Source organism: Procambarus clarkii, chromosome 58 (assembly GCF_040958095.1).
Source record: "Procambarus clarkii isolate CNS0578487 chromosome 58, FALCON_Pclarkii_2.0, whole genome shotgun sequence".
NCBI classification, from domain to species: domain Eukaryota; kingdom Metazoa; phylum Arthropoda; class Malacostraca; order Decapoda; family Cambaridae; genus Procambarus; species Procambarus clarkii.
This window is the reverse complement of record NC_091207.1, coordinates 19,899,821-20,107,320: the sequence shown is the minus strand read 5'-3', so window position 1 is coordinate 20,107,320 and position 207,500 is coordinate 19,899,821. Positions and strand designations below refer to the sequence as shown.

General features: G+C 40.1%; 8 protein-coding genes and 4 long non-coding RNA genes across 24 annotated transcripts in view; 6 read left to right on the top strand and 6 right to left on the bottom strand.

Annotated features, from left to right (window-relative positions):
- Nucleotides 1-5,170, top strand: part of LOC123767955 (brain tumor protein) — a 109,356-nt gene extending 104,186 nt beyond the window's left edge. For both annotated transcript variants that reach the window (XM_045758161.2, XM_045758162.2), the window contains exon 4: nt 1-5,170. This exon is cut by the window's left edge and continues 1,335 nt beyond it. The gene's annotated coding sequence lies outside the window, so the exon portion shown is untranslated.
- Nucleotides 5,171-15,486: 10,316 nt separating this feature from the next.
- LOC123768042 (uncharacterized) lies at nt 15,487-18,919 on the top strand. Its single transcript, XR_006774030.2, has 4 exons — nt 15,487-15,982; nt 17,056-17,276; nt 18,174-18,238; nt 18,776-18,919. It is a non-coding gene; the product is annotated as an uncharacterized lncRNA (long non-coding RNA).
- On the top strand, nt 17,283-17,594 carry LOC138353531 (uncharacterized). Its single transcript, XR_011223196.1, has 2 exons — nt 17,283-17,436; nt 17,472-17,594. It is a non-coding gene; the product is annotated as an uncharacterized lncRNA (long non-coding RNA).
- On the bottom strand, nt 18,745-32,931 carry LOC138353530 (uncharacterized). Of its 3 annotated transcripts, XR_011223194.1 has the most exons (6): nt 32,917-32,931; nt 32,536-32,724; nt 29,446-29,608; nt 27,789-27,951; nt 26,443-26,541; nt 18,745-18,843 (listed from the first exon to the last, which is right to left on the bottom strand). It is a non-coding gene; the product is annotated as an uncharacterized lncRNA (long non-coding RNA). The 3 variants fall into 3 exon arrangements; XR_011223193.1 differs by lacking the exon at nt 32,917-32,931 and having other exon boundaries at nt 32,536-32,820; XR_011223195.1 differs by lacking the exons at nt 27,789-27,951; nt 32,917-32,931 and having other exon boundaries at nt 32,536-32,778.
- A 3,556-nt stretch (nt 32,932-36,487) lies between these two features.
- Yod1 (Yod1 deubiquitinase) lies at nt 36,488-52,908 on the bottom strand. 5 transcript variants are annotated; one of them, XM_045758160.2, is made up of 7 exons: nt 52,802-52,908; nt 51,450-51,606; nt 48,868-48,977; nt 44,437-44,614; nt 41,087-41,321; nt 40,520-40,607; nt 36,488-39,635 (listed from the first exon to the last, which is right to left on the bottom strand). In XM_045758160.2, exons 2-7 carry the CDS (start codon nt 51,592-51,594, stop codon nt 39,417-39,419), a joined length of 975 nt encoding a protein of 324 aa, XP_045614116.1. In that variant the 5' UTR covers nt 51,595-51,606; nt 52,802-52,908; the 3' UTR covers nt 36,488-39,416. The 5 variants fall into 5 exon arrangements, with proteins under 5 accessions (XP_045614116.1, XP_045614114.1, XP_045614111.1 ...); XM_045758158.2 differs by lacking the exon at nt 52,802-52,908 and adding an exon at nt 52,089-52,720; XM_045758155.2 differs by lacking the exon at nt 52,802-52,908 and adding an exon at nt 52,155-52,719.
- A 1,609-nt stretch (nt 52,909-54,517) lies between these two features.
- On the top strand, nt 54,518-62,481 carry LOC123767953 (armadillo repeat-containing protein 7). 6 transcript variants are annotated; one of them, XM_069306649.1, is made up of 5 exons: nt 54,518-54,665; nt 56,968-57,090; nt 57,733-57,801; nt 61,068-61,205; nt 62,188-62,481. In XM_069306649.1, the coding sequence occupies exons 2-5, from the start codon at nt 56,985-56,987 to the stop codon at nt 62,325-62,327; spliced, it is 453 nt and encodes a 150-aa protein (XP_069162750.1). In that variant the 5' UTR covers nt 54,518-54,665; nt 56,968-56,984; the 3' UTR covers nt 62,328-62,481. The 6 variants fall into 6 exon arrangements, with proteins under 6 accessions (XP_069162750.1, XP_069162749.1, XP_045614107.1 ...); XM_069306648.1 differs by having other exon boundaries at nt 56,968-57,093; XM_045758151.2 differs by having other exon boundaries at nt 56,968-57,093; nt 57,634-57,801.
- Nucleotides 62,482-62,695: 214 nt separating this feature from the next.
- On the top strand, nt 62,696-76,316 carry Impbeta11 (importin beta11). Its single transcript, XM_045758149.2, has 9 exons — nt 62,696-63,252; nt 64,181-64,300; nt 64,806-65,057; nt 67,505-68,731; nt 69,347-69,514; nt 71,569-71,834; nt 73,322-73,586; nt 73,836-74,072; nt 74,976-76,316. The coding sequence occupies exons 1-9, from the start codon at nt 63,118-63,120 to the stop codon at nt 75,210-75,212; spliced, it is 2,907 nt and encodes a 968-aa protein (XP_045614105.1). The 5' UTR covers nt 62,696-63,117; the 3' UTR covers nt 75,213-76,316.
- An 8,606-nt stretch (nt 76,317-84,922) lies between these two features.
- LOC123767949 (acidic mammalian chitinase) lies at nt 84,923-97,275 on the bottom strand. Its single transcript, XM_045758145.2, has 8 exons — nt 97,143-97,275; nt 94,623-94,765; nt 94,325-94,468; nt 92,953-93,084; nt 91,479-91,730; nt 89,779-89,964; nt 89,269-89,397; nt 84,923-85,158 (listed from the first exon to the last, which is right to left on the bottom strand). The coding sequence occupies exons 1-8, from the start codon at nt 97,192-97,194 to the stop codon at nt 85,024-85,026; spliced, it is 1,173 nt and encodes a 390-aa protein (XP_045614101.2). The 5' UTR covers nt 97,195-97,275; the 3' UTR covers nt 84,923-85,023.
- On the top strand, nt 89,062-119,019 carry LOC123767950 (chitinase-3-like protein 1). Its single transcript, XM_045758146.2, has 9 exons — nt 89,062-89,181; nt 107,085-107,196; nt 108,027-108,169; nt 108,332-108,475; nt 110,218-110,349; nt 113,101-113,346; nt 115,866-116,051; nt 116,283-116,411; nt 118,723-119,019. The coding sequence occupies exons 2-9, from the start codon at nt 107,145-107,147 to the stop codon at nt 118,852-118,854; spliced, it is 1,164 nt and encodes a 387-aa protein (XP_045614102.1). The 5' UTR covers nt 89,062-89,181; nt 107,085-107,144; the 3' UTR covers nt 118,855-119,019.
- Nucleotides 119,020-119,802: 783 nt separating this feature from the next.
- Nucleotides 119,803-132,149, bottom strand: LOC123767951 (zinc finger RNA-binding protein). Its single transcript, XM_045758147.2, has 7 exons — nt 131,896-132,149; nt 129,655-129,750; nt 124,123-124,399; nt 123,177-123,330; nt 122,382-122,500; nt 121,842-121,992; nt 119,803-120,616 (listed from the first exon to the last, which is right to left on the bottom strand). Exons 1-7 carry the CDS (start codon nt 131,908-131,910, stop codon nt 120,598-120,600), a joined length of 831 nt encoding a protein of 276 aa, XP_045614103.1. The 5' UTR covers nt 131,911-132,149; the 3' UTR covers nt 119,803-120,597.
- A 13,345-nt stretch (nt 132,150-145,494) lies between these two features.
- Nucleotides 145,495-147,384, bottom strand: LOC138353476 (uncharacterized). Its single transcript, XR_011223170.1, has 2 exons — nt 147,340-147,384; nt 145,495-146,573 (listed from the first exon to the last, which is right to left on the bottom strand). It is a non-coding gene; the product is annotated as an uncharacterized lncRNA (long non-coding RNA).
- A 30,006-nt stretch (nt 147,385-177,390) lies between these two features.
- On the bottom strand, nt 177,391-205,309 carry LOC138353579 (uncharacterized). The gene is made up of 3 exons (XM_069306768.1): nt 205,037-205,309; nt 204,752-204,854; nt 177,391-178,415 (listed from the first exon to the last, which is right to left on the bottom strand). Exons 1-3 carry the CDS (start codon nt 205,307-205,309, stop codon nt 177,391-177,393), a joined length of 1,401 nt encoding a protein of 466 aa, XP_069162869.1.
- Between the last annotated feature and the right edge of the window lie 2,191 nt (nt 205,310-207,500).

Sequence of the window (207,500 nt, the reverse complement as noted above, 5' to 3'; positions counted from 1 at the left end):
AACAAACAGTGTGGCCAGGAAACAGTCGTACAGATGTCGGCCTTTTGGCCAATTCCATGGTTCAGTGGGAGCCAACAATTTTATTTGTCAGAAGAGTCTGGTATTCTTTTTTTTTTATGTATATGAGAAAGTTTTTAGTTTAATTTTATTGAAGGCTGGAAAATTTGTTCCTTTTTACAGGTATTCCATTAGTCAGAATGGAAACATTCATTGTTTTAAAAACAGTCAATGCTATTGACAAGTTACATGTTAAGCCATCCAAAAGTTTGCTATTCACTTGTTATACCCTTTTCACACTGTTTGCTTAGGAATATATATCAAAATTAGTTACTGGTGTTTCTAGAGATGTTTAACCTGACCAGATTTGCTTTTATAAATTTTTCCCAAGTGTGACAATCAAAGTCAGAGGAAACTAATGCCTGATATGTTTATCTTTGTAGTTGCAAGGGAAGATGACTTTTGTGAAACAACAAACACATAAGAAAAAACTGGGGGCCAAATTTCATTACAGGTGATACTATAACTTTGGTGATGTTTTCTACAGTTGACAAGTTAGAATATGAATTAACAACTGTGTGAACTCTTGAAACACATTTGTAGAACAGAAATCAAATTCTGTCCTTGTAGTAACGAAGCACTACAGCCACAACAGGTACCTGCCAGCCACATCCTAAGAGTCTGGCTTCATTGGCCGGCACTCGTAGGTCCTGTCATTGTGGTGTAAACCGGATTAATATGCCCTTATTGCCCTTACCTGTTGATATTTATCTAGACTAGTTCACTATGTTAGGTAGAAGTTGAGTACCATTGTTGTAATCTCTATTTCCTCTCTTGCCTTTTTTGTATCTGCTTTCAAGTAGTGTAATACAAAGCTCAACCTGTTGTAACCCTATCTAGGATGGCTGATAATAACTACACCAACTTGTGACCTTTCCCCCCAAGATCATGCCTTACCAGTGTTGTGCGGTGTTGTAGTTCTTAAGGTCGTGATTGTGTTGTGACGGTGCCACACACACCTCTGCTTCAGGCAGGTATGGAGCTTCTATACTGACCATGGGTTGCAGGTTCCTGGCACAAAGTCTGTAATTGTTTAATGTTACTCTGGTAACACATAAAGGGCACAAGTGTAATTTAGAAATGGTGGAATTCTGCAACCGACGGTAGGTCTGATGTGTAGACTGAACGTAACCGCAGAATCACATTTTGTTATATCAATACGGTTGTTCATTTTCAGTGTTCAGTAATTGGCCATAAGGAGTGGTAGCACCATGCTGGATAAACTAAGCTTGTTTACTGTTAAAACTTTATTCATTCACTGGCGTTATAATTTTTTGTAATGTACTAGCCATTTACTCAAATAAGATTAAAAAGTTAAGGCTTCCTGTGTAGTATAGTGGAAATAATTTGTTGTCTTGTTTTTGTCACAAACAGGAAGCAGTTTGCTTTGTACCTGGTTGTTATCCTCCACCTGGCATATTAGACGTGGGCTGTTAGTGAAATGTCGGCTTGTACTTAATTGTTTATCATCACTCTGTATGGCATAATAGAGGTGTTGACAGCACATACACGGCCTTTGTGGTAATGCTTGCTTTTCCAATACAGTGAATGATGGATCAACATCGGTGTTCAGTGCAGCACCTAAGAGTTAGCTGCCAATTAGTTGACTGTATAGGTAGCACAAGAGCATTAAATGTTACCTTTCAAATTCTTGTAGCCAATCACTGTGTTGCAAGGGAGCACTGAATGGCTTGGACAATACATATCTCTTGTTGATACTACTGTGTAGACACTAGTGAAGCTGTCAGGTCCCTCCAGCTACCTGGGTCCCTCAGTAGACTAGTCAGGGCTCAGCTAGCCAAACAGTCTGTGGTCTTGCTGGGCCTGTCCTGGTGGCATAAGGCATCAATGGTGCGGGGCTGGTAGTTGTCCTCCACACACCCCTGTCCTGGTGGCCAAGCTGGTACCCTCTCTGGGTGTTTAGGTAGCTAATGTAGTGATTGTTGTGCAAAGACCACCAGGATGTGTGAATGTGTGGTTGGGCAGTTGCTTGCCACTTCTAGTTAGTGCTCGCTGTGCTGTGTAGATCAACAACCCATAGGTTAAGGCGGACTTAGTGTAGTACTGAGGGGGGCTTCCCCTTCGTCTTTCACTCTCGGACTGTCCCTGTCGGTCCAGATGAAATGCCACAGTCCTTCTGGCAGATGCACAAAAGTTACCTGGCAAATTACCTGAAAAGGTATTTGTTGATTTTTGCAGCCAACATTCCAGTTGTTGACTCTTGAAATGTTTATCCTTCCTTAGTGCCACAGCCCATGCCTGGAGCCACATTTCATCTGTGACCTCTTAGTCACAATACATCGGTGATAAATTGGGACCCTATAACAAAGTTTTATAATTTCTTCACTTGCATTGGCCTTTCTGAAGCATGACTTCGTTCGTATCTACTTAAAAAACAAAGTTCCAAAGTCTATTTTTTCACCTTTCTACAGTCCAAAAGAATATGTAGTGTGTGGGCGGGCGGTGGGTTGGTGAGCCCGCGGGCCCAGACGGAGGGGGTAGGGCGGCCACCAGTATTATGCCTTGCACCGTCTTGACCCGCCCTGCGCCCCTCTGCTTTTCTACTAACGTTAAGAGTATCATAACCCAGTTCTCTGCTGTTGACACGTTGACTACTTACCAAGAGATGAAACATTCCACTATTTTTGCTGTTTTTTCTATCTGTTTGTATCATGTTACTTTTGTAGTAGCGCTGCTTGTAGATTGGGCCTTGGGCTGGGCGTGGGTGTGAGCTTTTGTCTGTAGCTTTGCTCACTGCCCAGTCTCTTGCATGCCCACCAGATGTGTGTTGCTATTTTTGCTATATGAACCTCTTCTGTTCACAAAGCAGTAGTTGATCATTATTGTGCCTAGTCCAATGCATCAGGAAAAAGTGTCATGACCAGAACCCAGAGACAGGACGAGCAAGTCCCCCTCTTCCAAGTGTTACATTAATCAAAATGTGTACTTAAAAGTGGGTCACTTTAGCCAGGGAGGCTTTAGTCAAGAGCTGATGATATCCCGGAAGTTTGGTGTGCTCGTCCTGACTTTGCCGCCCCCTGAACCAGGCCAGGGCGGTGCCAGTAACAACTGTGTACAGTGTTTACGGCAGCTTTGTAGAGATCTGTGTTTGTAACCATGTTGATATTGTTTAAGGTCCAAGTGTGTCAATTACAGTCATACATAACTCATGTTACCCACTTAATGGTCCCGTAGTATGCAAATGCATTATATATTCATATAACCATGTCTAACACAAGAAAAAAATATGCCATGTCTGTCAGTTGTTCAAAAAAGTTTTCCTTTTATTTTGGTATATGAGAGCTGTTACAGAATCAATACTGGACTTGTTTTAACCTCTTGTTAACCTAATATTGTAGTAAGGTGGGCCACGGGGAGTGTTGATTTACCTATAGTAAAAGCACAGTAGGGTCAATTGCTCTGAATTCTAGATTGTTTTGGCACAGTTACTTACTATTAATTGTTTATTTTTGTTTTTGTTAATATTTATCAATGCCATATGGTATAAACTGTCCTCCCCACAATGCACCCTAAAGTGCTCTGAGACCAAGCAGTATTTGCTTGGATTTGTTGGTCTTCCAAGATGTTGGCTGGGGAACAGTGAAGCACCAGCTCCAGATCAGTTCGGACATTGCGTCCCCCCTGGCCCACCTTCATTGTTGATGTGTTAAGACGCACCTTTGCTGCAGGACTATTTAGTGATGCGTTGAGGCACTCGGTCCTCCTGGCACCGTCAGAAACACTTACGTTATGCTCCCATCACTTTTAATCTCATGTCTTAGGATGTTGTTGCTGCTCTTGAGCAACAAGGAACTATCCAATGCCTTTCCTTGACCCCTCCTTTCATTTAGCAAATATATACCCTGAAATATATCTGTCCAAATGTTACCAGATTGAATCTCCTTTCAGTAAATTGATTTTTGAAGATAACCCAAAATCTTGTAATATATATATATATTTTTTTTTTTTTAACCTGGAGAACTTCCTTAGGGCTTAGGTCTTTAGATATTTATTCAACCTTTATTCCTTACCCCAGATTATTGGTGCCCCCATGTAATTTTTTTTTCTGTTATTAAACCTGCTGGCCCTTTGTTGATTATATATTAATTGTACTTGCCAACAAAGCAGGCTGGTAAAGGGACCATTCCAAGCTAATTGATAGTGGTGTCTCTTATATCCATACCAAGAGTTGCTGGTTAGTTAGGCCAGTGCTATGGAATTAATCCTAGAATCTCTGTGGTCAACAAACATGGCATACACAAAGTAGGGAGTGTACAAATTTTAAGTGTTTATTTTTCTAAATTTCTTAAGTCTCCAATAGGATATATTTACATTACCCTGTTTCTATTGCTCCTAGTTCTTATGGGTATGTACATACACTGTGGTCACCTTCACTATGTTTAGTTTATTACCAAAGATGATTAAACGAAACGTCTCAATTGATCTGAATATGTAATAATTTATACAAATGGAAGCTGATGTAGTTCGCCGAGTCCTTATATATAGTAGAGCGACACGTGGAGGAGAGTAAAGTCTTGACTTAGTTCCTTGCATGGTTATCTTCATGGCTTTGAAATGTACTTAAGAAACATTCAGCTTATGGCATTTAGTGAATGATAAACTTTTATTGCATTTTCTTCCAGTGAATTTAATAACAGTATACTTGCATAAAAGAATTATTTTGCATGCTAGGTAAAAAAAATATATATATATATTTTTTTTTTTTGTTAAAGTTTGTGCTAATTTCTTGCATGTAAATTATTTTTTAATTTTTTTTCATAATGATCTCACTTGTAAAGTTGTGGTAGTGAATTTGAGGCAAAAGGAACTAAATCAGCTTCACTTTGTGACTCACCAGGTTTAGTATTTGCATTTTTTGTTGTCTTTTTATAAACTGGAATGGCCCCATGATTTTTATGTTGTCAATGATCATATTCTGCTATCCAAATCATACTCTTAAGGATATGTTTTATTTAGTTTTTTATTTTTATTCTCAATATTCCTTCACAAAGAAATATTTAGAAAGATTTTATCGTCTTTCATGGCGCAAGTTTTGTTGAATGCTGTAATGGCTAACCTAGAGAATTTCAATAAAGTATTTTGTTTGACTGTAGTTATTTGTTTTTCTTGTCCCCTTATATTAACTCTTCACAAAATGAGCAGAAGACAAGTCTTTCTTTTCAGGATGCAAGTTGTCAGTACAGCAGTACAGTACTATATAGGCAGCTTACTGGCTTAGTACACTCATGATTACACACACATTTAGTGGTTACCTTTTGACAATGTGTTGTACTGGCATATATTTGTTTCCAGGACGAACTTAAGCTCACGACTCCAGCAGCAGTTGCCTATTGCAATGGCTCTTGAACTTCTTGCCTATCATGCTTGTTCTTGAAACTATATATGGCATCAGCTTCAACTACTAACCCTTTCATCTTATTTCACTGCCTTCTTTACTCTAAAGTCTTCTCTAAAATACTTATGGCTTATCCAAGATCCTACCTTCCACCTGCATCCTTGTTCTTGCTCAATTTATGGTGTGTTCATGTTGCCAATGCCTCAAAGATTCTTGTGTAGTTATTTTGTTCTATTCTTTTTTTTGTTCCAAGATGGAAAAGTTTAGTTCTCGGCCTTTCCTTGTTCAGGGACCAGTCTTGTAGCAAATCTATTTTCTTCAATTTTCATTTGTTTCCGGTGGGGATTCCACACTGGGACTACATATTCTAATATGGGTCTAACCTAGGCAGTGTGTAATATCCTGACATCTTCCTTGTCTGTGTGCCTGAAAGCTACCCAAATGTAGATGCTACCCAAATATCTACACTTATGTGCTTCCTTTTAGATAGGTGTTCTCTTCCCCACTTCGGTATGCTACCAGGTATTCTAGCATCGTGGGTAGAGTAGTATTGAAGGCTTTACAGTTATTTCAGCCTTCTCTTCTGTTTAACCATTGACATCTTGACATGAAGTTCTAGAAGCTTATCAGACACCATTTTCCTTCAAGGAATCTTGTTGAAGATTTGTCATGCAGTTTGTCCATTTTAAGTGTTCCACTACCTGGTTGATGGGGTTCTGGGAGTTGTTCTACTCTCCAAGCCCGGCCTGAGGCCAGGCTTGACTTGTGGTTTGATTACACACTATATCACTAGCCTCCTGATTAATTCATACAAGGCTTTACGTAGTACACTCCCTGACAAATTGTCTGTAAACGTTTGAAACGGCATCGGTGCCTCGTTCCCTCTCACTTTTGCTATTGCAAGTGTCGCAACATACGGCACGCATAGACGCAATAAAGCACCTAAATTATTGGGATCGTCTCAAAGCCCTCCAAATGTACTCACTAGAAAGAAGACGAGAGAGATATCAAATAATATACACCTGGAAGATACTGGAGGGCCAAGTACCAAATCTACACAGTAAAATAACAACGTACTGGAGTGAACGACATGGAAGAAAATGTAGAATAGAACCAATGAAGAGCAGAGGTGCCATAGGCACAATCAGAGAACACTGTATAAACATCAGAGGTCCGCGGTTGTTCAACGTCCTCCCAGCAAGCATAAGAAATATTGCCGGAACAACCGTGGACATTTTCAAGAGGAAACTAGATTTATTCCTCCAAGGAGTGCCGGACCAACCGGGCTGTGGTGGGTATGTGGGCCTGCGGGCCGCTCCAAGCAACAGCCTGGTGGACCAAACTCTCACAAGTCGAGCCTGGCCTCGGGCCGGGCTTGGGGAGTAGAAGAACTCCCAGAACCCCATCAACCAGGTATCAACCAGGTAACATGACTGACATCCTGTTAGACTTGGAGGGTCACACTTGCATGTACTGACTTTGGTTACAACAAAGGCTTTGTAGCATTCTTTTTTTGACCTGAAAAAAGGCTTATGAAACCACATGGATATGCAATATTTTAAGCCAAATTGCATCCTTTTAGCTTTCATGGCATTGTCTTCCTTCAGGGCTTCCTCTCTTCCTACATTAACGTGCTCCCTGGTACTTCTTTTTGACACTTAAATAATTTGAGTAATTACCTAGGTGTAGTTACAGGATGAGAGCTACGCTAGTGGTGTCCCGTCTCCCCAGCACTGTCATATAACGCTTTGAAATTACTGACGGTTTTGGCCTCCACCACCACCTCACCTAACTTGTCCAACCACCTACCACTCTGTTTATAAAAGTGAATTTTCTTATATATTTTCTAATATATATATCCGGCAGTTTTGTTTCGTTAGTTTAAATCTATGATTTCTGGTTCTTGAAATTTTGGGTGTCAGGAATTCTTCCCTATAAATTTTATTGATATGACGTAGTGATCATATTGCCTCTTTTTCTTCTATCTTCTAGTTTTTGCATATTTAATGCTTCTAACCTCTCCTCGTAGCTTTTGTCCTTCAGTTCTGGGAGCCACTTAGTGGCATGTCTTTGCACCTTTTCAAGTTTGCTGATGTGCTTCTTAAGATATGGGCACCATACAACCACTGCATATTCCAGCTTTGGTCTAACAAAAGTCGTGAACAATTTCTTTGGTATTTCTCCATCCATGTGTTTAAAAGCAATTCTATGAAGTTAGAAAGTGTGGCATAGGCTCCTTGCACAATATTCTTAATGTGGTCCTCAGGTGACAGTTTTCTATCTAGAACCACCCCTAGATCTTTCTTTGTCAGAATTCTTTAAAGATGTCTTTAAAGATTTTGCAGTCTCCGTGGTGTAGTGGTAAGACACTCGCCTGGTGTTCCGCGAGCGCTATGTCATGGGCTCGTATCCTGGCCGGGGAGGATTTACTGGGCGCAATTCCTTAACTGTAGCCACTGTTTAACGCAACAGTAAAATGTGTACTTGGATGAAAAAACGATTCTTCGCGGCAGGGGATCGTATTCCAAGGACCTGCCCGAAACGCTACGCGTACTAGTGGCTGTACAAGAATGTGACAACTCTTGTATATATCTCAAAAAAAAAAAAAAAAAAAAAGACAATTTATAGGTTGTGTGGGGTCAATGTTCTCCTGTTCCACACTTCATATCCAATTCTACATCCAATTCCAGTGTTCCACTGGATAGGGATTTAAGCACTACTGTTTATCCTGGTGGTACTTACTGATCTTATTTCCTTAATCTGGAGTACTCTTTGCCCCTTTATGTAGATCTCCCCCTTTCTGTTGTCAAAGCGATGATTTCTTCATTCAACGCCGATTCCAACTTGATTGTTGGAATCAATCAAGCTGGTTCAAAACACCAATAAGGAATCGTTGTGCTGGGCTGCCATTCATGGGTTTAACTTCTCTCCAACCAAGACTTATGCTATGACTTTGAAGCTTGTCGCTCCTCATCCCTCTTCGTTGCACTATGAGGACCTGTACAAGTATAATGCTAAAATGTTAAACTAACATTTACATTAACTTTTGGTTAATCTTTGACATCTGCTTGTTTTGGGTGCCCCGTGTCTCACACTTCTGAACTGAATGCTCTCTACAGCCTTTACCTTACTTCCCGCACTTCTTGGTAGCTGATACACACAAACCTCTATTTGTTCTCTCTTGTGTTGTCTGAACTAGACTATGGCTGCCCTACCTATTCCTCCGCTTCTCCCTCGATCCTTCATCACCATAGTGCTTTGCATCATACCTAGTTATGCCTCTGCTCTGGTGCCTTTCTTTCATCCCCTATCTAGAGCTTATATATTGAAAAGGTCTTTACAGGATTGTTGCAACTATTACTTCCTTCAGTAGTTCATGCAACTCTTAAAACACCCACTGTTTCCACATGTGCAGTTCTTTGATTACTGCACCTTTAGTGGGCCCATTTCCTGTGTCTTCCTTTTACTACTAGAATATCTTCTTTGCAACACTCCTGGTACATGTCTGTGATATCTCCCCTCACATTGTTTCTACCGTGTCCCCTTGGAGGGCCCCACTTTTGAAATTTTGCAAGGCCCTGACCTGCAGGGTGAAGACTTGTACTTCTACTGTTAGATGTGCCTTATCTTTAAAAACAATTCCTAGTATTCATGCACTATTGCTGTGTTTACAGATGGGTTAGAATTTGCCAGTGGAATTTGCTACTCCATTGTTTTCCTTTACCAAACCTGTGTGCGCCACCTTCCCTTGGAGGCTAACATCTTTGAAACAGCTTCATGCAATTTTATATGTTCTTTGTTGGTTACTTTTTATGAGTCTACTTTCCTTTACAATTATGGTCGATTTCCTCGTGGATCTGGCTTTTAACCCTTAGCATCCTGTGATGATTGATATCCAATACCTGTCCATTTCTTATCTGTAGGAGATTTGACAGTAGAATTCCGCTGGGTGCTTGGCCATGTTGGTGTTACCTCAAATGAACTTGCGGATGCCGCAACTAAGGAAGCTATTCATGCCTGTTATTTCCTACAAAGAGATTTAGATTTGTCATTTATTTCGCTATCCACGACTGCTGGTAAGGTTGATGGTCTAGCGTTATGAGTGACAGTGGTCTTCCTCTTACTACTGTAATGGCAGCGGGAATAGTGCTCGACTAGGCTGCATATTGGATACACACTTCCCTCACGGGCATTTAATGGAATGACACCCCTGCTCTTTATTGTTCAAATTGCATTATCCCCTTAGTCTTGCATCTCTTTGTGGAATGTTTTGATCAGGATCCTAAGCCTTTTTTTTTCTAATATCCCTGTGGGTCACTCATTCCTTGATGAATGCCTTGTTGAATCAAATGAATACCCGTTATCACTTGTCTTATAAACTTTTGTTCTCGTATTAGCATCTTGTAGGATCTTTAGTGTCTTATAAATATCCATGACTCCGATGGATATTTATGGTGCTACAAAGTGCTACCAAAGTCTTCTCGGCTTAGTTTCTTCTGAAAATTGCTTAAGACATACAAAATGATACAGGTCTGTAGTATAGTTCTTTCTGTATTTATCCTTGCATCTAGTTATGCTATTAAATATCTACCAGCTGTCAGGTAGTTCTCTCTCCTTCAATAAAGCATTGTAGGTTGCTGGAAGTTTTGATTAGAGCTGCAGATAAATTTATTAGCAACCATGTATGTATAAATATGGGATATTGGGAAGAACAAATGGAGCATGCAAATACAATTGCCCTAGAAAGGATTAGGAATATTCTTACGTCACTTAGAAGTTAAGAAACCTGTCCCTGCAGACAGGTTTTTCCCGGCCCAAAAGGAGAAAAATGAAGAGCAATGGAAGACTCCTTGGTTCAATCAGGCATGTAAGGAAGCAGAGCAATTAAGAACAAGAACATAAACTACAGAAATAACAGAACACCACAGAGAGTATGAAAATGACATTGCAAGTAAAACCAAGACCCAACCAAAACTGCTCCACAGCAGTGATAAAACTAAGAAAAGTAGAGAATAGAATACACAGAATGACGAGGAAGTGTGTGTGAGGAACTAGAGATTCCAGGTCTTTACAATAGAGCAAGAAGTCCCTGTATTAAGAAAGGAGGCAGTAAACCAAGGAACCTTGGATGAATTTGAACTTACCAGTGATCAGGTCAAAAGGAATCTGTTGGTGCTGAATGTGATTAAGGCTGTTGAGTCTGACAGAATCTCACCGTGGTTACTAATAGAGGGTGCAGAAGCATTAAGTGTACCCACTCCATTAGTGTATAACATACACTATCCTGTTAGTGTATAACAGGAAACAGGAGACCTACAGGAAAACTGGAAGACAGCTAATGTAGTCCCAATATGCAAAAAGGGTGGCAGGCAAGAGGCACTGAATTACAGGCCAGTTTCCCTAACTTGAATACCATGCAAGGCGATGGAGAAGATCGTGAGGAAAAAGCTTGTTGAACATCTGGAGAGGAGGAGCTTTGTAACACATCACCAGCATGATTTCTGGGATGGTAAATAGTGCCTCACAGGTTTAAAAGAATTCTATAACAGGTGACAAAAATTAGGTGAGAAAGAGAAGGGTGGGCAAACTATCTTTGTCTTTGATACAGTACCCCATAAGAGGCTGTTACAAAAGTTAGGGTAACGGGCAGGAATAAAAAGTAAGGTGCTCCAGTGGATAAGGGAGTAAGCAACAGGAAAAAACAAATAACTGTGAGAGGGTGATGGGAGGGAGACATCAGAGTGGCGAGATGTAACCAGTCCTACAGGGCTCTGTACTTGAACACATCCTGTTTCTGATATATGTAAATGATCTTTGAGAGGGTATAGTCTTATTCCTCTCAATGTCTGATGATGCAAAAATTATAAGAATCAATACAGATTCGAGCCTGGACCCAGGTTGGGCTTGGGGAGTAGAAAACCTTCCAAAAGCCTCTCCGGGTTTGCTCCAGATAAAGATAAACAAACTACAGGCCGACCTGGACAAACTGGTGGAACGGTCTAGAAAATGGCTACTTAAGTTTAACTAAGGAAAGTGTAAAGTAATGAAATTATGTGAAAGGAGTAGGAGGCCAAACACAAAGTACCCTTTGGAAGGTGAAATTCTGCAAGAGGAAAATCTGGGGGTTAATATGACACAAAACCTATCCCCAGAAGCCCACATAAAGAGGATATCATCAGCGGCATATGCTAGATTGGCAAACATAAGAACTCCCTTTAGAAACTTGGGTAAGGAATCATTCAGAAACTTGGGCAAGGAATCATTCAGAACCTTGCATACCACCTATGTCAGACCACTCCTGGAGAATGCAGCTCCAGCCTGGAGTTCATACCTAGTTAAACACAAGACAAAATTAGAAAAGATTCAAAGGTATGCCACCAGACTAGTCCCAGAGCTGAGAGGTATGAGTTACAAGGAAAGGTCACGGAAATTAAACCTCACCTCCCTGGAAGACAGCGGATTTAGGGAGAAACATGATCACCACCTATAAAATTCTCAGAGGAATTGACAGGTGGAGCAAGACAAGCTATTTAGCATGGGTGAAACACGAACAAGGGGACACAGGTGGAAACTGAGTACCCAAAATGAGCCAAAGAAACCATAGAAAGAATCTATTTATTAATTTCTATAGAAGAAGATACATTAGGTTTGTGAGAGTACATAACATTGGTGTTCTTTCATTTTACATCAGTTCTGTACAGTATATATCAGTGCTCACACTAGAAAGGTTAAATAACATCCAATCACCAACACAAGTGTTTGAAGGTGAAGAGAATGAATTTAGGAATATACCCATAACATGCAACATAATCAGGAAGTGCATTGACAAACTAAAAAAATATCTAAAGCCCCAGGTGTGGATGGAATCCAATCCAAAGTCATAAATTGTATTGAAATTGAAATCAGTTTATTGAGGTAAAATAAACACAAAGGAATGAGGTAGCTCAAGCTATTCTCACCCCATTCAGTACGTGTTCATACATAAATAATATATAGATACATCACAAACAATAAACATATTACCGAACATTCTGAGTGATAAACATATACATTTCTTTCTTTACACATCTAGTATGTGTTTTTTTAATTATTTTCTACCACAGACGTGGCCACACATTTATAATGCTAACCAGCATATATACATTTTCTTCTGTCCTCCATGAACAGGGTTAGAGATGTGTTAAACACATAGTTTAGGGGTTTATTGAACAATCAACCACAGAAGGTGATTCGGTGCTTTTAAAATGCTAAGCTAACCTACATACATAAATACATACCTGGTTGATGGGGTTCTGGGAGTTCTTCTACTCCCCAAGCCCGGCCCGAGGCCAGACTTGACTTGTGAGAGTTTGGTCCACCAGGCTGTTGCTTGGAGCGGCCCGCAGGCCCACATACCCACCACAGCCCGGTTGGTCCGGCACTCCTTGAAGGAAACAATCTAGTTTCCTCTTGAAGATGTCCACGGTTGTTCCTGTAATATTTCTGATGCTCGCTGGTAGGACGTTGAACAACCGTGGACCTCTGATGTTCATACAGTGTTCTCTGATTGTGCCCATGGCACCTCTGCTCTTCACTGGTTCTATTCTGCATTTTCTTCCATGTCGTTCACTCCAGTACGTTGTTATTTTACTGTGCAGATTTGGGACCTGTCCCTCCAGTATTTTCCATGTGTATATTATTTGGTATCTCTCTCGTCTACTTTCTAGAGAGTACATTTGGAGAGCTTTGAGACGATCCCAATAATTTAAGTGCTTTATCTCGTCTATGCCAGCCGTATATGTTCTCTGTATTCCCTCAATTTCAGCAATCTCTCCTGCTCTGAATGAGGAAGTGAGTACTGAGCAGTACATAGATACACAGATTTACGTATGCCCTACATAAAGTGTTCGATGTGTCTTTTACATAGTGTCATTAATGTACATTTACAAAGGTGAAATGTAATTCTGATCTGCTTCCATATATACTTTATACACATACATATACATATATATATACACACACATGCATTCACATACATTTGTCTCATTTACTCTGACAGGGTGAGATAGCTGATAAAGAAGCTAGTGTGCAATTAAGCACTTACTCACTGAAGGTGATGAAGGTGCTTTTACAAGCTCAGGTTATATAGTTACATACAAGAGTTGTTACATTCTTGTACAGCCACTAGTACGCGTAGCGTTTCGGGCAAGTCCTTAATCCTATGGTCCCTGGAATACGATCCCCGCCGCGAAGAATCGTTTTTTCATCCAAGTACACATTTTACTGTTGCGTTAAACAGAGGCTACAGTTAAGGAATTGCGCCCAGTAAATCCTCCCCGGCCAGGATACGAACCCATGACATAGCGCTCGCGGAACGCCAGGCGAGTGTCTTACCACTACACCACGGAGACTGTTCTATTAGTCCCATATGTGAATGTCTCCTCACGATATCTATCATAATATTTAATGCTACAACTTTCAGGTCTTTGTGAATTTGTTAGGTCGGTGAGATCTTCATTTGATATTTGTTTAAGTATTCTCTTTGTCATTGCTAATGAAACACCCATATCAATTTCTACCACTGGTTTTCTACAGGCTGTCTTTGCAAGCATATCAACAGTGTTATGCCTTGAGATGCCAACATGTGATGGTATCCATTGGAATTTAATTTCAAATCTGTTTTCTTTAGCAGCTAAAACATTCATTCGAATATCACTGACTATTTTCTGGGTGTCACTACTATGTGCGTTCAATGCCAGGATTGCACTCTGCGAGTCACAGTATATAAGTCCACTGCCTTTGTCTTTTAAAAATTCAGAATAAAAATTCATATATATATATATATATCTATCTATATATATATATATATATATATATATATATATATATATATATATATATATATATATATATATATATATATATATATATATATATATATATATATGTGTGTGTGTGTGTGTGTGTACATGTATGTATGAGTGTGTGTACATGTGTATACAACATTAATAATTTTGTAACTAGCGTCAAACACTGTTACTTGCTTAGCTAACCAAACTAGAGGGTTCAGTTCCTGAACCGATTATGTGCCTCTGTAATCCTTTACACCACCGCCCACGGGATGGGTATGGGGTGCATAATAAAGAAAGAAATAGAAGAAATTGAAATTGCATAATACGGTTATTGACATTCAATAATAGTAAGATAAGTGTTGATATTAAGTTTTTAAGTAAGATAAGTTAAGATAAGTTTTAAGTAAGACAGTTTTGATATTCCTAGAGTACGACATAATCAAACTAGAAATGCTCTACAAATCAAGGGGCCCAGAATGTGGAATGACCTTCCCAACCATGTTAAAGACTGTACCTCTCTCAACCAGTTTAAGTTAAAAACGAAGCTATACCTAATAAATTCCCTGTAACCTACCTTACCCTTCTATTGTTAACCAATGTCTGTTTTTTTTTTTTTTTTTTAAGAGCGCTGTTTGTCGACATAACTGTATTTGTGCTGCTTTTTCATCTATGTTTTCATTTCTTGTTTTCATTCTACTCATTATCCTCAATTAGTATTAAGCTTGTCATTTAAGTTTATCATGCCCGAAACGCTTTGCGTAATAGTGGCTTTAGGCATTGTATGTACTAGCTCTACCTATAAGTCAACCAATCTTTGTAAAAATTTATTGTATGTATGTACCTTACCTAAATAAACATTTTATTTATTTATTTTTTATTTTATAAATCAATGAGGACCAAATGGGAGACCAGTGATCAGATGAATACTACAGACTCAAGAGTAGCCTTCTCTTCTTGTATATAAATGAAAAAATAAATTCGTTTGTTTAATTCTAATGCTTGTAGGCGAGAACAGTTGTGAACGCCAGCTAGCGCACAAGTACATGAGCGCCCAAAATACTTTTACACAAAAGACATGTACTGACAGGCGTGTGGCTTCTGACTTCTTTTTTATTGATTAATATTAAATATTAGGCGCTTACCTATTATAGTTATCATTTTATGCAAGTATAACTATCACATAATAAATATAAAAGGAGTTTATCAAAAAACTGACAGAAGTGTTGTGTTTTGTGCGTTGTATCGTGTTTGTGGGCATTCGGGTGTGTTGTGTTTACGCTGGCGGGCGGCGTCCTTACCAACTCCGGATTATGTCTATTACATCACTAAACTTCATTTAATAACTATATGCCTGTTAAATAGAAGATTTTAATTGTTAATAGCATTATATTGTCGTTTTAATATGGAACACGTACACATATGCGAAACGTCTAAAGCTGGTGTCCGAAGTGGTAAAAATATTAGTGTGCGATGTTGTCAATGTACGGAGTGTCTTGTATCCGAGTCCATAGGAATTACCGTTTGTCCTGGCGCCATCTATGTTTTGACAGCAGTACTACTAATGTTCCCACGTTATGTGATGATCGCTATACGGGTATTACGGTCAGTTGCTCTTCTATATATGTTTATGGACAACGTAGGTGATTTGAGGCAATTTGCGGCCAGAGTGAAATAGTATCCACGCGGTGAGTGATGGAGGAGGATATATACTGCTGTGTACTCGACTAGCGGGTGAGAGGTAAGTTATATCGAACAATTATGGGGAATAGATGGGTTATTTTAAGCGTAGAATGTCAGGTAACCGGTAACTACACAGATGGGGTAGTGTTTTTTTAAGTTTTTATTTACTAAAGTGGAACATAACATTATGCCTTTAGCTGAACAAGTCTACTGGTGGGGGAAGTAGACGGGTTTTATGAAAGTATTTTACCTAAATATTTGTATTTGGTTAACTAGTTCAGCCGTTACCAGGGAGGGTGTTCCTTTAATCTAATCTAAAAATTCTAGCCGGACAAAGTGATTAAATAAAGAAATTGAATAGAACGAAGTGGTTTGCCAGGGTGCTTAACATTTAGTTTAGTTCACTTACTATGCAGCCCATGCTTAAAGAATGCAAGTTTATCATATTGAATTTACCGTAGTTTTACTGCATTTAATATACCGTTTTTACCCTATTTAATTATGTCGGGTAAAGGCCGGTCGTGGAAAGTTCCTAATATAGCAAGTTTTAAAGGAAAAGTTTGAGTTAACTTTAACGCTTAAGTTAGTGACCAATTAGCTTAGTCTATTGTGAGGAAAGTTACTAGAATCTAACATTGCAAGTGCCATTTCTCTACTCTTTTTGAGAAACATGACTAGATACATGAATCGCATAGTTTTATTACTAAATGTTCATGGACTAGGTTGCATAGTTGGGGAAATAGTGATAAGGTTTGTGATTTTGTGTACCTTGACTTCAGCAGAGATTTTGATAGTGGCGCAAAATTGATAGGGGCTCGGATCATTGGGAATGCTGACTGAAGTTGATTAGGTCATGGCTATACCAAAGGAAATTAGTATAAATGGTGTTAAGTTGGGAGAAGTGTTGTAAGTAGTGCCTAAAAGCTCTCCTTGGACCTCGGTTATTAGCAAGATTATGGTTTAGACTGCAATAGTTGCAGAATTGGCAAATAAAAAATACCGATGCCCTATATAGTTTTGAAATGGTTAAGACTACCAGATGCAGTTTAATGCTGACAAATGTAAGGTATGGGGGCTAGGTAAAGATGAGATAGATGGTGTAGATTATTAAGAGTATTAAATTTTTTGCAGGTGGTAAATTCTCCCAGAGCTGGCACTGCTCTCCAGCCTGGGATGTTGATTGGTTAGTCTTCAACTGCCTCCCAACATGGTAGTGAGGTCCTGAGCTGACACGCAGTGAGGAACGTGGAAAGCTTCCTGAATTGGCACATGGTATGCCTTCCTTTCAAACCAGCAGCTGGCACAAATGTTCCAGCTAACATCAGAATAGTAGATGAAGCCCACACTAAAATGTAAGTGGTACAGTAAATGGACACCCCCCTTCCCTTTTGACACTGAACAGTTGGGAGGAAGGGGGGGAGAAAGTGTGGCTTATAGTTCTATTGCTACAGAATCTTTTGCCATAAGCCAGTGGCAGTGCCTATTGGCACTTGCTAGGGTATGGAAGTCTAGGCTTAGGCTAGTGGGTACCATATCTGCAAGGTTAGTCCTTTCAGGAATGTATTGAATAGAATGGTATGTTGAAATTGTGAAAATTGTAATGTGGGGCATTAGATCTTAAACAGCATAGTTGAGGGTGTTTTATTAATAAAATTTTAATGAAATATAAATCTTGTTTAGTTAACATTAAATGTTTGTTAAATAAGCTTTAATCTATAAATGTATAACTGTTAAGGGTAATCAAGAGTCAAATAAAGTTAATGGCAGGAAAAGTTTTGTTCTAAGTGATGGTATTTTTTCCCTTGACAGTAAAAAAAAATATTCAATGTTTACTTTAGCTTGGTTTTAATTTTATATAGTTTTCCAGAATGTGGTTTGGAAAGTCCAGAAGTTCCTCTGTCAGTTGGAAGAGTTAATTGCAGTAAAGGTTAATCTGAATAGCTTTGCATAAAAGTAAAAAAATAGTAATAACTTAAACAATATAGCATTGGCTAAAGATAAATGTAAATTGCCATTGAAGTGCAGTTGTGGATAGTTTCTCAAATGACATTTACTGAAACTTGGCAAATTGATGCCATATATTTATATTGCTAAATTAGATCTTTACTACTGCTACTAGAATATGTAGGAAAGGTAAATTCCTTAAAGAATTTTTTTACATCTGAATTTGTAAACTACTGAATGCTAATTTGAAAAGTAAAGCAAGATTGGCTTTAAATCTGAAATTAATTTGTTGAAATATTTTTCAGGTGAAAGTGATTGATGCATGGACTGGCTTGGAGTGAGTCTCCTTTACTCTACTCTACAAAAGTGGGTAAGTTTGAATTTGATGTTTTAGCTATATCAATGACCTAATCTTAATTCTCTTATCTAGTCCATTTATAGGTGTGTAATCATGTCCTACTGTTACAACCCACAGGGGATGATGCAGTTTGTACTGATCCTACCCCATTTCATAAAAGGGGACCAGGCAGTCCTGCAGATTTCCCTGGCTTGGCTTTTTCAGAGCTTTGCTCTACTACCCATCTAATAGATGGACTAGATTTGCATAGGTTTAGGGACCCTTAACAATGGTTACATTGTTAATTCTCACAGGGCTTGTTTGCATCTAAAACTTTAGTGCCTGGCATGCATTGTACAGTGATTTCAGTAAAGCATATGTACAATGTGTTGATGGCACTAAAGTGGTGGATGTAATGCACCCATTCAGGGAACAAGGTCTGCACTAACTTCAGAGGAAGGGATAGAGCCTATCTTAAAAGATAGGCTGTTAGGATTTTTTGGGCTTATTATTAGGCATTGGTGATAATAAAAGTAGTGTCCCTGTTTAATGTTTATTTTTCTTTTACAGGTGATTGTCTCTGGAGTTGTCTTGGCCTTTTGGATCTTCTGTTCATCTAAGAGCATCTGTCCCACAACCTGAAACAGTAATAAATATTAGATGTATTATAAATACTATATGTAAAACTTATTAAATAAAACAATTTTAATGAAACTACTTTATATACCTTATCCTGAAATTATGCTTGAAATTGTTTACTACTATTGATGCAATGTTTAAACATCTGAAATTTGTTTACTTTGAAAATAAATACTTGGTAAAATTTACACCTTGTTACATAGGTAGTCCACTTTAACATCTTTTCAACGCATTTTGCATGCACCTATTCAATTTACATAAACTAACAAATATTGCAAATTAGTCTGACATATTAAAGTGGAAGAAACTTTAGTCAATATTTTAGTTTCCATATTTGAAAGTAAATTTAAAGCTATGCAACACCTAAGCTTTGTACAAATTATGATTAAATTAACTAAAGATCATTTAAATTTACAAAACATTAGAAAAGTGACACTGAAGCATCTATACATCATGGTTTTCACAAAGTCTTTGGTAAAATATTTAATCAAAGATCTTAAATGATTTGTCTGCCAAACTTCAGATATTCTGAAATATTTTACCTAGATTAAAACCATCATTGTTTGAAAGGGCAAAACAGATTACTGTCAATTAGTTTGACCTAACATCTGCAAGGTCCTGAAGGAATGGAATTTTTTTGTAAAACTTTGTTTGCTAAAAACAAACCCTGCCTAATGAACCTCCTCATTTTTTTTAGAAATGGTAATTGCAACATTACCAAAGGCCATTGTTTTAATAGCCAAAGTACCAAATGAAAGACCAAGAAGCAACAAACAGGTAGAAAGGACAAAAGAATGGTTATGAGGACCCTTTCATTTGTTAAAGAAATGACTGGAAAAAATGCTGTCACACCACAAGGGGTCTTAACCCTTGTCATATACATCACTGACATTAATCTAAATATTACCAACCACAAAAATTGCTGATAACATGTTATAAAAACAATAATAATATTGAGGCCTTAATGCAGATCTCTAACTCTACAAATAGTAACAAGACTGGCAATTTCTTAATATAAAACAGAAAAAAATCCAAGACCTTGCACGTGAGCCAGAACAATCCATACCACATTAAAATGAAACAACAATGAAGGTAAGGTAATTACCAAAAGAAGGCACCAAACCGGGAAGGCCATGTAGCACCATCAAAGTGCGAAATAATCAGAGGGCGCTAAATATCACCAAGAATGCCAATACGAGAACAAAAACGCATAAGGCGAACGATATCAAGAGTATCCGATTCACCTAGAATTCTATCGAGGGACGGTCGGAAAGCAAGACACACGCTCGTCCTGGAAGTCAGGACATTCAACAAGGATATGCACAACTGTAAGAGGGACAACGCAATTCGGACAATAAGGAGCAGGGCGGCGCTCCATTAAGTGACCGTGGGTTAAGCGGGTATGACCAACCCACAGCCGTGCCAAAGCAGTGTCCCACCGCCGGTTACGGTGGTAGGAGGAAGGCCACTGGGACACACTAAGTTTGAGAGTACGCAGCTTGTTACCAACCACAGAGGACCAACAACCCTGCCAACGGGGAAGAATGAATAACAGGATAAAAGTCGGAATAAGGAATACCTTTACGGGAGATGGGACAAGAACGGATAGCTTCCTTAGCGGCAGCATCCGCACGCTCATTGAAACACCAATATGGCTGGGAACCCAGCAAAACTCTACTGATTTAAATTTACTAGAAATAAGAAACAGCCAATGTTGAATCTCAATGACCACCGGATGGACAGGATTAAAGGACCCTAGAGCCATGAGGGCACTACGAGAATCAACTACAACCACAAAGGAGGAATGAGAATGAGAAAGCAAGAGACAAAGAGCATAGAGAATAGCATAAAGTTGTGCCGTAAAGACGCTAGCCTCCGAAGGGAGGCGACACATGTAAGTACGGTCAGGAAAAACAACAGAGTAGCCCACACCATCCGCAGACTTAGACCCATCAGGGAAGATGGAAATAGAGTGGGAATGCGAAGAAAAGTGCTCAAGGAAGAGGCTTTTCAGAATTGTAGGAGGGGTAAAGGCTTTAGTAATACAAGTCAAGGACGTACAAAACTTGGGAAGGGGGACTCTCCACGGAGGTAATGAAGGAACAATACGAGGAGAAACATTAGAAATATGAACAGAAAGAGAATCCTGTAAGCGAGATAACTGGACAGAAAGTGGGAGACAATGAAGAGGAACAGGAACCACAGGAGGAGGAAAAGTCAATGCACGACAGAGGAGAGAGGAAGGATGTTGGAAGGACCGCGCAAGATAGCGAAGACAGTAGCGATCACGGCAGTCCTGAAGAGAGAGAAAGCCAGTGTCAACATACAAACTAAGGGCGGGAGTCGAACGAAAGGCACCAGAGCCGAGATGCAACCCAGTATGGTGCAAAGCATCAAGACGGTGAAGAGTAGAAGGAGAAGCAGAAGAGTATGCAGGGCAACCATAATCGAGTTTAGACAGGACGAGAGAGGAGTGCAAATAGAGGAGCGTGCGCCTATCCGCTCCCCAAGAAGTATGGGACAAAACCTTAAGGAGGTTAAGGGCCTTAGAGCATTCAACTCGGAGGCAAGAAATATGGGCTGACCAAGACAAACGAGTGTCAAAGACTAACCCCAGAAGCTTCGCGGAATCCCTGTACACAATGAGATGACCATAAAGCAACAACAATGAAGTAAAGGTCCTTTCAGTAAGAATCTATCATTCACTGAAAGTTGCTGCAGTTAAAAATAAAAGAAAATACAGGTCCCTAGAAATAAACAAGCAACCTTTTTGACTAAGGAAAAGAAGGTAGTTATTCTACTGTATAAGTCTAAGTATTCACTTAGATAACTGTATCCAAGCATAGAGGTTCCCCCCCCCCCTTCCCTTTCAGAAAAACATCTACTTTCGAAAAAGTTTAACATTGGCCAACAAAAATGATTCCAGAACTAAATTGCCTAATACCAGGAACAACTGAGAGCTATGACAAACACTGCAACCCTCTCCTACCCCCAAGTCTTATGCTATTTATGATCCAAGGTAATTTGAGATACTATACTCTACTTCCTACAGACGAGTCTAGCAAGAGGGTGATCTCCTGGCGATTAAATTGAAGCACGATACAGGTGTCAACGAACATCAGTCAGCCCACTTGTCAGCACAGTGGATAACTAATGACATCATAATCTGCAGTGTTGTATGCCTCCCTGTGGCCATTTAAATCAATAAAACACAGGGTTGTGGCAATGTTTACAGCATAAGGCAAGGTATAGAGGAATCCTGGAATGCCATGTAATGTGTAGTCCTTGAATGTGCTTTAGGCAACCAAATTGAATAACAACATTTCTGGTGTTCGGCTATATAATCCGAGTTTCTCATTCGGTATAATGTTTTAAACCTAAATAGGAATTCACTTTAAAGGTCAATTTATTTGGAAAGTACTAACCAGATTCCAAATTACTGAGCTCTGAAAGTACTACAAGGCAAGTTTAACTGAACGAGTGTTTGCCTATCCATACCCCCATGAGGTATGTGACAACACTGAATAAAGAAAGGGTCTTTGAGCATTCACCGTGCAGGTATTTGACATGACCAATATAGCCAAGTGTTAAAGATCATTCTAAGCAGTTCTGCACAATCCATATACTATCAATTAATATAATTGTACAATGGTGCTTGGTGGATGATATTTCCTATTAAAACTCATTGGACAACTGTTTGTATTAGACATTTTAAACCTACAAATGGTAGCCCTAGATATCGCACTACAGTATTAATTACAAGATGAACAATGTAAAATCAATACCACAACAGCAAAGGATGACGGCTTTTCAACAACCGACAAACACACAGGTCTAACACCAGCCATCCCGAGAGAGGACGTCCCAAGCATGTACACCCCACAACTTTACATCACCTTTGCTACCTCACGCGAGCACGCAACAGCATGAGGATGCCATACTTCCAAACCAACTCCATGCACTTTGAGGCTTTAACAACTCAACATTTAAAAAGTTGATTTAAAAAATCAAACACCTGAATTTTTCCCTAATTAAATTTACTAGGGAAATGCACACCAAGCCATGAAACTTACAATGAAGATGAACAAACTACACACAACTGTCACCAAACTTCCACATACCACCCCCTTCTCACTCCTGCCCTCCCTCCTTAGGTGCTCTGATTGGCCGAGCACCTGAGCCACCACCACTCACCTCTTGTTGTGAGAGCCTAAAGCATGTTTGGTTGCACTTTAAAAGTTCCCGAGTGTACTCGCCTAATTGTGAGTACCGCCTGCCCGGTTCACCATTTTGTTTTTCAATCTACCTCAATTTACCCCTTTACAATCAAATATTATGCAAAATTCTGTTTAAGACTTGTCCCTTCTTAACTTAAATAACTGCTTTGGCCATCTGCAATCTTTCTAGGTGGGTAACAATGACTCTTGAGGCCAGAAAGGACTTATCAAACGGCGATCATAACAATACGGTACACACACAAAATCACAACCTGATATACACCAAGCAGAAAATCCACTGGAGATGTGAGGCGACGTAAACCCTTGCCCAAGGCACTGGCAGCTGCATACTCTACCACAGTATATTACTGACTTTGTAAAAGTCTTACAACCGGATTTCCCCATAAATCACAGCAAGTTTTGAGGCCACTCCTTGAGTCAACGTCTTACGTAAGCCCTACAAGCACTCAGGTGAAGGCTGAAGCAGTTCAACACCATACGCCCCAACTTCAAATACACAGTTGAGAGGCGGGACCAAAACGTGATTTTCTGTGTGTGCCTGAAGTTGGGGCATACGGTCTTGCTTCACCCTTCACTTTACCCTTCACCGGCGTACTTCAGGGGTTTTATTTAATACTTGGACTGGCTTCAGTAGGGCCTCCAGACTTTCTGTGGCTTCACAAGTGTCACGTGAATCCCCTGCATAGCAGTGGAACTGCCTTTTCCCTTCACCTTCAATGCCTCTGCACTGGAAGTATACATCTACACCAGCCCAGAAGAGTCATCAGTCCTGCCACCTCTCCATACCCCCCAGGGCCTGGCACGGCCTGGTACGACTCAGAGGCAAGCCGGGCGCCACTGTTAACTGGCAGTTTGTCCCCACAAACAAGCAGTTAGCCGCCTTTAACTGACAGTGGTACAGCTCAATACAAAGGCACCGCCAGCCACAACGAGCAGTTTGCTAGTTGACCAGATGTCCACCTCGTGTTGACACTGGATGAGTCATCACCGCCGGACTATATAAAGAGCGCTGCCTCCCTGGAGAGGCAATCTCTCCCTTAGTGCTCTAGGATCACCTTCGTGTCTCTAACCCGTCGTCCGCTTCCAGCCAACGTCGTGTGACTGATGCCATGGTGGTATGGTAGCTGTCTTCAGAACACCAGTATATCTTCATACTTTTATTCATTGCTTATAGTTTATTTTTTGCATTTAAGGTCATACTAACTTGTTCACCTTTGCATTACATGATAGTCAAGTATTGTCATGTGTTATTTGTGTTCATTACTATTTCAGTAAATTGTTTAATTATTTATTTGATAATTTTCATTTGTTTCCACCTGCAACTTACACACTGCAAGGCCAATAGCAGCATTTCTTTCATTTATGTGAGGGAGAGCCATACCATTTTGGTTCAGTATAGCTGTGATACCATAACCCGTCACACAAGATATCCAATTGTAAGACTTTTACCATCAGTGGTGGTAGAGTATGCAACTGGCAATGCCTTTGTTACAGGTTCGCTTCATCTCACAGCCCCAGTGGATTTTCTCACACATTTGAATACATGAAACAATTTTATTTGATACATTCCAAACCAAAGTACTGTACAGTACAGTAATTATCAAACCATCAAATGTGTGGGATAATCATAGTGCGCTAAATATCACTAACGTCGCCAATACAAGAACAAAAACGCATACGGCGAACAATATCAAAGGTATTGAATTTACCAAGAATTTTATCGAGGGACAATTGACAGTAAGGGATGGTCGGGAAGCAAGACACGTAAGTCCTGGAAGTCAGGACATGTAGAGACAACGGTTTGGACAATAAGAAGCAGGGCAGCACTCCATTAAGTGCCCGTGAGTTAAACGTGTATGACCAATATACAACCTCGCCAGAGCCGTTTCCCACCACCGGTTACGGTGGTAGGAGGAAGGCCACGGGGACACACTACTCTTAAGAGCACGCAGTTTGTTACCAGTAACAGAAGACCAACAACCCTGACAACGGGCAAGAATGGGGAAATGAATAACTGGGTAAAAGTCATAATAAGGAATACCTTTACGGGAGATGGGACAGGTACAGGATGGGACAGCTTCCTTAGCGGCAGTGTCCGCACGCTCATTTAAGAACACACCAATATGGGTGGGAATCCAGCGAAATTCCACTGTCTTAAATCTACTGGAGATAAGAAACAGCCAATGTTGAATTTCAACTACCAAAGGATGGACTGGATTAAAGGATTCTAGAGCCATGAGGGCACTGCAAGTGTCAACTACAAACACAGAGGAGGATTGACAGCGAGAAAAGAGTTGATGAAGAGCATAGAGAATAGCATAAAGTTCTGCCATGAAGATGCTAGTCTCCGGAGGCAGGAGACAGAAAGGTGCAGTCAGGAAAAACAACAGAGTAGCCTACACCGTCTGCAGACTTAAGACCCATTGGTGAAGACGGAAATAGAGTGGAAGTGTGAAGAAAAGTGTTCAAGGAAAAGGTGATTTAGAACTGTAGGAGGGGTAAAAGTTTTAGTCATGTGGGTCAAGGCTTACAGAATTTAGGAACGGGGATCCCTCCATAGGGGCAAAGACGGAATGACACGAGGGGAAATATTGGTAACACAAACTGAAAGAGCATTTTGTAAGAGAGACAACCGTACAGAAAGAGATAGGTGGTGAAGGGGAACAGGAATCACAGGATGGGTAAAGGTCAAGGCATGACATAAGCAAGAGTGAGGGTGCTGTAAGGACCGTGCAAGGTGGAGAAGACAGTAGCGATCATGGCGATCCTGTAGAAACAGGACGCCAGTTTCAACATACAGGCTTAGGGTAGGTGTCGAAGGAAAGGTACCAGAGCTGAGCCGTAACCCAGTATGATGCAGTGTGTCCAGATGGTGAAGGGTAGAAGGAGAAGCAGACGAGTAAACAGGGCCATAATCGAGTTTAGACAGAACGAGAGAGGAATGTAAAGAGAGGAGCAGTGTCGATTAGCTCCCCAAGAAGTATGGGACATGACCTAAAGTTAGTTAAGGGCCTTAGAGCATTCAACTCGGACGTAAAAAATATGGGGCGACAAAGACAAACGAGTGTCAAAGATTAGCCCTAAAAGCTTTAGCAGATTCTTTGTACAAAAGGGGATGACCCCTGTTACCTAACAGTAAATAGGTATCTGGAAGTTAGCTGTTACAGGCTGCTTCCTAGGTGGTGCGTGTGTGGGAGAAAAAAAAATTTAGTAGTTAACCACTGAACTGCTCTGTCTTCAAATAACACCATGGTGCACAAGAAATAAATTCTTTCCAAAAATTTTTTTCTCTTCTTATATTGTTAAAATGCAGAGTCTGATCACGGGGAAACTAAACAAAAAATATTGTATGTGACTTACTTTAGCTGCGATGGAGCTGGGAAGTTGAGCAAATTATGGGCGCTGAGCGTTGGAGCGATGGGGGTCTGTCGGCCCCGCCACCCCGTGCGACGGCAGTTGCTGCGAATAAAATGTTGCGCAATTATTTTGAAGTTTCTCATTCATTTCTTCCTTTTTTTTGCTGTAATATTATTTAAAAGTGTGTAATTTGTGGAATTTATATAATTCAAAGTATAGAACATCGCTATGCTCAAAATTATGGGCCTCATATATGCGACATATTCTACAATCAAACAGTGCTTTTGCTGTTATTACACTATATACACACATTGTATATACCCATCTACGTATGTATTCACCATAACGATCCACTATGTTGGTATGGTGAGCCCAAAAAACATGAGTGAGCTGCCACACCCTGCCAGTCCTCCCTCCCTCCTCCAACACATTACTCGCCAACATTCCTCCTCCCAAAATACTGTTATTGTGTTTATTACACTATTTACACACGTTATGTATAAGTATGTACATGTTTTATTCATGTACATACGTACATACTTGCCATCTCCTCACCTCTCTCTCTTGCCTACGTAATGCTCTTGCTTCCCTCATCTCATCACAATCGACTTTATAATGGTCCAGGACGGATCGAAATGTCGTCGTCTATTCAATTTCCAGTGTGTGGTTTGGTCAACAATGAAATCTTCATGCAAGATCTTATAAAGAAAACCCCTAGATCGAGTTTTGCAGATACGAAAGAGTTCAAGGTGAGTAGGGGATGGTTTGAGAAATTTTGAAAAAAGACGTGGTATTCATAGTGTTGTGAGGCATGGTGAGGGTGCCAGCTCAGACAAAGTAGGGGCTGAAAGATTTGTTCATGATTTTAAAGATTTTGTAGATACTGTATTGATGGATATATTCCACAACAAGTGTTTAATTGTGAGGAGACATGGCTATTCTGGAAAAAATTGCCGAAGAGGACATACATTACCCAAGAGGAGACGTCACTGCCCGGACACAAGCTAACTTGGGCTAACTTGTGTCAGGATAGGCTAACTCTTGTGCTGTGTGGCGATTTGAAAATTAAACCCTTGCTCGTGTATCATTCCGAAAATCCAAGAGTTTTAAAAAATATATAACGTGCAGAAAAACTGTGATGTAGAGTGGTTTGCCCTGCCATCAAAAAATATCTGCAAGAGAAAAGTTTGACACTAAAGGGCCTGCTTCTCGACAATGCTCCTGCTCATCCTCCAGACTTGAAAGGGTGCATTGTTGGGGCCACTTTTTTTTTTTTAGGGATATTCCTGCATGGGCCCTAAGTTTCTGGCTAATGAACCAATGACATGAAGGAGGAGTTTTCAACCTACCTTGTTACGTGTGCAGGGGTCAATAGGCTGAACATAATGTCAGGAGCAAATGGGGGGCGTTTGCCTCTTCAAACACAATTGTGACCATCTTCATCTCTTCGAACTATCCTAAATGCTCTCTTCACCTGTCTGACCAAATTGGGTGTCCAGACCACCTTTGAATCTGAAATTGTAAAATTAATAGTGATTTCAGAATATTCAGTCCATTTATACTAACAAAATTATATACAGTATACTGTAATTGAAATTTTACAGAATGATAAAGGCAATTTAGTAACTTTGCTAAAATGCACATGGGGGAAATACATGAAAATAGGTTAATATTGTTTGTAAGGTTGATGGGAAATGCTTATTACTTTTATGATTTAAAAGATGTATAGCCCTGATACTCCATCCTGGGTGCATTCCACCAGGTAATGACCACAGCAAAAGTTTTCTACGAGGCTCTATTGTCACACAAACTTTTCACATTTTCAAACTTGATTCATCTTTTTCCCCCTCGTTCCAGGGGTTTTCTTTAAAAGGTCTTCATGCAAATGCCTTGGTTTCTCACAAATGATGGCCTCTGAAATGCTATCACCTGCTAACTCTTTGTTGTGTATCCAAATATATAAAAACTTTTCAACATCCTCAAGTGTTTGTGTTCTCTGTTTCGGGATTGTTGATATGCCTTTTGCCACTTTAACGCTCATAATGTCCTTTTTCTTAGCAAGTATAGTGCATATTGTTGACACAGATTTGTTGTACTGCCTAGCTAGTTCAACAACCTGTGCACCGTTTTGACGTTTATGAATGCTCTCTTGTTTTTCCTCTATGGTCATTCTCACATGTGTTTTCTTGGCTTGAACCTTACCACTGGCTTTCTTGGGACTCATGGCAAGATATATAATAACAAATTTTATGTTCAAATAGCCAAAAATCCCAAAACAAATGTAATGCTTTATAAAGAATTCAGGCGCGATAGTTACTAGGCAGGAGACACTGGTAAACTGAGGTGCGATCACCATACCACCACGCGCTAGGTCAGCCCATACGCATATCAACAAACTCATTTTCCGAGGCAAAGTTTGTAACCCGATTCAAATTTTTCGAAGAAATTAGGCTCGTAACCCGAAAAGTTTATAAATATTCATTCGTAAGCCGAGGTGACACTATATATAAGTAAAAAATTAAAATTTTGTAGATACACTGTGCTGTATTGATGGATACATTCCACAACAAGTGTTTAATTGTGAGGAGACATAGCTATTCTGGAAAAAATTGCCGAAGAGGACATACATTACCCAAGAGGAGACGTCACTGCCCGGACACAAGCTAACTTGGGCTAACTTGTGTCAGAATAGGCTAACTCTTGTGCTGTGTGGCGATTTGAAAATTAAACCCTTGCTCGTGTATCATTCCGAAAATCCAAGAGTTTTAAAAAATATATAACGTGCAGAAAAACTGTGATGTGGAGTGGTTTGCCCTGCCATCAAAAAATATCTGCAAGAGAAAAGTTTGACACTCAAGGTCCTGCTTCTCGACAATGCTCCTGCTCATCCTCCAGACTTGGAGGATGCATTGTTGGGGCCACTTTTTTTTTTTTAGGGATATTCCTACATGAGCCCTGAGTTTCTGGCTAATGTACCAATGACATAAAGAGGAGTTTTCAACCTACCTTGTGTTAGGTGTGCAGAGGTCAATGGTTGAACATAATGTCAGGAGCAAAGGGGGGCGTTTGCCTCTTCGAACACAATTGCGACCATCTTCATCTCTTCGAACTATCCTAAATGCTCTCTTCACCTGTCTGACCAAATTGGGTGTCCAGACCACCTTTGAATCTGAAATTGTAAAATTAATAGCAATTTCAGAATATTCAGTCCATTTATACTAACAAAATTATACATACAGTACTGTAATTGAAATTTTACAGAATGATAAAGGCAATTTAGCAACTTTGTTAAAATGCACATGGGGGAAATACATGAAAATAGGTTAATATTGTTTGTAAGGTTGATGGGAAATGTTTATTACTTTTATGATTTAAAAGATGTATAGCCCTAATACTCCATCCTGGGTGCATTCCACCAGGTAATGACCACAGCAAAAGTTTTCCACGAGGCTCTATTGTCACACAAACTTTTCACATTTTCAAACTTGATTCATCTTTCCCCCCCCCCTCGTTCCAGGGGTTTTCTTTAAAAGGTCTTCATGCAAATGCCTTGGTTTCTCACAAATGATGGCCTCTGAAATGCTATCACCTGCTAACTCCTTGTTGTGTATCCAAATTAATAAAAACTTTTTAACATCCTCAAGTGTTTGTGTTCTTTGTTTCGGGATTGTTGATATGCCTTTTGCCACTTTAACGCTCATAATGTCCTTTTTCTTAGCAAGTATAGTGCATATTGTTGACACAGATTTGTTGTACTGCCTAGCTAGTTCAACAACCTGTGCACCGTTTTGATGTTTATGAATGCTCTCTTGTTTTTCCTCTATGGTCATTCTCACATGGGTTTTCTTGGCTTGAACCTTACCACTGGCTTTCTTGGGACTCATGGCAAGATATATCATAACAAATTTTATGTTCAAATAGCCAAAAATCCCAAAACAAATGTAATGCTTTACAAAGAATTCAGGCGCGATACTTACTAGGCAGGAGACACTGGTAAACTGAGGCGCGATCACCATGCCACCACGCGCTAGGTCAGCCCATATGTATATCAACAAACTCCTTTCCCGAGGCAAAGTTTGTAACCCGATTCAAATTTTTCGAAGAAATTAGGCTCGTAACCCGAAAAGTTCATAAATATTCATTCGTAAGCCGAGGTGTCACTATATATAACTAAAAAATTAAACTCAGGATTACTTTCAACCCCCACCCCTTTTGCTCTACTCCATTGCCACCTACCTTCACCCCCCTCTATGATGTACTCTTCCATAGACACCTACCTTTGCCCCCCTCCTCCCCTCTACTTCTCCATCACCACCTACCTTCACACCCCCTCCCTTCTCCTCCTCCATCGTCACCTTCCTTTCACCCTCCTCTATGATGTACTCTTCCATAGACACCTACGTTCACTGCATATAATGCTCCCCTCTACTCCTCCATCGTCACCTACTTTCGCCCCCCCTCTGCTCTACTCCTCCAGGGTCGCAGACAATTTCACGAGCGTGAGAACTACGAGTTCTCTAACCACTCTCACACTCCTACTCTCTCACCAGTGAGGGGGAGGGAAGGAGGGAGGAAATGAAGGAAGAAAGGTGGGGGAGAGAGAATAGGCAGGGGGGAGGAGGGCCTAGATACATTTCTTCCATATAGATAGGTAGACTGAGGGAGAGCTGCTTGCCAAGAGCCCTATCAGACAGGCTTCCTATTCCTCAACCCTCCCTAATATGCCACATCCTGGTCAGGACAACTTGCTCGATTGTTATTCTTGGTGTGACTCGAGAACTGACCTCGAGGCGGGGCATGGGCATGGATTATCTCCCGGGGCACGCACCTCCCTGCCCCAGCTCTCTCTCTCTCTCACATAATCTATCAAGGGTCTAACATGAGGTCATTGTGCCTACCAGAAGTGTATATGTCCAAGGCTGGCCACCTGTCTGGACCATTCAAATGTATAAACACGTAATTAGTCTATTAAAATTATATATAGTGCTACAATTATAAATTAATTTGTTCATGGTCATTCGTTTATCAGTATTTTAATATGAGGTATATATACGCATGTATGTATACGTTGACGTACACATATATGATTATGTGTATGGAATGATTATGATTATGTGTAATCATATATGATTATATCTAATGAAATGCATTAGTAAGTGATGTGGTGGAGGCTGACTCCATACACAGACTCAAGTGTAGATATGATAGAGCCCAATAGGCTCAGAAACCTGTACACCTGTTGATTGACGGTTGAGAGGTGGAACTAAAGAGCCAGAGCTCAACCCCAGCAAGCACAATTAGGCGAGTATATGAACGAATGCACATGTACACTTTCAAATGAATTAAGATACCTTGAGATACACAATGACTTAGTTTAAATAGTTTAAACACATTATGGTACTCATTTTGACATGCTGATGTCTGGAGGGGAGAGGGGGTGTGGGGGGTTATTGTCTGAGGTGGAGGACCAGAGGAGGGGGTCAGTGGAAGGATGGTGGCTGGAGGGATGCCATTGTTCTAATGGTTATGAAAACAATTATTGATGGCAGGAATTCAGTGGGTGTGTACTTCACCCGCACCATCACCATACTGTGCCCTGCTACAACCCCCCCCCCCCCCCCTCCACCCATGCTGTGCGGGGCGTATTACACATTATGGGATAACCGACTGTCTGTCTATTCCTGTCTGCTCGTTATGCTGCCCTTCCTTTTGAAAATTGTCTGCTTTATCGACTTCCTTCAAGACCACACGTTAGCCTCTTATCACGCCCTCTTACCACTCTCAGGGAGCCGGCTCTTCTATACAATAGTTACCACTCAGTCCCCAAGGTGAAAGAGTGTCCGGGCATATGACTTGTTACGTGTACTTATTTGCGATTCGTTTGGGCTGTCACGTGTGGTGATTAGTGTTGGGTAAGGCTAGGCCAGGTCAGGTCAGACTAGGCCAGGTCAGACTAGGCTAGGTCAGACTAGGCCAGGTCAGACTAGGCTAGGTCAGACTAGGCTAGGTAAGGCTAGGCCAGATCAGGTCTGGCTAGGCCAGGTCTGGCCAGGCCAGGCTAGGCAGGGTGAGAGAAGTAAAGCGGCAGGTACTTACGTTTCCGAGAAAGTAGCGGCGGTAGTATATTGTTGATTTAGATTCGACGACATCCTGAAGCTAGTAGGTGGCGGCCTCATCGCTCTCGAACTTCTTGTTGTTGTAGGGGATACGAGGCACACCCAATATCCCCCTTACATTGATCACATCGCACACTAATATTTTTACTATTTCGGACACCAGATTTATCTGTTTCGTATATGTATAATTGTTCAATATTAAAACCACAATAGAATGCTCTTAACAGTTACAATTTTCAACTTAACAGCCATATATTTGCCCGAAACGCATTGCGTAATAGTGGCTTTAGGCATTGTATGTACTAGCTCTATCTATATATCAATCCATTAATGTAACATCACTTGTATGTATGTACCTTACCTGAATAAACATTATTTATTTATTTATAGTTGGCAAGAACGCCGCCCGCCAGTGCAAATGTCTCAGACCCTGTTGGAATATAACCAGTCTGTCAATCGGGTCAACCCAAGTGTTGCGTTTCCATGCGTTTCCAAAAGGGTCGCCCATGTTGGAATCGGTGAACGCCCTAGTAATATTGTTGAAAACATCTTAATAACTTATTAAACCAAAGGTCTTTTTATGTCAGAAGAACGGCAGAAACTAGATCTATATATGAAAACTCTTTCAGGACAAAATTTAAAGTAAAACTAAAGATATTTGTAGTTGTATAAAAGTTGCATTTTTCATCGGTCGTAGAGCCGGAAATCCGCAATATTCATCTCAGAACAATGTTTATTTCACGCAGAATCGTTAATAAACGTAAGATTTTTATACGTCTCAAGAAAGATAGAAACATAAATTTACTTTAATCTAGTTTTACATAATCTAGTTTTACTTTAAATTTTGTCCTGAAATTATTATTAATTATTATGTTATTAAGTCATTGTAGCCAAGTTATACATGTATTTATGCTGTTGTAAAATTATACAAGTTACCTGTTCATTAACATGGTCTGAAAAATTTAATTATTGGTTACTACTAAAAAATTAAATAAATAGGTCCCAATGCTGTCGGTGTCTTATTCCTCCGTTATCAGAAAACAAAGATTCACACGATGAGAAAGGGTTGCGCAATGTCCTATGACTCACAGGATGAGTATTAGCTGCACAATAAACTACAGGTCACAGGATAAGTATGGGTTGCACAATAAATTACAGGTCACAGGATGGGTATGGGCTGCACAAACTACCGGTAACAGGATGAGTATGGGATGCACAATAAATTACGGGTCACAGGATGAGTATGGGTTGCACAAACTACTGGTAACAAGATGAGTATGGGGTGCACAATAAATTACCGCACAGAGGATGAGTATAGGGTGCACAAACTGGTTGGGTAAATGGAAATGGTTGGGTACATTTCCTTTCACCTAATGCGACTATTCATGTGTCCGGACACCGGCGATTGTGTGGTATTGGCTATTTATTTAACCATAACTTTGCATTCATTTAATAATTATATTAAGATATGTTTTCCTTGAAATGTAGTTACATTATCGTCTACATGTCTTTATTCTGACATAAAGATCTATGACGTTACTTTGCATATATGCAAAGTAATTATAAAATTGATTGGCTTGTGTGGAGGCCTTCACACTCCCTGAGCGAGCCATCAAGTAACTATAAAAAGGCATATATCTTCACTTTCACTTCAGTTATATTTATGCCAAAGTATTAACATGCAGCTTATATTTATGTCTTTATGATGACATAGAAAACTTCGTTTATTACAATATCTAGATTAAATTAACATTGATCTTCGGAAGGTCATAGTTCCTATATCGGTAAGGAGAGCGTCGGCCATGAAGCCTTGTTTAAAGTATGAATATTTTTCCTCTCTAATAAGGTATAATCTCTGTGATGGATTCACAAAAATTATTTTATATCTGCCTTTCTGATAACATATACAAATATAATCTTTATTTGTGAATATTTGTTAATTAAGCAATATATCAGAGGGCGTGTAGGGTTCGGTGTTCAATGAACGAAAAGGACTGGATCACTGTGTACAGGAGGCTGATATGGCAGCAAACACTCTCCAGGCGACCATATATCTTGGATAAGTCGCTCCACACAATTGTCGCTTGGACCGTCGACTTCCTATGGCGTCACCTCTCACATATTTACGTCTCATTTCGTTATGAAATTAGATTATTTCAGAGTAAAAATAGGTTTGATCATGTTCTACGTGTAGCACCAACATTATAGTAAGTAAATATACCATATTTCTTCATTACTTACGTAATGCTAGGACGATTTGTGTAGTTTTGGGCCGATTTGGGCTGATTTGGGTAATTCTATGGACCGGCTTGGAAAAGGGACAGACGCTGGTAAACACTTTAATTTTTTATATTTCGGAAGGAGAGAGCAGTGCCCGTAGTGCCTTCCTTACAACTAAACATGAGTGTTGAAAATCCTACGTCTCCGCCATGTGGGAAATTTTTACCCACTATATCTATATTATCATCTAAGAAAAGTATCATATCTATATCATATCTAAATCGTATCAAAATCGTATCTAAATCATATCAAAATCATTATAGAATTATTATACATCTTGATCCTAGATGAAAAACTTTTAGAACATGATTCGATTTCCGGTAGGGATTATAAATCGAATCCATAAAATGAATAAAATTTGACTTATAATTTTAAATTATTTTGAAATTATATTTGTTAATGTACTAATGTAATTATTCTTCACCCCCCCTCCCCTACATATTTATCTTGCTCTATCTTACAATATTGCTTATAGTATAACAATAGCAAGTATCACTTGAATATTAATGAATTAGTCATTTCATTAGAATAATAAATGACATTCACACAGAATATAATAGTTTACCCTTTCGAATGAACTTTTTGTGATATATTGGACTATGTGTATAAAGTATATGTGGAAGGGAGCCGGTCAGCCGAGCGGACAGCACACTGGACTTGTGATCCTGTGGTCCTGGGTTCGATCCCAGGTGCCGGCGAGAAACAATGGGCAGTTTCTTTCACCCTATGCCCCTGTTACCTAGCAGTAAAATAGGTACCTGGGTGTTAGTCAGCTGTCATGGGCTGCTTCCTGGAGGTGGAGGCCTGGTCGAGGACCGGGCCGCGGGGACACTAAAAAAAAGCCCAGAAATCATCTCAAGATAACCTCAAGCTGATCAGAATTACATGTCACCTTTGCAAATGCACATTAATGACACTATGTAAAAGACACATCGAACACTATGTAGGGCATACGTAAATCTGTGTATCTATGTATTTACATATGTAGATTAGCTTAGCATTTTAAAAGCACTACAATCACCTTTTGTAGTTGATTGTTCAATAAATCCCTGAACTATATGTTTAACAGACCTCTAACCCTGTCCATGGAGGACAGAAGAAAATGTATATATGCTGGTTAGCATTGTAAATGTGTGGCCACATCTGTGGTAGAATATTATTACAACAAAAAAACTTTCAAATTTGATCTTCTAATGAAGCCCAATTTCTACGCTAGCTTTAACTCAAATTAAAAAAAAATCAAATCATATATAATGTAATGAGAGCTATAGAATTCCATAAAAAAAATTATAAAATCATGATTGAAACCCCAAAATTTTAAATTATCCAAAAATTTCTCAGCAAACTGTGGTAAGGGAAGAGGGGATGGAAGGATGGATTCCCTCTCCTTCCTGCCCCTTTGCCCAGCAGTCAGCTGATGACACCTTGTTTGCCACGTCAGCAGCTTGGCCAAACAGACCTCACATAAACATTTGTATGCTCCAATGAACAATTTGCACTAAAACCCCACATTATCTGGACCCTCCAAGAATACATTAGAGCGCTGTTCGTTAGAGCAAGAACCCACTTTACATTACAAATGGAAAATCAGAATTCACAGAGCTCACTTGGTTAATAATGACAAATATGCCAGTGTTTCAGTAATAGACAAATGACAAATATTTTATTTTAATAAAAACTTACATTTATTGTATTCTTTATAAGAATACTTAATGAACAAATATAAAAAAATATAAAGCATCTTGTCAAAGAATCAAATTCTACATTATGCACTAGATAGATGAATACACTGTAAACCTGCATAGCATCTGTTAGATAAATTCTCTAAGTCTTGATTGTCCGATGATTTAATCACCAATTACTTACTGTAGATGGTTTTAAAACCCAGATTAGTCATCCTTCATTGTATAGCAACTCAACATACAGAATTCTGCTATCACATAATAAGAAATTCAAAATACAGCAGAACCATCATTTTCCAAGTTCACATTTTATGTGTATGTCCACTCCAATTAACCGTAAAGTCTTGGCCATGGCAGTAGTTCTCTTGAAAAATATATATTAAAATACCCTTGCCTAAGCCTATAAAAACTGTCACCATAAATAATAAATAATTTTTTCATTGTCAGGGACAGTAAGCATGTCAAAGTCCTCCTAGATCAAATACTGACCTTCTCCAGAGTCTAACCCATAACGGCTACCAAACTTCCAGGTACTTTAGCTATTTACTGCTAGGTGAACAGATGCATTAAGTGCAAGAAAAATATGCCCAATCGCTTGTCCTGCATGGGAATCAAACTTTAGTCTTTTGAGTTGTTAATCAACAGCATTTACCACTGCACTACACTACCCATACGAACAAATCCACATGAGCTGTGATGAGGGTTCGAACCTATGCGCTGGATGTTCCAAGGCATGCTCCAGTCGACTGCGCCACAACATGGTAAAAGAATTGCAACCTTGGGTACTAATGCACCCACAAGGATCCCGAGGCTTCTACTGAAGCCGAACTGGGGTTTCACACAATTTCCCCATGCTCTCATGGTGCATGGGGGATAAATCACGTTAATGGGGAATACTCGGTACATAATATTTAATTCACATGAATATAATTTTATTACACACCATGCCTTACTACATTAGTACCCATAAATTTTAACTTTACACAGGCATTACAACATGCCAGTCTCCAAATTATTAATAATTATATGATATGTAAACTGGCAACAGATATGCACTGGCCCAAAAAGTAGGCATTACAGGCATGGAGATCCACACTGCCTCGCAGAATTCAGGACTGGTTAAAACTAACCCACTTGCTTTGCAAGCAGAAAGTGGGTTGGGTTATAAATTTTCAGTCACATTATTGTGACTTACTTCTCAAAGTCCTTGGTTGAACCCTTGATAGAGCAGGCTATTTGGGTACTTTTCCTTCACTCTTCACCCCCTATGCATCTAGCAATAATTGAGGACTAGAATGTAAAGCAACTTGGCAATTATGGTCTAAGAAAAATAGCACACCACTCGGTGGTAACCACCTCATACCCAGTGGGCACAATATCCAAGCACAACACTAAATCAACATCATTAACATTAATTCAGTGTTGAACCAACACCACTCTTGGATGTTATGCCTGCTGGGTAGTGTAGGGGCAGCTACAGCCTAAAAGCCAAGAGTTACAACAGTGTATGGGGCATCCTGCTTTGTGCACTGCCAAATAATTTATTTCCTGCTTTTCTGAAGATAATTATTTACATCAATACAAATTATCATTACATAACAAGCAAATATGTATCAATGATTCTAAAGCAAATTCACCGGGTAAAATGAAAATTCCCTGATATTAAGAAATTCTGATGCTGGAAATGATAAACTGTCACCTTTCCCACACAATAACTCCATTATTTATCAACTTCCTTCAAAAATTTTTAAGTATACCATAACACAAAGGAAAGAAAACATTTTCTTTCCATTTTCAATAATGCATCTCCAATTATAAAACGAGTAATTATTATATGAACGTGTCAAGCCGGGAAGACTATGTACCACTGTCTGTCGTGGAAAACTCGATAGATGCTAAAAATATCACTCGGGATGCCAATATAAGAACAAAAGGGAAAAAAAGGGGCAAGGAACATCAAAAGATATCAGATTCACCGAGGATTCTTACGAGGGACAACGACCTGGAGGGACATCATACAAGCAAGACATGCACCATGCTAAAAATTGGGACATTCTACAAAGAGGTGCACAGCTAGTAGGACAATGCAGTTGGGACAATAGGGAGCAGGGCAATGTTCCATTAAGTGTTCACAAGTCAAGCTCCAATTATAAAATGAAAGTCGGTGGGAAAACTTGAGTTGAATATACAAAACGTTGTATTGTATGTTACTTTTCATGAAAATATACCTGTTCATACATCAAGAAATGCCTGCATAATTTTACAAATCCAATAAGTATTCCTCTTTAAAATGCAAGTTTGAGTAACTCTCCATTTCTACCACTAGTTCGCGTGTTTGCATTAATATGCACAAACGTATATCGTAAGTAACAAAAACACAAAATATCTAATCACGAATACACTTGGGAGGATGAAAGCTAAAAAAATTACATATTTACAACTATGTAAGTACATACAATGAAAATGGTTTTCACCATGTCTGAACAATGCACTTTTTAAAAGTTTACATTCCAGGCACTAGACAAGCATTGTGCACCATGCTATCCTAATTGGTATCTCATACCATCCACCTTAAATACATTTTGTTCAATATTTTCAATCCATGAAGTTCTCTTAATATCTGTTTGTACAATATGACGGCTTATAAAACTAATTAGGCATTATTCAGGTTCATCAATCAAATTTAAAATTGCTAACCTGTCATATCAGATTTGTTATAGACAAGTGGTAAAATTCTACATTATTACTTTCAATATTATATGTATATAAACAAAAGCTTTTAAGAGATTATTAATACTTATCAACTAACTTATATAAAGCCTACATCTGAGATCCATAAGTTAAAAAAAAAAAAAAGTACAAATTACAAATAAAAAAAAGAGCTATGGATATCATGACATCAATTACGATGAACTTCTTCAAACTTGCTGTGACCAGTCTTCTTTGCGTGAGCAAGTGCTTGGTCTTCCCCAGCAATAATAGTCCCACATTGTTTACATTCAAGTTGAAATGCATTTGTATCAGTATACTGTCCACTCTGCTTCGCTTCAATTGCCATTTCCTTTGCCTGATCCAATATAGAATCATCACTGCTTGGAAATATAAATGCACTGTCTCCCTGAAATGTAACATGTAAATGTAGAAATACAGTAACAAAATGTGAGGACAATGAGTAACAATAACATGGCTGAAGATACGATGACCAAACCACACACACCAGAAGTTGAGAAGACGACTACGTTTTGGTCTGTCCTGGACCATCAAGTAGATTGCGATGGGAGTGAGGGAGGCACGGGCATAAGTAAGGCACGAGTGAGGTGAGGAGCAGGTATGAGGAGGACATGAACCTTACTCCTAGCTTTGTTCCTGTTGCCTCTTCCTTTTCACAGTACTTAATCAAATGCTCTAACCTATCTAAATTACCACCTTTTACCTGCTCTTCACCTTTCTCTTGCCTTACTTAATGCCCATGCCTCCCTCGCTCCCATCACCATCGACTTGATAATGGTCCAGGACGGACCGAAATGTCATCGTCCCCTCATCTTTTGATGTGTGGTTTGGTCATCAACAAAAGGTGAGTTTTAACTGCATACAGAATTCTAAAGTGCATTATGCTAAAAGTTAATAAATTCTTACACAATAGAATAATTATTGATTGAGGTTGTTAAAACAACAGTTAATAATTCAATAATAATTTCTGTTGTCGGGGACAGAACGTCTGTACTAAGCTTATATTTAGGTCCCCTTTAGGTCAAATTAGTGACTTTTCCCAAGATGCATCCCTCAATATTTGCCAAAGTCCTGGCCAACTATTTATTGCTAGATTGAGGCATCAAGTGAAAGGAAATGTATCCAACTATTTCTGTCCTGATGAGGACTGCACCCAAGATCAATATTCTACCTTTTAGGTATAGATGTCAAACCAAAATTTAAAGTACAGTACTACATTGCACATCTAAAAATTATTTATCATTTAGTTTTTTTATACAATGAAAGTCTCACCTCAAATGTTTCCATATAGATTGGATCATAATGTATACCATCATACATGACAATCATTCTGTAGTCATACCGCTTATCTTCGCCAAACCTGCAAATGCAAACATAATACACAGTTACAGTATCTGTAATATACTTTGAGTCAGTCAAATCTTGGTAATGAAACAGCTCTCAACCCTTGGCCTTGACAGATACTGTGTGTGTGTGTGTGTGTGTGTGTGTGTGTGTGGATTTTACCCATAGCAAGCAAATTTTTCCTTTGCGTCAAATGACCTGATTTTTTTTTAGGGGGGGGGGGGGGAGGGGGGTCCACTTGTAGCCTAGGACATATGTTACAAAATCATTGAAAATTTTCAGACATGAATTTTTTTTCCATGTGACTCCCCAAAGCCAAATATACACATGCTACCCTTACTCTCTCCTATTGCATATACATTGCTTCATTTTTTGTGTGTAAATAAAAAATTCTGTCAAGAAATGCATCCCAATATTCCCATAAAATCATTAACAATAATGTACAATTTATATTTCTGTAAGGCATAAAACAAAGATATAACTATATACACTTACCTATTTAAATTGCCAGTCTTAGCATTTAAAGCAACAATTTCAATTTCATAATACTGGCTAAGGATGGATAACTCAATGGCTCCTCCCCACGATGTATCCTTCAGAATCCACTCACAATATTTACTATTGGAGCGTTCTAGTACAGCCTCATCATAAGCCTCTGGCTGACTTTTAACCAAAGTTGCCACAAGCTGACGCATTTCCTGGATCTGTTTAGTACCTATTATTTCACCGCCTGAAAACAAAAAAAAAGAAATCAGAATGTATAATTTCTAATTAGATACAGCATTAATAAATTAATTTGCATCCTTTATTTATACTAAAAATTAATGCAAAATGCTTCTCTAAACTATATATATTTTCCCCTTTGTCCACAATAGTTGTCAAACTACTTTAAGGTACTACAAAGCTCCTTATGGGCTCACTATAGCCCATGCTACGTGGACATTTCGTTATGAGTAGCTAAATCTAAAACAACAATCAACAAATACAAAGCTCCAACAGCAGATTGCACGGGCCAAGGGCATATGAGTGCAGAACATGAAACTATTAGGTTCAGGCATTTCTCAGTTTTGCGAACTCCACAAGAGAATGGTTGAGGACGGATCGAAACGTCATCGGTTCTTCATTTTCAGATTTAAGGGTTAGGTGTCAACTCTTTAGCCATGTTATTGAGGCTCGTCGTCTCCATAAAATAATTTCACAAAGGCACTACATGTCCAATTACAAGTAATGGAACAAAAGAACATCAGCAGTTTCCTCAGCAGCATTTATGTCTTTGATCATCAATTCATGTCTTTGATCATCAAGCAGATCACAACATATTCAATACTATTTGTACTAATCAAAAGTTAGAATAGTTATGCACATGACTACATCAAATGTTTGGCATTTTTAGAGCTGGTGTTTACAAAGCTAATATCATATCAAAAAGACATAGGAGGTTCAAGTGATCGATTATGCTTCCACTACGGAACAAAACCTAATTTAAAACTTCACTTGATAGACAACTGTAAACTTGGCTCCTGTCACTGCCAGTGGCAAGGGATTACACAGAAGCTTCAAACAGGATGCTCAGGCAAAACACAATGGCATGCACAATGAAATCAATAAAAAAATCATGGACTGAATCAACACTCAAATGACTCGTCAATGAAATAGTTATAAAAACATGTAATGTAACTTAATGTGTAGTGTATGACAATCACTCTCACAGATGACAGGTGTAACTGCATGGTACTACACAGGCAATTAATGGTACACTTTCTAGTCTAACACCTAATGCAGGTGTTAAGAAGGTAGGAATGTCTTGCCAACCACAAAGACCAATGTGCAGAAAGACACACAGCAATAAATGTAGAGATTACATTTGCAGTATGGCCAGCCTCAACACACACATACCAATTGCTCAGACAGACAGCTACAACGATGACCTGTATAACTAGACACACAAATATTTGACAATAGCGTGGCTTGGACATGGACACAGTAAATAACCAGACCTCTCGCTTTTTCTTACGTATGCAAGAATATCTTGTGTAAGAATGCCACATGGCAGGTAGCAGGTGACAAACACAATGTAATGTGTGAATAATGCACAAGATGCATGTGGATAAGTGGAGTTCGAACCCTCATCACGGCCCTTGTGGATTTATTCCGGGGAAAGAATGTCTTGGCAGGCTTCTACAGAACCTCACAAGCATCCTTGGGGAACCAATGGTGAGGTCTATTAATGGACCAATGGGAAAAAGGCACTAGCGCCTCCCCCAATCATATACGCTTACACTTGATGGATAGAGACACGACGTCAGGTGGTTTACAACCACGGCCAATGGGAAATTCAAAACGGTTGTTCCCTTATCTGCCCTCTCGCTGACCATAGGGTGAAAAGCTCCACCCTCGGCATATAAAATGAACGACTTCTTGACTCTTACTTCCAAGACAAAAAAAAAAAGTTCAACTTGATTAATCAAGGACTGGACACACCTTCATTACAGCAACGACCTGCTGGCAACATGGGTTTCATAGAGGGATCCAACATGACAGACCTAAGAACATAATTAAAGAGTTTAGAACCATGCACTCTGATGGTATGCAATATTGCATTCACAAGCTGATTTCCATACTGTAGTGCATGACAATGTACACCACCAAGTCAGCTGTGGAAATCATTGTCACTCCTTAGGGAGCAGTCTGATGATTCTGGTCAGACAAGTGCTCTTAATATTTGTTCAAAACCTTATGTTTGAGTATCGGAGTACAAATAGGAAGACGAGAGTTGAGGAGGAATGCAGACATAAAATTACAGTAACAAGATTAGAATAGGTCTCCCTCCCTCCAAATGGTTTTTGCAGTGGTATATGGAAAAGGTCTTGACTGAGCTGGGATATGGTCAAATTGTATACGAGACAGTTCAACAAAATTTATTTTTCCAATTGTCAAAATCATGTACAGTATATTGTTAGATTAAGATGTATTGGCCTAAATTAAGCTGTGTTAGGCACAGTTGGGTTTGGTTGGGTTGCATAGGTTTTCACATTCACTGGTGAATCATCCTGTATACAATATGACTTATCGGAACCAAGAGTTGAGAGGTCACATGACCTAGGCTAGTTTTTGCAATGTTCCTGGAGGAATAGTCGATTGTCTCAGGGAATGACAACGTAGCCTATGCTCAGAAATTACATGCTGCAATGATGGTTCTACCAGTTGGTGGATATGACTGAAGTGTAATCCCAAGTGAGGGGTTTGAGGCAAAATATAAATGTACTTGATTTGAAAAAAAACCTATCAACCCATTCACGTTTATATGGAAACAATTTAACATGGTCTACTGGTGGCACCATTCACAAGTTGATGCGACAAGGTAATTCAAAACACATCCTTGCGATACCATAACAATATTAGCAAATTAAAAACAAAAAGGCATAAGGCATAGTGCCATTCATAGTTTATTGTTCAAAAACAAAATATTATAACCATGAGTAATGCTATGTTCCACCTCCACCACCATATTAAGGAGAATGGAAGAAAAATAACTCAAATCAAAAAGCATCTCCTAGTAAGTTTATATAATTCCAGCCCAATGCACAAATATTACAGCATAATATGCTATGGTTAGCACCTCTTTTGCAATTGTAAACACAGCCTTGGATATGAGAATAAAAGGTATTTAGAGAAGATCCTGCAGATTCTCCTTAAAAACTTAAGTATAGTAAACTATGTTATAGTAACCATCTCCATTTCTCTATTTTTTAGTTTTTTTTGTCTATGCATGCATGAGGATTTTTGTATATTTATAAGAGTTGATGCATTGAGAAAACTTTCATCACAAAATAAACTTGTCTTACCATTTATAAGATAATAGACACTTGCAAAGAGGCACGAATTATCAGAGGGAACAACCTTCTTTAGAAGGATGCCCTTCTGTCTTGTTACGAAAGGTATTTTGGCATTATTGACAGTGGTTGCTGAAATACTTTGACCACTGCTAGGTACAGTTTGTTGTACTTCTTGCGGTATACAAGTCTGAAATAAAGATTTACATTATTCATTTTTAAGACCAGTGTTTCAAAGGAATAGTCATCATTAAGCATATTCTGTTTGGTTATACATTACATTTTCTGCATAATTTGGTACATTTGGTATATTTCTGAATAATTTAGTATATTTCTGTATAATTTAGTAAAAGTAATTTGCACTCGATACCAAAAACTATCAAGCCTACATGTACAGAGAGCTCCCAAGAGGACATTTCTATGATGCTTTGATAGACTAACTCTAGATAGACCCTGAATATCATGATGGCTATCGTTATGGCTGCTGAGATCATAATAATCAACAATCTAAATTTTTCTGATACCGTTTGAAAACCAGAGAGAAAGAAGTGTCAAACAGTAACAAGGCGTTCTTACATTGCGGGACTCAGGGTCGTAGGTGTCATTGACCCAATAGGCAGCATGAAGGAGGCAGAGAGAATAGTCATCAGCCAGTAGCAGGACCGACAAGCACTCCTCAAACTCGCAAATGCAGGTTCAATTGGTCAATCCATAACAGACCACAGTATAGACCGATGGGGGAATTACCAGGGGACTGAAGATGATGACTAGCAGGGGTCAGGGGCCCTAGCCAGTCAAGCAGAACACCCAGGGACTAGGGAAGCTCTCCAAAAAGAACAGTACCAAACGCAGCCTATAAACAATGCAGCAATGACGAGTGTCTACAGCATGCTTTATAGACAAGCGTGCGTGTATCCTAACACACTCCACTCACAACCAAGTAGGGAACCCCCAACCCAGGTCCTAAACAGAGGAGTCAATGACCCATGAACTGCCCAGGGCAGTTCTACTCGAATAGCTTGCGGAGTCATTTGACCATTTTGATGCTTCGTTTTCTATGAACCTTGCAGTTGTCTGTAAGGCTTTGCTGACTCTCTCGATACTTTCCCAGCGAGGCTGACAATAGTATGTCCCCCTGTTCTCTGTACCTCTGAGTAATGCCAGGTTCTGGCTCTGGTTTCTGATAGACCTAACAGGACTCCTGCAACTGATGTGACCTAGTAGTGGGGAACCATCACAGTGAGACAGCTTCAGGGAGCCACCAAAGGACTCCTTGTAACATATTGGAAAATGATAAAAGACAAAAAGAAAAAAACTCATAGGGTGAGGGTGGTAGAGAGATGGAAGGGAGGGGTGAAGAAGAGTAGTAAGGAGAAAGGGAAAGTTTTTGAATAAAAGAACATGGGAGGAGAAGGAAAGAGGTAGAAAGGAGGAAAGTGTTCGAAGTAAAATAGAAGAGTAGAAAGTAACAAGGAAGTGCTGCCACCATACATTCAAGTTTTAATTAAAAGACAAGGAATTGAACTCGTCTGCGCAGCAATATTATCTTGTGTTATCACGTGTCATCTGTAAGCATGTAATCATATAGACCAGAATCTTTAAGACATAAAACTTCAGAATGCTCTCCACTCTTGCATTCCCTCCCTATAATAGATCTAGGGATCACAATTAAAGACAACTTAAAAAGTAAGTTAATCATTTATATATTTACTATTATGGGTATCATAATTCAACCATTTTGCATGATGTTCAAATATCAACATTAATTCAGAGTTAGACACCACACAAGAGATTGAGACCACCAATGGCTGACTACCCCTGAAAATCACATAACACATAAGTTGAAAACACAATATAGTTATCCCTTACAATTCACTCACCAAAATTTCTGAGACTTAAGTTTGTAGAGAGGATGGGGGTGGTATGGCTGACGGAGTCCACACCCAGCCTGAGAAGGCCAGTCTGGGCTGCTGGAACCTCTCTCGACAAGCGATCTATCTATTGCTGTCCTGCTCAATGTCTCAAATGTACAGTTCCACTGGTATTTAAGGGGGTACCGATAGCTAAACTCTACCTACCAGGAGATAGCCTCTGACTATCTTGCCAACACCAGTGCAAAGTCCTTTTTCTCCCTCTCACCCCAGTCCAGACACCCAAACATATCTCCATAAATGGCCCCCTCATAGGCAACTTTTCCAACAGGCAGTCTGATGACCTAAACAGGTACCATACATAGTTTCTTCACATGTACAACATCCGGAGAGAGGCAGCAGATGAGGCCAAATCATCCCTAGTGGTCCCCGGGCATTGCACACAAGCCCCCACACCACAAACATTTTTTTTATGTATGGTTCATTAGCTAAAACATTTACCATTGATGTTTTAATACAGCAACTTCAAATTCCAAGATTTAACTCTCGAGTAGAAAAAATACCAAATGTAAAGCAAGAAGCTCAATTTATATGACATTTTACCATTGCATCTTCTTCAGGAATAACAGGGAATTAATACACAGTGAACTTCTTATGAAGACTTCTCTATGATGGAATCCTTTAAAATTTAAGTCCCAGATCTGCATTTGGTGTTTTCTACAATTAACTTGTTCGTAGTCTACTCTGTACCATGCAACTTGCAATTCTTTGCACGAGTTCATCATCAGAGTAGCTAACTTACCAGGAAAGGCTGACCGACCTGAACATGATTTACTGTACCTAACTAAACATGTACACAGTTACCTTCGGGTTACTTTTGCTGTAACACCCCCCAAAAGTGATCATCAATCAGGTTGAATTTGTTGTTATCTATCTGTTGTAATTTGCAACACACAAGTCTATATAGAGACCAAGTGACATCACGCTTTCTTGATATTGCCATACTGTCAGTCAGCTCATAACTTATAGATGATCCTGCTCTTCAAAGCGCAGCCTAAAAAAAAATAATGCCTGGTACTTCTTGTGCCATGCAAAGTTACAATATACATAGACGAGTCATATGGATAAAAATATCAATGACAGCCAAGCAAATAACAGTCGAGCAAAGCGTAGCTAGTTGTCAGCTTAACTGACAGATTATGTAAATACAGTTGCCAATACAGTACATCAAAATACTACCCAGTTATCATCCTAGACTATAATACTACCCAGTTATCAGTACATCCTAGACTATAATACTACCCAGTTATCAGTACATACTAGACTATAATACTGCCAAGTTATAGTCTAGGACTATAACTTGGACTATATAGTACATCCTAGACTAACCGAGCAAATATCGCTCAATATTTGAGCAAACAATATCACAACAAATGTGTTACATCACCTGGTTTATCAATTTACAGGTGTAGAGTAGACTCCCGCATAGTTACTTACCTATCAGTGACTATGCGGGAGCGAGATCTAGCTCTTCATGCCCCGCTCCTAGCCTTTTTATACCTGGTATATCAAATTCCCTCTCTCAACACTAATGATTATAATTTTTTGTCTTAAAAGTTGTGGATGGAATTAGCTTCAACAACTTCTTTCACTGTCCCACAGAGTCGTAAAGACGAAAGGAAGTGCTCATTCAATGTACGAATGGTCAGCAAGTGAAATGCACTGAAGGAAGAGGTTGTTGAAACCAATTCCCTCCACAACTTTAAGAAAAGATATGATGACATTTCTATTGAGAGAGGCACGTTATTCAAAATATTCATGCTGCAGCCTTTACAACACACCAGCCAAAATACAGTAGAGAAGGTGATGAATTGCAGCTGTTTGAACACATGTACTAGAATGTGTAGCAAATGTTTGTTTACATTATTAAAGTGATTTTTATATGATAAAGGTATGAAATATGCCATGTTGTAAGATTTTTGTAGTTGTGATTTGTGATATACTACAAGTATACATGCAATTGACAATAGAATATTAGTACATAAACCAAACATATTGCAATAATATATTACTGTATTATTATACCTGTATAGCAATGTTTTCCATTTAAGATCTATATTTCTGCAAGACATATTTTTTCTTTATCTGAAAGTAACTTCAGCCAGGAATACTATCCCATAAATTCATTAGTCATAGTACAGTTTTTCCATTAACAAATACAGAACAGCCTAGTATGTTTAATACCTTACTTAATAGTTCTAGTTTGACTAAACATGAGGGAGAGAGGATGGGAGAGACAGAGAAAGAGATAGTAAGTAGAGGGGGAAAGAGAAGTAGAGGGAGTATAGGAAGAAGGTGAAGGTGAACGAGAAAAGCTAGGCAGAAAGTGGGTGAATTATGTGAACGAATAAGCAAGGATAAACCTAAAGTTCTTTAAGATGCCAAGCTTCCTCCTAAAGTTTTCCACACAAAAATTAGAATTTATACTTAATAATTTTCTTGGACAGCGTGCAAAGCAAAAACCCTTTCTTAGGTTACACCTTGAAGTTAAAACATATTCTTCCCACCTTACCATTCCTTTTGATGGATCAACATCTTCAACTATTAGCATCTCTCCATTCCGGATTCCAATGCTGTTCAAAGTGACATCAGGATTCCCTGTGATTGGTTTGGGTGGAAATCCTGTAACAAATCATAAATATTTGAGAGCATTTTTTTTTTTTCAAAGCACACATACAACACTATAAAATTATGTAAAAACTATACACTGTATAATTTATTAAGATGCAGAAGAATCCAAAAGAAAAACTTACAATCACTTTGTTAATAACAAGCTTAACAGGATTGATCAATATGTCACTTTAAGTTGCAATGTTCTCTGGAAACGTTAAATGTTACACTAGAGATGTTAGGGCATCAATATTTAAAACCATTTTTAGAGCATAAAATTTCTGAGCTGGGTCTCCTTAGTTGTTGCTCGTGCCAGGGCATGGGGGCCATCCAGGGCATTGTCCACACACCAGGCTCTAGTTAACTTCTTGCCCCACTTTGACATGCAACTTAACAGATGGTCTTGCCACATACATGGGGGTGGATGGATAGTAGAGAGTATTTCAACTCGCCACCAACCAACAGCTCATTATAGAACAAAAAGAACAGAAATAAACCTTCAACATCCCCTACAAGTGATCACTTGGATAACCAAAGCAGCAAATTATATCTTTGCTAACTATCATTTATCAACAACCTTACCAGTTAAATCCCTACCACCAGGTGGTAAGTTATCTTGAGGCTATCTTGAGATGGTTTTGGGGCTTAGCGTCCCTGTGGCCCAGTCCTCGACCAGGCCTCCTCTTTGTTACACCCCCCCCCCCCAGGAAGCAGCCCCTAGCAGCTGTCTAACTCCCAGGTACCTATTTACTGCTAGGTGAACAGGAACATCAGGGTGAAAGAAACTCTGCCTATTTGTTTCCACCTCCATCGGGGATCGAACCCGGAAGCTCAGGACTGCGAATCCCGAGCACTGTCCACTCAGCTGTCAGGCTTCCCTTTAGCTATTCTACTTCCCTAGTAGAATTAACCACCACCACAAAATCAGAAGAGCTGAGAACATTAAATTTATGCCTGGTATTACACTGCTTCATACCCATCTCTGCAAAGGTTAAGACAGATACACATGTCCCAGGCGTTTTGTTTACACGAGAATGTAATACGATACTGCTGCTGCTGCTCCCATATAGCATTGCCCTCCACCTCCCCTCTCCTTAGAGTACCTAGACACCAAAGAGTGAGGGTGTGCTCCTCCTGGTGGCAAAGGCAGATTATCTATATTGCCATAAATCATAAGTGATAATTGATTCATACTTCTTATCCGCTACAAAATAAATGAAATTGCTGAATTAAAATTTGTTCAAATTATACCAATGATTAATTAAAAATACATTTTCTTCTTTTGTATAATAATTTTTTTATACTGTAATTGACCCATTTCATTGTACATTGGATTTTTCTTATTTGCCCTTCAATTATATTGTGTATCATTCCTTCAATTTTCTCCCTGTAATTGTAACATTCATTAATTCCCTCTTCTTCCCATTGTATTTAGAAAAAATTTGCCCCCTTACTTTACCTTCCATTAAATACCTACCCCCCCCCCCCAACACCTCCCCTAATATATTGCAGATACAATTAGAACAATAACAAACTTCAATCCCAGACAGCACGCACAATCCTTACTGAATTCTTTGAGTATGTTAAATACCAAGTCATTGTACACATTCTCAAGTGTACTCTGTATCTATAAAACTTTTGAACTGCAATACTTATCCTCACCTTAAATGTGTCCTAGAGGGCTGGAACAGAATCTATGGTCACCACACAAGAAATAAACACCTATCTGATATTCCAAGAATGCGTCGTAAGGAGAGCAGAAATGATTGCAAATTAAGGGTCCTAATCTGTGGAATGACCTCAAAAATAGGATTAAAAACTGTACTTCTCTCAATCAGTTTAAGAGAGAAACTATGAAATACCTACTTAACATTATGTAACCAATTTTACATTTCCTCAGCCTACAAATCAATCTGTATTTGCTGTTCTTATGAACATTATTATATTTGTACTGTTGTCAAACCCTGCAGTTTCTGAATATTATTTACAAATTGTAAATCCTTTGCTAAATCTCTTTAACAATTCAAAATGTTAACTAATCTGATCAAAATTGAATTCATACTGAAGCAAGAAACGGCCAAGATGTACAGTACTAGTATGTTGCATCCTGGAGAAAGCCTGTTGTTCAACTATGGAAACTTCACTGAATCTATCTGGCTTCCTGTCCCTGATATTGGGAAATCATGTTACCATCTATGGATTTATGTACTGTATTCATACAGTATTTTAAAATGGTTAAGAGCAATTCTGGCTAAAAACGAAAAGAAAAAAACAGAGTTTTGAGAAAAAGATTCCTTAGCTATATATAACTTGGTCAAGATGTTTGTATGCTAAAGAATATTACTTATCATACATACAGATTCATTATTTGAAACAAAATGCTCAACTTAAACAAAACTAATTTGTTTTGGTGGTCTCTGAAACATAGTTAAAAGTAACTGGGAGAATGGATTCCTTAATTTAAGGCCAGACAGCCTTCCTCACCTGCTAAAATTTTTTGTCTCTGTGGAAGAATGGCCGTTACATCTTGAATGGCCGAGAGAAGATCATGAAGGGTACTCTCCCCACTAACACGCTCTGTTATGGGATACTGCTCACCACAACTGGTTTTCACACGTAAACGAAGCATTGCCCCCAGCTCCTGAAAGAATAAGCAATGTTAGACAGTTTATTATAATACACCCAAAATTCACCTATACTGTTACCAGCAAATATAATTCAGTTGACCCCTCATACAATGCAATTTATATAGTGGGTTTTTGACATGTCTGGTGTTACACAGTAAAGTGACCAGATTCTCATCACAGTGGTGTCCTTTAAAACTTCCTCTCATGACTCAGCAGAAGAAAGATTACTGACTGAAACTGAAATAAAATAAAATATTGTGTGCATTAGCGTGACTTCATCACCCTCAAAAAAAAAATGCAATTGCTGTGTTGTATCTGATTATCAAATAATTTATTACATTACAAACTTTCACAACACTTTCTTTTTACAATATAACAAATATTAAAAGTTTTATATTTGCAAAATCTTTACTCATCTTTTTCTTTTTAATATAAGTAACAAGAGAGTCGTTTAAAATGTATACTGCTGCAGTCTTTTTTTATTTATAATACCCACAGTCTACATCAAGATTTTGTTCCCTTGCTCGAGTAGTAGTACAGCAAAGAAATGAGTTGTGGTGACCTGATGTAGTGGATGGAGACTTTGGGTGACCTGGTGTAGTGATGGAGACTTTGGGGTGACCTGATGTAGTGAGAGAAGACCTGTAATGACCTGGTTTGATAGGGCAGTCTTGGGGGGAAGGAGGATCAGGAAGTCTCACTTCGGTGACCTGGTTGGACGAGTGAGATTTGCTAGAGGTGTCCCTCCGTTCTCATAAACTGCTGCCTGGTGGCCTAGTCTTCTTTACACCAGGTGCAGTTTACATGAAAGTTCTCTCTCTTTCTCACTTTCTCTCACTCTCTCTTATCCGCACGACCTGGTATTAATCAGCTGACCTGGATGCTTAGCTTTCAGCGTCAGGTGTTGTTGTGAAGAGAGGCCTGGCTGGGCGGTTGGACAATGGCGTTGTCTTCACGTTCTCTTTCTTTGCAATTCAGCAGTTTTTAGTTCATTAAGATTAATAATTAGGGTGTTGTAGATTGAATTGTTGCTGTCAGAGGTTGCTAGTTGACTGTGCAACCCCCCCCAAGAGAGCGGCAGCGTAAATCAGTTACAAAGGGCATAACCAGTCTTAATCACAGTATATAGATTATTGTTACTAATAACAGCGTTTAATCTTCATTAAGCACAATTAAGTGAGTACACAGGGATATACAGTATATAATTACCGATCGGGGGTGTATATCGATCGATCTTGCTTCAAGGCACACATATATGTTTCTATGCACATGCAATTGCTCACGCTCTATATATGCTCACGCAATTGCTTACGCAATATGCTTCTATACACATATGTTTACGCAAAGCGTTCTGTCCGAAACGCTTTGCGTAATAGTGGCTTTCGGCATTGTATGTACTAGCTCTATCTATAAAGCCATCAGTGTTTTGTATCTCACCTTGTATGTATGTACTTTACCCGAATAAACATTTGATTTGATGTGATATATAATAATAAAGTGATCAAAGATGGTATCAATTAGCCAAAGTATGCATCACTTAAAGAAGTTGATAGTCTTTCTTTCTTTCTCGGTATATATTGTCATGTCATATGACATATATACATCATATACTTTTTTGTCATGTACATCAGTGACGTAGAAGAGAATATTACAAACCACATCATCAAATTTGCAGTTGACACAAAGATGTCTGGTAAAGTGGGAAATTAAAATGATATTGAAGCTTTATAAAAAGAGATCTACATGAACTACTCCACAAATGGTCAGAATAAGACTGGCCAATGCTTTTTATATCGGCAAAAGCCAGACCTTAATTGCATGTGTGGGACATAACCTGCTCGAAATGCTGCGCGTGCTAGTGGCTTTACAAGACTGTAATTACCATATTTGTATCCTCACATTCCTTATGTACATTCTTGTATATGCATAAATAAATAAATAAATAAATAAATAAATAACAACCCACGCCACAACTACTAAATCAACATTATTATTACCTTGCAGCAGATTGACGAAGAAAAGGATCTTGGAGTCAAAATCCACCACTCACTGAAAGTTATACAACAGGTAAGAGCAGCAGTCAAAATAAAAAAAAACGCCAACCAAACTCTACGAGTAATCAAGGGGGTTACATTTGACGTTAAGGAAAAGAAGGTAGTGATTCAACTGTATAAATCTCTGGTGTTTACTTGGGTTTAAAATTACTTGGCTCTCTCTCTCACTTGCTTACTTGAAGTCACTTCGATAACTGTAAAATAAACATATTATGTAATTACTGTATCCAAGCACGAAGACCTCCTCTTCAGGAGGACATATATAGCTGTTTTGGAGAAAGTTCAACACCAGGGCAACAAAAATCATTCCAGAACTAAGCTGACTCTCATACCAGGAATGGTTGAGGGCCACAGGGCTAACAACACTGCAGACCAGGCATAACAGGGGCGAATCTCATCCAATCTCCTGTTTCTGTCCTACATTGTGGCTTTTTGAGCTTGAATCTATTACACCTGGGTGAATAAAGGCATCAGGTGAAAGGAAATTTGCCCAACCGTTTATATCCTGTCCGGGGATTAAACCATGGTCAGTTGATTGTGAGTCGAGGACGTCGACTACTGCTCTACAGTACAAAAATATTTCAAATATCGCGCCATTAATGGAGAAGATTATTTTCATCATAAATTTTGTTTATGATACATTATTTATTGTTTTTTTCTAATGTTATATGTGTAACTTGAGATAAATATTTAAATTTCAATGGTCATAAAAAAAATTAAAGAAGTCGGTGGAAGATTTTTCAATTTAGACATTTATCATATACACTTGTCCAGAATGGCAAATAACATCAAATTACATATAAAAATAGTGTTGATAATTTTATTTTTTGATGCAAAATGAACAAAGGAAGTATAATTTAACAAGCGTAGTGCCAAAGGAGTTTGATGTGGACATAACCCATGTCATGGAGTCTGGTGGAGACGGACGGTATCAACACCCAGGCTTGTCCCCGTCTCTCTCTCTCTGTCTCTCCCTCCTCTCCTCTCGCCCCCACGACCGTGCCAGTCACGGTATTACTGTGAGTTGATGCTCAGGGTGAGTTACGGTGACACTGGTGGGCTGGGAACGGTTAGTAAAGGGACGGAAGAGGGGGATTTTAGATTTGCGTGTGTGGGCGCTGATGATGCTGTTGCTTCCGTCTCAACTTCCGTCTCGTCCCCGTCTTGTTTTGGCTGCACCTACCTACCTGTTCCTCGTCAGTTTCCTTCCTCCTGTCTGTTCTGTTTGCGGCTGTACTCGCGAGCTTCCTCCTCTCACCTGTCTGTTCTGGTCTGTTCTTCCTGTTGCAACCGCCAGCATCCTGTCTGTTCTGTTAGTTTTTCCTGTTATATCCTGCGAGCTTCCTCCTGTTTGTTCTTGTGGTGAGTACAAGCTTTCTCCTGTCTGTTCTGTTTGTTCTTGTGGATGTACCTGCGAGCTTCCCCCTGTCTGTTCTGTTAGTTTTTCCTGTTGTACCCGCGATCTTCCCCCTGTCTGTTCTGTTTGTTCTTGTGGCTCTACCTGCGAGCTTCCTCCTGTCTATTCTGTTTGTTCTTGCAGCTGTACACGCAAGCTTCCTCCTGTCTGTTCTTCCTGTTGTACCCGCAAGCTTCCTCCTGTCTGTTCTGTTTGTTCTTGTGGCTGTACCCGCGATCTTCCTCCTGTCTTTTCTGTTTATTCTTCCTCTTGCTCCCATTAACTTCCTGTCGGCTCCAGAAGCATAAAAAATACCCTAGAACAAATTCTATATCACACCACACAGTTTATATGAAAAAAAAATTGTCTATAAGATTAGGCATTTGTTAAGCTGGGCATTTGTTAGGCTGGGCATTCTTTAGGTTGGGCTTTTGTTAGGCTGGGCATTCTTTAGGTTGGGCTCTTGTTAGGCTGGGCATTCTTTAGGTTGGGCTTTTGTTAGGCTGGGCATTCTTTAGGTTGGGCTCTTGTTAGGCTGGGCATTCTTTAGGTTGGGCTTTTGTTAGGCTGGGCATTCTTTAGGTTGGGCTCTTGTTAGGCTGGGCATTCTTTAGGTTGGGCTCTTGTTAGGCTGGGCATTCTTTAGGTTGGGCTCTTGTTAGGCTGGGCATTCGTTAAGCTGGGCATTGTTAGGTTGGGCAATTGGGAATTCCAGGTTTTTAGTCCCAGGAGTGACAGAAATAGGCAGATTTCCTATGCCCTTGTGCACTAATAGACACTCAGGAGTTTATTGTGGGGTTGTATCCTGGGGAGGGTCAGTAGTTCGACCTGGGAGGTGGACCTCGATATAAGTCCTAACACGTATATATACATTGTCTGCCTGCCCCTCACCCCCTATCCCCCCATCACATTGAATTATTGCTTAGCATTACAAACAGGGTTGGCATGTCCTGCCGTGTGCACCCAATGGCATTGGAACAGCTTAACCTAAGGGTTAAAAAATGGTAGGCCATCCAAAAAATTTGGGTTGATGCTGTCACAGAATGTATTGAATGTTAATACTGGCCCCCATGAACAAATGGATAGCATTCGAATAGGCTCGAGGTATATTCTTGCACCATAGCCATTGATATTCACGTGGTGTAGTTAACACATGTTCTCAGATCACACAGTTTTGTAGCCGTATCCAATAATACATGTTCTCAGATCACACAGTTTTGGAGCCGTATCCAATAATACATGTTCTCAGATCACAAAGTTTTGGAGCCGTATCCAATAATACATGTTCTCAGATCACAAAGTTTTGGAGCCGTATCCAATAATACATGTTCTCAGATCACAAAGTTTTGTAGCCGTATCCAATAATACATGTTCTCAGATCACAAAGTTTTGGAGCCGTATCCAATAATACATGTTCTCAGATCACACAGTTTTGGAGCCGTATCCAATTGCATTTATTTGGGTTTCGTGCTGCATATATTGGTTATATTATAACATTAGGTTAACCTGTGTTCAATTACTATGGCATTCTATAGGCCTGTGTCATATGCACTTGATAATAAAATAGCACATTGTAGCTCTAAGGCATTCGTTAGGTAAACTTGCATGGGTTTATCTCGTCATGAAGTTAGAGATAGGATGGGAGGCAGACCAGCTGTTTGGGGTGAATACTCGTGGTGTGGCTAAATGTTTGCAACATTTGCTCAATTTAGCGGATATTGCTGTTAAGTGTGATAGGCCTGTGTGCCTTAATTTAGTTAGTCCTTGTGGTTGAACTTTGTCAAGGAATAATGGATAACTAGGCTATATGTACGGGTACTGTATTTATAATATAGTAACTACAGAAATCATTCTGGGAAATTTATGCTGTATTTAAAAAAAAGTGTTATAGTTTAATATATTTACTTTATTTAATTTATTTTTAGGAACCATGTGATGCAACATGTTCAGCAGTTATGAACGACTTGAAAAACGTTCCGGCAAGAAGGGAGTAGATCGGCCCCAATATTTGAAGGAGCTTGTTGACGAATTTCTCACTTCACAAAACTGTGGTATTATCATGAAAGCTATCACTTGTGTCTAAATAGATTAGCTCAGTCGGGGGGGGGGGGGGTTGCTTATCAGTTTGATAGCTGGTACAGTATCATATAGTAACATACTTGTATGTAGTGTACATATAGGTGGAATTACATACCTCTGTATATTGCTTCTCAAATTATATATTGAATTGAACTTGTAAACAGTACTCTTCTTGATGTAGTACCACAGCAGTGTTCTTCTAGATGTAGCTGATGAGTGCAGACAAACGGGAAAGAAAACAAAACAAAAGAGTACACATTTCTCATTCCAAGTTCAACTACATACCTTTCTGTTTTTCATAAATTTCTTTATCTGTACTCTATAAGGGAATATATGTTGTATAAGAGAATGTAATATCACATTGGTTATTGTATTACTGTACTGTACTGTCGTGGATGTCGTTATTCAGTGCAGGCTAGTGGCTTGGGGAAAACAGGATAAGGTTAGGAGAGGCAGGATGGTATTTGATCTGTTTTATGTGGATGACAATTAAAGTTGATTCCTCATTACAGAGGCCAAGGAACAGGTTCTAGCCAACTTAGCGAACTTTGCATATGATCCGATCAACTATCCATGGTTTCGTAAACTGAAAATCATTGACATCTTTCTAGACCAGGTTACTGAAGGCACACCAACATTACGCAGCTTTGCAGTATCTGGAATCTGTAACTTAGCTCTTGGTGAGTACAGCAAAATATACCTATCATAATTTGTTATATAGAAAGGTAATTCAATATTTGGTTGAATAGCTCAGAAAATGCTGACTTGTATAAATATAATTGAATGTAAACTTGCTTGCCGGCTGTATAAATGTGACTCCCGGGACTAGGAGGACATTAGAGGGTAAAAGTGGGAGGGATAAGATGAAGGTACTTTGATATCAGGAATGCTAGAAATTTAGTATGCTGCAATTGCAGACAGTAAGTCGCAATAAAGTGGCTGAAAATTAGATACCTGACCCACAAATCTGTAAATCAAAGAATTTAACATTTCACTCCCTCTTGCACCATTATCAAGTTGTGAAAAATAAATACTAGATTATCAAGTATTACAAGGACTTCACAGGGGGTCCAGGACAGACTGAAACATTGTTAATTCTTTTATTCTTATGTGGATTGGTTGTCTATGCTACAATTTATATTTTGAAGCAGTGCTTAAATTTTATTACATTACATGTAATTGGTGGTGATAGTGTCTGTGGGTTCTATACACAGTCTTCTTATGTTGTTAAAGATTCGCTACTTGGAACAAGCAGTGCCAAGTAGCACAGGCTATGGTGAGCCCGTATCTTCTTATAGTTTATTTCTTCAATTAATCATCATGATTGTCAGTGAGACGTTGCCCCTGGCTGCTGTGTGATGCAAGTATTTTTAGGGTTATCCACGCAATATGCAGTTCATTCGATGATTACTTACTAAAAATCGTTTAATCGTCTTACTATCATTTACTTAAAATCGTCTTACTATCGTTTAATATTTTCACATCCAATTTCCTGGGTACAGTATTTCACCTCGTATGTCATTTCTGAAGATTTTGAAGGTGAAAGATTCTCCAGATTAAGTCAACTATGTTGTGGTGTTGCTCTGAATTAAATATTTGTTTCATAAATGTTTATTTTACCCTTTATTGTTTTATTCAACTTAAAGCTTTTAAACACAGACATACTGTATTTGGAATAAAGAAATGCAATTTATACTATATATGTTGAGGAAAATTATGCTTGTTAGGCAACTTGGCCTATTAGTTACAATATGTATGTGTGTAAGAGTTGCCTTACCACAGCCAGTTATTCAGCATTGGTATATTGAAAGCACTAGGAAGTAATGTAGTGGAGGCAGACTCCATACACAGTTTCAAATTTAGATATGATAGAGCTCGAGAAGCTCAGGAATCTGCACACCAATAGATTTATGGTTGAGAGGCGGGACCAAAGAGCCAAGACTCAACCCCCGCAAGCACGACTAGTTGAGTACAAAGATAATCCCGTTACCTAATGCCTCGCAACTCTGACAAGTCTGTAGGTCGCCCAGACGGGATCACAGTGAATCCCTGGAAGAATGGTAGACATTTGGTGTGGGACTATACAGTACGTGCATTTCAACTTCAGCCAACACCTATGTTGACTTCAGTGTTGCACATCTGGGTGGTGCTACCACTCACTGGGAAGCAGCCAGTTCTCATAAATACAGAGATCTTGATAACAACTACAATATTGTCCCCATTGCCAAACACTTGGTGCCTGGGGTAAAAGTGCTGTTAGTTTTTTGAATGAGCTTGGTTCTAAGTTAATTGAAACAAGATACCCTAGAGCTGCCAGTTTCCTCTTTCAGTGCCTTAGTGTGGCGATACCAACTGCTGTTACCTAGCAGTAAATGGGTAACTGGGAGTTAGACATCTGCTACGGGCTGCTTCCTGGGGGTGTGTAACAAAAAGGAGGCCTGGTCGAGGACCGGGCCGTAGGGGTCGCTAAGCCCTGAAATCATCTCGAGATAACTCAAGATAACTTCAAGACACGGAGGAAATGCGCAGTGCATCCATGGTTCCTGCCCGCCATCTGAGGAGCTGGAAGATCTCGACAACCTGTGACAATTAGCTGTGTACCTTCCATGTAATCACTGTTATAACCCATTTTGTGAAATACAGTTTTAAACAAAATAAAATTACAAAATATATATATACATTATATATATGTATGTGTGTGTAATTACCTAAATGTAGTTACAGGATGAAAGCTACGCTCGTGGTGTCCCGTCTTCCCAGTACTCTTTGTCGTATAACACTTTGAAACTACTGTACTGACAGTTTTGGCCTCGACCACTTTCTCACTTCGTTTGTTCTAACAGTCTACCACTCTTTGTTTGCCAAAGTAAATTTTCTAACATTTTTTTGGCACCTCTGTTTTCTTAGCTTGAATCTGTGTCCTCTTGTTTGTGAAGTTGCTGGTTTCAGGATTCCTGTTTGTCAATTTGGTCTAATCCTGTTAGTATTTTGTAAGTGGTGATAATATCAACTCTAGTTCTTCTGTCTTCTAGTTTTATCACGTTTAATGCCTTTAGTCTCTCCTCGTAACTCTTGTTTTTCCAGATCTGGAAGCCATTTTGTAGCATGCAGTTGCACCTTTTCCATTTTTGTGTTAATTGAGATTTAGGCACTATACAACTGATGCATATTCTAATTTTGGTCTCTCAAAAGTCATGAACAGTTTTAGTATTTCACCATTCATAAAATTATAAGCAAGTCTGAAGTTGGAAAGTGACGCATACGCTCCTCTCACAATGTTCTTTGTGTGTTCCTCTGGTGACAGCTTACTACCCAAAACCACCCCCAGGTCTCGTTCTTTATTGGCGTTCTGAAACTCCTTTCCACGTAATTTGTAAGTTGTGTAGCCTATTTTCTCAGATTCCACATTCCATAACATGGCATTAATTCACAGTGAATTCCATTTGCCACTTGACACTCCAAACCCTTATTTCATCTAGATCAATTTGAAGGGCATTACAATTGTCTGCGACTCCTATCTTCCCCAGTATCTTAGCATCATCCGCAAACATGTTCACATAATTCTGTATTCTTTCTGGTAGATCGTTTATGTAGACAATGAACATTACTGGTGCAAGAACTGAACCCTGTGGTACTCCAATATGGTACATGCATACATGTATGTATGATATATACTTACATGTATTGTATGTATGATTCATACATGAATGTATGTATTTTATATATTTTATTTAATCACAAAAATCAACCATATATGTAAACACACAAATGTTAATGACCTCGCAGAACCCTGGCTGAGAAACGCTGCTATAATGGAAGGAAGGAGTACGTACAGGTGTTTGGTTGAGCGGGCGAGCAAAAATACTTTACACAGCACTGTACAGTGTATCTTTATTTTATAGATTTAAACAAAAATTTTATTGACGATTCAATGACCTTGTTTCAGATCAATCCAATAAATCCTATATAATTGAACATGGTGGTGTGGCACTGATGTGCAGATGCCTGTCGGCCCAAGAGGAGTCCACAGTCATTTCTGCAATCACATCTCTCATGTTTCTCATTACACCTCACTCTAAGGCAGGTTAGTTTCTATCTGAATTTATGGGACACATTTTAATTTTGCATGTAGTGAGGTATCTTTTGATCCTTGTCTTGCATGTTTGTTTTTTTTGTGTATGGTTCTATAGAGCAAACGGGTACTGTAAGTTAAATTTGTAATTGTACAGTACTTCATGCCATCCCTGTTATATGTGACAAGGAGGATATTAATAAGGTATTAAAGTCAACACAAAATAGAACACGAAATGATGCATATGAATTGGATAAGTTTAGAATTAGGAAAGTTCTTTGTAATTACTGGTTTGGAAAGAGGGTTGTTGACTTATGCACAGATTACCAGGTAGAAGAGATGAATAGGCACAATAATGTGGCTGAAAAATTTTGACCAAACCACACACAAGAAATTGAAGAGATGACGACATTTCGGTTCATACTGGACCATTATCAAGTCGATTGTCCTCCAAGATGTAGTCCTGGACATGTCCTGAACCACAATCGACTTGATAATGGTCCAGGATAGAGCGAAACGTTGTCGTCTCTCTAATTTTTAGTGTGTGGTTTGGTCAACATTGTTAGACATATATATATGTAAATGCGTTTGGGAGGATATAAATAGGATCTGCCTCGTATGGGCCAGTGAACCTTCTGCAGTTTCCTTAATTCTTCTGTGTAGTTTGATGCAAGACATTAGTCTCTTTAATTGTTGATGTTTTTGTGCTCTTTGTTCATTGTGATCAATTATAAAAGATTGGTAGGCTCAGGTCACCCTGTGATATGTAAGGCCTAGGTTCAAATCAAAACAGGGTGCATGATCGTTTTTTTCATTTGCCTGTGTGCGTGCATCCAGCCCCGGCAAGAACCCTCGCTCTCAAAAATGCATCATAAACAAGCCCATACCCTATAACCCTATTAAAAAGAGTCATACAAACAAAATAAAATAAAAAATGGCAGAGATGTATTTCCAGTATTGTTATCTTATTTTAATGCAAAACATTGCTTTTCAGATATCACCAGTACAGAAGTCGTGCAGCAAATGCTGATCAGATCAAATAGTGAAAATCCACGCATTCGTAACTTGGCTAAAATCTTCTTGGAGGATTACTGCACATCTGATCAAATCAAGAGAGTGCAGACAATATCATAGACGTGCCATGTTTGAATAAAATGTTGTATTTTTGTATTATGATAACAGAAATCTTCCGAAATAAAGCTGTTCACTAATACAATGTGAAAGAGTTAGGACCGTTTAATATTTGATTGTTAAATATGATAGACTGTTGATTAAATGGTAAACAGAATTTAGTTTTCAATGTGAAGGATTGGTGCTAATACCATTAAGGCAGCAATTATTTTCATGTCACTGCTGATTCATCCCCTACTTACAGTTAGATGCTTTCTACCTAGAATCCTTTTGCCCTTGAGCGCACGATGTTTATCGTTAAAAGTAGGTGACACTGTAACTTTAAGGAAGAAAATTACCTCTGCAGACATTGACAAATTTGCTAAACTCTCAGGTGATACAAATCCTCTTCACGTTGACCAAAGTTATATTAAAAGTGAAACCAGTTTCAAAGGGTGTCTTGTTCATGGTGCCTATTTAAACAGTCTCGTATCGGGTGTCATTGGCACAAAGCTTCCTGGCCCTGGAACACTCGTAGTGAAGGAGGAGCTTAATTTCCCAAACCCATGTTACGCTGAACAGGAGGTTCAAGTAACTGTCAGGCTGACAGGGATAAGAAAAATTATTACAGTTGACTTTGTGTGTGAAACAGATAATGGGCAAGTTGTTCTCTCTGGAAAAGCCAAACTTGTGCTTCTTCCAACAGTAAATAAGGGCTGTTAATTTTAAATAAGGCATTTGTTTCAAAATGGTATAGTCATTCGGTCAAGAATTAAAATACAGTATATAGCCAAGTTTCAAATCTCTGATCATAATGAGTGGTGGAAAAGAATTGGTGCTGAACACCTTACGAAGGGCTACTAGCCAAGAAACAAACATCTTGAAACCTGCAGAGCTCCAACTTCAGGAATGGGAAACGGAGCGAGGATTTTATTCTACTCTAGTTGAGGTAAGAGTATGCACCTAGACGTTGTGTACATGTCTGCTGGCCTAAATATATAACTATTTCTTAATCTTTGTGATTAAGAAGCCATGTCATTCAGAAGCATCTGAAAGTTTCGTTTTCTGTGTTGTGATCTATAATATGGATTGGCTATGACTGCAACAATTTTCATATACCTGTACTGTACATGAAACCATTCTTAGGTAGACTTGAGGAAGTTCATGCATGTTACTACGTATATTCTTTTACAGTCCCATCTTTGTCTGGCAGGCCTTTAAAAGTCATCGTATGCGTGATTGTTGACAGTGTCTGTTCTCTACAAGAAGCACATTACTGTACCATGGTACAGTGTGTGTTGTGTATAAGGATGTTAATTTTAAATCTACTGATTCTTCTTCTTTTCGTAGTTTTGTGAAGACACGTGTATTAAGACTTTAAAATGTATTAGTACTGTATTGCTTTGAACCTGATCATTTTCGCGATGGTGTATTTGACGTTAAATTGACAAATTAAAATTGACAAGTTAAATTGACGTTAAATTGACAAGTTAAGTATGTGATGCAGGCGATGAGTCACAATAACGTGGCTAAAGTAAGTTCTTTAGCCACATATCCTATATTTTTTATATATGTGATGTCCTTAAAATAGTGTTGCTTTGGGGACATTTTTGAGAGTGTTAGGTCATAATTATACCCTTATGTATTTGGTTTTTATGACAAATTCAGTTTAGCGATGTAATTGTGATTATAACTTTTTGTTGTTCTAAATATTGTTTTAAATACTTGTAAAAAAGAGCTGTAAGGAATTCATTAGTATGATTTGAAGAATTAATTTATTTCTTTTTAATGTGCCATCCATTTTTTAATGTAATTGATTTTTTTATTTATTGGATTAATAAAATGTTTTATTTGCTAAAAATCTGCTATGATTCCAGATATTCTCCGAGCATGCCTTGGAGGTAAATGTTCGATGGTTGGCTGTTTTATATTTCAAGAACGGCGTTGACCGCTATTGGAGGAAAACTGCACCCAAGGCAATTAATGAAGTAGAAAAGGTATAGTTTATAGTCAATTGATGTGATAACTGAATGTTTTGAATGTGTGCTTTCAAATTTATGAACTATTTATCAAAAAGAATACAATTTTTATTGTAAAGTTGCCAGTCCTGTGATGCATGCAGTCCTTTTGATTGGGGCGGGATGGTTGATCACTATTGCTGGATAGTCTTTTGATCCTGAGGTAATTGAACAGCAGAATGGTGTCTGAACTACAGTACACATATACTGTATTATTGTATTGTGCAATATTCATACTATTTTCTTCTAACTCCATTCGTATGCAAATTGTATACCCACAAATACACTTGACAACTCTTGACACACTATCACATTTATATCAGACCAGTTTTATGTGTTCTGCATTGCAAGAAAAGATTGTTTCCCTCTCCAAATATGTTCAGGATCTTCAGTAGCATCAAATGATTTTCAAAAATTGTTGTGATTGACAAGCATAAAAGTGTAGTTCAATATTGAGAAGAATTCTTGAATTAATTTCTTGCAGGCACAGATTAGATGCGGTCTTCTGCATAATTTGCGAGAACCTGTCCCACAAGTGGCCACACAGCTCGCTGTTCTTATAGCCAAGATTGCCCGTGTGGATTGTCCACGAGAATGGCCAGATCTTCTTCCTGCTCTCTTTGAGGCTGTTAAGAGCAACGATCAACTTGTGCAACATCGGACCCTTCTTACTCTGCATCATGTTATCAAGCAGCTGGCTTCTAAAAGACTTGCAGCTGACCGGCGCACCTTTCAGGTATAAAATGTGTACTTTCTTAATAACTGTGTGTCATTTTGGAATGCTTAATAATATTAGTGCAGTTTTTATTTACATTGCTTGTCCTGACACTTTGTAGGGATTTTGGAGCAAGACACTTAGCAGACAACTCTCGGTGATAATTGTGCGTGTGTGTATATACAAGGAATGTTTGGCTAAGAATGATTAGCATGTGTGTGGGGTTACATTAACTGGTGGGGGAGAGGGAGAGAAGTTGTGTGGTGGGATAAGAAAGTGGTAAGAGCAGTTGGTGGCAAGAATAAAAGGTGGATTATGTGGATGCCAAGCAAAGGAAAGAGGTCAAAATAAGAAAGGATAATAAAAGATAAATGATTACTAGTTTAGTAGAAAGTAGTGTTTAAGTAGACTCAAAATATCAGAAAAATAGAAAGCTCTTTTTAGAAAAGTAAAGAAGTGTAGCAAGGAGACTTTCAGTAACTTAGGCAATGAGTGCATGCGATCAACTGCTTCCCAAGCAAGAGACTGTTGCTTTCTTGGGCAAGATCCAGTTATTCCTATAGATAGGAATTTTACCCACACAGGACAAGTTGACATTTCATGCAATTGTAACATTAAAATGTTCTGCTCAGGTCATACTGATACAAGGAAGACACTGGAGAATACTCTACTCTTCCAAGGGTTACTTGACCCCCAAAAGGACTGCTAAGGGTTGCTTGCCAATCGCTAGTTGGTCCACTCGATTGCTACCTCCAACCACCACAAGATGACAACACTTGCACATCAACAGAGTACTTTCTAAATATTCTGCCCACCTCTCAATCTACACAACAAGAAGCTTTCATAAAGCATATGAGAAACATTGGCAAAAAAGATCATACAATTGTCTCATTCTGAAAGGAGCGTACAATTGTCTCATTCTGAAAGGAGCGTACAATTGTCTCATTCTGAAAGGAGCATACAATTGTCTCATTCTGAAAGGAGCATATAATTGTCTCATTCTGAAAGGAGCATACAATTGTCTCATTCTGAAAGTAGTTCTTCATCTACACTTGGGCCGATTTCCCACCTGTATCCCTTGAAGGATTTATTAAACAAAGTACCCTGAGGTGTATATGGCCACTATAGATTTAAAGGAAACATATGACAACTTTTGGGAATTTGAGAGGGATCTTTGGAGAATAAGTGGCACGTGTACGGATGAAATGTTATTAAGTGTTTTTTCTAGTTGGAGCCTCTACGGCTCCCCAGAGCTATCCAGGCTGATATGGATATCCCTAACTTTGGCATCAGTCGATGTGGGTGGAGTTCTAGGCCTACCGGGGATCACGAGCAAGAACCTGGCCCCCCTCAGAGAGGCAAGAGGAGCAAAGGCCTATAAATTATAAATTAAATTAATGATGTAATGAAGAGCTGGTTTAGTATTAATGTAGGAGTATACCATGGCTATTAAATGTATTGAATGTGTGGATAAGATCAACAGTTAAGTCAAAGTAAAAGGATTAGAGAAGTGTGTAGACAGTGTGAATGGTTGGAATAAATAATGCATCAAATTTGAAGCATGCTTTTGATGTGGTTTTTCTAGTAAAGTAATTGAAAGGGTTGCTAATGCTATTGGTAAAAGACGTAAAAGTGAGAGGACAGAAATATTGGTGGTAGTAAGAGAGAGAGAGAGAGAAGGAATGTGTAAACAAGTAATTAAATTTAAAATTGCTAGAGGATGGTGATCAGTTTAAATGACAAAAGGTTAAAGTCTCCTAAAGTGATTTAAGCAAATTCCCATAGGAATACCTGTTCAGAAGAGTTGTGTGATGACTGTGACCTAGAGTAGCCATATTGATGAGGCTTTTCCCAGGGAGGGTTGGCTTCAGGGCTAGTCTGTGAGGGTAGAAAAGCTAGAAACCGGCCTCAGGCAGGACTCATGCACGCGACCGATACAAATAATTTGTACAAGTATAGTTGAGAGTAGCTAGTCAGGGAGAAAAAGAAAAAGAGGCTTGTTCATAGCCCTTGTTAAGCCGAACAAGACTGAAAAGATTACTGTCATTACCGATTTCCTACTTTCATGCATGGTGTAGAGATGCTTTGGCTTTAGAGAAGATATGGCAGAAGTGTGAGATGTGAATGATAAATATATTAAAAAGTGACACCTGTTCATTCATTGTAGCTTAAGCACTACTGAGCATCAGAGAATCGGTATCACAATTTAAGTAAATCACCCAGAGCAGCTCCTCTTTGGTTCATGGCAAATGACTTCCAATTTCAGTGCTAGGATTCAAGACAAAATAATTCTTATCTATTTTTGTTTTCCCCTCCTTCCTTACTGCTTCATAAGACTTCTTGTAAGCTTTATAGTCTTGTTAGTGAGAGGTTATATGCAAATAGGTTAAAGATTTGCTCATTTTTCTCAGTGATGTTAACATCTTAGATTTGTTGTTACAGTAATTAATGATTACCCATCTTTTCAGGAGTTAACAAATCAGATGTTCACATTCCTTCTGAAACTATGGCAGTCTGAAACAGAAGCTTTCCTTGCAGCTGGGGAGCAGAATCTTGAGATTGTAATATCGTGTTTGGAGCGTTCACACCTTGCACTCAAAATCCTGCGTAAGCTCATAATACATGGGTTTAAGAAGCCTGAAGAAAGTGAAGATGCTGTATTGTTTATGACGAGCATATTTGATCGTATCAAAGTTATGTTGACTTTCAGGAAACAGTTTGAAAATCATGAGCATATTAAAACAATTTCTGGGAAGTATACAGTGCTTTTGACGAAAGTGTTGCGTGATGTGCTAGAAAACTTTCCATTCTCCTATTTACAGTTTATAAAGCCCAGCTTGGATCTGACAGCTTATTTTGTGTTTACACCTGCAGGCGATGGATTAATATTTGAAAGATTTACTGTACAGTGTCTCAACCTAATTAAAGCTATTCTTCTGTGTCCGGAGTATAAGCCATGCAAAGTTGTAGAGGATACCAAGGATCCCCAGACTCTTGAAGCCTTTAGGGTCAAGTCCGAGTTCTTCACGAATTCGGTTTTAGCAGGAATGTGCCACAAACTTATATCTCACTACTTTTTACTTAATCAAGATGATCTTGAGGTGTGGGATTCTGATCCTGAAGGATTTTGTATGGAAGTCGAGGGAGGTGAATCATGGAAATACAGTCTCAGACCATGTACGGAAACCTTGTTTGTGTCCTTATTTCACGAGTATAGAAGTGCTCTTATACCAGTATTGATGGAAATGGTGCGATCATCGCATAACCCTGTTGATCCAAGTGACTACCATGGTATTCTTCAGAAGGATGCTGTATACAATGCTGTTGGCCTGGCTGCCTTTGAGCTATTTGATGACATTGACTTTGATCAGTGGTTTACTACTTCTTTAATTAATGAATTAAATGTTAAGAACTCAAACTATCGCATAATTAGACGCCGTGTGATTTGGCTTATCGGACAGTGGACGAGTGTGAAGTTTTCACCGGAACATCGGCCTACACTGTATGAAGCTTGCATTCGTCTTTTGGCTGCTGATGAGGATTTCGTCGTTCGTCTGAGTGCTGCCATGACGCTCAAACATTCTGTGGATGACTTTGAATTTGATCCAGAGCAGTTTATGCCATATCTCCCAACTATCTTTGGACTTTTATTCAGCCTTCTAAAGGAGGCCCATGAATGTGATACAAAAATGCAGGTAAGAATGTGCAAATATTATTTTAAAGGAAATGTCATAGAATGTATATAAGTATAGTTGAACCTCATTTAACATTGCCTCGGTTAACATCATTTCTTTTTCTAATACTTAAAACAAAAATAAATTTAAATTCTTCTGTGGTATCCTGAAAGGCAAACACTCCTAAAGACAACTGTGTAGAAACCTATGGTATTTATAGAAAAAATGAAGTGCTGTATATAAGGACTAACTTAAATATTGTCAATGAACACTACTGAAACAAAACTTTTTTTGTGTACTGAAAAAATAATTAATGTTAGAAACTTAGCTAGAAGTTTTGGTTTCACTTAACATCATTTCATGTAATGTTGCAGTTTTCAGGAACCCTAACCCTGATGTTAAACGAGGTTCACCTGTACTGTTATTGCACCTGTCTTGTATTGTCTTAACTAAATTTGCTAGCTGTCCTCAACCTTACTTGATAAGACTGCCTTAAAGAGGCCATATCCAGCAGTAGATTGATATGACTGGAAAATCTTTTTTTGTGGCATTGTTACTTTGTCTTGAATGTGTGCATGCTGGTACAAGTCATTCTAGGAAGAAATAAAACAAGTACATAAATACAAACATTTTCAGGTTTTGCATGTGATGTCCTTCATGATTGAAGTGGTGGGAGTGGGTATCCAGCCACATGCTGCTCCTTTGACCCAGTATTTACCCAGCTTGTGGGAGGAGTCTGCTGATCACAATATGTTGCGTTGTGCTATATTGACTACACTTGTTCATATGGTAACTGGGCTTATGGTAGGTTCTATACATAATCTGTTAAAATCATGAATTTATTTATCCATTAATGCTTTTTTTAAGAATAATTTATTTTGTTCTGTTATATTTCATATAATGACACAATTAAGCATTTATCTATTTATTCAGTACACTATTTGTCTTTGAATATGTGTGGTGATGAGTGAAGTCTCGACCAATTCTCTCCTTTTCTGGGCTGCTCCTCGGTAGTTTCCCGATGTATTGGCTCTTGCTCTCCAAAGAGAGACAAATATTAAGGCCTCTGGATTTGTGCAGGCCTACCAAATGCGAGGCCAGAATCTGGTGTGAGGGAAGAATGGGAATTGAGACGGGTCTAAAAACAAGGCAAAAAACTGAACGGAAGGTACAGGCAAAGCAAAACAAACAGCTTATCCTGATTAAAGAAGAGAAGATGGGAATGAGGGAAGTGGTAGTTTACCCGTTGTCAACAATTTGGAGGTCATCGTTTTGAATGGGTCGAGTCCCTCAGGGGCGGCGTTTTAACCCCCCCCCCCCCATCCCTTCCCCTTCTTGTTCTGGAGAATCCTTGGACTCCATCCCTAGCTCGTCTCTTGGGCCAGGGGATGTTGTAGGTGTTCGAGGTAGCCAAGGACTGGGTAATAGGTGTCTTTAACCCAGATTGGGCATTGGTACCAAAACCTGAGGAGCTGTTCTTTGAGGTTGGTACCCTCTGTTGTCCTCTGTCCTCGTTTGAGCTGGATGATACCTCTGCATCCCCTTTGGTATATTTCTGGGTCATTGTTAGGAGTGGACCCACCTACACTCTGCAAATTTCAGCAGGCCCGACTGTTTTCAGTTTTAAAAGGACTCTCCGTATCCTTGGTCTTATCTCACTCAGGTGCTCCTTGAAGTAAATTGATGGCTGAGAATTTCATTCCTCCTCTTAACATGTTTGAGAGGTTTGTGTATCATCTGGGGCTTTCTCGTCATTTCTGTGGGTAGGAGTTTTCTTTCCTGAGTGGAGCAAGGGACTTCCTCTCTGCAGCAACAGTTTCCAGGTACTGTACTGTACTCTACTGGCCAGGTGTTTGAATCCTGCTCCTTTGCCTGGCTCAGAAGCTTGCCTGTCTTCTGCCCTGGTTTCTATCCAGTTCCTCTTCTGACCTTTCTGACCTGGGTTCTCTTGCCATCTTCACATGAAGTTGCCAGGGAGTAAATGCTCATTCAGCACATTTTGGCTTTTACGCTACACTAGTGCAAGTCGGCTAGATGGGGTCTCCATGGTTATGTTGCATTTAGGAAGGGCCCTTTTATAATTTGATCTTGGATGTCATTCCTACTATGCACTTTTTCTTCTTCCCAGAAGCATTCTTTGCACTTATTTATTTGTCTCTTGGCTCTTCCCATTGGACTCTATCCTCATACTGTACCACAGTAACATAAAACAAGGTCATTATTTTCTGGTGGCACTGTAGAGTGATCGAGCCACATCAGCCATGGGCCTAAACTGGGGGGCACAATTTTTGCCAGTGTATCACTGTGGGCAGGCTTTCATCTCGTGACAATTTTGTTCAGAATTATGAAACAATGTGAAAAGTGGTCTATGCAAGTTATATAAAAAAGTGTAAAACATCCTATTAATGTGCTTAGATCTGGATAGGGTTCTGGTAGTTCTTTTACTCCCTAAGCCCTGCCTGGGCCTGGTTTAACTTGTGAGGACTTGCTCCAACAGGCTGTTGCTTGGAGCAGTCCACAGAACCACATATCCACTACAGTCCAGTTGGTCTAGCACTTCGTTCAGAAAATTTTCCGAATTTTTCTTGACGGCTTTCTTTTGTTCTGGCAATATTTCTTATACCTGCTTGGAGGATATTGAACAGTCATGGGCCTTTGACACTCGTGCAGTGTTCTCTGATTGTGCCTATGGCAGCTAGTCTTGTTCATTGCCAATTTCTGTGCCCTGTTCACACTTAACCCCCTGCTTCCTATATGCTACCAATACAAACTCTTGCCTATGCCTGCCTTGTATTTAAAATAGAAACAAATCTCGAGTACAATAATGGCAAAATGAGAATTCACTTTTTCATTCACAGCGAGAAAGTGAGAGCTTGCACGAGTTCCTCATCAACATTGTGCGCATATCAACAGACGTCAATGAAGACTGTCATGTGTATCTCCTGGAAGATGGCCTGCTGTTGTGGCTGACCACACTGGAAAATACAGCAAATCCACATGACGCTCTCCTACAGGTTTTCGATAACATGCTTCCCTTGCTGGAATTGTCATCTGAAAATCTAAGACTTTGCCTGCAGATCACAACTGCTTACACACTGCTCTGCCCACAACAGTTTCTTTTAAAGTAAGCTTTACTTTCAAGCTGTCTTGTTTGTCTTTAATGTATTATCATTAATAAGTTATGATTAGTATATTTTTGTCCCCAGTTATGTGTAGAGACTCTTCACCCCAAGATAAATTGGGCATTTGGTAAAATTATTTAATTTTGTTCTAGTCAAAGTGGCAGTATTAGCAGTGCTCAGAATAATATAAACAAGGATATAGCACACACTCAGTTTTTTGTGGGGAGGTTAGAGGCTATATGATTATGGTTATCCTGCCCCCAACTTTGCAGGATGAATGGTCTTGGGTATGAGACAAAGGCTGATTGGGGTAGGGGAGCCGGTCGACCGAGCGGACAGCACGCTGGACTTGTGATCCTGTGGTCCTGGGTTCGATCCCAGGCACTGGCGAGAAACAATGGACAGAGTTTCTTTCACCCTATGCCCCTGTTACCTAGCAGTAAAATAGGTACCTGGGTGTTAGTCAGCTGTCACGGGCTGTTTCCTGGGGGTGGAGGCCTGGTCGAGGACCGGGCCGCAGGGACACTAAAAAGCCCCGAAATCATCTCAAGATAACTCAAGATAGGTCCTATTGGCCCTGTTAATTAAGAGGGGGGTGGGGTCAGGCCTAATAGTGACCTGCTTCACCACTACCACCTAATCAATGAAATGGGCTAGCAAAGTCCTTAGATTTCTTCACTGGAAATCTACAAACCCTTTTCTGAGACAAAGGAGAGAAAGAAAGAGGGGGATGTTTGAAGAGAGGGAAGAAAAAGGGGAATAAGGTGGGAAGAGGGTGAGAGATGATCTTGGGGAGAAAGTTGGAGACAGAGCAATTTAATCTAGGTTCATATCCTGGCTAGGGAAGATCGATTAGTTGCCAATCTTTAACAGTATGCCTCCATTCACCCAGCAGTGATTGCATACCTGGTTGTTAAACGATTGACAGGTTGTATTCCAATGGACACTACTGGGTAAGGCTTAACATGAGTTAAGGGAAAAGGGAGAAAGCTTTCAGCCTGCTAACAGGAGTCAGACATTGTCTGTTCCTTTACCCACCTGTGTGGAAAAAAATGGGAAGAGATGGGGATAGGGAAAGAAAAAAAGAGATGAGAGGAGGGGAAGAAGAGACCTGGGTGCTGCTGGGTACTCCCCTTCCCATTCTTAGTAAGCAATAAAGTAGTCTGGTTTAAAAATCAGTGTCTTTGGGATAACCACTGGAGCAGCATGCTTAATATGCATTCAGCTGAGGAATAACCAGCAGGTCATGGTAGCTGGCTAAGGGGTGGGGGAAGAAGCCATTCTCTATAACTAGATTCATGCTTGCTATGCTGAATGATGATAATATTAATTCCTATTATGCCTCCTGGTTAATATGTTGACATTGAAATGTATAACTTATGTTCGTAAAATAATTTATCTTCATATAAGTAGATAAAACAAAAATTGTTTTAACAAATATAAGTATACAGTAGCTTTCTGTTAAGGAATCTCGTTTATTTTCTATCAGATACGGCAGTCGTTTGGTTGGAACCTTTAACTCAATGTTAACGGATATTAAGAGTGAAGGTATGGTGTTGGTGCTTCGGGCAGTGGAGATGATACTCCGTGTACGCCCTGCTGAGGGTGCGTCTCTGATACAACCCCTGCTGCCTGGCGTCATTAAGGCAGTTGCTGAAGGAGACCAGTACCCGATGATAATGTCAATGTATCTCTCTCTGGTGGCTAGATTAGTCCTCTATGCTGAACCTATATTTATGTGGGCTGTTAACGAGGTGAGTTTTATCACGTTCACCAGAATTGTATCGCAGCTTTGTTTATTTGACTAGCAGATTGAATCTTTCTTATTCATGAGAGAACTGAAAACCATCATTTCTTGGGTATAAATGTAATAGGTAGAATTCTGCAAGTGCATTAGAGCATTCAATGTGCTTAACAAGATTATGATAATTTGTATGTATTACATTATGCAAGTGATAACTATTGTTTTAAATCGAATAGTAACCGTTATTTTCTACAATTAGACTGCCAGCGGTGAAGCCAAGAGACCAGAAGAGGTGTTGGAGCGCATTGTCAGTGTCTGGGCTAATAAACTAGCCTTAGTATCTCCCGAAGAGCGACGCAAGCTGTGTGGCCTCGGTCTGGCTCACCTGTGTGGTTCGGGTTGGCCTCCAGTTCTCAAAGTGTGGCCACCTGCTATTACCGCTGTTGTTGAAGTGGTGTTTGATGTGACTATGGAAGATTCAATACAAGATAAGCTGGTGAGGCAGTACTTGAGTTTATTTTTAAATGCTGTGAAAGTACCACATGAGAAAAACACACACATGAATGTACATATGCCCACACCTTTTCCTACATACACAAACCCAATGCACATGCTTGTACACAAATACATTACTGTATATACATATTGACTCATTTTGTGTGTGTGTTTACTATTTGTGTGCGCAGAATTGAGCTATTAGCTTTTGGACCCCTCCTTTCTAACCTGTATTTTTCCTCTATTATATCTTCTACATAAATTTCTAACACACACACACATCCCCAGGAAGCAGCTTGTAGTAGCTTCTAGCTCCCAGGTACCTATTTACTGCTAGGTGAACAGGGGTATCAGGATGAAAGAAATTCTGCCCATTTGTTTCTGCTTCAGCCAGGAATTGAACTCGAATCTTTAGGACTATGACCCCCTGAGCGCTGTCCACTCAGCCTTGAGGGCCCCTAGGCTGAGGTGTGTGTGTATTCGCCTATTTGTGCCTGCAGGATCTAGCGTTAGCTCTTGGATCCCGCCTTTCTAGCCTTCAGATGTTCAAAGCAATGACTCCTGACTTACTCTATCAAACCTAGTTTTAAAGGTATGAATAGTGTTTGCTTCCACAATGTGCTCCTTTAGTTCATTCCATTCCCCACTACTCTCACACTAAAAGAAAACTTTCTAACATCTCTGACTCGTTTGAGTTTCCAGCTTCCACTCGTGTCCCCTTGTTCTGTTTGTATTCCGTGTGAACATTTCATCTATTTCTACTGTCAATTCCCCTAAGTATTTTATATGTTATCATATCTCCACGCTCCCTCATTCTTTTCTAACATGTGTACATGTATTATTTTTCAAATTATTTCTTTGCCAGACTGGTTTTCCATATGCTTTTGCTTATTATTTATGGCAGGTCATCAATGGTGGCCGTCTTGGATCTCCGGAGCCTTACGAACTCGAGACTGAACATGTACTGAGACGGCAGGCCTTGGCACAAGCGGATCCTGTACACACAATATCATTACGCGTGTTTCTCGGGCAACAAATGAAACGTTTACAAGAAAGCACTGACCAAAGTACCATCATGACCCTTGCACAGGACCTCGAGGAAAACTGCCGAAAGGTTTTGGAAGAAGTGACAGTGTCTTAATTGTTGTAAAGCTGTTGAATTGTTATATAAAGTTATTGTAGTTTAGAATTCATGAGAGGAAGACATGAAGGTGCGTTGATAAAAATTTTGGATCAGGGCAGTGGAATTGAACCTTTGTCCCAAGCTAACCCAGACCCATCGTTGCTGGGGTGACGTGGGTTAAAGTCTACCGCCCTGCTCCACCAAAGATTTTCACGTGGATATATTACTCTATTGTGATTTCATTGTGCATGTGAAAAGATTTTGTATTGACTGATCAAGTAACTATATTAAATATTTACATCTTGGTTTCCTTGTTCTTGTTTTAAAATTTAGTATTAAGTTAGTACCAACACAGTTAAACTGCTCCCCTGTTGAGAGAGATTCCTGGACCATAATTGCATTTTTATGTGTAATTACTTTTTTTTTTGTATCACCAGCTAAACTAAAGAAAATTCAAATTAGCTTCATTCAAATATAACAATGAGTTGGTAGTATCTATTGATGAAGCAACTTGTTTAAGTACTAAGAGAGGTATGATAAACACTCGCTCGATTTTCAGAAATTGAGTACATGTTGATAGTCTTCGCTAATTTGTGCTTTAGCTTGCTTTTATGGTCATTTTTTATTATTTTTTATATTTTTTTGGCTGAATATGGTGGTTGGATATCTTTTTATACAGTTTGCTGGGTTATGTGATACTTTATTTGTATATATATGAAATATACTTTAATTGCAGGTATGCAAATCTTGCCGAAGCTTCTGCTATACGGTACTGAACTTGTGCTTTGCTGCGGCATGCTTTGCCGTACCATTAATTTGTCTAAATAAGTTCACGTTCACCTTGGTATCATAAAATATTACGTTATAGTAAAGGTCTCCACAGCCATTATCCCACTGGTTTCCTACCATTAATTTATTTTGATTTTTGTAAAACATCAACTTCTAAGGAACCTATCTTAATTTTTTGCAGTCTGTTTTGACAAATTATTTTTCTTACAGCCAATGTTATTGGATATAGGAGAATCTCCTGACTATTCTGTTTTGATGAATTTTTTTTTCCTTATATCCAGTGTTACTGAAAGGAGAGGGAGATTACTCTCCCAATAAACCTTGTCACATTCATTGATTATCTTAATTACTTGATTCCTTATTTCCTCCAGTAACCCATTAAAAAGTTTTGGCCCTAACTGAATAGGGCTTCATTGAACCTTTCCAAATGTGCTTTTTCCATTATTGTTCCAATTTTATGGTATCCAGAATGCTGGTTGCTTTCTTCAAGGTATAACTCCTCATTTTAATCCACTCAAATCAGCTCCTTTGTAAGTTTAGCTAACTCATTCTGTAACCTCACACCATCTACTGTCCAGTGTGTATAAATTTCTCTTGCCATTTATTTTATTTGTGGATATCCCGCGTGTTTTCCTTTTTTTTTCAACTTTCCAATTCCTTATGCATTCCTAAAATAATAATTGTTTAAAGGCGTGACTTCTGTTGATCTTTATTCTATATATTTTATGTAGTTCATGATCTGGAAAAGTGTTCTGTGTTAGTCTTTAGTTACTTCAATGATTGTTTTCTCTCATAATTTGTTCTTTCCTATAATTACTTTTTTTTTTTTTTGGCCATGAACTGATTTTCCTTGAGAAAGAAGTCTCTGCGGGAATCTCTTGCAAGCATTTACACTATTGTTATTCAAAGTGCTAAAGATGTTTGAAGGATACCTTGAAATATTGAATAGATTTCTTAAGTTATGACTGTTGAATACATGAAACACTCACCATCTGCTTGAACTGTGGGGCATGAATATGGGGAATAACGATTCCCTCACTAAGCATATTCAAGTAGGAGAGTAAGCAGAGAATTAATAGACACAAATTGAAGTGAATAACATAACAAATGTGGAAAATGATATACACTGATAAGGTATTGTGGAGGTGGAGGAAATTGAGCAGTACGTAGTGGTGCCGCAGCGTGTGAGTGTAGCCAGAGATGAGAACCAACGATATTTTGGTGTGAGTGCGTGTGTGTGTGTGTGTGTAAACGAGGCCATACGATCAACTACCTTGACATTAGCTTATGAATGTCAGTGTATCTACCCCTGCAATAATGAAGCTACAGACAGCAAGAAGAAAGCATTTTATGAACCAAGAGATCCATTGTTAGGTGCTTTGAGGAATGAAATTAAACTCTAAGTATAGTTGTGGTTATTAACATTTAAATGCATGGATTTCAAGTGTGATAACATTTCATCTGGACAGGTGTAGGAAAGAGGATGAAAGCAAGAGTCAACTTTATTTATGACATTTCAGACTGGATTTTGATGCAAACATGTGAAGAACTGGATTACATTTTTGTAATATTTGAATAGTTGAATGGAATGAAAGAATATTAAATGAACTGTAAATTTCTTGAAAGATAGGAGGAGAGTGGATGTGTCAGTAGCAGATATGTAGGAATGAACCGAGTAGTAGTAGTAGTATGATTGAACTGAGTAAGTGAATGGAAGTTATGATTCGTCTGGAGTAATTTGCACTATGCACGAAACTTCCAAGATACATCTGTGCATATTTTTTTGTATAGAACTGATTTCCCAGGATGCTATCGAGTGTGGAAGATACTATGCAAGGCCACGTGTCACTGAAAATTATTAAACCTAAATTCTTATTAAATAAGCGAGTTCCAAAACATTGTAGGTTTAAATGTCGACATTATCTTATTCACTCTAAATTTGACAACTATAAACAAGATTCTTTTCTGGCTAGGTGTTGCCACTTCATGAAAGCTGGGCATTCTAGTTTTAATTATTTCAACTTCCAAGTTTATATTTTTATTTCAGAGATATGTGAATTTCTGGAAAGATGTTTAGTCCAGAATGTTTAATATTGATACAAAAGTAAGTTTGTTTTTGGGGTGACAAGAAGTGACATATGTAATTTGCAAAAGATACATGATGCGGGGATTTTAAAAGCAGTAGATATTGCCAAATTATCTCCCAGTGTGTGATAGCATTTATCAAAATCGGAGTTTAGACAAGCCACGCATAGCAGTTGATTGGAAGTGTGTTGCACAATCTTGTTTAATTAGTTTGGTTTCCATTTGGATTGGAACAGTTTTGGTTTACTGGTATATAATTTGCATGTACTACACGTGGAGTTGGCACGACTTGATTGATGGTTCATGCGTTATTTTGTTTTTTGTTTTACACTGAGTGTATAGGCCTTTGGTGCTTATTCATATAGTAAAAGATGCATTGTGAATGTGGCTTAAGCATTTTATATTTCTTTTGGGAATCTGACTTTAAAATATGATGATGATTTACAAGGTCATAGTTAAAGGTATACCTATCTTGTCAAAGAGTATGAAACTCATTACGTTAAGATATTCCAAAAATGGCTCTATTTTCAGTGAAGTTTTTCTTGCTGCATTATCCTTAGCAAATTTCTGTTTGCTCATAATTCAAGTGGGATGAATAAAAGTCAAGTGTCGCTAATTTTGAATGTCTTAAACTATAGGAACATAGACCCTGGAGATCAGTAAAATACGGTATATGCTGAATTATTTAAATACAGTATATTTAATAAAATCAGATATGACATTTTTTTTTAAACATCTGTGGGTATACTAAAGTTATTTGAAGAGGATGAAACCTTTTGCTTTGTAAAATGGATATGCTATAGTTTCCCAAATCTTGATGATTGAAATAGTAAATCTATTGTTTGGTTTTATGTTGTATAGCGCTAAAGAACTAATGGAACAGTGTCTGGCCTGATAGCTTAGTTGCAGTTTAATACAAGTTGAGTATAGATGAAATATTGCACACTCACTATACATGGCATTGGTGTTGAATTGTTTATACAGTGGTGAGACAAGTGTTGCAGTTTGTCTATACGTTTTACGTATGAATTATACAGTATATTAGTACATATATAAAGTACAGTTGTGGAGTTCATAGTACTGTACACAATTATACTGGAAAGCTATACTAGATTTTGTAGGTCTTTATATAATGGTGCAAAGTTAAAGAATTTATATTCAGCATGGTAATGAATGTAATATATAACACGTACAATATACCAGAGTAATGTGACCGTGTTCTGAACTTTAAAATGTGTTCTTTCAATATACTGTTATTAATATATATATATATAATAGATACCAATCCAAATTGCCTAATCAGTACAGCGACAGGCTTGCATTTTGCAGGTTGCCATGCATCCCATGATGGTCCGATCCTTTCCTGCATCCTATACCAGTTTCTTGTATTCGTATTCCTTCTGGGTGCTATGTAGTTGTACTGGTTAGCACCTCCTTCTGATAATTATTTTACCTTTTAATACATATGAAGTATTGAGTATGTTACCTTGTGATGATTTTGGGGCCTAATGTCCCTGCAGCCCAATCCTCGACCAGGCCTCCTGGCAATTGGTCAATTGGGACTGTGCACAAATAGTCGGGTGCATTTGCTTATACTGTATATGTTTGCATGTGCGTATATACAGTACAGTATTCTTACGTGCATACGAACTTAAACCAAGGAACTCGATCAAAATATTACCATTTCCTGTCTTCTGACACTTCAAAGTTTAGACAAATTACAACAAAGTTTGTTACAAATAGGAAAACTGGATTTTTGCATACTCGAAAAGTGTGTTCACTGTCATCACACCTCTTGACAAGCTATGCTGGAGTTAGTTTATTGATTTTTCTCTTACTGCTTCAATTGTGTTTGTAATTGCTTGCTTGCTTGCTTGCTTGTCCTTTAATACACTTGTATATAAAACAATGATTACTTGATGGAATAATAAAACTTTCTGTAAATTCTGTATGGCAACCAGCTGATCTCGATTCAGATTTTTTACAGACATTATCAGTGCATAAATCCATTATATTTTAAAGTAACGTACATGGCTTTCTTCCCTTCATCTTATCTGGATAGATAGTACTGTATTACTCTAATTATGAGCCATTTTTTTTGTATTTTTTATCCTCCAGCCACACTTTATCATAACTTTCTGCTTTCGTGTGTGTGTATAACTTGCATCGACAATCCATGATTTTTTATTTTCTTGATTTTCACTTTATTTTTCATTCTGAATGCATATCCAGTACTGTGGCAAATTAAGGAAAGTTTCAGCAATCAATGATACTTTAGCTGGCCTTTGATGCATTATTTGCCGGTATTTTGTATTCATTGAGGGAAGAGTTAAGTAGAAGCTTCAGGACCATCAAATACTTTTTAATGGTAGAGACTTGAAGTAGCACTTGCTGGTTTATCACTTACAGCAGTTTCAACTTGCACTGGGAAGCTAAAATATGTAGAACAAATAATCATTGTGTCAATGTGTATCCTTGGGTAAGTATTAAAAAAAGCCAAGTTGATATAACAAAAACAGATGTCGGTGTTTCTGCAAATAAAAAGTGGCAGTCGACAGGCGTGTTGTATTGTGAATGTATCTAAGGAAAAGAATACTGTACTGTGTTAATGCATTTATAAACAAAAAATATTTGACAACATTGTTATTCTCCATTTCACATTTATTACATGGGGTGTTCAATTGGTTCCAGCATATGCAGACTTTTTGTTGACTTTTGAATTACCATAAATAGAATTATGGTATGATTCACCCATCTATATTTCCCTAAACAGTAAATCACTGCAGTTTCTCTCACGACAATTCTATCTGTACTTCAAAAATCCTTTGATGTACATTTCTCAGCACCTTAACATTTGCTCTTGCAAGCTTTTTAAATTGCATTTTGTTAGGTAGAGTAAATTCCAGAAATCTCTTTCAAAATAATCCTATATACAGTATCTTTGAATTATTTTAGTGTGACAAACAATGTATGCAGTGTGTCATTATGATGGTAGCTATACCTGTTCATTTTCAGTTTGTATAGAAACATCAGTACAGTACTATATATTTATATTTAAAGTGTTGACGCTGTGATAGGTTCTAACTTTGGTTAGAAGTTTTCCAGTTGACTTGCATTCAGTGTAAGTTCAAAGTTCCTCTACTACTATTTATTGTTATTGTTTATTGGATCACATAAGTGTAATGCTGTGTAACATGATTATCTACTATATTTCTAACAATTAGTGCTTAGTTTTGCCTCTTATATGCCCCCGCTCCCCATACCTTTAATATAGTGAACCCAGTATATATTTAAAGACTGAGGTCTCTACCATGTGCGAAGAGCTTCTCAATTAAACAGAAATCAGTATCGTAAAGTATCAATGATATAATTGTCTGGGAATACCCAGTGCATAGGTTCGAATCCTCATCACGGTACGGATTTTCTCAAGTGAAGTTTGAATACCGGTTTCATAATATATTTAAAGATAATGGAAAAAAAGGAGAGAACTCTTCCATGCATATTTCTAATTGAAAACCAATTTCCATATAATTTGAAAAACACTCAAATAAAACCTATCTCAAAGTTCGAATAGACCCGTACAAAGAGCTTTACTTGTACCTAACTAATATACTTAGCTCTTAATATAATTTTAGAGCCCTTAAAAAGACTATAAACTGCAATTTTTAACAAAAATGTACCAGACTATAGGAAAATTTGTTGATCTGCAAAAGGTCTTAGTCACTTTTTAACCATATAACAGCCTCCATAAGTTGCATCACTGGCACCTTAGTACATTTGATCTTAAAGTGATGTACACTCATATTGGCTTAGCAGTTGCTCTTGATAATTACCTTGCCTTATTTCAGTGGCAGACACGCATAAGTTTCTGTAGATGCTAGTTCGCCTACTACCAATTTATATTTGTATTCCACAGGGTGGTATACCAGTTTACTTTTTCTCATTTACATCAATGATGTACCCAATACCATTTGCTGATAATCATAATTTTCTTAAGTACTAACCAATTTATCCTAACAAGAAATACTGAATGAATTCCAAATAGTTCACTTGGGGCTGACTAGCAAACCCTTAACATTGAAAAAGACATCATAATGTCAAATAAGCAAACAGAGGTAAGGATAAACAATACCCAAACAGAGCATAGCAGAAAGGAAGTTCCATGGAATACATGGAATCAACAAATTTAACTTCAGTTAACATGAATATAAAAAACTATTAACTTCATGAGAAGCAAACCATGTTTGAAGATGCAAGACTGACTTTGCTGAATCTTAAATGGTAATCCATTAAAGGATCCTATACTAAATAATTTCCTCCCAAATACTGTACTGTACTTCATTTAATTTATTTAAAAGTAGAAACAGACTTGGTACATAATTAAGAAAGTTTATTTGTACACTGCACCAAGTTGGGCAAGTCTCATAGTCCGTCATCTTAATTAGGACAATTATTTTTGCTTTTAATGATACTATTCAATACAAAGTGTACAATTTTAACTTATTTAAAACCAATACTTGCTACAGAATCTAAGGTACAGTATGTAAACCCATCATTTGCAATCAAACTGTAGTTTCTGCTTATATACCGTATGTTAATGAAATACATTAATACATAATTGAGCGAGTATTAAGTATATCTATAATTTACAGTTTTGAATTTGCCCTGAAAGAAGAGTTTATTAGGCGGTGCCGCTCATCTTGTAGGTGAATATATCGCCATAGTAGCATGCATAACACCCACAATAGGAAGAAAACCTGCTGGGTTGTTCATCCTGCCACAGCTAGGACTTAAACTGATATTTAAACTACTTAATAACACTTTCACTCCCTCCACGAAATGGACTGGACGGACTTCGACTTTCTCCAGGTGAATTCGACGTTTTCGGGTGACCCAGCAGCAACACTGAAAAGTGTATACTCTTTTTCGCTGTCCTGACCTTAATTTTCGATGTACAGATTTCATTTTTATGCCGATGTGTTCGCAATAGAATGATCTATAGGAACATATAAGATCATATGTATATGTCACCAAAGCATGAGTTAAATCACACAAAAAGCTAAAGAACTACATCGATCACTAGCCGTGAGCTCCAAACAGCGACGAAATGTTTCTATTCTTTTCAGGGTTGTCAACTCCACACTTGTCCTACAGCGTTAAATTTGGTATCACTGTGATTGCAATTAAATTCCCTACACGGACATATGCATATAAATATAGAATCATGATCGCGGCCCACACCAAGAGTGTGTGAAGTGGGCGAGAACATTCGCTTTGTCAACAATACAATAGTCTTTCCACTAAGTTACAATACAATGCCGTTCTCCCAAATAGCCCATGTGCTTATTAGAGAAAACGGAAATTTAATGGCAAACATTTTCATACTATCCCCAAGTCGATCGAATAAGAATTGGATTTTATACAAATATTTTTTAATCGCGCGTAAATTTACGACGCTCCCGCAACTCGTGATAAACATGCGTGTATTTACGCGTCGTTTATTTACGACCCAGGGTTAAGATAGTTAATCAAACAAAAAGATTGACATTTTACCTACTCCAAAACTTACGTTATCTTGCAGATGCAAAGTGGGGGAATCTTTTTAAGAACAGTGTCTATAGTTGACAAAGTTTTTTCCAAACTTAAACTGTGTGGGGTTTCATATTCTATACATTTATAATGCCTCTGAGATTGGCACAATCTCTTGGGTGGTGGTCAAGGCGGTGTCCATCACTCAACCACGGATTCTGCATCTCATCTGAGGCAAAGTGAAATTGACACCAGTAATTCCATCTATCATCATACTATCATGCAAGAGGAGCCACACATCTATGGATCATCCAATAAAATCAGCAGACTTCTAGATGTTACTACTGCTCGGCTTAGACTCTGTTACAGATATCTCTGGTAATTCTCATTATCTGCCGATGTAGATCTGACCAAATGTAAACTGTGTCGACAAAATTATTCGCACACCCTCCGTCACTATGTGGTGGAGTGCGAAAAGATACGTGAATTTAGAGACAATTCTATAACCACTGTTCCAGCGATGTGTAAATATTTCATTCAAAATGATCTGCTACTAGAAATTTTAGCCAAATATTCCCAGTTTGCTAACTGTAGGTAGTAACTGAGTTATTGTAACCTATCCACCGCTGCCCACTGGATGGGGGGCGGTGTGCAGGACAAACGTATAAATTTTGACACTAGCTCTCCACATATGTCAGTTGCTTAATTTAGAACCTGTACTTGAGGTCGATCTCGAACCCATTGTTGATGTGACGACTTATATTGAATTTTGTAACTAGCTCATCAAGATTGTAACTTGCTTAGCTAAATGAATTGTGGAGTTCAGTCCCTGAGCCCATTATGTGCCTCTGTAACCCTTTCCACCACCGCCGACAAGATGGGTATGGGGTGCATAATAAATGAACTAAACTAAACTCCTCTGCTGAGCTCTTGTTTCCATCTCTAACCTCTATGGGCATTTTAATTAAATATTTGCTGTTAAATATATATATTGGTTAATGATACACTTAACTGAATTAACACTGCAAATTTTCCATAACAACTGTGCTATATTATTATAGATACATTAATTTTAAGAATCAAACGTAATTTCTGTATGTGATTCACAGCCTTATAAAACACAAAAATAGTGATATTATGTAACTGATAATGGAAGATGGATGGGAAGGGGAAGAATCCCCCTTTCCCATTTCCATTTTTACCTCCTCTTCCCCCATCTCCCTTATCTCTCCTCATTCTGCTCCCCCTCATTCCCCGCCACTCTTAGAGATTGGTTGTTTTATTCAGTTGAAGAAACCAATACAAGGAACTATGAAACATATTACTGTGCTTCACTATTTATTAGGATTTAAGGACATGTAATCAAGAAAGATTCAATGCAGCGACCTAATAATTTGAGCAGGTGTTCTCAGAGGTACTAAACTCATTAGCATCTGCCGAGTACCTCGAACATGATTCTGGTGAGCTCAAAGGTACGGGAGTAACAGTTCCCTTGGAAGTCGTCCATGTCGATGCTCCACACCATCACACCAGCCAGGTTGTGGTTCTTGGCGTAGTTTGCCTGCAACACAAGAGGTAAGGAAATTATCAAAAGAAGGCACCAAACCGGGAAGGCTATGTAGCACCATCAAAGTGCGAAATAATCAGAGGGCGCTAATATCACCAAGAATGCCAGTATGAGAACAAAAACGCAGAAGGCGAACGATATCAAAAGTATCCGATTCACCTAGAATTCTATCGAGGGACATATGACCGCGAGGGGCGGTCGGAAAGCAAGACACGCTCGTCCTGGAAGTCAAGACATTCAACAAGGATATGCACAACTGTAAGAGGGACAACGCAATTCGGACAATAAGGAGCAGGGCGGCGCTCCATTAAGTGACCGTGGGTTTAGCGACTATGGCCAACCCGCAGCCGTGCCAAAGCAGTTTCCCACCACCGGTTACGGTGGCAGGAGGAAGGCCACGGGGACACAATACGTTAGAGAGTACGCAACTTGTTACTAACCACAGAGGACCAACAACCCTGCCAACGGGCAAGAATGGAAGAATGAATAACAGGATAAAAGTCGGAATAAGGAATACCTTTACGGGAGACGGGACAAGAGCGGATAGCTTCCCTAGCGGCAGCATCCGCACGCTCATTGAAAGAAACACCAATATGGCTGGGAACCCAGCAAAACTCTACTGATTTAAATTTACTAGAAATAAGAAACAGCCAATGTTGAATCTCTATGACCACCGGATGTACAGGATTAAAGGAGCCATGATGGCACTACGAGAGTCGACTACAACCACAAAGGAGGAATGAGAATGAGAAAGCAAGAGACAAAGAGCATAGAGAATAGCATAAAGTTCCGCCGTAAAGATGCTAGCCTCCGAAGGGAGGCGACACATAAGTACGGTCAGGAAAAACAACAGAGTAGCCCACACCGTCCGCAGACTTAGACCCATCGGTGAAGATGGAAATAGAGTGGAAGTGCAAAGAAAAGTGCTCAAGGAAGAGGCTTTTCAGAATTGTAGGAGGGTAAAGGCTTTAGTAATAAAAGTCAAGGACGTACAAAACTTGGGAAGGGGGACTCTCCACGGAGGCAAGGAAGGAACAATACGAGGAGAAACATTAGAAATATGAACAAAGAAAATCCTGTAAGCGAGATAACAGGACAGAAAGTGGGAGACGATGAAGAGGAACAGGAGCTACAGGAGGAGGAAAAGTCAAAGCACGACAGAGGCGAGAGGAAGGATGTTGTAAGGACCGCACAAGACAGTGAAGACAGTAGCGATCACGGCGGTCCCGAAGAGAGAGAAAGCCAGTGTCAACATACAAACTGAGGGCGGGAGTCGAACGAAAGGCACCAGAGCCGAGACAACCCAGTATGGTGCAAAGCATCAAGACGGCGAAGAGTAGAAGGAGAAGCAGAAGAGTATGCAGGGCAACCATAATCGAGTTTAGACAGGACGAGAGAGGAGTGCAAATATTGGAGTGTGCGCCTATCCGCTCCAAGAAGTATGGGACAAAACCTTAAGTAGGTTAAGGGCCTTAGAGCATTCAACTCGGAGGTAAGAGATATGGGCAGACCAAGACAAACGAGTGTCAAAGACTAACCCCAAGAGCTTTGCGGAATCCCTGTACACAATGGGATGACCATAAAGCGACAAAGAGGGACGAAGAACGACATGCTTCCGAGTAAAAGTTATAGCACAAGTCTTAGACGCAGTGCAACACAAGAGGGTTGCAACGTTTTAACTCAACGCGTCAACATCTCTGCCATTTTCTAAGCAGAGAGAGAATTGCAAGATTCTATTTTTTTGTGTGTGTTGCTGGGGATGATGTAATACATGCTAAATATAATTGGTTATGACTGATAATTAACTATTTATATCATATGAATACAAGTATATAGGTGTATATTTTATATAATAGCATTTAGAATCTTGTACCTTTACATATCTTGTATCTTGTGAATCTTGTAAGATTAAGGAAACTACAGAGAGCCTATTGGTCCACATGATGCAACTATTTATACACAGCTATTCTCACTCGTATCCTAATTCAATCTATTCTATAAAAGGGTCCAGTTAATTTAATACCAATTAGGCTAGTTGGTATAGTTTTTCTCTGCGTGTGTATTGCCGTATTCCTCTGTCTATCATCATGCACGAAAGATACATCGGTAACCTCAACTACTTTGATCACTAGAGCAACTAAATTACCGCCACTACGTCAGGCCATTGTCCTCTATCCCATCCTCAGGCCAGGCTCGCTAGAGCCGCTATAACGCAGCTATAATGTATCTCAGGTGTATCACCACTCATACCACCACCAACAAAGTTGTTACTAATCATGACAAACTTGAAAGTTACTTAAAACTACTTAATGCCGCCACCACCTTCGTCTTTAATCAACACAAGTACTTAACAGTGACCGGCGACGAAGGATTCCGGTCACGGAAGTTAAGACGGGAGTTAAGTATATCACAGAGGGGGAGGGCGAAAACATGGCCGACTTCCACTATTCACTGGAATTCTCTATGAATGACTAACAGGAACGCATAGATACACCAGATGGACAATTTAGTTATATATATATACTTATCTAAGTTCCAATATAAAAATCCTAATCTATCTTCCCTATCAAAGGCAATAGAATATCAACACTTGTGATGTCAGAACGTAAGGTACCAGTACTCATTCAAGATACCCAACACTACACACTAGACTCCTGTCTGGACTGAGACCTCCCTGTGAAAGCCTCGTAAGTCAAGCACCATCCCATGTCCCTACTCAAGTCACCTCAACAACTGTTACACGGCAGCCGTCCCACTCCCCACCCAGACACATTTGTCAATTTTAACATACGGTGTATTAAAAATTGGTTTGTTCTCATACATGAGTTATTATTATTATACATTTAATTTTTGTGTAAAGTTAGGTTCTGTTGGCGATTATTTGTATTTGTGGTACTTGATTGAAGCGTTTACAGCGTTATGGTTCGAATAAAAGTTGTCAGCGAAGCACTTGTTCCGGAAGTGTTCGGATGTCATCAGTTGCGAGACGTATGTAAACCGTTTTTCATTCATAAACGGGGTTTGGCGGGTGCATGGAATGGACTCAGGCATGTATTCATGAGGACGGGCTGCATTCTCAGACAGTCCGTTCTCATAAACAAAGGCCAAGCCCTCCTGTTTATCAACGAAAAACGGTTTACACACGATTCACATCTGATGTCGATTGAACACTACTCGAACAAGTGCTTCGCTGACGACTTTTGTTCGACCCACAACGCTGTAAATGCTTCACCCGCATACTACAAATAAAAATAATCGCCTTCAGATCCTAAACACCTAGCCTAACCTAAATATGCACAGTATGCTAATATATATAGAGAGAAAATTCCTATTTTGAATAAACAGCAAGTTAAAATTTATGAATGCGTCTTTAGGATCTACCGCTGGATGAAATGGATTTGACCCGAGGACGGGTTCTGTTGTTAAATGATTTGGCGGGTCGTATTCCAGGGAAAATTAAGATTAAGCACCTGCCCGAAATGCTATGCGTGTTAGTGGCCTTACAAGAATGAAAGAACTCGTGTATATATAAATAAAATAAAAAGTAAAACAAAATGAGGATAGGCTGACACACGACTCGACTCACAACTGAGGACGTTTGAAGATTTCTCGAACAGTACTTCGCTGCCGATGTCTGATCGAATTGGAACTCTGTAACTGCTTTACCCAAATATTTTAAATACAATTTTTTGCCAACGGAACCTAAACGCTAAACCTACCCTGACCTACGCCTAACCATATATATATATATATACCTTTAATGTATAATAATATTAATCTATATATGAGAAAGCCTATTTTAGGTGCACAGAATATAAAAATTTATGAACGTGTCTTGGGAGAGTGGAGGACGACCGCCACTTTAACGAGTCTGGCTTGAGGGCAGATATTGTCCATTGGGAGGGGAGGAGTTACCGTACAATGGAAGCGATACATTCACTGCCTTCTTAGTAAGAAAACCATCTTATCTTGACACGGACGGAGGCGCTGTTATTGCAGGAGCATCAAAGGCTTGTGGTACGCGAAACTATGTTACCTTGATAGTGGCATGTGTTGGTTGTTGCAGGAGCACTGGCTAGTGTAGTGTTTAGTGGAACCACTCACCTTGATACCGGCAGAGGTGCGGTTTTCGTAGGAGCACCATTGACTGTCACGATAAGTATGAGGCTCGTTCATGCCTGCAGCAGTCTCTATCACCCAAGCATCTGGCTCCGCCGTCTGCGAGTAGCAGAGCTGGGGAGGAAAAAATCAGAAGTTATAAACTTAGTTGTTTAGCCAAAATGTCCGGGTTTTTTCCAGACACGGAGGGATAAAACTGAATAATAGTTGTATTTGCTCTTATTAAATTAATGGTAAACACGAATCGCAGAATTCTTGCTAGAATTAATTTCTTGTATAATGATTTACTAGTGAAATATATAATTGCTGTGAATTGCAGGCGATGAGTCACAATAACGTGGCTAAAGTATGATGACAAGACCACACACTAGAATGTTAAGGGACGACGACGTTTCGGTCCGTCCTGGACCATTCTCAAGTCGATTGAGAATGAAACGTCGTCGTCCCTTAACATTCTAGTGTCTGGTCTTGTCATCATTGCTGTGAATTGTCTACCTCGTTGATGGCCAACGTGCCCTCTGACTCGGTCCATGGCCCTGGTTGACCAGGATTGCTGGCAGGAGAGTAGTAATCAGTCTGGGTAGGGTCATCCAGGGTCCAGCAAGTGGCATAGAGGGGCACACCCATTGCGATCTTGGTGCTCGGCATCCCTCCCTCTATCCAGTAGGTGATGGCAAAGTCCTATAACAGAATTAAAAGGCGTCATCAGTTGGCTACATGCTGTAATAGGAAGTAGAGAGGGACATCAAAGCATAGACACTAAGTTTATATCATCTTTCACTAAACATTTGTAGCAAAATTTTGACAGATCCTCTTCTCATAAATGGCTGGGTACGTTTCCTTTCACCTAATCCTTTTGATCACCTTGCCGTAAATAGGTACCGGGGAAGGCTGTTGTCGTTTAAGATTCAGCTACTGGGAACAAAAAGTTCCAAGTAGTACGGGCTATGGTGAGCCCGTAGTGGACTTACCTGATACAGGATCGGTGCGTGTGCCCGGGGAAGATTGATAAAGATTAAGCCACCCAAGAGGTGGCACGGGCATGAATAGCCCGTAGCGCCCGGGGAAGTTAGTTGTTTGCCTGTATAGGTGCACCACACCACCACCACACCCCCAGCTCGCTCCACCTCACCACACGTCATTCAATAATGACTATTACATAATTCTTCTCTCTTTCTGTACATATTTATGAGTTTAAATATTCAGCACCCAATATAAAATGGTTGCCCATCTAGTCACAATCCAGACCTAGCAGTACTTAACGTAACTGACTGGCTGACAATCAGGTTATTAATACTCTGTACTTGGCGAAAGATTTACCATGAGTAAAATAACTGTGAGAACATTAAAATTGGATGATTTTAACACTGCACTGTAACTTGTTGAAATGATAAAATACATTCACCTTCAACAATGGGTAGTTTAACCTTATGTATTAAACTCTGGTGAGTATAATAAGAGTAAATTTAAGAATGGGTAACTTACAGAAGTTAAGTAACATTTGTAAATGTTTTACCGTGGGTAAATTAACAATATGATTACAGTAACACTGGACACGTTTAACATTGTACTGTAACTTAGACAATCGAATATTAAACGCAGGGTATAGTGTTTAATGCCCCTGTTGAAGCCAAACGTTACAAATAGGATGTTACAAGAAGACACTACTCACGGAGGAACATTGCCAAAGTAAACTGCACTAAAAGTAATTAATTAACACGATTGTAGTAGTGAATAGCTGAGTGGGGAGGACGGACGGAGCCCCTCTCTCCTCCCCCTCCCCTGTTTTTTTAACAACATTAGCACACAAAGAGAAGAAGGGTACAGAGGACCTTTGCGAAGCGAGCCGAAGGCCCTGGGGGAGACGGGGAACGGTATTTTGACCAACAGTGTAGAGGAATAAGCAGGGGGCACAAATGGATGGGCCTAATACTTGCATAATTTGGGGGGGTAGAAATAGCCTAAGCTACTCTATCCCTTTGAGATGTATTTATTGCTTATCTCAATAAACATACTTGAACTTGCATAATAAATGAACTAAACTAACTACTGGTGATTTTATATTGCTTCAAATGCAACATTTGCAATATTTAGTATATTAATGTTGATTTATTTCCACACGTTCATATTTGATGGACTAGAAAAAGCAAATTCAGATCACAAAATATTGACGAAAACATCGCAACATAACTTACGGCGTTGAGGAAGGTGTTGCTGTCAGTGTCGGCGGAGTAAGCGGTGAGCCCAGAGGCGTGGTGAACAAAGTTCTCCCACACTCCATGGAAGTCGTAGGTCATAATGTTAGCAATGTCAACCTGCTCGGCAATGCCCGGAATGTCATAGGCCTCGTCGATCACGAACTTTCCGCCAGCCAAGGCGGCTGTCAGGGTCATGTTCTCAGCGTGCAGGGCTTCACGAAATTCACTCAGCAAGGTCACAAAGTTTTCCTGCACACAAAAGTATTGTTATTAGCGTTGACCAGACCACACACTAGAAGGTGAACGGACGACGACGTTTCGGTCCGCCCTGGACCATTCTCAAGTCGATTGTGGCAAATAAAGTCGATTCTTGCAAATCATCGCCTGCATATTGTTATTAGCGGATCACATCGGTAGGAGAATTGACTAGGTACTAGGATTCTATCGAACTCAGGGTCATTGTGTTATGGTGCAACGTTTATTGGCATAGACTTGCTACAATGCAACGCTATGCATGTTAGTGGCTTTGCAGGAATGTCAAAATACCAATCTTGAGTAATCTCGCCAATCCATTGTACCTTCTTGTAAATTATTATCATAATAATGTTGAGAACGTCAACACCACATGATCCACACCTCATAATTCATGCACATGCACTCAAAAGGTAGGCAGCTATACCTCATTACACAGAAACATTGGTAGATGGGTTTCGTAAACATTGTACTAAGGGTCCCGGTATTACAGACATGTTCGTTCTCGACACACAATAGAGAATTCCGGGTTCGAATCCCAGGCAGGACATAAATGGTTGGGCACTTTTCCTTTCCCCCCTTAATGCCTCTGCTCACCTAGCACCTCGATAAAAGCCACTAGATACTAGAGAATTCATACTTTCCAAATACATTCTCTAGACACCTGCTTCATCCCGAAGGGAAGGGAACTATGAGGGGGAGGGTGGAAGCGCTAAGCCATTACGATTATATAACAATTGGAATGGATCTAGATAAGGATTTATGGGACGGGGGGAAGGAATGGTGCTCAACCACTTGTGGACGGTCGGGGATTGAACGCCGACCTGCATGATGCGAGACCGTCGCTCAGTCCAGCCCAAGTGGTTGGACTGCTTCATCCCGAGCATACTAGCAAAGGTAGACAATGTGGCAAATAAATTAATGAGATTTGTGTATGATAATTAATATATGTCGCGCTTCGAACAAATATGTTTTTTTTTCAGTAACATTTTAGACTTAGTTTCGTTGAATATTCTTGAATTTAAAATAGAAAAGCCAGTTATAATTTAAATAAATGAGAGATCTAGACACTGCCCCTTAATTACAAAATAAACTTTAAATTATATTTGCAACTACATTGTTGAAAACTTTGTTGAAGAAAGCTTAAGGTGAAAAAAGGTTTTAAGTAAAAAATTGCACAGAGCATGCACGATGAAGCAGTCTGAGAGGCATAGTTTACCTTGTCTTCAGGCACGCCGCCTCTCTGGGTAGGGTACTCCCAGTCTATATCTATACCGTCGAAGCCATGCTCCTTGAGGAGTGCTAAGGAGGTGTCGACGAACGTCTTCCTCAATGCTGGGTCTCCTGCCACCTGGGTACGTGATGGGAAGATTATGGCAATTATGAGGACACAAATACAAACATTTAATGGCAACTATTTGTTTTCAAATAAATACTGAATGTCAAATAATGTATTGACTAAATAATTTTAAGTCGGAAAATTATTTAGTAGGCTACATTTCAATCAAATGGATAAGATTTTTGAGTACTAGTTCGTCAAAGAATTTTTACGTAGACTTTCAGCAGCCAAGAGAGTAAGCAATATTACTTGGATAACGCTTGTAAATTAATCCAAAGGTTATGCAAGATCTGTTATGAACACATTAATGACACGCTAATCTAATGGAAACAATACGGGGAGTTTTAAGATTGATTATTGTTCATACAAAAAATAACGGACACTATTTCAACTAATGGCAACCTTTAACCAGCTTGATTTTGATCCAATACACTTTTGTTTTGCCAAAACCCAAGTGTCAAACAGCCTGACTGCCATAGTGTGTGTGTGTGTGTTCATGCAGCCAGCTCTCGATTTGTCACAACGTCTCAAAAAAAGATTTACTAGATTACCCGAATCTAACCTGACCGACAGTGCGATAATTGAACGAGCTGCTTTGTTTACGGGCTATTCATGCCCGTGCCACCTCTAGGGTGGCTTAATCTTCTTGTTATAGATTCAGCTACTCGGAACAAGTTCCAAGTAGCACGGGCTATGGTGAGCCCGTAGTGGACTTACCTGGCACAGGAGCAGTGCTGTCCGCTTAATCTTTATCAATCAATCAGCTGCTTTGAATTATAGCACATAACATTTTGATGTTTGGGAGTTTTAGTCAAAATATTATGAATTATTCGAGATGATGATAGGTTGTTCCTGAACCGGACGGGTGAGCTTCAACACGTCCTCTCAACTAATACGTCCCATTTTGCACGTTCTGGTTCACAACGTACAAATTACAAAGTCCCACGAGAAACAGTGGCTCACAAATATTCACGTTTTCTATCTCATCAAGATTGTAACTTGCTTAGCTAAATGTAACTGAGGCCATGATTGTCTCTGTAACCCTTTCCACTGCCGCCCACTAAGATGGGTATGGGGTGCATAATAAATGAGCTAAACTAAACTTATTACTCGGTAGGTTAGGCTAGGCTAGGTTAGATTAGGTTATGTTAGGTGGGTTGCTTGGGTTCGTGTGTTTCTGGTTCGGTTAGCACGTGGTATTTTGTACTGTGTGGCAAGTCAAGAGAACGGACAGTGTGTGCAGTACAATCACCTTGGAGAAGTTTGTGGAGCCTTCGTTCCAGCCACCGACGCTCAACAAGGTTACCAATGCAGGATTTTGTTCCTTGAGGGCTGTAAACCTGTCATAGGCGCACTCTCCACCGTTCTCGCAGAGTTCATGGAATGGGTCGAGTACCTGAGAGTGAAAACACCAAATTTAATCATGTAATGTTAATTAGATATATAAACTGTCACGGTCAAAGAAAACAGAATTTTTATCCAAACAGCAGACACAAATTCAATTGCATTTTGCACAAGAGTTCCTGAGAATATATTATATATTACTGTACCTGGATCTGCCCAGTGGAATTGAGGCCAGCAAATGCGAAGATAAGGTGAGAGCAAATTCTGGTATCTATGTCCCCCACGTCAAATTTACCATTACCGCTGCGGTACACGGCCCATGACTCCAGGTAGCACACCACCACACACTCTGCAGGCAAAGTATGATGAAAGATAACGATGAAAGAAAGAGGGCTTTTCAACACCCTCCCAGCAAGCATTATAAATATTGCCGGAATAAAGGTGAATGTATTCAAGAGGCACTCTTTGCCAACTCTGCAGGCAAAGTATGATGAAAGATAATTGTCATCAGGCTTTGAGACTGTGATATGCACCATACTGTTCGGTGGATAACGGTATATACTGTTCGGTGTATGGTATATGCAGCATATCTCGTGGGAAAAGTGGTGCGTACTTAAAGTATAGAAAGAATGGCATATATTTCATCAAGGAAATAATTTATTTCTACTTTTAAGATAAAGTGTGTAGTAGGATGAATATCATAAGGTTTTGTTCGTACATTTATCCAGACTGAAGTGATGGTTATAATAACGAAAACACAGTTTAACACAGTTCAAGTTCAAGGACACAACTGCAGTTTAACACTTTTTTTTGCTGGGATGATGCAGTAAGCTAAGGGATTCCATGTATAAATCAGCAAACATAACAATAATTGCCAGAACCCCTTGCCATGTCAAATTGGTAACGATGGAATTAAGGGTCAAAGCAGACTTGTCCGGTAAAGCTACATAGGACAATAGTTGTAATGTATCCATAGGAGGGTGATACCATTGCAGGGTGAAAGAAATTCAGTCACATTGGAGGGCACTATTTTTCAACAATCTCAAGGTTTAGTTTGTTGGAACTTTGATAAGCAGCTTAGCTGTATTCTTCTTCTTCATCTTAATATCCCTAATTATGTGTAGTCAATTACCATAATGATTAAGATGTGCACTGCTAATAGCACTCTAACAATTTAGACAAAGATTCTTCTAAATCCCCAGCAAGGCTATGAAGAATGCTTGTTATATCAAAGGAGACTAGGCGCATTGCTATGTTGAATTTGGGATCTTGGCTTATTTCTTTTTCTATTCGTAGAGGTTAGTATTGTATTATTAAGAAACAAATATTTAATGTTTGCTAGGCTAGTGACCACTTTGAGTAACATTAGTAATTGGGAACTGGTGATCTTTAATTGCTTAGCGAGTTCGTATAGAATAACTCTGACAGAGAATATCAGTGAAGTTCATTTATGGTGTGATATTCACAGGTTTTAGTACACCCATCTATAGTTAAAACTTGATGGCAGGATTAGATTGAGGTTTAATGCTTTGTAAATGTGACATCAGCTATAAAAGAGTGGAAGGGAACTATCAGGAGAAAGCGCCAAGTCATTACACTTCTATAGCATTTGGGTCAAGATAAGAATTTGGGATGGAACGGGGGGGGGGGGGGAGGGGGGGTGGAAATTGTGCCCAGCCACTTGGACGGTGTGTGTGTTTATCGAGTTTAGGGATTTGAGCAGAGATGCCACAGTCAACAAGTATGTTGTTTGAATAAAGACAGAATTTGTTGTAATTCAAATAGATGTTTTTTCTGGGGATGGACTAGACATATGTAGGCAATGTGAATTCAAATATCGTACGAGGATGTATGGGGCCTAGTATAGGTCTAAAATGAACTTTGCAGAGTAAAGTGTTCAACTTCCTTCTCAAATGAACGAGAACCTTAGAAACATAGAAAGGATTTATATCTGAAATATTGACATACCGTAACTCATTTGGTCATGAGAAAACATGATTGCAAGAGAAATATATATATAATATATATTATTTATCATTATGTGTGTGTTTAATTTATATTATATAATCTTAAATCATTCAAATATATCAATTGCCTAATATTTACATAAATTATGGCGAAAATGTCTGTGTAATTTATTTCACTGCGTCTGAAACACTCGAGCACAGCCACAACAGACATCCAGTCTCACAGAACACAATTTCCCAAATAAAGTGAATGACTAATCAGACGCATGTTGTTGTTATAGATTCAGCTACTCGGAACAAGTTCCAAGTAGCACGGGCTATGGTGAGCCCGTAACTTACTTAGCACAGGAGCTGGGCAAGTTGCACGGGCTATGGTGAGCCCGTGTTGGACTTACCTGGCACAGGAGCGGTGCACCCTCAATCAGACGCAGGGAAACTTGCTTAATATAGGGAAAATCGAACGACGCTGCCTGTGCAACCTGTCCTACAAAGAACGTCGCTTTTCGCTCGTATGCGTTACATAAGGCCAACAATTTTCGTACTATAAAATGGAAGCGGGTGGCGAAAGTGACGTACTGTCCCATTTTCTGTTTTAGGTCCTCTGGTAGGTTAGGAGACGACAGTTTGTATTAACCATTTTCTTGACGTTGGCAAACATTAGGAGGACGGGCTGGCCTGTGAAACAAGACATTATACATATATCATTCGGTTGGACATAGTTGTAACAAATGCTCATAACGTTAGAAAGAACCAACGAACCAGTTAGAGTGAGCGTGAGGGCGAGTAACGTAATCACTGTCAGGAACTTCATGACGATGGCGGGTAGATGCCTGCGGCCGCTCCCTTAAGTACTTTTCCACCTGCTCGTTATCTGTGCATAGTTCACAGGTACTGCTGACTTGCAACATTTTGTCTTCCATGTACATACATGCGTATAGGTTCTATTTTTATGCAGGGAAATTCCTGCGCGAGCACTAGGTCTCTGGCTGGCTCACTAAATGGTATTCCTTTCTGTCTCAGGCAGTTGATGAGTATTTATGACGCCTGTGTTGGCTACAGTAAGGTTATGTCCAATGTGTTTAACAACTTTCGCGCTGTTAAATCTCGGTTGAAAGCTTATTTGGTTTGTAACTCTGCACTGTGTTAGATAATGTTCCAGTGGTCTGTTGTGCTTCGCTCCACAAAATGCTGACTTTGCCTAAGTTCTTCTGGAACATGTAAGTCTATTTGCCATGCACATGGGAATCTAAGCCTGATGCGATGCAAATGCACTTCTGTTTTTCAATTATACCCTTTCTTTAAAATCAGAGTTCGTAGTTGGATGAATTCTTGTATCAACCCGCAGATCCTGACGTTGTAGCTGTTGCATTGTGGTCACTGTACATCTTCTGCACCGCTTTATAGCTAAATATTTTCTTAATCTGTGCTAGTCTCTGTTGTATGTAAATGTCTACATTACCTCTCTCTTGGTTGCAAGTTTTTCAGTTTCATCTGCTGTGTCATTTCCTTGTATTCCTACATGACCTGGCTTCCAATTGGTAAGTATTCGACGACCTTGCCATTTGAGGGTTTGTATTAGTAATAACACTCAAATGTTGTTATGCAAGTGGTGTTCTTGCAAGATTTCAGTAGCAGTTCTCAAATCCGTATATACGATAACTGGTTGTTGGTATTCAGTAAGGACATGTTCATAAGCAATGTTGATGGCTAGCATCTCTTGTTTATGAAGTTGAGTAGCCGTTTGAGTCTCCAACTATAGAATTTTCTGCCTTAACTGCAGCTCCAGATTCTTATCTACTGATCTGTATGTGAAGCTGTCTCATACCAGGTTTGCTTCTGCATTCATTAGTGCGATGATGAAAGCAGACGTTTCAGGAAGGAAGAATGCGTAGCAGGAAGGAAATGCAGAATAGAACCAATGAAGAGTAGAGGTGCCATGGGCACAGAGAACGCTGACTGAACATCAGAGGTCCACAGCTTTTCAACACCCTCCCAGCAAGCATTATAAATATTGCCGGAATAAAGGTGAATGTATTCAAGAGGTACTTAGATAAGTTCTTGCAAGAAGTGTCAGACCAACCAGGCTGTAGAGGATATGTGGGCCTGCGGGCCGCTCCAGGCAACAGCCTGTTGGACCATGTTATCGCAAGTCGAACCTGGCCTCAGGCCGGGCTCGGGGAGAACTACTACTCCCAGAACCCTTTCCAGGCATGCTCCAGGTGGAGGGTTAGTCTGAATTTTTTGTTTTCCTTGAAGAACGATAATCTTAGTCTGCTGGCAACGATTCGCAACAGGTTTGCATAACGAAGTCTACGCGCTACACTGTCATCTACACGTCGATAGTGATTGTATTTGTGATATCTAATGTATTAATTGTGTTTGTTGTACAGTGGGTCCACCTGTTGCTAGTGAAAGCTATTTTGTCCCGAGATAGTGCTCCATTGATTATATCTTTTAAGTGTATTGTTTCTTAGCGTATTCAGTGTCAATATACAACTCGTCCTCTCGAATACTACGTTGCATTTTCACGTATAAATCCCCCTAACGCCAAAGGCTGATATAATAAAAATGAAATTTGCTCGCAGTATAGACGTGATGTCCCATTTTCTATTCCGAGTCCTCAGGTCAGGCTCACGCAATTTAGTACATCACTTTAGTGATGTTAGGAAAGTTACAGACGACGGGTTGCAGTATGCATGCATCAGTTAAGCCCTTTTAGACACATGTCAACCAATGTTAGTTTGGTTTCCAGTCTTAAGCTTGGTATTTTATTTTTAGACCACCTGGGATTCCCCCGTTATAACTCACATTGCAGTGTTTTGGGTAAGATCAACCTTTGCCCACCACCCATGTGTTCGTTCCCATTTGCCTTGAAAACCAGTTCTCATGCTGACAATTGTGAGGAATTTATATATATATATATATATATATATATATATATATATATATATATATATATATATATATATATATATATATATATACTGATATAGACCCGTTATCAGAATATATATATATAATTGTGTGTATACTGTGTATGTGTTTGTACTCACCTAGTAAGTATTAGGCGAGTACCCGTGTGTGTTTGTACTTAGTTGTGCTTACTGAGGTTGATTTCTGGCTGTTTGGTCCTGCCTCTCAACTGTCAATCAACAGGTGTACAGGTTCCTGAGCCTATTGGGCTCTATCATATCTACACTTGAAGCTGTGTATGGAGTCAGCCTCCACCACATCACTTCTTAATACATTCCATTTGTCTACTACTCTAATACTGAAAAAAACAAAATCTAACGTCTCTCTGGCTCATTTGAGCACTCAATTGCCACCTGTGTCCCCTAGTGCGTGTGTCCCTTGTGTTAAATAGTCTGTCTTTATTTGTTTGCCCAAAGTTGGAGGCCAGAGGATGATAGGTTACAGAGAAAGACAGGTTTTGGAGGTTGGGGCAGCAGAGATAGTTTTTTTTGGGTGGATTGAAAGAAAGGCAGTTACTCAGCATCTTACAGTGCCTACAGACGAGTTAGGCACACATCGTGTACCTTATACCGTACACTGAGTTAGGCTTGGCTGAGCAAGCTTTGTATCAGCCTCAGCCTGATACAAACTTTGTATTGCAAAGCTAAATAAACCCACGGACATGAAGTTACCGTGGCTTGATAAATGATTGTGAGAGTAGTACAGTAATTACAGGGTGATTATCCGGGCATGCACAATAAATATGCGTATAGAAGCAATGGTACTCGCTGCACAGGTGTGTGGGGAACTTGTGAGAGTGGTATGTCGTAGATTGAGTAACTTTATCGGTAACCAATGGGAAAATATATATATAGCAATATCAATGAAGGTGACAGCAGTAAGCTAATGATAAGGCATACGTAAGTAATCATACCACTCTTACCAGGTCTTGTCCGAAATAGTGATGCTGCAAGCGGGTTTTTGCTGACTTATACTATATATTATACATGGCTACGTTTGTCGATGTTATCTCTAGGGACTTCGATTGCGACAAGAAGCCTGCGGCTTGTCAAATCTACGCTCTCTCTCCCGTGCTTTGCCTTGCAACAGGTGAGGTGCAGACTGGCAGTTTAACTTAACTTTTGTTTATTAGGCTTGCTAACTGCATAGATGTCCCAGGGGTAGATCTCGGCGGATAGGCCTACTAGCTACACGCTGCCCATATTTTGTTAGGTTTTACTGAAACTCTGCAGTTTAGAGATCTGGAGCATACCATTAAGGAAACTCGAGGAACTTTGATATAAACACCTTAAAGTGTATCATTGTGATACACAATGGCGTATGTTAGCACCTCAACCTTCGTAATTGTACATTTAAATTCATCATGTCCCAGGCGAGCACTGATGGTGTCAAAAAGAAAAATGTACCGAACAAGTTTGGCAAAACTTGTTTAACAAGTTTGGCAAAACTTGTTTAACAAGTTAACAACATTTTTATACTTGGCAGCAAGAGAGTCGAAATCAAGTTGTTGTGGATCCCCTCTCACATTGGGATGCAGGAACATGCATCCCAACTATCCTTTTACTGCATTATTTAATGACTCGGCTAAATTACATATTTTTATTATTCTAAATTACATTGTCGCGTAATGCTAATAGAGAAGTAGGACACAATGTAGGAGCAAGAAACTGCATTGGGTTTGGCCCTCTTGGCAGTCAGTTGAGTAGATATAGAGAACTTCCAGGAGCGGGGACTCCTATATTATCTAGGCCTTCTCGCCGGAGATGAAGATTGTGATGGATTAAGATTGTTTTGGAATACACAATGAAGGAATGTACATATTTTGAAAGGGTAATGGATTTAGAGAAAAGACAGTAGACAAACACATTAAATAAACAATTGACTAAATAAACTGAAGTTGACAAAAATGACATTTGTCATGTGCGACCAATGACAGAAACCCGTATTGATCCAGTCATGCGTAGCCGAGTGTGATACCTGTTGAGAGAGTACTGAGGCCCCTGGTGTGGCTAGAGGGGCCCCTGGTGTGGCTAGAGGGGCCCCTGGTGTGGCTAGAGGGGCCCCTGGTGTGGCTAGAGGGGCCCCTGGTGTGGCTAGAGGGGCCCCTGGTGTGGCTAGAGGGGCCCCTGGTGTGGCTAGAGGGGCCCCTGGTGTGGCTAGAGGGGCCCCTGGTGTGGCTAGAGGGGCCCCTGGTGTGGCTAGAGGGGCCCCTGGTGTGGCTAGAGGGGCCCCTGGTGTGGCTAGAGGGGCCCCTGGTGTGGCTAGAGGGGCCCCTGGTGTGGCTAGAGGGGCCCCTGGTGTGGCTAGAGGGGCCCCTGGTGTGGCTAGAGGGGCCCCTGGTGTGGCTAGAGGGGCCCCTGGTGTGGCTAGAGGGGCCCCTGGTGTGGCTAGAGGGGCCCCTGGTGTGGCTAGAGGGGCCCCTGGTGTGGCTAGAGGGGCCCCTGGTGTGGCTAGAGGGGCCCCTGGTGTGGCTAGAGGGGCCCCTGGTGTGGCTAGAGGGGCCCCTGGTGTGGCTAGAGGGGCCCCTGGTGTGGCTAGAGGGGCCCCTGGTGTGGCTAGAGGGGCCCCTGGTGTGGCTAGAGGGGCCCCTGGTGTGGCTAGAGGGGCCCCTGGTGTGGCTAGAGGGGCCCCCTGGTGTGGCTAGAGGGGGCCCCTGGTGTGGCTAGAGGGGGCCCCTGGTGTGGCTAGAGGGGCCCCTGGTGTGGCTAGAGGGGCCCCTGGTGTGGCTAGAGGGGCCCCTGGTGTGGCTAGAGGGGCCCCTGGTGTGGCTAGAGGGGCCCCTGGTGTGGCTAGAGGGGCCCCTGGTGTGGCTAGAGGGGCCCCTGGTGTGGCTAGAGGGGCCCCTGGTGTGGCTAGAGGGGCCCCTGGTGTGGCTAGAGGGGCCCCTGGTGTGGCTAGAGGGGCCCCTGGTGTGGCTAGAGGGGCCCCCTGGTGTGGCTAGAGGGGGCCCCTGGTGTGGCTAGAGGGGGCCCCTGGTGTGGCTAGAGGGGGCCCCTGGTGTGGCTAGAGGGGGCCCCTGGTGTGGCTAGAGGGGCCCCTGGTGTGGCTAGAGGGGCCCCTGGTGTGGCTAGAGGGGCCCCTGGTGTGGCTAGAGGGGCCCCTGGTGTGGCTAGAGGCCCCTGGTGTGGCTAAAGGCCCCCTGGTGTGGCTCTCCAAACGCTAGACAATGATCGTACTCAAGTGCAGGAGCCACAATTGAGTAACAGAAGGCTTTGCTTCAAGAAAGTGTGTCATAAGTAAGGGCAAATGAGACCTTTGACAAGCCACCGGCTTCCTGTTCTCGTCGAGGCCACTATGGTGTTAGTGGGCCACGGGTAAAATTCGGGTATTCGACGGCATACAAGATTCGCCTAATTTACAAGGATATATGTCTGAAAAAACTCCATTTTTCTTCAAACATTTATTGGAAGCAATTTTTAAGTGGTTTTATAGAAAACTTGTGCACGTAAATAATATATACAGGGTACGTGTCTCAAAAGTCTGGCCCCATAGGCAAAGTATAAAAGAAAACCTCTAGGATTTGTTTTTTTAATGTAATTTATGAATTATCGGTTTATCAGTTGGAATACAAGTTGAAAATGACATGCATTTATTTCAATACATTTTCAAATGCGTTCAACGAAAGACCTTTGGACATTACAAAGCATAGCAATATTTGGTTTTATGGCTTAAAGCTTCCGCCCAGTTGGGTGGGTGTGGTCTTCTGGAGGCGTGAAGGGGTGGTGAAGATCTTACTTTGATTAGAAGAATTCTTATTTCATTCCATCTAGTTTAAAGTTTATTTCTATAATAGGTGTTTTCTTTCCTGCAGTTCCTTTTTCAGGTTCTTCGTCTCTGTTTTCGAGCTTGACATCTCGTCGTCATGTTGCTGGAGGTGCCATCACTCTCTGGGTAAATCTGTTAGCATTCTGGGTCGATCATATCTGGATGAAGAATGTTACTATCGAAGTACTGACCAACTTCATCGGTGTAAATTATCCACGTCAGCACAAACTTTGGATCCCCTGCCAGTGCTGCCTTGGTGCTGACGATGCTGGAGACCCTTGTATGTTCTGGTGTTCCTGCAATTCCCGGACTCGCTTTTTCTTGAAGTTATTGGAGATTGGTCTTGGGTGCGATAGTTTTGATATGTGGTTGCTTGATTCATGGTGAGAGGTGGTAGTCATTCACGATATCCTTCGTCCTGAGCTCGTGTTGAGGTTGTAATGCCTGTACCTTTGATGTGACGACTTATATTAAATTTTGTAACTAGCTCATCAAGATTGTAATTTGCTTCGCTAAATGAATTGTGGAGTTCAGTCCCTGAGCCCATTATGTGCCTCTGTAACCCTTTCCACTACCGCCCACAAGATGGGTATGGGGTGCATAATAAATGAACTAAACTAAACTGTACCTGTATCCACAGGTAGTGTTGCAAGTGTTCAGAGTTTGTCTTGCAGGAGTGTACACCATTCATAAAGGCCAGGGGGGGGGGGGGTGACCAATGAATGAGATAAAATATTTATATAAAAATAATAATAAAAAATCGGATATTCATAGAAAACGATGCTCGAGTATTGACCATGGGGTAGGGAGGGATGGGGGGGGGGCAAAGAATTTTTGTGTTACATGATAAAACATACATCGATAATAAATAGATTACGCTCATGTTTTGAGGGTGTTGCCACATTGCTGAATTTTTTTTAACGCATGTAACTATTTTTTATTTTGTTAAAATTTTTCGGGATCGTTTGTAGAGCGCTCGGCTTGAACGGAACCTTAAAATAATAATAGTGATATGTTTAATGGGGTAAAAACTTAACCTACACTCAAGTGCTGAAAAATTTATCAATTGATTTAATGATTAGACGTTTTGACTATCAGAAACAGTTTACGCTCGTCTATATACACTTCATTTTTATTTCTTGCTGATATGGAAAAACTAACCTTGGCTACACCTGGACGCCCTACATCAACGTTTGAGTTTACTGTAAACAGCCAAGATAATTATCGCTAACACAATCACTTAATTCTGTGTATTTTAGAGTATGCTGTCAAGGAGGTGCCACTCTATACGCTCAAACAACTCCTGTGCCAGGTGAGTACGACGGGTTCACCCTATCCCGTGCTGCTTGAAGCTTTTTGTTCAGAGTAGCTGAATCGAAAACAACTAATATTGGTGGCGCGCCCGATATAACAGACTGAGAGGGAACAGGCTGGGGAAGGTGGGACGCTCGGCCGAGGGAACAGGCTGGGGGGGGGCCGCTCGCCCGAGGGAACAGGCTGGGGAAGGGGGGCGCTCGCCCGAGGGAACAGGCTGAGGGGGGGGGGGGGTAGGCGCTCGCCCGAGGGAACAGGCTGAGGGGGGGGGGGGGGTAGGCGCTCGCCCGAGGGAACAGGCTGAGGGGGGGGGGGGTAGGCGCTCGCCCGAGGGAACAGGCTGAGGGGGGGGGGGACGCTCGCATGAAGGAACAGGCTATGAGGAGGGCGTGTGCAAAGGAACAGGCTGGGAGCGACACACATGGCGCTCTATCAGATTAGATAGGCTAGGCATTTCCCTTCTTCGCCCCATACCTTAATATATTTCCGTACACCACCGCTCACCACGAAGCGACGTTATGAACTTCTCATTAGCTGCGATAAAGGGTTTGGAGGAGGTAAGGTAATTATCAGGAGAAGGTGCAATGCCATTAAGATTATATAGCCCTTGAAAGGGATATTGCAGAGCCTAGGATCTGGAATAATGCGGAGGGAAGGAATGGTTCTGCCAACGCCGACCTGATGGAAACGAATAATTAAACTTGTCTTTTCAAAATCTTCCCCACGGAGAACAAAATTGGGTTTTTGATCTGGGGTTCCCATCTGGAAAACAACAGCAAACTTGTCTGACTGTGTGGAATTTAAAGGAATAAATGAAGCAATATTTGAAATTTATGAAAGGTTTTAAGGGAAAAAAACTCTTGTACTAGGCTTAAGTAAAAACTGAAAAGGAAAGTTAGTTTAGTTCATTTATTATGCACCCCATACATATCTTGTGGGCGGTAGTGGAAAGGGTTACAGAGGCACATAATGGGCTCAGGGACTGAACCCCACAATTCATTTAGTTAAGCAAGTTACAATCTTGATGAGCTAGTTACAAAAGTCATCACATCAACAATGGGTTCGAGATCGACTTCAAGTACAGGTTCTAAATTAAGCAACTGACATATGTGGAGAGCTAGTGTCAAAATTTATATGTTTGTCCTGCACACCGCCCCCCATCCAGTGGGCAGCGGTGGATAGGTTACGATCACTCAGTGAAGGAAAGAAAATTAAGTTTAATAATTATAAGAGAATGGAAGGAGGAGATAGGGGGGGCAAGGAAGGAATATGTCAAGAAATTAAATTGAATACAGGAATTAATTATAGCGTCTTGCTGCAAATTAACAAATAATGGTACTGTATAAATAAATCTACATTGCATAAATTGCAGAAATGTTCCTACATGAAATTCGTTTGAAAGGGGGAAGGTGACGATTATATATTTCACACGGTCTATGTCATCACATACGGGAATGCAAATTTGCATAATTTGAATATTTGAGTAGGAATAGACCACGGAATGACTTGATGAGTAAAAATAGTCGTCTGGAGTAAAGAAATGTCTGTAGTGAATGATTTATGCAATGTAGACAGTCACAATGACGGGGCTGACAATTTGACCACGAACCCCCACATCATGATGACAAAGGACGTAACAACTATTATCAAATAGTTATTGAATAAAATTGGCCTAGCGCTTCTAAATATACTGCAAAGCATCTTGTATGACTGTAACGGATATATTAACACCCTTACTAATCCTAGTCTGATTTACCAATACCCACGTTATGTAAGATGACATCTACAATAGTATGATGGAACGGTGGCTACGTACTCACGTTATTTACATATTAGTACCACACCTTTTTTATTTTTGTCACTCTTAAAAACTTGAATATGCAGAAAAATGTACACAGTTGACTATTTAGAAACAAAGCTGTTGTTCAAATTATGAATGTACAAAAAATTGTGGAAGAAATGGTCTAATTAAATAGAAACATGTGTTGCTAAGATTTAATGTAAGTTTACGTGCCACGAATCCTAACCACTTAGGTAAAATAATTCAGCAAGTTAAGAGCAGTCAATTTGATTTGTTCCTTTTACGTTCATCTTCAAGTATTAATACATACTGTTAATTGATTTCTTTAAGTATATACGGATTATGGACCCCATACCTGTCTGTCGATCAAGTTCAAGTTCAAGTATGTTTATTGAGACAAGAAAAAATACATCTCAAAGGGATAGAGTAGCTTAGGCTATTTCTACCCCCCAAATCTGTCGATCGAGGGTGAATGGAAGGTAGACACAAACAAACAGGTCAGAAAACGAGATTTTATATTTAAGCTGATCTCACAATGTAAGTAAGTAAGAAAGATGAATTAACAAATGAAGGCACCAAGCCGGGAAGACTGTTTAGCACCGTTCTGTGTCACGGATCTCGAATAGTTAAAAGGTCCCAAATATCTCCAAGAATACTAATAAGAGAGCAAAAGAACACAAGAGGAGCGACGTCAAAGGCATCGGAATCAGTGAAGTGGCATTGGGAAAGCAGTTTAAACTTAACGATAATCCTGAAAATCTGAGTTTTCAAAGCAAATGGGCAACGAGCTCATTAGCATGCATGACACAAAATGGTACAAGTTATCAATACCTATAAAATATCCACAGATAACGAGCAGATGGTAGAGTACTTAAGGGAGCGGCCGCAGGCATCTACACACCATCACCATGAAGTTCCTGCCAGTGATTACGGTACTCGCCCTCACGCTCTCTTTAGCAGGTTTGTTGGTTCCTTATAGGCATTTTTGTTTTTGGGCTGCAACTGTAGCTTGTATCTATCTCCAGTATACCTAACTAACAGCGACTATAGGGAAATGAGGTCTACCTCTTTACGCGTAAAGAGTAGGTCTACTCTTTACGTTTTAGTTGTACCAGGGAAGTTATAATTTAGTTATTCTAACGTTCGACTTCTGTCGAATCTAGCCTTAAAATTGTGGATGGAGGTGGCTACCATATCACCACTTTTTTCAGCCCTTTTCACCTGTTGACCACCTGTACAGGGTGCGAGCACTTCCTTACAGTTCTTAGACTCTTCTGCATTTCCAGATTCTGCACTTTGCCTCTCCTACTACTTTCTCTAGCTATCCGTTAGCCGTCTTGTGTGTTGGCGTTGAAGAGGGCCATGAAACCCCAGTTATTTGCACTGCTGGGTGCAATATAATGATTTTCCACCTTGAATATTATCGGTTGGAATGTAAAGAAAACCAGTTGTATCAGATTCTTAAATGTCTAAATATGTAACCACCTAAACTCGAACAAAATACGTACTTTAAAACACTGCTATTGGCTCACTATCCATTGTTAGGTATGTAGTATATTCCAAATACCAAAAATTGCGTAAGTATCCACATAAAACACAAAACTCGTTTCAGTTTCCTAACACATTCCTTGAAAATGTGTTGAAACACGAAAGCCATATGATTTTTAATTTCATTTTTTTCCTATGAGGATACTTGAGCATAACTGCATCACGTATTTCTGTGACTATTCTTGCAAATCCAAGTGTCTCGAGTCTGCAGAGAATAATCTTGTACCATATTTTGACTCCAGAGAGCCTAATGTTGTGCTACATGGCGTCATGGGCCGTGTACCGGAACACCGATGGAAGGTTTGATGTGGAGGACATTGATCCCAACGTCTGCACTCACCTTATCTACGCCTTCGCTGGAATCGCCGTCACTGGGGAGATCCAGGTACGAACAAGTTTGGTATCTTCTGTATGAAGGTTCAATAGATTTGTCTTCTTTAAGTTGTCATCTACTGTGATACACATTCAGGTTATTATTCTAGGCTTGGGTAGGAGTAAACTATAATTGGTTAGAAAATTCAATAAGTATATAAGTTTACATTTTCAGGTGCTCGACCCGTTCCATGACCTTTGCGCGGACGACGGAGATTGCGCCTACGACAGGTTCACAGCCCTCAAGCAGCAAAATCCTTCATTGCTGACACTGCTGAGCGTTGGGGGCTGGAATGAAGGTTCGGAAAAGTTCTCCACGGTGAGTGTACTGCGCACTATGGTCCCCGGCTCTCATAAACACACTATATATTGTAGGTCCGTTGCATAAAAACTAGGAATTAATGAAATGGAAATAAATTGTGGCATACAGAAGCAAAGCAACGATATCCATCGGTAGAAAAATGTATTTGAACGCGGTGTTGTAGTTCAATGTCACGTAAATGGTTTTGCTTAATGTAGGCAAAGATTCCACCTAAGGACTATTAGATTTCGGTTTTGAGACTATCTGAAGAGGCTCTGTAATGAAACTGAAATGAACAGCTCGCCCCTCTATGGAGGTCGAAATAGCCTAAATAGACCTGGAACCCTCACTTGCCGAGATAACGCAAATCAAATGCAAAATTTAAATGAAAAATTAGCAGGAGTTGAAAGTAGCGGAAGATTAAGAGAAAAGTTTGATACTTTAGATTTATGGTATGACGGATCAAATTCAATGACTGAACAATGTTCTGAGAACTGAAGTTAAAGAAAATTATTGATGTAAGAGAGTAGAGTGCCTATAAACGAAGAATAGAACTTCAATTATTGAAGTGTTAATTAGATGTTTGTGTATGAAATTAGTTTTAGGAGTAAAAGCTAATATTTAATATGCATCGTGTAAAACGAAAGTGAGAATGGAAGACTTTATTCAGATTAGCTTAAGCCTTGGAGAATAAGATCGGTGTGATGACAGTAGTGAGTTAAGCAATTGCAACAGGTGAAATAAATGGTGTAGTAGGATTAAATTCTGGAGAATGGCTTAATGGGTGGTAATGGCATCCCAGGATTAAATTATAATGATTGTAGATTGAAGGAATTAAGCATTAGATGTATTTCTAATGTATTTTATACATTAGGATATATATATAGATACACATGCCACATGATGCATGGGAGACATCGCCCGTCACGCAGGGTGCAGTCGCACTTCCACAGATTTCCAGTATCTATTGATACTGGTAATGGCTCAAAAGGGCCACCACTTACGGGCTCTTCATGCCCGTGCCACCTCTTGGGTGGCTTAATCTTTATCAATCAATCTTATCAATCCACATGATGGCCAAACCACACACCAGAAAGTGTAGAAGCCACGACATTTCGGTCCATCGTGACCATTATTAAGCACGCACTTCTTGATAATGGTCCAAGACAGACCAAAACTTCGTTGTTTCTCACCCTTCTGATGTGTAGTTTGGCCATCCCAACCACATTGTGATTCATTGTCTACACATGGCACATGTAAATTATGAATTTGTGCAAAATTGTTTGACTGCTCAGTGAAAAATGTGCTAACTTGTGAGATCTTTTGTCTGTGTGATCACACGTTGCTGTGCAAGACAAAGTTGTGTAAAAATTCACAAGGATAATATATCACAAGCTGCAAAGTGAAATGGAGCACTGGTAGACGAGAATGACTTAGTAATATTTGAAGTAAAAATCAATGAACAAATGAATATAGGATGTTGGCAAGTACTGATTGGTCAAGAATGCCAAAGAAGCATTAAGCAAATAATTTCACAATCTGGTAGAATAACAAGAACTGCTTGGATGAGGAAATGACACGCAATTGATTAGTAAAAATTCTATGGAGAAAGAATTTACCGATATTTAATAATCGCATTTCAGTAAGAGGCGCATTAGTCTAGTTTGTTTCCTTTCTTGAAAACAAATATGACAATAGTTGCCACTAATGTTTGTATTTATTTCCTTATAATTGCCATAATCTTCCCATCATGTACCCAGGTGGCAGGCGACCCAGCATTGAGGAAGACGTTCGTCGACACCTCCATAGCACTCCTCAAGGAGCATGGCTTCGACGGTCTAGATATCGACTGGGAGTACCCTACCCAGAGAGGCGGCGTGCCTGAAGACAAGGTAAACTATGCCTGTCAGAATACTTCATCGTGCATGCTTTGTGCAATAAAGCACAAAGCATGCACTACTACTACTTACTTAAAATCTTTTTCATCTTAAGCTTTCTTCACCAACGTTTTCTATGAAATATAATAGAAATATAATTTCTATTATAAATTATATAATAGCAAATATGCAAATATAATTTCAATGTACGCTTTAATATTTAATTAAGGGACATTGTCAAAATCTTTCGTATACTGTACATCGTTGGCATTTATTAATTCGATGACAGTTAACTAGGTACAGTATTTTCATACAATTTGTAATACAGGTGAATGATGAAAAAGATTCATACACACTCTCTCTCTCTCTCTCTCTCTCTCTCTCTCTCTCTCTCTGTCTGTCTCTGTCTCTGTCTCTGTCTCTGTCTCTCTCTCTCTCTCTCTCTCTCTCTCTCTCTCTCTCTCTCTCTCTCTCTCTCTCTCTCTCTCTCTCAAAAGAAGGGTATCTCTGCTGAGCACACATCCTTGACTCTCAATTGAGTATCCTGGGTTCGATTTCCGGGCGGGACATAAAATTGATTGTGATGTATCCTTTCACTTGATGCACCTGTTCACCTAAGCAGTAAATAGGTACACGGGGATTAGGTAATTGTGGTACGATACATGCTGAGGAAGGTAAATATTTGACCTAGGGGAGGGGAAGCTCGATAAGCATTAGTACAGTCTCTCTCATCTACATCTCTCATCTCATCTCTCTACATCTACAGTCTCAGCATCTCTCTATATTATGGACTAATCTATCCCTATCTTGATTATGGTATCTGTGCATGGGGTTCAACCACTGCAAACCACCTCAAGTCCATCATCACCCAGCAAAAATCTGCTATCAGAATAATAACAAATTCTGCTATCAGACAACACTTAGCCCCCTTGTTTAACTCCCTAAACATAATCTCACTCCACAAATTCTCTTGTCATTTACATTTACAAAACCCTGTTCTTAAATGCAAATCCTGCTCTGAAACTCTCCCTGGACAGATGTAATAGGACCCATTATCGCCACACCAGAAATAAATAGCACTTTGATATCCCCAGAGTCAAACTTAATCTGTGTAAACACTCTATGCAAATAAAGGGACCCAGTCTATGGAACTCACTCCCTAATGAATTGAAAAGCTGTCCAACTTTTGTGTCATTCAAAAACAAAACTAAAAAGTACCTAATTTAATCTTCATAGTTGTTCACCTTTTGCTTTAAAATTGTACTGTATCTATTGCTACTCAATCTCCCAATCTTTATGTACCCAATCCGAACATCTTTACCATTGTGATCATTGCTGTCTTCTTATGCGTGCTATCAATCTGCTGTAGGGTGTCTATTAAACCTGTTTAAATTACCATCACATTGTCAATGTAATCAGTCAGAGCTTTAATATACTAAAAGTGCTTTAATATACTTACTAATCTCCCTCATCTCATTTTTTCTTGCAATGTATCTGTTATTATATTAATTCTGCTAGAATTTACGTACATAAAATTATCTGTTAGATTAAGGACCTGCCCGAAATGCTGCGCGTACTAGTGGCTTTACAAGATTGTAAATACTATGCTATGTATTCTCTCAAACCCAATGTACCTTCTTGTACAGTATATAAATAAATAAATACAGTACAGTATAAGCTTCCTGTCACCAACAATGGGAATTATATTGACATTTGTTGACTTTAATGTTTAGTGTGCCAATCATTCATGATTCTATGGTTCAGATCATGCAAGCTGTGTCTGTCAGCTTGCTGCAAATTTTACCTGAATTTACCTGAGGGGCCATCATCTCTAGTGGCCTCAATAAGGATGGGAAGCCAGTGGCTTGTCAAAGATCCCATCTGCATGTAGGGCAGATTTCAATATGATGGAAGGCTGATGCATCTTGGATGGACTCTGGGTCAAGACACATGTTTATTGCAGATATGGGTCACTAATTGAAAATCCTCTGAATAAGGAGCACTCGCTATATGAAACAAGTGAACTCGTGAGGTATTGGTGCACCTTACTTTGCAGTTACCTTGCAATGTATCCTAGGATAAATGTCTCCACAGCCCAGTCTCTGATCAGGCCTCCTGGGTGGTGGTCTGGTCAGCCAAACTGTTGGATGTGACTGCTCACAGCCTGATATGAATCACAACCTGGTTGATCAGGCTGTGTTGTATAATAAACAATCGTATGTCTGATACAGCATATTTGTAGTCAAGTCCACTGAAAACAGCAGTAGACATGCTTAGTCATCATTGTGAGCTTATTTACCACCCATACAGAATGAGCCTTGTGCTCTTTATGATTCTCTGGATTACCTGGATTTCCAGCTTAAATTTAATTCGTTTTTTGGGAAAAGGAAGCTTTTATGTGTGTGTATATATATGTAAGTATGTACAGTATATGTGTATATATATCTATATATATGATGTTGCGTTTCTATCGCGGTCCTTCCAAGGTCGAACTGTTGAAACTCCCAAGGACGCAACTTCACAACAGTTGTCTAACTTCCAGGTACCTATTTACTGCTAAGTGAACAAAGGCATTGGCTAAAACAAAATGTGCCCAATCATTTCTGTTCTGCCCGGGAATTGAACCCGGGATCCCTAAAGTATCTAGTGTGAATGTCAAGATGCACTGAATATTATGACAATGAAACTTTACATTAGAATAATAATACTGTACTGTAATCTAATCTGCTACCAGTGTGGTCTGTTAATAACATACTTTGTGTGCAGGAAAACTTTGTGACCATGCTGAGTGAATTTCGTGATGCCCTGCATGCCAACAACATGATCCTGACAGCAGCCTTGACCTCGGCTAAGGATACGATTGACATTTCCTATGACATTCCGGGCATTGCCGAGCACCTGGACATAGCCAACATTATGACCTATGACTTCTATGGTACTTGGAATAACTACGTTCACCATGCCTCGGGGCTCTACGCATACTCCGGTGACGACAATATCTTCCAAAATACCGTAAGTTATGGAGTGCTGTTAAGTATACTTTTGTTACCAATTTGCAAGGCTAAATATGTGTTGGGCCCCATGAATACATTGGGCCAGTTTTACGTTTATTTATTAAAAAAGCATGTACCAGCTACGTAAATTATCCCCAAGAATTCCATGTTTACAGGAACCCCACATACCATTAATAACATCTACAACATATTCCCAAGAATTCCATGAAAAAAAAAACAATAATACGAGCTGCAGAGGCATCAATACCTGAAACTACTCTCACAAAACGCTACACATTTACCTCCTGTGTTCAAAATGCCGCCTCATGTGCTAGGTTTATACAGAGTTCACACAGATATTGTGCACTTCTCACACAGTATCTCTCAGATACTATTAGACAGTATCTGGGCAGATATCTCCTAGTACTGTGAGACCTTGCAACACTACACAACCACATACTGTATTAAACAGCCTTGATGACAACCACACAAATCACTGGAAACACCTTATAAAGAAAGCAATCACACAGGAAAATAATCCCAAAGAGAGTTCTGGGCATTCATAACATCATTCATTACCTTCCCAACATTTAAACACGTCACACACAACAATCACAGCATTGCAGATCCTTTTGAAATCATACGTATTTTTAAACCTCTTGGGCAGAATATCTATTACCCACGCCCTCCTCACCAGTTAGTACTTCCAAACATATACACTCGGTTGAAATATAAATACACCAAAAATGACAAACACCTGACGCCATAATCAAACTAGACATATTAAACCCAGACTCACAACTAGCCACCCCACTGACTACAGCCAAAGTGAAGCCGACTACATGAGTACACCATGTATAGCTCAAGGAGCATCAGAAATAGGCCAAACTCATCTCGGACAACTCCCTGATTCTCTAATCGCTGCTCTCAATGACCTGTATAATGCTTCTCTCGCCTTGCCCTTTTCCCCCATTTTCTGCAAAACTGCCACAGCCATTCTCCTTCTCAAATCTGGAAAACCAAATACTGACCCTAAAAACTACAGACCAATCAGCCTGCTAGACATGAGGGGAAGATATACACAAGACTAATAAACCACAGACTCTGACATCTTGAAAACTATGATCCCTTGACTGCAGACAGTTCGGTTTCAGGCCATATCAATCTACACAAGACACCCTCTACATTATGACCAACTCATTACATTCACATAAACCAAAACCAATGCCTCAAAACAACAATTGATGCAAAAGACACTGAAAAAGCCTATGCCACAGTTTGGCACGACAGATTCAAGTACAAACTATTTAACAACTTCCATCTTCTGCCAGTAGCTGAGAAACATTTTTTCACCATCTTGACAAAAGAACATTGCAAATAAAATTCCTTCAGAAACACTGATTTCGTCAATCAACACACCGGAGTCCCTCAAGACTATGTCCTAGCTCTGGCACTAAACACTATACACACACATCCCTGGCCCCATGCATTACTAACCAACTGATAATATGGTATGCAGACAATATCACAATTCATTACTAGTGCTGCATGAGACAATTTGACTTGTAAATTTCAAGATGAAATCAACTGAATCACATAATGGAAATATAACTGGCACATCCAGACAACACAATGGAAATATTCCTGAGGTTAAAGCTTCGGAAATCCTAGAGGATTGGGTTGAATCCCAGGTTGCGGTGTAGTGTTCAAGAGCATTTGCCTGGGAGTACCCAGTGCATATGTTTAAATCCTCCTTGTGGCTCCTACTGATTTTTCTCATTAATAATTTTATTCCATTTGGTGAATTACAGTATGAAAATATCTTTCTACAAATTAAAATCAATTTATTAATTTCATTTGCATGTTACTCTAGACTATTTCCTTAAAACGACAAAGGTAATGCTTAAGGGCATCAGATTCATGCTCAAAAAAGCCACAATGAAGAACAGAAAACATGATGCTTTTTTCCCAAATTGGATTATAAACCCATGGAAACGCCTACTTGCTGAAACCATAAATGCCAAGACACTTGAAAATTGAACTAGAAAACAAATGAAAATTCAATTAGAAAAATCTTTGAACAATAGAGGAAGCTTTGACAAGCTGATAGCTTCCTGTCCCCCATTGAGGCCACTGAAGATGATGCCCCAAGGGTTAAAATCAATTAAAAAGAGCAAAGGCATCAGCAGTAATGAAACCTGTTGGCTACATTAAAGTGTGCGTGGGTAGAGGGTAAATAGTGCCTCAGTCCAGTAGTGTGTGAACACGACGAGTGTTTATGAATGTGATAGTTACTGAAAAATTGCCATTACTACAGTACACTGTTGTTCACCTAGATGACCTCTCATGCACAACATTGAATTAAAAGGGGAAAATCTACAAAGAGAAATATTTATAATATACTGAAAAATAAACCTCATATTTTGTAGATTTTGTTAAAAGAATATTTCAACCCAGAAGTTGTATATTTATGATTCCCTCCATTTCCTATTGCAACATGCAGCCAATTACCAATTCTCATCATTTTTATTGTTATAGGACTTTGCCATCCACTACTGGATAGAGGGAGGGATGCCGAGCACCAAGATCGCAATGGGTGTGCCCCTCTATGCCACTTGCTGGACCCTGGATGTCCCTACCCAGACTGATTACTACTCTCCTGCCAGCAATCCCGGTCAACCAGGGCCATGGACCGAGTCAGAGGGCACATTGGCCTATTATGAGGTAGATAATTGATCACATTTAATGCCATCTAATAATTATCTAGGGAAATACATAAGATCTAATTCTAGCAAGAAATTTGGCAACGGCAAGCTATAGTAGTTAAATGAAAAATTTATAGCATTAGTTAATTTATATAGAGCAAATGTTAATCATAATTTAGTTTTCTCTTCATGTCAGAAAAAATTAAATTTTTGCCAAACAACCAATTCTAAAAGTAGGTTTCCATCTCAGGTCTGCTATGGGCAGAATACGGAACCAGGGAGGTGGGTGATAAAAACGGCTGATGGCATGAAGGAGCCTTACACTTATCGTGACAGTCTCTGGTGCTCCTACGAAAACCACACCTCTGTCGGTATCAAGGTAAGGGGGATTTCAGATACAATAACAAAGCTTCTGTTACTATCAAGGTAGATGATTTTTTCTTACCATAAGTCTCCGGTGCTCATGACAAACACACCTGGCAGTATCAAGGCGAGATGGTTTCAGTACTAACACTGCTGTCAGGTCACTGCTGTCACTGTCTAGTGGATATGGACACATTATCATTACAAAGTGCATCTCTCCCAAGAACATTTCCTTGTTATGTTAGAAGGGACTTTAGTTTCATGATCAACAGAACAGCTGAACCAGGTTCAGTATAGGGAATAGACAATGTTGTCAACAATCATATACTACCATGTATGTACCATGCATGGTGACCTATATACTAAAGTATTTATATTGAGGTTGTCTACAGGAACTGTGGCTTATTAGGCATAACTCTGTTTTTTTGGTGGTGTATAGGTAAAAGATGAAAGGTTTGCTATTGCCCCGGCACGTTAATAAGCTGGTCAGTCCTGTATAGAGTCGAGCAGGTGTTGAAGGGTCTAGGATGCAGTTCTAGGATGCTATCACACTCTCTAATGGTACCTTTTCTATGTTTGTTAGTCCTGGGACAATCGGTATACGTAATTACACCTAACAAAAGGCTTTTCCCGTTTTGGGCTATGGTGACTGGTGAGCAAGAATATCCTAAACTCTACTTCTATCACGGGAGACATCTCCCGTCACGCAGGGTGCAGTCGCACCTCCACAGATCTCCAGTATCAGCTCTTGATACTGGTAATGGCTCAAAAGGGCCACCACTTACGGGCTATTCATGCCCGTGCCACCTTTTGGGTGGCTTAATCTTCATCAATCAATCAATCTACTTCTATGCAAGCTTTTATTCTTGAGGCTCGTGTAGTATGCAATTAATACCATGAACCTTCTCTGCATTTAAGATTCTTTAAGGATGCTCTAATTAGTAGGCCATTTTATTGCAGAGCTTGTCAACCTTTCAGAGCTTGGGGATCACCAAATTCATAATTTAAAATCATGCGGTCCACCAAACAAGAAATGATATTTATTAAAGTCAAACTATTTGATGCCATTTAATATATTGGTTCAAGAAAATGCAGTTACATGCAATACACAAATAAAATGGTCTCGCGGACCACTGGTTGGCGACCGCTGATCTTGAGAGATCACATTGGTCTAATCAGTATGACTTCTGCTACTGGAGGCTCAAGCCAAGATAGCAAACCTAGAGATGGGGCAACTGAAAGAGGCCCTCGTCCAGGATATAATTATTAATAATTAGTTAAATTACTTATAATTATTATAATGGAAGGTTTTAATGGAAAACTTACTGCAATAAAATGCTTAAATGATGGTGAAGGAAAGACTGAATTTGTTTAAGTGTATTAAAAACCAATTTTCAGATGTAAGCTACATCTTTTCTCAAGGTACTGTATATATGGCTCGGAACAAAATTCTAGGTGCTTGCATTTATGAATCTGGCAGAGTGCCTCAGTAGGCATCCATCATTAGCGTTACGATTATGATGCCAAGGGATTTTAGAGTTCCCGGCTAATCCATTACCAGAAAAGGAGCAGTCGGTTGCAGACGAACAAAATGCCCTCCATTGTAGCATTGTTGGCAGCCAGGCCCACTCTACACCAGTGTACAAACCTAAGCCACACAGGACAAAGTCCAAAGAGGCACTTGGCTTGCCCCGTTGCTTTTAAGCTATGGCTTGCTGACGATCCAGGAGCCCCTACTGCAGACGAGTTGTGCACACTGCATCAACAAAAGAAGTGACTGCTCAAGCCAGTGAACAGCATGAGCCCCAGCTCCCCTCCTTCCCCAAACGAGTGGGAGGGGTGGGGTGAATAAGCACACGTTTGATTTGAGAGATTTTATAATTTTTTTTACATCGTTGAGGGAACATCATTCGTCAGGTTGAGAGTCTCGTCTCTCTAACCTAGCAGTTGTCTGTATTGGTTTGCCGACTTTCTGGATGCCTTCCCTGGTGAGGTGGCAGTGTCACCTGCTTCCTGCACCTCTGAGGAGGCCAGGTTCTGGCTCTGGTCCCCGGTAGGCTGAATTGAACTTCACAGCTAATGCGATCTAGTACTGTAGTTAAGAATCATCTCGGCGAGATAGCTTCAGGGAGCCACATGGCAGCTTTTCCCAGAAACAAACAGTTTACCACAGAACCAATAGACCATCTGCAGTTTAAGTTTGTGATCACTAATACTACAGTAGCATTATTGTTTAAAAAAATTAGTTAACCATGAACTTACAAGAGTACCTCTGTAAGTACAGACTTGTCGAGATCTTGAGTTAACGTTACAAATGTATGTTGCAGGCTGACTATGCCAAGAGTCTCAACCTGGCTGGCAACATGGTGTGGACCATAGACTCGGATGACTTTCGTGGCAAATGTAACGACCGCACCTTTGAACTCATCAGAACCATGGTAGAGGTATTCGGAAAATAAAAGTTGCATTTTTAATGAAAAATTCTTAAATTGTTGGGAATTATTAAATCTTTGTAATTTAATCTTAACAGATGGAGTACACTGTACGGTACTGTATGTGAAAAATGTTCATAGATTCCTGTAATGTATTAAGAGCTTGAAATTGAATAAATATCCAAATTTCTAGTCTTTTTTTTTATTCACTACTTTTACACAAATTATATATAGCACCGGCCCTGGAGACTGCCCTGCTGTATATTAATACAGTCACCTGCCTTGAAAGCTGTCAAGCTGCAGGTGAACATTTGCTTTGTCTTGAGTGAAAAAATTCAATTAGGTTCATGCAGTGGTCACCATCAGTGAGCACCTTGCCAACTGGATTAATGGTAATCAAATTGGCTAATGTATTTTTGATAGCTGCCATCAACAGAGGTCTCTGTTGGCCTAGTGCCCATACAGCACTTGAAAATTTGGACACACACTGCTGGGTACAAAAGGGGTGAACATCCTACACCAGGATCCCTATACCTCTTGCTTGTAACAAACACTTTTCTGCTGGAGTTACTGGATCAGCCCAGTTTGTGATTATATTTGTAGGCCCACAATGCCAATGTCTACATGGACTCTGGCAATTGCCTAGAGACTAGCCCCAGATTGGGTAGAGTAAAAACTCATGATTAACATTTGGACAATTCGAAGATGGTGATAAACCCGTTTAGCAACACTTCGTTATTCACCAATTGTGGTCTCTTCCACCTACATACTACTAACTGGAGTTGCATTCAGAAGTAACTACATTAACAAAACAATGTTACATTTTGTACAGTATTCTAAACATTTAAAGGGTGTACCTTGTATTTACAAGGCACACCCTAATGTGTGGGGGAAGAAGTTAAATTATTTTTCCAGGGAAAGACAATTGTATTAAAGCCATCAATTTTTCTAATAAGGTCAATAAAATATATAATATATATTTTTTGTTTTAATTATGGGAAGTACAGATACTAATTTAAATTACATTTAGTATTGGATACTTTTAGTAAAACAAAATGTATTCATGCCTTGCTTAAAAAAACATTATCCTTTACAAAAGTTTACATTCCAAACCTTAATTAACATAAGAAATATATCCAAATACTTAACGGCAGGCACAAATTTAATTTATACTGTAGTTTCTAATGCATACACAAAAGGTACATAGTGATACAACAACAAAAATGTGCAAATAAGCTTGAATACAATTTCTTCATATTTAACAGATTGAACTGCAATTATTCCTCTAATTATCCATCATTCTACTCAACAACACAGGCACTTTTACTATATTTCAATCCTTTCTGGGGAAAGGATAATCTAGACACACTCCGCAGATCTGAGGGAGAACTTCTAGGTGGAGCAAAATCTTGATTGCAGATGCCTGTCCTGTCACACTGCACGCTTTGCTTTTAGTCAAAATTGGCAAGCAAATCAAAGGATTTTTATTTAATTTTTTTGCTACCCATATTAGTTCTTCTGTAACTTTTGCACACCATTTTATTTGGGCATGTTTACAGTACTGTTAATACTTGGTTCTCTCACAGTTTATCGTACAATATCTTTGTCATCCTGTTTTTACTGTATTTTACCCGCCTACCTAAGCACGTGCAGATAAGCTGTTGGTCTTCCTGTGAGAAGGGATGATGGTGCAACCACTGCAAAGCCACCAGGTACATGGGCAGTCTTCCTCTTCCCTGGGAGCAGTGCACTGAGGGTGATTAAAGCACATCACATCTGCCAGGGTGTTCTGCAAATAAACAACAATGCAACCATTGCGACTTTCATGATGCAGGAAGGGACAATTTTCTGTTAGTTCTGAATGCAGTGCAGTACTGTGAAGGAAAAGCATTAATGTGTGGGATCTCCATCTTTGAAATTGCAATGGAAAGTTATGCTTTAAGTATTAAATGCAACTAAAATATTTTAAGTATTGTAAAACATTGAATAATTTGTTTAAATCGATATATTGAACACCGAAATAAAATTAAATTCTGTCCAAGAGTCAGTGTTTGACAACCGTTGCTTTAGCAAATGAAAAACCATGCAAATTTTCATTAAAATCAAACATTGTATAATGGTAACAATTGTAGGGGCCAATTATATTTGGCAAAAATACCATCAAATGAAAATAGGGCAGTTTATCAAGGCCATTCTTTGTTTAACTTCCCGATAATTAATGCATGAAATTGGCACAAGAACCTTTCTCAATTGCCATCAGATTGAGGAATTTTTTTTAGTGCGGCTTGTGGAGGGAAGGAGAGTGGGGAAGGGAGCCCTGATAGGGGTCAAAGTTTAATAGAATGCTGACGTTTAAATGATCCAGCTTGGAGATCAAAATATGACGGGAAGGTCCTTTAGCATAAAAATTGCATATCTGTCCTTGTATGTAATACCAGTAATTGTCCTGATCACAGGACAAGTGATGAGAGCTCAGTGCTATGCCAACTACCAGCTTATTATTATTTTTGTTTAGGGAAGGAAGACTTCAGGTGAGGTGAAGAGTTGATGTGAACAACACTGAACAAAAATAGTGTCAAAAATCATAAACACATTAATCAACATATTACTGCTACATTAAACATTTACATTTCTCACGTGTTTTTGTATTAAAATATGCACTTGAAAAGTGTTCTATAATTTATTTCATTTTTTAAAGGCCTTCTCTAATAAAACCCAGTCCAAATACAACAGGAGGATTTCAGTTTGGACACAATCTGGAAGCAACATAAGATAATGGACACTTTTTTGTTGGATAACATTTTGCATATTTGTAGGAGGACCACAATATGACCCAGATGATGATCACAGATTTAAGAATATATAATTTTTGATAATGCAAAATTTACTTCCCTTCAACAGCCTAGCCGGTTCCATTCCAGTAATTTGCCTCTTGCCTAAATCACAACATAATGAAGAAAAATAAAATAAAAAGGCTGCCACTTACTGCCACATTTGTTTTTAAATTGACTTACCTCAATTTTTTCTGATGATTATTCCCTTGGAGGTGCTGTATCATGGGGGCTTCTCCACTGCAAGAAGATCGACAAACTGTGCAAGTCAAATACAAGGTACTCCCTTCCGTTAGTATTACTGTTCCATCCTCAATAGCATAGTCTAACAAGCCTGAAAGCAAAGATGTACATGTTTAATTAACTGTTTTGGCATTTTACCAAATAGCAAGCCTAGAGTAATGTAACTTTTATAACCAATTTTGCAAAATTTCAAAATGTATAACATTTTTCATGTTGCTTATGGAACCTTCACACTTAATTTAAATAATCTGTTTGCAATATTTTTTTGTGATGCTCTGGTCAAAGTACCTGAAAAGTACAAGGAACTACCTGAGCTACTCATGCGATAGATAATAGGTAAGGACAAGGATTTGGGACAGGATGAAGGAAAGGAAAAGTGCCCAACCACTTGAATGGCTGGGGATCGAATGCCGACTTGCAAGACTGTCGCCTTACTGTCCATTCCAAGTTGTTGGGCATACACATGTGATGGTAACTAACTTGCAGATGAATCGTCATCATCATATTTATGGGGTCTGGGCTTCACTGCAGTGGCTGAAGAGGAGGATTTATCATCTGATTTGTTGCCTCCGGCAATGTCCTGGTCCATTTCCATTCTCCTATGGAAAGTCACTTTTGTTAGCAAGTAATATAGTTTCACAAAACCATCATCATGATCTTGTTGCTGTTATTGTGACATGTGTAATTAAAATACTGTAATTTTATGTAAACTAACCTAATTATAGATGTACAACCATTTATGAATAAAGGTTTTGATTCTGAGTATAGAAAATGGGGATAAAAATTGGAAAAAATGCCTCAATCAAAGAGGCATTCATTCATGAAAACACTATCTCATTTTAGGGTTTACTGATTTTTGGAGTCTGAATCTTTCCATGACAAGTTTTGTTCATTAATCTAACACATCTCCTTAAATAACATTGGTTCTCGTATCCAGCTCAAGCCTAATTCCCAAGCCTAATTCCCAACTTAAAAATATCAGCTCCCTCAAAAAATTAACTTATTTCAAATTTAAACCTAGATTTTTTACAATCATGCAACACTGAAATGAGCTTAAACCAGAGGTAGTGGGAACAACCATAATTCACGTCAAAAGCTAGTATGACAATGATCAATTGTCATTTATTGTCAGCAAGTGCAATAATCAAGTGCCCCTCGAATCCATGTGATGATTTTGACTTACAGGGAAGAATTTGAGAAGATACGACCCCCCCACTCTCCATGTAGTGATGGGCTGTGGAGCAAAATGATTACTTTGATATACGATGTACTTACTTCTGTTTCTTACAGTGGGGCTCTCCTTGAAGATGCTGATGCATTGAAGTTTCACCTGTACATTTAATCTGACACACGTTGCAAGCCAAAAAAGTCTGCCCTCCCATTTTCTCTTCTAATACTATGCCATGCTTCATGGCAGTTTGAACAGGGTCTGTAAAGGTAAAATAGGTGACATACATTAAAAGGAAAACCAACATTTCACATTTATTTTTGCAAGAAACATGGAGACATCTCAAGAAACATGTAAACAAATATGCAAAATTAAAACTTATTTTACTTTAAAACTATTATAGCATGTTTCTAAATATATTTCAAGCACATGCAACAGTAATAATATACTGTAATAAAAGTTCCCAACACTGATTTCAATTTAGTCTTAAGCTACACCTTAGACACTCCGGAGATATTTGTTACTCATTAATGACTGATAACATTATCTTGAGTAGTTACTGAAATATCATTCTAATTTTTTTTAAATCTATAAACTAGGAGGAAGAAATAATTTCTCAAACTATGGCCAGGACACCAAAAGTACAAAAGCTCATGGCCATAAGTGATTGAAGTCTTTATATATATATAAAAAAAGTCATGGATCATAAAAAGTCATAAAAATGGGCCAAATATCATTTCGCCCATTTTATGTACAGTAAGTATATAATTTTGGTAGAAACAACGAACAAAGCTGTTCTCTCATATAATTAGATGATATATTAAACAGCTATGTAATATAACTTTTATGAATTACATGAAACATACTACAGTACCCAATACTGATATAGCATACTTACAGAAAGAAGTGAAAAAAAAGGAAGAGCAGATGTACAGTACGTACAGGTGTACACAGTATGTACAGTAATAGGATCAGACAGCTTGAAAGCATAATCAATCATATTCTTTAAAGCAACGCGCTAAGTAATAGACTGTACCATATATTAAAACTAACCAGCTTTAAATCGAGATTTAGATTTTGATGACTGCATCGATCCATAGTTCCGTTTCCGCCCAAAAGAAGTAGGAAGTTCATAGCCATCCGGGTCTGACCAGTTAGAATAATTGTCTGCATTATCATATGAATATTTTGGTGCTCTCACAGGGGGAAGAAGATCCGAGCCATTCCTATAACTTCGCAAAGCTTTAGCATGTGGAAATCCTTCAACATGGCTTTGTGCAGGTACGGCTCCTGACATACACCTACTGCACACAATACATCTGTAAGTTTCCTGAAAGTAAAAGTAACAAAATTAACAACTGGAGAGGGATCATTTATATCCAGACAATCAAGCCAGTGTATACTAGTATGATTAAAGATGATGAAAAGTTTTGTCATGAAGCTACAACACTTGGTAGCCATCATTTACAACTGCATGCCAGGCCTTGGAAACCTGGACTGGGGTTTATGGAGTGCAAAGGTCCTAAGACTCCCCCCCCCCCATATCAGCATGAGACTGATAGAACCTCCTCCACCACTCACACTTACACAACAGTCTTGAAACTCTGAAATGTTATATGCATGAATACAGAGTTGCATAGGACGGTTATTCCACTTTGGAATAAAGAAGTGACCCCCTTCTCCTAAATGCATCAGATCCACAATTGCATGCCAGGCCTTGGGAATATGGAATGGGGTTTATGGAGTGCTAAGGTCTAAAGACCCTTCCCCTCCCAAAATGCACCAGATAAGAAGGATCTCAAACCTTGATTCAGCATTAATTTATGGTGGTGTTCCAGTTCACTGAGGGGATGCATTCCTGGAAACAGCACTGTATCAAATTAGCCTGATGGGGAAAATAGGATGCTTTCCAAGGCAATGGTTTTTATTTCATATTACAAAATACCAATTTAACTTTATAGCCCTGTACAAAATTTATCAAGAACAAAACATCTCAATGAACTATGAAACTTAAACAAAAACATAATGTAAAGCATTGAGTATAACGGCACCTTGGTAGTATTTTGGAACAACCTGAACAGCAGCAGGAACAGGGAAACAATCACTGTCCTTTGCCTTCCTCTTTATGGGAAGTGTGGTACAGTGGTAGGTTTCTTGCCTTGTTCTTGCTGGTTGAGAGTATGCCACCCCAACACTCCAGTTACATGAAATGTTATGTTATTTCTACACTTGAGAGGCCATCCCACATTCTAAACTCCCATTGCCCGAAAACTCCATTTGTTAATGTTCAGTCTGGCCTCTGGCCTCTCTCCCATGCCTACCACATGCATGAGCACCTCCAAAACCTAGTCTTCTTGTTTAGTCGACGGCGGTACCACCAATCCAAATTAACTCGTCCACAGAAATGGTGCCAGACCAGTAAGTGGAGAAGTGGCAACTTTATCATTTCTTCTGGGCTCTCACATGAAATCAAGCTGCAGGAGTTGCTAAGTGACATCATGCTAGCCATGATGCTGTAGTAATCACAAGTGTTGAAGTAACAACAGGTGACTGGGTTGCATATCCCTGAACCTTTCCATGATAATTTATCTACAGCATGTCATCCTGCCTGCCTGCAAGACCATAAGAATGAGGAATATTTATGTACCAGCCAAACTTATGCTGAAATTTGCTCTATATGAATCATATAATGAAAATAAGATAAGCCCCCTTTTAGAGTAAGCAGTCTGTGTGCTAGCATTTGAGAATCTGGTGGAGGTAGGAATGACTGGTTCAAGAAAAGGATGAGAGGGCAAAAGGCACGCATATTGAAGGATGAAACTCAGGATAAGATTGGGAACATTTACAGAAAAGATAAGAAAATGTGTAAAAAACTTGACTGCAGATTCCTAAAAAGATTTCACAAATATAGCAAGGGGAAGTGTCAGAGCCTAGTGGGATGGTGCTAACTGAAGCCGTATTGGTGGACTATGAGATTATCAAGAGATTAAGTAAGGAGACACCTGCTGGAATTGGACACGGCTAAGGTTGTGGGACCAGATGGGAGCTCATTATGGATACTGAGAGAGGTAGCTAAAGCATTATGCTGGGCTCTTTCTAGTTTCTAAAATATTTAACAACACACTGGACACAAGTGAACTAGCAGAAAGTTAGAAACAGACAAACAACACTAAAAAATGGATCGGTTTCTATTGCATACATATTATGCAAGATAATGGAAAGGATCATAAAAGAACATGACGAACATGAATAAAATATCAACATAGGTTTAGGGACTGAAAATCTTGCCTCACAAACTCGATAAAATTCTATGACTGGGCAACAGTGACCAGAAATGACAGAAGAGAGTGGGAAGAATGCATATTTTTGGATTGTGATAAGGGAGTACCTAAGCAAAAGAGACACAGTGAGATGTTATCAGCAGAGTTTTGCAGGGGTAACTGCCAGGTCCTATAATTCCTAAACTATGGAAATGATCATCCACAAAAAATAATGTTTTTATTTCTTGTGGATTATGTTCTTATTTCTAAATGTTTGCCAACAAAAATTATGAGGAGGATACATATGAAAGACCGCAGGAAACCATATGCCAGTTTCGACAAACTGAAAGCATTGTCCAAAAATTTACTACTAGAGTTAAACTTAGGTATATGCAAAGTAATGAAGATTGGTACTGACAACAGGGAATGTGAAGGGTTGATATCACATCGAAACTGTCTCCGCAGGCCAACACCATATAGGTTATCATTACCTGTGTCACGCAGGTTTGGCCAACATAGAGAACTGCCTTTAGAGACCTTAATTCAGAGACCTTTAAGACTCTTTACACCATATAGGTTAGATCAATTTTGGAATATGCAGTACCAGCATGGGGGGTTCTTCAAACACTAAATGAGGCTAGAGACAGTCCAGGAATATATCGGTATGATAGTACCAGAGCCCAGAGTGATGAGTTATGAGCTAAGATTAAAGGAATTATGGTAATCCTTGATTGCATAATCACAGGAAGATTTAATCAAGGATTAAGGTAATCCTTAATCATTGATTAAGTTACTGGAAGGCACAAGTGTTAGGGGATATGATTACAACATACAGCATCAAATTAACAGGGAAACCAAAAGGGTTGACAAGAATAGTAAATGGAATGGGTGGTACTCAAACAAAAGGAACAAAGACAAATTAAACACCAAGCCATAGTTATATTTAATGAACTCTGCAGGAATAGTTGTACCGGGTGTTATACTTATTATTAGAATTACTGTATTAATCTACTAGAACAATGACAAATTAAACACCAAGCCATAGTTATATTTAATGAACTCTGCAGGAATAGTTGTACCGGGTGTTATACTTATTATTAGAATTACTGTATTAATCTACTATGTCATTATTTACAAACCCAAAACCATGAGAAGCAGTGTTAAGTTCTAACACCTAAAAAATATTATCAGTAACAGAGTAATGGATAATACTGTACTGCAGTATCTATACACTTGTAGTTTCTTGCTTCTTACCGCATTGTTCTTGGTGGCTTCTTGGAATGCATTTTGGACCGGATGCAGTGAGAAACAGTAATGGAAATCAAAAAATTTGCGTGATGAAGGTTTGCGCAGCAGACAATGGTGCTATGCTGTATGCGGCCTATCAAAAACAACAGATCGCCTCATACAAACACTTGCACTGATATGATACATGCATTTGTGAATTTACTTCATTCAAATGAAGCCTTGTTGCTAAAGATAATAAGCATATACTTCTGAATTCACATTTTTGACTGCAAGGGTTCACAATTGTGATGTACAGTACAACTTCAATTCAACGAACTATATGAGACCAATCCCAATTTGTTCCAACCTGAGATGCTTTCAGGATGCATTTTCCATGCCCTATAGGCTGATTTCACTTAGCAAAATTTTAGTTTCAACTTGTAATATAATATACAACTATGAAATAAATGTCGGTAATTTTTTCTTTAACCACATCTAGCTTATTTCTCAGCCTTAAAACTAATTTTGAAAAGGTAGTAGGACCATATCTGAGTGAACCAAAACCTTGCTAACTCAGAATGAAAACAAACCATAGAATTTGGTTTTAAATATCTTCAATAGCTTTCCCAAGGTATCAACTGTTTTTTGTGCCGAGTCCATCTACAAAAATCATCAAAACCATGATTGAAACCATATTAAGAGAGTTACCATTCCTACCTAAATATTTCCAACACACTAAGGGCTGATTTCACCAAGCAAAATTTTAATTTCAACCTGTCATATGAAGGATAACTACCAACAGAACCTGTCTGTAAAGAGATTTAATTACACTGGGCAAATTTCTTACACTTTAGTCTTGAAATCTCACTTTCAAAGGAAAAAGAACCCCTATTAGTGAATAAAAACTGGAGAACCACAAAATTAAAATGAACCATAGAATTTGGTTTTGAATGTGCTCGATGGCTTTCCCAAGGCCCCACACTAATTTTCGTAATGTTGAACGATCTATGAAAATCATTAAAAACATGATTGGAGCAATATTAATAGTTACCATTCATACCTAAAATTTCCATTGTTCTATGGGCTAATTTCACCGAGCTAAATTGTAATTTCAACCTGTCATATGAAGGGCAACAAAAAAGAGAACCTGTTTGTAAAAAGATTTAACCACATCTAGCATATTTCCCACTCCCAAGCCTTGAAGCCTCATTTTCAAAGAAGAAGGGCACATACTTTATTGAACAAAACCTTTGCAAATGAAAAAAAAAAATAGAATTTAGTTTTAAATATGCTCAGTGGCTTTCCCCAAGGCCCAACTATTTCTTGTAATGTTGCCTCCATCTACGAACTTGGTTCCACCATCCTAAGCAAATCCATATATCCCCATGCTTCAGTGAACTCTTGTCAGTCATACTGGGTGAGTAAATCTGGCATGGAAAGTGCGTGTTTCAACCAGATATTCTCTGAATCGAGGTTCGTTGAATCAAGATTCCAATGTATTTTCCAACAATATGAATATTTCTCATAGGCAGGATTAATTTGCTTATCCAGACAAACAGTTTATCGAGCAATTTTGATCTTGACCCAATTGAAAAGTGGGATGAGCTCTGCAATGTCTGAGGCAGGAAAGCTCTTGGAATCAGAGATCAACCCAGTATCAAAGCAAATGTCTTTAAGCAGTAAAATAGAGTTACAAGACATCTAAACTCTTGCCAGAAATGCTTTTGAAATGTGCCAAACTAAACTGAAAGAAACTCTCATCTGTTTTCAGATGCCAGCCCAGGTCAGGCAAAGCACCCACCCTCACTTTCAAACCCAAGTGAAACCTATTGTTATGTAAATAATGAGAGAGAGAGAGACCATGTCCTTCACAACAGGCTCTCCATAGATATGTCATGAACGTGTGCCACCACAAGTCACAAATCAGCTGAACAGAATACTGTATTTCATACCAAACAGGCAAAATTATATACAAAGTAACAATGTAAAACTATGCTAGTCAATGAATGAAGAACAATATTTCAGGTTTTATGTTTAACAAGATAATTAAAATATAAATACACTACACTAAATACAATTAAGATATAAATACACTAACCTGCTGTCCAGCATAGCTTTGAATTAGTATGCCATCCCTTACAGCTTTTAGAACGCTGGTACTCCGAGGGTCTCTCGGCTCAGAAGGTGACTCACACTATAGAAAAAACATAGAAATCCACTTTAAGACATTTCATTTGAATTTGAAAATACAATACTGTAACTTATACTGTATACTTATAATGCATAGTAGAATTGTGGCTCAAAAAGAGGATATACACACTGCTGGACTAAGCAGTATTTTGTTTAGGATCTTATGGCTGGGATAGAGAGAAAGACCAAGACTGACTGTACTTGTGCATGGGGGTTCACCTGCTGCAAGCTATATCAAACTTATCATCACCCAGCAAAAATCAGATATCAGAACTATAACAAACTGTTGGCAGACAACATGTAGCCCCTTTGCTTAAAAACCTCTAAATGTGCTCATTATATTCTCTTGTGCAATTTACACTTGCAAAGTCTTATTTTCATACTAATTCTGTTTTGAAACTCTTCTTAGATGGATATAATAGAATCCATGAACATCACACCAGAAATAAATAACTTCCATATTCCCACTCAGACTAAATCTATGCAAACATGCAAAGCCAATAAAGGGACGTGTGCATACATGTATGAGTGCATTTACAGCACTTTCAGAATAAAGATTATGGTACGATTATGAATTTTGTACATTTTATGGTATTACTTATTACCATGAGATGCAAATATATATAAATACCCAGTACATACACAATTATTTTCCTTTTCAATACACGTAAAAAATTTAATTGTTTTATAGAGCAATACTTTATGCTGGAAGATATAAACTACTGTATTTAAGATTCTGTAACTTTAGCGATAATATAACAGTAGATTTTCATTACTTAATATTCACAACAACAGCAATGAGCAACCACAAATTGTCTTTATTTGGATAATGAAGTACAGTATAGAAGATCTATGCTACTTGGTGTGGCAGATATATAAATACTGCCAGTACAGTACTTAGGCAATGTTAATTGGGCACTTCTTTGTTTAGCTTTTAAATTGGTTAAGAGCAGTACAGTCATTTATTGCACTTGGGAGCTCATTCCATAATATAGAACTCTGTGTATTGAATTTCTGCTTTGGTTAATTCGTACAGAATTAACAAAACAGAATAAATAATAAAAGCAGAACCGCTTACCCACCAAAGCCATAAATGTTAAAACACTGCTGAAAATTCAAAACTCAGCACCATAAAATCATCCGTACAAATGGGGAAACTTTCAATAAGCCACTGGCATTCTGTCCTCATCAATACCACTAGAGATATGGTAGCCCTCGAATAAATTCATGTAAATATCAGGTGTGAGTTTTATCTTAATTTATTATAGTACCACTGGTGCTTTCTCAGAGTCTGAAACCACACTTACATCGTGGCGTATGGATAAGACACTTGCCTGGCGTTTTGTGAGCGCTTTGTCCTGGGATCGTATTCTGGCTGGGAAGGATTTACTGGATGTAAACCCTTAACTGTAGCCTCTGTTTAACATAACAGTAAAATGGGTATCTGGTTGATAAACGATTTGGCGGGGTCGTATTCCGGGTACATAGGATTAAGGACTTGCCCGAAATGCTATGCGTACTAGTGGCTGTACAAGAATGTAAAAACTCTTGTACTGTATATATAAATAAACAATATAATAAATAAATAATGTTTACCTAGGTAAGAGTAAAGCTGTTTATATTTCTTTCTCAAATACCGTATTATGAATGGGTAAATTGATACCAGCCAACAGTTGATATTTCTTAATAAGAGTTGGTTATGTACTGACTGCACTAGTATGTATTTCACCACAAACAATCATTCAGTCAGAATGCTATAGCATCAGTGAGAACGCCTGTGACCGCACAAATATTACAGAAAGGTGTAGTAGTTTCCTAACTCAAAGTTAGGAAAGACTGATTATTAAATATTGTGTTCTTAAACAGATTCTTCCACTTTGCACTTACAAGATAACGTTAGTTCGAGTTTTAGAAAATGGTAACTTAATCCTTTGACGATCTGAATACTCAAATTCAAATGTTTATTCAGGTAAAGTACATAGATACAAGGTGTGATACAAATACTGATGAATTTACTCTAACTCGAGTTAGTTGTATTCAGACACAGCAGGTCAGAGTACAAATGACAGGCTGAACAACCTAGCAAGTTTCCTTCCTATTGGGAAGTGTTGTATATGCCACAATAAACATAAACCAAAAAATTGCTCACCCTCCAATTCGACATGGCGACCTCAAAGTCCTCAAGTCAGCCTCTGGCTTAAACCACCTGCAGTAGGGGCAGGGAGTCTCTTGTCTTAAGAGGTCACAAGCTAGAGATATAAACCACGTGTGGTAGCCGCAGGGAGACACTGTGCTGCTGCAGGAGAGAGATCTGCTGGGGGAGACGTCTCCGGGAGCGTCGCCAGCAGCAGATCACGCCGTCAACACACTCCCTTGTGTCCACGGTTGCCAGATCTGAATGGCTGAACGTCGCGATTACCTGAATTTACCTGAGGGGCCACTAGCACTAGTCAGAATGTCTGGTAATATGTTTATTGTTTGTGATGTGTGTATATGTATGTATTAACACGTTGTACTGAACGGGGTGAGAATAGCTTGAGCTATCTCATCCCTTTGTGTGTATTTTACCTCAATACTTATTTCAATTTCAACTAGCACTAGTAGCCTCAACGAGGACAGGAAGCTCGTGGCTTGTCAAAGGTGTTGTATCATTTGCCTGGATGATTTTTTTCAGCAGTAATTTAAAAATTTAAGTTTTTTTGGGAAGTTACGGTTCGGCGGGTAGGCTGTTCCACTGGTTTATAACCCTGTGGCTTTGTAATAAAAGAAAAACATGAAGAAATCTGTAATAAAATGAGGCACTTATAGCTGGTTTGATTTGTCAGCGTTTTTGTAGTGGCTGGTATTTGCTCCCCTAACTTTTTTTTAATTAGCAAAATTAGGTATGCACAGTAATTATATATGAGATATTACACAGTGTAGATCAAGAACTTCTGAACAAGAACTTAATGCCCGAAACGCTTTGCGTAATAGTGGCTCTAGGCATTGTATGTACTAGCTCTACCTATAAGTCAACCAATCCTTGTAAAAATTTATTGTATGTATGTACCTTACCTAAATAAAATTGTATTGTATTGTATTGTATTGTAACTAGCTATAGGTTCAACTATTTTTACCATCTTACAAGATGGTGTCATACATGGAATTAGGGGAGATAATACCTGCCTTAAGTGTTGTTGTTATAGATTCAGCTACTCGGAACAAGTTCCAAGTAGCACATGCTATCGTGAGCCCGTAACTTACCTAGCACAGAGCGGGGCAAGTAGCACGGGCTATGGTGAGCCCGTAGTAAACTTACCTTAATACAAAAACAAACAGCTGGTTATAAGTTCACCCAATAGTCCCATCTCACAGGATGGTTAGTCATACATGGAATCAGTGCGCCCCTTGAGGGACTTGAAGTAAAGGGGGGTAGAAATAACCTTAGCTACTCTACCCCTTTGAGATGTATTTTTTCTTGTCTCAATAAACATACTTGAACTTGAATCAGGAGAGAAAATACCAGCCTCAATACTAAAACAAATCAACTATGACTAAAAGATGAGAACATAAAATGTAAGAGCAAAATCTGGGTACAGAACAAAGAATATCTTCCAATATTCTTGAGTGTATGAAGTAATTACAGAGCTCAAAGTACCTCACTAATAAGGAATAACAGCAACACAGTTTTATTATTATTATTATTTTCTACCACAGACGTGGCCACACATTTACAATGCTACCCAACATATATACATTTGCTTCTGTCATTCATGGACAGGGTTAGAGATGGTTATTGTTAAACATATAGTTCAGGGGTTTATTGAACAATCAACCACAGAAGGTGAGTCGGTGCTTTTAAAATGCTAAGCTAACCTACATACGTAAATACATAGATACACAGATTTACGTATGCCCTACATAAAGTGTTCGATGTGTCATTTACATAGTGTCATTAATGTGCATTTACAAAGGTGAAATGTAATTCTGATCAGCTTCCATATATACTTTATACACATACATACTCTACACATAGGAGAGTATGTTCCCCAGCTCTTGTTCATATAGTTTACAATTGGAACGTTCTCCATTGCGAGATTCATTACCTGCAGTCACCTGCCACAGATATCGATATCCCAGCCTAATTCTGGCAATTGCAATATCACTGTCTAGCGGGTGTTTTATGCAGCCCGTACATATAATTCTCAGTTTATACATGTCATATAGCTCTTTATAATTGTGCTCTCTGGCCTTTGTGTGTGTCAGTAACTGCTCTTCTGTCTTCCCTCATTTCCTAAAATATTGCGGCTTTAACTCCATGTATGATTAAACATCCTGAGAGATGGAAATATTAGATAAACTTATACCTAGTTTTTGATCTACTGTGTAATCTTTCGTGTAGATTACTTGATTTTACGTTTCTTGCCTGAAACGCTATGCGTACTAGCTCTATCTATAAATCCAACATTATGTTTGTAAATCAACTATGTATATACTTTTCCTGAATAAAAATTTATTTATTTATTTAGAATAGGATAGCAGGACATTGCTGTGTATATATAAGCTTTTTAATAAAAAAAAGTTAAGATTTTGTTTACCGACTGAAATTTTTTTCAGAGCAAAATATTTTAATGCATAGAATACAGTGCATGATTAATAAGTTTTAGTTTAGTTCATTTATTATGCAACCCATACCCATCTTGTGGGCGGTAGTGGAAAGGGTTACAGAGGCACATAATGGGCTCAAGAGACTGAACCCCACAATTCATTTAGCTAAGCAAGTTACAAAATTCAGTATAAGTCGTCACATCATCAATTGGTTCGACCACAAGTACAGTTTCTAAATTAAGCAACTGACATATGTGGTCACAATTGATGTTTGTCCTTCACACGGCCCCACATCCTGTGGGCAGCGGTGGATAGGTTACAATCACTTAGTACCTACAGTTAGCAAACTGGGAATATTTGGCTAAAATTTCTGGTAGCAGATTATTTTGAATTAAATATTTACACATCGTTGGAACACGATTAATGACTATTAATATTATCACTGCAGATATTTGATACAAAAATGCGATAATACGATAACTTACCATAGAACTAGAACGTAAGAACACTAATGTCATGTACTCTTACAAACCCATTGAACTTTACACACATAAATCACAATAGCGTGATACATCAATGGAAACAGATCCACAAGGGCTGGTTAGTCCTTTACCCTCCACTATATCTTCCAGCTCCATCGACTTTGCTAGCGCCATTCAAGTACGACAAATTTACTTCTCAGCGAGACTACAATATGTCATGCAAAAGTAAACAATATATCTCTGAAAGTAATTAATTAGAAAATGCTAAGCTCAGGCTGGTCCAGTTGTCAAGTCCTAATCCTTTCACTCGACAGGTAAATCATAACCCAATCCTGTTTGCTTGTATCCATTATCGTAAGCACATCAGAATTACAAGTAAAACTACTTCTGCCCACTTCCCTTAAAGGAGCCTTTGGGTTACTTTCCATGACATAGCAACTGGTGAGATGTGTTGTTTATAGTAAGACCATAGTAAACTGAGATTTACTTAAGGTACATTACATAATATGTTGAGGTTCTAAACACAAATTTTCATTATCTACAAAATACTTTAAAAGTTGGCCTTGATATAAAGCCATATTTACGTATTGTATTTAGTTTTATTATTAAAAGGTATATAGTCGATGTGGGCATCATTGGGCAGTTGAGCACCATTGATGCTTCCCATTAACTGGGTAGCTAGCAGGCTTTGTCCCCGAATATGGTATATACCATACATATAACTTTTTTTTTACTTTTGTTGATTAGAATGTATGTTACCTCTTCCCAATGAGGAACAGCTATGTATGATTTTCTATGAGCAAGATACATATTGTAGTGGAAGTCAACAAAATTAGGTAAAGGCCAAAGGTACAAATATACTTTGCCAATCAAGCTGAAATAAAACAAAGGGATCAGAGCAATTTTATTAGAAAAGTGTGGGAATGTTGAAGACAAAATTAAATCGTGAATGTCAATCCTTAAGTACCAAATGCAGAATACTTTATATTAACATAAGTTAATAAAAGACTAAATATATTTAGAATTAAGAGATAAAATTCAATCATGTATTCAGCAACTTGGAAATATATGTTTGTCATCCTTATGCTTAAAAGTAAATAATGATGTCGCATGTTGGCCATGGAATAGCATTCAATCTATTCCATGTTCACCGGCTCACCACGGTGAGGTCTGCGACTACGAGCCGGACCAGGGTAACTCGTCCGAGAGAATCCTACAAGAAGGAAATCCTTCATGAAGGAACTCTCTCGTTGCGTTGAACCCTAAACAACGCACCAAGGGTTACTTCGGGATATCTAGTAATGGCAAGACCATCACTAGACATCGCTCACCAATAGCAAGCTAATGGTGATATGTCGACGACCACACACAAGGAGTGGCAAATAAAAAAAGGGAATAGGAAAAGGGAAAAGGAAATGGGGGAAATGAGGATAAAGGAAGTCTTGTGGACGGCCTGGTGAATAGTAGGCTCGTCACTTGAACTGTTCATGTACAGTTTTTGAATTGTTTAGTCCATCCACAGGAATGTTCCATTCACAGTATTATACTGCAACGTCCTGGATAAGACTATGCTAGACAATTTTGGACAGAGTCCACACAAAAAAATACCTGTAGAGTTCCATGGAGAAGCCTATGATAGTTTGGCACAGTCTATTCCTTGGAAAACATGGACAGAGTCCACAAAAAGAAGCCAGATGAGTTTTCTTGAGAATCCAAAATAGTTCAGCTGTCAAATCCTTGGGGAACACGAGTAGTCCACAAAAAATAAACCAGATGAATTCTTTTGAAAATCGGACGATAGTTTGGCAATTTGAAAAGTCCAATCCTTGGGAAATATGGACAGAGTCCATAAAAGGAAGCCAGATTAGTTCTCTTGAGAATCGTATGATAGTTTACCAGTCTATTCGTTGAGAAATATGCATAGTCCTGAAAAAGAAGACGATTGAGTTATCCTGTGAATCCTATGATATTTTGGCAGAGTCCAATCCTTGGGCAACGTGGACAAAGTCCACAAAATGAAGGCTGATGAGTTCTCTTGACATTCCAATGATAGTTATGACAGTCAAATCCTTGGGAAAAATTGATAGTCCTGAAAAAAGAAGCCAGATGAGTTCTCCTGTGAATCCAGTGATATTTTGGCCGAGTCCAATTCTTGGGGAACGTATACAAAGTCCACAAAATGAAGGCAGATGAGTTCTCGTGACATTCCAATGACAGTTTGGCAAAGTCCAATTCTTGAGAAACATGGATAGTCCTGAACATGAAGCCAGATGAGTTCTCTTGAGAATCTAATGATAATTTGGATGAGTCCAATCCTTGGGCAACATGGACAGAGTCCAGAAAAGGAAGCCAGATTAGTTCTCTTGAGAACCGTATGATAGTTTACCAGTCTATTCGTTGGGAAACATGCATAGTCCTGAAAAAGAAGCCAGATGATTTTCCTGTGAATCCAATTATATTTTGGCTGAGTTCAATCCTTGGGCAACGTGGACAAAGTCCACAAAATGAAGGCAGATGAGTTTTCTTGTGAATCCAATGATATTTTGGCAAAGTTCAATCCTCGTGAAATAGGAACAGTCCACAAAAGGAAGTCAGATGAGTTCTCGTGACATTCCAATGCTAGTTTAGCAGTCCAATCCTTGAGAAACATGGATAGTCCCGAAAGAGAAGCCAGATGAGTTCTCTTGATAATCCAATGATAGTTTGGCTGTGTCCAAGCCTTGGAAGCCTTACCTTATCCAGCGATGATTTCGGGGCTTAACGTCCTTGCGGCTCGGTCTTGGACCGGGCCTCCTCGTTGCTGGATGGTCAACCAGTGTTGGACGCGGCTGCTTGCAGCCTGACGTATGAATCACAGAATCACATATGACATTCCAGGGACAGAGTCCACAAAAGAAAGCCAGACGAGTTCTCTTGACTTTCCAATGATAGTTTGGACGAGTCCAATCTGTTGGAAACATGGGCAGAGTCCATAAAATGAAGCCAGATGGGTTCTCTTGAGAATTCCATGATATTTTGGCATAGTCCAATCCTTGAGCAACGTGGATAAAGTCCACAAATTGAAGGTAGATGAGTTCTCCTGTGAATCTAATGATATTTTGGAAGAGTCCAATCCTTGGGAAATAGGGACAGAGTCCACAAACTTGAGAAACATGGATAATCCTGAAAAAGAAGCCAGATGAGTTCTCTTGAGAATCCAATGATAGTCTGGACGAGTCCAATCCGTTGGAAACATGGACAGAGTCCACAAAAGGAAGCCAGATGAGTTCTCTTGACAATTCAATATGAGGCTCTTGAAATATAGTGGCAGAGTCAATTGTCAATTCTTTGGGAAAGAGCTTGGACATAGTCCACTCTAGGACGCACCTACACTTTCGACACTAATCTCAGAATCCGTAGTTTTTTTTTTTGAGATATATACAAGTTGTTACATTCTTGTACAGCCACTAGTACGCGTAGCGTTTCGGGCAGGTCCCTGGAATACGATCCCCTGCCGCGAAGAATCGTTTTTTCATCCAAGTACACATTTTACTGTTGCGTTAAACAGAGGCTACAGTTAAGGAATTGCGCCCAGTAAATCCTCCCCGGCCAGGATACGAACCCATGACATAGCGCTCGCGGAACGCCAGGCGACTGTCTTACCACTACACCACGGAGACTGTATTGTTGGCAGTTATAGTTATTGTTGGCAATACTGTATAGTTATTGTTGGCAACTTCATTGTCTGAAAAGGAATTCGGACACCAAGTCCATCAGAATTAAGAAACCTGGGGGAAAAGCCCAGGATGAAGCAATATAAACCTCTACCTCTACCATATAAACTATTTAAATTTAACATTATTAGCAAATATTTAACCCTATTTTCTACATTTATTGATTCTTATAATACTATCTGATCTCTAGATCGTTGCACACATTATAAATTATGAATATATGTAATTTTATTCAAGTCACCTGGTCATTGTGCCTTCTGCTTCAGAGTCACCTACGATTCTCTATCACTTTCTGAACTCCCAAGGGTACGTAAAACCTGAGCCTCCAATAATTACAGCAAATCTGCAAATATGAAATTCGGTCAAACATTTTCACGCAGTTCACTAAAATTCTGTGTAGTTTTATAAACGTTTAGCAGAAAACTTGTATATTTGACTACCATTTAATAATATATATTACTAAAAGTTGACAACATTTGTAAAATTGACAAGAAACTAGCTGTACTTATACTTTAAATGTAAAACATTTAAAAAAATCCAGAGCTATATTAAGTTTGATATAAAATCATTTGTGCTAGAATTAAATATTGTTTAGTGAACAATTATTAAATTTACTTGTTTGAGAAAGATCAATCATCGATAAATATTTTCTGCTGTAGTGAGAACAATTTAAATAGGAAAAGATGTGAGGAATAATTATTACAAGGATGAATAAGTTGTATGGAAAAACAACTTATTAGATTAAAAAAAATATTATATATAAACTAGTTGAGCTGAAAGAAAAACACTTATAATAATAATAATAATAATAATAATAAAATTTTTTGAGAATTTGAATTTGAATTTGAATTTTTTGAGAATTTTTGAGAATTTAAACTTATGTTTAAGAGAAATAGTGCAGTAAACAGCCATTGTAAATTGTCATAAACAAGAGTATAAAAAATAAAAAATAATAAATTATAGCTAAATGCAATTAAGATTCACAAAAATTTATTCAGCGTGATTAGGCTGATTAATTTTATACACAATTTGCTGAAAAGTATGCAATTATACAATTAAGCTGTAAAAAAGAAAAATGTCATAAAGAAATAAGTTGTTTGGAAAAATCCAATTTGAATGCGGATAACAATGTCAAAAATAATTTGAGGAGTAAGAATAATAATCATGCTTAAGAAAAACATTAGTCAATATAAATATCATAGGTTATGCGTAACAATTACTGAAAATGACATTATTAGGCTGAAAAATTAAAAGCAATTACACAAAAATTTATACACCATTTTTAAGTAATTAAGATGAAAAGCAAAATTTTATAAATAGGCTGTAAGATAAGCATTATATAATAAACCTGTAATTATAGGACCTATACAAACTGGTTGTAAGGAAAACACTAAATATACACACAAGTACAAGTACACCCTTTTTAAGTAATTAAGATGAAAAACAAAATTTTATAAATAGGCTGTAAGATAAGCATTATATAATTAACCTGTAATTATAGGACCTATACAAACTGGTTGTAAGGAAAACACTAAATATACACACAAGTACAAGTAAATCTATTTGGATAGGCTGTAAGAAAAGTTATTTATCTGTAAGGAAAGTATTCATATAAATATGTTGAAAAATAGGTTATTCATATAAATAGGTTATTAATACACTGCAAAGGAAAATAATTATATACATTGTCTATTTAGAAAGCAATATGAGGACTATAATGGACAAAATCAATAAACCACTAAAATAATACAAAATCACTTCGTAAGGGGAAAAACATTTGGAATGCAAGAAAATATTAAAAAAAAACACATAGGCTGTAAAGGAACAAATTATGCTGCTAAGAAAATACTTTCATTATTAGTGTAAAGAAAAATCTCAAAACCATTTAGTATAAATTGTATAAAAAAATGATTGTGTAAAAAATTAATTACAAGAAAATAATGTAAACTCTCTGGGTTACCTAGAGCACAGGCGTGCACCAGGACTACCCAGAGTAAAGACGTGCCCAGGATAAAGGCATACTTCAGGACTACTTGGGGTCAAAGTGACCCCACACGGCAACTTAAGGTAAAGTCGTGGGCTCAGACTACCTGGGGTAAAGGTGTATCCAGGACTATCCATCCGGGGTAATGAAATACCCCAGTACTGCCCAGGGTAAAGTCGTGCTCCCGGACTACCTGGGGTAACGGTGTATCCAGGTAATGAAATACCCCAGTACTGCCCAGGGTAAAGTTGTGCCCCCGGACTACCTGGGGTAAAGGTGTATCCAGGACTATCCATCCAGGGTAATGAAATACCCCAGTACTGCCCAGAGTAAAGTCGTGCCCTCGGACTACCTGGGGTAAAGGTGTATCCAGGACTATCCGTCCGGGGTAATGAAATGCCTCAATACTGCCCAGGGTAAAGGCATACCCCTGGACTACCTGGGATAAAGGCGTGCTCAGGACTATCCAGAGTAATCAAGAGGCTTTGCAAAAATAATACCAGTTGCAAATTATTATAAACCTACCAAACGAGTTTTAAGATTTCCCACATAAAAAAATATAAACAAGATTAATTTAATACTGTATATTCACTACCCATTCTACAAAACCATAAACTGTAGATAAACAAATTATTTGAAATATAAACAACTTCATAATGATTACAAAATACATATCACAACCAAAATCTTGTGGCACTTAGACCAACAAGTTGCTGATCGTGTACTCACCTATACCAGCTGTTTTTGCACCAACTGGGGACATACCAACAGTTGGTACTCACCTATACCAACTGTTTTTGCACGAACTAGGCACCAGCTCCAGTGTCTTTCTCCTAAATTTCGACTAACAGAAGTAGTCGACCCACTCTCATACCTATTTTTGAATCCTTTCATAGTCGGTCTCCACTATCTTCTTTAAAGTTTGTTCTCAATTTACCATCCAACAGTTGAGAAGATAAGACAAGGATGAGGCAATTAATCTGGAAAGAAATCATGAAAAATTAAAATATTATTTTGGCTACCAAATCTCGCAATGACAAATTTAAGACATTTTCTTGAAAATAATAGATCTTAAATTTGCAATTAATTAAATTTCAGTATTTTTTATTTTTACAGTATTTTAACTTTATACTGAAAGTGCATTTTTGCCTAAGGCAAATACATTTTTAAGTATTGGTATTTATTTAAGTATTGGTATTTAACTATTGGTATATTTTAAGTATATTACGGTATTGGCATCTTTGCCAATTCGTGCATTTTAAAGGTTGCTCCAGTAAATCACCTCGTCTTGAGGTGATTTACTAGGTGATTGGTAGCGTCTGGAGTTATCCTTATCTTATAAGAGATTAAGGCATCGGATTCTATAAATGGTTTGATTGTACAGCGGGATCTTTGCTCTAGAATATATTCATATATCGTTCTACACCAGTTTTCTCAATTGCTGTACTGGTAGGTGCAGTACAGGGGACGAACAGTAACGAAACGATAATGCGAGTTGGCGAAACTCGCCCTCATAATGCGTAGGGGGGGGGGGGGGAAGGATATAAGGGGTGGAGGAGGGGGGAGATGAGGGGTGGGGGTGAGGAGGTAATGTGGGTTGTGTGAGGGGGTATTATGCGTGGTGTGAAGTGGAGGGGTGAGGCGAGATTTTTTTTTTTTGGGGGGGGGGGGGGGGTTGAGGCAGGCGGGAGGGGGGGTTGAGGCAGGCGGGAGGGGGGGGGGTTGAGGCAGGCGGGAGGGGGGATTGAGGCAGGCGGGAGGGGCGTGATGCAGGCGGGAGGGGCATGATGCAGGCGAAAGGGGGTTGAGGCAGGCGGGAGTGGCGTGATGCAGAAGGGAGGGGGGGGGGGTTGAGGCAGGCGGGAGTGGCGTGATGCAGAAGGGAGGGGGGGGGGGGTTGAGGCAGGCGGGAGTGGCGTGATGCAGAAGGGAGGGGGGGGGTTGAGGCATGCGGGAGTGGCGTGATGCAGAAGGGAGGGGGGGGGTTGAGGAAGGCGGGAGTGGCGTGATGCAGAAGGGAGGGGGGGGGGTTGAGGCAGGCGGGAGTGGCGTGATGCAGAAGGGAGGGGGGGGTTGAGGCAGGCGGGAGTGGCGTGATGCAGAAGGGAGGGGGGGGGGGTTGAGGCAGGCGGGAGTGGCGTGATGCAGAAGGGAGGGGGGTGTTGAGGCAGGCGGGAGTGGCGTGATGTAGAAGGGAGGGGGGGGTTGAGGCAGGCGGGAGTGGCGTGATGCAGAAGGGAGGGGGGGGTTGAGGCAGGCGGGAGTGGCGTGATGCAGAAGGGAGGGGGGGGGGTTGAGGCAGGCGGGAGTGGCGTGATGTAGAAGGGAGGGGGGGGGGGGTTGAGGCAGGCGGGAGGGGGGGTTGAGGCAGGCGGGAGGGGGGGTTGAGGCAGGCGGGAGGGGGGGGTTGAGGCAGGCGGGAGGGGGGGTTGAGGTAGGCGGGAGGGAGGGGGGGGTTGAGGTAGGCGGGAGGGGGGGGGGTTGAGGCAGGCGGGAGGGGGGGGGGGTTGAGGCAGGCGGGAGGGGCGTGATGCAGAAGGGAGGGGGGTTGAGGCAGGCGGGAGGGGGGGGGTTGAGGCAGGCTGGAGGGGGGTTGAGGCAGGCTGGAGGGGGGTTGAGGCAGGCGGGAGAGGGGGTTGAGGCAGGCGGGAGGGGGGTTGAGGCAGGCGAGAGGAGGGGTTGAGGCAGGCGAGAGGAGGGGTTGAGGCAGGCGGGAGAGGGGGATGAGGCAGGCGGGAGGGGCGTGATGCAGGCGAGAGGGGGTGTGATGCAGGCGGGAGGGGGCGTGATGCAGGCGGGAGGGGGCGTGATGCAGGCGGGAGGGGGCGTGATGCAGGCGGGAGGGGGGTGATGCAGGCGGGAAGGGGGTGATGCAGGCGGGAAGGGGGTGATGCAGGCGGGAAGGGGGTGATGCAGGCGGGAAGGGGGTGATGCAGGCGGGAAGGGGGTGATGCAGGCGGGAAGGGGGTGATGCAGGCGGGAAGGGGGTGATGCAGGCGGGAAGGGGGTGATGCAGGCGGGAAGGGGGTGATGCAGGCGGGAAGGGGGTGATGCAGGCGGGAAGGGGGTGATGCAGGCGGGAAGGGCGTGATGCAGGCGGGAAGGGCGTGATGCAGGCGGGAAGGGGGTGATGCAGGCGGGAGGGGGGGGTGATGGAGGCGGGAGGGGGGGGGGTGATGGAGGCGGGAGGGGGGGGGTGATGGAGGCGGGAGGATCAGGGGCGTGAAGCAGGCGTAACGGGGAAAGGAAATAATGTGGGCTGATTACATTTCATGACAACACATATAAAAACATATAACCTAAAACAAAAATCAAAATCACACCCAGCAAAAAAATGCCAAAATTCAGAATCCCCAGGAGCACAACTCACCCCTTCGGAAGATCAACGTAGACTGCCGCCGGGCGTCGCCGCGCCCGTTTTTTATGCTTCCCGCCCGCCGCAGTGTCCTGACACACACACACACCCTGTCTTCCCTCTTATATATCCTTACAAACAATTGTCTAAAGAACATTAATTTATTTTTCTCTGTTGCCAGAATAGATAACCAGAATAGGAGTTTTGTCGCAAGGGAAAAAGATCAGAAACTTAAATATTTGTTTGGCTAAGTAAGGTGCAATACTGTTGCAAACTGCTACAATTTCCGTGACAACTACGCTTTATTTATTTATATATAAGAAGGTACATTGAGTTGTGAGAGTACATAATATTGGTGTTTGAGCATTACATTCTTGCAAAGCATACCGATTCGGGCAAAACCTTACGCCAGAGATATTTGCTACTATGGAAAAAAAGTCATGACTAGGCTGCTGTTTTTTTCTGATTAGGTTACATCCATTTCTTGCAATATAACTTGTTCAGATCTTGCCCTTATATTTTTTAAACATTTTGCCACATCAAGTGGGAAGAAAGCTATGCCACGGGTATGGCACAACATGTGGAAGGCATGCTGTGGCAGGGAAAAAAGCATGCTGTGGCAGGAAAAAAAGCATGCTGTGGCAGGGAAAAAGGCTTGCTGTGGCAGGGAAGACATACTATGGCATTGGTTATGTATGCCACAGCATGTGGAAGGTATGTCACAGAGAGGAATTTAATGCCACACCAAGAGAAATGTATGCCCTGACGCGTTTAAGGAATTCCACAGCAGGAAAAGGCATACCGCAGGAAGAAAAAGACGAGTTTCAAAACAGTAGTCATTCCGCAGCACATTTTAGGCTTGCCACGACAGGGTAATAAATGTAACACCAAGTGAAAAGCATGCCACAGAAGTGCAGAGGCATGGCACAGCATGGGGAAAGGCATGCCACTTTTGGGAAAAGACGCCATTGCAAAACGAAGAAAATGAGATTCTCTTTAATGACGACAAAATGTGTATTTCACATCTTAATCTTCCCTTCAAAGTTGTTCATATCGTTCATTATCTTGTACAAATATAGACTGTGTGTCTTACGAGCTGCGTAGCGATATCAAACCTTAAGTAATATATATTTTACTCACCAGTCAAGGGGAGTGGTTTAAATTTTCAGGAGAGGAGCAATATTTTTCTGAGCCTAGTCTGACCGACACAGCCTAAAGTCGCTGCTGAATTTTTCTACCATGTGGCAATATATGATAGCTTCTTATGTTTATTTGAACACACACACACACATTATATATATAATAATTACTCAATTGTTATATATAATTACTCGATTTCCCGCTAGAAAGGCCTGGGACTCATGTCCCTCTTCAAATCATGCTTATAATATGAATAATTTTTGCATAACTATCTACGGATAATCCTTTACTTTAGCGGACGGGCGGGGCAGTCATCTCTGTAAGGGTGACCAGCGCCCATCAACTTAGTGGGAAGCTTTGCTTCATTGCTTTGTCCAGGGCCTACATTGCTGTTAAGACCGCCCTCTGCGTGTTGGGAGACGTCTTGAATCTAATATATGCAAGTCGAGTTACTGATGCTAACCAAGGTATACCAGGAAACGCCTAATTCAATCATGTTAGCTATTTATTTTTTTATTTTTCTGGGAGTAGGCTAATTGAAACTCTCGTAGGGGAATAAATAAACTTGAACCACAGGAATAAGATAAATGGATTAACAGGAATTTAGCATTTGTTGGTAAGAAACCCAAACACACAGTAAATAAATATAAACACAAATGTTGATTAACTAAATGTATAAAATATTTAAACCACAGGGGTAAGATAAATGAGTTAACATGAATTTAGCATTTGTTGGTAAGAAAACCAAATAAAAACCAATAGGTAACAGGATGTAGGGGCCTGGTGGTCTCCCTGGATAACGACGTGATCAGGCGTTAGGGCTGAATAGTTAAGCATACAGATAGGCTACTAACAAAGGCAGATGCCTGACCTGAGCACTCAAGTGGAACACTGAGAAGAAATAACACAGTTAAGAAAACTCCACAAGAGGGATAGCCAGCGGCTATTAGCGTGAGTGGACTTAAGCAACGTCCAGTGTGTTTACGCATCGCCTGTGTGGACTTAAGCAAAGTCCAATGTGTTTGCTCAAGGCGCACTAACATGAGGCGTACATAAACCTAGGACTTTAACAGAGAGCGCACGTTAAGTGTTGAGCACGCTAGACCAGGAATGTTTAATGTGAGCGCCTTCATTGACAGACATCCAACATAACCTACTACATAAAATATTGTCTGCTGCTGGGTAGGGGTCCGGCGTAGGCCCCACCGCCAGGAGGCCATGATGCGGAGCTCCCAACTCGCAGGACAGCCAGGGGCTGACTGGTGGCCCCGCTTCTAGGACGGATGAGCGAAGGAAATTTGAACAGAGGCGCCTCGCCCATACATAGCTTAGCCTTCCTGCAGGATGCCTGTGGTCAGCGATACTCCAAGGGGTGGTTGCTCGTGGCGTAGACGGCTTCCCTTCCTTCCGGCGGCGAGATGAGTCAGCTAGAGGTAGGCCCTGTGATATGACGACATACTCGTTGGAAGAGGGATCACTACGTCCTTTAACCTCAGTGTATACCTGTCATCGACCTAGCGTGTGGCGTTCTGCATTTTAGGGTGCGTCGTGTCCAAGGTCATGCTCCTGTAAGAGTGAAATGCAAAGAGTAAAGGCGAACAAACCACAACAAATAAACGACAAAAAGCGACTGTTTGTGCAGGTACCAACCAACAACACACCTCTAACTGGACCCCAAATTGAAAAACCTGTGACACCCATCACAACGCGCAAGTTCAGGTCATTATAGTCTATGGAGAGTAGTCAAATATGACCACACCCTCTTCAACAAGACTGCCAACGAACTAGCCTGACCAGTGGCTTTGCAAAATGAAAGAACACCAATGTATCTTATTGTATGCAAATAAATAAATAAATATACTATTAGTGGCCAACAGCTTTCCACGGTGATTGCAACTTATCCGCCGGTGCCCTCGGGGGGGGGGTTCAGGATAAACATGTCATTTGTTACACTAGCTTACCACTTATGTAAGTTGCTTAGCTTAGAGACTATATTTGTGGTTGGTATCGAACCCATTGATGATGCAAAAATATACACAATTTTTTTTAACTAGCTTATCAAGACTGAAACAGGCTTAGCTAAATTAATTTTGGAGTTCAATTCCTGAGCCCATTATGTCCCTCTATAACCCTTTCCACTACCGCCCACAAGATGGACATGGGGTGCTCAATAAATGAACTAAACTAGCTAGCACCACCATCAGTGATGGAAATCACCCTCGTACCTCCACCTCAAAAGTATGGTGTCGTAGTTGTTGTTGTTTAAGATTCAACTACTGGGAACTAAACGTGCCAAGTAGCACGGGCTATGGTGAGCCCGTAGTGGCCTTACCTGGCACAGGAGCGGGGCTGTAACTGTGTGTGTCGTAGTTGGTGGGTGAAGCAGTTATTAACCCGTCCTCGACTCAAGTCCATTACATCCAGCGGTCGACCCCACAGACGCATTCAGAAATTTTTACATGCTGTTCATTCAAAACGGGAATTTTCTCAAATATAAATTAATATTACAATATATTAACATATTGTGCATATATAGACATAGTTTGGAGCGACTGACAAAGGAGAAAAACAAAAAACAACGACATCGAAGGCTGCAAACTCTGTGGAGTATTCAGCGACATTTAAGGCCTGCCGATACTAAGACGCGTTCTCTAGGTGACCAGATGTCATCACAGAAAACTAAATAACTCTAACGGATAGACTAGCGGAAAAAGAGGGCTAAATGGACCGGACCACCAGCAAACCAGGCTCACCTGCTAGCTTGCAGACCAATACAAGCAAATATCCCCCTAAATGAAAACGCGAAGATCGTCTCCATTGGGAGGGTTAGCAGCCGATTACGACACGACTAAGCTCATCAAGAGAACACTTGGATACAAATACAAATCCACACCATTCGAGGATGATGTAGAATGAAAAATATCAACTACTGAGCCATTCCTGCGTTCTTGGTTCTTCGAAGCATGGACGGAACTTGCTTGGTGCTCCAGTGGATTGTGTTGACTACCTCGATAAATTAGCCAGCAGCTGGGTTAAGCCCTGACATTTTTTTTTATCTCACACTGCATAAAATGCTCCTCTACCTACTTCAAACCTCACTCTCACTGGGGCACTTTTCCCATATGATGTTGAACTGTATTAAATCAGCACGTCATCGATAAAGAAACTAATTGGCAAGGAGGAGGATCTAAGTATTTCCTATGTAGGGAAGTTAGGTAAGCTTGAAGCAAATCTAGTATTTTTGAACAGACCACACACTAGAAGGTGAAGGGACGACGACGTTTCGGTCCGTCCTGGACCATTCTCAAGTCGATTCGCCTGCAAATCTAGTATGCCTAACCATTGAAAATTTTGAACACAGAACGCTACTCAATAGTGCTCATAAACTAAAAGATTTGGGAGGGTATAATAAACTTTAAATCTCCTCAGACCTCATAGTAGAACAGCCCCCCCCCCCAAAAAAAAAGAGTGCTAAGAGACAAACTAAAGGAGTCAAGAAACATAGAAGAGTACAAAGGCCAGGTGGAACTAACCATATATATATCTGGGACGACAAGCAGGCACAAAATTAGAGTGACAATGTATGGAATAGGGAGAAAATCCGTAGGAGCAGTGATGAGGGTTCGAACCTATGCAGTGGATGTTGCCACGAATACGTTTCTAGCGACTAGGCCCCGACATGGTAAAAGGATTGCAACCTGGAGTTCTACTGAACCCACAAGGATTTCCTGAGGCTTCTACTGAAGCCGGAACAGGATTTTTCACACAATCCCCCCCATGTACTCTGGCTCTGTCATCTAGGACTTGTTCTACCTCTGACGCTCCTCTTTCAATACGCATTGAATATTTTCTCATTGATGTAGTCACATTAGTGTGATTAATCTCTGTGTATGGAATAGTGTTGAGAAGAATGCATGAGCAATCTCTTAGTCCCCTAGGAACAACGTCAGGAAATGTCTCCTGAAGCTCACATCAAAAGAATAACATCAGCGACATATGCAAGGCTGGCTAACATCAGGACACCCTTCAAGAACCTGTGTAAAGAATCCTTCAGAACCTTGTATACCACATATGTAACACCAATCCTGGATTATGCGGCCCCAGCATGGAGCCCTTACCTTGTCAAGCACAAGACGAAGCTGGAAAAAGTTCAAAGGTATGCCACTAGGCTAATCCCAGAACTAAGAGACATGAGTTACGAGGAAAGGCTGCGTAAATTGCACCTCACTTTTCTGAAAGACAGTAGAGCTCAGGGAGACGTGATCACTACCTACACAATTCTCAGAGGAATTGACAGGGCTTACATGGGTAGATAAAGATAAACTGTTTAACACGGGAGGTACGCGAACAAGGGGACACAGGTGGAAACTGAGTACCCAAATGAGCCACAGGGACGTTAGAAAGAACTTTTCCAGTGTCAGAGTAGTTAACAGATATAATACATTAGGCAGTGATGTAGTGGAGGCTGACTCCATACACAGTTTCAAATGTAGATATGATAGAGCCCAGTAGGCTCAGGAACCTGTACACCAGTTGATTGACAGTTGAGAGGCGGGACCAAAGAGCCAAAGCTCAACCCCCGCAAGCACTACTAGGAGAGTACGAGTACAGACGCTACACCACCAACACTGACGCAACAGAAGCTGATGAGTGTGTCCATAGCCGCTAACAACAGCTATTTGAACTGATCCTATTAAATATGTTTTTCCTGCTCGAAACCCTTTGCGTAATAGTGGCTTTAGGCTTTGTATGTACTAGCTCTATCTATAAATCCATCAATGTTTGTATCTCACCTTGTATGTATGTACTTTACCTGAATAAACATTTGATTTGATTTGATTAAAACAAAACAAAACCTTAAACAAATGGAAAAGTCTAATATATAATGAAGTTATAACATATGAAAAAAATTTAAAATATATGAAAGACCAATAATACATTGTTGAGTATTACATCAAATGTTTTTGATTGGGTTAAAAATATATACAAATTAATTGAGTTCTTTGAGAGAAAGAAAACAATTAAAAAGTATTTAAAGGTACTTTTACCTTGACTATGATTTGATTACAAGTCTTCTGATGATTAATGTGAGAATGGCATTTCTCTGGAACGAATTCAATGTTTGCTGGAGGATATTTTCCCTTGCTCAGGAAGGAGACTCCTACTTCGATAGGAGTATTTTTCCCTACCTTTGTAGGATATTCCATCTTAATTGGCAGATATTGTCCTTTAGCTTGGAGAATATTACGGGCTCACCATAGCCCGTGCTACTCGGAACTTTATTTCAGGTAGCGAATCTTTAACAACAACAACATTGGAAAATATTCTCTTTTGCTGAATAAGATGGCGTCGCTATTCCGAAAACCTCAATTCCTAGAAACAAAAATGTTGACAATATTTGTATAGAATTATTCTGTACGAAGTTTTGTTATATCATTTATTTTCACGAATATATTTTTACCTTGTTAAATATTAGTCCGAAAAGTTGACATTTTTGTTACATTGAGCAAATGTTTTGTATATTTTTTTCATGTGTTTTAATTAGAAAAGTGGCATGAGTGTTTTAATTTGATCTACAATAATGGTATTAGGATGGACGTTGTACATATATATTTATTTCTGTTTGAAGAACTCTCCGGGCGCTGCAGAATTTGTGGCTTGAGGTAAATATGTAACCACATATGTATTGCATATTTGCATGCACAAAATATTCAGGTATCATTGCATTATGTTGTGCACTGATATCTACCATGCATGCATATATGCATGTGTATTCCCGTGTATGTGTGTGAGAAATTAAGGCTACACACATTTACATATAAACACACACACTAACATGTAAACACACACACACACACACACACACACACACACACACACACACACACACACACACACACACACACACACACACACACACACACACACACACACACTCACACACACACACACACACACACACACACACACACACACACTCACACACTTTGGGAAGACGGGACACCCAGAGCGTAGCTCTCCTCCTGTAACTACACTTAGGTAATTACACTTAGGTAATTACACACACACACACACACACACGCACGCGCGCGCATATGCAGCTATGATCTGCACATTACACTTATTTAATCTGAGATAGCAGATATTTAGAATAAATGAAATTATTAGAGGATTACTAGAAGCAAGTGTAGAATTACTATGTAGCACATCTACGAACCAGGAGGACAGGAATAGTAGTTTGAATAGAGGAAACGAAGGGAAGGAACGATGCCCAACCACTTCCACCCTCGGGGATCGAACCCCGACCCTGCAAGAATCGAGGGCGTCACTCTACCGAGCAGTCCAATATTCAGTGGAAGAGTTAAGAGCAGTATTATTCCAGGTTCCGGGAATTGTAAGGTTATTATTGGGACATAATAATTAATGTGACACATTATTTATAAATAGTTAATGTGAGAGGAGAAGGAGGCAGGGAATTATCAGGGGAAAGCGCCAAGCCATTACGACTATATAGCACTGGGAAGGGATAAGGATACAGATATGGGATGGGACGAGGGGAAGGAAGGGTGCCCAACCACTTTATGACATGTTGTCATAAAGCTCATGTTGTATGATGGAATGGGACACCCCCCCCCCATGACCCATTCATCAATTTTAACGTAATGTGCATTTAAAATAGGTTTGTTTTCATATATAAGTTAATATTATAATATATTCAAGTTACATGTATAGTTTGGCGTAGGTTAGGTGTTTGGGTTCTGTTGACGATTGTTTGTTAATTAAAGAACGTGGGTAAATTATTTATAACCCATCCGTGACTGAAGTCCATTCCATCCAGCGGTCGACCCCACAGACGCATTCATAATTTTTTACATGCTGTTCATTCAAAACAGGAATTTTCTCAAATATAAATTAATATTATAATATATTGTGCACATATAGGCATAGGTTAGGTTAGGTGTTTAGGTTCTGTTGGCGATTATTTGTATTTGTAGTACGAGGGTGAAGCATTTATAGCGTTGTGGTTCGAACAAAAGTCGTCAGTGAAGCACTTGTTCCGGAAGTGTTCGAACGTCATCACTTGTGAGTCATCTTGGGTCTCTGTTTGGAGGACGGGCTGGCATTAACCAGCCCGTCCTCCAAACAAAGACCCAAAAGTGTTTCCATCCACCCGCCAAACCCCCGCTGTTTATGAATGAAAACGGTTTACACACGACTCACAACTGCTGACGTCCGAACACTTCCGGAACAAGTGCTTCGCTGACGACTTTTGTCCGAACTACAACGTTGTAAATGCTTCACCCACGTACTACAAATACAAATAATCGCTAACAGAACCTAAACACCTAACCTAGCCTATGCCTATATATGGACAATATACTAATATATTATAATATTAATTTATATTTGAGAAAATTCCTGTTTTGAATGAACAGCCTGTAAAAATTTCTGAATGCGTCTGTGGGGTCGACCGCTGGATGGAATAGACTTGAGTCGAAAACGGGTTGCTTAACGCAGCCCTTACGTCCCCTATATATGAATGAAAAATATTTTAAGCTGAGTAATTTAAATATATATACATTAAAGACTTTCCCGCTTCTTGGTGTATATACACTAATAGTTTACTTAAGTAGTACTGAACTATACAAATTACTAGAGTACACTTGCTGGTTTTTCAGTAAGCTATTGTAAACTATGGCCTTATTATGCAGGCGATGAGTCACAATAACGTGGCTAAAGTATGTTGACCAGACCACACACTAGAAGGTGAAGGGACGACGACGTTTCGGTCCGTCCTGGACCATTCTCAAGTCGATGGAGAATATGGCCTTATTAGCCATAATAAGCCCAAAATCCAGCAAATCGAACCTCATTTATGGAGACTCACTTCGAGGGGAACGTTATACTTCTCGGTAAGTTCACCGAGAGTTCAATTTTGTTTACACGAGAAGTTACAGGAATAGTCAGCTTCTGACTCCTCTTAGCAGGCTGAGAGGTTTCCCTTCCCATAGCTCATGGGAACTGGCTACCTCCAATCGGTACCCAGTTACGGCTGGGTGAACAGTTAAGGATTGGCGCCCAGACAATCCTTCATGGACAGCACTCTCGAATTCAGACGAAATTACTCGCGAAGAGTGGGTGAGTGTGTTACGACTGTAACTAATGTAATTATTGTAATGAACTGTAATTATGAAGTGCTAAAGTATATTGGATGGCTGGTCAGTAGGTTGTTGTGTGACTGCCTTAATCCTTCCTCAGAGAGAGAGAGAGAGAGAGAGAGAGAGAGAGAGAGAGAGAGAGAGAGAGAGAGAGAGAGAGAGAGAGAGAGAGAGAGAGAGAGAGAGAGAGAGAGAGCCCTTAAGCCCAAGACCAAACCCTTTTTTATGGAGTTCTCAAGAACTAAGAATGATTAAATAATTCTTTTGTTATTCTGATACCTGTATAAAGAATGTTCCGTCATCATACTTGAAGTTCTCTCATCACTGTGTGAGTAACGTCTCAGGAAGCTGGAAACTCGACTCGCTGCTGACATTCAATTTCAATTCTCGTCCACTTTCCGGATGTGTAAACTTGGTTCACTGAGAAGATATACTGCTTGCTTATGACTAAGGTGCTCGGAACGGCTAATCTCGTTTGAAAACACGTTGAGAAGTCTTGACGAAGCAGACTTTCATGCAAATCGAGTAGAAAAGTCTTGTATGTGTAAGATAAGCTGTTCAATGTTAGTTTAGTGGTGTAGTGGTCTTAGTACTGGACTCACTATCAATTTTTATCCTGCTAGAGTTCGATCCCCGGGCTGGACAGAAAGGGTTGGGCACGTTTCCTTTCGCCTGACGCCGCTGTTTACCTAACAGTAAATAGTACCCAAGAGTTAGGCAGCTGTTGTGGGTTGCATCCTGGAGGTCAGTATAGTTGACCTAGGCTTCCTGTCCCCGACAATGATAATTAGTATTATTAATTAATATTACAAGCACCTAAAAAAAAAGATTAGTAAAAAAAAAAAACACTTTTTTGACATGTGGATTTTTTTATCGTAATGCTTTTCTATTGTTATCTTTTCTCTACGAGGATAAGAGATGGAGGAGATTGATATATGATAATTGTTATATTAAAATAGATAAAATAAATAAATGTTTATTCAGGTAAGGTACATACATACAAGAGATTTTACAAATATTGATAGATTTATAGAGCTAGTACATACAATGTCTAAAGCCACTATTACGCCAAGCGTTTCGGGCAGAGGGACTTATTATCATAAGTCGTGTCTCAGTCGTCCCCTGATGATCGTACACCTTAAACGTGTCGTTGTTTTGTCTTCCTCCCGGGCTCCTCGGAGCTGTCGCCTCCATCAGAGTGTCGGGTCCTCCCCCTCTGCCTGTGCTCCAGATACTAGATAAAAACCGGGTCCCCTCTTACACGTTATTGCCTTTCCCTTAAGCAGTTTTATGGTTGCTCGATCCTAGATACGAGGTGAGGGGGATATGCCAGCTCTTGCCGCTGATGTCATGCTACAGAGGGCATGAACCCCCTTACAAATGATCCTCCTTCCTTTCACTCAAAGGCTATCCTAACCCATCTCACAGCCTCTCTACTGTTCCACATGGAGCAGAGTCTACTACGTTCCTTCCTTTCACTCTCTCTGGTCCTCCAAGCTTTCCCTCGGTACCACATGGAGCAGGGAGAGAGAGAGAGAGAGAGAGAGAGAGAGAGAGAGAGAGAGAGAGAGAGAGAGAGAGAGAGAGAGAGAGAGAGAGAGAGAGAGAGAGAGAGAGAGAGAGAGAGAGAAGGAAGAGAATGAATGGTTGGGCCTTATCTCTTTGTTTTCCTCGTGCTTGTCGCCCTTTGTCTCAGAAACAATGGCGGACAAAATGGGCCATTTCAGGACGGGAGACGAAAACCGGATGCTGGAGAGATCTTAAAACTGAAGCCGAAAGAAAAAAGATAGTAGAGGGAATAATGTAAAACACACACGTGGCAATCCGCCACGAAGCCGTTGTGCAATAACGGGGCAAAATTATCCTAGACCCAAGTCATATCGCCTCATAGGGCAGCCAGTCCTCTTGAATTGCCCCAACGGACAAAAATTGGGGAAATGAAACGTGCTAACCAAACCTAACCCTATCAACTCAGGCATAGAAAACGTGGCAGTGAGCCACTGTGAATCACCGCATTTTGTCCATTGGTGACAAAATTCAGTGTCAAAGGTCCCGAGCGAGGCACCCTTGAGCGACTGTCAACAAAGTGACCACCTTTACTAATTGCCATTCATCTGAAGCGAATTAATTTCTCTCACCACCACAACTTTTATATCAATAATATCAGCACGCATGCAGATTGCAAAGCACCCATAAAATAATGACTAACACGTTTAAAACAAAAATGCTATCACTGTGTATGTTCTGAAATATTTGAGACAGTTTTTTTGCAATATTTTGGCGGGAATGTATAGGAGGGAGGAAGCGACATATGAAGGCTGGAGAGCGCAGCTGTTCTCCCTCGTAAACATTGAGGGTGCGAGCCACGGCCATACAGGGAGGGCTTCCACATGCCTCTGATGGTGTCTATCAGGAACATACATTCATGTGGTGGAGCGTGTAGTGGAACTATATACGCGCCAGTGTTAACAAGGGGGGTTAGACCCCGAGCCCCACGTCTGAAAATAACGGAAGTGAGCGCGTTTCGGACCGTCTGGGATCGTCTTGGACCGTCTCGGACCGTCTTGGACCGTCTGGGACCGTCTTGGACCGTCTTGGACCGTCTGGGACCGTCTTGGACCGTCTCGGACCGTCTTGGACCGTCTGGGACCGTCTTGGACCGTCTCGGACCATTATCAAGTCTTGTGAATTTCAGCGACGTTATTGTGTCTTACTGTCATCATGTGCATGGGAAATTTGGCGGTAAGTCGTACATTGATTGTTCTCAGCATACTCGGATGATTGTTCTCAGCATACCCGGGTGATTGTTCTCAGCATACTCGGGTGATTGTTCTCAGCATACTCGGGTGATTGTTCTCAGCATACCCGGGTGATTGTTCTCAGCATACTCGGATGATTGTTCTCAGCATACCCGGGTGATTGTTCTCAGCATACCCGGGTGATTGTTCTCAGCATACTCGGATGATTGTTCTGTGATTTTGTGTTGGGCCTAATGCCTATCATCATCTGGAGGGTTATTAAAGCCATCACAATACCTCACTGATCAATCAGTAAGTATACTTTAGTGCAAAAAGTAAACTCAGTGTATAATCCTCAAGAAACAGGTTATACCTCTCGGTATATATATCTCTTGATTGCTCTTCTCGTATGGGAGTATCGACGGGCCGATGGACTCAGGTATACAAGGAAATCTATGTTATAAATATATAATTCTGGTAATGAAGATCACTACAATAGCTTATTGACCAACCACAAGTGTACTTCAGCCTTGAACAAGCAACAGTGGAACTCCATACCCATCCTGTGAGTGGTTGTGTACCCCCCCCATAACTATCCTGTGGGAAAGGAGTGCACCCCATACCCATCGTATGGAGGGTAGAGCACCCCATACCTATCCTGTGGGAAGGAGTGCACCCCATACCCATCCTATGGACGGTAGAGCACCCCATACCTATCCTGTGAGAAGGAGTGCACCCATACCCATCCTATGGACGGTAGAGCACCCCATACCCTTCCTGTGGGAAGGAGTGCACCCATACCCATCCTATGGACGGTAGAGCACCCCATACCTATCCTGTGAGAAGGAGTGCACCCCATACCCATCCTACGGACGGTAGAGCACCCCATACCCTTCCTGTGGGAAGGAGTGCACCCCATACCCATCCTATGGACGGTAGAGCACCCCATACCTATCCTGTGGGAAGGAGTGCACCCATACCCATCCTATGGACGGTAGAGCACCCCATACCCTTCCTGTGGGAAGGAGTGCACCCCATACCCATCCTATGGACGGTAGAGCACCCCATACCCTTCCTGTGGGAAGGAGTGCACCCCATACCCATCCTACGGACGGTAGAGCACCCCATACCCATCCTGTGGGTAGTATAGTGCCCTATATAAGCATTTTGGGGAGTTTGAGACTTTTATTAAGTATACCTTTTTGCCCCAATCTGTCTTCTTACAAAGAACGTCGCTTTTCACTCGTATGCGCACTAAGGCTAAAAAATAATTGAAATTGAAATAGAAATTGAAATAAGTTTATTGAGGTAAAATACACACAAAGGGATGAGGTAGCTCAAGCTATTCTCACCCCGTTCAGTACATCGTGTTAATACATACATATACACACATCACAAACAATACACATATTACCAAACATTCTGAGAGATAAACATCTACATTTCCACCTTAAAAATAATGAATTCATTTATTTGGTCAACATTTACTTCAGTGTAATCTTGCATTTAATAAATATGTTTTAATCTGCTCAATTGTATTGGATTTCTAATTCTAAGATCCCCTTAATATTTTAAGTATAAGAACGTATGAAATGGTATAAGGGGGGATACAAATGAGGTTTGAAATACACAACGCAACACAGAACTGGGAAACAATGGAGATGAACAGGATTAGATTCTATCACTCTAAACGTTTATTGACACTTATATTCTTCCCTCTCATTGTAGAAGCTTTGCATTAAAGTCCGGAATACGTTGTGTAAACTTAGCCTCCACCGCATGCGTCCTGTTTACTCATCAGCTGTAGCAGTCAGTCGTGTTTGCTCATCTTCCTCCACTGGATAACTAATCCCCGGCTTTCTCTGATCGGCAAGATTTGTCCAGCCAATTCTCTCGTTTTGTACCACCCGCTTCTTGGAGCATATACAACTCTGACTTTACTTTAGTCCCAGGCGATGTTCAGGACTAAATTATACTGTCTGGACGGAGTCAATAAACTATTGTGGCGGACTAAATAACCCTCCAGAGGTTGATAGACCCTAACCCCAACACCCATACAAGCAAATGCCTGCATGGGCACAAACCAGATGGAACAATAGTGAGAAACAAAATATAAGCATTATCGTGTTTTAACATCCAAATAGATCCCACCATTCAGCACAGGTCAGGTATCACTGTTAGTGAAAGTGATGTGATGGTGAACATAGAATTTATTGAGTGGCCGAGAGAGAGAGAGAGAGAGAGAGAGAGAGAGAGAGAGAGAGAGAGAGAGAGAGAGAGAGAGAGAGAGAGAGAGAGAGAGAGAGAGAGAGAGAGAGAGAGAGAGAGAGAGGGAGAGAGATACTGTAGGTGTTAACCTACAGTATCTATATATTTCCGTGTCTTTATATTTCAGGAAACTGGTCGTCATAGCACGTGTTCCCATGGGTCATGTGAGTTCCTCAGGACTGATCATGAATTCTGATTGGTCTGGTACAGCTTCCTGTAATCTCAGTGGATCGCTTATGTAGGCCTCTCGAACGCGTCCACTACTTCGCTTACTTGGCGCCAATTTGTCTTGTTTTTTCCCGCCAAGTCTTCCGGACACCGTTTCCCGCCTCGTCATTTCCTCATTACCCTATACGACTAAACTAGAAATTGTTGACCAGACACACACTAGAAAGTGAAGGGACGACGACGTTTCGACTTGAGAATGGTCCAGGACGGACCGAAACGTCGTCGTCCTTTCACTTTCTAGTGTGTGGTCTGGTCAACATACTTCAGCCACGTTATTGTGACTCATCGCCTGTAAACTAGAAATTACGGTTAAATGATCCTTTTACGTGAAAATATTAATAATGGGAGACAATTCATATTAGGAGAGGCAAGAGAACTACAAATTACACATGTCAAGACTTAGTTAAATAACCCATTATATATTCTCCAGAACCTTTAATCAGTACTAACATGGTTCACTCTCACCAGTTATTACTTAAATTTCTAAACGATTTACCATCCACTTAACTCATACACTTCGAGAATTAACTTTGTTTACTTAACGAGGTGCCGTTGTTTAAGACTTTTCACCTTGCAGCTGTTTTAGACTTTTGAATACGCGCGTCTCAAACCCGGTACATTATGTATGATGAAACGTATCATTCTAGACTTCCTGGGTGTTTCGAAACGTATCATTCTAGACCTCCTGGGTGTTTTGAAACGTATCATTCTAGACCTCCTGGGAGTTTTGAAACGTATCATTCTAGACGTTCTGGGTGTTTTGAAACGTATCATTCTAGACCTCCTGGGTGTTTTGAAACGTATCATTCTAACGTCCTGGGTGTTTTGAAACGTATCATTCTAGACGTCCTGGGTGTTTCGAAACGTATCATTCTAGACGTCATGGATGTTTTGAAACATATCATTCTAGACGTCCTGGGTGTTTCGAAACGTATCATTCTAGACGTTCTGGGTGTTTTAAAACGTATCATTCTAGACGTCCTGGTTGTTTCTAAACGTACCATTCCGGATATCATGGATGTTTTGAGGGTAGAAAATCTCCAAGCGATATCGTCGTTGGCAATGCAGCGTACTTCCTATATTGCTTTTATCAGCGATGAAACGAGCAGGTGGAGGCGAGGCACAACAAAGGAGGATCGGCTGCAACAGTCGTCACATAAACCTTTTACTCCATCTCGAGGTGGTTCCAATTGTATCTGGAAGAGGCTTCAATTGTATCGGGAAGAGGCTTCAATTGTATTTGCACGTTCCCGTTCAGATTTCCGGGATTCTGATCTCGTGAATAAAATCCCGCTAGTAGGCTCTGACTTATATTTCTTTTGATACTGTTTATCCTGAATAATTTTTCACCCTGACGCTGCCTGAATTCACTGGGTATAAAACGGTGCTCATACATATTGCATTATCGGACGAATAAATGTTTAATTTGTATTCAGTTGTTAGAGGAATTTAAATAATAGGCGAGGCCCATGTCCATGTGAGCGGTTACACCATGAAAACTCAAGCTGAAAATAATTTCATTAGGATTTTTCACCGGCATTGTGTAATAAAAATTTCAAATGATATGCTCCCGGCTATCAGTGGAAATGTATTTGTTTTGTTTACGATCCGAAGCATGAAGAAAACGGGTTGTTCTTTATACAGTTGTAATAATAATAATAATTTATTTAGACTAAGGTACACATATAAGATACAAGAACAGTGGAGGATTGCCAGGTAAGATAATTACAATGCCTAAGCCTACTAAATGAGAATAATTAAAGCCGAGCTTCAATTAGTCTCATATCAAGCTTCATAATAATAATAATAATAATAAATAATAATAATAATAATGGACAAAAAATCACATTAACGAGCATAGTTTAGTGCCCAAACGAAACGAACACACAGGAAAACCTCACAACAATGAGAGTGACACCAGAGGAAGTAGACAGGTCGCAGGAGTTGCTGGTGACAAAAGCTGTATGGGCAGATAAGTTACCACCTTGGAAAGTGAAGGTGAAGCATTTTGCGCCTCCCTTGCACCCCCCCTCCACACACACACACATCCTGGGCAGGGCGAGACAGCTAGGCGCGTCTCCTTGCACCCGTTGCCTCTGTTCACCTAGCAGTAATTAGGAACTTGGTTGTTAGTCGACCATTGTGGGTCGCTTTCTGAGGAATGGTCAAATACCGTTCATATTCGAGAAAACTTCGAATTTCCCACAAAACATGGAAACTAGACAGGAGTACTAAAGTACAGAAGCAACAAAGGCTCTAGAGGCAAAGTAACACACACACACACGAGCGTATACGTGTGAGGCGTAATGAAAGGACGTAATGAGAGGGGAGCCTATTCCGTAGTTACCTAGCATAATGAGGTGGAATTCCCCGAGTCAGCCGTGGAAGTCTTCGCCACAATCCCCGACTTACTTGTAAGGAGAGGTGCTCAGGGATCACTCTGCCATCTAAAAACTTTAAAAGATGAAAAAGAGGTGTGTGTGTGTGTGTGTTCACCTAGTGTTCACCTAATGTTCACCTAATGTTTACCTAATGTTCACCTAGTTGTGTTTGCGGGGGTTGAGCTTTGCTCTTTCGGCCCCCCTCTCAACTGTCAATCAACTGTTTTACTAACTACTTTTTTTTCCCCACACACACACCCAGGAAGCAGCCCGTGAGAGCTGACTAACTCCCAGGTACCTATTTACTGCTAGGTAACAGGGGCATTCAGGGTGAAAGAAACTTTGCCCATTTATTTCTGCCTCGTGCGGGAATCGAACCCGCGCCACAGAATTGCGAGTCCTGCGCGCTATCCACCAGGCCATGAGGCCCCTGTATGTGTGTGTGTGTCTGTCCGTCCGGTCAAATTTTGCTGTTATAGAAATAAACGACAACAAAACCATAATTTGCCTGTTCATTTGAGAAATAAGTCACATTTACTTTCTTGAAATTTGAGTTTTATCTTTCAAAACACTACTCGAGAATGTAGCATCTACAGCAAAACCAACAAATGGTACTCTTACTTCAGCCAGATTCAGGAACTCTGCCCCATTTGTTTCGGCCTCCGCCGGGGATCGAACCGGAACCTTAGGACTATGAATCCTGAGTGCTGTCCACTCAGCCGCCAGGGCCCCCCTTTACAAGAGGATTGAACCCCTATCATCAAACATCATCAGCAGATCATCACCAGCAGTGCCATACGGATTAGCCAGGTGTTATTCTATTTACCTGAAGGCCACCACCTTTTCTAGTGGCCTTGACAGGGACAGGAATCCGGCGAGTTGTCAAATCCGTCTTACCAGACGGACTCAGTCGCCTTCCTTAGGTCTGTCTCAGGGATCAGCAGCCAGCTTAATTCATCATACAGCTGGTTAAATGAGCATAGACATCCTATGTGTAAAAAAGATCACAGGCAGCCTCTGTGTACGAAAGAGCATAGACAGCCTCTGTTTATAAAAGAGCATAGACAGCTTCTGTTTACATAGACAACCTCTTCTGTTTTCAGTCAAGTTGTTTATATTACAAGACATCTCAGAGGGAAAATAAAAATGAAAGGAAAAATGATTGGGATCCTCTTCTAGAGAAGGTGTTGCTTGGTGTAAATGACAGGAGGGAATGAATACACAACTTGCTACATAGAAAAAGAACCATAGAACAAAAGCCAGAAGTAAACAAGAAAATGATCTTTGCTTCGAAAGGCTAAAAAAAGGCCAGAGAATATTGCCAGGCTAAAGAGATAATGAATAGTTTAAGACAGCAGGCTCTTACACTAGGCTGCTGCTGCTGCTGCTGCAGGCTGGTGCAGGTCTATAGGGGTCTGCTCTAGACACACAGTCTGCTCTAGACAAGGCCCTCTTGACACGACCTAGAGGGCAGTGTCTAGACCTGTTCACATGAGGCCTTGAGCGTGGAGTGATGAGGATTGCAGTTATCAGATGAAGATAAACCTGCTTATCCGAGTATGGATAGTGTGGATGCTCGAGCATGAGATGCTTACACGTAGATCCGTCTCAGTGATGCTGCAGCATAAAATGCTCACCAAAAGTTCTCAACTCAGCATTGATCCCATTTATGCATTTCTAATTTCTCAATTAGAACATCATATCACTAAATTATTTATACATTTGGATTTACATAAAACTCCTCTGGGCAATTTAACCCGAAATACATACATACATATACATATATATATATATATATATATATATATATATATATATATATATATATATATATATATATATATATATATATATATATATATAGTAGCTATGAATCCTGAGTGCCTAGTAGCCAGAACGCACTTCTCAGCCTACTATGCAAGGCCCGATTTGCCTAATAAGCCAAGTTTTCATGAATTAATATATTTTCTTTAATTTTTTCCTTATGAAATGATAAAGCTACCCATTTCATTATGAATGAGGTCAATTTTTTTTGTTGGAGTTAAAATTAACGTAGATATATGACCGAACCTAACCAACCCTACCTAACCTAACCTAACCTAACCTATCTTTATAGGTTAGGTTAGGTTAGGTAGCCGAAAAAGTTAGGTTAGGTTAGGTTAGGTAGGTTAGGTAGTCGAAAAACAATTAATTCATGAAAACTTGGCTTATTAGGCAAATCGGGCCTTGCATAGTAGGCTGAGAAGAGCGTTCAGGCTACTAGGTACGACATATATATATATATATATATATATATATATATATATATATATATATATATATATATATATATAATATATATATATATATATATATATATATATATATATATATATATATATATATATATATATATATATATAATATATATATATACACAACGTATCTGCATTTTTGTTTTTCCAATACCAATCGCAAATTGTGAGGCCAGATGCCGGAACCCTGTTCAACACGGACTAACATGCTCTGATTAAAATAGATTTCAATATCGAAATTTCAACCAAGGATGTTCGCTTTGTGCTGTGAACCGTGTACTCACTTGAGCTGTTATATAGAACTTTCATTGTGGATTAAGCAGAGAGTTTATATACATAATGCTTCATCGTCAGTTCAGAGAAATACTTATTTTTCATATTTGTTCCATAAGTTTCAGTTCATAGAAAGTTCTAATCCTTAATCTATGAATATCAATTCAAAGATTGAAGGTCTTATCTTTAATCAAAGAATATCAGTTCAAAGAAAGTTTCTGTTCTTATTAAATGCGCATCAGTTCAAAGAAAGTTCATATTCTTGTTAAATAAGCATCAGTTCAACAATTTCATATTCTTTTTAAATACACATCAGTTCAAAGAAAGTTCTTATCTCTAGTTCTTAATATTTAAGTTGTATCTGTTCTTCCTAGATAACATTACGTTGGATGATCAAATAACTAGAGAACAAAGGGACGATAATGGGGCTGTTTGCTTGCTGGGACAAGTCCTCTCTATGTTCTTTCACTTTATTCAAGTGCTTGGACGAGAAGTGAACATCCAGTCTGGTTTGAAATGTGTTTATTGTGTTTTAAATGTTTTGAAATGTATTTTTTGTGTATTGTATATCTGATTATTGTATTTTAAGTTTATCTAAGGGCCACTAACACTAGTGACCCTCGAAGAGGACAAGAAGCCGGCGGCTTGTCGAAGGTCCCCCTACCCCCGTATTTGCCTTGAAGATCTTTTCCAGTTGTACTTTAAAATTTAATAAAGTTTTTTGGCATTTACAATGTTTACATATGGCATAACACATTTGGCATTGCGTTTTACACATTTTAAATGTGTTTTTAATGAGTTTATTGTGTTTTAAATGTGTTTGATACAATAACCTATAATTTATTGCGGTGATCAACCATGCTATTGCTTGTACAATATTTACATTGTATTGAAATATGTTTATTGAAGTATAAATCCACACAAAGGGATGAGGTAGCTCAAAGTAGTCTCACCCCGTCCAGTACAACGTGTTCAAATATACACAGAGATACACTTCACATACTAAGGTGTTAATGGTAATGAACGAAGTGTAAGCTATGTGTGGTAGTAAGTTAAGGTCTCACACCTTCACCCATTATGTTATTGATTATCCGTTGATTAACCACTGCACTGCGCAAAGCGCCTTTAGGCGCTCTGAGATTTGTGCTTTTTGTTTTTAATTAGGCTATATTTTAATGTTTTTTAATGTTTTCATTACTCTTTGTGTTTTGAAATGGAAATAGTTGACTTTGGAAACATTTTTGACATTATTTTTACCTGAACATTTATAAAAACAACAAAAATATGTAATTGAGAATTGCACCAAGACGTTTTTGCCGAAAATGGGTGAGAAGTGCAGGGGTTAATGTATATAGAAACACTGAGATAAGGACTGTTCCTGAACAAATAGCCTGGATGTGTCACAACGGAAAGATTGATGATATTCTGGAGATATAAGAATTTTGCACCAAGATTGTAAACTTTTGTTGAATTGTCTGAATGTCTACTGCAAATTGTCTCTGTGTACCTGGTCGTAAAAGTATTTGTGTGTACGTCTGGTTACATAATGTATGTGTAGAGGAAGAAATGATGTACATGTTTATCACTCAGAATGTTCAGTAATATGCTTATTGTTGGTAATATATATATATATATATATATATATATATATATATATATATATATATATATATATATATATATATATATATATATAGCTTGAGCATTTTCATCCCTTTATGTGTACTTATACCTCAATAAACTTATTTAAATTTCAATTTCAAAACATTTGTTGGACTTTCCGTAATCTAAAGTCTCATTCCGTTTTCTTTGGCTACGTTATCTCCTTTGCAGTTCGAAAATAAATGACCGCAGTTTATTGCATTGATTTTCTTCAAGTTTATAAAAACTTCAGCAATATCACTAAATGAATGGTTACCTTCTGACATACGAGTATATCAGGGATTGTATAAAACCTGGTGAAGTATCGAGTTTATGTCAATTTATTGAAATATTTTAGTTTTGTTTTATTAGTTTTATAAAACTGTAATATCAATATAGCTATAGGTTAAGTACTAATTGTAATTAAGAAGCAATAAAATGCTTATCTTCAGACTCTAAGAAGGTTAGGTTAGGTCGTGGTTTTCTATTCAGCTTTTCAGGTAAACTCAAATATTCACGATATATTTGACAGTACGGTTTAATACTAAGTGAAAATAAGTGCAATTACTGACTATTATGAATAGTACATAATTCCACTTACTTGGGCTGTTACATTTACCTCCCCATTTTTGGAGGTCGGGCTGAGTTTATGCTTGTCTGTTTTTTTATAGAATGGTTACCCACTAAATCCAAAGTAACCACAATAACGTTTTTCAAAAGTTAATACGTCATTACAAAGTTCTAAGGTCGTCAAAATAACGTTGTATATCTGCTGGAAAATATAAATAAATATATATATATATATATATATATATATATATATATATATATATATATATATATATATATATATATATGTCGTACCTAGTAGCCAGAACTCACTTCTCAGCCTACTATTCATGGCCCGATTTGCCTAATAAGCCAAGTTTTCCTGAATTAATATATTTACTATAATTTTTTTCTTATGAAATGATAAAGCAACCCTTTTCTCTATGTATGAGGTCAATTTTTTTTTATTGGAGTTAAAATTAACGTAGATATATGACCGAACCTAACCAACCCTACCTAACCTAACCTAACCTATATTTATAGGTAAGGTTAGGTTAGGTAGCCAAAAAAAGCTAGGTTAGGTTAGGTTAGGTAGGTTAGGTAGACGAAAAAACATTAATTCATGAAAACTTGGCTTATTAGGCAAATCGGGCCTTGAATAGTAGGCTGAGAAGTGCGTTCTGGCTATTAGGTACGACATATATATATATATATATATATATATATATATATATATATATATATATATATATATATATATATATATAAGAATGGAAGGGAGTACCACCTCTAGCTGGAAGAAGGGGGACCCATATATATATATATATATATATATATATATATATATATATATATATATATATATATATCAGGGATTGTATAAAACCTATATATATATATATATATATATATATATATATATATATATATATATATATATATATATATATATATAACCTATATATATATATATATATATATATATATATATATATATATATATATATATATATATATGTCGTACCTAGTAGCCAGAACGCACTTCTCAGCCTACTATGCAAGGCCCGATTTGCCTAATAAGCCAAGTTTTCATGAATTATTTATTTTTCGACTACCTAACCTACCTAACCTAACCTAACCTAACTTTTTCGGCTACCTAACCTAACCTAACCTATAAAGATAGGTTAGGTTAGGTTAGGTAGGGTTGGTTAGGTTCGGTCATATATGTACATTAATTTTAACTAAAATAAAAAAAAATTGACCTCATACATAATGAAATGGGTAGCTTTATCATTTCATAAGAAAAAAAATTGAGAAAATATATTAATTCAGGAAAACTTGGCTTATTAGGCAAATCAGGCATTGCATAGTAGGCTGAGAAGTGCGTTCTGGCTACTAGGTACGACATATATATATATATATATATATATATATATATATATATATATATATATATATATATATATATATATATATATATATATATATATGCGAACAAGCCTGAATGGTCCCCAGGACTATATGCGAATGAAAACTCACACCCCAGAAGTGACTCGGGTTCGAGTCACTTCTGGGGTGTGAGTTTTCATTCATATATATATATATATATATATATATATATATATATATATATATATATATATATATATATATATATACTTATATAAATTTTTTTGCCTCAGAGACACTTGGTGCCTGGGGTAAAAGTGCTGCTAGTTTTTTGAAGGAGTTGGGGTCCAACCTAATTGAAACAACTAGAGACCCTAGAGCTGTCAGTTTCCTCTTTCAGCCCCTTACTGTGGCGATCCAGAGAGGAAATGCGCACTGCATCCATGGTTCCTGCCCGCCATCTGAGGAGCTGGAGGAACTCTACAACCTCTGACAAGTAGCCTTGTACCCTGCATGTAACCAATGTTGTAACCCTTTTTGTGTAATGAAATTTTAAAATAAAGTTAGACATATATATATGGAGAAAGAAAAGGAAATGTGACCTAGGTTGTGGGAACACGCTTCGGCACTTGCGCTTCGACGCGGATAAATGAGTCTGCCTCCGAACGTCCACAGAGAATGGACGTGCCGCCTGCCCGCGAAACGGGCAAGATTTACCTTACCTGAATTTACTTGAAGGCTACTAACACTCTAGTGGCCTCGATGGGGACAGGAAGGCTTGTCAAAGGTCCCCCCTATTTGTCCTGGTGATTTTTGCAATCTGGATTCTAAAGTTCAGCAGATTTTTGGCATTTACGGCCTCGGCAGGTAGGCGGTTCCATGTGTTTTAACCCTGTGGGTGAAAAAGCATCGTCTGTTTTCAGTCCTACATTGTGGCTTGTTGAGCGTGGCATTCTTATGTGTTCCATTAGGCTCTTGCAAGTTAAGAAAACAAGACGATTATTAATGTTGAAATCCATTACCGGATTCGACAATCTTAGCCAGTTGTGGTAGACAGTTACAGTCCGTATCTGGACAGTATGTTCTACAGTCACAGACAGTACTTCCTGTCAACAGTTTTAGTACCCCCCATTTTCTGTCAGTTGTGGGGGAGCTGAAGACGTCAGGGAGCACAGGCAACATGTCCTGTTCATACATCGTATTTTGACGTTTACATCCACAAGGAACATAATATGATGGAATATAAATTATGCCGGCTCACTAACATTCACGTTTTCTAGTCTTGGGCCGCTCGGTTTAGGTCCACGTGATTTAATACGTCATTTTCTGTCCGTTGTGGCAACTCGACAGGACGGGCTGGCTCAGACAGCGCCGTGACAGACAACCTCGTGACAGACAGCCTCGTGACAGACAGCCTCGTGACAGACAGCCTCGTGACAGACAACAGACACACCTGAAGCCCCATAACTTGAAGTTATAACTGGAAGTTGTTGGGAAAGTAGCGAAGTTATTTCCACTACTAATGACTAATTTCTGAGTGGATAGAGATCAGGATAGTCAAGCGGAAGGCTCTCTTCCTACTGTAGGATGAAAAAGAAGAATCCTAAAAGATTCGTTATACAGGATCTTTTGTTAGTGACCCCCCCTCTACCCCCCTCCCCTCGGTTGGTTATCTGGGTATTAAGCTCAAGACCTGTACAAATATTTACAACTACGTCTATAGTTTCATTTCCCCTAATATGCCATTTTCTAGTAACTGAGTACCTTATGGGACATTTGGATCTATGCACTATTTGGCTAAATAGTTATTTAAGTCAAAGATTCCTGTTGGTAGGATATTTTTATTCATCATCTCTATAGTAATTGTTGGGGGATCCGTAGTGATGATTTTACTGAGAAAATCCGTAGGAGCCGTGATGTGGGCTCGAATCTATGCGCTTGGTGTTCCCAGGCGCTGGTTATACTCTATGTTTGATGATTTCACTCATAATTATGGTGGCTCATTCTGGTCCTTCACAGAACGTCTGTGGTCTGACAATGGTCTTATCTTGGATCGCTTGCAATTGGGAGGACCATGTAGACGGCCGCATTGTATACTGAGGATGTTGGGCTTATGGCCTATCAGCCTCCGGAGGGTTATTAAGGCCACTACAATAGCCTATTGACCAACCAGTAAGTATACTCTAGTCCTGAATATAGTTCAGGACAAAAGTAAACTCTCAGATTATATACACCGAGAGCGGAATACACTTCTCGGTGTATATGTATGTGTGTGTGTGTATGTGTGTGTGTGTGTGTGTGTGTGTGTGTGTGTGTGTGTGTGTGTGTGTGTGTGTGTGTGTGTGTGTGTGTGTGTGTGTGTGTGTGTGTGTGTGTATGGGAGTCTGCATTGCTTCGTCTTAATTAATAGACCACCTATACTTCTGTGTCTCAATAGACCGTCTCTATTGTTTCTTTTAACATTGTTCTCATATATATATATATATATATATATATATATATATATATATATATATATATATATATATATATATATATATATATATATATATATATATATATATGTCTAACTACGCGTGTTATTTTCGTTGCCAGATCCAGTTTTCAACGTCCAGCAAGGCTCTTGTATTCCCCTTGCAATTCTATGCAATTTGCATAGTTTGCGGGGTTACCAGTTGAATAAAATTTCTCATACGGATTTCTTATCCAGCCTAATTGCTCTAAAAGCCATTTTGAAATACAAGCTGACCTAGTTTGTTCCCTCGGTATTATGTTATATTTTTTTATTTTAATTTTAGTATTTAGCATGTTGTTTAATAGAGAGAGAGAGAGAGAGGGAGAGAGAGAGAGAGAGAGAGAGAGAGAGAGAGAGAGAGAGAGAGAGAGAGAGAGAGAGAGAGAGAGAGAGAGAGAGAGAGAGAGAGAGAGAGAGAAAGAGTTGAACTATCTGGTGGAGCTCCAGAGGGTTCCCCCTGCCTCCAGTACTTCCCTCCTGCCTCCAGTACCCCCCACCTGCCTCCAGTACCCCCCACCTGCCTCCAGTACCTCCCATCAGCCTCCAGTACTTCCCACCTGCCTCCAGTACCTCCCACCTGCCTCCAGTACTTCCCTCCTGCCTCCAGTACCCCCCACCTGCCTCCAGTACTTCCCACCTGCCTCCAGTACCCCCCACCTGCCTCCAGTACTTCCCACCTGCCTCCAGTACCCCCCACCTGCCTCCAGTACTTCCCACCTGCCTCCAGTACCTCTCACCTGCCTCCAGTACCTCTCACCTGCCTACAGTACCTCTCACCTGCCTCCTGGAGCTCTTCCAGGAGGCGCTTGACAGCAGTGCGACTTTAAGCCCGAGCTCCCACACCCGCTCCAGATGGTCATCCCAAAAACAAAAAGTTTGCTCATCCTCCTTCAAGGCGAAATTTTAATAAGTAAAAGTTATTAAACAAAGATTATTGGCGACTTAGTAACGTGAGAGATTATCTTGGGGGGGGGAGAGACTCAAAGTTATTTTCTTAATTGAGAAACTATATTAATTATTACATGAAGTATAATTATGTGATATATAAAATTTTATTCATATAATAAAAGCCAGTTGCTTGGGTGATCGCTCATGTAAACTAATGTATAAGTGACATGAAAGGATCGGAGTAAAATATAGTCTCGTGTCACTTATAAGTTTGGTGTTAGGCTGTGGAATAGACTCAGGCAGCATGTAGCACTATGGAGATTGACTCAGGCAACAATAAGGATTATATAGTATGGAGATAGACTCAGGCAGCAAGTGCGTGAGGGTGTGTGTCAAGTGTGTTAAAGGCAAGTTACCTACTGTTTCACCGATGAGTCCTCTTAACCCAAGAAAAAGCCTTGTTTCATATTTGTGTGTGTGTGTGTGTGTGTGTGTGTGTGTGTGTGTGTGTGTGTGTGTGTGTGTGTGTGTGTGTGTGTGTGTGTGTGTGTCTGTATACTCACATAGTTGTGCTTGCAGGGGTTGAGCTCTGGCTCTTTGGTCCCGCCTCTCAACTGTCAATCAACTGGTGATTGACAGTTATGTATATATGTGTGTGTGTATATGTGAGTGTGTATAAATAAGTGTGTTTATATAAGCATACAAAAACTCCTTTAACTTACCTGACAGTTCATTGTCAGTCGGCGATTCTCGTGTCTTAAGAACATAATGGAAGTGACTTACGACTCTGCAGTATACATAACCACATCTGAGCCGTGTATTTATGTATGCCTGGGCTGCAGTGGTGTGTGTGTGTGTGTGTGTGTGTGTGTGTGTGTGTGTGTGTGTGTGTGTGTGTGTGTGTGTGTGTGTGTGTGTGTGTGTGTGTGTGTGTGTACTCACCTAGTTACTCACCTAGTTGTGCTTGCGGGGGTTGAGCTCTGGCTCTTTGGTCCCGCCTCTCAACTGTCAATCAACAGGTGTACAGGTTCCTGTGTGTGTGTGTGTGTGTGTGTGTGTGTGTGTGTGTGTGTGTGTGTGTGTGTGTGTGTGTGTGTGTGTGTGTGTTGTAGCATCACCCACCTTGTGTCTGATCATTGCACATCTTGATAGATAATATCTGAATAACAAATACATACAGATAAATAATAAATTATATGTATTTCCTCTTTTTAGTTTGTCATCCGTTTTCTATTCTTTATTTAGCTGTTGGTGTCCATTGGTTTATTGAGTAAATGTGTTGGATAATGTTCCAGGATTAGCAACTATCAGTAGCTTGTATGTTCTGATTTTAGACCAAAAATAAGCATTTCTGTGTCAACATTTACAAAGAAAACAAGCGCAAAATTTAAAGTTTTGTGCGTAAACCGTGCGTAAATCTCAATCAAAGATTTACGAAAGATGTACACGTTCGTTAGTACTTGCGTAACTGCTTCGTGAATCTGGCACCTGCAGCATTCTAAATGAACCTGATTCTTGTTTCATAAAGGTTAAACAACGGAGTAAGTTTTGAAAAAAGAATCCTCTTAACGCATAATGGTTAAGAGGGTAAAATTATGGTTATTAAGTTTGTCATTTTGACCCAATATATAATATTGTTGACCTTGCGAGCCAGTGATAACCTCCGCAAGCACTTACGAACCTGTACATCTTTTTCTCAATCTTTGGCGGCTTTGTTTCCAATTATTAAACAGTTTACAAGCATAAAAACTTGCCAATCAACTGTTGTTATTGTTATAAACAGCCTCCTGGTGCTTCGGAGCTCATTAACTGTTTAATAATTGCAAACAAAGCCGCCAAAGATTGAGAAAAGATGTACAGGTCCGTAAGTGCTTGTGTAAGTGCTTTCGTGAATCTGGCCCCTCGCCACCCAGTAACGGTTCGTGACGCATACTTTGAAAACCCCCTACTTTAGCGCCCTCGGCGGGGACAGGAAGGCCGCTGCTTGTCGATGGTTTCCCCCCTTTTGTTTTCCCTGATCATTTTATCCAGCTACATTTTAAACTGCATCAAACCCCTTGTTTATAAATGAAAAACCCTTTATACACGACTCACAACTGATGACGTTCGAACATTTCTCGAACAGTGCTTCGCTGACGACCCCCGTTCGAATCGCAACTCAGTCAAGGCTTCACTCACGTACTACAAATGTAAAAAAAAAAAAAAATAGCCAACAGAACTAATCTACGTCTAAATATGTAGATTATGGAGATAGACTTAGATGTAACATAATAGTATTATTTTTTTGGGAAAATCTTATTTTGAATCAACAGCATGTTGAAATTAATGAAGGCGTCTTTGGGGTCGACCGCTGGATAGAATGAACCAACCTGTCCTCAGACCAAGGCTCGTTTAAGGCCACGGCCGCCCTATTAATATCTATTAAAATGGGTGTGTTTTCATATATAAATTAAAATTATTATATAATAAAGTTCTAGATATAGTTAGCCGTAGGTTAGGTTAGGTTAGGTTAGGTTAAGTGTTTTGATTCTGTCGGCGATTATTTGTATTTACAGTATTTTTGTGAAGCATTTAAGCGTTGGAGTTCGAACAGAGGTTGTCAGCGAAGCTCTGTTCAGGAAATGTTAGAACGTTATCAATTGTGAGTCGTGCGTAAACTGTTTTTTATTCATGAACATGTGGGTTTGGCGGCTGGATTAACGAGCCTCTGTTAATGAGGATGGATCTGCTGGAATGAATATAACCAGAGGACGAGTTGAAGCTGTGATGAAATAAAGCACCACCCGGCTTCGAGTCGGCTGATGAACGGATTCATTTGAAACCCGAAACAAAAACTGTCTTAGACTTTTTATTTCAGCCCGGCCTCATAAACAAAAGCCAAAGTCCATTCCATGCACCCGCCAAACTCCCTGTTTATGAATGAAAAACGCTTTACACACGACTCACAACTGCTGACGTCCGAACACCACGGGAACAAGTGCTTCGCTGACGACTTGTGTTCGAACCACAACGCTATAAATGCTTCACCCACGTACTACAAATACAAATAATCGCCAACACAACCTAAACACCTAACCTAACCTACGCCTAACTTTACATATTAATTTAATATATAATAATATTACCCTATATATGAGACCAAACCAATTTTAAATACACACAGCATATTAAAATTGATAAATAAGGCAGGGAGGGGGGGGGGGGGGGCGGTCAGGGCTCTAACGAGCCTGGTCTAAAGACGGGCTGTTTACCCCGCGGGTCAGATCGTTAAGGTTTTACCTGTGATAGTGTTGTGACGAGACGGAAACGTCTGAAATGTAAGTGAAAATATTCATCGAATTATACATTCTTCTGCACGCTGGCCACGAGAACGGACGTGTCCGCGCCCATATCCCACACCGTGTGATAGTCGACAAGGCGCGTTACACTAGGTCAGCCACACTATCATCCTGTACTTACAAGGGGGGAAGATTGAGGGACTCCTTATGTACCGAGCATTGTCGGGTAGAGCACCAGCAAGCTTGAACCGCTCCACAAGTCATCGTAAACAACTACGCCCCGTCACCTGGTACCATGCTTCAGAAAGTGAAGGCCAACTTCTTGCACAACCGTGCTCTCTCCAAGAGTGAACTACTGCGAGCCCTCTACACCTCCACCAACGTCACACCCGTCGACTTTCGTCAGGAGGGAGAGGACGTTGGTCTCTTCTACGCAACAGAGGATAACCTCGACCACTTCGAGAAAATTCCCATCTAAATGAAACTTGCAGAAACGCATATCAACCTGACCTTCCCTCTGAGGTTTCGTGCTGAGAGAACCTTCTTCACCAGCGGACCAAGCCTGACGGAAAATGCCAGATGAAAGATGTAAGAAGAACTCTGAAGTCAGAACACCGACGAACGAAGATCCAAAATTGAAGTAACATCAAGGACCCCCAACTACCAGCTGCCCAGGAACCTGGAGCCCTCGAGCCCCTGTGCTACACCCATGGATGTAAATGGACAAAGTGAACGCCGTTCAGTATCACTGTTAAGTCAAACCCACAGTGATTGGGCCACCGAGGTGTACCCTCCTCCTCCTCCGACTTGTACCCTGTTCCCGGCTCAAGTTTTCTGCATCCTCGTCGCGCCAGCTTTCCATCCCCCTGCTTACCTGCCCCAGGGGGTCTTAGATTCGTGGATTCATGGAACAAGAAGCCTAAAAATGCGTGTTTGGTCAGTTACATATGAACCAGTTGGCGTAGCGGTAAACAAAGTGTTATCTTCAGTTTCTTCGAAAGTGTTTGGAATTATTTTGTGTTGGTCTTGCATAGGCCAAAAAGTGCTGTGTGGTTATCAGTGAGAACAGGCAAGAAACTCCATTGTACTCCAGTACGTGACTGAATATTGACATTGGAAAATGTAGTGTTTTGTAGGAAATGCTAATGGAAGACAGGTACGACGTCACCCTCCTCTAGGCGATGGACAACCCGACCTCGCTAGACGAAGGAACTCAGGGCCCTCAGCCTTCAAGGTAAGCACGACCTCAATTCTCAAGTGTAAACTTAATCGGCGTTACACACACACACACACACACACATGATAGACCCCAGTAGGCTCAGGAGTCTGTACACCAGTTGATTGACAGTTGAGAGGCTGGACCAAAGAGACAAAGCTCAACCCCCACAAGAACAATTAGGTGAATTAGGTGAGTACACACACACACACACACACACACACACACACACACACACACACACACACACACACACACACACACACACACACACACATTTATATATTTAAGGGTTAAAATCTGAAAATTATGTGGAGATTGTAATATATTTGTAGTGCATATATAGAGGCATGTGATTAATACTTTTGAATATCTTTATATGCCCGAAACGCCCTGCCCGAAACGCTTTGCGTAATAGTGGCTTTAGGCATTGTATGTACTAGCTCTATCTATAAAGCCAACAAACTTTGAAAATCTTGTTTTAGTCTTGTAAGATTAAATCTTGTAAGATTATTATTATTATTATTATTATATCTTTACAGGTAAGAGAATGTAACAGCTCATCATGTGAGAGGAATCTACTAATTAAAGGTACGTCCCTATTTCCTTTTGTTTTCATAGATTTTTTCTATAATTACAGAGCAACGTTAAAGATAAAAAAAGTATTTTGATAAAAATATCAAAGTCCCCGTCACTGGTCAAAGGGGGGGAGCCCCAAGCCTTGATCCTTGGTCTTGGAGGCCCTACTGTCATCAACCTTGGTCTTGGAGGCACTATAGCAACCAATCTTGGTCTTGGAGGCATTACAGCCACCAGTTTTGGTCTTGGAGGCACTACAGCCACCAACCTTGGTCTTGGAGGCACTATAGCCACCAACCTTGGTGTTCGAGGCTCTATAGCAACCAATCTTGGTCTTGGAGGCACTACAGCCACCAACCTTGGTCTTGGAGGCATTACAGCCACCTGCTTTGGTTTTGGAGGCACTAAAGCCACAAACATTGTTCTTAGAGGCATTACAGCCACCTGCTTTGGTCTTGGAGGCACTACAGCCACCAACCTTGGTCTTGGAGGCATTACAGCCACCTGCTTTCGTCTTGGAGGCACTACAGCCACCTGCCTTGGTCTTGGAGGCACTACAGTCACCAATCTTAGTCTTGGAGGCACTACAGCCACCAACTTTGGACTTGGAGGCATTACAACCAACTGCATTGGTCTTGGAGGCACTGAGGTCGCTTGCAGTGGTCATGTGGGTTCAGTCAACCCCTCATTCGATCTTTTATTCTTTTTTGGAGCTTGGTTACTCCCTTAAACAGGCATCGTGTAATACGAAACACCAATAATAGTTTGAAGTTTCAAGTAACGAGAAGTGTATTAGGTAGGTTGTCGTAATGTTTCACTTCTACAGCAGTAACGAGTCCTAGTAACGAGAGCGTGAAGTCAAACAACGTTACTTTGATGCAAAGAAATTGCATCAAAATGTCTAATTTGGTGGCGTTATTTAACTTGTACTTTTTTTGGACGAATGCAAATCGTGATGTTACGAAACGTGTTTTAATTTAAGATAAAATTTTTTTCCGTCAAGTAACGAAGCAATAACGAAGAATATAATGTTTAAAGTTCAAACGGTAATTGGAAATATAAAGATTTCTGGCTACCATCCTTAGCATCGTTTTCCCAAGTTATTTTCTTAATGTAACACTCGGTAAAACTGCATTTTGTATTGCGACCCAGTAATGCCTGGTTGACCAGACCATCATCCAGGAGGCCTGGTCAGAGACCGGGCCGCCGGTACATTGACCCCCGGAATCAACGCAAGGTGTGACGGGAGACATCTCCCGTCACGCAGGGTGCAGTCGCACCTCCACAGATCTCCAGTATCAGCTCTTGATACTGGTAATGGCTCAAAAGGGCCACCACTTACGGGCTATTCGTGCCCGTGCCACCCTTTTGGGTGGCTTAATCTTCATCAATCAATCAACGCAAGGTATAGGCCTATGTGTATCACACACAAACTCTGTGAATTATGTCCTTTATTGACACATAATAGATGCATATTTAAGATTGGAACCTATTTAGTTAAATCACATATTTGTATTTTTAAGAAGAATAAAAAAAAATAACATTTTGCATGACATTCTCGCAAAAAACACATAGTATACAATATATTATTTATTTACATTTAATGAGAAGGATGTGGTTGTATGTTCGTTAGAAATTGATTCCAATTTGGGACACAGGAAGACAATGCTACACCCATATCTGATTTTGTTACTGTTGCCACAAGAGACGGCTAGTTTATTGTGCACCCGATACTCATCCTGTGAGCGGTAGCGCAAAAAAAAAGCATTACAGAGGGCACAAAAGGTCTTTATCAGACCTCAACGGAGATTATTACATTAATAATTTCATCTATCCTTCACACCTTATAATTATAAAGTCTGGTGCAGTGTTGACCTGGTTTCTGTCTCTCGTTTTTAATTAAATTATTAAAGCTTTGGGATAGAGAAGTGAGATGTGACAATATCTCGAGTTTTAATTTTTTAATTTATCTTCATCTGCATTGTTCTCAGCAGTGTGTCGTGACAGTGTTGGAAAGTATAATAGCTGAGTTGATGACTTTTAACGCTTGCTTGTTGATGACTTTTAACGCTTGCTTGTTGATGACTTTTAACGCTTGCTTGTTGATGACTTTTAACGCTTGCTTGTTGATGACTTTTAACGCTTGCTTGTTGATGACTTTTAACGCTTGCTTGTTGATGACTTTTAACGCTTGCTTGTTGATGACTTTTAACGCTTGCTTGTTGATGACTTTTAACGCTTGCTTGTTGATGACTTTTAACACTTGCTTGTTGATGACTTTTAACGCTTGCTTGTTGATGACTTTTAACGCTTGCTTGTTGATGACTTTTAACGCTTGCTTGTTGATGACTTTTAACGCTTGCTTGTTGATGACTTTTAACGCTTGCTTGTTGATGACTTTTAACGCTTGCTTGTTGATGACTTTTAACGCTTGCTTGTTGATGACTTTTAACGCTTGCTTGTTGATGACTTTTAACGCTTGCTTGTTGATGACTTTTAACGCTTGCTTGTTGATGACTTTTAACACTTGCTTGTTGATGACTTTTAACGCTTGCTTGTTGATGACTTTTAACGCTTGCTTGTTGATGACTTTTAACGCTTGCTTGTTGATGACTTTTAACACTTGCTTGTTGATGACTTTTAACGCTTGCTTGTTGATGACTTTTAACGCTTGCTTGTTGATGACTTTTAACGCTTGCTTGTTGATGACTTTTAACGCTTGCTTGTTGATGACTTTTAACACTTGCTTGTTGATGACTATTAACGCTTGCTTGTTGATGACTTTTAACACTTGCTTGTTGATGACTATTAACGCTTGCTTGTTGATGACTTTTAACACTTGCTTGTTGATGACTTTTAACACTTGCTTGTTGATGACTTTTAACACTTGCTTGTTGATGACTTTTAACGCTTGCTTGTTGATGACTTTTAACGCTTGCTTGTTGATGACTTTTAACACTTGCTTGTTGATGACTTTTAACGCTTGCTTGTTGATGACTATTAACTCATCGCCTTAACATCTGAAACGCTTCAATATATATTCAATTTGTTTTACCATATTACCGCCTTTTCTCTGAAGTTTTAACTTTAAATCGCTAAGAACACTAAAAATATAATTGAGTAAGATATAAATATAAATTAGTAAGATATAAGTAAGATATAAGATATTAGTAAGATATTAGTAAGATATAAAAATATAAATTGAGTTTGGTAACTCAAATCTCATCGTCAAAAAATTGTACCAAGGGATTGTTTCAACCAAGAGGAGCCGGTCGGCCGAGCGGACAGCACGCTGGACTTCTAATCCTGTGGTCCCGGGTTCGATCCCGGGCGCCGGAGAGAAACAATGGGTAGAGTTTCTTTCACCCTATGCCCCTGTTACCTAGCAGTAAAATAGGTACCTGGGTGTTAGTCAGCTGTCTCGGGCTGCTTCCTGGGGGTGGAGGCCTGGTCGAGGACCGGGCCGCGGGGACACTAAAGCCCCGAAATCATCTCAAGATAACCTAAAATATATGAATCACAATTCTTAGTTTACACACTCTGCTACGTCCCTCACCGGCTGAGTGAACAGCGCTCGGGAAGTGTAGTCCTATGAATCCGGGTTCGATCCCCGGTGGAGGCGGAAACAAATGGGCAAAATTTCTTTCACCTTGATACCCCTGTTCACCTAGCAGTAAATAGGTACCTGGGAGTCAGACAGCTGCTACGGGCTGCTTCCTGGGGGATGTTACAAAAAGGAGGCCTGATCGAGGACCGGGCCGCGGGGACACTAAAGCCCCGAAATCATCTCAAGATAACCACAACCAATTAACTTGTGTGTGTGGTACAGTAAATGGTTATATTGGGCTCTAATGTCTGAGCAGAATGTTTAAAATATTCTCCTAGTTAATAAATTTCCTTCGATAAAATGTACAGTCTTCACTGCACTTTTCGATGATTTAGAAGAATTATTCAATAGAAAGGAAAGGAATTATCAGGAAAAGCGCCGAGTCATTATGACTATATAGCACTGGGAAGGGGTCAGGATAAGGATTTGGGATGGGGCAGGGAGGGGGGAAGGAATGGTGCCCAACCACTTGGAAGGTCGGGGATTGAACGCCGATCTGCATGAAGTGAGACCGTCGCTCTAGCGTCCAGCCCATTTGGATGGGTTATTCAATAGAAAACAACGGAAATAACGTTGTACTTATTAAGAAAGTGTGGCGGTATACCTCACCCTACACTCATTCACACCTTGTCATGAGGGTGAGTGGTAGGGTGTTGTTGAGGGTGAGTGGTAGGGTGTTGTTGAGGGTGAGTGGAGGGTGTTGTTGAGGGTGAGTGGTAGGGTGTTGTTGAGGGTGAGTGGAGGGTGAGGGTCTCTGTTGTGGTGAATTGATACTACTTTATGGTGCAAGTATTCCCTGTTAGGGTGATAGTATCGCCACCTGTGGTGAGTGTATCTACACTTGCCGCGACCGTATTCTGGTTGATTGCTTAGTGTCTATTTGCAGGTGGTCGTGTGGGACTCTTCATCCGCCCCAGACAAAATAGAGCAGATCATCGTGGGCCTCACTGGAATATAAAGCAAACGTCGGGACTCAGACACCGAGAAACACTGCTCTTTCGTTCTCATTTAATAAGAATCAAAGAAGCATTAAGCACACATGTACAAATCCACAAGGGCCGTGACGAGGATCCGAACCTGCGTCCGGGAGCATCCCAGACACTGCCTTAATCGACTGAGCTACGACAGGGTTAAAAAAACGAGTTGAAACCGAAGTTCTACTGAACTTACTGGATCCCGCAGCCTCTCCGAGGCACAAACTAGGATTTTACACAACTCCCCCCTGCACCTGAGCTATGTCAATAGGCCGTTCTCCCTCGGCCTTTGTGGATTACCTCATTTGATGCATCACGTTAGTGTGATCTCTATGTGTTAAGCACACATTTCTCACCACGAGCAGTGGTGGATTGGCATAGGAAGTGCTAAGACTTGTCTGGACCTTTACTGAAGCTCTAAGTTAATCAGTGGGGAATTTGAGGTGGCGCTCTGGCTTAAAGGACACCATCTCCCCTCTCGGCTCGCGTCTGTCTCTGACGGTATCAGCCTCCACGCCCACTGTAGGAACCCTCTCTGTGGTTCGCCCTCCTTTGAAACTCCGTCCCGTTCCCTTGATATCTCTCCCTAGTTGGAATCCCTTATCGGGCATTTCCTTATATGATATTCTCGTTAAAATGACGATGTGTGCCTCTCTCTCTCTCTCTCTCTCTCTCTCTCTCTCTCTCTCTCTCTCTCTCTCTCTCTCTCTCTCTCTCTCTCTCTCTCTCTCTCTCTCTCTCTCGTGGGACAAAACCTTCGTCAGCTTAAGATTGTATTTCCAATTTTTTCTTTGACGATGAGATGAAATTGAAGGAGTGATTGTATTTGTCTTCGTTAAACTGTGACTTCTCAATTACTCCTGTTACTAACAATAGTATTGGCTCAATAAATATTTACTTCCCATTTTCATATAAGTCTTCATTAACAATGCCTAAACCACAGTTTTCTGATTGTGATGGTTGATGTAAACAATTATCATAACCCAAGTAGCATGTAAATTGTAAAAATACAATAACTGCCATGTCATTGGTGAAAATACAATGTCTACTGTATCAGTGATAACAACTATACCATCCAGGGCTAGGATTCATCAGATACATAACCCCTTACGAAACCTGTACATCTTTCCTCAATGATAGCGGCTTTGTTTACGTTTATTTAAGTGTTTGCCAAAGCTTGAAAACTGTCTTATTGATAAATATAAACAAATTCGTCAGGATTAGTGAAAGATGTACAGGTTTCGTGACATATCCCTGGTATATCAGAACAGTCTCAGGCATATTAGGCTTGGCCTGGTATACTCTGACTGTTCCTGGTAGATCAGAACTGTCCTTGGTTTGTTATGACTGTTATACAGAGTATATAGAGACTGTCTAAGGTGTATAGAGGCTTTCCCCTGTTGCTGAGTCGTCTGTTGCTGTGATCTCTGTTCCTGTGATCTCTGTTGCCGAGTCCTCTGTTGTTGCAATCCATGATGCTGAGTCTTATGTTGCAGTGATTCCTGATACTGGATCTTCAATTTAGGTAATTTCTGCTCCTTGGTGGACTGATTGCCCCTCACTGACATTTCATTTAGTGTTCATCCTTCACCGGATAATAACCGCCCCTCACCAATCAACTCCCCTCTGATGGTAGTTACCGTCTGATGACGTCTATTTGTTGCCACTGTCTCCTGGCACACGACCTCTCCTGATAGGTTAAAGGTGACAGAAATCTTTCAGTTTCTGTCACAAAACAAATTATTTTAATATTGGGAAAATCCGTAGAAGCACTGATGTGGGTTCGAAGTTATGCGGTGGATGGTGCATATTATATATATATATATATATATATATATATATATATATATATATATATATATATATATATATATATATATATATATATATATATATATATATATATATATATATACCCGGCATTGCTCGGGTGACGAATTTCTTCATCATTCATCACTCTTCATGACTCACTATCTCTGTTATCGTAACCATCTTCCCTACATACTGTCGTCTACGCTCTTACCATCTTAACTACACACCTTCTCCCCCCTTCTACACCTTCCTTACCACTTCAATATCTTCCCTATTCTTCCCCAACTTCCCTTCCCTTCCCTTCGCCACCTTTCCCCCATCGTTCCCCCTTCATCTCTGTAATTTAAAGTGAGGATGGAGTATTTAATTTAGCGAGATTGGAAATGAGTATAATTGGCCATTTCATGGCAAGGAAATGGGCAACGATCTGGACCCCGACGCGTCAATGGGCATCACTGCCCATCACTGCCCATCACTACCCAGTCTTCAGGTCACCTGTAGGCCTACGGGATTTGTGATTCTTAAATGTGACAAAATTCGGACTGATAGGTTTAGAGGAAAGGGCGGTGAGGGTGTATAGTGAGAAGGGGACTTTGTGTTGATGATATTGATGAGATGGGAACGTTGTGTTGATGATATTGATGAGAAGGGAACGTTGTGCTGATGATATTGATGAGAAGGGAACGTTGTGTTGATGATGTTGTGAACTCAACTCTGCCTATTACGTGGAACGACTGACGAGTTGATTTTTATAATTGCTAAGATATCAGCGTACAATGTTTTACGTCAGGATAAAAAAGAAATAGTTGTTTTGAATTGTGTATTATGGAACATGTAAACATGTGAAGGAGCCAGTAGTGGACAGGTGTAGCCTTCAATACTGCATCTGTCATGACTGAAGGAGCCAGTAGTGGACAGGTGTAGCCTTCAATACTGCATCTGTCATGACTGAAGGAGCCAGTAGTGGACAGGTATAGCCTTCAATACTGCATCTGTCATGACTGAAGGAGCCAGTAGTGGACAGGTATAGCCTTCAATACTGCATCTGTCATGACTGAAGGACCCAGTAGTGGACAGGTGTAGCCTTCAATACTGCATCTGTCATGACTGAAGGAGCCAGTAGTGGACAGGTGTAGACGGGGAGGCTCCAGGTAGCCCTCCATCGATCAGCGGGTGTGTGCAGGAGATGAGAGCGAGAGAGAAAGCCTCTTTCCCGGTCTTGGTAATCGCCACTTTTGGCGATTACGTTAAGTTCTCTCCCCCTTGAAGGGTTTCTTGGGGGATACCATGACAAGCGCGATGATTACTTTGTGGCCAGGTGCTTCCTAACTCGGTGTACCACACACACACACACACACACACGCGCACACACACACACACACACACACACACACACACACACACACACACACACACACACACACACACACACACACACTCGATTTACATTGAACGAATGCAAAATAGTGAGATTAGGAACGAGGCTGAGAAGATGACTTGAGATATTACAGGTCAAATTTATGAAAAAGTTACTAAAACATACACATGCAAAGTGCCCAACCCAGCCACTGTAGAACACATTATCAAAATTATGTCTACAACACACTCGAAATTATCCAAGTCCGAGTAGCTTGCAGGTACGCGATCAAGTGGACGTTATAACATTATATACAACCTACGTAAGACCAACGCTTAGGAATGCATTAGAAACCCGGCTCAACAATATGAATATGAGGAACCTTTACCTAGGTGGGAAAAATATAAACTAGAGAGAAGAGATAAACCCCCCTATTGAGTATCTAGAAGGGTTGGATTCAGGGGGAACTATAAAGTTCTAAATCTCAAATTCAGACGAACTTGTGTTAAGACCAACGTAATGACATAACAATGAAGAAGATAAGTGTTTTATTAAACATTTCCTGGATGAACCACCCGAACACATCGACCTTCCTGAACCCATGTTTCGGCGTGATGAACCACCCGAACACATCGACCTTCCTGAACCCATGTTTCGGCGTGATGAACCACCCGAACACCGCCACCCTCCTGAACCACGTCTCATCAAGAATGCTCAACACAATTCACCAAATCCAAATATTTTCCACTTCGGGCTAAACAGGTGCCGGGAGATGGCCTCAGGGCATCATTTCATTTCTTCTCAAAACGAAGAGATTTTACTCACGAATCCGCTGGCTTTCACCCGAGAATCCTTTTAAACGGAGACTCACGGATTTTAACTGATATGACGAATTTTAACGGACACAACGAGTCTTAACGGACGCAACGGATTTTAACGGACACAACGGATTTTAACGGACCTAACGAGTCTTTACGGACGCAACGGATTTTAACGGACACAACGAGTCTTAACGGACGCAACGGATTTTATCGGACAAAACGGATTTTAACGGACACAACGGATTTTAACGAACACAACGAATCTTAACGGATGCAACGGATTTTAACGGATACAACGGCATGGGTTGGCCGTTATTCCCGCCCCACTCGTGTTAGAGAACTATTCGCCGGAGAGCAGGTGCTTTTGGTGGAACTATGAAACGGCGGAAATCATTGGAAATCGTGACAGGAAGAGTTGGGAAGGATTCGTATGAATTAAATGGATGTGAAGGGATTGAAAATTATTAAGGAGTGGAAAGGATTGAAAGGATTGGGAAGAGGAGGAATTATCAAGAGAATGCGCCAATCCATTACGACGATATAGCGCTTGGAATGTGGGGGGGGGGGGGTCAGGATTTGGGATGGAACGGAGGGGGGGAGAAAGGAATGGGGTCCTACCACTGCAACGGTCGGGTATTGAACGCCGACCTGTATGAAATAATTGAGTGGGAGGGTTTGAAAACGATTGGGAAGGATTGTAATCTATTAGGAAGGCTTGCAAACTATTGGAAAGAAAGGCGAATGATTTCAAAGTATTGGGTAGGATTAGGAAGGATTAGAAAATACTGAGAAGGATTGAAAATAAGTGGGAAGGATTGAAAATTATTGGGAAGAATTTAAAACACGTGAGAAGGATTGGAAACACTTGCCGAAGGTTGGACGGAAGTGGAAAGACTGGGAAGGATTTAAAATGACTGAGAAGGATTGAAAACCTTTGTGAAGGATTTATTTAGGCGAGGAGCAAGTTAGGTTAGGTTAGGTTAGGTTAGGTTAGGTTAGGTTAGGAGCAGAGCAAGGAGAAGTCCCAGAGATATGTTGTTGTTGTTTCAGATTTAGCTACTCAGGACGACGTGTCCATGTAGCACGGGCTATGGTGAGCCCGTAAATCCAGAGATAAGGGAGGGAACATCAAACCAGACACCACTAGAGGAGTTTGTGATTACCTGTGGGAGGGTGAGGAAGTTTCTGCTAGATTTGGACGTGACATAGGCTATAGGCCCGGGTGGAATATCACCATGGATTCTAAAGGAAGGAGCAGAAGCTCTGTGCCTACCACTCTCCATGGTGTACAACAAGTCACTGGTAACAGGTGAACTGCCAAAAATTTGGAAGACTGTCAATGTAGTCCCAATATACAAGAAGGTGATAGGCAGGAGGCTCTGAACTACAGGCCAGTGTCCCTAACTTGCATTCCATGCAAGATGATGGAAAAGATTGTGCGAAAAAAAACTAGTGGAACATCTGGAGCGGAAGAACTTTGTAACATTTAAAATGGAACTTTGGGAGATGAAGTCCTTCACGAAACGGACAAAGAAAAAGATCTGGGAGTTGATATCATGCCAAACCTGTCTCCCGAAGCCCACATCAAAAGAATAACATCAGCGGCCTATGCGAGGCTGGCTAGCATCAGAACTGCTTTCAGAAACCATTGTAAGGAATCCTTCAGAACCTTGTATACCACGTATGTAAGGCCAATCGTGGAGTATGCAGCCCCAGCATGGAGCCCGTATCTAGTCAAGCAAAAGACGAAGCTGGAAAAAGTTAAGTCCCAGAAAAAAGGCTAGTCCCAGAACTAAGAGGCATGAGTTATGAGGACAGATTACGTGACCTGCACCTCACGTCGCTGGAAGACAGAAGAGCTAGGGGAGACATGATCACTACATACAAAATTCTCAGGGGAATTGACAGGGTGGATAAGGATGGATTATTTAACACGGGTGGCACACGCACTTGGGGACACAGGTGGAAGCTGAGTACCCAAATGAGCCACAGAGACATTAGAAAGAACATTTTCAGTGTCAGAGTAGTTAGTAAATGGAATACACTAGGAAATGATGTAGTGGAGGCTGACTCCATACACAGTTTCAAATGTAGATAGATATGATAGAGCTCAGTAGGCTGAGGAATCTGTACATCAGTTGATTGACGGTTGAGAGGCGGGACCAAAGAGCCAGAGCTCAACCCCCTCAAGCACAATTAGGTGAATACAATTAGGTGAATACACACAGCACGACAAAGAGTGCTGGGAAGACGGGACACCACGAGCGTAGCTATCATCCTGTAACTACACTTAGGTAATTACACACACACACACACACATATATTCACACACACACACACACACACACACACACACACACACACACACACACACACACACACACACACACATATATACACACACACACACACACACACACACACACACACACACACACACACACACACACACACACACACACACACACACATATATACACACACACACACACACACACACACACACATCACACACACACACACACACACACACACACACACACACACACATCACACACACACACACACACACACACACACACACACACATACACACACACACACACACACACACACACACACACACACACACACACACACACACATCACACACACACACACATCACACACACACACACACACACACACACACACACACACACACACACATACACACACACACACACACACACACACACACACACACACACACATCACACACACACACACACACACACACACACACACACACACACACATACATACACACACACACACACACACACATCACACACACACACACACACACACACACACACACACACACACACACACACACACACACCACACACACACACACACACACATACACACACACACACATACACACACACACACACACACACATCACACACACACACACACACACACACACACACACACACACACACACACACACATACACACACACACACACACACACACACACACACACACACATACACACACACACACACACACACACACACACACACATACACACACACACACACACACACACACACACACACACACACACACATACACACACACACACACACACACACACACACACATACACACACACACACACACACACACACACACACACACACACACATACACACACACACACACACACACACACACACACACACACACACACACAGTTCGTCAACACCATCTACATAACAATAACAACAGGTTCCACTCTGCCTGTAATGACACTCCTTCCTATCACAACTCGCCCAACCGTTCCAACCCTCGTCTTGCCTCAGAGATTTTCCTGCTTTACCAATAAACTCTTGGGTGGGATTTTTTTTACCGTCAGATCAGCCAAAAAAAAAAAGAGCCCAGAGGGAATAGACAGAGACAGAAGGGGAAGAGAGAGAGAGACAACGAGACAGAAGGGACAGTAGTCAAAGCTAGCGAAAGAAGCGAGAATAGACGGAGGCTGAAGGAGGAGAAGGGAGGACAAGGAGACGAAGAGATAAGTGAGACAGTCTTATAATCTTATGACAAGTTTCGCGTATAAGAAAATGACAAAAAGAAGGAAGTCGAGTCGAGGGTAAGGCGCAGCTGAAGGTCAAAGTCCAGCTGCGTGGGTGACTTTGTCTAGCGGCCGAGACAGAATCCTTGAGACTTTATCCAGTCGTTTTCAACAGCCAGCAACACTTCAGCTGGTGTGTGTGTGTGTGTGTGTGTGTGTGTGTGTGTGTGTGTGTGTGTGTGTTGTGGCTGTGTAAGCGTCTGTTGCTACCAACTTAGCGCTGCCTCCAAATCCCTCGTTATCGATTAATACACCGGAGCCACTAGCCGCTGGCTTCTATCCCGGAACCCCTAGCCATAGACTTCTGTCCTATAATTAAACTAAAAACAAACAAACACTCCAGCGTCAGGCTTCTAGCTAGTCAAACAGCTTGTCCTCTTAACTAATAGGTCGCGTTGGTTACTTTATGGTTAACAACATTAAAAATGCAACCTACTATGACAAGTAGAGGCACACATTTCCTACGAATCGGACTTGATAGGTTAGGTGGGTTGCTTGGGTTCGTACGATTCTGTGTAGGTTAGGAGATTGGGGGTTTGTGTTTTGTTTACAGAGTGGCAAACAATGAGAACAGGAGTCGGTGAAAAGGTACCTAATCCCGGATCACAAACATCTTCACGTGTATAGTGTAGCTGGACATACTCCTCGTCTTGGTGTATACATACACTGAATTGGTGTATTTACACACAAGTGTGTGTGTATACACACACTTTGGTCCTGGACTATGTTAAGGACTTTAAAGTTTACCTGCTGGTTGGTCAGTTAGTTATTGTGGTAGCCTTAATAACCCTCCAGAGGTTGGTAGGTCCATCACCAAACTATATCTCCTAATGCAGGCGATGAGTCACAATAACGTGGCTGAAGTATGTTGACCAGACCACACACTAGAAATTGAAGGGACGGCGACGTTTCGGTCCGTCCTGGACCATTCTCAAGTCGATTGAGAATGATTCAAGACAATTCGACTTGAGAATGGTCCAGGACGGACCGAAACGTCGTCGTCCCTTCAATTTCTAGTGTGTGGTCTGGTCAATATATCTCCTAATAAGAGGATTCGGACGTCGGTTGCTGGTGTTGGCAAGTGTGACTGGTGACCCTGACCAGGGTCACTCTGAACACGACCCGGCCTAGGCCAGTCACCCTCGGCTGTTTACGGGCTCACCATAGCCCGTGCTACATGGACACTTCGTTCTGAGTAGCTAAATCTAAAACAACAACAACAACAACCCTCGGCTGAGGCTCCTCGGAGGCCGGCCAACACTCAATATCACATAAAGAACAGCCTGGCTTACATTTTCTTAAGAACAACTGTTTTAATTTACCCATAAGGCAGACCTAGTCAAACCCTAAACTGTTTATTTAATGAATTCACTACATTCTTACCCAAATTGATCCTACCGTAAAAATTGCAGTAGTTTAGGGAAATTAAAAAAAGCACTGCATGTTGTTGTTGTTAAAGATTCGCTACCTGGAACAAAGTTCCAAGTAGCACGGTCTATGCCCGCCAAACACACACCGAAACTACGACGTTGGTACAACGTTCGAACAAGTTTCAACACCTCCTAACCAGTTATAACAACCAATATAGCAAGTTGTAACAATGTTCTATTACGTCATAAACACGTTAAGCCAAAATGTAACAACTTTATTACAAGTTGTAGCAAGCGGAAAATAGAGACAGTTTCGGTTTGTGTTTCCAGGGTGGTGAGCCCGTAGCACTGCAGTATTGACGTTTCATACTTAAAACTCTTGCAAGTTAGGTTGGTAGCCTAGGTTTTGACGTGGTTAGTAGGGGCTAAACCCCTGCATTTTTTTACGGAGAGGATATTGAGACAGCCAGTGGGAAACCTAACTCCTGGGATACCCAGTGGACAGCCTTAGCCCATTTCATCTCGAGGAAAGCCCTGGTTTACGCTACCCAGAAGCCAATTCAGTCTTAAACCAGGATTTATCAAGCATTTATGTGACCACCTACGAAACCTGTACATCTTTTCTTAATCCTGCTGACTCGACACACTAAGGTTATTATTGTTATAAAGAACCTCGTAGTGCTTCGGGGTTCATAGTCTGTTTCACAGATGTAAACAAAGCCGCCATGATTGAAAAACAAGTTTTTTAACATTTTGTTTAAAAAGGGTTTTTAACATTAACAGGTTTCGTTCGTTTCGTTTCGTTTTTTTTTTTTTTTTTTTTTTTTTTTTTTTTTTTTTTTTTTTAGATATATACAAGTGTTCTTACATTCTTGTACAGCCACTAGTACGCGTAGCGTTTCGGGCAGGTCCCTGGAATACGATCCCCTGCCGCGAAGAATCGTTTTTTCATCCAAGTACACATTTTACTGTTGCGTTAAACAGAGGCTACAGTTAAGGAATTGCGCCCAGTAAATCCTCCCCGGCCAGGATACGAACCCATGACATAGCGCTCGCGGAACGCCAGGCGAGTGTCTTACCACTACACCACGGAGACTGTCTAGGTCATCAGGAAGGCTGAACCTACCCCAGGTTGGCCTGTATGCGACCTACTTGCAATCCTTAAGCTGAGTAGAAATGATACAAGATTTGACGTGACTACTAAAAGTGCTTTTCAGTCTTTCTCGTTGACTTAATGCACAAGACTACAGCATTGCATTGACCGGAAACTTTCACAATGACGTATAGATATCTCGCTTTGGATGTCTCCCGTGGTAATGTCTTCGTAGTGATGTCTCCTTATGTGAAGTCTTCGTAGCGATGTCTCCCTATGTGAAGTCTTCGTAGTGATGTCTCCGTTCCAATCAATCTCCATGTCAACTTCTACCCCTCTTCCCACACCAGTCCAATCAAGTCTTTCTTACTTATATCATCAACAAATACCTCAACACGTGCCTTATACTTATCTCAGTGATTTATATTGATATAAGTGCCTTATATCCAAGATATGGATTTATATTGATTTATATTGATATAAGTGCCTTATATCCAAGATATGGCCCGAAATGCCGAAATGCCGAAACGTTTATGCCCGAAACGCTTTGCGTAATAGTGGCTTTAGTCATTGTATGTACTAGCTCTACCTATAAGTCAACCAATCTTTGTAAAAATTTATTGTATGTATGTACCTTACCTAAATAAACATTTTATTTTATTTTTATTTATATATTTCGCAGGTGGTTTTATATTTTGACTGTAATTTATATAGCTGATTTATTCATTCTTCATATATATATTTAAATTGTATTTTGCATTTGCGGAGGATAAATGCGACTTTTGGTAATAATAACAAGAAACTGGAAAATATATGACCGGTTATTCTCATGAAAACAAAACAAAAGGGCAATAAATTTTAGAGTAGACGTGTGGCACATGCAATATGTGCAGAATTTATAGTTGAAATGTACAAAAAAAATGATTTAACAAATAATTTCATGGCATTTATTGTATTTTGAAAATTACAATTCTTCAGCCACGCGAAATATACAATATTCGCTAGCGAACGCACACGGACATTCAGAGATATAGATATAGGGATGTACACACAGAGAAAGATGTACACATAGATGCATATGTACATAGCAAGGGGCAACAAGATGATTTGGACAGACTGAAGGATCTAACAAATGGCTACTAGAGTTTAACTCAAGTAAATGGAAGGTAATGAAGCTAGGTGGATGAAGCAGGAGGCCAGACACAAGGTACAAATGAGGGGATCTACTTCATGAAACTGCCAGAGAGAAAGAGAGAGAGAGAGAGAAGTGTAAGGGCCTGATGTCACAGAAGTCACACCAAACATGTCTCCTGAAGCAATCAACGCAAACAACGCAGTACGTTGTAGCAACGTTATTATGGTCCTAAATAGTAAACAAATAAAGTTGTGATCACGTTGTGTACGTGTTGGGCTCGAGGGGGGGGGGGAGGGTGTTGTTTCTCATGCCATTAGAAAGGGGGGGGGGGGGGGAGGAAACAAGGGAGATATGCTCACCACATGGGTATGTAACATGGTACTCACCCCAGTACATGACGTGGTACCAGCACCCTCATTAATTCCAGAGTTTACAAGGTTAGTTTGCTACCTGTGTTTCGGAGGAGCTCCATACTCAGTAAATTCTCCTAGATACCAGGCGAGGGCGCCAGGGATATCCCCAGCTCCCAAAGTCACCTCCCTTGGCTCACCATATATCCCTTGGGGGATAACCCTCGCTGGACTGGTAAAATAAGGTCCTGAAGCAGCCATAATATATATGTCAGGGCTGTGAGAGGTTTATGTGAGGTTTTCCAGTGCTTAAGTTCGAATGACAGTATTTTGTGTGTATGTGTGTGTGTGTGTGTGTGTGTGTGTGTGTGTGTGTGTGTGTGTGTGTGTGTGTATCTATGTATGCATGCATATATTTCTGTATAAAATGTATAGTTTTAGAAACTGTCTGAGCTACTTTCCACAAAGTTTACCAGAGCTCATAAAGTCTCCCGGATTTTCAGTCTGCCAGTCCTCTACTTGTAAACTCCCCACTACAAATTCCGATTCCCGTGTCTTCCTCGAATCGCCGAATCCGTTTAATCTCTACGGTGTAATTCCTAACAGACCTTTCAGAGTTTTTAATCCTTAATTTTTCATGGATTAATTAGCAGATTTGACTATTAGAAGTCTCCAACGGCAAGAAATATATTTGGTTGTATATTTCAGTCAAACTGATGGAAATGTGGTAGTGTGTTTAGTAAGCCAAGTAGATATAAGATGGATAGTGGGAAGTGGGATAATCTGGAGAATGGAAGTATTATAATTTCCACAAGATGTGTGGCCCTGTCTGAAGACAAAAGCTGTGTCGACTTCGATGATCAACAATTAAATCTTTCTTAATGCTTTTTATTTTAAATAGGAGAGAACAGGAGTAGACACTTCCTGACTCCTGTTAGCAGGCAGGGAGCTTTCCCTTTCCATAGCTCAAGTTAAGCCTCGGCCTGCCAGTTTTACACAGGAATATACAGAAGTAAACGGTACCTGACTCCTGTTAGCATGCAGAGAGCTTTCCCTTTCCATAGCTCAAGGTAAGCCGTGGCCTGCCAGTTTTACACAGGAATATACAGAAGTAAACGGTATCTGACTCCTGTTAGCAGGCAGGGAGCTTTCCCTTTCCATAGCTCAAGTTAAGCCTCGGCCTGCCAGTTTTACACAGGTATATACAGAAGTAAACGGTATCTGACTCCTGTTAGTAGACTGAGAGCTTTCTTTTCCCATAGTTCAGGGAAATCCTTATCGTACCAGTTGTACACAAATGGGTACAGGAGCAAACAACTTCTGACTTGTTAGCATAGATCATGATAAACCTTACCCTATTACTTTCCCTGCAATACAAACAAACTTAGGAATGTAACGTAAGTCTATTGTGAAACAAGTGTGTATAATTGGCGACGATAGTTTGCAAGTCTTGGAAAGACCTTTACCTTGTTACCTAGCAGTAAATAGGTACCAGGGAGTTAGACAGCTGCTATGGGCTGCTTCCTAAGGGGTGTGTGTAACAAAAAAGGAGGCCTGGTCGAGGAATGGCCACGGGGACGCTAAGCCCCGAAATCATCTCAAGATAACCTCAAGATAAGAAGAGAACAAATACTTTGCGAAAAGTGGTCGATAATTGATTTAGGAGATTAAATATATTATTTCAAATATAATAAAAGCTACACAAAAAAAAATGCCTAGGAAAGCTTAAGCCAGACTGAAGCAAGCCCAGGGAAATATGCTATGTGAATTGTTGACCAGACCACACACTAGAAGTTGAAGGGACGACGACGTTTCGGTCCGTCCTGGACCATTCTCAAGTCGATTGTGAGATTGATTGTGTGAGACATTCACACAATCGACTTGAGAATGGTCCAGGACGGACCGAAACGTCGTCGTCCCTTCAACTTCTAGTGTGTGGTCTGGTCAACATACTTCAGCCACGTTATTGTGACTCATCGCCTGCATGCTATGTGAAGGCTGTACTGTGAGGAGGGCAGGGGAGGGCAGCGTGCGTGTGTGGAGGTGGGCAGCCCCTGGAGACGCCAAGCTTTATTAAGCTTGGGCTGGAAACGTGAGTAGGATTCAAGAGCACCCAATCCCTTTACCGTAAATCTTGACTTATAACAAACTCTCGACTTGATTTACCTCTAGCGTCGCTGCGGCCTCTGTTTGAAAGGTCGACTTGTGGTAAAAATTTATATGAAGTAATATATATATATATATATATATATATATATATATATATATATATATATATATATATATATATATATATATATATATATATATATATATATAATAAAATTGAAGTGTCAGTGACAAATATATTCAAATAATCAGGTCATTCTTCCTATGTAGTCAAATTGGTAACATTTATAAATGTACTAACAAAGAGTATTATCTCCAATGGTATAACCCAATATATGAAGATACTAACTTTTTATATATTTTCCCATAAATATTTAAAACTATGTGAGAGGGGAAACTGGTCTATTTTTCCCCTATGTTCCCGACTCTTCTGGATACAAAACACCTTAGAACGATCGGAGATTAATTTAGTATAAAATCCCAACTAATTACTCTAAACGTTAGTCCAAAATATCCACAAAACTGGATCATAGTTTCTTATCATTAACGATGCTCTGTGTCTGTGATAATGCTGTAATGATGCTGTAATGCTGTATGCATATATCTACAGCCTTCACTACCATCAAGGGCAAAGAGAGCTGCATAAAGGGAGGACGAGGTTCAAGCATAACGTGGAATATAATTATAATTCGGTCACTTATACATTCTTGATAGAAACGAGTTCATTTTAGGTTCCCCTTTATTTCATGACGCTAAACCCCTCTGTCAAGCAGCGTGTACTCAACACCTGGCACAGTACCTTTCCTGTAGGAGTAGCGACAAAGTAGTGTGCGTAGAGAGATATCCTTCTTGTAAATTGCTCACCTGCTCCCGCTTCCTAAACTGGCGCCCACGTATCCATACTTATATAATTTGCTGTGATGGTAGAATACGTATAATCATATAAGCTGTCAAGTTATACGAAGGCACGACGACGTCGAGTCTCGCCATATATATGATGATAGGTGGGATCAATACAGCTCGGCCCTTAGTTGTATTGACAGGGAATATTGTAGAGGACTCGCTGATATTAACAGAGTGAGCCGTCCGCCACGGCACTCCAACCGTCGGGCTTGGACTTGAACTCTCGGAGAGAGAGAGACGGAGTCGGTAATTGGGCAGTTGGCACTTGACGTAACTCATGGAAGATGGTAATACCAGGTGTTTGAACAGTCTAATTACGTGTTTATGTTAGTTTTAACACCTCCAACGCCCTCCAACCAATAAATGTATAATTCCGGTGCTAGTATACATTTTGCATGGATATATTTCAACCTACATGAATATATTTCTTGCTTGACCTGTATGGATATATTTTTCGTTATCTTAACGTGACCGGATATTTTTTCCGCTTGTTTATGTCTACTTCCAGTTTTAAAAAAATATATATAATTTATTTATTTTAAAAATTAAATTTTAAATATTACCAATAAATGTTGGAGAAGATGTATGTCTTCCAGGAAAAAAAATTACGTAGATTAATCGTGAAATGTAAAAACAGTTTGTTTGAAAATCATGTTGTTTTAAAAAGATTTATTAAATTAATTTTTCATGTTGAGTGTTTCCTAAGCGTCTATGAGATTTTATTTTACTAATAAGCAAATTAATAATGACTTTTTCAATGCTACAATTATGGAATTAATCATTTTAAAATCTATTAATTTATACAAATTTACGAATACATTTTAAAGGCGAAGGTTAATGGAGTTTTTAAATACTTGTGTATGAAGGAAAATCTTATAGTCGTTTGTGGATGTATTTGTCACCAATAAATTTGGATTTATTTCTTCTTAAGATGTATTTGTGTAGTCTGCAGATATTCACTTAGATTTAATTTAATTCACTTAAATAAATCATATAATTTTTTAGAAATATTGATATAATAATAATAATAATAATAAAAATCATAATAATAATAAAAAAAATAATAAAAAAATAATAAAAAAATATTAATTATTATTGTTATTATTCTCTAGCTCCTTTATCCCTGTTCCTCGCCTCCTTTTCTCTGTATTTCTCCCTTTATCTCTCTTCCCCTTCCACTATGTTTTAAGGGTGAAATTTTCTCAAATAAATACACAGTTGAAATACAAAAGGCAATACCGTAACAAATATAATATAGCCGATGAAATGCAATGCATAAAAGTATTTTCAACAAAATCTATTGCAGAAAATACTCTGAGAAAGCTCTAAGGAGAAGCGGTATTATTTCCTTCAATGCAGGATTTTTTGGGTTTTCCAATAGAAAAAAATGTCCCCGTAAAAATGGTCTAATGCTCCTTCAGAGAAAATAATGGATAATTCTTGTATTGTGTTCCCATATTTTGTCAGTTGGGAGTGCAGGCGTGTGTGTTCATGAGTTAAGGGGGTTTGGGGGGTTGGGGGAGGGGGTTTGGGGGAGGGATCTGGGGGGAGGAGGGTAGTGTTTTGAAGGCAGGGGAGTGGTATTTTTTTTTTGGAGGGGGGTGTTCTGATATCTGTATCAAGTGGTAAGAGGGGTATGTGGTGATGGCAGTGGATTGCACATATGTGAGTCTATGGGGTCAGGTGTGTGTGTGGAGTACAGGTGTGGGTGGGTCTTGAGTGGGTGGTATGGAGTGCTTCAGTGACTTGTAAGGTGAGTCTTAATGGGACTCACCAAACACTCATGTGTGTAGATTTTTGGGTCAATGGGTGAATGATGGGCGCAGTTAACTCATTCTGCTGTATATAACCCCATTTTTATTGTATAATGCACCTAACTCATTTTTTCAAAACTAAACTTTTTTTATTTTCATTTTCCTCTGAATTAAAATAAAAAAAACAGTGTTACGAAACGACAAATATCTGCCTAAGGGCTATCTTTTTTATCTTACAAAATAGTACCTAAATAGCTGGTAAACACCTGACCAGAGTAATTTTCAGGCCAGACGATAACAGAAGAGTATATATATATATATATATATATATATATATATATATATATATATATATATATATATATATATATATATATATATATATATATATATATTATATGTGAGGTCCGGTCCACTTGCCCATTTCTGGTGGAATAAGTTACGACGAAATTATGACCAAAATTTTTGCACAAATTCATTGGGAATTAACCAAGTGCTGATTGGCTCTATTATTACTGTGCCACCTCACTCTCATGTCCACTTATCACGCTACAATCATGTCTTGAAAAAACAAAACAAATCCTTGGTTTTCACTTCATTTTTGGTCGCAGATTTGTAAGGGCTGCTAATATATATTGGGGTGTTGAGCTCGTCTCTGTATGTGTGTAATAGACTGTATGTTTGTTCACTTGTCTCTACGTCATTTAGACCGTCTGTATATCTGTCAGACCGTCTGTACGTCTGTCAGACCGTCTGTAAGTATGTCAGACCGTTTGTAAGTCTGGCAGACCGTCTATACGTCTGTCAGACCGTCTGTATATCTGTTAGACCGTCTGTAAGTATGTCAGACCGTTTGTAAGTCTGGCAGACCGTCTATACGTCTGTCAGACCGTCTGTACGTCTGTCAGACCGTCTGTAAGTATGTCAGACCGTTTGTAAGTCTGGCAGACCGTCTATACGTCTGTCAGACCGTCTGTACGTCTGTCAGACCGTCTGTACGTCTGTCAGACCGTCTGTAAGTATGTCAGACCGTTTGTAAGTCTGGCAGACCGTCTATACGTCTGTCAGACCGTCTGTACGTCTCTCAGACCGTCTGTAAGTATGTCAGACCGTTTGCAAGTCTGGCAGACCGTCTATACGTCTGTCAGACCGTCTGTACATCTGTCAGACCGTCTGTAAGTATGTCAGACCGTTTGTAAGTCTGGCAGACTGTCTATACGTCATTTAGACCGTCTGTACGTCTGTCAGACCGTCTGTAAGTATGTCAGACCGTTTGTAAGTCTGGCAGACCGTCTATACGTCTGTCAGACCGTCTGTACGTCTGTCAGACCGTCTGTAAGTATGTCAGACCGTCTGTAAGTCTGCCAGACCGTCTGTACGTCTGGCAGACTGTCTGTACGTCTGTCAGACCGTCTGTACGTCTGGCAGACTGTCTGTACGTCTGCCAGACCGTCTGTACGTCTGGCAGGTCGTCTGTACGTCCGCTAGTCTATCTCTTACGTTCGTAATTCCGTCTCTGGGTTCGAAAGTCCGTCTTTGCGTTCGCCAGTCCTTCTCTAAGTTCGAAACAAGACCAGTCGTATCCAATGCTACGAGTGCTAGGGGCTCTGATCTGAAACTTTTAAATTAAACTTTCTCTGCAGTGATATACCACCAAGCGATAAACTTACACGGAAAGTTCGTTAAGTCAGCTTAGGATATCTGTGATAGAATTGCTTAAGCTCATTGCTCTACTGGCTGGACGTGATATCAAAGCAAAATAAGATCTGTAAGGGATGTTGTTGCTGCTTTGGGTGTGTACCGGGACGGAACGGAGATGCTGAGAGTGTGTGGTCTGATGGATAGGTTTGGTAACTGGCTCTTGCATATGGTGGGATGGAGCCCACAGGTAAGGCTGTGTGTATGTGTATGGGTGTGTGTGTGTGTGTGTGTGTGTGTGTGTGTGTGTGTGTGTGTGTGTGTGTGTGTGTGTGTGTGTGTGTGTGTGTGTGTGTGTGTGTGTGTGTATTTACTATTTGTAACCTGCTGGACCCGAGCTGCTAGCTCTTGGACCCCCGTCTTTCAAACCGTTGTCGGAGAGGTTCACGCTACGATTCCATGTGGTGTTGACAGGTTTACCCTACCACCTTGTGGAATGTAGACAGCTTCATGCCATCTGGTGTACACATCATGGTTTACCAAACTACTTTTGTCTGCATTACCCCATATGGCGACCTATGTTCCCGCTTCACGAATCAGCTACAAAAGGCGGCCCTTCCCCAGCCATATTTCAGCTTCACGAAACAGTCTCAGAAGATGGTTGTATGGAATTTGTAAACTGGATGGGGAGCGGTGTGGTGTCATCACTCAGCCTCGGCTGGAGATGGAAAGTAAAACCGAACTTGAGAGATTAACGGGCTTAGTCCTGGGAGGCAAGTCTCCAAACTTCTCATTGAGAGAATGATGGCGCGATTCTTTAAGTGTGGCCAGTGGTCGTGAAGTGAAGAGAGAGAGAGAGAGAGAGAGAGAGAGAGAGAGAGAGAGAGAGAGAGAGAGAGAGAGAGAGAGAGAGAGATAGAGGCAGAGGCAGAGACAGGAGGGAAGGGCACTATCAGTAGAGAGCGCCAAGCCATTACGAATATATTTCACTGTGAAGGAATCAGGATAAGGATTTTTGATGGTACGAGAGGGGGGGGGGGGAGGAATGGTGACCAATCACTTGTGGACGGTCGGGGGATTGAACGCCGACCTGTATGCAAGCGAGACCATCGCTCTACCGTCCAGCCCATGTGGTTGGGAGAAATAGAAGTGGAGAGAAACACAGAGAGAAACAGACGGAGACATTGAGAGGCAGAGACAGAGAGAGAGAGAGAGAATGAGAGACAGAACGAGACAAAGCGTGAATTCCAGGTGCCAAACCGTTCCAAATAGAGTTTCCCCCCCCCCTGGGCTCTGACCGGGATCCTCTGTTATTTACAATTTATATAAACAATACACACACACGCACTGAACAGAAACGATAGTGAGTTTGCAGGTGATAAAAAAAAGGTCGGGAAATAATACCAGAAAAAGTCTAAAAATTGCTATTAGACAATTTACATTTTAAAAAATTGGAAAACAAAATTTGCAAATGGAGTTTAATGTTTTAACAAATGAATAGTTCTGAGTCTAAGTAATAATAATAGTTATCATATAAGTGGACAATGTTGAAATTAGACATACTTTATGTGGACAAAAGCGGATATATATATACTGAGTTTATACACCCATGACCGGGATATACTGAGAGGTGTATATCTTGCCCCTCAGTATATATACACTTTATACTTGCTCATAACTCAGTTACAGCCCCGCTACTGTGCCAGGTAAGTCCACTACGGGCTCACCATAGCCCGTGCTACTTTGGAACTTTTGTTCTAAGTAGCTGAATCTAAAACAACAACAGCTCATAAGTCAGTTAGCTATTGAGGCAGTAGAAATAGAAGGCGGTATTGTGGCTATTTTAATAAAAATAGCCTAAGCTACTCCGTCCTTATAAGATGTATTTTAGTATCTAAATAAACTTACTTGAACTTAAAAGCCCATCTCGAAACTTGCTGGTTGGTCAGTAAGCAATTGTGGTGACCAACCACAATTGACCTTAATAACCCTCCAGAGGTTGGTAGGTAAGGTAGGTTGATATTAAGGCTGATAGGCCTTTTAAGATCAACACGAAACGATTCTACGACGTCAAATGTTATTTTTTTTTAGCTTTATCATGCCCTTGTTAGGCCTAGTTTAGATTATACAGTAAGGTGAACAAATCCACAAGGGCCGTGACGAGGGAGGATTCGAACCTGCGTCCGGGAGCATCCCAGACACTGCCTTAATCGACTGAGCTACGACACGGTAAAAGAGTTGAAACCGAAGTTCTACTGAACTTTTGTGTCTGGGATGCTCCCGGACGCAGGTTCGAATCCTCGTCACGGCCCTTGTGGATTTGTTCATTTGATGCATCACGTTAGTGTGATCTCTGTGTGTATACAGAAAGATCATTACCAAGAGACAGTTCTATGTCAATATGACTGTACATTACTTGGAAGGAATATGAGAACAATGACCCTAGAATATGACAGCCCAGCCTCCTGCTTTGGTAGTACTTATAGTAACGATGAGGACCATAGTATATATACCGACGTACAACAAAATTAGAAAGTAGAAATTGGCACTATTGACGCAAAACTATTTTCTACTTTTGTTGCAAAGAGAAACTAAACTAACCCAACCTAATCTTACTAGGCCAAAAACACGATATCTGAGGCCTAATGTAGTACATTTGTGTGCTATACTAGGCCTAGGAATATTGGAGTATGTTTTTTTAGCTTATTTTTTTCCGACTATAAAGTGAATAGTACAAAGTTCTACTATCTGATTCCTTAGAACGGCAATCTTTGTATTATGATGTACAAAAACTACTATCTAAACAGGAGAATGAGTTGGATATGAGGACGGGAGGGACCAAGGACTATCGGGATCAAACTCCGACTCTGCACGAAGCAAGGCCGTCGCTCAACCGACCCGTCCAAGTGAATGGACGGTAGAGCGACATTCTCGCTTCACGCAGGTCGGCGTTCAATCCCCCGACCGTCCACAAGTGGTTGGGCACCATTCCTTCCCATTCCCCGTCCCATCCCAAATCCTGATCCTGACTACTTCTCAGTGCTATATAGTCGTCGTGGAGAGGGGGGACCTGCTGCCTGGGTAACAGCTTCTCCCCCGAATCAACCTACCCTGGCTTTGCGCCCTGGTGAGGCCACTCCAGACCGACAACCAGAGAGCAACCCCATAGTCTCCTGAGACTCATGGATGCCTACTACTACTACTATAGTCGTAATGGCTCGGCGCTTTCCCTTGACAATTCCCTCCCTCCCTCCCTTTATGTTAAGGTTCGGTCACCATTCTTAAGAACGGGCATAAATTCACTTGAACATTTATAATGACGGATTGCAAATCTAACGACGGAAATTAGTGTCCGTCCTGTACGTCAAGAACTTTAAGGAGGTTCATGTGTAAGTTTTGATAAGACTGAAGTGTGCAAGTGTAAGTTTTGATAAGACTGAAGTGTACAAGTGTAAGTTTTGATAAGACTGAAGTGTACAAGTGTAAGTTTTGATAAGACTGAAGTGTACAAGTGTAAGTTTTGATAAGACTGAAGTGTACAAGTGTAAGTTTTGATAAGACTGAAGTGTGCAAGTGTAAGTTTTGATAAGACTGAAGTGTACAAGTGTAAGTTTTGATAAGACTGAAGTGTACAAGTGTAAGTTTTGATAAGACTGAAGTGTACAAGTGAGTGAAATGGAATAACAAATGTATATTTAATAAGGCGTTACATATAACGACGCAAGAAACGACCTAATAACGGTCCAGGAGGGACCGAAACGTCGTCGTCTCTTCATCTTCTGATTGGTTTGGTTATCGTGGTCAGCCACGTTGTTGTGACTCGCCCTCTGCATGACAACACAAATTAGAACGCGAAACAATGGAAATTGTTTCCATTGAACTACACTACACACAGAGATCACACTAACGTGATGCATCAAATGAACAAATCCACAAGGGCCGTGACGAGGATTCGAACCTGCGTCCGGGAGCATCCCAGACACTGCCTTAATCTGTTGGAATCGTTCGAATCTTCGTCACGGCCCTTGTGGATTTGTTTCCATTGAAGTTTCCAATGGAAGTTTTTATTAGAAAATATTATTTTTTTTTTTTAGAAAATAACTGGTTAAATACTAGTTTGGAAACAGGGTTGTTGATTTTAGGAATAAATTACCAGCTAACGTAATTGACGCAGAACTATCAGGAGAAAGCGCCAAGCTATTACGTCTATATAGCACTTGGAAGGTGTCAGGATAAGGATTTGGGATGGGACGGAGGGGGAGGATGATATTCTATACTAATGAAACACACACCGAAACTACGACGTTGGTACAATGTTCGAACAAGTTTTAACACCTCCTAACCAGTTATAACAACCAATATAACAAGTTGCAACAACGTTCTAATACGTTATAAACACGTTAAGCCAAGATGTAACAACTTTATTACAAGTTGTAACAAGCGGAACATAGAGGCAGTATAGGTTTGTGTTTGCAGGGTACTAATGAAACACTTATTCACTGAGAATTGTAATGTATAATTGCCTTGTAAAACTTATGTATATATATGATTTATATTGTATCTTCTTAAATAAAGATAAAAAAAAAAAGCTTGTAGGGTTGCATGTTGGGGTAGGTCAGTAGTTCGACCTTTGGGTGCGGGGGGGGGGGGAGGGGGAACTCGATATAAGCCTAACGTGTATAAATAAACAACTGTCCCGTCCGCTACAAAATTAATTATGAATTATTACGTTGTATAACCCTGGGGATGCGAGGCTTGGAGCACAGGGCTGAAAAAAAAATTGTGACGATTACTTTTTATGCCTTGCAGGACATTTTCAGTGTCCAAGTGATGAATAATAATAATTACTCAACACCGTCTGCTACTGGTCCACTGAAGACAATACTATCTTCAGCGAAGGTAGTACCCTGGAAACACAAACCGAAACTGTGTCTATTTTCCGCTTGTTACAACTTGTAATAAAGTTGTTACATCTTGGCTTAACGTGTTTATGACGTATTAGAACGTTGTTACAACTTGTTATATTGGTTGTTATAACTGGTTAGGAAGTGTTAAAACTTGTTCGAACGTTGTATCAACGTTGTAGTTTCGGTGTGTGTGTAGTAGTAGTAGGCATCCATCAGTCTCAGGAGACTATGGAGTAGCGCTCTGGTTGTCGGTCTGGAGTGGCCTCACCAGGGCGCAAAGCCAGGGTAGGTTGATTCGGGGGAGAAGCTGTTACCCATGCAGCAGGTCCCCCCTCTCCACGGCGCTGAAAGTCTCCAATGGAAAAGCATACGAAAGGCATAGAAGGTGGATATAACGTATCGTAACTGGCCAGTATATTTGATATAGCGAGTGTTCGTATCCTGAATGAGGGTGTTGGAGGGATCCCAATGTCCTTAATCTGCTTCGTTACTCTTCAGTAACTTTCCTTGTTAGTTACAGTGGGTCCTGGTGATGGTGGGAGGCCTCACTGGCCAAGCTTTCGATAGTGTCTGTGACGAGGTGTGAACCATTTGTGTTCCGGGAGACTCTGGCTATAGCCTGTTGTGTTGTTGTGCTCATGTTCCCTGGCGAACTGTAATGTTTCTTGGTCCATTGGTCCATTATCCCTGCCAGTCTCTGTCTCTCTCTCTATCCTAACCATTTATCCTTCTATCCTCACCCCTCCCAGCCTGTATCCTGCCATCCTTACGCCATTACGTTTCATCCTGACTATGTAAAACATCCAGTCAATAAATGTAATTTGGTAATGTGCAGTTTGATCAAGGCCCAAGAATGTGTAAATGAGTGATAAACGGATGACAAAATTCTTTCTCCGTTTGAAGTAGACCTTTGGCTGTTGCGCGCGGGCTGAGGTCTCTCCCCGAGCGGGTCGGAGCGGGGGCTTGTGTGTGGGCCCTTGGGTACCAGCACCTCCACCTGTTGTCTTACTGCCTGCCCATGGGCACGTTGGGGTACGTCTCCCAGAAGAGCTTCTACCTTCTGCCCTTTCAGAGCTTGCTGGTCCTCCTCTTGCAGCGTCTACAACCCGTCCCTAAATAGACCATTTACACGCTTCCCCCTTAGAGTCATCACCCATTAGCCTCAAAGAACCTTTACCCCCTACCACTACAAAATCTTCACCCCCTTCCCCCACAGAACCTTCTCCCCTTACCCCCAAAAAGGCTTCACTCCCTACCCCCTAAAGCCCTCCTCCCCTTACCCCCAAAAAGGCTTCACTCCCTACCCCCTAAAACCCTAGTCCCCCTACCTCCAAAAAGGCTTCACTCCCTACCCCCTAAAACCCTAGTCCCCCTACCCCCAAAAAGGCTTCACTCCCTACCCCCTAAAACCCTAGTCCCCCTACCCCCAAAAAGGCTTCACTCCCCACCCCCTAAAACCCTAGTCCCCCTACCCCCAAAAAGAAAAATAAGGTGGTGACGAATATGGCATATTTAGGATATCATCTAATACGCTTCCTGATGGGCGTAGTGGTTATCTTGATGCGTATATGTCTGGATGTTATTGTGATCTTCTCTCATCTCACTGGATACTTTCCTCATGCTCATGGCAAGCCAGTCTGGTTTAGGTACACCCTTATTCCCCTGCGTGACTGGCTTTTCTAAAGAAATGAGTGATTAGTAATTGCCCATCGACTTGCACTTGTCGGTGTAGTGATGGATTGGTTCTTGAGCAGGACCGACAACCAGAGCGCAACTCCATAGTCTCCTGAGACTGATGGATGCCTACTACTACTACTGTTGTCGTAGAGCTCATGTACTCTTATAGCAGCCTGTAATACCGCAGCAGCCTGCTTTATTACGTCGACTAACACATTTCCACAGCCTGCATTATTATTTTATCCTGAAATCTTGCATTTCCATCTTCCATTTCAACAGTTTGTATTCGTATATCAACCTGTACTATTTCAGCAACCTGTACCATAATATCAGCCTGTAACCATACATGATCTAGTACTATTATTTCAGCTGTAACTATAGATCAGCCTGTATTATTTCAGCATTATCATTATATCAGCCTGTAACAATATATCAGCCTCTATTAATAAATAAACCTCAATTGCACATCAGTCTGTACCATTTTACATCAGTCTGTACCATCACTTCAGTCTGTATCATCACATCAACCTGTACCATCACATCAGCCTGTACCATCACTTCAGTCTGTATCATCACATCAACCTTTACCATCACTTCAGTCTGTATCATCACATCAACCTGTACCATCACATCAGCCTGTACCATCACTTCAGTCTGTATCATCACATCAACCTTTACCATCACTTCAGTCTGTATCATCACATCAACCTGTACCATCACATCAGCCTGTACCATCACATCAGCCTGTACCATCACATCAGTCTGTATCATCACATCAACCTTACATATTAAAAACTGTAACTAAGCAAACTAACCACGAAGCATTGCAAATAATTATATGGTGGTGATTTCATGAGATTAGTTGAAATATGACATAATAACACCAAACGCTTCCCCCCGGGGATGAATGTTTCCTCTTTGGCATCAGTCTCAACTGATGCTGGGATTAAGTGATGCGATTAATTGTCTGAGATTAATTGATGGTTCAAGAGGATCAACCGGATCACCTTCAACCATCAATTAATCCTCAGACGTACACACACACCACAGAAGCGATGCTGGAGCGTCTCACTTTGATCATGGACTAATTGGAAACACTTGACCATGGGCCACTTATCGAACTTCAGTCGGGTTCGATTCCCCAGTGATATGATGAACTATAATGATTATTATTATTAAATACTGCAGTTAAACGTGGTTATTCATTTCTTGCATCATTCGATGCGTTTTTATCATTATAATAATGTATATGGCATTGATTTTTTTACTATTATCTTAAGTATAATGTTTATGTGTTGTGTGAATAAAAAAAATATCCTTTTTAATATTACACACACTATGTAACAGCCAGTTTATTATCACACAGTAGCCAGCATCTACTCCCTGATGTCCACACACTAGCCAGCATCTACTCCCTGATGTCCACACACTACCCAGCATCCACTCCTTCATCTCCACACACTAGCCAGCATCCACTCCTTCATCTCCACACACTAGCCAGCATCCACTCCTTCATCTCCACACACTACCCAGCATCCACTCCTTCATCTCCACACACTAGCCAGCATCCACTCCTTCATCTCCACACACTACCCAGCATCCACTCCTTCATCTCCACACACTAGCCAGCATCCACTCCTTCATCCCCACACACTACCCAGCATCCACTCCTTCATCTCCACACACTACCCAGCATCCACTCCTTCATCTCCACACACTACCCAGCATCCACTCCTTCATCTCCACACACTACCCAGCATCCACTCCTTCATCTCCACACACTAGCCAGCATCCACTCCTTCATCTCCACACACTACCCAGCATCCACTCCTTCATCTCCACACACTACCCAGCATCCACTCCTTCATCTCCACACACTAGCCAGCATCCACTCCTTCATCCCCACACACTAGCCAGCATCCACTCCTTCATCTCCACACACTAGCCAGCATCCACTCCTTCATCACACACTAGCCAGCATCCACTCCTTCATCTCCACACACTAGCCAGCATCCACTCCTTCATCACACACTAGCCAGCATCCACTCCTTCATCACACACTAGCCAGCATCCACTCCTTCATCTCCACACACTAGCCAGCATCCACTCCTTCATCTCCACACACTAGCCAGCATCCACTCCTTCATCACACACTACCCAGCATCCACTCCTTCACCACACACTAGCCAGCATCCACTCCTTCATCACACACTACCCAGCATCCACTCCTTCATCTCCACACACTACCCAGCATCCACTCCTTCATCACACACTACCCAGCATCCACTCCATCTCCAGGCAGACGTCGGCGAGTTTTCAACATGATATATCATTTGAGATTGTCAAGGTTTTAGACCAGAATTATGCAAATGTTTAGAACCTTGTTACCTCTAATACATGATTCATTTTAATATGGCAATATATAAAGATTACAATGCTTCATAAGGTCGTGTAATGTGTTATTTGCATAAGCTTGCAATTCTTTCTTTGTGAGATATCATAAAGCTCGTTGCAGGGTCGGGGTTCGATCCTGCATGGTCTTCCCTCCGTCGACATCTCTGAGTTCCTATTTTATTCTCAAATATCATCCAAGTGCTATTTAGTATAACTGGATTAGCCTCTCACAATAATTATCGCATTTTCCTTATCATGTAGTGTAGGGATCCCCAGACTACTATGCTACGGATTATGCAGTCAGTGAGTCACAGTAACATGGCCGAAGACATGATCACGACACACATTGGAAAATGACGAAACATCAACGTTTCAGGTCCATCCTGGACCATTATTCTGGGAATTATGTTTGGATTGATGTTGGGCTTAGGGATTTTCAACCTCTGGAGGGTTATTAAGCTTACTGCCCAACCAGCTCTTTACTTCTGAACAGATTGTATGACTAAAGTAAACTTTCTGTGCATGTAAACCGAGAACTGGGTGTAAGTTCTCTGTGTACACACACAGT

Bases quoted from the DNA above. Each gene is read 5' to 3' on its own strand.
- LOC123767953 (XM_045758151.2), top strand. From the start codon at position 56,985: ATGTTCAGCAGTTATGAACGACTTGAAAAACGTTCCGGCAAGAAGGGA. The intron at 57,094-57,633 runs GTATTATCATGA...TCCTCATTACAG, and splicing joins TCTCACTTCACAAAACTGTG to AGGCCAAGGAACAGGTTCTA. The intron at 57,802-61,067 runs GTGAGTACAGCA...ACCTTGTTTCAG, and splicing joins AATCTGTAACTTAGCTCTTG to ATCAATCCAATAAATCCTAT.
- Yod1 (XM_045758160.2), bottom strand. From the start codon at position 51,594: ATGCTTCGTTTACGTGTGAAAACCAGTTGTGGTGAGCAGTATCCCATA. The intron at 40,608-41,086 runs GTAAGTGTATAT...TTGCATTTGCAG, and splicing joins AAGACTGGCAATTTAAATAG to GTTTGGCGAAGATAAGCGGT. The intron at 39,636-40,519 runs GTGAGACTTTCA...GTTACATTTCAG, and splicing joins TCTATATGGAAACATTTGAG to GGAGACAGTGCATTTATATT.
- LOC123767950 (XM_045758146.2), top strand. From the start codon at position 107,145: ATGAAGTTCCTGCCAGTGATTACGGTACTCGCCCTCACGCTCTCTTTA. The intron at 110,350-113,100 runs GTAAACTATGCC...CTTTGTGTGCAG, and splicing joins GCGGCGTGCCTGAAGACAAG to GAAAACTTTGTGACCATGCT. The intron at 116,052-116,282 runs GTAGATAATTGA...TTTCCATCTCAG, and splicing joins GCACATTGGCCTATTATGAG to GTCTGCTATGGGCAGAATAC.
- LOC123767949 (XM_045758145.2), bottom strand. From the start codon at position 97,194: ATGAAGTTCCTGACAGTGATTACGTTACTCGCCCTCACGCTCACTCTA. The intron at 94,469-94,622 runs GTACAGTAATAT...TTTCACTCTCAG, and splicing joins ATTCCACTGGGCAGATCCAG to GTACTCGACCCATTCCATGA. The intron at 91,731-92,952 runs GTAAACTATGCC...TTTTGTGTGCAG, and splicing joins GCGGCGTGCCTGAAGACAAG to GAAAACTTTGTGACCTTGCT.
- LOC123767951 (XM_045758147.2), bottom strand. The intron at 123,331-124,122 runs GTTAGTTTTAAT...TTACCTTTACAG, and splicing joins TAAATCTCGATTTAAAGCTG to ACCCTGTTCAAACTGCCATG. The intron at 121,993-122,381 runs GTTAGTTACCAT...CTTTGCTTTCAG, and splicing joins TGATGACGATTCATCTGCAA to GCTTGTTAGACTATGCTATT.
- LOC138353579 (XM_069306768.1), bottom strand. From the start codon at position 205,309: ATGATACAGACTGATGTGATGGTACAGGCTGATGTGATGGTACAGGCT. The intron at 204,855-205,036 runs GTACAGACTGAT...ATTATGGTACAG, and splicing joins TGATACAGACTGAAGTGATG to GTTGCTGAAATAGTACAGGT. The intron at 178,416-204,751 runs GTTAGTCGACGT...TCAGATGTTAAG, and splicing joins AATGCAGGCTGTGGAAATGT to GCGATGAGTTAATAGTCATC.
- Impbeta11 (XM_045758149.2), top strand. From the start codon at position 63,118: ATGAGTGGTGGAAAAGAATTGGTGCTGAACACCTTACGAAGGGCTACT. The intron at 63,253-64,180 runs GTAAGAGTATGC...CTATGATTCCAG, and splicing joins TTTATTCTACTCTAGTTGAG to ATATTCTCCGAGCATGCCTT. The intron at 64,301-64,805 runs GTATAGTTTATA...AATTTCTTGCAG, and splicing joins CAATTAATGAAGTAGAAAAG to GCACAGATTAGATGCGGTCT.